Source organism: Dermacentor albipictus, chromosome 3, assembly GCF_038994185.2.
Source record: "Dermacentor albipictus isolate Rhodes 1998 colony chromosome 3, USDA_Dalb.pri_finalv2, whole genome shotgun sequence".
Taxonomy (NCBI): Eukaryota; Metazoa; Arthropoda; class Arachnida; order Ixodida; family Ixodidae; genus Dermacentor; species Dermacentor albipictus.
The window spans coordinates 25,314,265-25,547,401 of record NC_091823.1 but is presented as its reverse complement, the minus strand read 5'-3'; the positions used below and the strand labels follow the sequence as shown (position 1 = coordinate 25,547,401).

The 233,137-nt window shown below is 45.6% G+C and overlaps 8 protein-coding genes and 1 long non-coding RNA gene across 15 annotated transcripts; 3 read left to right on the top strand and 6 right to left on the bottom strand.

The window, feature by feature from the left end:
• Positions 1–1,407: 1,407 nt before the first annotated feature.
• On the top strand, positions 1,408–15,075 carry RpS16 (ribosomal protein S16). The gene is made up of 6 exons (XM_065434267.2): positions 1,408–1,532; positions 1,618–1,663; positions 1,982–2,083; positions 4,331–4,427; positions 9,564–9,611; positions 14,894–15,075. The coding sequence occupies exons 1-6, from the start codon at positions 1,525–1,527 to the stop codon at positions 15,037–15,039; spliced, it is 447 nt and encodes a 148-aa protein (XP_065290339.1). The 5' UTR covers positions 1,408–1,524; the 3' UTR covers positions 15,040–15,075.
• Positions 15,076–19,597: 4,522 nt separating this feature from the next.
• On the bottom strand, positions 19,598–41,850 carry LOC135903911 (TBC1 domain family member 19). Its single transcript, XM_065434377.1, has 17 exons — positions 41,720–41,850; positions 38,210–38,282; positions 37,582–37,685; positions 37,382–37,456; positions 36,550–36,613; positions 32,757–32,862; positions 32,448–32,499; positions 32,270–32,354; positions 28,807–28,919; positions 28,662–28,736; positions 28,508–28,570; positions 28,278–28,404; positions 25,414–25,523; positions 23,208–23,299; positions 23,004–23,119; positions 20,053–20,123; positions 19,598–19,952 (listed from the first exon to the last, which is right to left on the bottom strand). Exons 1-17 carry the CDS (start codon positions 41,804–41,806, stop codon positions 19,878–19,880), a joined length of 1,488 nt encoding a protein of 495 aa, XP_065290449.1. The 5' UTR covers positions 41,807–41,850; the 3' UTR covers positions 19,598–19,877.
• A 1,587-nt stretch (positions 41,851–43,437) lies between these two features.
• LOC135903917 (uncharacterized) lies at positions 43,438–92,676 on the top strand. 3 transcript variants are annotated; one of them, XR_010564957.1, is made up of 3 exons: positions 43,438–43,563; positions 44,040–44,123; positions 92,553–92,676. It is a non-coding gene; the product is annotated as an uncharacterized lncRNA (long non-coding RNA). The 3 variants fall into 3 exon arrangements; XR_010564956.1 differs by lacking the exon at positions 92,553–92,676 and adding an exon at positions 65,421–66,770; XR_011513024.1 differs by lacking the exons at positions 43,438–43,563; positions 92,553–92,676 and adding exons at positions 43,815–43,962; positions 65,421–66,770.
• LOC135903849 (uncharacterized) lies at positions 47,603–54,230 on the bottom strand. Its single transcript, XM_065434250.2, has 4 exons — positions 54,080–54,230; positions 52,062–52,288; positions 50,158–50,447; positions 47,603–48,142 (listed from the first exon to the last, which is right to left on the bottom strand). Exons 1-4 carry the CDS (start codon positions 54,228–54,230, stop codon positions 47,848–47,850), a joined length of 963 nt encoding a protein of 320 aa, XP_065290322.1. The 3' UTR covers positions 47,603–47,847.
• LOC139057071 (glutamate receptor ionotropic, delta-1-like) lies at positions 73,207–84,787 on the bottom strand. Its single transcript, XM_070534862.1, has 7 exons — positions 84,669–84,787; positions 83,192–83,282; positions 80,265–80,426; positions 79,018–79,177; positions 77,631–77,857; positions 75,098–75,387; positions 73,207–73,519 (listed from the first exon to the last, which is right to left on the bottom strand). Exons 1-7 carry the CDS (start codon positions 84,785–84,787, stop codon positions 73,207–73,209), a joined length of 1,362 nt encoding a protein of 453 aa, XP_070390963.1.
• Positions 92,677–93,703: 1,027 nt separating the features above from the next.
• LOC135903912 (glutamate receptor U1-like) lies at positions 93,704–104,392 on the bottom strand. The gene is made up of 8 exons (XM_065434378.1): positions 104,280–104,392; positions 103,757–103,847; positions 103,510–103,671; positions 103,125–103,272; positions 100,256–100,479; positions 96,454–96,588; positions 94,662–94,819; positions 93,704–93,968 (listed from the first exon to the last, which is right to left on the bottom strand). Exons 1-8 carry the CDS (start codon positions 104,390–104,392, stop codon positions 93,704–93,706), a joined length of 1,296 nt encoding a protein of 431 aa, XP_065290450.1.
• Positions 104,393–111,083: 6,691 nt separating this feature from the next.
• On the top strand, positions 111,084–147,643 carry LOC135903862 (uncharacterized). Of its 3 annotated transcripts, none has more exons than XM_065434269.2 (18): positions 111,084–111,398; positions 112,251–112,400; positions 115,220–115,498; positions 117,077–117,265; positions 119,474–119,608; positions 120,768–121,048; positions 122,856–123,223; positions 125,335–126,020; positions 127,967–128,264; positions 130,732–130,765; positions 130,975–131,094; positions 131,828–131,950; positions 132,043–132,120; positions 135,552–135,662; positions 138,201–138,381; positions 139,734–139,892; positions 141,899–142,036; positions 147,326–147,643. In XM_065434269.2, the coding sequence occupies exons 1-18, from the start codon at positions 111,249–111,251 to the stop codon at positions 147,404–147,406; spliced, it is 3,561 nt and encodes a 1,186-aa protein (XP_065290341.1). In that variant the 5' UTR covers positions 111,084–111,248; the 3' UTR covers positions 147,407–147,643. The 3 variants fall into 3 exon arrangements, with proteins under 3 accessions (XP_065290341.1, XP_065290340.1, XP_065290342.1); XM_065434268.2 differs by lacking the exon at positions 147,326–147,643 and adding an exon at positions 146,182–146,459; XM_065434270.2 differs by lacking the exons at positions 112,251–112,400; positions 147,326–147,643 and adding an exon at positions 146,182–146,459.
• Positions 147,644–148,701: 1,058 nt separating this feature from the next.
• On the bottom strand, positions 148,702–191,746 carry LOC135903864 (lysosomal alpha-glucosidase-like). The gene is made up of 21 exons (XM_065434272.2): positions 191,616–191,746; positions 188,570–188,708; positions 184,200–184,273; positions 182,792–183,111; positions 179,924–180,069; positions 174,252–174,417; positions 172,928–173,024; positions 172,044–172,282; positions 171,104–171,235; positions 170,884–170,994; positions 169,384–169,500; positions 167,774–167,973; positions 167,303–167,436; positions 165,746–165,897; positions 163,959–164,107; positions 163,431–163,515; positions 156,426–156,613; positions 154,769–154,857; positions 150,265–150,323; positions 150,052–150,195; positions 148,702–148,895 (listed from the first exon to the last, which is right to left on the bottom strand). Exons 2-21 carry the CDS (start codon positions 188,599–188,601, stop codon positions 148,833–148,835), a joined length of 2,697 nt encoding a protein of 898 aa, XP_065290344.1. The 5' UTR covers positions 188,602–188,708; positions 191,616–191,746; the 3' UTR covers positions 148,702–148,832.
• A 2,263-nt stretch (positions 191,747–194,009) lies between these two features.
• LOC135903865 (lysosomal alpha-glucosidase-like) lies at positions 194,010–224,129 on the bottom strand. 3 transcript variants are annotated; one of them, XM_065434275.1, is made up of 21 exons: positions 223,773–224,129; positions 222,890–223,140; positions 220,125–220,198; positions 218,986–219,305; positions 215,665–215,810; positions 213,973–214,138; positions 212,667–212,763; positions 209,922–210,160; positions 208,987–209,118; positions 208,767–208,877; positions 204,538–204,654; positions 202,932–203,131; positions 202,460–202,593; positions 200,919–201,070; positions 199,020–199,168; positions 198,463–198,547; positions 197,018–197,205; positions 196,394–196,482; positions 195,188–195,246; positions 194,975–195,118; positions 194,010–194,179 (listed from the first exon to the last, which is right to left on the bottom strand). In XM_065434275.1, exons 2-21 carry the CDS (start codon positions 222,919–222,921, stop codon positions 194,117–194,119), a joined length of 2,697 nt encoding a protein of 898 aa, XP_065290347.1. In that variant the 5' UTR covers positions 222,922–223,140; positions 223,773–224,129; the 3' UTR covers positions 194,010–194,116. The 3 variants fall into 3 exon arrangements, with proteins under 3 accessions (XP_065290347.1, XP_065290345.1, XP_065290346.1); XM_065434273.1 differs by having other exon boundaries at positions 223,888–224,129; XM_065434274.1 differs by having other exon boundaries at positions 223,892–224,129.
• Positions 224,130–233,137: the final 9,008 nt, after the last annotated feature.

The following is a 233,137-nucleotide window of genomic DNA, read 5'->3' as shown; positions in this document are numbered from 1 at the left end:
ATTTTCAGCTATGCACATTTTCTCTGTCTCTCTCTCTCTCATGTGCATGCTTTGCGTCTTTTGGCTGCTGAAAAAGCCAGCCATGCCATACGGCAATGTGGTGTCAATTTTTTCAATCACATTATGTAACTTTCAGCAGTTGCATAATGCATTTTGAGGAAGATTTAGTTTGGGTCAACTCCCCATTCAAATGCATGTAAAATGCTCTAATGAGACAATTGCTGGACCAATTGAAGTTAAATTTGTTGCATTTGACAGACAAATTCTAGGATCTGTAGCCAGTAGACATGTTATTTAACATCTCAAATCTTTTGCAAAACTTTCCACAAACTGGCAAGTTCTAAAAAAAACTGCAACATGAATTTTATCAGAAGAATATAGGCTTGGGCTGGTTGGTAAAACATAGTTACACTGGAAGCATAGCGCGCAAAGGATGATCCACAAAGACTAGACAGGACAAGTACTTGTCCCGTCTAGTCTTTGTGGATCGTCCTTTGCGCGCTATGCTTCCTGTGCAACTGAAGTTTACAAATCTGTAACTTCACAGATACCGCAGTTTTGTAAATTGCATTTGTTAGAGCATCTAAAGTGAACAAACTTGATACACGAGTTTACAGCATAGCAGAAATTGTTGCAGTGCTTATGAGTGTTGCAATAACCGTACTCGGAAATTACTGGCATATCTGAGAGTGATGTATAACACATCAATTTTTTGTGCTTTAGATATCTTACGTGTTTACCAAATGTGGTGTCATTATTTACATAGTTACAGAACTTCTGAGTTTCAGCAATTTTTTTTTTTAAGAGATGATGGCCTAATTAAAAATTTTGAGGATGCTTAAGCTTCGCCTGTAAGAGTGGAATGCGACAGCATTCAAAGACCCCGGACGCCCACTCATGCGGGTGGGCGGCCGCGCGCGCCCAACCGGGTCGTATTTTGAAAACCATCTGCGCCGGGGACAGAGTCCGCCGCGCACTCTGTTCTCACGGCGTTGCGAGACGCAGCACGAAAGTAAATTCGCTCGCTGCTGCTGCCGCGCTTCTCACTCGAGAGTTTTGACAGGGAGTTCCTGCGGTCATCGAGTGAGATGTGTTCATGTTTGCTTGTGCGCGCGTGGCACCATGCTTGTTAATTTTTTAGTAAGTATGCCTATGTCTCGGTTTCGCCTTTTTGGCGAAACCGAGACTTATTACATGATACACAAGTCAATTATTTTCACTTGCGAATGCGTTTGCAATCGTGCGTGCATTTGCAGCGAGCGCAGCCTGGTTACTTACAATGTGAAAAGTTAATTTATCTAAAAAGATCGCAAGCGATGCCACAGAGACGGCCGACATGGGTTTCCGTGATTCGTCTTGGCTCATGCTGGCTGGCTGCAGCTATGATATCGGATTCGCTCGCTCATTGGATCAGGATTAGACACGAGTCGAGAATCCACGAGATTGCAACGAGAGTCGGCTGCCTTCCTTTCTCTTTAGCGCTTTTGAGCCACAGACCACGTTTGGGTCTGCTTTCTCGCGAAAATGACGACGTAAGTAATATTTCTAACTTCTGCACGCTTGCGCATACGTCGTTATTGCTTATAAGTAGCTTCTCACGACCTAATGTGTTTGCAGGGCCACGAAAGAAGCTATACAATCGGTTCAAGTCTTCGGCAGGAAGGTGAGAGCGTAGGCCTAACACGAAATTTCACTCGCAAAGGTTGTCACCGGATCGTTCTCAATTTCCCGACACCTCGCAATACTTGAGAATAATTTGGCCGTGGGCTGAAGTCTCGCTCCATTGTGACATTTTTTTTTCTTAGACCAGTGATCGTCGTGTCTTGCCGTCCCCATTTTTAAGCGTGCTAGTAATCGAACTTGGTGCACTACACGTGGATGCCGGCGTTATCGAGCCGCGTGGTGTGACAGCTGAGAGCATATGGACTGTGTTCATCTGCTGCTGTCATGATGCCGCTTACAAGGCTGCGCATGTTTTCAGAAAACTGCCACTGCCGTGGCTTACTGCAAGCGCGGCAATGGGCTGCTCAAAGTCAACGGCCGGCCACTGGAGAACATCGAGCCCTTGACGCTGCGTTACAAGGTAAGCGCGCCCTGGAGAACTTTTGTGTCCTGTGTTGCATTGCCCGTTTAATGACAGCGACGGTTCTGTGCATGTTCTCTGAAACGATACGTTACTTCTCGAGCGTTTGGTCGTTAACACCACCAGCTGACCGAGATTTTCACTTTGGAGATGAACTTGTTGTTTTGTGTATATCACATACATATTTCACATACATATCTCTACATATTTCAGACTCTAAAGAGGCGCATACAAACACGTTTGGTGAATATATTCGCAGGCACAAACAAGTTAGCGGAATGACTTGGCTTCGTCGTGATGACGACGTGTTGCGAGTCCTCACTGCTTTCTGGATTGCGGTAGTGCCCCCGCAACGCATTGCTCAACAAGCACACCTTAAGGCAAACGCCCCCCAACAAAATTACTAGTGCAGTTACGTCACACTCTCCAATATTAAAAAAAAGTTCTTACTGCAGAGTGCTGCTATTTGTGTTTGGGTCGTGGCACATTGTGCGCATCCAAGGAAGATATAGCGGGTATCTTTGTAAAATAGGTTTAGGCTATTAGATCAATACTTTCAATTGTGGTGTACACATTTGTGTATGTGATTTGTTCTTACAATTTGACCAGTAGTGGGGCAAACCACAGGCATTGAACTGTGTGTGGTTCAGTTGAACCTTCTGCTTGCCAGTGTGACTCCAGTTCATTTCAGGCTGCAGAGAATTGCCACACATGATCACATTACTAGACTTGTGGTCACTGTTCCATGGCATTGAAGGGAAAGCTACTGAGGCAAAGCACGCACAATAGCACCTTTAAAATAAGTTCGCGTGAGCTTAGCTATGGAAAGTTATTTGCAACAGCAAAATACAAAACTGAGTGTTAAGATTTCACTTGTTTACCATATTTTCTGTGTTTGGGCAAACATGAAACTTTTGCGCATGGAAGCCACACCAATTCAATATCTGTTCTGTGAAGCTTAATGAGCTAGCAAACTGCTGGACTACTTGGTGCAGTGAAACATGCACAAAAGCTCCACCCTGTAGCTTTACCTCCATTCGTACAGAAAGCTAAAGCGAGTATAAAGGTGCTGATATGCATGGCATGCTCCATAAACAATAGTGAAGGAATAGCTTCTTGCTTCTCAATGCTTGCAGCCAATAATTGACCTATGCATGTGGTTTGAACACAATGGTTTGATGGCTGTCGAAGGTAATGCGATTAGCATTCAAGCAATCTAGCGACACTTTACATCTGCAGTCACGTTCATTATCATCTGTAATGGTCGGCATAAGCCTGCATGAACACAATGCAACGATCATGACAGCATCACAGCTAGGACTGCATAGCTGGTGTCCCAAGCTATTAGACAATAGGCCACCGGGTTGGCACAGAAGGCATGGCGACGGCATAACGAGAATTAGATCATGAAGAATTGGAATGACGACGATGTAATTACTGACAGCATCACAAGCACATTACTTCCCCAAGTTGGTGGCACAAGTGCACACTAGAGCCACTGGGTCAGCATAAGAGTCGAGATAGATATAAGACAGAGAATGCCTAAAGTAGGAAAGTAATGCTAAAGTGATTGAGTGTATAATCAAAATTTAATTTCAGTGTAATTGCAAAGTGTCTCTAGCAAATGCATGGAAGATTGTCCCGCTTGGTGTCAAGGGGTCTGAGCAGCTTCTTGGAACAAAATTATGCAACTTTGGCACAATTATTGGCACTGCCTTATAATTTGTGACTGAATGGCATAAGGTTAGTTCTTGCATGAAGTTTCTCGTTATAGATGATATTGAGAAACACCATTTAAATTGTATTAGGGGTCTTTTTGTTTAAGCAAATTTTAATTAGCAATTTTTATGCACAGACCTCTATCACAGCCCTGTTGTTTGGTTGATAGTTATTTATGCCATGATGTTAATTTTTTTTCGGTTTCTTATCTACTTTGTTACCTAACTTGTACTGGTGAATAGAATTGAGCTAAGGACAGCCCCATCAGTACACGGCATGCGAACTGAGTGTCTGATCCTTCAACGTCCCTTCAGCTGTATTGCTTGGAGTGTGTCTGAACTCATTTCCCTCTGTTCAGATGTATAGTATGGGATGGTTCTAGTCGTACGACGCAGTTCTTTGAAGCCCCTTTCCTTCTGTTATGTTGCATTTGTCACTTAGCTACTGTTAACAACATATTGTTGTAAATAGGCTGTGCTGTATGAAGATAGTGCCATAGAGTGAGCCATGCTTTACCTCTCTGCGCAGCTGCTCGAGCCCATCCTGCTGCTGGGTAAGGAGCGTTTTGCTGGCGTCGACATTAGGATTCGTGTCAAGGGCGGTGGTAACGTGGCCCAGATCTACGGTGAGTGACTTCATTTAGCAGAAGTCCGTTGAAATGCCTGAACAGTTGCTGCTGTGTCATCTTTAAAGTGATAGCTCTCTTTGGCTATTCTGCTCATTTTGCGGTTTGTATGTACAACATAGGTATATATAATGAAGTCTAAATTCTAAGTCTAAGTTGGGGACAAAAGAAGCGATATTGTGCAGTGTCGACGATATCTTTGCATCTGCAATACGAAGCACACCCAGCCACGCTTTTGTGTCCACTCCACCCCTGCAGCTGATAGTGTCGCCTGCAGTGTGACAACGCAATCTTGAAAAGTGGCAGCAGTGGGGATCGAATCCTTCATGTCCTTACTTTGAGTGTATAACTCTGGATTATGCAACCTTCACTATAAAATGCGCAGGAAAACGGTGCACATGATGCCGTGCCATCTCTGCATGTCCACTCTTTGCACACGCAGCAGATTACCTCTAAAATGGGCCACTCGGGCTGCATATGCACTTAGCTGCCCTGACAGCCATGCACAGCCGCATGCTAGAAAAGAAGCTTGCCAACCTGTCGCCCACTTCTGTTCCCCTTTCTACGTTCCTCTCGCATGTGCTCTTGATAGCGTTACCATGAATGAGCTCCCCTCCCTCCTTTTCACTTGCTTGCGCGGGAGGACTACGCTCAAGCCACCATCCTTCTCGGTTCACCTATGCATGCTTCCACTTCCACCTAAACCATACAGCGTACCAGAAGCAATAGTATCTTATTGCACTTTGTCTTTATATGGAATGTGACGCTGCTATAGACCGTTTTTTCGTAGGCGCCGCCATATTGTGAGCGCGGTGGCGCCGCCTATGAGCAGCGCCATACTGGCTTGGGTGAAAGCGGTCTTCTGCATGGCAGGTATACGCTCGGCGGTAGGTTCTGGCGTTTGTTTTCGCGGTCGTGCGGTCTGTTTAGTATGACGTGCGTCTTCTACGTAATAAACGGTTCTGTGAGACGTGCTGAAGTGGTTTAAGGCGTCATGGCCGGAATTTCTGCTGGCGTTGAGGTGGACGGAACACGCAGCGCGATGTGTGCGCGCATTTTCGAGTCTACAATCAGCCTCGGAGATCAATTGTGTATTTCTGAATGTTCCAATCACTAATGTGACCTTATTGCAGTGTTATCCTATATTTCTAAGCTGCGGTTTAGGAGCCATGAAACATACGCGACGATCGTAACAGCGTGAGCGTAGGTACCGTTCTGCTACGATAGGGGCTGTGATGTTATACTTTGACAAGCGTTCAAACTGTTCGCTGCAGGTTAGATTGCGTGACTACTTGGTTCGATGGATGAGGTTTCCGCCCCTGAATAAAATATTTTTTGCAAGTAATAGCAGCATACCTTACAGTCTGAATTAAGCTTGTCCAGCAAAGGGGCTGTTTACGAACTGCGCGAGCGTCCTAGGCCGTGGTAGGTGGTGGATTACATACATCTTTGTTCTATATACTGCATGGTCCAAGCATACGGCATCAGCGGTTATGTATTTATAAACGTTGTGCGGCGTGACTATGTGAGGCCCTATTGCGCGTTAGCCCGTTTTGTCTCGCTATTTCGAGAGAGGATGATAACTGAATTTTTTTGGGGGGGTTGTGTTCGTTCCATTCTCTGCGACGCACTCACACGTATTACGGAAATTTTGTCCTCAAAAATGGGCATCGCATTCTTTTTATGCGATGTCTCATATATTGTGGCTGCATACAGGCCAAAAAGGCAATGCCGAAGCGCACAGGTTACACATATGTACCGTGCTGGTTCACCAACCGCAGTTATCGCTGTGTTGAGCAGCGCCATCGGCCTCATGCAGGAAGGCTAGCGTAGACATATGGCAATTTGAAGCCTACTAGACTTGAAATGCGCGAAATTTGATAGCGCCTGCCGCTTAGATGTTTCGTGGTTGCCTTAGGTTGCCCGTGCACGAGCTTTCGCTCTATATGCTTTATGTTTTACTCCCTACACCAAGCGATCAGATATTGAGCAGATTTACCATTTCGTGCTGCTAATACAGAGACACCAGTTTTCTTTGTTGAAATAAAACCGATATAAGCAAAATAGATCACAACACATACACACACCGCGACTGATAATGTGCGTACACCGCGGCTGATAAAATGCGTCACATTTTTGCGCACCCAAAAGATATTTCCGCCTACTGTAGTTACCGATGCACCGAAAGGCTTCCCTGACGACCTTATATGAACGGACATGGCGTAAATTTCAAAAAGTACCATCTAAAACGTCTAGAAATCGTTCCGCAGCACGCGACAGCAATACTTTCAAGCAGCGCCGTACCGGATCGCCCAAGCCAGAGAGGAGGAAAGGCTCTCCGGGCGCCCTATCATCCTCGCCCGATGAAACAGTCTATACTTCAGTGGTCGCACAGGGTTTGCAAACGGCTGCTTGTAATTCAACCACTTTACCTTCTGCATTCGCGGAAGTTTCCATTTACTGTCCAGGTATTCCTTCAAGGTGGCAGTAAAATTTCGGTATATTGAAATCTTGTACAAACACAATTATATTGAAGTCCAAGATACATGGTGTGCTGTGGACAAAATACATTGTAATACAGTTGAACCCCCTTATAACAATACCGGTTTTAACAATACATCGGTTATACCAATGAAAAGCTGTTTTACCGTCAACTTTTGTATGTTTTTTATGGGGAAATAACCTGCTTTCAGTCGACTCTCGTTACAAAGGACCCTGTTAATCCGACAAAAACGTCTATTTTATCTGAAGTCCATAATATTTGAGACGCCTCACTTCCCGAAACATTGGTCGCGCTGTCTAACAACTTTATTGCTAAGAGTGAGCGACAAACGTCCAAAGTAAAAAACAAACAAAATAACTTGCAGTTTCGCTCGAAAGGCGAAGCATCGATTGCGATAGCAAATTAAACAAGATAAGCATGGCAGCAGCGAGCAAATTAACCTTAGTGCTGTCTCTCGCTTTAACACGAACTAAACGTTGAAAGCATCGCACATACGAAGCTACCAGCACTTGGCGCACATTGTCCATGTTGTAGATTGCTTTCAAGATATGGTGGCTGCACCGTTAACAGCAGCCACTGGAGTAGAAACCCCCTCGTTCCCTTGCCTCCCCCTGTGCCTCGCGCACGAAAGACAGCGCTTTCACCCCGCTTTCCTCCCTCCCTTGTGCGCAAGATATGGAGCCACGATTGCCACCTGACCCTCGCAAGTCAGTTGTCAGCCCATGTCAACACAGCTGAAGTCAGTTTTATACGCCCGATTTTTACAAAAATTGCCCGTCCACTGTAGCTGATAGTTCGTTGTAGCATAGTCTGCTAAAAGCGAACTTCGTTGCATTAATGAAATAGGCAAACCAAACTAAGGTTGAAATATGGTCCGTTATATTCGAAAGTCTGTTCTGCATAGATCCATTGTAACGACCGTAGACGGTGCTACAATGACCCATGCTGCAATATTGGTTATGATGAAGTCTTGCTGCTGGGTATCCAGGCCAAAAGGTAGTAGAATGCGAAATCCTTGAAAAGAAAAAGTGAAATGCGAGCCAATGTGCAATCGCCCGCCACCCAAACTGCTGCCGCGTGCTTCTCTCCATGAGAGATGCATGCCAGCATCATGCGCATCTCTCCCGTCACGCTTGCACCCCTCCGAACACGAATGGGCTGCACCTATAGCTCTGCACAGAGCCACCCTCTGAAACACTGGACTGCGCCAACTGTGCTGACAACGCTGCGCGTGCTGCTCCCAGATTGCTTGCTCAGTCCTCGCAGTTGGTTCTCTATTCTATGGCCCTCATTCTGGGCAAGTTGCTCATGCTTGTCTTTGTTGTGCATGGAAGTCGTTCCTGGCAACGTTGTGCATGGGCCATTCAGGGCGTTGCCACTGAAAAGAAAAGCACTGTTATAAATTTGGAAACGAAGTGCTTCTAATCAACGAGGCAACTGTCGCGAATGTGCTTGCGTTGGATTGTGACAGTGATGGCCACGACAGCAGCGCGGACGTGGTAGTGCAGGGTACCTCAACATAGTCCCTGCAGGAGGTCCTGTAGATGACTCGGTCCCTCATGAGCTTGTTGTCACGAGAGACCTTCCACTTCACTTAGTGGAGCACCTGGATGCCTTGGAGAAGGCAAGCTTCGCGTGAAGCAAGCAAAGCTGACGGACATGCAGTTTTCTCGTGCAAGCTAGTGGGAAGTATGTGGAGAGATGCTTGTAATCACGTCCCAGCGTTTCTTTTGGATTTCTCAAGCTGAGATGGTGCCACAGCAACTTTCCCACATTATTTAAGAGGTGATTTGTGGGGCCACTAAAGCGATGCCTCGGCGCAGCTTGTATATCACTTGCTGCCCGTGACCCCTCTTTGCAGTTGTTACAGCAGTGCCATTCTTGTATGCCGACAGCCGCGGCTTGTTAACTTGTGATCGGAGCGTGCAGGAAGCAGAGCTAAACAGTTAAACGTTTGGGTCAACACAATCTGAAGTCGTATGGAGAAAGATGTTGGGGAGAACTAGCCTCCCCGCCATTATAGTTTTCTCGGGACAGCTACGCCATTCCCCAATTTGATTTTTTTTCGTGCAACCAGGTTATAACAGTTATCGGTTATAAAAAATAATTTTTGTGGTACTTAATATCGTTATAAGTGGGTTCGACTGTATAGAGAATTTCGTTAGATCAAAGTTTAACTGTATCTGTATGGGAAGAGTCAACTTGGGCCACTTGGTATGTACTGGCACTGTGAATATATTGGTCTGTGTTCATGTGTGACCAACAGCCATAACAGATGTGCCAAGGGGGCGAAAGGGGTATATGTATGCTGAAATATGTTAAGAGCCATAGAATAGTGGGTGAATAGGTGAATGCCACCTTTGTTGGTTGAACTGACAAATGTGCTACGAGCACATCGTAGTGATAATGTTATTACAAGGAAATTGCTAGCTTTTTAATATTTGTTGTTTGCTAATAGTAATACGTAAAATGGCTGTTAGCTTTGCTACGTGTTATGCTTGTGCATTTTGGCATGCGTTTGTTGTGTGTCTTATCTACTGTGGATTGTCAAGTTTCATTCTTAGTGCATGGTTGCGCATCACAGTGTGATTCACTTACGTTGCTAACATCCTGAATGTCTCTGTTCCATGCAGCAATCCGGCAAGCCATTTCCAAGGCCCTCGTTGCATACTACCAGAAATGTAAGCTCGCATTTGGTTTTATGTGATGTTCCTTGCACTTTTGATTTTATTGTTCATTGTAAGCAGTATTCATGGTTAACGGTTGAATCGCAGTTCATATTTTAGCACAGACCTCCTTAATATTTATTCTTGCAAAACAGTAAAAACTTGTTTTAAAAGATTCCAACCAGAGTCTTTGATGACCGTCATTGAAACTACAGTTGCCATGTTTTAAAAGATGGAAATTCTTTCTGAAGTCTAATGGCTGACAGGTTGCGAGTGAGCATCATAAGGTTCTGACAGGCTCTCAACTTCACCTATTGAGTTCAGTGCCAGAACAGTGACTGATCGAAGAGCCATTCATTCTCTTTACTGATAATTTAAAAAAATACGTCCTGGTCCACGGACCAGGACAAATTTTTCTTCAACTGCGAGGCTTTTCTTTCGAGGAACCCTTATGGGTTTCCTTTGTACCAGTTGCTATGATTGGGTGGATATCTCATTTTGTCTTTATTAGATACCTATGGGTGCAATTTTCAACAATCCGCAAGATTTCTAGTACAGTGAAACCTTGTTAAACCGTAGTTGGCCGGAGCTTGGAAAAAGTACGTTCTAAACGGTGGTAGTACTGCTTAACCGAAATAGCACGAGATCGCCCACTTACCTGTCAAAAACGGAACTCGGAGAGAGTGTGATGAAAGGGGACAAAACATGCAGTATTTATCCACTTTGCATGACAAAAGTGTTATTTTCGTCTTATGCCGCAGCGGCCTAGCATCGACGACAGTGGCCTCAAACTTAATGAAGCTGCGAGCCAGCTTTTCAGGCAGCCCCCTCTTCTCGGCAAACACTTGCATGGCAGATTCCTCGTTGGCGTTTCATGCTCTCCATGCACGTGCGCGGTAACACTGCAGAGTTCGCGGGGCGCCTTCTTCATCGCGGGGTGCTGTTCTTGTCGCAACGATTGCGTTCATGAGGCTGATGTAACACGCAGCTTCTGCCACTGTTGGGCCTGAATCGCCCGTGCTGTCGCTTTCCGTGTCGTCCTCGTCACTGTTGCTTTTCGACACTTCGGCGACAATAGAGGCAACAATGGCGAAAAGCTGAACCTTATAGCCATCACCTCGCGGTCGCAGCAGTGCTGCAAAGCAACTTCTTTGCCTTCCAAATGCCACATACTGTAGTCAACAGTAGATCCCTGTCGCACGCCAGCGCCGACTTCTTCGTGTCACGTTCGATAGCACGAACAATGTCTAATTTTTCTTCTATGCTGAGCACCCGGCATCTTTTTTTCTCTGAGCTTCGGCACGACGCGAGTCCTGTTCACGTGACGCCACAACGCTCTCTGGCCCGGCGCCGAAACGATGTTGATGTGGCTTCGCACGCAAACGCACAGCTTGGAGGCTGTTCTGATCTCCGAGGCTTGTTCTGCCGGGCCGCCCAGTGGAGACGGCGAACTGCCGTGTTTGTGCGGCGAAAAGGGGAAACACTGTGTTAAGGGGGGACACGGCTCTTTGGGACCGAAAATCGGTCAAAAAGCCCGATTTTCAATCTTTTCATTTTTGGATTCATGGCATAATTCCGCACCTTTGAGCAAATTTCCATTTAAATCTGATGCGTAATTGCGCCGTAATGTCGATTTAAAATAATGTAGTTTCTGAAAGCGCCCTTTAAATTGAGGACAAACAGCGCTAGTTACGACCGCGCGCCGCGCAAAAACGAAAAGCCGCACCTATGCCATCTTGGTCTTGTTTGAAAGCTCGCGCGTCCGGCTTCCCACCCTCTCTCAGCCAGCCACCATGTGCCAGCCGCAGTAAAATAAAACAAGCGCAAAGTTTTCTTCAACGCGCGTTCTTATTGGTCGGTAAAAGCACGTGACCCGAATGGCACCATCTGATAGGCTTAGGCCGGTTGCCCTGGCATGAGCGCTGCACATGCCGCCATTTTGAGCGGGTCCTCGCTACTGCACGGAACTATGCCAGGGGGACCGAAGAAGCACCATTCCGTGTATATGTTCGGCCGGAGACGAAGGAAAACGAAAAAGAAAGTAGGGGAATCGTCTTCTTTTCCGTCTGAAGTAAGCGACCGACGAGGAGCAAGTGCAGACGAGCAACCGCATGATAGCCGCGGAGAAGCAAGCAAGGCATCGCTGGACGACGCATCGCTGAACAGTGCTCCCATCACTTCTGCGGATCGTCAGCCGCCCGATTGTCGCGGAGAAGCAGAAAATGCTTCGCTGGACGATGCTTCGCTGGACAGTGCAGCCAACACGCCTGCGGACGCCAGACTCGCCGACCAACGCACGGACGGGCAACCGCCCTGCCGCGGAGAACCAAACAATGCCTCGCTGGAAGTTGCATCGGTGGACAGCGCACCCGACGCGTCTGAAGTGTCCGCCCGAGTGAGAATTGACTCGAAAACTGTGACCGACAGCGACGTAAGGGAGGCAAGCGCTCGTGAAAAGGCTACGCTCGAGCGGCTTGCGTCGACGGCAGCAACGACGCGAAAGATGGAGCAGTTCACGGAACTCGGCGGCGCGGCAGCGTCGGTAACAGACGAACGTAAGACAGCGTTTACTGCCGTCGACATGCGTGCGATAAACTCCCTCCTTGGCTTTATGCGCTGCCAGACTTGTCAAGGACGCGCGGAGATGGTGACAGGAGATCGCGAGTACGGCCTCGCAGTGAAACTGATGCTCATCTGCGAGAGGTGCGGTGAGATAGCGACTGAGTGGAGTTCGCGAAGGGTACAGAGTGAAAAGAAATGCAACCCGTTTGAAATTAATATCCTTGCCGGGCGTGCGATGCTCGCAACAGGTAACGGCCAGACAGCCATGAATGACATTTTCGCAGCGATGGGCCTGTCTGGCCGAGGTCTCCACAACAAGACGTTTCAGCAGCATTTGAAAAAAACTCTGAACCCCGGTGCGACGCGCGCAGCTGAGGCTGTTATGGTGCAGTGTGCAGAAAAAGCGGTTACACTTTACGAAAACTTGTGTTTTGGACACAAAGGCAACATTGCTGTGTGCTTTGATGGCACCTGGATGACGCGGGGCCATTCTTCGCATATAGGAGTAGGCGCAGTGGCGGAGCTATTTACCGGCTACATCCTGGACTACGTCGTGCTTTCAAACTTTTGTTTGGGCTGTGAAATTGGGCCCAGACCTGACTCTGATGAGTATGCTGGGTGGAGGAAATCCCATCAGTGCCAGAAGAACACTGATTGTAAATCTGGCCAAATGGAAGTTGAGGCTGGATTAATCTTGTTCCAGCGTTCTTTAGAACGCAACAAAGTAAAGTACTCAACCATGCTGTGCGACGGTGACAGCCGCACTTTTAATGCTATCAAGGATGCAAAGGTGTACGGCTTTGTAGATGTTCAGAAAGAAGACTGCATCAATCATGTACAAAAACGTATGGGTGCAGCGCTTCGAAACCTGCTCCAGAAGCACAAAAGTGAAGGCATGCGGGGACTTGGTGGCAAGGGGAGGCTCACAGCAGACCTCATCAACAGGCTGAGTGCCTATTATGGTCGAGCACTCAAGTCTCACTGTGGTGATGTTGACGCCATGCAGAGAGCGGTAATGGCAACGTACCACCATGTCACGTCAACCGACAGCTGCTCTAACCACAGCCTGTGCCCAAGTGGCAAGGATTCTTGGTGCCGTCATAATGCGGCAACAGCAAAAGGTGAGCCACAACCAAGGCACAAGTATAACTTGCCAGCGGACGTGGCAAAGGCCCTTTTGCCTGTGTATGAGCGCTTGGCAGATGTAAAGCTGCTGGATAGGTGCAAGCGAGGGAGAACCCAAAACTCCAATGAATCATTCCACTCAGTCATCTGGAGTATGATTTCCAAAGAGCAGCATTTCTCCCTTTTTGCTGTGGAGGCAGCCGTTGCAGAAGCAGTGCTACGCTTCAATACTGGAAATGAATATGCAGCAACAGCCATTCTTCAAGAAATGAATATGAATGTGACAGACTCCGGCTCAAAAAGAGCCAAAGAAAAAGACTTGCGTCGCACCACTGCTTCCAGGAAAAAACGGGCATTATCACTGGGCCTCCAGACGATGGCAAAAAAGAAGCACCAATCTGGGATGCACCCAGATTATTCCCCAGGTGCATTTTCGTAATTTGAGGTGCTTTCGTTCTCATAAAGGTGCTTGAAACCGTTTTTCTTCGTTTTCTCAAAACTACAATTTTGACACACAAGCAGTTTTGGAGTGAACATATTTCTGTTTGTATTTGTGCTAGCACAGTAATTTTTTTTCCCTGAAAACAGAAACTCTTACTCTATGTAGTAAGGCTAATTTCACTGCGCATATTGGTCAGTAACATTTTTTAAAAAGATACTGTGTATAAAGCAGGTGAGGGAACTTTTACTGCAATGGGTTTAGCAACCCCTAGATTTAGACCTAATTGGCCTAGGAGACTCATTCTTGTTTTACTACATTCCTTAGATGTTAAACATTAATTTGGTATGCTAAATTTTATCATTGCATCAATTGTTTGGGAAATTATCAAACTCCAAATGAAAAACATAATATTGTAAATATTTTGAAAACTGTTTATTGTATGGAAAAAATAAATGCAGATTTAGAATCAGTGCATAAAACTTAATGAAACATAGAAGTTTCATTGAAATCAATCCACAAATAAAAAATTTTTTTCAAAGAGGGGTGTCCCCCCTTAACCGATACATATGCAATAAGCTGATACGGTTTATGCGTATACAAAACACATGATGTTCAATGGCTGCTAAGTCGGGGATTTGACTTCACTACTTTTAAAACGAAACTACTGTTTAAGCGGGTATGGTTTAACGAGGTTTTACTGTACTGGAAGAGGAAACTGACTGTGCCCTGCAGGGAAGCTTGTACATAAAGCTGCTACTGCTCTCCGTCGCGCATGCCACACATCTGTTTGCCTTGGATCTAGTGACTGGAAAATGTACGATCACAGTTTGGCGATGTACTGAGCGTTGGTGCTGAAAAATGTTTTCCGTGAATGTATTAACTGCAAATGTATTAGGAATATGGTTTGTTCTTGATCATGAACTTTGACTTTGGAAAATTGTGTGAAACAGGATGAACAATGTTCTACTGTATTGATTGGTTTCAAATATTAAGAACTGAATAATTCGTTCTTAAAATATGGATAATTGGTGTGTGATAATGTGTATTCGAAACTTCGAGTATTCATCCACGCCTAGCTTAGGGTGCATGGCCTTTTTTTTTTTAGCTCTTTCTCTGCTCTGTTGACAGCAGTAACAAACATGCTTGTTGTTTCTTCCTCTCTTTGCAGATGTGGACGAGCAGTCCAAGAAGGAGATCAAGGACACCTTGATCCAGTACGACCGCACATTGCTTGTGGCTGACCCAAGGCGCTGCGAGCCCAAGAAGTTCGGCGGACCTGGGGCCCGTGCCAGATACCAGAAGTCTTACCGTTAAACCAGCAAAGCACAATAAACTCTTTGCCTCCCTTGGCACATGTCATTTTGGTTTGAAGAACACACCGTTCAAAAGCTTGCCACTGAAACTTGAACACTTTCTTGGAGAATAAAGGGAATAAGTCCTGGTAACGTTCGCAGCGATCCATAAAAATACTAGGCCATGTTAGACGCAGTCTCTCCATGGTCAATGGGGAAGGAGCATCAAGTGCGAAGATACAAATGAGCTGCGAGGTTTGCAAATGTGTGCAGCATTATTAAATAACTGGCACTGTGTTTTAGTTTTGGTTGCATTCTATCAAAGTTCCTTTCATTTGTCCCTCGATTTCACTGGTTTTGATGCAGACTTCCATAGGAGGGCTGTTAGGATGCACAACTCCACTTGCGTATAGAGCAAGATTTCAGTGACATTCACTATTTCTTCCAAAAAGATTATTTTGGATGTATTCTAAATGTTTGCGGTGGGTCTAGTTGGGATAGCATTGTTATCAGACAGCGCTGCAATACTGTGGCACATGAACATTTCGTGACCCGCCGTGGTTGCTCAGTGGCTATGGTGTTGGGCTGCTGAGCAAGAGGTCGCGGGATCGAATCCAGGCCTCGGCAGTCGCATTTCGATGGGGGCGAAATGTGAAAACACCCGTGTATTCAGACGCACGTTAAATAACCCCAGGTGGTCCAAGTTTCCGGGGTCCTCCACTACGACGTGCCTCGTAAAGTGGTTTTGGCACGTAAAACCCCATGATTTTCGTGACAAAACTCGGGAGTAGAGGCACGGAGAATGTCCATGCATAAGTATTCAAGCTCAGGAACCATTTATGGTGATCGACAATAAAACGGTGCGCTTTTAGAAGAAAGTATTTGCTCTATTCAGGGACTGATGTGCTTGGAGGCGTATATTTGATGGCTCCTGCGAAGAAACCGTGCGACATTAGCGATCATTTCCTCGCTTGGAGGCCGATTGATACACCTCATTCTTCCAGCGTGCCCGCAGCACCTGATGTCGAGCTACGATGGCGTTGCTGAAGGTCGAGCTACGATGCTATAAAAAAAGCGGTCTAAATACGACTGTAAGGGAGCCATGGCCTCCGAGATTGGGCTCTTGCATTGCCCAGGGGGCGCTGCGAAAATGGTGCTAAAAAGCGCCCTCTGTCCTCAACTGGGTAGTACCAAGCTCGGTCGTCTGCTTCGGAAAGCACGTTTACAATATCGACCCGCCACTGACATGCCAAAACCACTTTCTGATTATGAGGCACGCCGTAGTGGAGAACTCCGGAAATTTCGTCTACCTGGGGTTCTATAACGATCACCTAAATCTAAGCACCACGGGTGTTTTCACATTTCGCCCCCATCGAAATGCGATCTTTTTCGAAGAAAGTAACCCTGGAAGCAGCTTTTGGCTTTGCGAATCTTGCTGTGGAGGCAAAAGTTTGTAAGTTACTCTGGTGCTGACAGAGCGGTAGTCACGTGGACGAAAAAGCTCCCTTGAGTGCTGGAAAGCGGCAACTGTGCTTAGACGCCAGCGACTGGCGTTATCGGCGATTCGCTCCTCGGCCCGACGCGACTCCCAGAAACGTGTGCTCGCGAACATGACACTTCAGTGCAGCTTAATCCTTTAATTCTCAGCGTGGATTTCTCTCCTTATGCCTATACCTACGTAATGTGGATTTGTTGTTTTTGTTTTCTGTGAGGTAGGTCGTAGAACGTCATTTTGGCTATGGCGTGGTATAACCATTTCGTTGCCTCAAAACATGGATATTCATCTAAATAAACATTTCATTCACGTGTTCTCTTCCGTTAGTCATGTGATTTCATTAATGTGTTCGGTGCTGAACGACCATGCATGCCAATACTTTCCGAAGTTGAGGCCTGTACGTGATTTCGGTTGATAGTTTTCATACTTTCGCTGACTAGAGCGACGAACGTTTTATTTTTCTCTTTCTATTTCACAGTGGCACATACCCAGTGCTCCAAACAGGCGTTAGAGCGTTTTTTTCGAACAGTGGTGCCGTCCCAGCTCCGCATCTACAGTGGCTCGCGTCGGCGTGAAAGAGGTTCGTTGAAAAGTGGCACGCACGTTCAAATTGCCACATTGTGAACCAAGTTAGTCGTGTGGTTGGTTTCGAACCCTGTTCCCACGGCACAGCAGCCCGATGCGTTACGCATTCGATCACAGACCACCTAGTGACCCAGGTAGACATAGACAGACAGATATCCCCTGGAAAATGCGTTAAGTGCCCTAATAATCGTGACTCATACTGACACCGAGAACGTCCGCATTCGGTGTCAGTATGTCGTCATGCGGTGGCTTCACTTGTTTCGTTGTATTTTACATTCGATTCATGGGCTGTCACACAATTTCTAAGTTTTATGAGAAATGAAGTCACGTGACATGACCAGGAAACGTTGTACACATTTATACAATTATTTTAATGCTTGCGGATCGACGTTAGTAACGCGTACATTTCGTTAAAGATAAAAAGCAGCAGCGTTAAGAGCCCAAGATGGCGGCACCTAAACGCTTCCGTAAAATAGTCTATATCCGGCATATATTTTAAGAGCTGGAAAGCTGCTTTTCAAGCACTTCAGTTACGCCGACTCTGTGCATCAAATGTAAGGGCAATTATTAAAGCAATATCTAAAACATGTCGCATATATCGCGATACATTTCATGTGGGACCTATGCTATAAAAATATGTGTAAAAAGTAAAATGAGTTGAATTGAGGTAGGTGGCAGGGCGTCCGCTCTCGGCGTTAATACATAGTAATGTAGTGGGTTCACTTGTTTGATTGTATTTTACATTACATTTAAACCTCGATATAACGAACCTCTGTGCAACGACGTTCTTGATGTAACGAAGTATTTAACTTTTCGTAACCTCTTGTCCATAGCACACCATGTATTTAAAACCTCAATTTAACGAAGTGTGTTTACGAGTTCATTATAACGAAATTTCGCTTCCGACGCAACGGAATGCCGAGACAATAAATGGAAACTTCCGTATATAGACGCAAATGGTCAAATGGTTGAATTACAAGCGGCGATCAATTCATTCTCCCTGGCCCGGGAGCATGCAGAATTGTCTGTAATCAATAAAGGTAATGCGCATTTACCTGCGCATTGCACGGTTTGCCTGGAAGGCAGATGCCAGCCACTGCTGCATGAGATAAAGATACTTGGCAGGAGTGGTGATACGTTAGCAAGAGAACTTTTGGAGGCATATTACATTAAAGAGAGAGGCACGAGTTGTATTAATGACACGTCTGTTTTTCTGTTTGAAAACGAGTTGCAACTGTTAAAAACGTCACTGGAATCGCTCTAGGCAACACTGATGTACGCATGCGCATTTGTTCATTCTCCCTGTCCTGCTGCAAGAATAAAATCAGTTGAAGTTCAGCGCTCAATCTGTCGTTTCGTACTCTTCCTTCCCAAGTCTTTATTTTCCTTTTTTGGCGCAACGATGTATTCTTTAGTCATATCTTGATTTTGTCAGCCGAGAGGGGAAGGTGAACAGTTATTTTTGCGTATGCATCTGCCCTGTTGTCAGACTAAACGCCGCGCGCAACGGCCGCGTCACATGAGGATGGAGCTTTGCGCCGATCCTCACTCTCCTGCATGCGTATATAATCATGCAAACGACAGTTAATATTTGGAGTTGGATATGTCGGAGCACAGACACGGTAGAAGAATTCTTCCAACTGATACTGCGTAGAAACACGACTGACTGTAACTTTTCGATACAAACATACCCATTTACAGCAGTCAACAAAAAGGTAATTATTCAGTATTAGTTAATTGAGCTGCTGTCAGCGATAATCGTCATCTCACTTTGTGTCCTCCTGGCCACATAACTCATTTGCACAGCTGGTCTTCGCGTGCCTCCTAGTGCATAATTTTCAGAAAACCATAAAGCTTAAGAAAGAAAGAAAGAAAGAAAAAAAGAAAGTAAGAAAGAAAGAAAGAAGAAAGAAAGAAAGAAAAAAAAAGAAAGTAAGAAAGAAAGAAAGAAGAAAGAAAGAAATAAATAAATAAAGAAAGAAATATGTTCCCGTGCAGTGAGTCTGAAATGGGAGTAATCACAAGCGTCTCTGTTCAATAATAAAATAAAATGAAAAAAGAAACGTGAGACAACTTTTTCTTGCGCACTTTAAATTGCAGTCATGCACACATTTAATTAACAAAAGCTCGCGATCACGTTTAGCACTTGACGAAATTTGCACAAGGAAAAGGCAGCATTCTGGCCTTGAAAGTCACGTTAAATTGAGTATAGGTGCCGCACAAAAAAAAAAAGAAGAATGGCACATGCGAAAATAACAAATAAGTCTGCATTATTAGCTCGAATTTTATTAACATGATTCTAATAATCAGCAAAATGGTTTTGCAAGGTGAATTTTTTCCTGAACACGTTTCTTCTTGCGCTCTGCTAATTGAAATTCCGGTTGCGAGACGATATTGTCATGACTTACGAACAAGCTTTTAGCCCTGTGGTCAGTGATGTATATACTTTCATTTCTTAATTAAATATGAAATTATTCGTATTAAACACGCACATGCTGCTATGACTGATATAGACAGCTTACAGAGTGAGATGGAAGTGCTGCGTCCTGACAGCGCTGAGTAACAAAGACAGCCAGAAAATGTGCTGCGTAGTGAAAGAAACGGCAGCGTTGCATTGGTTAGGATGCAGTTGTTGGCTCAGATGATGCTAACGATGTAAAACTATCACAGCAGAATTGCACGATGTCCCTGTTGGCCTCTGACAGGCAGGGCGTTCTTGACTACTTGCTGTAGCTATGGTCGGCAGTGAAACTCAATTGCTCTAATTTTTCGTGTCGCCGTCACAAACTTGGAGGCTTGAGAAAATCGTCCAGCGTGGTTATGACGTCACAGGGCTTCAGCTTGTTAAATATGTCCTGCAACACAACGCGTCAAGGAAAGTCAACAGGACGCACTCGACTTTAGCTGAAAAACTGCCGAAGAAGATTAAAAACTCGAAGTGTTTGTCTGGCTTACCTCTAGTGAAGACTGATCTTTCGTGCCAAGAATTTCCGTCTTTTTGGAACAGACTAAACTTGCCGCTGCAACTGCAGAGAGAGAGAGAGAGAGAAAAAAAAAGAAATTGCTGCTGGTGACCGGGGGTTTCAGTACAACCAAATGTACTTGTGTAGCCTGCAGATATACATTGTAGAACGGAATTTTTTTCGGGGTGCGTTTCGCAACCGTCAAAGAGATGAGAGAAAGAGAGTCAATTTATTTAAAGAAAGGCACAGTGGGCGGCCTCTGTAGTCTTTTATTCAAACATGGGGAACACCAAAATAATTATTGTCATGAATCACTTATTTATTTGATGATGTTGCAAGCGTCAAAAATATTCGCCACCGGTTCGTTCAGGAGATTTATTAGGCATGTGTGCAGGTAGAAGTGACACCAAATACAGAAAAAAGGAAGAGACAGTTTTAGCGCTTGTACACATTGAATCAATAAAAATGCAATGGAATCATTGGGAGCCTTGGTACAACGAAGACAGAAGTCCACAAGCAAATTCTAACGCAACGTTAGAATACACACGAATAAACAACAAATACGAAGTTTCTTTTTTTATTTGCATAGCCTTCTTAAAGCGCAAGTTTGCATTTGCCTTTCATAGGATTGTCATCGCAGCGTGTGCAGAACAGCAGCAAGTCTGTCTGCTTCAGCATTCGCTGTGATACTAACATGAAGAGATATCTCTAGAGCAGTTTTGTTACGTGTCCTTTGACTTCGGCGGTATCTATTGCCGCGCTATATATGCATAACGAAGTTGCGCGTTGTGTTGAATATGTGTTTGTCAAAATGAAGCATGTAGGTTGTCAAGATGAAGCACATAGGTAGGTCAATCTGATTTCGAATGAACTTGACAGCCACAAGCATAGCCCGAAGCTCTGCCGCTATCGAATATTTCAGGTGTAGAAGTCGACGACTAGCGAACACACCTAGCTATTAGATGTGAAGTGCAGATGTTGACCTGCTTGTAGCGGTTGAATCATCGGTGCTTCTGAACTCTCCTTGTGGTAGTCAAGAGGGCGCAAGGTTAGCGTCTTAGCAGGCGCAGACAGATTTTGTTTAGTTTAGGCAAACCTTTTACACGGATATATATGCCATAAAGGAAGTATAAGTCATGGTGCTTGCATAGTGCGAATCATGGTGCACCGTGCGTATTGTGTAATAGCGAAAGAGTGGCTATTCGCTTCTTGTCAAAGCAGCTGTCATGATTTCTTTTAAATGCGAGCTTGTGACCCCGGTATTGATGCTCCCGGTACAGGAGGCTCGCTCCTCTGGCCATAATAAGGCAATAAGGGGACTTGTATATGGCACAAACAGGCACCTATACTACAAGCTAAAAGAAAATGAGCACGGGTTATGTGAGTCTAAAATTAGTTAACGATAAGCTGCCTGCTAACTGTTGACCTAACTGTAAATATTGCCAAGTACGACTAATTTCCGCTTGAAACAGCATTAATGACGGTGCAACCGACCTTGGCCCACTCAAGCATTACATGATATGGGCGTATCTTTGTAAACCGTCTCTTCAACCAAAACAGTTTATACTGCGATAGCTTAAAGAGGCTTTGATGCGTCTTTCATTGAGCCATTCCTATTACACTGCCGTCGTTCGGCCCCATTTACGTTATGTGGCGAAGAAGAGCAGCACTTTGCCTACCAACCACCGCCGCTGCTATTAGTAAAGCAGTGATTTGGGCTTGTTGGTAAGACATTGTGAGGCTTATAGCGCGTTAAAAAGACAAGGACGAAAGTGAGACGTGACACATACAGGCGCTATTGTGAGGCTTATAGCGCGTTAGCGCCTGTATGTGTCCCGTCTCACTTTCGTCCTTGTCTTTTTGACGCGCTATAAGCCTCACGCTGCTATTAGGTCATGTGTAATCTGCGGCTATGTGTAATATGGAGGCAGACGCGACGCCCTAACCACCAAGCTTCTGAGCAATATTAGAGCGTGGGGTGTTGTACGTCACGTAGACTCTGAGAATGGTGGCGGCTGTGCATGCATTTCAGAAGCCAGCTGTACGGTAGCTGATGAACTCGGCGTCCTGTGCACAGTGGCGGAGCCGCAAATTTCTTTTGGATGGAGGGGGGTGGGGCAAGGTCATAGTTCCGCCGTCTTTATTCTGACGTCCTGACTGCGTTGTGATTTCGACGCCACCACGGCGTCATTGTCACGCCATCATCATCTTTCCATCGTCGCCATTCCGTAGCTGTCATACCGCCGTCATCTGGCAGTCGTAATCATGCTGGTGTCACTCCATCGTGATCATGCCTTCGTCGTTATTCTGTCGTCCTAATTCCAGCTTTGACATCTAATTGTCGTCATGTCATCGTCGTCATTCCAGCGTCATTATCCGTCACGCAGTCAACGTCACTACATAATCGTCACATCATCACGCCGTCGCTGACACGCCCTCATTGTCATACTGTTATATACTCATTCATTCGCCGTCACACGTGGGATTTGCATGTCCGAGCGCCACAAGTTCACGTTGAACGAGACATGTCGCGGTGAAAATAGGTACAACTACGTCTATGACTACGTCCTGTACTCTATAAGTACTTGTAAACACTCGCTAAACAAGAACATCGCTTTTCGCAAACACCGATGAAAGCTCCGCTTAAATCGATTCTCACAGTGTGTGTGATCTGCATATTTTCTTCCAAGACAGTATTGCGTCGTGCACTACACCTAGAAATGTGTTACGGCGCACACACTGAAACTCGCACGTTCTCAAACATGAAAAGTTAGTGCAAGCGCCATGGCGAACTATGTATGCTGGTGAAATACATGCACGCGTTGCGTGCGCTCGTGCTCCCACTGATCACTTCATAATGTGCAAGTTAGTTAAGCGAAGAAGCTATGCTATGTAATAAAAAAAAATTGTCCAAACAAAATTTATGGAATTCCGGAATCTTACCTGGAAGGACGTAGACAGAGTCGTAGCCCAGAACTCTGTCCCACAATCTCAGGACTTCTTCCGCAGGTAGGTGCGCACAGAATGATTGCATAAGCATTTGGAACACAATAGGTTGCCTGCGATGTTTCGTAAAAGGCTATTTGTCATAAAAAAAAAGATCAACACTTATCGCCGTGCTTTATGGAGGAAGCGAAACCAACCTACAGATTGACATTCTTGGAGGCCAGCGCCGGCAGGAATTCGGGTTCCCTGTACTGAACCAATCTTTCAAAGGTCAATAACAGTGACACAATGCCCTGAAAGAAAAACAGAAATCATAACGGATTAACATCGAAGCTGAATATTCAGTGTGTCATCAGTATCTGCATAGTGAGGGAATTCTTGAAGGAAGCGAAACGAAGGCAGTTTTTTGCTTGCTGAGATACACTGGTCGCAGTTAGACATGATTTTAGTCGAGTGTTGAATGTTGGTTTGGTGTATGTAATGTATCTGTGTTGTGAACTGTGCACATCACTTAATTTTGCTTCCTATCCATGTCGTCGTAGTAGCATACTAGATATGGCGCCAGGCAAACATTTCCACGATTCATTAAATATCTCTCTCTCTCGCGGATATACTCGTGAGATGTTGAAATTTACCCGAGCAACTGCATCGAAAAAAGACCTAGACGACGATGCAGTAGCTGATGCAAAAGGCCAGCAATAATTAGTCTCATCAGTTTGACACGTGTTTACAGCATTTAAGTGGTGCATTTCGTGCGGTAAGATTACAATTTATTTGCGTAATGCATATCATCATCATCATCATTGTAATCATCATCTCTTTATGTCCACTCCAGGACGAAGGCCTCTACCTGCGATCTCCAATTACCCCTGTCTTGCTTCAGCTGATTCCAACTTGCGCCTGCAAATTTCCTAATTTTATCACCCACCTAGTCTAGTAATAGTTACTAGACTAGGTAGACCATTAGAGTTACTAGATAACTAGTAACTCTAATGGTCCACTAGTTATCTACCTTACGCATTACATGGCCTGCTCATGCAGCTCAAATTTTTTTCCCTTAATGTCAAATATGATATTGGTTATCCCCGTTAGCTTTGTTGCTCCGTACTCTGTAATGTATGTAGAAATGGCCAAAGACGAGATTTGCTAACTGGGGTTGTTGGTATGGCATCAGAAGGTGTTCCAGCAATGCAGACAAGAACACAGGCACAAAACGCGAAAGGCGGAGTGTTGTTTTATTAGGCTGTCTCAAATTGCTTCGCACTTGTAAATTTCGTGAGATTCAAGTTACGCCGCTTCCATGGTTTGTGCCTGGTCGCAAAATTTCCCTATAAATTCTGTTTAGAAAAGCTCGCGTCGGAGCCAGCTGGCAATGACCACTTCCTGACATTAGGCATTACGCTAATACCTTGTGTGCAATAACCTTGCTTACGCCGGCTGGACATGAGAACCGCATTGCGAGAAGTGCAGTTGCTTGGAGCCTCGTGTACGTGAGCCATGTTTCAAAGAACTCTCATAATTACTTTGTTGCATTGCTTAGTCAGAGGTTGTGGGTTCGACTCTCCGCCGGGGCGAGTGCATTGAGGTCCTTTATATAGAACGCCAGGTGGTCGAAATAAATTAAGATTATCCCACTGCGGTGCCTCTCATAACATTCGCGTTGTCTTATAATGTCAAACGGCGTAATTCTTAACATTTTTTATGCGTATTCACGAAGATTCTTCGTGGAGAGCTAGCTCGTCAGCGATTTAGTGCAGAACACAATATCGTCGTACGGTAGCATTTCACGAGCTCACGAATCAAAGTTGGGCACACCGCTTACATAGAGGACAACGACGAAGAGGAGCATAAGAACAGCGTGAACACCATTTATTAGGACGATGCGTGATACGCGTCAAATACTGCACACTAGATGATGCGCTCTTCGGTGAAGCTTTACAAATCACGGCTTATGTGTTGTAATGTTTGTGAAGGTTTGCGCTTTTCATTTGAAGTATTCGTGAAGGTCTGTAACCAAAACATTTGATTCGGTTGCCCGAGAAAGTTTTGTTGATAAGTGCGCACAAAAACGCATCTGTAGTGACAAGCAAATCTCAGGTGCCTTACATTTTCATTTTTCTTTCGTTATGGAAAAGTTGCGCGAATTTCTTCTTTCCCCCTGGAGCAATGTCTTTCAAGTAAAACCTTAGTGTGAAGTGCGTTTGTGCGAATAAGCTATCTACTTTAATGTTCACCCAACACATGTGAGAGAAAAGTAAGCAAATGTAAGTTTTTATATTGGTGAAATCTGTTTTTTTTCATCGCTTTGCATGTCTTGTTTCACAGACACGCGACTTATGACCGCATTTTCAGTTCTTTGTGTTGTCTTGTTTTTCGCACCAAGAGAGTCATTATAAGTGTTTCTCACCTGCGGGTCCGAAGAAATGGCCATTAACTTGTGGAAGTAGCGGCAGTACATTTCACGAAAGACAGCGTACATAATGCCGACGTCTGCGTACATGAAGCACAGGGGGCTCACTGCAACAAATGAGTCACCTGACCAGTTTAATCACCGATCCTTGGATGAATGCTCGCATAGTGAAGCGAGTGCTTCGTAGCTTTAAATATACAATGTTCTTTTTTAACTTCCAACGCTTGAAAAAGACGCCTACAAGAATTACTCGAATCAGGTCACTACCTAATTACTATCAGCCAAGGCGGACATCATATGCTAATATATAAATAAAAATAAAACAAATAAATTCATTCCCTAAATAAACTAATTAGATTAATGAATTTCTTAGTTAAAAATATTGCGGCACATGTTTATATTGAAAGCTTGAAGGGAATCACCTTAAACCTCTAGTTCCGTGTTTCTACATTTTAATACGGCCATGTAAAACTGGCGGCAAATTATTTGTTAAGTTTACCCGATTACACACTCAGCACTGCAGAGTGCAACCTCGCTGTGACGTAGTAGGGCGGCGTAAAATGAAGCTTGGCTATGCGGTACGATAAAGCGGTCCGTCCCGCCCCCGTTGATGAGGTGACTGTGTATCCAATCGGGAGTTTGCGCACAGCACCAATCGAAATAAGATCGTGAAAAGAGGGAAGCGTGACGACAGGGTCATTTTGCGCCACGCTTGTTACGTCACACAGGGGCTGGAGAGAGAGCCGCGTTTTGTGGTTCCACGAGGGTAATCGGGTAAAGTGAAAGAATAATTTTACGCCAGACATTTCGTTCCACATGGCCATCTCGAAGCGTAGAAAGGCGTAACTAGACTTTCATGACGATTCACTTCAGCTTTTCCATAGAATTATGTGCCGTAATGTAGGTAACACGAAAGTTAATCATTGCGATTAGTTTATTTAGTAAATTGAATGCTTTAGTTTTTCTTGAACATGATGTCCACCTGGGTAGATAATTCACCTGCAGTGATGTAATTCAAGCTACATTTGCAGGCATTTTATTTTTGTTAAAATGTTCGAAGTAAAAAGAAATGTATATCACATTACTTCGGGTTTGTCGCTCCTCCCATAAACGATATGTTTACGTTTAAAGGTGCATTAACTTTAGACAAGATATGCTGACGTAGACTACAAATAATGGAATTAGCTGTGGCTATACTATTCTACACGTTGCTGCCGCTGTTACACGGCTATTAGTCATCGGAAGAATGTGATTAAATGCAAGAAATTTAGATCTCATAAACACCATTCGTTTATTACAAGAAGGGAGCACTTAAATGCAATGCGAACGTCCCATGCACTAACTCCGCATACGCATTGTTTTCTCGTCATAAGATAATTAGTATAAAGCGAATGCATAATTTTTGTTTCCCTTATTATTATTTATTTGCTAATGAACAATTTAGAGTGCTTATTAAAATATTGTCTAAATACGCATACAACACAGTGACTCACGCACCCGCAGCGCCGACAAATGGCTTATTTGTTCTGCGTTGGCGCACGGACAATTTCCTGCACTCTCTAAGGCTTACATTGCGATCCTTGCTCAACAAATGTGAACAGAGAAACGTTGGCTTCGCTACATACAGCAGAAGACAAATGAGGAAATATCTTTAAAGTCTTGGTCAATGTTGTTATTTAATGTTGCCATATTATCATTAGAATGATGATCTTTAGCTTTACGCATGCTCTGTGTTTGTTGTTATTTGCGTTATATTGTGATTTGTGTTCACGCTAAACATTTTAAGTTCGCTTAATGCAACAAATATTTTCTAATATATTTATTCGTTGAATAAATATATTCGTCGCCTTTGTTATACTTGAAATGAAAGTTCGTTTTTTATTACCGTATTCTTTTTATTGACTTTCTTTATTACTATATTGCACTAGTGGGCATTCGTACGCATCTAGTCTGGAAAACCGCTGCCACGTACGTGGGCGCTAAGGCACTTTCAAGTGTTTTGCAATCGCTTTTCGCCTGAGGAACCCGCAACTGCTGTTCGAAATAAATGAATGAATGAAATTTGATATGTTCTCTCGCAGACAATTGAAACACGGGCAGTGGAGCGCGTGTCTCATACTGCAATCAGCGCAATCCGCTGGCCCTGCCCAGTTCGGGCGATGAGTGCGAGACTACTTGTCTCACTGCCACGGCCACCGCGATATGTTTGGTCAGTTTGGGGCCTACTTCTTTCCCACACCGCCTTAGGGCCGCTACGGAGGGCCCAGCAGGTAGCGCTGATTGTACTGTCGGGCTTACGTTGGCCAAGCGCTCCGCTGTTGGCGTTTTAGTTATGTTAGATGTTAGACGCGTGCATTGCACACACACACACACACACACACACACACACACACACACACACACACACACACACACACACACACACACACACACACACACACACACACACACATATATATATATATATATATATGTATATATATATATATATATATATATATATATATAATATATATATATATATATATATATATATGCCAGTGAAGTGCACACAATACCGTGTGCATAATAATGTAAGGCGTTCATCTTTGTTATAAACCAACATAAAAAAGAAAAGAAGCGTGCTGTTCAACACTTCTTCGAAAATGGGTGTAGAACCTGAGTCTCTACTATCAACGAAGCAGACAAAGACAATTTTCATTAAATTTCGTGAGTCAAATTATTAGACGGTAATTTAGAGTCCTAGAGACTAATGCATAATTTAATAAATTGAATGAAGCCGGATTGAGTTTTCGTTCAGCCTGCTCCCAACAATGCAAAACCATTTCAAGCGAGAAATACGGCTGGTCGCTAGTACTCACCGAGCAATGAGAAGCCGTAGTATGGAACGACTCCGCAAGGTAAATCAGCTCTGAGTATAACCGTCCCTAATGAATCGTTGCTTATTCTTCTCGCGACATAGTAGTCTCTTGTGAACGCCAACATCACCTGAAATACACGTACACGACACCAGTGTCAAGCTCTGTATAGAGCATTTGGCAAGCACCTGTACGGATTTGTGCAAGCTTACAGCACAATTTGACCTGCTTACTTGGTAGCAACTGTCGTCAAACACGAAGTACTCGATGTCGTTCATTACAGTGTCACGAACGTCCTAGAAAATAAAAGTATATAAGTGGTTGACATCAACGACACTCAGAAATGGGGATGAAGGGCCCACTGATGCATTACTATTACCTTATTACCTTTATAATAATTTGGTCCACAAGTAGCTCGTACCGTATCACTCTTTCCTTTAGGCCATGGAACTCGGCGTTCACCTGAGGAGAACGCCAATGAAAACACTTACCTATACTGCGACCTCCACAACGTTTGTTTACAAACGCTGACCTTCTCAGCTGACGAAATTCCCAGCACCCTGGCCCAGAAAAGTCTTCGCATGCAATGCGGACAACCGCGCTTCAGGAACTCCCTAGCAGCAAGCTGGTCACTTGTGTCATATACTGCGTAAAAAAACCAAAAGGCACGATTCATAAAAGTCAACCACATCCACTGGGTACATTATCTTATTCCGAAAACGACAAGCTTTCACCAGTTTAACACACTGATTCCACTCTTACCGCGGAAGCTTGTGACTAAATGTTGTGTCCGATAGCGCGCCACTGATAAAGGCACTCCGCGAAGCGCGCATGTGCCGCAAATGGTTAAAAGCCGAGCGCCACTTCCTAGCGGCAATCCTTTTATACGTCCGACTCAAGCGCCCATGAACATGGGTCAATAGACGTCGTTATATCGTGAACTTGTCTGCTCCTTCGTCACTAATAATAATATTTGGGGTTTTACGTGCCAAAACCGCTTTCTGATTATGAGGCACGCCGTAGTGGAGGACTCCGGAAATTTTGACCACCTGGGGTTCTTTAACGTGCACCTAAATCTAAGCACACGGGTGTTTTCGCATTTCGCCCCCATCGAAATGCGGCCGCCGTGGCCGGGATTCGATCCCGCGACCTCGTGGTCAGCAGCCGAACACCATAGCCACTGAGCAACCACGGCGGGTGCTCCTTCGTCACGGCTGATGGAAACGTAACACTAAACATGCAAATCTTTGACATTTCTGGGCTCGTTTGGAGGTACCACAATAAAAAGTAAATAAATAAGCGTATACAGGAGTTGTTGGCCTGGGTTGTGCTATGGGGTAAGCTGTGGTGGTGGTGGAAGGTGAGTGCGCCAGGCATGTCACTTTCACTTTCCCGATCGATGAGATGAGGCCTTTTTTCAGAGTATTTAATGGACGATTTGTCACACACATGCTCCAAACGAGCCCTCGTCATGCACAGAAGTTACGTTCTTAACTAATGAATGTCATGTGGAGGGGTACATTTAACAATTACATATTAGTTCGAAAGGCGTGAGTGCTACTCAAGCTTGTGGGTAAGGGTAAATTAAGCTGTACACTATCGGCATTGTAGTCATCGGCGCTTTCGGCAGCTCAGACAAATGTAGTGAACACTTAAATGACGCATTATAAGCAGGCATGGCTGCTGTGCCATAAAAATCTGACCCACCGAATGTCACTGACTGACTGACCCGTCTCACGTTTCGGCATGCTTTTAAACGCCGACACTCAGTCATCGAATGAGTGGAGGTATTCTGCTTGCAATATGTTGACATCGTAACCAGACACACGGCGACGTGACTTTTGTCCAAAGTGAAGTTTCTTCGTTGGCTGCCGCTAGAGGAACATCACATAACTACTTAAAAGCAGTGAAATGAGATCTAGTTTGACTTCTCGTCTTCGCTTCGTTAAACAATTGGCCATGGTTCTCCTTATTTAAATAAGCAAAAACAATCCGAGTCTCGTGCGCTGTGGGAATCGATTGAAGAGAAGCTTTCTTTGGCGTTCGTGAGGAACGCTGTTCTTTTCTGGAGACAATTTGCAAGTATTGAACAAACGACACAGAAATATACATTTTCACGGCCAAACGCCCAATTCAATGTAAACTTGTGGCTTTGCAACACCTCCCGCATCCTAGAGAAACCAGCGTCTACGAACACTCCACTCACTAAACACACATCGTCCTGTGCGGAGTATTTAAAAAGTTGAGTCACCTTAGCACATGCTAAAGAGGATCAAGGTGAAAGCCTGCCCGCTCAAGAGACATTCATTACATTACTTGACATTTTTATTCTAATGCGTTGTTACCTCCTATTACTTGTTTTTATCCCGCCAAAGGTCGTGGGCTCGAGTGTCTTGATTAACTCTATCTTAAACACCAAAGGTAATGAGTTAGACTCTCGTCCTTCACGATGTTAGTTGGAGATATGGCTGGATCGCCCATGTTTGTGTCGTGGGTGTGCTTTAATCAACCTCGCCTTAATTAACACCAAAGGTCGTGGGTTCGGCTGTCGACGTTCGTGATGGCAATTGGAATCCAACTTGGAGATATGGCCGGTTCGCCCATATCTCCAAGTGGGTTTGACTCTCGACCTTCGTAATGACAACTGGAATCCACATATATCTCCAAGTTGGTTCGACTCCTACGAAAGGTCGGGGGAATGTTAGAGCGCCTTCATTAGTTATATCGTAATTAATAGCAAATTAATTAATTTTGCCTTAATTAACATTACAGGTCGTGCTGACGCTTTTTCTTAACCTCGGCGTCATGGTTTCTTATAAATAAATTTATTGTTTAACTCCACTTAATTAATACCACAGGTAGTAGGTCCTACTCCTACCAAAGGTCGAAGGTTCGACTCCCCATGAATTTCAGTGGCATGAATTTGGAGGCCATAACGCTGGACGGCGTAATGCCGGGCGTCTAATTTTTCGTCTCATGAGTAGTCTAAGGCTTTCGCCTTAAGAAAGCAGTTACTTGCACCTTGTTTGCACGAGCAAACGACACGTTCCCGTTTCGCTGGTGCTTCACCATTGTGTGTCGACGTCACCCGGCTTCGCGCTGTCGGGTAAGTGAGCGTTCCAAGCCACTCTTTCCTTCGCATCGTTGCTGCCTTTTCTTTGTGTGTGTGTTCCGGGTGAAATATTGACCGCGCTGCGCGATGCTTGAACGCCACTAGAGGTTGTTCCACTTCGCGTTTACGAACGAGTAGCAGCATCCAGTCACAGTAAGGTAACGTAACGGAATACGTAATATTGTTCAGCTTTATGAGCATTTGTGAGCTTTCGCGGACGCGCATTGCACGCGACCTGATGTTTTTCATGTCCCCCTTACTTTTCTCAAAAACTGAGCCATGCTCCCTGAAGAATTGCGGAAAATAGCGCCTCTTCGTCTGCACAATCACTCTTTTTCTTTAGGCTTTAGTGTTTTCGAGCTCGTGACGGCAATCGGTGAGACGCTGTAGGAACGCCTCTCTTACTGTGCTTGCATAGCTGGCAGTTCATTCCAGGAGCAAGAAATGAGTCTAGACTTCGTGCACGTACCGACGATACACGCAAGATCGCAGTCAAAATTACAATCGCTGCAGCTCGATAAGCTTTCCAAAGCCGTGCTTTCAAATTTTAGGTATTCACTCGTTGCCCATGCTACTGATCAAAGCAGTTGAAATTACGTTTTTGTTCTACCTTTCTTTGCGACATCTGGTCGTAAAAGCCATATAAAGCTCAGCTCTTCGAAGAATATACCCCCTCGACTGTTCGCAGTTCCGTGCAGAAAAAGAGGTGACTTTGTCCGACGGCATCGACACATTCGCTCGAAGGTTTTGCGATGCTTGGCGGGAGTGAACGAATGAGAAGAAAGTGCGAAAAAGAGGACAAAAGTGCAGAATGGAGGTTTGAGTTTATGTAGTTTGGACGCTGTTGCAAGATATAACTTTGAAAACAAGCATCCTTGCGTACTTAGCTGTGCAAATAGTTCGTACTCTGCGCTGTCCAAGTCCTGAGACTTGGGAGCCTCGTAACTTGGCGTCTTCAGCATTTCTCTCTGCACGGAGTAAAAAGTAAATGCATTAGCAACCCACCAGCAGGCAAACTCTCGACGTTCCAAAGCATGCCAGTACAACGGCGCGGTACGAACCAGTTCGCAGATATCTTTGGTTTTGAGCGCAACCGCCGCTTGGGCAAGGGGGCTTGCAGGCGATAAACGCAGCGTGTTAGAAATGTAGAGAACAAAATGCACAAACATAAGAGTCTATAGCGGAGCTTTTCTTCTTTAATGCTGAACTCTGTTCACAAGACCCCAAACTTCGAGCTCTTTCGAACTACAACTTATTTGTGGCAAAAGTCCTGTAAGCGTACTCTTACAATAATGCAAAGAAAGCCAGAGAGTGTGTTTAATACGTGCAAATATTAGCTCTGGTTATGGACGATGTTGATATTTTGTTACCTCGTGTTTCCGGAAGCGATGCAAATCTCGTCTTCATTGGACGCCGGAGAAAGCAAGAAGTCAAGGAAATCTTGAGGTGTGTAAAGTGGTTCGACTGCCAAGAGTTCTGTCGGGAAGCAACAAGCATACGTCAATTGTGGTCAGACGCGATTGTTTAGGTGCAGAGTCTATCAATTGATGCAAAATTGCTTTCCAAAGCTCTAAACGTAGATAGAGAGAACCCTTTAATGAAAGGCAGATATTTTAGCCGGCGTATAGACATCACTGTCATGCTACTCTGCGTGGGGAAGCGAATCGGGGAGGCAAAGAGAGAAGGAGAGAGGCGCAAAAGAAAGGAATAAGTTAAAAAAAAATGGGCACTAAGTTTTACGGATTCATGGGCGACGGCGCGCTATGGTAAAGTCCTTCAGTATGTGCATCGTCCTACAATGAGGTGACTGAATTCGCTGCGTGAAAGGTGCATGAGGGTGACAGAGTAGAACTAAAGTTTGTCGAGTGGACCAATGTTTTTTAACTTTGTGAATAAAAAGGTTATCGCACGCCTCTGTTGTGTGAGGCAGGCTAAAGGGCCCAAGACAGACTCTAAACGTACGCATATTTGTGACTCATAATGATATAACAGCTATGATCTCTCGGCTAATAATCTAGTAACCGATCAGTCGTTGGCGCCCGTTCTTCGTAGTTCCGCACTCTCTCCTATATCCGATACAATTATTCTATCTGTTTCAGGTACCAAATATAATGGTGTGCGCTACTAACAAGCAACTGCATCGTTTAATGACTCTAGCAGTCACACACAGGGATTGTTTGGGTCTGCTTGGCTGTCAAGTGGTCGGTCAGAGCATCTCTCGTTTCGGCAGCCTGAGGTTTCTCCGAGCTTTTTATTTATTGTACGCATATTTGCAACGAAAAATGAAGAAGGCGATGAAAATAAAAAATGAAGATATTCCTCCCTAATTAACACTACTGGTTATATTATGAAGTTCGTTATCGTTCCACTGCTTACAAACCCAGGTGGGCGGGGCGGCCTCATCATACGATGACATTTCTGACCCAGTACAACAAAGTTTATTCATCATGAGACACGCGTGTAACCAACAGCACGTGACAAAACATCTGTGCTCTCTTGAACATAGTGAAGTGTTTTGTTCAATCTGTCATATTAACCTGTATATTGTAGCTCTCGCACAACGTGCACAGAGTATTTTATAAATAAAAAATAAATGAATAGCGAGAAGTTGCAGAAAATAAACGTGCAGGTAGGAAGGCACACTTCAGGGAAGTGCGATGGCTGATGGAATCGCAGGACTGGGCCCGCAAGATTCCATCATCCTGACAGGGATCAGACTGTCATAGACATTCCGAAGGCGCATTACGGATGAAGTGACCGAATCTTGCTTCCATTTTACTGCCTCGCGCTAAAGAACTTGCGTGTAGCTACTGAAGCTAGGTAGACAGAAGGTAGCTGGCGTAAAATTGCGCTCGACTGTTTCTTTGTTCTGTGACATTTTGTCATGTGAGTTTGAAACTGTACGTGAATGTATTATGAATTCTCCTGCTCTTACAATCATTTACTGCTTGCGTGACGACAACATTTTAAAATTCTTGCTGTCATCCGTGGCATACACACCACTCCGTTGTCAAATCGTATTCGGCTTGCTGTCTTGATTTTGTCCTAATTTTGATACGAAGGAGCTGCGCTTGCTTGCTTGTGCCTTCGCGCTCAGTGTTGGTAAGAGTAGCGGACAGTGCAATCAACCATTACGGACGCAACGCTGATTCTTTCAGGATAATCAAATTGTACACGATATTTACTTGGCCTTGAACCAGCAAATAGTTCTATACTGGCTAATGTTGCTATGCAAATGGGGCATAGTGACCATGGCGGTCTGCCTAGAATCAGTGGGAGGAAAGAGGGAGGAGAACGTGAATAGGGCATCAAAGACTGAGCGCAATGAGCTGCGCTGCCACACAAAGCGCAGGCGGAGTTGACGAAACTTCGTCGATGAAAGTGATCCGGCTAATGGCACCCATCACTCATGAGGGGGCGGAGGTGTCGTCCTTGACGCAATGGCTTTGACAACGTCGGCGTGAGGTTTCGTGCTCGGACGTTCAGTATCGATTCCGTTGTAATATTAATGAGGCTCGAATTTCGACCTTGGGAATGAACGAGGAGAAAAAACGCAGGGTCCGCTGTTCTTCTTGCCTCGCCGCGAGTGCATTGAAAGAAAATGGCGAAAAGAAATATCACGGTCGGGTCCTTTCGGCTTTTTCTTTTTCGGACCGCACGTTCTCACTAATCTAAATTTGGTCTTCTCCGCAGTCGTCTTAATGCCATCCGTTCGTTTTGATGCTGCGCATGTAGATGAACTAATTGAGTGAGCGTGGCGCGAGATAACTACCCGACCATCTAGAAAATGCTCAAACTAGAAGATCGTCAGTAGGCTGTAGGTGAACTGGCAGGAGGCGCAAGCCGCAGAACTTACACAATATTATTCACACCGTTGACGCACGTGTCTTATCCACCGTTTTGTTCTTTATGCTCATTACAGGTGAACCGTCACATATCGATGCATGATTGCGATTTTGAACGAACCACCTGGCGCCGCAGATGTACATACTCAGCTTTGAATGTCTTGCTAGCAACTGTTTATGCAGATGAAACTTTCGCGTGAGTCTCTCTGCCATAATTTGAGCCAATGGGAACGGCATTTTCTCTTTTCTTGTTAACACCTATAGTACAATATGCGATAATCGCAGCTTTGCTCACTATACGGCAGATTGCTCAGCGGCCGCGATCGCTTTGTCGCATTAGGTGACACGGGTGCTTTACAGGGTTTGCTGGTCATCGTGACCATTTTTGCCATAACACGACAGAGTATTGTGTTAAAGTAACCTCCACTTCATTCTTTTCGCTGACAGAATGCGCTGAGCACTTCGGCAGCATCAGTGGCCCATGTGAACGCTTACCGTGACAGTTGAGTCCACGGCTTATTCGAGAAAGCACAATTAATTGTCAGCTTAAGAATTAGATTCCAGGCTAAGTCATATTTGTTTTACTTTGCTTCGTTATCTGATGACTCGTGAGTGACGCTTTTTGGAGAGGCATTGCTAGAGTTTGTTAGTATGCGTGTATGTGTAGACGGCATCGCGCGCGCGTTAACAGCAGCTAGCGTTCGGGCTCGAAATGAGTGAGTGAGCAAGAACTTTATTGAAAATAAATAAAATAAGGCATGATGTACTTCTGGTCAGGTGCTGATATAAATCCACAACTGCACCAGAACAAGAGCTGTGTTTTTAAGTAGCTTTAACGTACGGAAAGTCTCTTCTTACGTTTTCTGATAAAACGAAGGCGCATCATGTCTCAAGACTAATATTTACAACTTTTCGAATAAATAACGGCAAACTTGAGTTGTTAACAATGTGGTTATGTACAAGAGAGGAGCGTTAAAAATATGCGAGCTTCTGTTTTAACGCACTCCTGCTGCTCGTCATTTTCTATATTCACCTGCTAAATTTAGCGGGCTACCTTAATGCCCAATACCGGAAGCCGTCCAAGGGACTCATCTCTACTATGTTTCCTAAATTAGAGATAGGGTGGTCCAGGGTCCATGCTTGTAAACAGCGAAATGATCTATAGCGGTTTTATGCTTGGATGTTAGCACTCCTTCGAAAACAACTAACATTAGGAATTCACAGTTGAATTATTTCTTTTATAAAAGCAGAACAAATGTAACGAAAGTGAACACAGACAACAAGGCTTCAAGAATTAGGGCAAGGCCATTTTGCTCACCGATCTCTTCGCTTCCCAAGTCAAACCATCTGGATTCTACGAGCTCCTGTTCCCCGATGGTGCGCTGGATAGGGCGGATTAAAATAAAAAGGGATTTTTACACGTGTTACGTGTAACACTCTGCACTATGGCAGACGAACAACGTTATGTGTTTTCAAAACTAGTTACCTCACTGGACCGTTAAAAATACTGTCTCAGAGAATATTCCCCGTGACTGCCTAGAGCGTAAGTTGTTGCCTCGATGAGCTACAAGGATGTTTTGCCAACATGAGAATGCCACCTATACGTGAAATATGATGGGAGGATGGATGTCTCTAAAAATGTTTGATCAATTTCTGACTAGGGCTAGTCGAAGGTTCTATCATTAAAAAATCATTAGAAAGAAGTACTGAGGATGATTTCTGTGCTGCAAACAATCTAGTAACATTAGTGACATCGTAATCCTGCATCAAATATAAGTCTGGATTGAAAACACGAAAGTGCTCGATATGCTCATGTAGACTCGAAAGAGAGATGCAGAGTACGGGGCTGCTTTCATGCCGTACACAGATGTGCGCGACTAGTAAAATGTGAGAGTGAAGGTGACTTTAGTGCTTTCACTAATACGTCTAGCTTTATTTCGCGAAGATGATAATGTGTAGTTAAGTAAAGGAAATGTAAGCAAACCTAATTTATACTATTTCAGATGAACACAAGGAACAAAACATGCGCTTTCGTAATGTACCATGCATTGCTGCGTGCTCCATGAAACGCGGAAATCAGGATATCCAGGCATAATAAAAGACGCCGTCCCCGGCACACTTTCTGTGTTTCAGAATCATACGAAACGAACCTTGCGGCTAAGTGGAAGTCCGAACTGTTTGGCCGTGTCTTTCAGGCATTCGATGAGCTTAGCATGCCAAATGTTCTGCAAAAAATGAATAATAATAAGTAAACATGCCGCATTAAAAAAATGTTCACCTAATTTAGGCATATAAGGGTAAACTTTTCTGCAGACTTCCTTTAATGTCATACTCTGCAAAGATAGCTCACCTGCAACTCATCCAGAAATGTTTCATCCGCGTTGCTCTCTCGCGTCGTCACGCTGCTACTGCTGCTGCCGCAGTAACCGTTGTTGAGCACGTATTCTTTGGCATCTTGTGGAAAGAATGCAGAAAAACAATCCAAGCATTCCACAAGTGCGCGTGATTGCCTAGGAATATTACTCATTATGCAATCTCCTGTAGACTTCGGATGCTGCATTCGTTCACGTGTTCTATGTATGCGTTTGCTGACGCGTGAAATAGAATACTTCGAAACAGGTCGCTTTGAACCTCTATACACTGTACCCCTTGTAAGCCCCATCTGCCCAGTCCTCGGATCTCGCGTGACGCTGCAACCAACAAGATTTTAAAAGTTACTTCTCACAAGAGATGCTAAAAGCAACGAGTTTCACAATTCGTGCTCCATAAAGTTCAGTGGTCCAAACGAGACAGTGGGGTCACAGAAAGAAGTATACTTGAAGTTATCAACATGGGAGGCTGGAGACTCCTGTGCAGCCTCAGCCATCCCTTGTTCAACCATTGTTCGTTAATTTAGTGGTGTTATCCAAAATATAACTTGGAAACCTTGAGCTGAAAGCAAGCAATGCAGAAATTGAGAAAAGTCATACTTAACATACCGCATTCGTAGAGTTCATCGCCCAAGATATTCAGAATGGAGCTTCCTGCTCCCGGTGTTTTAGTAATAACCCGCTGGAAATAGAGAAAACACGACATATTTGTATATGCCTGCTGAAATACGGCTGCCAAATGTAATATGGAATGCGCAGCACCATCCTTTTATTACGCAGCAATATGCGGACGTCTTTTGGTCTTTTGTATCGAGTAAAAAAGATTACGTATTGATTTTCTTCTTGGTATTATATGATGAATGATATTTCAGTAATTTAGGATGCGTGGCCAAGTATGTACTGAGACGTTCAGTAGAAACGAAGTTCGCCTCATATCTCGGTTCAGGTGCAGTGGTACATGTCTCATCGAATACCTCACGCACCAGGGGCCAAATTCATGAAGCTTTCTGTTCGTAAGTGGTGTTTACCACTTACGAACAGGCTGCCTTCGCTAATTACATGTTCCGCACCAGAAATGCCGCGAATTAGCGCGTACGAACAAATGTAGCGTAAGAGCTTTTTTGCAGTTACGGGCTCTATGCGTGTAGCCGTCATGCTACCGTAAAACGATGCAAACAGCTTTATTGAGGAGCGTCATCAGTGTAAAGAGAGAGAGAGAGATATTGTCTGCGACAGAAGAAGGAATGACAAGGAACGTGCAAATAGACGAGTGTTTAGAGGTGAAACGCGATGCGTATGACCTTCAAGGCTCTCTGGTGCGGGACGTACACAGCGTCTGCTCCATTGCGCATGAGCAAGTGAGCTCTCTAAGCAGACGGCACAATCGTCCTTTGTCGTAATGATAGAGTTTGTCGAGAACAGCGTGTGCGCAGAGGGCGTAAAAGGTGATGTTACACTTCTTGAGGACGCGCGGAAGGCATGGCAGGCTTAAAAGAATTGCTCTCTCTCTCTCTCTCTCAAGTTTCTTTCTCATTTTCTTATCTTTATTATCTTATCTCATTCTCCCAGTGCAGTGTAGCCGGCCAGATTTTGCAATGGCTAACCTCCTTTTCTGCCCATCTCACTCTCACGCGGTTTTAATAAACGTCTGCTGCTCTTAAGTAAACGCCTGGAATTAATATTGCATGTACTCGTGTAAGAGCCGCACTTCGCACTGTTGATGATGTAATACGGAGGAAGGCCATATGGTCCAAGTTTTCCCGGCGTTGGTGATCGCCGTGCTTTCCCTGTAGCAAAAATGCGAACGCAACTGTTAAAAAAAAAAACAGCGCACGAACAAACAAAATCATGTGCCATCCCACTTTGTGAAGGCGGTTGACCAGCGAAGCTGTTAAGCACGCGACACGGAGGTGACACATAATTTCGAACAATGGTACGAACTCATTTATAGTCTTGATGGGTGCTCATCGTGACGGGTGCTCATCAGGTACGCACACTCATTTATTGTCTTGATCGGCAGTCATTACTTAACTCATAACTGCAATTACAATCTCTGATAATGTCAAATCGATGCACGTACGCCGCTGGGTGGTCAGTTGGGCCGAATCGGTGTGGCATCGCAAGAAATATATCTGCAACACGGAACGCGTAAATCGCTCCCTTTTCGGTACGGATGCATCCACATTGAAATCACCGACAACGACAACGGGGGTAGCGTCATCGCATCTAATTTCGACATGCTGTTCTGTATGTTGTATGCATGTTTGGAAAGAATTTAAGCACTGTTCGCTTCACTTTTCTGAGTGCTTGTAGCCTCTGCCTTACGGGGCTATGAGCCATCGCATTTTTTGCTTGCTTACGGGAATATGAATGCTTACGGGGGTACGAGCCATTGATGATGATAGTTTTTGTTCACGGAGGGCAAAAATGCGCGGAACTTTAGCCATATTACAGCTTCGCCGTAAAATGTGAACCTGGGCAAAGACGACACTATAGCGCCTTGGTCTCCATTGTTGTCCGTGTGCTGTTTTCTTTCTGTAATGGCGCACCGACAAGCCCAGGTCTGTACTCTTCTCTAACCGAGGCGTGCGCATCTTTTTTTGTTCAACTATTTTGGTCAAATTTTTCTAATCTTGAGCGGAAAGTCGGGGTTTCGGCTCCTACACGAGGGCGACCCTTATACCAGAGCATAAACGGTATTTTTGATACCCTGAGCTTGGTACATTTAAATGCTGATTTAAGCGCAAGAAACTTAACGCAGAGACCACAGTAGCATTTATGACGCGCTGTAGCGAAGTTTCAGTAGTTGATAGCTCAGCAAACAAATTGATAATTCATTGGGCAATGTAAGTTTTATCTCAATTAACGCTTTATTGTTGTTGTACTACAAGTGCACTCTCCATGGCCAGAAATGAAGGTGATCAACCGTAATTTTGCTTGATATAGAAATGTATTTGTCGTTTGTGAAGTTAAGAGGGGTGCTCTCTGGAATTATAATGACGGGTTACCGCTCTTTTCGCGACAAGAAAGTTTAAGCCAAGCATCCTATATTCTAGGGCTGCATTAAAAAGTCCCCTTATTAAATTGAACAAGCTAATATTGCTGTAGTTCCTGGTATTTATGGCTAAATATGTGCACAGGAGAGGCAGAAAGTTAGAATAGATTTGAGTTTCAAGTTTATGAAAGCAGAAGAACGGAATGAAGAAGAAAAGCCTACGAGAAACCGGGGAAAATTGCAAGGGAATTCTGGCTATGCCATGTAGTACGTGATAAATCCTTAGGATGAGTTGCTGTATGCCACTCTAGTTGCATGCACATGTCATCACCACACAAAATCGTTCTTCATTCAAATTTCATTCGGTAACCACGCGCGCTTAGCGGCATGCGTAGCTCCTCAATGCGGCGTTTCAGAACCGATGCCTCAATGCGCGCGGCGCAAGCGCTGGCACCTTCGAGTATACTCTCGCAACTTTTGCTGGCACGTTTGCGCTGGTGGCTATGGCGCGCACTGAGCAGATGGGCCGACGCGTCCTCTCACACGAGAGTCCCGTGCGGCGCAGCCGAACGCTTTGTCTCTGTTGCCTCGGATTTCTCGATCTGCTGTCACCTATCAGCGCAACACGAAACACGTGAAAGTCAAAACTGGCTTGAATTCTTCTTTGCCTTTCTGCAATTGGTGCAACACGATACGCTCAGTTTGGTGCTAGATGAGTTTTAGCGACTGCCAATCGTTTTAGTGACTGTAGTATATACCGTCGATTACGGCGAACTGCAGTTTATTTTATTGTGCTGGCGTTTCAATTTACGTAGATGGACAACATGCGCTAGAGCGCGGAAGGTACTGCGCGGTGAAGCATGATAATGTCACCTTTCTCGTTTATTTATTTTTTGCTGAAGAGTTCTGCGCAACTTCGAAATTGAGGAATAACTCATTCTTTTTCAGGTATTTCTTGCAGTCACACATTAGTAGTCTTCATCGATAATTACCCGAACAAGCTACTCAAACTTTACAATAACAATACTCGTCTGGTTGCCAGAGTCACACTGACGAGCGCAAAGCGAAACACGAACTCTTCAAGGTCTGGCTAAATGTTAAAGCGCGTAAATATGAAAGATTACCTGCAAATGGTCGAGGACTTCGTAGCCTGTGCCGAGCTGTAGCTCCGTCTGGGTGCCTTGAGGTGGAGGTGACGCCGGCGATTCCATGGTCCCGCAGCCGCCAGACAGATGCTCGTCTGAGCCCCGTTCGCTTCCCGGTGAGCCAGAAGTGCGAACGAAAACCAGCACCTAGGTGTTTTCTCTCTCTCATTGCGCCCTCCTTTCCTGCAAGGTCACTGGCCAAAACTGCATGCGAACGACAACCGAAAAAGCTGCCTGAGCAACGGGAATGCTAAGGGAGGGGAGGGGGGGGGGAGACGACATAGAGGGCAGTGTGTCACGCGCACAGCTGAGACTAATGTAAAAAAAAAACGAAATTCGCAAAATCGTTGGTTGCACATATTAAGCGGGAAGAAAAATGCCGAGAACAGGTCAACATACACGCAAAAATTAATGAGCCGAAAAAAGAAAAGAAGCAGGGTGGGAGGCGTGAGGAGGCACGGGATGGTAGGGAAGCGATTTCGATGAGCTCGGACGGCGGAGGGGCCGGTTGCATAAGTAGGTGGCCGCGGATCAGCCAAATGGAACTCTTTACTTAGGATAATGAGAATAATTTTATCGAATAAAGGCGAAGAGGCAAGGGGGACGGACCTGTCAGGGGGTCGCGGCGTTATTAACGAGTGTGTGTTTTTTTCTGGTTAGCGTACGCGTATATTAACATCATTCCCGTGCATCTCCGCACCTGGCGATTCAGCCGTTTTATTTTTGTTTTTGCCTTCGCACTTTGGGTTCTTCTAAGGCAGCTGCCTCCTGGTTGTCAAGAATGACGCATTCGTTCCAGCCCGAAAATACTTGACGTACTTACGCCCCCTGATTCCCGTCCCCCCCTTACCGCGAAATTAGAATGGAGCCACACCCGCGGGTATTACGAGAAAAAGCAAACACGAGACGGAGAGAATGGCAGGACGGAACTTCCCATTACGAAAGCGCTGCTCAAATGCTGTCGGGACCAGAGGGGGAAAAGCAGGCAACGCCCATTGCGCCTGCCATCTCACGACATTGGCAACCTTTGGTTATGTCACGTCCACTTCGATTGCTGTGGAAACGCCTGACGTGGATCCTCTGTGAAGGTCGCGCAGATGTGATTATTCGACGCAACATTCACCCACTACATTAATATGACTTAAGCAACCAGTAATGGCCGCCTCATTAAACCACTGGCATCATAATGCAATACTTGTAACTTCAGGATGATCAGCGTACTCGGAGAATGCTTCACAGAATAAATATTTCGGGCATTTCCACTGCCATCGACGTGATGTAACGTGCCGAAGTTTGCCAATATCATTAAATGGCGGGAGAACTGGACGTTGGCTTAGTTATTCATTTCCGTGAGCTCCTGCTTGCTTCATACAAAGCACTGATATAGTTCTGGCCATAACGTCAGACCCTTTTCATGATTACAGAGTTCCCACCAGACTTTTGGTTAAGCCCTCTGGCAGAACACAAGTTACAATAGACTTTAACTTTGTAGAACTACCCAGCTGGCACCAGTTCTACTATAGAGTTGGAGCGTTCGACAAGGGAATTTTATTGTGAAGTACTAAAAAAAAGTCCCTACATGAGCTCGACGCGTGATGCACGTTCGTTTTATCTGAACACATCAAGAATATGTGCCTACTGTATACTATGCAACAAAACACTTCTTTTTTCTTGGCTAACTTGACTGTAAAAAATGCAGGACAGGAAGTTGGCTGGGGTCCTGAACACGCTGCTGCCACAGAGCGGAGGAAAGGGTCTTGTCGGAAGCAAACATTCGGACTTTTGCGTCGGCTGCTAGAAGAAGCAGCCGCAAAGACAGAGCGGTATGCAGCGTTCTGGCTTTTCAAATTTTGCTTTAAGTTTGGTTTTCGCCAAAATGAGCGACACTGCGAAACGGGGGATCCTCACTGATCACTGCGCGATTCGGCGTGGAGGCCTGAAGCCTTAATCTATAAACAGCACTGCTGACATTTGGTAGGCGTGATCTCTTTGTCACTCCGTCATAAAATGGTGCAGCTGTAGCGCCGAGGAGTGAACAGTGGGATCAGATCTTAGAACCAGAACATCTGATATGTTCGACGCTTTCCGTTGAACGCCTTGCGCAGAACACTGTTGCTTTTAGCTGCGTCGGCTGAGCTTCATGCTTCAGCTGTAGATTGGCCGAAAGAAAAGAGCTATACGTTCGTGTTTACCTTGCTGTGCCTATGCTGGCTGATGTATGTGTGAGTGGGGACCCAGTCTTGTCTATGTCTGTTATGGAAAGAGAAGCATACTAATCATTATTGTTTTTTTTTTGCAGTGTCAGCGGGCACACCCTGTGCGTTGCCGCTCCGCACTCCCTCGACACCAAACGGCGTTGAGGGCGCGAAGGAAACCGATACACGTAAGCGTGCGCAAATAATGTACAGCTGTCCGGTACTCGCTTATTACGTTCAGCCCTCCAGTCCAATTGTAGAAGTGTCTGTACTGGCTAGGCCGTACCGTAAATGGATGTTGTAGTGGTGCACTACGCATAATGTGCCGAATGAAACGTGACGAGCCTTCGGAAAACTGCGTGTGACGCGGAAGAGTCATTAACTGCCAACGGGGTGACACGCCGCCGCGACCTGACCTTACTGGAAATTGAAACCGCTGCTTGCTGTAGTATGTGCGCGTTAGAGAGCCGTGACGGAACTCCATTATACGAATGAGCATATAGAAGGCGGAGATCGGGCGTGTTTGTAAGCGTGTCTGTTATACAACATTGCAAATGAAGACACGTCGGAGAACTGGCCTATACCGGGCCGGGACATCCCTCCTTCCGGTCACGTTTGCGGCCACTGGGTCATAGCTCCACGTCTGCTGTGTCGTCGTGTCGCGTCTGCCGGTGGAGTACGCCAAGTATACATACACCAGACACCAACTTTTGTTTTGTTTTTCGTGTATTCATTTGTCTTACCTTTCGCTGCTCCAGAATATCACTTTACTTTCTTTAAGGTTCACCATCCCTTACTGCCGCTCTCGGTGTGCCGATACCGATGCACTTGCCCAGCTTTTTGAAGTTTAGCTGGCGTTTCGCTTATGTGTGTGTAGCTATATCAGTTTTGAACAATTTAGGACATGATCACATCATGATAAGTTATGAGTCGTTCTTGATTAGGCCACCTCTCTGTGTTATTTCTGTGTTATTTCGTGGGCTTATGACCAAGTCCACGTTAAAATTGAATTGTAGGTTTTTCTTTTTATTCGCATAAAAATGTGAAGCCGTGATATGCAGTTGCTGTGCCCATCTCTTCAGCCATGCGATTCACTTGTTTGGAACAAAGAAATACTCAAAAACTCGGACTCAAATAGCTTGAGAGACAACGAAGAGAGAGCGAACGAAAAAAGTATTCTGATCCATCGCCTTTGATCCTCGTGCTATTCACAGTTATGGATCGTAAGTAAACGATTTACTGAGGCTGTGAAAGAATAGTTGCTAGCAATTGTGAGGCATTTCACGTTCATATGTATAAGTTTTCGCCTGCTCGATTCAGGCAGATCCTTTTGAAGGCTCATGCAAAAGCGACAGCTCTTTAAATGTAAAACAACTTATCTTTTCAGATCGACTTTACTACGTACATTATTAATGCCGCAAGGAACCGTGTTTTACCATAAAGCTGTAGTGTTAACATTAAAAATTTGCACTTTAAATTGTTCTAATTGGTGAGCTATTGGAGTTACCGAGCCAACATTTAGGACGAAAAAAGCCGATGAACTAAAGCGTAAACTTACGAACCTCGTAAAATAACTGGAACATCAATGCATAATTAGCTGTTAAAATTTCACTCACTTGTCGATCGTATGTGAATCACTGTCGTTCAAAGCCCAACAGTCGTTCTGTAGGTTTCTTTCACAAGAAATTATTTTCGCTGTCTTAGATCTCAGCTCACGAAGTGTCGTCATGTCAATCTCATGTAATGTCAAAGTCAAGTAGTTGTTATCGTGCCGCTTAGGTAATACCTGTGTCACACGGGCACATTTGGAAGGCCTTCCAGTCAACGGCCTTTGAAACGCCACAACTCTATCGACTCAAAGGAGTTTTCACGCTGCTACACGGCACTTTTGAAAGGCCGTTGAGTAGTTCAGGCGTTTCTCGCACAATTGTGTGGCGCTGCGGATCTTTATTTTCGTTTTCATGTTACAAAAAGTTAAACAACATTAAAACAATTTAAAAGCACTATAATTTCTTTTATATTTGTTTATACATTAAATTATACATTAAAAAAATTTGTTTATACATTGCCATACATATATGTTTAATTTTTAAATTGTTGAGTAGCGAAACTGCGGCAACGTTTGCGCCGCTCGATGCGGCTGCCGTTCTGGTGTGTGTTCGCACATGTCAAGTGGCAAAAACAGTTTATTGAATAATGAATAACACTCATATATAGTATTTTAAGAGCATTTGGTTTGATGTGTTCTTTCTAACCGTGAGTACGAGCACAATGTGAACGAGAAGGCATGTTCGCGCTGTTTCCGCTTCCGTTGCTCAAAGGCCATCGAGATTTCGATAGAGTTGTAAGGTGCTCCGTTGACTCGATAGACCATTGACTCGGCGGCCTTCGAAACGGCCCGTGTAGCAGCTCGAACTTGACCTTTGAGTCAACTGACTATCGGTTGGAAGGCCTTCCAAACGCCCGTGTGACACGGGTATAAATTACACTCAAGAACTGCATTATTTTCTTTAATATTTGGTATTAGATCCAAACCGAATTAGGAGCAAAGCTTTCGAATTTCCTCCGTGCACGCATCTGTATGGGGGGCAAGAAAGCGAAATATCTTGAAACATCCGTGACTCTAATTATAAATAACGCGGAAGCCCCGTGCCCTCACTTTTGCCACGCACGCACACGCACAGACGTGCAGATTTGCAGGAGAAAATGCACGAAACGTACTAAGGTGCTTTTGGCAAAATATATATTACTTACTTTGACGGCGTTAGGGATACTAAAAAGCTCCATTCGCGTTTCCCTGTGCCTCTCAGTGCACATCAGCGGGAGTTGAGCCACACCCAGCCAGCTATATGCTTCCCTCAACGCAGGCATTGCAAATAAAGGCAATAGCGTTTGAAACGCAAATGAGCCAGGATGTTTTGTTTGCTTGCTTACAAACGCTTTATTAGGCTCTTCCAAATGGATGTTCGGGACTTGTTGGGACAGTGTTGGACGGTGTTGGAGGAAAATGTTCATGGCCCGAGGATGGTAGTTTAAGGGGAGGCAGGACAGTTTGCAGTTGTCCTGGCTGCGATGGTCGGTCACCCACCTGCCATCCCTAATGCACTGGTGACTGAGGGTATCCGCTGGTCTTGTATGTAGGCCTCGTGACCCACTTATGACTCAGAGGATCTCCCGCGCACATAGCTTTCGTACTCACCGAGTTCTTAGTGCTATATGCATTGTAGAGTTGTGCTTGGGCGGAGCGATTGCTGGTGGTATTTACAAGGCTAGACCCGCCTACTGCTAGCAATGCGAGTCCTCCTCGCCCTCTAATGGGTTTGGGGTACGGCAACTCCGCCAGCCAGTCTCTGAAAGTAGGGGAAAGGGCTCTCCATATTTAAGACGCGGGAACCTTTCCCAATTAATCTTCTATCGAATATTGGCGGTCATATTACCATGGGGAGAGCTTGAGTCAGTCGCATCACGTATGGGCTGGACCTTCTATATTAAGAAGAAACAAAGAAGCGAGCTCGTGCGGTGCCTACAACAGGCACTTTGATGGAATATATTCCAGGAATAACAATTATTGTTCTTATCACTTGGAAAACAGAAAAAAAGCTATGTAGATGTGCTAGCTATCCCGCCCTGTGTGAGTTATAACGCGCGACCTTTACGCCACGCGTTTCCGCGTTGTAGCTCGCACTGAGCACGATAGTACTGCTCTGACACAATGCGTTGCGTGCTTAGCTCCAATCAAGGCAAAAACATACTGCATGAATGTACACGATGTACGTGCTTGGTGGCAGAAAAAAGGTGTTCACCGCGATCTCTTGACCTCACGGTGTTTTGAAACATGTAGCATTATCATTGTTAGCCACGAGCTTCGCTGTCAGTCGGCGAGTTTGCAAGCTCGCGTTTGAATACCGGTTGTTAACGAGCACGCCGATCCTGGAGCACGCGGCGGCCGTCTACAAATAGGCGGTGACGCGGGAGTCCCTGGCGTCTTTTGCTAATGGCCGCGATTAGCAGCTCTGCCAGGAACACCACGGTGGCAAGCAGCAGCAGCAGCAGGGCCAGCAGGAACATCGGCTGGAGGTCGTCGAGAAGCAGAGTGCGGTGCTCGAGGTCCGATTTGTCGCTCATGCGCAGCAGGCACTCTTCCCCCAGCGGGGAGGTCTCCTCACGTAACTTGGCCAGGAGTCCGGTGTCCACATACCACATGAGCCTGCGCGTACGAGCAGGTCACCGCCGTTACGGTTCCGGCCGCAGCAAAGCAAAATCAAAACAAAAAGCACTGGTGCCACGTACGGCTGTAACGAGCAGGTGAAGGCTGCGCTTACAAGCCGTGTAATGCTGTAATGTAAGCCTGTAATGTAAGAGAGAGAGAGAGAGAGAGAGATTGCCTTTACTTGTGCCCGTTACTGAGCAATAAGTCCGAGAGTCGAGCTGGTCCTAGGGGAGGGGAACGGCTCCAAGCGTCGATGGGCAAGCTGAGCTATGTTCTGCAAAGGGCTCACACACTTCCAAAATGCTTTGTCTTTAAGTAGTGCACTATGTCTCTCATTTCATCCGCGTGCACCACGGAGCACGTGGGATTGAGACGCATCTTCCCTCTCTCCTATCGCATACTGCCGACGAACGCCAGTTAGATCTCCGAATGACTTAGAGGACCCGGTTATTTATTATACAGGATGTTTTTTTCAGTACAATACAGAATTTTCAAAAATCACATGTGGCAGACAGCATAATTGTAGTCCGTAAGCTTGAATACACAGAAGCTTACATTACTTACACGATAAATGGAAAGCAACATAAATAACTAACTTTTTAATCAATTACTTTACGGCACAAATTGCAATTAGCGTATTGCAGCCAGTGAGTTCGCAAGGCGTATCCCGTTGGAATGAATTTTAAGGATGACGCCAGTTTCGACATAATCATTCCCAAATTGTGCGACGATATACATGGAAGGTCCAGTTATTTTTTTGCTTCAATGCGTAAAGTGGCGGTTTGTTTAAGAGGTAACTGGAACAACAGCGCGTTTTTACCGCAAGTTTCATGGTGCATATCTGAAAACCCGTAAGATCCTTAAAGGGACACTAAAGGGAAACAATAAATCAGATTAGACTAATAAATCATTCTTTGAGAAACCTGCAGGCAGTCATTTCGAGAAAATAGTTTGAATACTGGATGAGAAAATGAAGGTCGAAGTATCAGTATTTGAATTTCGCGCCGAAACGCCAGCGCCGGTACGTCAGCGTGACGTCAGGGATTCCAAAGTTTGTTTTCGCATTTGGGCCGCGTTGGCTGAATAAAGCTTCCCGAAACTTGGCATGTTTAATATTTGGTTCCTTTAGAACACAATGTAGTCAATCTGTACCGCTATATACAATTAGTAGGCCCTGGAAGATGCCATCAAAATCCATGACGTCACAGCCCCCAGGTGCGGGAACTCAAGTAGGCGTCGCCACCCGAATTTCGTTCTTGCGCTTTTTCTGGCTTACCAAACGTCTTATCGTTGTAAGAGTGGTGTTTCTGGTGTTGTAGAACGGTGATTTACTGATGCAGAAGAAATCACTTTTCACTTTAGTGTCCCTTTAAAATGCGTACCAAGTGCGTATGCTTTGGAAACGCACCGGTTAAAATGTAATAAAATGTATGTACTGAAAGGTAATTCATTAAAATTGTAATTAGTGGTATTTTGTTAATTAGTTGATTAGGCATTTCAGTTTCTCGTGCGAGTTATGTCCCCCGCTTCGAGTAATTCTGCTCAAGGACTACAATTACGTTCTCTGCAACAGGCCATTCTCGGAAATATTGTACGATATAAAAAACAAAAACAAAAGACGCCTTACTAAGTTGCGCTTCGCAAGAGCAGAACCTAGAGTGTACAGTCCAGAAAGAGAAGCCCGCAGTGGTGGCTCATCGGCTATCGGGTTTTAGTGACGAGCACAAGAGTGTGAATTTGATTCCCATACCGTGGCGAGTGCATTGTAAAATGAGGTGGAACGCAAAGATGCTCGTGCACTGCGAGTTAGGTGGGCATCAAGGAAGCGCGAGTGTTCAGAACTAACTCGGAGCGCTCCACCACGATATCTCTCTGACAGTCAGCATGGGGAAATGAAACAGCGTTCGTAACGACAGTTGTCGTACTATACCACATTGAAGGCGAATACCTGCATACACGTGCCGAATCTCGCGAGCGCGACAGGTGCATACACCGAGGGCTCACGTGCGCACCTTGTGTAGAGTTCATCCCTGATCAACGGGTCGAGGTCGGCTCTAGCGTACCAGCTGATGGGAAGCGTGGACAGGGACTGTTCGCTGAAGTAGAAGTATCCATGGCCGACGAGACGCCGACATTGGCGGCCCACCTGGTCGTCGAGCGTCAGCTTCTCTTGCAGGATCACCGCGTTTTGCTTCAGCACTTGCCGCATGTTGTTCTCGGCGAACACCTTGGTGGGGTGTATCTCGCCGCCTGTGCGCCTGATCTGGCTGTACAGGTCGCGATAGGACTCCAGCTCCGAGTACTGCGCCCAACGAAGAGAATTCACTGATCACGCGTACTATACCGCCACTCTGGATTACGCGTTGTTTGCGCTAACGATTTGTATTGACGAACATTAACGAGTGCGAAATAAATCGAGATCGATGCCAGTAGACGGGAAAACCGCTCACTTTGAACTATATTATTTTAAGCTCTCGCATCTGCTCGTATATTTACGTACCAATGAAAACGTCGTTTCGTTAACAGAAAGCGGTGCCAAAATTGTTTCAATTGCCTCGAAAGCGTACCGTCGTCTGACTAACGCCATCTTGACCTTCCCCAGCGATATGAAATGGTTCCGTGTGTTCACGTGTGGTTTTATTTGCATTTAGTCGGATAAATTCGCGTGTACAAACAAGAACCTTAGCTTTCTTGCTTATACTTCAATACTCGTCTTTGTTTTACGCTCAGTAATCTTTATCTGTACCACCAGTCTTATGGTTTACCTGGTATTAAACAATATTACACGATTGAGAATAGTCATCTACAATAAAGGACACGCTAGAAGTGATCACACATGCACTTGAGCGCATCCACACGCCTTCTCAATTGAACTTGAACCTTCTGTAACCTGTACCAACAAGGCCCCGTCCTCGTGAACATTACGCCTTGAGCGCTACCGAGACGGCTGTCGAAGAACAGTCTTGTCAGTTATATCACCATTTCAAATTAGAACAATGCGCACACGAAAACGTAAGAATGTTTGCGTTGTCGCCCGCTATTTCAGTAGACACGAGGCGGTTGTCAGGGAGACTCTCTTCCGAGCATGAGAGGACAGTTCCCGGTCAGCGGACGGGCGACATTACTGAGCTTTGTGCTGTGAGCTTCTTTTAACTGTGTGCACCGACTCTCGGTATTGATCCGTGCAAAAGCACCTTCCCTCGCAAATATTACATCAGATGGAATCATCGTCCCCTTCGTCTATTGTCTGACGTAGCGTTTTTGGATAAAATGTTTGTTGAATTGACCATTTCCATTCTTTCGTATAGCCCACTCGTCCAGTGTTATATATTTCTTTTTTGTTTAGGGCATACTGCGGATCAATTAAGGTCCCAGCAGGATAGGGAGTACAAAGCCGTCAAAGCATACGTGAATCATTAAAAAAAAGTTTGCTGAGGAATAAAACAAACCTAGAATAATTAGTTAAAAGAAAATGAGACATCCACCCAAGCGTAGCAACTGCTACAAAGACAACCCATACGGGTTGGTAGAAAGAAAAGCCTCGCAGTTGAAGAAAAATTTGTCATGGTCCGGGTCTCCAATCCTAGGGCCACCGCCTATCCGGGGCAGCCGCTCTACCATTTGAGCTAACCAGGCGGCTGCATATGGCAGGACGAAGTCGAATTTGTCAACAACTCGAACAACAACTTTGAGTTGGGCAACGCGTTTGTGCGGGTCATGTTTGTTTAGCCGCTACTTGTTTAGCCACTACGGCCCCTTGAAAGCAGTTTTGATGTTCCTCTTCATATTGCTCGTCAGGTATACACGTAACGATAAGAGGTAATCAATCCTTTTACATGAGGGTTAGTAACGTTTGCAGTTAATGCACTCGCACTTGCCGCAAGACGGGTCTTCGGTACCAGCAGCATGCGCATACCATGAATAAATCAGTGAACCCGCTGTCTGCGAAGAGTAGGACGCGTTTGTCAGGCACCCGGAGCACGTCTTCGACGGTGCGTATGCGCGGCGCCTCGGTCTTCACCATCAGGCTAGCGCTCATGTTGGCCGTGAAGAAGTTCATCACGAAGAAGCTGCACACCAGCCACAGCCACAGCAGGCCACGGAACGGGGCGCTCTTGTTGCAGCCTTCGCGATGAGAGGTGGCTGCGCAAGGTGTGACGCGCGTATGAAACTCATGCAGCAGAACACAAACAAGACTCGTTCACACTGGAGAAATATTTTTCCTACTCCTTCACCACATTCTTGTACGAGAGTTAAGCTGGACGCTCTTCTCGCAGGCTTTGCTATGCGTGGTAGCTGCGCGCAACGGTAACGTCTATCAAACTTGTATTAAGTGACCGACCTCTGCGCTCTCGCATTCACAGGAGAAAAAGATTCCGCAGGTCCAACATATGGTGGAATCTGTGTGAAGCTATGGTTTGATGAAATGGGTAATTAAATACAATACAACTAACTGCAGTGAGTACAACATTGTTCACCTTCATCGTATGCAACGTGGAACATCATGCAATGTTCATGCACCGGGAAGACGATGTAGGATACTTGAGACGGAAGAATGCTGATGACAAGCGTACGCGCAGAAAAGTGCGGCACTTATCTAGCTAAATTTAAGGGTACTGTCCACCTTGTGTCAAAGAGGCACGCACCCACTCAGCAGCTGCGGTAAGGTACGGGCACAAGCCCACTGCACATACCGAATGATCAAATCAAAACGAAGCTTCGCTTTAATATACGTCCGTAATATTACGCTGCTATAAGTACTTCCACTCTACTTTATGGCCCTTGGGACACGTTGTCTTTGAGGCGTGGGACTCGACAGAAGTAAACAGTTCCTGCGTCTGACGAGTGGGGATAGACGGATTAACGAATAGCGGGCTGATGCCGTGTCTTTCCGCAAACAGAAAAAGGGTGGACTGTGCCCAGTCTACAGAAAATGAATTCATCATGGAGCTGCATTACCAATGCGGGCCCAGAGGTAACCACTCGTAAGTGCCTTCTCATAAACGTGAAAATCTGTTTTATTGCGATAGCAATTGTATGGACACTCCAAGCGCATTTCTGCCGTCGGCGTCGGCAACGCCGTGAGGTTCTGTATACTGTCCAAGGGCGGTCAAATCGTCGCCGCATGCCGTATGCTGTACGTGCGAGTGGGAGCCGGCGATCGCGGCTTAATCTCGCGCACGAAAGGGAGGAAAGCGGGTAGGAAGCGCGCTGTTTTCCGTCGCTCGCAAGGTTCCGGGGGAAGAGTAGGGAAAGGGGGAGGGGGGTGTTCTACTTCGGACGGTCCGGGCGCTCGCGCGCGCCCGTCCGGTCCGCGGTATCTTGAAAGCCATCTCCGATGGGACAGAGTCCGCCACGCTCTGCGTTTTGGCGGCTTAGTTCGCGTTGATGTGAGAGGCAGCCCAAAGGCCAATTCGCTCGCTGCTGTTGCTGCATTTCCTCACTCCAGCGTGTTGACAGCGAGTTTCCGCGGTCATCGAGTGACATATGTTCATGTTTGCTTGTGCGCACGTGACACCATGGTCGTTAATTTAGTTAGTGCGCCTATGTTTACTAGCTTATACGACCGATAAGACTACTATCCTTACTTTGTATAGCTGTCCACTTATTTGCTATCGCATTCAATGTTTCACCTTTCGTGCGAAACTGTGACTTTTTTCTTTAGTTTGTTTTTACATGTCAGGAACGTGATTCAAGGAGGCGAAAGTGTATGTGTAAGCGTAACAACCTGCGTCACAGCGTTGTAATGTCATGTGCACATCTGAAAACAGAAGCGAAACAGTTGATAACGTTAAGACACCCTGTGTCGCTGAGCGGGTCCATTTCCGTAGTCTTTAGGTGCCATCAACATTCTCTTATTCGGAAGCAAGTGTTGCCAGCGCTGTTAAGATAAAATGAAACCGCTGAACTCTGGCAAGGAAAATGACACGCTACCTCTCTGCATGAGACCGGAAAAGTAGAGGAAGAACATATCGGTCCACTCGTTGGATCGCTCCAGATACCCGAGGGCACGCCCATTGCCATGCTTTACGGACAGCAGGTGTAGACTGATGTAGGCAAGGAGAATCATGCACAGGAACATCATAATCCACATCTGCACAGACAAAATCGCCCTTCATATGGCGCGCCGTAGGCGAAAAATTTGAGACCATAAGAAATGCTTGTTACACTTTAGCTTCAACAGCGTACATTCGTGATAATGCTCTCTTATTTTTTTCTACCGACGTTAGTTCCTAAATAGGAGCTTGGGAGAAATTTGGACTTGCCTGAATGTCAAACGTTGAAATTTTGGTGAATATTTGAGTGGTAAAAGGGTGCTCGATGCCGCACAAGAAGTTAAAGGTCTCCACCAAGTAAGAGAAGCCATTCGGGAAAGTGGCGGCCGTACTCGCCGTCAACACGAAGGGGCCCGCTGCAATGTCGCTTTCCTGAAAAAAAAAAATGAAATCAATTTGAGGATGTGCATTTTGGTTTCTCCTTGCTTCATTACTTTGGTGAATGACATACGTGTACTAGGCGTCAGTCACGTAAGAGCCGTTAGGGCGCCGGCTAATGAAGACAGCTATGGGCGGTATAACCAGACGATTTCAGTGGCGACGAACGATGGCGGACGCCAGTCACGTAAGAAAAGTTTTGTGAATAATGGCCATAGATGTTTCGCCTTCGAAGTAAAGCATTACCTAGAATGAGTATGTTCTGTCGTGCTTCTTGCTTAGGGGTAACAGGAAATGACGTAGAAACGATGACGCTTGTTGGTCAGAATACTACCAACTTATCATCAATCTACTGAACATCGCCAGAATTGTCTCTTTCTGGTGCTTGATACGTTCACGGCAATTCGCATGGTGAGCATTCTGTACAGCCTCCCGCATTTTAAATACATCGCGCGAGCGTCGAGCGCACGCTCAGCGCCTTATAACGACGATAATCTGCGAGACTGGCGGAAGTATGCGGATGCGAAACATTCCAGTGCAAGTGCCATCTGCTACGCTGTTCCCTATAAGGACGGCACACACACATATCACATTGTTCTCGCGCGATATAGTTAAATATGCGGAAAGCTGTACATATTTCAAACAGTGAGGCCCTCCAGCTCACAGGCTTACGACAAAGTAATAGACTCACATTCATGCTGAAATCGTTTAGCGCTTTTGCGAAATAAAATCAGATTAGTGATTCAGCGATCGAATTACGAAATTTGTACGAGGTTTTCATAAATGAAAATTAATTTTGATCACCTGGGTTTTTTTAATGTGCACACAATGCGTGATACTCGGGCGTTTTTTGCATTTCGCCCACGTCGAAATGAGGCCGCCGCGGCCGGAATTTGATCCTGCGGCCTATCGGTTAGCTGCGAAACGCCAAAGCCACTAAGCAACCATGGCGGGTGTTTGTAAGGGAAGTAAGTTAGGATGACGGTGGCGCATAACAGTGAAATATATTTGTGGAAGCTTTCTTCAAGGGTCACATTGACGGAACGTGCAGACAAAGGTTATGCATTGATTGTTGCTTAGCAACGTTTTATGCAATACGGCCATCTGAAAAATTTCAACAAAGCGCTGCACACCCAAGAGCGCAGTTTCTGGAGGAATAACATGAGACATCACCGCACAATGCAGGTTTTCATAATTTCTTTGAAATTTTCCAAGGACTTTCATACGCGATTTGTATGCAGTAGCTTCAGTGCTGCTGCTTGCATCGAATGAGTCACCTCGGTAAACGAATTTGTCGTACAACTTTTCTTGGCTTTGAGGCGAAGTCTACGAAACAGAAGCGTGCCGGGGGCACCGGTGCTTGGAAGTAGATCCGCAGTTTCGTTCACGTTTTCTTATACGTGGAAAATAGAGACCACGTTTGTTTTGTTTTCTACAGCACGTCACGCAGCATTCAACAGTCAGCTACCGATATGTTTTTTTTTCTATCTTTACTTTGCCCTTTCGAGTTTTCATATACGCGAGACCGTCACAGGTCTTACGCATTCCTGGTAACTGGTAAAACGGGACTACGATAATGTAAACATAAACACCACTAAACTCACCATGACTGACAGGTTATTGAGAAGCGTTTCGGATTACTGTTATCTGTTATTGCTATAGACATACCCGCCGTGGGGCTTAGCGGCTGTGGTGTAGCGCTGCTAAGCGCGAGGTCGCGGGAACAAATCCTGGCTGCGGCGGCCGCATTTCGACGGGGGCGAAATGCGAAAGCACATGTGTGCCGTGAATTGGGTGCACGTTAATGATGCCTGGGTGGTTAAAGTTATTTCCCATCGCAGTCTCCCAGTACGACATGCCTCATAATGAGATCGTCGTATTGGCACGTAAAAACCCAGAATTTAATACTACAAATATATAGTGTGTTGGGTTAGAAGTTCAGTTAAACTTGTGCCATGCACGTGTAATAATAAATAGCAGTAAAGATATTTTTTCTCATGCAAAACTAGAATGAAATTTAGTGGAGCCCAAATAAAAGAATTTGATAATTTCCCACAACGCAACTACCCCACGCACTTTTATTGTCAGTCACCCTTGACATGACCTTCATTCATTCAGTGCTTCATATGAAGCGCACGCACGCACGCACGCACGCACACACACACACACGCGCGCGCGCACACACAAACACACACACACACACACACACGCACGCACACACACACACACACACACACACACACACACACACACACACACACACACACACACGCACGCACGCACGCACGCACGCGCACAGGCACAATGGATATACGAGTTAGGATCCAATTTTATCATCTGTCGCTTTTGTAAAATGGTAGGCGAATAAAGCTTTTGTCATTTTCTAATAGAACAAAATATAACAAAATTAAGCTTTAGTGACACACATAGAGCTTACATTTCTGGACAGGTCTCCCAGCATCCCCGCCCACGATCCGTTTGCCATCCGGTAGCCCCACTGGTTGTCTACAGGTATCTTGAACACCATTCTTTAAAGAAATGTTGGATTTATTAGGACAAAAGGGATGTCACATATGTTTTCTTGTAGAGGACAAAAAGAAGTGCGCAGTATGCTGCAGAGCGATAATTCGCATCGCTGAAATTTTAGAAAAACTAGGCCCCTTTCACCTCGTGGAACGTGGAGCTGACGACTCATTGGGCAACCTCGACTTAAATTGAGTAAGGTGTGGCTTGGGGCGAGTTCATTCGGCAAACGAAGATGAGTTTCAGCACTATTATGGTCAGCGTATTGCGCAAGACGAAAATCAGAAATATGTGAGGACAGGTGCTGAATACCAATTACATTTATTGATAAACGAACACATATTTATTTGAACGCTTTGTGTCCTGACGCCACACAAGAAAAAAAGAAACAAACAAAACAAAAATGACAAGAACAGAGTGAAATGACCTGCCTCATGAATGTAACCTACTGCGCACGTGAAAGATAATGTACATATTTCTTGTGACGAACGTAGGTCTTCCTATCGAAACGTTGGCCCGCCTTTCTTAGGCACCTTACTCCTGTTTATGACCTTTACACCACACTGGACGATTAGAAAACATTTTTGAACAGCAATAACGAAAGGGTGCTTACACATTTATATCGCCTAGCCTCATTATTTCTTGATACTCGATGATTTCTCGCTTCGTCTCCTCACTGCTCCTTCCAATCACGCTTGCAGCTTCAAATTGAGGTCAACAGTGGCAATGTTTCCAACGTAAGGCTAAGACCCTAGCCGTTACGCACGTTGTTGATATGTTCCCTTAACCTTTGGTTTGGACATGTGCCCGCTTGCACCACGTACTTTTTCCTACAGGACTGAGGGATCTCGTAGGTCACACCTACCACTAGTGCACGAAATAAACTCGTTTCTGTGCGTGACTTGGCAAGGATCGTCTTTGACGGACCCACACGTAGCTTTGCACAGGCGTGATAGTCTTTCGAGAATTGTAGCAGCAGAACTTGTGGAACACGAACACAGAAGGAACGAATATACGTGGACGCAGCTGTGTCCGTGTTCCACAAGTTCTGCTGCTACAATACTCGAAGAGAATGCAGCTGCGTCCAAGTCTATTCGCTCCTTCTGTGTCCGCGTTCCAGAAGTTCTTACGCTATAATCGTCGAATCATGGACCAGCTAGTTCAGTTCAGTATGTTGGGGGCTGAAAACCCGACCTGGACGTTCGCCTTTTTTACAATCCTTTTTGACCGTGTGTGACAGGTCGTGTATAGGCTATATCGGGAATAGCGGTCACCTTTTAAGGCGGCATGGTCTTCCCTATTCACGCACTTTGCAGCTGCTGGCTGCTGCTTTCTTGTCGATCATACAATAATTTGGGTCGCTGGAAATGACCAGTTCTGTACGTGCCCCTCGGGTATGTGCAACTCGGCATGCGACACTGGATAGGTGACGACGACGACGACGATGACGACGACAACAACAACAACAACAACAACAACAACAACAACAACAACAACAACAACAACAACAACAACAACAACAACAACAACAACAACAACAACAACAACAACAAAATTGCATAAACGATTCCACATTTAACCAGTTCGCTTCTTGGTATTCAACAACTCGATCAGGAAATGTCAAATCTCCTGTAGGGAGCTGGTTTGGCTTGGAATGATTATCGTAGACGGAAGTTATTGGTCGCGAATTAATTATTGCTTCCACTTGCATGAGTCTTGTGAACAACTCTTTAAAGTTTAAATAATTTCATCCAAGTACTTTCTTCAACGTAGTCTTCAGTGAACGGAACAACCTTTCCCAGAATCCTCCCCACCAGATAGTTTGTTCTGGAATGAACTTCCATTGGATATTCTGGTTCGAAAAGTACGCTTGAACTTCTTTGTCCACAGTCTTTTGATGTCGATTGAGGCCTTCTTGAATGTTCTTCCGTTTTTCGAGTACAAAACTTTAAGCCCGCATTGATACACCTTCCGCTCTGTTGACAAGCCTCGTCTGTCAACGGATCTGTTGAAGGCAAGCATAAACATTCCCGATGAAAGATCAGTGATGACGGCATCACGCGTGCAAAATATCTACAGAAGAGTTCCGTGGTGTACGCGTGTTCTGCACCAGGACCACGCGTTCGTTCGAAATTTCCCATAAGCTTCATTCTCCCTGAACTCATGTGAATTGCACACAAATATACTGATGACTGGAGCACCGGCGCGATATTGGGTTTAATCCATGCGGGATTATGCAGTGCACTATTTAATGTAAGCGACGTGTATTCTGCGAAAGACGCTATGGCCTTCCGCAGCACCATGAGATGTTCGAACACGTAAGAAAAGCAATTTATGCAACGGAGAACGGCAGATTATGTCAAGAGCAAACCAAAGGGCGCGACTTTGTGAAAATAGCACACAATATGTGAAGACAGGCGATACAGTGGGCACTAAACAGAGGCACCTGTTTGCCTTTGGCCACTTGCAAGGCGTTCCGTCACTCGATACGTGCAGTGCGGGGTGAAGCTGCGCGTTTGTGCGGTCCGCTGTGCACGCACATTCGGCACCACTCACTCACCTGAGGCCCATGGACTCGGTCACGTTACCGATGAGCGCACCTGAGATTCCCCAGAACTTGTCCTGTCCGTGTTCATCCTTGACGAAAATCGAGTATGGGGGCCACTGCGACACCAGCGGCATACGACCGGAAACACTTTCAGCATGTTTCAGTCGCTACCTTGCGAACCTTTGTTACATCGGGTAGCTCTCTCATCTATCGCAGCGCATAGCTAAGGATTATGGAGAAAACACAAATGCAGCAAAACGTTGAAAGAAGGAAGGGAAGGTGATTCAAGTTTTCCTTTGTGTGTGGCAGGCGGAAAAGGGCGGGTGTTATCTTCTTGCCTTATTTTAAGCGCTACGGCCTGCAATAGCCATGCACCAGAAAGCTCAAAATGTTGTTCATCTCTTTCGCTTGCATGTATAGCAGTAGGTTGATTCGCTAATTATTTCTACGAATACCATCACAGTAGTTGCATTGGCTCATACGATGTACTAGAAAGTAAATCATCCTTTCAAAGAGGGAATAATCAATGATAGCGAGCGACCCAATAGCATAAGATCGCCGATCAGTCGACCTCAACAAAGGCTTGACATACTACCAACAAGCCTGTTTCAAAAACATCTGTTGACTGCCCTAAATCAGTCTGGAAGCAAATTTATCAGCAACATGGTTTAACAATGGAATCCCCAAAGAATCCTAAGTAAAATTTTGATTACGGTTTCATTTATGAGAACTTAATAATTCATATGGACCTGAAAAAAATGTTTCTTTAGTGACAACTTTTTTTCTGCTTGATAGCCGCTTTCATGATTGCTTAAAATAGTTTCATTAATTTATTCCAGCGAGAATAACGGTTTGCGAAACGTCCCTCTGATCTTAAAGAAGTTGAAGCCTTCATGGTCAGTGCATTTCCTGGTGGTGCTTATTTTCGAACCTAATAAAATATAATATAAAAATAAGAAAATAAGATTTTTAGACAGCTGTATACGAACTAACGATAGTAGTTTTATCGAGTATATAAACTTGCAAACATTCGCTTAATAACTAAATAACAAGCACAGTGTGACGCGCGTAGGCAAACATGGTTACATATCACTCGATAAGCCCGGACACTCGCTGTCAAATCTCAGCCGTGAGGAAGAGCGGCAGCATGCAGCGAGCGAATTGCCCTTCGTGCTGCCCGTCGCTTAAACGCGAGCGGTGAGAACACAGCGCACACGAAGCCATCAGCCATCGGCGCGCTTAAGATTGCCTAGACTTTGTAACCACAGCACATCTCTTTCAAGATAGGGCCCGCGCGTGACAGCGCTCAGCCGCTCCCACTCCGTATGCAGCCGCCGCGGAAGTAGAGTGCCCCCCCCCCCCCCACCCCCACCATTCTCTCTGCTGCCTTGGGTGCGATGGAAGACGGCGAGTTTCCTCCCTCCCTTTTCTTCCTACGTGCGAGTGAGACCAAGCCACCATCCTTCTCGGCTCACCCTTCCACACTTTCACTCACACCCACAGCATACGGCGGGCTGCCGCGATGTTATCGCACTTGGCTTTAGACGCAACATGACGGCGACGGCGGAAATGTGCCTGGAGTCTCCATGTAATTGCTACCTCAGTAATGAATAAGAAATGGGCCCTATTTCATCGTTATAAAATAAGTTCAAACGTGGGCTCACCGGTGATGACGAGACGCGCACCGTGTGATTGGCGTAGCGCATCCGGTATAGGGGCCACGTGCTGGGCTGTGTCGTGTGTGGCCAAACATGGATAGATTGTACATCGCTATTACAGTTTATCATATCAATGTTACTTGAACCAAAATATTTCTAGTAACACTTTCCCGCATATTGTGCATGTGTGAGCTTAAAGCCTTAGTCACAAGGAGTGCTTCTCCGTCTGCTAATTCAGTCATGTTACTCGACTCTGCTGTACCGAAAACCATCAGACGATGTCACATAGGTACTGGTTTTCTGGTTTAAAACGATGCTATGATTGTGTTTCAGCTCATAGGGCTTTGAATTGGATGGAGCAGAATTAGCAAAATCGGCTAGGTTGGGTCAGTTGCGACGAAAAGAGCAGTAGGTGCACGTCAGTTGTTCTTCCTAATGTGTAGGTTAAAAGGAAAGTAAATGAAAGTATAAGTTGAAACAGAAGGATAGAGTATTCGTCTAGAATCTAGAATAGAGGACTAGAATGATCGTTTTCTATGTGCCAGTATAACACTTTGTTGCGCAGTAAAATGCTCCCGAAGGTCTCGTTGGAGTACCTCAATTTAAACCGCCCGCGCCTAGAGGGATGGCTTGACGTAATCTCGACGTCACCTATATTTATGCCGCTGGTATGTCTTTTAGAAAGTATTTATTATGCGCGTTAAAATCGGGAAGGACAGCTGGCGCGCGTTTCACTTTCTCACTCTCCATGTCAATAATAAATCAATTTCAATGGCCAGTGCACGATCATAGGGTCCTGGAAGCCCTTCCGTGAGCGAAATTATGTCAGTTTCGCATTAGAATTAGAACACTGAGACTTATTGTATCTCTGAGACGGACACACGCTGTAAGAGGGATGTGGCCGAATTGACACGAGGAGAACGCTGATCAACAGTGCGCAAACAAGAAAAGACTGAAGGTGGTAAACTCTGCCAACACGGGAAGCTGTTAGTGCCATGCAATCGGTATTTGTATTAAACATTAGCAAGCTCTTCTAGTTCAGGTTTATGCATCAGCTACCTGTGGCTCGTTCACTTAACTGCCGAGAGTCAATAAAAAAGACACGCTATCCGCCAGTCACCGGGTCATAGGCTGGCTAGGATGCCATCACGTGCTTTATAAAACAGGATACATTGCTTATTACCGGTACTTTAGTGCAGTTGGAATCGTGCCACAGCGGCAGCTTGCAATATGAGAGCCGAATCGCCTAACCACTGAGCTATTCTTTTTCTTTTTCTCTTGCACCAAGCGTTGGCCGAACTCAGTGACTGTTAAGATTGAGCAGTGCGGTTTACGTTTAGAAGGGAACAGATAAGTGTAGCGCATAAGCTAATTTTGTTCCTCTTGCAAAAGTACAATCGCGCGAGTTTGCAGCAGATGACTTGTGGCGCTGGCACCTTTCGACGCCACCCGCTAGTGCATTGCCATGGCTTCAGCAGGCACTTGTAGCTAGAACGTCAGCAAAGTCAGAGCCGTACATTGGAGGATCTAACAAATGGAGGGGCACTGAATGCAACAGTGTACCGCACTGTACCGTTGTACCATGTTTCCAGCAAGCGCCACACAGTGTCAGAGAGTGGTGATGTCCATGCACGTATTTCAGAGGCAGCAGCCCACCGCGCGCTCACGCAGCATAGCTGGTGCGCGGTGCAGCACTATAGTTCGTAGCGTGACTTTCCACGCAGCGGGAATTCCCGGTGTTTTTTCTTGCAAAAGAAGAAAAGGGAGACGACGAAATAAGACCGGAATTCGCGACTGCGATAGCGATGGAACGTGTGATTGGTACCGGTCGCTTTTTTTTTTTCAAATGATTGACGAGACAAACTTTTGTGGTTGTTCGCTCCATAACCACAAAGTAAGACTCGCAAGAACCAAATTTCTTGAATTAAGAAACTCACTTGTGGGGTTTCTTTTTAGTGCCAAAACCACGACCTGATTACGAGGCGCGCGCCGTAGCGAGAGACTTCGGATTAATTTTGACCACCTGTGGTTTTTTGACGTGCAGCTTAATCTAAGTGAACGAGCGTTTTCGCATTTCGTTTCCTCGAAAAATGCGGTCGCCGTGTCCGGCATCGAACTCGCCACTTCGATTTCGGCAGCGCAACGCTATAGCCACTATATATAAGATATCACGGTAGCTATCTCTTGAAATCCCTCTTCAACGAAGCGAATTCAAACGAGTCCACGCAGGTGCTCTGGGTCACTTCTCTCTCTTGCATTCGCAGGAAAGTAAACATGATTGCGAGTAGCAGCTGCGTAATCCTATAAATGGCTTCAGAGAGAAAGGAAGATTCGTGTCGCCTTAATAAGCATAAGCAACGAAGCTGCTGTACTAGTTCTACTCAATTCATAAAATCGCATAAGAGATATATAATTCTACTCTCCATCACGTATTTAAGGGTTCTTCGTACAGCCGCATCAGTGTAATTATTGACAAGCATTTAATGTCGGATAGAACCACGTCCGGGCCGACCTCTACCCGCGTAATTGCAGACACAGACGTTCAAGACAAACTGAAAAACAAAAAAAAAAACAAAAAACAAATTGATTCCGTCACATGCCTAAACTCATTTTTAACAATGTGGCCAACTGAAGAAAAGCTCTACTGGGATGCTAATGAGGTCCTTGCAAACTGCGTAGCAGTGAACGAATGGAGGTCCCATGCTTACCATCGTGCTGCACCGCCAAAAATCGCAATACTGGCCGCAGTCATGAGAACGGTCTTATTTAAACGTAAATTCATGCGATGTACGAGAAGTTAACTATGCGGACAGGAAACAATAAAAGCTTTGTGATCGCCTCTTCTCTGGCGGTGTTCAGCACGTGAGTAGCATGGAGAGGAGTCCCTGACTGACCTTGCGTGAGATACGCTTCAGGGTATGAGAACCTGAAATATAAAGGTCAACCGCTGTTGTTTTTCCGTAGTGTGGCTGACAAATAGCACGGGCGAGAGACGAAGAAGAAAGAGAGGCGTCTTCAGGACGGCTCTATCTCAAACACAGACCTATTGAGAACTTAATAGCCTCCACTTGTCCCGTGAACGATTGACCGTATAGTTCGCGCGAGTTGTTGGGTTGCTTATTTCGAGAAAAAGAAATCACCATAGCGTGTAAACTCATCCAAGCTCAGGCAGCGCTGTGCGTTGTGTTCTAAATGAAGCACTGATTTCCACCAAGGCTTGTCTTGCGGACGTGGACTGCTTGACATATTGTTTACCCTACATCTACAAGTCTTCAAAAGGCAAAATTCAATATCGACCGAGCATGCCACATGGAAAGCGGGTGTAATGTAGGTCCACAAATAAATACCAAAAAGAGCGTGCGTGCTGAACATTTTCAAGCAAAAAGCAAACGCGGGCCTTGATTGTTTGGAGGCTCATAATTACGGTCGTATTACACACAGACATATTTCCGGAAGCTGCCTGTACTCTTTGATTACGTAATGCATCTATGACTGCTGGTATCGCTACTGAATCAAATGCCTTTTCGTAATCTATGAAAGCCATATAAGAAAGCTGATTGTACTTTGCGGTTTTCTCGGTTATCTGATTAATGACATGGATGTGATCTATTGTTGAGTATCCCTTCCTGAACCCAGTCTGCTCCCTTGGTTGACTAAAGTCCAGTGTTGGCCTTGTTCTATGGAAAATTATCTTGATGAACATTGTAAATAATATTGGGAGTAAGCAAATGACCTATAATTTTCCAAATCTTTAGCGTCTCCCCTTTTGTGGATTAGTATAATGTTTACACACTTCCAGTTCTCTGGAACCTTTGAAGTCGTGAGACAGTTCGTATAAAGGGCCGCCAGTTTTGAAGCATTATGTCTCCTCCATCTTTGATTAAATCGACCGTTATTCCATCTTCTCCTGCCGCTTTGCCCCGTTTCATGTCTTGCAAGGCCCTTCTAACCTCATCGCTAGTTATAGAAGGTGCCTCTTTGACGTCTTCATTAGTAGTTCGAATAAAGGCATCGTGGCTGCTCTGAGTATTGTACAGGTCAGGATAGAATTATTCCGCTTCGTTTACTATATCTTCGAGATTGCTGATGATATTGCTCTGCTTACCTTTCAGTGCGTACATCTTGGTTTGTCCTATGCCAAGAGCCTTAAGGCAAGATTGCACGCTTGATAGGCGAACTTCAGTGGTTCGACTTCGAAGTCAATCACCGTCCGGGTGCTTCAATGAAAGACGCTGATGCCCTATCTAGTTTGGCGGTCATACAAGAGGAAGCTCATCAGGAAACAATAAACGTCGCCAAGGTATGGGAGGGAACTGAAGTTTTGCAGCCCATTGAGAATGGAATTGCAGTACCTCCAACGTTGGCCCCAAAAGTTCTAGATCTGTATCATAACAGTCCTCATTCAGGCGGCATGATGGCTTTTGGAGAACATACATGAAGCTTGCAAAGCGATTTACATGGCTAAAAATGAAAGAAGAGGGCAAGAGATACGTAGAATCGTGTCATGAATGCCAAATAAGTAAAGCGAAATATAGGCAGCCTATTCAGCACATGACCTTGCCTAACTACTCAAAAACACCGTTTGAAGTTGTGGACTCGGACTCCGCTGAGCTCCGGAAAAAGTCTGAACGTGTCAAGAAAACCCAAGCGTTCCTGGTATGTGTCGAGTACGCCAGGATGGTGACTGCGAATCTAGGAGGAGAGGATGCTAACAGAGTTAATGCTTTCATGAGCCGAAAAATTTTTCAGAATTTGTAGGTAGTGGTATCCGACAACGGGGCAGCATTTAGGAGCTGTAGACTGAAGGAATGGGCAGAACAGCGCGAATACATGCCGGGGTTCACAGCACGGTATCATCCAGCAGCTAACGGCTTGACTGTGAGAATCATTTGTGATCTGAAGGAATACATGTGTATGTATCCATAATTTTCAGGTGGATGGAAATGTTGCTTGAAGCTGCGTTATCCCATCACAACCGATCGTACACAACGGGCCTAGCATGTACGCCAATATTGCCGCTGCAGGGAAGCCTACATACCTTCAAGCTGACTTGGCAGTGGGAGTGGACAAAGTGGTACGACTTAAAGAAACCAAAAGAAATGAGGAGAGCCAAACGAAATGCCACGCAAGAATCAACCGAAACTCCTACAAAAGGCAAAGCCCTGTGTTACCTGAACTGTTGGTGCGGGACTAGGTGCTGGTGAGGAATGGACTCCCCGGGTAAAACTCAATACGCAAGGAACCATATCGGGTCGTGAAAACGGCTAGACAACAGGGGCAGTTAAATACTGGTTGGTACGTTGGCCCCCAACGACGCTGTAGAGTCAGTCTCTATAGCCAACATCTTCAAGTATCATCCGAGGAGGGATGAAAACAAAGTTGGGGAATTGAAGCGACTTGAAGAAGAAGGATATAGAAAGAGATGAGGGAGCGGGAAATAGGGGAGAATAAAGAAGTGGTTAATGGTGACGTGCATCATATTTGTTCTGTGTTATTATGGAGAGTATAAATACATATTTAGTTAACGATCAAATAAACTCTGCGGGTTGGAAACAAAGTTTGATAGTTGCATTCCAAAATATTACAATGTAATGCATTATTATTAATTTAAAATTTCTCCTGCAATGCTTAAGAAGGTGTTTTGTTAAAACAGTAAATGGAACAGCAGTGCATTTTACCGCAAGTTTGATGGTGCCTATCAGAAAACTGGGGCTGGCTTCAATAAACGTGGCAAGTGAACGTGACTTGTGAATTCACTAGCTTCAGTTAGTAGATTGCAATATGCACACGAAAGCAATTGTTAAAAACGTAGTTACTTATCAATTATTGAGCGATGAATTTCTATTTCTTTCGCAATCAAAGTACGGCTCTCTCAGTAATCCAGCTCAAGTACTTAAATTGTGCTATGTGCCACAGGCAATTTCTTAAATTTGTGTTAACTGATAACTGTGTAATTTGTGCATCTGATACGTGCATTCAGCTAAGTGTTTTGTATCTGTAATCACATATGTACGATTAACAAAAGTAATGATAAGAAAAGCGAAGCAGGAAAATGAACATACTTTGTGCCTCCTAAAGGAGGTGTATTTCTTGAGAAGACGATCTGGTTTCTCCTATGCCTATCGTGTCTGCTTTCACTATGCCCAATAGAGGAACGCCTCGAGGAGCCATATTATCTCCACCACTTTAAAACATTGGAATGACTCACCTTGCCCGACAGTTGGAGTCCATACCAGACTTGGGCGATGCCCTGTACGTCGATGACATCGCACTATGGTCGAACATAAGCTCTCTCCGACACAAAGAACATGCTCTACAGGAAACAGCACATACAGTACATCTATTTGCGGAGGTCTGTGGTATGAGCTGCTCCCCGGAAAATCGGAACATGTATACGGTTGCATGGCAAAGGTCACCGAGGCAAAAAACTCTTCGACTTGAGAGTTGGTGACCACTCCACACGCGAGGTAGTCAAAGAAAGCATACTTGGTCTCTGGGTACATGATAATAGGCGCACGGACCACACACCTAAATTTCTTCGTACTACAATTAAACAAATTGCACGCATGGTATACAAAGTAACCTACCATGGCAAAGGCTTTGGAGAGCCGGAAATGCTCCGCCTAATGCCCGCCTTTGTAATTAGCCGAATCACGTACGGTATCACTTACCTAAAGCTAAGTAAGGCCGAGGTCGAACAAGCCGATACGCTCCTCCGTACCGCCTACAAGGCTGCCCTCGGACTACCAACAGGAACGCCCACGGATCGCATTCTAGCCTTAGGGATCTACATCATCTTTGAGGAGCTGAGGGCCGCAGTCCTCATGTTGCAACTCACCCGCAGGCCCTACAGCGGGCTCCTACATGGCTTGGAGTATCATATGCGGGCGCACTACACTGATAAGGAACTCGTATCCATTTCTACCAATATCCGAACCCAAATCCACACCCCGCCTATACTGCAAAACGTGAATCTCTTGTACTGCCGAGCTCGTCGTGACGCCAGAGCCAGACAACTGACAAAACAGCACGGAACGGACTAAGACACACTTTACACGGACAAAGCCCGCTGCGGCACGCACGGCTTTTTGCTTCAGCCAAGACCTGCTCAGCAAACACGGCCCTAGCGGTCGCCCTCACCCTCAAAACCAAAGAAGCCATGAGGCAGCGTTATTGTATCCTCACGGACTATTATAAAACAGTATGGCGTTATTTCACTAGCGGCAGTGTTACTGCGTGTGTCGCCCGCCTCTTAGGTACAACGCTACATCAGGAACACAGAATCATATGGCGCCCGGGACACATCGCAGCCACGGGAAATGACAGAGCGGACAGTGCAGCTTGAGCTATGACTCGCCGAGCGAGTGTCCCCCGCCCAGACACACTCTTCCCGTCCCGGGTGCCTTACACGCCCCGGTATATCCTAGAACACTATCGTCGTGAAAGATAGCGCTACCCCCCGCCACACCCTCAGTTAGCCTTAAGGGAAGCATATGAGTGGCGCCGAGTGCAGACAAATACATATCCGCACCTATGCTTAAACCATGCCATCCAACCCACCGCATACGTGGGCGCTTGCCCGTGGTGCTGGGGGGCAGCCAAATCTCGCCCACATTACGTGGGAGGGCGAGCTTAGGCCACGCAAAATTAATACGCCTCACATTCCGGCGCAAAAATTTGGAACGGAGCATTGGAAAAGGAGGAAGAGGCTCAAGAGCCATTCCTAGACCAAACACGGCGGGCTGCTGAGGACAGTGGAGCCTCAGACTAGGGGCCCCACCCACCTGCTTCCTAAACCCTTTCCTTATACTATAAACGTTTTTCAATTCAATTCAATTCTTAAGAAAACATCGCCAGAGCTTTGCTGGGGCTTTCCTCATTCTCTTTATGATGTAGTAGGCTTCTATAACTCATCGTGTTAGATCATCTTTGTGACAAACCAAACCTATAGAAACAATAGCTTGCCGACGTTTGCCACAATGTGCGTAAAGATGGCTTTTGGCTTTTTCGTTCGCGTTATGGGATGCCCCTTTTTTCGGATATTGGCACATCTGCCAACTAGTTCTGCGTAGATCCCACGGGACGGCAGGGCAACAGAGTCAGATGACGTGTATTGAGTACACATATGCTCTCACACGTTTTACATTGCCCTGAGAAGCAGGGGCTCACGTAGGATAGCTGCCAACCTTTCCATACTGCTGTGCAAAAGCATCCATGTGGAAACGGCATTATCGATACTGTGCAACAGCCTGTGTAAATAATTTTACAGCAGTCCTACCACAGGCATTTTGCCGCACTTTAATAACTGCGGATATACATCTAAGGTGTCCTATCGTTCTTCCTTCGGTGTCTATAGCATAGCTCTGGTTTGTCCATCCGTAGTTCACCTTCGTCCATGCTGCGGACAGAAGTTCACCTGCACATACAGCTCTCTTTTCCACCCACGTAAGGGCTGATGGTACGTCCAGAAGATGAACTGCGGAGCTGCGTCATTTCTAAACAAAACGAGTGTTTAGCATTACGGAAAAAGTTAACTGAGAAACAAGTTGTGCAACGGAAAGATGAACCAGATCTAGGCCGCCCTGTTCAACGCTAATGAAGTAATTAAAGAATGTACAAAGACAAGTCCACAGAATGTGCGTTTCTTCCGACGCGAATACTCTTTTCTTTTATGAAGCATTTAGCAGCATCCTCTAAAAGGACAGTTGAAAGAACACGGATGTCACATCACAGTCCTTCAATTTTCTGCTTTGTAATTCTGGCAGCCTTCTCTTCGATATAGTCATCTTGGTCATGGGCTAATCAGTAATTTCCGCCCATGCATAATGTGAATGTGCTCTCAGGGGAGCAATTTTTTCGAGACAAAGCCGTAAGCGTGATGTAATGTATGTGCGGATGTGACTGTACCGAGCCGATTGATAACCACTGTGTATCCGCCAATTTATTGTCAATGCGTTAACTTGAAGTTGACAAATAAGTTCGCCTCCTTAGTGAAAGGCTGCATTGAAAGCTCGACGAAAGGCCATGGTTCGTTACATGACAGTGTGCATAGCCACTACCCGTTCAATATTGAATACAGCACGCCGCGTATAAATAAAAAATAAAATTCAATGATTTCTTTGAAACCAATGCATAAAAGTGTTGCGGAACAACTTTGGTGATAGCAGTTCCAACACTTGATGATAAATAGAAGCTGAAGCTGCAGCAAATTTTGTCTCTTTGAAGAGAGAAAGAAGAACTGCTGCAGCTGCGATACATTACTGGCACAGTGAAGATAAGAAACACTGAAGCACTTTTTTTACCATACCAGCGCGTCGCTTCTTTCTGTTTCTTTGCCATACTACTTTTTTGTGGGAATCTTCCTCTATCTGCTTGTTTCCGTTTTTCTGTAGCGAAGATGCGTGTTCCAATGAGTGGGGCAGGACAAGGTGTTTTTATTCCTAAGGTTATCTGCCATCTTGATGAATATAAATAATAGATATGAAATTGATTCAATTCAACGTTGCTACGTTGTTATACAGCAAGTAGTAGTTTTTCTCAGTATCCCCTTGTTAGTTCAATGGCTGTGGCATTCTGTTGCAGAACATGAGGTCGCGGGTTCGTTCCCCAGCCATGGCGGTCGCATCTATATTGATGCGAAATGCAAGAACGCACGTGTGTGTAGATGCATGTGAACACTGAAAAAGGCCAGGTGATCGAAATAATTTGCAGCCCTCCACTATGGCATCCCTCAACCAGCTGTACAGTTTCGGAACTGTTCACATTTTAAATAGTTTGCGTCAGCGCAGACAGCATTAGGTTGCTTAGCACAGCTTTTACAAGCCGAGTATGTTACATTATGTTACGTTGTCCGGCTTTTCCTAATTTCTTAAAGGTCCTTTGGAATATCCAAAACATTGTTGTTACTTTAAATTTATTGGCTCCGCTACCGACTGTTCCACATGCTTGATGCCGGACGAAATTCCCGGCTGAGGCTCCCATGTACTTAACTGATGCAGGGCTTTCTGATGATGGTAAATGTCGGGGCGAGATAGAGGCAGGCACTACAACGGCGTCGTTGTCTTCATGGAGAAGGCGCGACGCTCGGGAAAGCAGTCATGCGCGGCTTTGTGGGCCTCGTTTCAAACATTTGTGACAGCTTTGCGGTAGCACGTGCAACTGCTGCGCAGGGTACTTTAGATGGAATTCTGTGGTTAGATTGGATATTTCTGCGTATCAACTTGCCGCCGTTACTTTCAACATCGTACATCAGCTTGGGCAGGTAATAATGCACGACTGTTGTTTCCTTAAAAGAAATCGCAGACCTCCAGTCTAATGACTAAGTGGACTTATATTCACGCCTTGCCGCCCTAGCCAGGTGGCTTGTTCACCGTCAAGGAAACAGTACAGAGCAGGCACACTACGGTAGCTTAGATCATATGACACGCTCTCAGAGAAATGCGGTGTGTTGAATTACCGCCCGTGTCGGTTGCATTTCAGTGAGAGTGGAATTGAAAAACTCTCAATGCTGGGATTTTCGTGAACCCCTAGGGTTGAAATTAATTCTGAGCCCCATTGCGGCTCACAATTTCACATCCAAGAACTTAACCGTCACGCGGGGTTGTCAACGTCTTTCAAATATTATTAAGCATTGCGGTAAGGGGAGGTGAGAAGAGGGTGTGTTTGCAGGTCAAGCATGACTTCATGGGCATCCATAATTCTCGGGGAGAACATGCATTCTGTTTATCACGTTTACTGTGTATCGTGGGCATGTTAATTCCCCATGCTGACTAAATGATAAAAATCCAACGCAATTATGGAGTCTAAATTTGAATAGGCAACGTTGTCTAAACATGAAGCTCGGTCAGTGGGTCATGGGAAATTTTTTCATTTTGTCGCAGTGGATTGGCGCTGATTTTATTTTTTATTCAGGCTTCCTACTTTGCCAATATGTAATGGTGCCGTGGCACTTGTCGTCTTTGATACGGACTCGAACTCTTGCAGGTGTTTACTTGAGCCAGCTTGTGGAAATATGGCGTATTTGGAAGTCGCAGCGCTTGAACATTCGGGAAATAGGGCTCAATGTAAACCACTGTTAGCTCTCATAGCGTAACACTTACATTCGTAAGCATTCACTGAATTCCAGATGATGATAGAGGTTGTTTCATGCGCTGTGGCTGTTCAATGCCGAAAAATGAGACAGGCGCTTTGAATTGGCGAGCGTTACAAACTTTATTTAAGTAAATCAAGTACAAGATTCAGCTACATTGATTCACTCGTACAAACAGTGGTTACAATGTGTGAAACGAAATCAACGTCCTTAAATGCTCACTACAAGTAGCACCGCTGGCCGAACTACCTCTTACATGCCAAACTCCCTCGCTGACACACTCAGAGCAACATACACAAATCATAGCAGCGTTAGGCTTCGCATTACTTGTGTGTTCTCTCCCGTGGCTCTTCCAGGTCAATCTGTATGTGACACATTGTCGCCGCGCTGCCTCGAGTCCGCCAAACGAGTCCTCCCGAGGGATTACGCGCTGATGTCTCTCTCCCGACACACGAGGACAAAGAAACTTGATAAACTACACCGCAAAGCCTTCCGTAGCGGTGCAACTAAGCTTTTGTCAACTATAACCATAGTGTGGCGTGCATGCCCTTTGCACAGGCAGCACAACTTGACGAGGAGTAAGAAATTCTTGGGGTGGACAGAGATGTGTGCTCCGTTCATGCGTGAAAGTTAAAGGAAATGTGGCCCTCTAAGTGATTTGCGGAAATTGTTGTGTTGAAGGCGTTCACGGATGTAGGGCTACGCGCTACTGGGAACGGTATGTTTCCGCCCGTGGTCGAAGGTTGTCCCAAGAATACCATGTGCTTCAGCAAGGCTGCGTTCTGCTGACGGGATTTAAAGATTATAGTTCAGGCTGTTTGTGCAGTTTGTTCGAGTAAGTCGGCGCTGTAGCTTCCGGCGGCGTTCTGTGATGTGCAGTGGCGCCGAGGCCTTGCACGTCTTCGGTTCGCAGTCGCGACTAGCAGCTCGATGACGAAGACCATGGCGGCTGCCATCAGCAGCAGTAGCAAGAGTAAGAACAGCGGCTTCAGGTCGTCGAAGAGCAAGGCGCGGTGCTGCATGTCCGCCTTGTCGCTCATGCGCAGCATACACTCTTCACCGATAGGGGAGATCTCCTGCCGGAACCGCTGCAGGAGGCCGCTCTCCACAAACCATTTCAGCCTGCAAGCAGGTTGGGACTTATGCTCATTGAACTTTTCGGAACGTAGAGGTCACGGGAAAGCTGAAATATAACGTAGTGTATCAAACGCAGTGTAGATATTCATTAGAGGTACCAGCGTGCAGTCATTAAAGGCACTGCGTATATAGTTAATGAGTACAGGAAGCAAATATCTATAAGGACTCCACATACCTTAATTATCCGCACAAAAACAAAAAAATGCCCATCAAGAAAGTGGTCTGAAGGAGACAAGAATTCTTCCAATGCTATTCACTGCATGCTTAGAAGTGTTCAAGCCACTATACACTGGGAAGGACTAGGAGGTGAGAATCAACGGCGAATACCACAGACCCCTATACTGCTTGCAGATGAGATTGTCCGGTTCAGCATCACCGGGGAAGACTTGCAACAAATGATTGAGAGCCGTAGCCGTTGAATAGCGTTGAATAGAGTAGCGTTGAATATTACTATGCAGAAGTCAACGGTAATGTCCAATAGCCTGGCAAGAGAACTAGCACTCATTCCACTGGCAGCTACATCCTCTAGAATCTGTGCAGGAGTATCTTTATCAAGGTGATTTACTCACAGATCCTGAATATGAGAAGGATAATTATAGAGTAATAAAATCAGGTTGGAGAGCATGCGGCACGTACTACGAAATCAAGACCAGCAGTTTACCACTATTCGTGAAAAGTGTGCAGTCGTTGCTTTCTACCGGTGGGACATCATCTTCGAGGCTAACAAGAAAGTTTGAGAAGTTAAAAACCGTGCAACGAGAGATGAAACGAAAAATGTTAGGCGTAGCGTTAAGAGAGGGAGAAGACAACGGCGTGGATTAGACAGCAAACGGGGGTAGCTGATATTACAGTTGACATTAAGATTTAAAAAATGGCGCTCTGCTGGCCATGTAATGCGCAGGGCAGAGAAACGGTGGTCCATTAGCGTTACAGAATTGTCGTCAAGAAAAGTGAAGCGCAGTCTAGGACGGCAGAGAATTAAGGAGGGCCATGAAATTAGGAAATTTGCAGGCGCAACCGGAATCAGCTAACGCAAGACGAAAGAGAGCAGTGCGAATACGATGAGTGACGAAAGGAACAGCAACGTCAATATGCACAACGGCGTCGTGCTCCGGCTATATAAGACGCAGCGTTTCCTGCCCAAAGCAAGCCAGGCACAGTTAGGACGCCTGAAGAGCTGCGCGAATACAATGAGTGGCGAAAGGAGCAGCAATGTCAATATGCACAACGGTGTCATGTTCAGGTTCGGCAGGACCCTGTTCAAGGCTACGTCGCATTGGTCTGTCGGATCAGGTGATACCACAGCTTCGCTGGACAACCAAATTCACAGCGTGGATTGGAGTCAATTTTCTTCTCCTCTTAACAGCTTGGCTAACGATAGCTGGTACACCCTATTGAATGCAAAAAAATGTGGGCAGTATATGGATGATGTATTTCGGATAGTCCATGTAAATGCCATTCTCGTGTGCATGAGTGCTTCGTAAGAAGGAGCACTGGTGAATCATATCTGTGAAAAAGACAGACTGGAAAAAAAAAAGCCATCTTTTCCCAGTGCATGATTACCTGATGTCAAACTCATCCTTGAGCACGGGGTCGAAGTCAGCTCTAGCATACCAGCTGATCATGAGCGTCGCCAGATATTCATCGCTAAAGTAGAAGAAACCGTGGCCGACGAGGCTCGAGCACTGGCGGCCCACCTGGTCGTCGAGCGATAGCCTCTCCTGCAGGATAACCACGTCCTGCTTGAGCACACGGTGCATGTTGCTCTGTAGGAACACGTCCACCGGTCGTACCTCGCCGCCCGTCCGCATAATTTGGCTGTACACGGCGCGGTAAGACTCCAGCTCCGAGTACTGCGCCAAAGAGCCATGTAGTAAGAGCAACGCAGTTTGCTCCATGCGGAAATATAGGAGCTCTGGCACTATGATAGCCGTAACCCTTTCACGCAAAAGTGTATGCATGCGGTTCTGTTATTTCCGTCCACGGGTCTCCTTGACGTTGGAGAAAGTGGGCTGACCCTTAAATATGCGACGCGGTTTTACAGACAGTAAGGTACCTTTGAAGAGCTACTGTTCTTTTTTTAATTTGGTGCGCCTAAAAGCTAGCCGTGCTGACAGGAACAGCGGGATGCCCCTTTAAGCGCTCGTTAAAGTGGTTTCTGTATGGAATGTGAGCCCTTGTATGGAGCCCGATTGCGTCAGTGGTTCCTTTTGTCCGTCATGTTGCAGCCTACATATTAGAATTATTTGTGTGCAATTGGAACCCGCGTCGTTACCTTGGCTACAATTGACGCGTCTGTTATACATGGTTGGTGAGGACCCTATAAGCGTGGTCGGAGAATCTTATCTACGAGAACTTGTTTGTTGCGTTACGCAGGTATACAGCAGCTGGGCTCAGACTAACATTAGAGCCTTCGAGGAGGGTCTTTCTTCGGGTGCAGGGCAGGCTCTTGAGAGTGTGTTTCATGGAGACGTGTAGGTGGCGCTGGCTTTCAGCTAACATATGCAACAGCATCAAAAATAAGTTAGTAAAAGCAAGTGAGTAAGAAAAATAAGTAAGTAAAGCAAGTAAAAGTAAGTAAAAGTAAGCAAGTAAGCAAATAAAATTAAGTAGGTAAGCAAGTAAAGTAAGTAAATATAAAGCAAGTAATGTAAGTGTGCAAGTAAAAGTAAGTAAGTAAGAAAGCAAGTAAGTAAAAGTAGGTATGCAAGTACGTAAGTCAACGTAAGTAAGGGAGTAAAGTAAGTAAATAAGGAAGTAAATGTAAGTAAAAGTAAGTAGGTAAGTAAGTAAAGTATGTAAGTAAAAGTAAGTAAAGAAATAAAGGTGAGTAAGTAAGAAGTAAGTAAAAGTTAGCGAGCAATTGAATAAGTCAATTCCCTTTTCGGAACAAAAACATTCATTCATTACCCTGAGCGGAGCGATTACCATTGCTCTGGCGCTCTATGCCCATAGTAGCCGTTCTGCTACTATGGACCATAAATAACCATGATCATTCATTCATTCATTCATTCATTCATTCATTCATTCATTCATTCATTCATTCATTCATTCATTCATTCATTCATTCATTCATTCATATCTCGGGCCACCTAGCCTTCAAACCCACCGCAAATTACCTCCAAGGTATAGCCCGCGCTGGTGCGTTGAGCCGCTGCAGCCGGAATAGGAAACGAGATGCCCACTAAATTCCCCTCCCCCCTGCACCCCCCCCCTCCCCCCCCTAGCGCGCGCACATCCCTCTGCTTCACCCCTTGTGCGCGTGAGAAGACGCCGCCCCATCAAGCCACCATTCTTCTTGACTCACCTTTGCAACCTTTTCCTCGCATCCAAGCATACGTTGCACCCTCGCGATGTTATTGCACTTGGACTTTATACAGAGCATCATGGCGACGCCGACGGTGTAAATGCGCTTGGGGTGTCCGTAGCAATATCAAATAAATGAGAATCAACAGTTCTCGAATTTGAGCCATCTGGACTGCGACACCGGAGCTAAACCAATAGCACCATCAGTTTATCCATATATCCATACACATCTAAAATAACTACTTGGTGATATATGCGTGTCTCTATCCCTAAGGTTTTCTACGGCTTCTCTGAACAGTATGCGTCTTCGCAATGCGTGCTTAATTGCAATGATTGCAGCCTCTACTTGTGAAATAGTATAGTGTGACTGATGAAATGCGTTATTCATGGTGAAAGAAAGAGAAAGAAGCACAATAAGTTAACCACGGCTGCACCCAGTTGATTCCTCAAAGAATCCCCGGAAGCGGAAATGAATATAGTCCCGTCGCGCACACGCGCTGGGGAACGTTCTCTCAAGGGTCCGATCATAATAACAGAAGCGCGGATTCGTCTGTGGAACTTCGTTTACAGATTACGGCGATGAAAGAGAACTGCTCGAAATCCACTGACATAGGTGTGAAAGGGATAAACCATTAATGGTCAGTGACGCAAGATGAGGTGAAACAGTGCCGCGAATGAGCGCGCTCTAAACAGTACAGATTACGCGGCGTAAATTTGCGGACCACTGCCTTGCGGCAATTACCGCTCGTCAGCTTAGTCCGCTTGTTGATAGGACCATGCGCGCGTATACCATAAGAAGGTCGGTGAACCCGCTGTCTGCGAAGAGCAGAATGCGCTTGTCGGGCGTCCGGAGCACGTCTTCGACGGTGCGTATGCGTGGCGCCTCGGTCTTCACCATCAGGCTAGCGCTCATGTTGGCCGTGAAGAAGTTCATCACGAAGAAGCTGCACACCAGCCACAGCCACAGCAGGCCATGGAACAGGGCGCTGTTTTTGCCGCCGTCGCGATGAGAGGAGGCTGCGCAAGGTGTGACACGCATACGAGACTCGTACGACAGAACACAAACACGACTCGTTCGCACGGGAGAAGTAATTCTCTTACTCCTTTACCACATTCTTATGAGTTAAGCTGGACGCATACGCGACTTAAAGAAGTTTCGGACGCGTCGCTAAAGGAACCGGTTGCTCCTGATCCCGTATTAAGACGGACAGGCCGATGGGTGAATTGTTAAGAGTATTTATGGATGATCGCATGTTAACTTATGTCCCTTTATGAACGATGCTGTAATGGTGCGTACCATGAGGAGAAAAATGCCGGTTTCTTAATCGATAACAGGCCCTCTTTTATCTATGAATGAATGAATTAATTATGTTTTGTTTATTTGGACGTTTAAAAAATTCCCGGATGCACCAGAACAACTGCTTGACGAGGCCTTGGGCCTCTTAGTCACACTCGTACAGAAAAAATAAGCAATGCGTCACTCAAACGCAGCACTGGTTCCTGCTTCCTGAAGATAAATTTGTGCGTTAACCAACAATGAGGGCATCATCAAGTACTGATCAGTTAGGAGTCCTCTTACCAATGCCTATCACACACACATATATACGTTGTTACGTACCCAAGCATCCGTTATGCTGAGAAGTAGTGGATGAGCTTACCTTTGCATATGTATCCGAAAGAATATGCTTTAACACTATATAAGACGAATTTTACAGCATTTTCACAATTCGCACCGTTAAGTCACGATAGTAGATGAATGTCAGTTACTATGTTGTTTTCTAAGGCATACGTTACTATGTGGAATTGGAAAAAAACAGCTCTGCTGTTTTGAAACTGCACGCAACGTTATGTTGTTCTTTCACTTTCATTTAACTGCGCTTTGATGGATACTGTCTTCATGAGCACGTATGGCTGTTAATCAACCATCTTCGCGTTGTCCCGCACGATACCATTCCGATAAGACAACGTGCTCTTGCAACGTCAAATGCACACGACTGACACTCTCGCTGTTTCTAGATTTGCCGTGTTCATGCAGCGGGCTATACGTTAGTTGGCTTGAAAGTTCATATCACACCTAAGGACTCTAATGAATGCTGTTAGCACGAGCGGTTCAGCTTTCTTTTGATGAAATGTGCTTTAGCCTCATTAACCCAATCCGTGAAAGGGCCATCGAATACCTCTTTGCATGAGACCGGAAAAGTAGAGGAAGAGCACGTCGTTCCATTTGTCGAATCGTTCGAGAAAGCCGGCTGTGGAGCGCCGTTGCTCGTTTGCGGACAGCAGACGAAGGCTGAGGAATGCCAGCAGGATCATGTAGACGAACATCAGGGCCCACATCTGCGCAGGGAGGACGCATTGCGGCTCCGGCATACGCGTCGCGATTTGCGGTTCTCATTGCGTGGGAGGCGTTATCGCCATATAGAAAAAAAAAGTTAGCGCTGAAGTGCAATGTTAGCTCTGTGAGTTGGTGAGAGAGAGATTTACCTGGAGCGTATAACGACCGTAATAAAGGGCAGTGTGCAGAAAGTACAGAAGCAAAGGCTTGTTGGTTGGCTTATGAAGGAATAATAATAAAAAAAGATTCGGTGCATGGCTTTCTGAACTCACAGTAAAAAAGAAACACCGCGCTGTCATTACACATGCATTCAGTAGATTGTCTCGTGGAGTAAAGTATAATTTTTGCACGTGCTTATTAGTTATTTTGCAAGCAGATATGTTCGAGCAGAAGCACAGAAGAACTATACCTGAAGCAGGAAAGGCTAATAGCTGATTTCAGTGAGGCCGTTGGGAAGCGTATTTTCGCTGTAATATCCTGTATGCAGGCTTGCAAGAAGGCATCCATTCTGTATTATTTACCAGCTTTCGTGCTCCACGCACATCGTCTTTTCTTCGGAGCCTTCTGAATACTTAAGCTAACTGATACATTTAGACAATTTTCATTTGACTGAGTTTTATACCTTGGTATTTATTACTGACGATTCTTGCAGACAAGCTACAAGGCTTCGGAAGGCACCGTGTTTCCACGAGCTCTATCGTGTTTCACGAACTGTACCCTGGCAGCGGCATGGCCTGAAATTTTTTTTTTTTTCGGAAGGGAGCGGGGGGTGTGGCATTCGCACTTGACCGCGAGAGGTGGCGGGGCAGGCGAGTCTTGTTGCACGATGGTACACAACCTGGTACCTGGTACCTGGTATATACCTGGCACACAAAAATTTGGGTTAGGGGGAGGGAATGGGTTCGGTGTGCCGCTCCCTGGTGACGCCCCCGGCAAAAGGTACGAAACCGTTGTGTAAATGAGCGTATGCTTACCTGCTCTACCAATTTTATTTACACAGGCACTGATATCAATTATTTATTAGTACCTTGTAGGTTTGCTTCTAGGTTCAGTAAAGAAGGTAGGTATATCGATAATTCCTGTACTTGCCTGAATGTCAAATGCTGATATCCTGGTGAAAATTTCAGTAGTGAACGGGTGCTCGATGCCACTCATAAAGTTGAATGTGTCAATCATGTAGATGTAGCCGTTCGGGAAATGTGAAGCAGTACCAGACGTGATCACGAAAGGTCCCACGGCAAGCTCGCTTTCCTGCCAAAAAAATTCAAATGTTGCATTTTTCTGTGGTCGTAGTACATCTATTTAGACCACATACATTGCCACGTGAGCTAAGTTTATCTACTAAATCCACTAAATTCAGAATTTTATGGCTCCGGTTTAAAATTATGAATCGTTGGCAAAATGAGCGGAGAAGACGAGGACGTCTTTCGGGGCGAAGAACCAGGACGGTTTGGGCAGGAAAGAATCAACAATAAGGTTCTAAATTATAATCCTGATATCGTACTAATCGGGAGCATAAACGTGTGCTTGACAGTGATATCTAACAGCAATAAACAAATGCGTGCGATCATTTTGTATGTAAAGGTACTGAGCTCGGTAGACTGGTTTCACTTAGTCATCAAGGAAGAAGGTTGAATAGAGAGTTGGAATTGTTAACCACAGTAACTTCAGCTTCTAACACTGCACATCAATAATTGTTAATGTTGCATGCCGAAAGCGACCATAGAGTGCTTTCAGTTGAAAGCGGTTTCAGGCAGAGACGTTAAGAAAAGAAGTGTTTCAGAGTGGACCTTTTGAGAAGCGTCTAGGGCCGCGCTTTTTCCCGGTGGCATCGTTTGGCGAGAGGGCACGTGGGGCAGCTGTCTACGCAGCACGTGAAGGTGTCCTACAAATTTTTCTTGTTCTTTTTGAAATTTTTAGTTACCTTTGTGATCATAAGTTACGGCCTGTAAGCATGCGCACTGCTTAACTTTTGGCAAAGCATTTTACCAGGCTGCGAAGACAACACGCTGCATACAAGTGTTCGCTTGGCGTGTTGCAGTCTAGGCTTTGTTGCTACACGCATGACTATTAAACTTAGCGTGAAATCGTTCATTATTGCATTCTTTCTGCTTTCCAAAAGGTAAAATAAACGAGTAAATTCTGGTGCCTAATCCGAGAGAAGTTGCATCAGACTTTATGACGGGCTTGTAGAGGCTAATGCGCGAGGGTGGTCATCTACGTTTGTGGCAAGCAGTCGGCTTTCGTCAGCGCTGGGTCCATTAATAAATAGTTCTAGGTCGCGTTGATGTATCACAGTTGCATATCGCTATTAGATTCAGCGGTGGCGCGAACACGCGGTCACGAGACTATGCCCTTAAGACTGAAGGTATGGAACCAAAGACGATCTCTGCCGCTGCCGGCGATCCGCACATTCTGCAGTATCAGTACTCCGAGAGGGCGTTGGCAGCTTACGAGTCACTGTTTTTGCATCAATTTAGTGACACTACTGCATCACACGGTGCAAGCGCGGACGTGCCAGAACATTCTTGGCGCAATCTCGGTTGTGCGCTCCGGAAAACTAGCCACCATACACTGTGCGTGATAATATTATTATGCGCCATTTATGCCCGTAACACGCACATAGGCATGCTTGCAGACACCGTATGCAGCTTAAGAATACGGCAATAAACATGACTGATATGGATGAGTATTCCGCTTTATACATTACTCCAGATCTAACTTGGTCTACGTCGTGAATTCCACTAATCGTGTTCTTGTTCTACTAATAGGCACAATACAGTCTTAGCACCGCCTGACTTAAAAATGATCGCCTACAAAACATTCGTGCGAACGTGGTATTCGACTCGATCTCACTATTCTAATTTAACTAACGCCCTCTAATCGGCCCAACAATGAGCCGTACGATTCATAGTATCTGGTTACTGTATCACCACGAACATTCCGCTTGTAAAATGCTAGCTTGATTGACACCGGCTAGCCTCTCGCAGTTAATTTAGCCCGCCTTCGTCTTTGTCACAGCTTTTATCACTCCTTGCTTCTTCATAACGCGTTCACCACGCCAGCCCGACGCATCACCAGAACCAGCCACGTGAACACGGTCTGGTATGGTCGTATACGTACCCGCAATTTTTTCTTTTTTGGCAGACTGCGCGAGATTAGAATCATCTTCTCACTTTTACCGCCTCTGCAGCTAACTTTTTTCTCAAATCCCAAGCTTCTTGCACATCCACAACGACCACGACATAAATAGCCGTCGGCAACGCTCATCCCTCATGTAACGTACACGTTGGGACCCTCTGAGGTCAAAACAAACAAACAAACAAACAAACAAACAAACAAACAAACAAACAAACAAACAAACAAACATATAAGGTATGCAGCTTGGTGTCGTGTGTGTCGTAAGCAGCATGACCGAAAAGGAAATTTGGCGCGTCCAACATTAGCGGCAATTTAAGACTCATGGTAGACGCGTTTTTCCGTTAGCTTGTTTTTTCGAGGTGGGGACGAAAGTCGTACAACGTATCGACGTATGTATGTCTCCATGCGTATGTGTGATCAGTATTGCAAACTTTTTCTCTCAAGTATGCGTCAGATGCCAATGCAACACGCACGAAATAAAAGTATCAAAACCCAGCGAAAAGCTAAACAAGGGAGGCAAAACTCGCAGGAACAAACGGTTTAAGAAATCTGAAACATGGCTTTTTGAGCCTTGAAGCATGACGTGTGAATACTTGCGCATCTGCGAAAAATTTCATGAAGATTGCGCATCACCGGCTGACCTATAATGACAGAAAAATGAGTAGACGGTTGCTGTGCCTGTTGCAAGGACCATGCAAGCACATAGCGGTAGCAGCAGACAGCGGAGACGACGTCCTTTCATCCGGGCTTCTCGGCGGGCATCCGCGAGGCTCGCGCGCGACTTTCTTAAGGAAGTTTATTGGGGCCTAATTGACTTTGCAAGAAGTGAATCAGGCAGACTAGAAAACGTGTAAAGTTTCGCCCGTATCGCTTACATTTCTGTGCAAATCTCCCAGCATGCCTGCCCACGATCCGTTGGGCATCCGGTAGCCCCACTGGTTGTCGGCGGGCTTCTTCACAACGTACCTTGACATCAAAAAATCCATTCGTCAATTTCTGAGTAAGGCACACCTCATTTGCCGATTCGAAGGCAAACTTCGCGTTGAATGGTACGCGGTGACTGTTATCTGCTAACTGGGGTTACTTTTAAAGACTATTGATAAATAGTCTTTAGAAGTAACACACGTTAGCGGTAACTAAAGGTAACTAAACCACCCAAGCATGTGTGTGTTATACTCAAATATATAAAAGATGTATGCTTAACTGTTTCAGTTACCGTCAGGTCACGTGCAGTGCTGGAACTCGTGCCTTTAAACAGTGTCAGGGGTCTGTCTCTCGACAAACTGACGAATAAACGGGAATATGCTTGAAGGTCGTTCCAAAGGCGCTAAGCGGCCCGCTGTTAGAGTGAACGCGCTAATGAGTTGTTCACGCCGAACTTCGCCGCAGTAGCCAACGCCGGGTAAGACGCAGTGACGAGAATCTGACAAGACCTCCCCAAACTCAAGCATAACTGTATCGAAACTTCGCCTTGTGTCGGTTCTTTCGTCCATGCCCTTTGGCTGCGCCACAATTGCGGTAAAAAGAAAAAAAACCTACAAATAATACCTGGCATGAGACAACAATTTTAGCACTGAAATTAGGCATAGAACTGCCGATAGACCTATTTTAGATGTGCAAGGCAGCATGGCAAATGAAGCAATATACGGAGACATAGGCAGGGTTGACACCTGAACTTTCACAGGCGCCTTAAAGCATGCTCCATTATGCAGAATGGTCGATGGAAGTAAAGGAGAACCATGGGAATATTATTCAGTGGAAAGTAGAGACACTTAACAGGTGGCTGAATGATTAGTGGAGATGCGTGATTAAATAAATGAATATAATAAACAGATGAATTAGATGAAACAGACGAATACATATAAAGCGAATGATTAAAAAGATTAAACAAATGGAAAGAAGAATGAGTAATAACTTTGTGTAGTTCTTATCATATTTTGCCGACACGTTTTCAGCCGTGTCCTTGTGATTGTGACCGAAGGACTGGAAAACGAAAGGAGCGGCGGAGATTCCCATCTTACCCCCCCCCCCCCCCCCCCACTGCTAAAGAAGGAAAGCACCAGTTTATTTGAAAAGCAAGATGAAGCAATGGAGGGTGGGTTGGCAGTATGAGGCGAATATATTAAGTACTCGTTAAAGACAAGCGGAGAGCTGTAGCAATGAGGTCAAAGCCAGCGTTTAATTTCTATTTTTACATCAGAAAAATAATATACAAAAGAACTCGGAAATAATCCTTCGCAGTGCGACATTATTTATTCAGACGGCGGCACCTAGCAAAACGTGGCAAAACGTGCACGGTGTCTTGGAACCTTGCATATGGAATGTGCATACGTTGCATGCGCCGCATCTTACCGTAGGCCCATGGACTCCGTCATATTTCCCATGAGTGCTCCGGAGATGCCCCACACCCTGTCTTGCCCGTACTCGTCCTTGACGTATATCACATACGGGGGCCACTGCAACGCCGGCATGAAGGGTACTCCAGTTTATTGTTCGAAGAACCCACTGATATAACTCCTCTGAATTTGCCAAAACACCGCAGGGTGAGCTACTCAAAAGCTTGACGCCTCATTCCTTCCACACACACATAAGAAAGGAAGAACTTGTTTCTAGAAAAAAAATAAAGAGAGAAAGCATCGCAGCAAGGCACCTGACTAGGTATATGTACAATATCGGAATATAGTGTGCCGTCGGAGGCGGTTCTTCATGTGAGGCCGACGGGCATTCTGTGCAAACGGGTCTCACGCAAGCGCTCTATCCGTGTGTTTCTGTGAAGATCTTAAGCAATATTTAGTAATTACTTGTGGCAGATCGCACAGTTCTAGTCCTTGGGCTATCTGCTCGAAGAGGCGGACATTACTTTACCTTATGGCCCATATTGCAATTTAGAAATTTTAGCGGGGAGTTCCTAAGGCGGATACACTTGGAACCAATTCAGAGGATGACACCAGATTCAAGATAGTATTTCCCAAACTTTGCGAAGAAATACATTGACGGTCTGGTTACTTTGTGATTCGATGCGAAGAAGGTTTTGTTGAACAAGTAAGCGGAACGGTAGTGCATTTTTACCGCAAGTTTGATGCCGCATATCTCGAAAATGGTGTCATCCACACAATATTTTCAGGCGAAAGCCTTAAGTGGCTCACACCCCTGATGGTCTTGAAAAAAACGCGTCGTGCGGTCCAATGGTACGAAAACTATCGTCATCGACAGTGGCTTATACCCCCGTAAGCAAGCAAAAAATGAAATGGCACTTCCCTCTCGTAATGCCGAGGCTAGAAGCACTCAGCAAAGTGAAGCGCACAGTGCATACATTCATTGGAATCACGCATACAACGTACAGAAATACGGTGGTTCAAAAAGCGGTACAAAAAACCTCGTGACCTTCTCAATGGCGCATAGCTCCGTAAGCAAGTGCTTATACTCCCGTAAGCAAGCAAAACATTTCAATGGCTCGAGTCCCCGTATGTCAGAGGCTACAAGCGCTCAGCAAAGTGAAGCGAACAGTGCGCACATTAATTGAAATCACGCATACAACACACAAAACAGCATACGTTTCAGTTCTCTACTGAGAGGATGCAACGTGAAATCGAAGAGAAACGTCGCTGGCGCGAGTCTGACACCGCTACAGGAGCGCGGGAAGCCGCAGCTAAGTGTCGAAAACGAGATGAAGCCTCGTTTGTGAAAACTGAAAGCAGCAACGCGACGATGCGAGAGGGCGCATTGTAAAGTGTGCACCAGGTTTTCGCCTTCACGTGTTACAGGAATATAACATGCTGTCGAAATTTTACACTGAATACGCCTTGCAGTTTCACTGGCTACAATTTGTAAATTGCAATATGTCCACACAGTAATTTGTTAAAAACTGATGAGATTTTGTTAATTAGTTGAGAATGCATTTAGATTTTTCGTGCAAGTAATGCTTGACTCTTCGAAAAAGACCAGCTCGAGAACCAGAACTGTGTCATCTGCCACAGGCAATCTTTGAAAATTGCCTAGTCTTCTCAGAAACACCCGGTATATTATAGCCTGCAATGCCCTCTATACACTTGGGGTACGCTCTCACACCGAACCTAGCACCGCTTCACTCACTGCTGTGGTAATTATTGTGGCGGGCTAAAACTTTCGGAAAGGCCATAAGAATAAACAAGAAACAAAATGTGGTTATGAGACGTACGTGCGCTGATTAGCGATTTCTCGCGCTTTATCATATCAGGTGTCTATATTGCTTACAAGTCAACATGCCTGTCCATAGCTTGCGCATAATTGTGTCACTCATAATTCCCGTCGCAAGGCGACATGGGATTTGCAAGATCACAACACCGTCACTTAATCATACAGGTGCTTGCCACCCGAATCAGAGGGAAGCTTTAAGTTTGCAAACGCAACTCACTGGTGTCGATGTGAAACGCAGCGTGTAGTTGGCGTAGCGCTCCTTGTAGAGTGGCCAGGTGCTCGGCTGCGATGTGCGTTACAACAAGAGCAATAAGTCACACACTTCTGCTAAATGCATTCGCGAAGTTGTCGTCAAGCGTGGGCAGAGCATGTCGCGAGCTACTGGCCGAGGCACGTGAGAAATTTCCGCTGTTTAGTCGAGAGTCTGACGAAATGGTGGTGTGGTGAGAATCATGACTAGAAGAATGCATTATGAGAAGAATCATGTCTGGCGAGAAGAATCAGAAGCCAGCTAACGTAAGAAGAAAGAATGGAAATACTTTCGGCACCCTCATGGTATATGGCCTCTTTCACAGTGTCGAGCTGTCGAACAATATCTCGCTTTGATGGCATGGACGCCGCACGAACCGCACGACCAGTCGTGACGACTCAACCAGTCCCGCCTAAAGCTGCTTGTGCGTTTGGATGGAGCCTGGATTATTTAAAAGCAAGGAATTCATTGAGCAGGACCTGAACTTTAGTATATACTGGGGTAGGATAAAACGGTTAGGCTGAACTAATTCCTTTGGAAGTCAGCCAATGTGTTTCGGCCCACGGAGGCGACTATCTACCGGCAAAAGTCGCAGTAGCATGCGACACATTTTTTTCGCTTTACTTTCATGCTCGAAACAGGCACCGACAGATACGGGAGATCACAGACAGCGTGTTTTTCTTCTTTTCCTTCGGTGAATTTGGGTCGTAGTTCTGCGGGAAAGAAAACTATCAAAGTTAAATTATGTTGCAGTATGAACTGTAAGTCTATCATGAATCAAGACAAGTGAGAAACTAGTTCTTTATATTTCTTTCTGTTTTGTTTTTTCATGACCGTTCAGTCCGCAAGCATAATGTGCACATAAAAAAATGTAATACTTCATAATTTTTTTAGTAAATATAACCAAGCATTTTCCGCCTATCCCGGAGCAAAGAGGAAATAAACGCTGTGAAATACACTCATAACTACTGTTACCCCTACGGGATTCTATTCCACAAGGTACGAAGTTCGTCCCTTAAACTCTAGGCCATTGGCGTGGCATCTTTTGTCCTCTAGGTCTTCCTACGTCATTCCTTTTTACGTCTTGTAAAGTTCACCATCGTATGTCATGCCTTGCAGGGGAAGCATTTGCTAATGTAGGTATATAGACATCTGGAAAATGCCCGAGCTGTCAGACAAAGCGTGTGTGTTACATCCTCATCGCATTTCTGTTGCCAGCAGTTACCGCTGTTTACCAAAATTTGTTCAGCTGTATATTGTGACAGAATTTACTCCCTCCGCTCGCAACACTATCCGTGCTTCTGTGCTTTTGTTTGTGATGATTCTTCGCTTATTTATGTTCGATATCTTAATTGCCCTATTTTAAGAGGCTTTATATGAGCGATAAGAGTTAACAGACGAGTTCAGCGACAATCCAGTCCTAAATTATATTGAGCGGAATCGGAGTGCTGCACTATGTTGATTCAGAAAGCATTTCAATCCGCCGAAGTTAAGGAAAAAAGCCCATTCCGATGCGCACACATGCACACATGGAATGGGCTAGCGGAGGCCGTACAGCTTTGTCACGGTTCAATGCAATGCTGTTCAAGCACTGTCTCTGTGTATGTGTTTCTTTCTACGTCCTCGTTCAATGGCGCTTACACACTGTGTCAATAGAACGGGCGTGGTGATGAGCTTCATTTACGGACGAGATGCGAGATGTTCCGTGACAAAACTTGTAAGAAAAATGCAAGAGAATAGCGTGTTTGCGTCGCAGTTAAAGGTAACACATTTTTTGTGACATTTCAACTCGGTGACATTTGAAGGGTATGAATCATTGTAGAAAATTAGCCTTTCTGCACAGTTTTGAGCATCTTCTATTGTTTTGTTAAGTTTCTCTGGTGAGGGCCCCATGCTGCCCATGTTTATACTGCAGTTCCGTTCGGTTTAATGCTTTCTATGTCAGCAGTCGTACAGTGGAGGGGGCAAAGCGAAGCTATTCCTCATAGACTACCTAAGACGCGGTTTGAGACCGTTGATGCGAATTACATGTAAGAAAAGAAGTGTGCCAAGAAACGTGCTCTATGGCACGTCTCAGGTAACAACACGTAAGGAGGTTAACGCCTGTAGGTAACCCTGCTTACTCAAAGTAGAATGAAAATTATGTCGCAGTGGTCCTTTTATGCCTGTTGCTTACGTCACAGCCACTAGAATACATGGTTCACTTCCACGATACGCTCAGCAGTGTATACTACAAATTCTAGTCTCTCCTTACAAAGAGGTCTTGTAATTTTTTCTTCCTACGCTCTGATGTGTGCGCGTCATTCTGTCACAAGAATATTAAAATATTCTTAGACTAAGTAAAGTATAGCCGTCGTAGCGTCGTGATTGAAAAGAATCGTAACCTAATTAACATGATATAATTTAAAGTCATTGTATTGTTACTTTGTAGCAACGTATGAGCGTTTCTTCTTAATGTCAGGTAAATCATAGCGACAATGTCATTTACGCAAGAGTAAGCCAGCTGTGCGAACCTGCGTTCCCGTTGCTCGACTTTTGGCAGTTAATAGATGCTCAATACACGCTACAAACTGCGAAAGGAAAAGGCTCACCATGTTGCTTCTGCGCCAAGGATATAAATGCGAGGCGGGAATGCGCGCTTTATTATAACGTGCCTTGAAACCAACCACAAAAGAAAAACAGCGGAGTTTCGACTCAGAAAATTTTTTTTTGTCTGCTGGATATTATTTGGCGCGTGAATATCATTTGACGAGTCTTACAGGGTCATTTCGCTCATCACGTGTGCGAGACGCGAACCGCTCTAAGAGAGCTCTCAATTTTGTTTTCTCGAGGCTCTGAACCTTTGTACTTTGCTGTAATGTGCCATCGTGATGTGCGGTTAAAACTGGCTCTAGGAAAAGAAGGGCCTTTGATATATTAATCGCCCGGCACCCGAATCAGTGGTGATAGTGTCTCAAAATCGTGCTTCTTGGCTTCCAACCATTCAGTGCACGTATTAGCGGCACTGGACATTCAATGCACGTATTCCTTCGATAAAGAGGTCTATACACGTGGTTCTCCGTAAAAAATACAGAGGCGTATGATGTGCCCCTCTTCTTGGAGCACATTTGCAGGCTATACTTGATCAACGTCATGCATTTTTCTCTCCAATATGAAAACAAAACTTAGCGTGAGAACTGAGAGTCATACTACTCACTATTAGCAAGTATAATTAAAAACTGAATGATGGGGCTTTCTTTCTGTAGTTCGATTTTCCTTAATAAACGTCTACAATACGCGCATTATCGGGTCGGGCAGACGTTAATGAGTTTTTGATTTTAGAATATAGTAGCGATTTAGCTGTAAATACGAGAAAAATGCGTCAGCATTACGGTGCTCCTCTTAGAATTCCCGGATGCATTAATTAAAGCTCCTTCACCACATTGCAAAGTGTTGCTCAGTAGCTCACTCGACCCAGACAATGTCTCTTCGAAGAACGAAGTGCAACAGACAGTGGTACACCAAAAATCATCGTTAGTTGCGATATATATATATATATATATATATATATATATATATATATATATATATATATATATATATATATATATATATATATATATATATATAATATATATATATATATATTTGTGTGTGTGTGTGTGTGTGTGTGTGAAGTAAGTAGTTATTTGTATCCGGTGTATAAGAGGAAGCTGTAAGTCAGGGGCTGTTATCTATATACATGGGACAGGATAAATCGCATTTCGCGGCAGTCACTGCAACAAATTTGATTAGATTTGTTGCATATAAAAGAAAAAGTCAATATCTAGTGAGTGTTGGCAGCAAATTTTCGATTTCGGCCGTGAATGTTTCAACAAAAATTGTTAAAAATCGCAAATTTTGCAGACAATGTGACAGATTCATATCAGGCAAAAATGGACATATCAAACTTGTCCGCTTTAATGCTCTAATGGATTCACGTTACAGAACTGCGATATCTGGTCGAAGTGCAGAGCTGCGATTTTGTTAACTTCGTGCTTTAATTTTTTTCAGACTTAGCAATTTTTAAAAACTCATTAAAACATTCAATGGCTAAATCGAAATCCCGCTTCCAACAGTCACTAACATTCAGCTTTCTCTCTCAAAAGCAACAAAATTTCGTTAAAATCGGCCCAATGGTTATGTCAGAAAAGCGTTTCTGCATTTTACATGCATTTGAATAGGCCGCATTGGAGTTGGGCCCGAGTTAAACCTTCCTCTTAATTATTTGAAATAAGTGTAGGCGCACGTAGAAAAGCATAAACAATCGTCGTTTCGGACGAGGTCCGGCCTTCATTGAGAGTGCGATTGCAAGCGAACAAAACGACGACGACTTGGATGCAATTATCGTGTTTCGTCGTTCACGTGCATTTTAGTTTGTTGTTTATGTCAGTATCGCTTTCTATTTTCGTCTCACGTACTTGTTCCGGATTCACTAGGAACATTGAGAAAAGTGCGATAAAGAAAAAAGAAGAGACCATGGAAACGAGGGACTAATGATGTTTGCCTGCCCCTGACTAAGTCCCTATCCCAAACATCTTGTACATTCGAGCAACAACTGTTACATCGTATCAGCGTGGCGCGATAAGGAAACAAAAACTCAGTAAGACAAACGAATTGTCACGCACTCTAGCAAAGTCATTTTATATACCTCGACTAGAAGTACATAAACAACAGACAGAAAGAATGTTTACTCCACGACGGAAATGGAGTTGAAATCCTGCGTTCAAGAGACTTCCCATAACTGAACAAAATTTAATATGCAATTAGAGGAAAAGAGCATCCACCATCTTTTGTGGCGTAAACTGACAGTGACAAGAACTTTATTTAGAGTGTCCTGAGGCACTCGCGTAAACTGATTATACAGGAAAATATAGCTTGGAATCGAATTGAAAGAAAAAAGATCATTTTTGATACTATGCTAACATTTAACATCTCCCAAATTATTAGGCAGCCCACCCGTGTGCTAAACTGACAGTGACAAGAACTTTATTTAGAGTGTCCTGAGGAACTCGCGTAAACTGATTATACAGGAAAATATAGCTTGGAATCGAATTGAAAGAAAAGAGATCATTTTTGATACTATGCTAACATTTAACATCTCCCAAATTATTAGGCAGCCCACCCGTGTGCAGAGGGCGTTCTTCAAATATACTTGACCTGGTGTTTGCTAGCGACCATTTTCCCTCTGATAAAGCCAACGTTCAGTTAATGGACGGCATATCGTACCACAAGGTAGTATTGTGTTCCATTACGCTGCGTAATCGCATAAAGCCCTCCGAATCAGTTTTAACTTTTCTCGATTTCGTGAAGGCTGATTATATTAGCATAGTCAAGCACCTATCGCACGGATTTAGTTCGTTTGAGCAGGTTGCTTATCATCCGGATGGTGATATTGAATCGCTGTGTCAGAAATTTAAAGAAGTTGCATGACATAGCATTTCTTACTACATACCAACCAAAATAAAGAAAACAAGTTCGATCCATGGATAAATCACGACATTATTCAGGAAAACGCCAAGTAAAGCGCCTCAGAAAACCTTCTAAACGAGAACCGAATCTTCTAACTAGAAATAATTTTGCGGAAGCTATCAATTTAATGAGGTCAAAAATAACCGCAGCTAGAAATCGCTACTTTTCTTTCACGTTACCTAATTTTCTAAATCATGCACCATATGAAAATCGGAAAGACAGTACAATGTCCTCCAAAGAAAGTTGAGACAAAGCTAACTTATTTAAGAATTAATTTTACTCAATTTTCTCCACAGTCCGTACATTTCCTAACTTTGCAGCGCAGCAGTCAGGGGATGTTGAAAACACGCCGGAGACAGAAGACGGCAAGCCTTACAGTTCGCAGGAATGACCTGCACTGTCGTATGCACAGATATCCTCTGCATTTCTTTGCATAAAGAAAGTTCTAGCGACGCATTATGTGGTGTGTTTATTTTATTCACGCACGCTACAACACTCATGAAACGCTTCCTCAGACAGTGCAAAATTCAGTGACTGAATATACACGACATTGTCTGCTCGCTTCAGCTTGATCTCGCCAGGCCTGTTCTTCTCTCCTGCGTGTCATGGCATCTGGTTCTTGCGCCTGTTGAATTCTCACCAGCGAAGACTCGAGTCTCCCCTAGCCGCGGTTTTCTCCATCTTGCACTTCTGTTTTCTTGCGCAAAGTTGAATCTGCGTCTATAGCTGCGTCGGCTATGAGCTCACTATGCACGTGGATGGCAGCAGTGGTACAGGCCAGCACAGAAGGCGGTGCACAAGGAGCCAAGGTTGGGCAGATTTCAAGGACCGCACCCGACGTGCACCTGTGCAGTCGTCGCATGACCGCACCAGGACATTAAGTAGATGCAAATAACAAACACAATTTCAAGTGCGTCACTACCTAAAGGTGTGTCTTTCGCATCGACCAGTGTTCTCGTGCACTTTCTTCTGTATTTAGCGTGCCTTCATAAACACAGAAGTTCCAGCCCCTCGGATCTCCGTATTCTTTTTACGTGTCGCCATCATCGCTACACGTTTTTCGTGCAAACGCCATGCAATTGTTAGTGTAGAGCGACCTTTCGTTCTTGCGCGCTGCGCTTTCGTGTCTCATTGCGAGAATAACTCTAGCTTCCTGAATGTCTGGACGAGAATATTCTTGCCTGTGACAGCCTCACTATCGCATAGTGACCGGAAGTTGCGTAAAAGTTGTTTGCGAGATTGCTTTAGTGTTTTCTAGGCATTATATTATGTTGAGCTGCTCATTAATGCGCAAAATCTAGACGGCACCTAAACATAAACCGAAATTTTTAACAAACTACGCTACAGAGTCAACTGTCCGTAGCTTTTTATCTTCTGTCTGACGCACTGCCACAGCAGTGCAAACGTAATAACGCATCGTCCATGCCAGCCGGGCGTTTACAACTTCGACAGCGCCGAGCGATCAAAAAAGCTAGAAACATCTGCGTTTCATAGCGTGGCAGAACCGACCACAGCCTCTGGCGTAGGCAGCGCCAAGGCACTCGATGATGAAGGCAGCGAGTGCCAACTGCAGTAGCAGCGCGTATAGGACAAACACGGACTCGAGGTCCTCGAATCCGAGCATGCGCCTGTCCATGTCGCTTTTGTGACCTTGTTGCAGCCAACACGCAGTGGGTCCTGGGGACACGTCGCGCATGAACAGCTGCACCATTCCGGTGTCCACCAACCAGCGGATCCTGCAACGCCAAGCGCACATTCCTATAGATCAAAGCCAAACAAGACAGGGGATCACATGGAGATGCTTGCAGTGTTGAAGGGCTCAGCAGCGGTCGAACAAGGAGTTTCGTTGCAGTCAACGTTTCCATAAGGGGCCTTGCTTTCTTCGATGAAATAGGATATAGGCTATTATCAATACGAAAACTGGCTGCCCGGATAATACGCAGCGCAAAAGTTAATACAACCTTTGGTTTCCTATGTAGTTTCTTCTCGTTGGCATGGGAAGCACCGATTGTTATTATTAGCCTCCGTAACAACCACGTGCATTACCTGGTGTGCTTTCGGTAAAGCAAGAGGGAAATGTCGGAAACTGGTAAGACAACGGCCGACCGTGTTGATTAATAAAAAAACATAGATGTGATACATTATAGATCATGAATCAACGCGTGTACAGATGGAGTATAGAGTAATGGAGTTCTTATAAAAGAGAATAGAGTGTGTTACTGTTGATGATTACGGTGATGATGACGACGGTAATAATAATAATAATAATAATAATAATAAATAACAGTAGTAACTTCGACGAGGGGACTCGTCAGGCTTCTGACGAAGATATGCCATGCCCGCGTGTGGTAGTAAAAACGGCCTGAGGCCAGTCATTGCGCGACAATTAAAAGCATACTGATACTGCTGTTTAAAAATTCCATCCGCACCTGTAGTTCATCTCGCGATGAATTATGGGGTCGAAGTCTTTGCGGGTCACCCATGATAGGACCAGCAATCCCAATGACTCTTCGCTGAAGTAGAAAAAGCCCCTTCCCATGTAGGCGGGACAATTGCGCCGAATCTGGTCCTCCATCGTGCCCTTCTCCTGTAGAAAACAGAAACACAAAATCGGCAAGCCGTGTTTTGCTTTGTTCTATTTCTGTATGTGTCGCTTTGGTGCAGTTCTATGTCGGAGGTTACCCTTGGGGGCATTGTGATCGTTTTGAAAGGCTCCTAAAGTTCTTGATTAAGTTGATAAATGCCATCACGTGATCGTTGCGACAACGAGTGCTCGTGGTCATCGAGTGAGATGTATTTACATTGGCCTGTGCATGCGTGACACCATGCTTGTCATAGAGGTATCTACCGGTGGGGGAGGGGAGGCATGCTCCTCTCTTCCACAGTTAGAAGTAAACGGGAAAAGTAGGCCATTTGCGCGCCCCCCTACACACGTACACACACACTTCTGAAAGTGGGCACTGTCGGCTGGACACTGACAAATCCAACAAAACATCTGCTGATGCCATGTCCTCACTCAGAATTGCGCCCACATAGGTACGATTTTTGTATTACGTATCCTCTGCTTGCGCAGCTAGGACTGTGTTTCGGGCGTCGCCTCCACGTGCTGTAGCAGATGATGCTCGGCCGGCCGCACTAAGCAGGTAAGGGTTACAGTGTGTTGCGGTGCGAGACGCCGGCAAGACGTGCCTTGCAAGCCTGCAATGCTGAGAAAGCTGTCGCTAGGCGGTCCAAAACAAGTTTAATTCACCATCCCTTGCATCACCCCGTGTTTGTCGGGGTCGTCTAACCTAACCATCTTTGAAAACAGAAAATCAGATTTGCTTTTTATAATTTGGCGGTATTTAACCAGTGTTGCTATTTTAGTGACTTTGTCGTTAGATTTAGGGATTTTTTGTTTGTTTACGGCAAAGTTTCTATTTAGCAATCAGCGATCTTTTTAGTGACTGAAATGGACAACTGGCGATATTTTAACGACTTATTAGTTAGGCAGGCTGCTTGGAAAATGGGCTTCTAGAACGCACTTTAATAATCAAAAGCTACATATAGTAAGCGGAAGGAAATGGATGTACGACGCATTTACGCTAACAAAGGAAGTCGATACCCGATATCCGGAATAGTCTGCACCAGCACTGCCCGTTCTTACCACTCCTCTTTGTTATATTCATGATCCTCATGACAAAGGAGGTAGAAGCAAGTTCGGTTATAATCTTTCGTACTCTACTAATCTTTTGTACCGGTATAATCTCCCGGTCTTAATGTACTCGGTTGACATTGTTTTGTTAGCTGATAATTCGAGAGTCACCCGCCCTCGGAAAATTCTATTTTGCCCGTGATGCACCCGTAAATGTGGTCTGATCCGCGCTCACTATGCGAGCCAGCACGTCTGCCTAGAAAACCGCAAGTGCTTGCTCTCTATGTGTCTGCTCTGGGACACGAGCAGTTACGTTTACGTAGTGGTAGCACATTATGTTTGTAATATATCCGACCTCTGGTACATGCGTGCACCCTGTCGTAATAAAGTGAAGGCAAGCTGCCCATTGCCGACAAAGGCTGTACCTTACGTGGCTCTAGTCTGGCTTACTAACATGTCTTTAAATATAACGCTATTCACCATGTGAGCGTCACATTCTAGGCCGTCACCGCTCAGTGAACTACGCTGTCGCGAGCAGCGGGAGATACTGAAATGAGTGCAACGTGCCAGCGCCGGTAGGGGCTCACCTCCTGAAGCATGACGGTCTTTTGTGCGAGAACGTCACGAAAGTTGCTGTCCGTGTATATCTCGGACGGATGGAGCTCGCCGCTGGTGCGTCGCACCTGATCGTACACGGCCGAGTACGAGGCTTCGTCCGTGTACTGCACATTCATGCCACAAGTTAGACTCAAGGAGCAAAATGATATGTATGGGAACGATTGGCCAAGAGAAACAAAGGAAAAAAGATAACCTAAAAAATTCTTGCGCGGAAAAACCTCGTTGGGGTGCTTTGTAAGGCTCCGTTGTGCTCTTTATTGCAGGAGCCATTAGGGAGCATAGGTGAATAACAGCCGTGCAACTTGAATTTGCTGAAATGCCGTATTCTAAGTCATCGTTGCGTTCAGTTTAGTGCGCCGGTCAGCTGAGCCGCTTCGCTCATTCCCTCCATCAAGCCCGTGGACTAGCAAGACGAGTAAGCGACCTGACACTCCGTCGCAGCAACATTGAGTGGCGGTTGCGATATTCAATCACGTTCTATAATGCTTCATTTCAGCTTCTGAGAAAGCCAAACGAACATGTTTTGCTAAAGTCGAAAGCACGAATTCTAAGCCAATGTGCAACATTGTCATCTTTTTCTTTTCATTGCACAAGACGTACTTATTGTAAAATTTTATCCTGCACTTCCAAACAAAGAACTTTCCACATTTTCAGAAATAAATTCATAGCAGTGTTGCCTTAATCTTTTTAAGCGCGGGTGCAAAAGTTTGCTACAACATCACTAAAATTGGCACTAGGACTTCTGAGTAAATTTTGGGTAACGTAGGCGTTTTGGAACATTCTAATATAAGCTAGCATGGCGTAAATCATTTCCCAAAACGTCTCAGATTTCTTTAGGGTCCATTTGAATGAGAAATAAAAGGTTAATTTAGAAGCAGTATGCATTGGGCTTTAACAACCGACAATGACAGATGAAATTCCGCGTTTATCTTCAGACTGTGAGGTTCCAAATACAGCGCGATTCAAAAGAACACAAGCAACCTGATTTTCCTAACACGGAAAAGCACTTGGTCCCCATTCTACTTGCAAGTTGTTTAGTCGTCGGTGCTATCGAAAGATTATAAAAGTTTTGCAAGAGGCACAAGACCGCATGTTAAAGGGACCCTCACCAGGACTGGCCATTTTGAGCTGACAAGCGCCGTGCATACAATGCGCGCTAGCGATCGTGTCTGCTAAGTTTTACATTGCTACACGTCGGAGAAAGGGTTGAAATTTCAAACCGATTGCCGTTTGCCCTTCTCCTCGCGGGCGCCACGCTATAAGCCGGAGGGATGACGTACACGTGCTAGTGCACCTACGTACATCGCACTGCTGTGACGTCGCTCGTAGAGATACGTGACTTCGAGAATTATTCAAGGCAACATCTGTTATTTGTGTAATATGTTGCTTCAGTAGACGAATTAAAGTTTAAGGAAATAATGAAACACACAAACCGAATGTCTGCGTGTTCTTGTTTTACTTCGCACCGCAGCAAGAGAGATGTACTTCTGTTTTCGCTGCTTGTTCTCACGACGTGCCGTCGCAGGCTTAGACAACGAAAGTGTGTCATTTTCTACCGTGTTCCAACGCGCGATCATTCTCTGTGAACCGCTTGTGTCTGCCTCCATATTCGCGTAGCGCTGACTTATACCGCTGGTCAGGTGTTATCGTAGACAGCGCGCAAAATCGTGTGCTGCGCGAAGCGAGACAAACGCAACAGCTCGCGCGCGACGCCGTCAGCGGAAGTGCACCGCGTCGCAAAAAAAAATGGAGCAGAAAAAAAAATGAAGGCGAGGCGGGCGAGGCATATGTCACGCGATCCTCGAACTCCGGTGTGGGAGAACACAAGGAAGAAATTTCGCTTGCGGAGGCCAGAGATGGGGCATGTGGAGAGAGGCGCTCTCTTGACAGTGGCCCTCGCATCCTGAAATCGTCGGTTCGCGGCACTGATATATTTATATCTCGGCTATTAATGAGCCGACTAGAAAAATTTTTGTGGAAGGACGCTCCCTAGAGGACACGTAGCAACTTCCAGCGTATAACAGAAATTTGCAAAGTGGCCTAGTGAGGGGCCCTTTAACATGTCATGATAGCTACTCGACCTTTATGCAGACCAAATACTACACTTCCATCCCTTGGTCTACTTGAAGGCCATCGCAGTACTGGAGACGTAGTCTGCTACGATCACTTTCGGCGATAGTGTTGTCGTCAGGGCCGCGCTGATTGGGTGGTTGAGCAAAACGGATGAGCTGATTGGCTGGTTTCCTGGTCACGAGAAGGCACTAGTATCGCCGAAGTGAGCGTCGCAGAATACGTCCCCTGATTTGTCAAAAACTCACGCCACAAGGAAGCAGTGCGTTCAGGCTCGCGGGAACGAGCCCAGCTGCACCTATGCATACGCCTTTCTACAGTCGACCGATCTGATTATTCACCTACTGCGTTCTAAAGATCACTATAAAATTTGAAAATGTTCACTGATCGAACGCATTTAGTGAAAGTGCAAAACACGGAACGTTTATTCTCGTTCCAGTTTGTCTCGCAAGAAAACAAAAAGCAATAACACAAAAGAAACATGCATTTTGTGAGCACGCTGTGAATGCACCCATTGTTTTATCATGGTTACAGGCATAGAGTTTCATACAATTACCGCAGGGAACTGTGGCGCTAGTGTCTATGGGAGCTGCGAACGGCATTTCCGCCAGCAGCATGGGAATGGTGGGTTGTACATGGATTTACCTAAACTTTGCCCTTCTGAATTTAAATAAACAAATGAATAAACGTTATTAAGAATGTCCGCCGGTAAGATATGAACACAGGACCTCTAGCACTTGGGCCCCATATTGAAACTATTACGCCATGCGTGCATGGACAAGCGGAGCTACTGCAATTAGCAGCGATTACGTGGGCTTGCAGAGTCTTATTACCTTCTGCATTAAAAAATATAAATTTCTTTAAATGTTAGGCCAATAAAGGCTCAAAGAACGCGTAATTAACGAAGCCACAAGATAGTCTGAAGCCCTGAGGGAGAAGGTTAGACAAATCTATGCACTACGTATCATTCCCATGGTGGCAGAGCGATCGCAGCACCAGGGTTCCTTTTAGTAATTGTAAGAAACTCTATGGTTACAGAGGCTACGCTTCATACAGCAGATTTCGGTCATTCAGAATAGTTATTCAATAATAAAGTTCTAAAATACCTTTTGCGAAGCAACTTTCCCTACCTTGAAGTCGCTAAAATTTCAACCAATTCTTCTGTGACGTCGCTAAAGAAATGTCGCCGGTCGCTAAATTAAATACTTTGGTGCTAAAAAGACAAGAAAGTCGCTAAATATAGCGACAAAATCGCTAAAATGGCAACACCACGTCTTATTACTCTGATCATATCAAAAGAGTTCTCTTTCAACGCAACTTTCATCTAACATTTCTGCCCAAGATCTCATCATCTGCAGTTCATTCTTTCAATGTACGGAGTCGGTGCAACGCAAAAAAAAAGTGCGTGGTGTAATTCCGAGCAGTGAGCTACGCGATCACGGATGCCGGACTCCTTACGCAAGTTTTTGTCCATTTTCTCTGAGAGGCTGCAACAGGCAACAGAGGCAAGAACGTTCGGAAACTGAAGCATGTTAGTACTTATGTGCCTATGTGCAGCATACACACAATAGACCGCCCGTACATGTCTTTGACGATGTACTAGGGAAGTGCCGTATGTAACACATGTGGCAGACGCGCCTTCCTCGTTCATTTTCTCGGTGATCGTCTCTTCCGCACTGTGTAAAATATTCTCAAGCTCACCAGAAATAGTTCGGTGAAGCCAGCGCTGCCGAACAGCAGGATGCGTGTGTTGGGATTTCGCAGCACGTCGGCAGTCGTGCGTATGCGTGGTGCCTCGACTTTGACGAGCAGGTCGGCGCGCATGCTGGCCGTGAAGAAGTTCATGGCAAAAAAGCTGCCCACCAGCCAGAGGCAGTGTAGGCCGCGGAACACTGCGCCCCCACTCACTTGCTCCGTTGGTGAGTCTGCGCACAGAAGTAGTGGACGTCGTCAGCCATCGACGAGGCACTTACGGAGGTTTCGTAACTTCCGCGCGCCACGAAATTGAGAACATTCACCGTAAGCGCACTATTTGCATCCCATATTGGTTTATTCGTGTGCACTTTTGTATTACGTGTACAGCACTTGTCAAAAGTGTGCGGGCTATTCAGTGCATTCATCATATATGTCTTTCGCCTGTGTGGTGTGGCTCCCATCGGGCTCCTGATACTGCACACCTGTGGGTGGTGAATGGATGGATGGATGGATGCGAAACTTTAATAAGGTCCTGAGGTACGCGACTCAGCGCGCTGCGGGCCGCTCCCACGTTGGGACAGCCAGGCCTTGCCCGACCGCCGCATCGTGGGCCCTCTGGACAGCCCATAGTTGCACCCCAGCATCAGGGCTCTTGATAGCGGAGAGCCACTTTTCTTCATTGATTTCTTCTGTGCCTCGTAACGAGGGGCAACGCCAGAGCATATGATCTAGGCTAGCGATGTCATTGCAATGCCTGCAAGAACTAGTGGCATAGGTGTCGGGATAAATTTTGTGGAATAAAGCCGGGCTGGGATAAGAGCCTGTTTGCAGTAATCTGAGGGTCAATGCCTGCGCTCTATTTAACTTCTTGTGTGGAAGGGGAAACTCTCTCCTGCCGAGATAAAAGTGCTGCGCAATTTCGTTATATGTGGTCGGTTGATCTCTATTCTCCACCGCTGCGGGCCGGCGTTGGAGTTCTCCATGGTCGCGGAAAGTGAGACCTCGCGCCTTGGAGTGGGCCAGCTCGTTGAGGTTTCTGGGGCCTCCCGTGATGGATCCCATGTGAGCGGGGAACCACGTGAGAGTGTGGGTGGTGATGATTTTGCCGTAGAGGATGCGACAGGCTTCCTTACACACGGCGCCAACGCTGAAGGCGCGGATGGCTGCCCTGGAGTCGCTGAAGATGTTGGCATGTCCGTCATCCAGGAGGGCCAAGGCAATGGCCACTTGCTCCGCCGCACGCGACGACGTGCTTCGTATCGAAGCCGCGTTAACGGTTGAACCCCTGTGGTTGATTGACACCACCGTGAAATTGTCGCTGTTTCCATACTGGGCCGCGTCAACGAAGCAGCTGCCGCCAGGGAGTTCTGTTGCGCGGCGTAGGAGCGCCACCGCTCTGGCCTTTCTTCTTTCTACGTTGCGCTGGGGATGCATATTGCGCGGGGCGGGCGATATGATGATATTATCTTTCTGCTCTTTCGGTAGGCCTTGGTAGGCGTCTTCGACAGTGGCCGGGGGGACGCCCATCTCAGTTAGGAGTCGTCTGCCCGCCCTGGTGCCGGAGAGCCTGAGAATCTGTGCTCTTTCTTGTGCTTCTGCAATCTCTTCCAGGGTATTATGAATACCCAACTGCAGGAGTCGGTCGGTGCGTGTGTAGTTTGGTAGTCCGAGCGCGCTCTTGATGCCCCTCCTTATCATGGCATTTAGTTTGTCTCGCTCGGCCCTCTTCCAGACGTGCATGGCCGCTACGTACGTAAAATGGCACAACAAGAAAGCGTGGACTAGCCTTAACAGATTCTCTTCGCTCAGGCCTCTCCTTCTGTTAGCTACCCGCCTGATTAGACCGATGACGCTATCCGTCTTCTTTGCTAATTTGTGAATGGTGATGCTATTTGTGCCTGTCCCTTCGAGTGTCATTCCCAAGATTCGAATGGACGCGACTTTGGGAATGGGATCTCCGCAACTGGTGTAGAGATTAATGTCAACTTCATGTGTCAATCATGTGTAGGGAAGGTGGCCGAGCACGCCATCCATAACAGAATTGCCGAGTATATCGAGACCAACGACCTTTTCCCTCACAACATGATAGGTTTCAGGCCAGGCCTCTCCACTCAGGACGCCATGAAGCTTATCAAGATCCAAATCCTGGAACGCTGCACTCGGGACACGAGAGCCATCCTTGGTTTGGACCTGGAGAAGGCCTTTGATAACATCCGTCACGAGTTCGTCCTCGACGCCATCTCCAAGCTCGACCTGGGCTCGTCCTTCCATGCCTTCGTCAGGTCTTTCTTGAGCAACCGATGCGCCATCCTCAAGGCTGGAGATTTGGAATCGGAGACAATGGAGCTGAGTAGAAGAGGCACCCCCCAGGGATCAGTCATCTCACCACTCCTCTTCAACATCGCAATGGTTGACCTCTCAAGGTATCTAGGCAAGGTCCAGGGCATCGGTCACACGATCTACGCGGATGACATCACTGTCTGGTGCGCGGGTGGCAGTGACGGACAAGTCGAAGCCGCTCTCCAGGAAGCTGTCGACACTACAGAGCGCTTTTTAACCAACACGGGACTCCGGTGCTCCCCAAAGAAATCGGAGCTCCTTCTCTACAGCCCAAGTAGAAAGGGCCGCAAGCCACAGAACTGGAAACCGTCCCCTGAAGTGGGTGGTGAATACGAGATTCTATTTTCCTAGGTGTTGGAGCTTGTGGCATATCAGGAACTCACTTAAAATGCCTGTAGTCAGCTTGATGGCCTCAGGCAACATAACCCGCATATTTTTGACAAAAAGTGTACACGTTTGACTTGTCACCGCTACAAAGATAAGAAATTTGAGTCAGGCAAGTTATACATGCCGTCATCCGCTGAAAGGGACGTACGTTTCTGCATGGTGGCGGCGAAGTAGATGAAGAAGATATCTCCGTACGTCCGCAGGAAGCCTTTATTATGCTCGATACGTGGCAGCCTGACCAGCTTGACGCTTATGTAGGTCAGCAACAAGAGGGCCACACCCACCAGCACCCACAGCTACAGAGCAAGGAAAGATTCAGGGGTCACGCCAAGTTTATGGTGCTGCTTGTGCAGACTTGCGTGGCAGAAGTATGTTTGTATAGTCATGCACTAGAGTGCCTCGCATGCATGCCAGTTCATTAACCTACCAAGCGAGGCCCCCCGGTGATGTTCTTCGCATGCGTCAGAATGCTTACTGCACCTCCCAAAACACAGCCATCGCTGTGCACGGAGATGGTGTACTTCAGTGCATACCTCAATGTCGAAAGGGGAGACCCTGCTGAAGACAGCGCTGAAGAAGGGCTGTTTGAGGCCAGCCAGGAAGCGCAAGTTGTCCACAAGGAACACAGAGCCGAACAAGAATTCCTCATCAATGACTGTGGTGATGAGAAATGGACCCACGGCGAGTTCGCTTTCCTGCGCCAACAGCAACACGTATGTACGGCGCAAATATGGTGCACACCGGACACAGCTATAGTTCAACAAGTGCCTCCTAGCTCACGTTTCTCTGCAGGTCCCCAAGCATGCCTGTCCAGGTTCCGTTGGGAACCCTGTAGCCCCACATATTGTCCTTTGGGGCCTTGTACTTGTACCTGCACGCGATTATGCCTCCTGTTGCACCAGTACTGATGGTCAGCAAAGAAATCGCTTTTCATTACAATGACTGAATATTTTACAAAACGGCGTACCTATATATACTTAGTCTGTGTCAGAAATAACTGTGTCCTGAAATGAGCGAAAGTGCACTTACCTCGGCAAAATAATGAAGGGCATTAAAATGATTTACACAGGTTTGGGCAGCAATTCATATACATTTGACGTCACATTGAGCAGAGAAACTTTGTTCCGTATACCCAAGGCATAACAGCTCCCTCGCTGAACGTGTCGAGGTAAAGCACAATAAAACAATATTGAGTTTGTCGAAAAAGCCATGCCATGAGTCCGTGGTTACCCAAGATAACCTGTCTTCGATCCCTGCCAAACAAGGGGTCATCATTCTGCATCGTTAACGTGTTTCCGCTTACCGCAGTCCCATGGAAGCCGTTATGTTGTCGACGATGGAGCCAGACAATCCCCACAGCTCGTCCTCATCGTAGTTGTCTGTCAGGTGGACCGAGTACGGGCGCCACTGAAACATTCACAAGTGCGCATTGCTTTCATCGTTGCGTCCACTCGCGTTCCTTACAATGCACAAATTCGCGAGGTCTTCGCGGTCTCATCACGTCGCTGCTTTCATGATAACGAGAACATGTGAGTTCACCAGGTGCTGAGCTAGCATTTCCTCATTACTCAATATTAGTACAGTAATAATAACTAAAAGTACAGTAATCAACATGCCATTCGAACCGTGCCATCCCGCTGCGACTTCGGCACCGTTACAGGTCGCCGCATGTGCGCGCGTGAGTGTGTTGGTCACGTGTGTGAGTGTGTTGGTCATTCACGCAGATGTGTTCTCGGAAATTTATGACTCAACAATACGCTCGCTGAACATAAAGATAGTGTGCTAGATGTGCACAATTTGGTGGATTTATAAGCCTAATTAACGCCGTGGCTATGGAACAGACATAATGCTAGACATAAGTAGACTTAAAAGTGTAGGAGGGATTGTCGCCATTCTAGCATCTTTAAGGTCAGGTAAGCGAACAAACGCTGTAGTGCTTAGGGTGTTCGGTAGTTCGGGGCGAATGTCCGGAAGAAGAGGAAGGTCGAGGCACAGCGTACCGGTGGAAAAGTCGATGACGGCAGAATGCGTCATCAGAAAGTCGAGCTTGAAGATTAGGTCATGAGGGCAACTGGTCACCACGGTGTACAGAACTGGAACTCTGCGGCCAGCAATTCCTATGCGAGCAGTGCACATACCCCTGACGGCAACAGTGGCGCCGTTGGCGACGCGTATGGCTCGAGTGATGGCAGGCGTACGAACTTTTTTGAGGCGACGACATAGATTAGTGCTCATTATGGACACTTGGGCTCCAGTATCAATTAATGGCGTCAACGGAACACCATCTACGTCTACTTCAATTAGGTTCGTGTTGGTGAGGAGCGTCAACGAAGGAGTTGGACAGGACGAACGTGATGCCGCAATATTTACGCATAGTAGTGAGGTTTATTGATGTCAACGAATATAACAGTGACCTCACTCAACAATAATCAATGTGTAAAAGAAGTTTGAAAATCATACATTAGGATATCTTCACTGTCCTTTGAGAACGCAGCTCTTAGGCGCCCGTTCCGGCGGCAAACGTCGGCGTCCCTCGTAACCGAGCGAACGAGCACAACGAATGATGGAAGAAAGAACGAGGAGCTCAGCAAAGCATTAAAGAAGGCGACAGCGAAGAGAGCGCGAGGAGGAAAGCGGAGGGGGAGGGTATGGCGAAAGCGTTAGAAGAAAAGCGAAGTACCGCACAAGACGGGGTTCGCGACGACGATGGCTACAAAGTGGCGTCAGAGTAGCGCGCGTCGTCTGTATGGAAACAAAGCGCTCCATGAGCTGAAGTCTATCTGCGGCGGCTGCTGTGATAAGCGCCCACGCGTCACCCACGCGCTGCCTCTCGTGATCTCCTGATTAGCGAGGCAGTCGCGCCACACTTCGCTCATTTTGCAACGTGCCGCACGAGACAGATAGTTCACGCCAATCAACACAACGCGAAATGAAAACACGCATAGAGCTGCGTTTAAATTTCGCATTAGGCAGTATCGTAATCGTCGATGATTTTTTACCATTCTTAAGCATACACACTATGGTTCAAAGCATCCAACTAAAGCGAACCATAAAGCAAATCGTCGTGCACAAGAGGCGTACTCAAGCTAACAAATTTCGCGTGGCAACCGGTCATGACACCGAAACACATGCATAACTGCACCGACATATTATGTGTATTTGTAGGTATTATTAGGACAGCAATGTAGTGGAAGTCTTTCTGCATATTTATTAAGTTGTACCTCTATTATGATCGCAAAATCATACAAATCTCGGATGGCTGGTCTGCTCCTCAAGCGAAGCGCAAGTGTTTTTAGTAGAGATGCGATATTATTTCAGATTTTGCGAGGCCTAAGGTCATGTCGTATTCTTTTCGTCAAAACACATAATAATAAAAAACACAACAGACTAGTACATGACTGATAATGCCTTATATGTACTCCGTGTTTCGCAATTATTCAGGCTAAATCGACGTCCTCTTTCTGAATTTTAGTCATTTGTCTGAGTCACGATTTTTATTGGCGACGTGAGGAAGCTGAAAACACGGTAGTGTTATTTGAAGACAACAACAAAAGAAAAACAGCAAGAGATGTTTGTGAAGCTTGTAACGCTAGCATACTAATCATATTAAGGTGAACATGCATGTGAACCATTATTTACGGGAATCAAGAACTCACCGGTTGAGACGTAAAACGCAGCGTCCTGTTAACATACTCGTCCTTGTACAAGTGCCAGCTATTAGGCTGTTCAAAGAAAACACGGAAAGATATAGTGCACCGTCAACATCTGTCTTCATTGCGTATAAGACGGCTATCCTCACCATTCTGCTGCTCTGAAGCTGCGGCCAGTCGCTTCCCTCCTTTCAGAGGTTATGAATGACGACGCTTCACTCAGTATCAGCGAGCCTTCGCAGAAGTTCATGAGCTTGCAGGTATTTTATTTGGAGTTCTTTCGACATAAAATGGGGCATAGCGTGATTTGCTGGACAGATTTTGACGTCCTAATTATTCTAAGCGTCCACTGTAGTCCCGTTTCTGGGGAGAGTCAAGCAATCGATGTGCACCTTGAAGATTTCTATCGCGACAACCGCTCCCAGGGACCGCTCAGAGTCGTTACGAGCGCGTCTATTGAACGCGCTGCTAAGTTATTTTATATACATTTTTTTTTCGTTGCCGGTGCAACCACATCAATTCGACCGATTTGCTCGCTACATGACTTGCATGAATCCGCGAGATGCTAGATTTCTAGCTTTCGTGCTTGCGTGTTTCTTTGTTCTTCCCAATTCCGTCATTTACTGTCTGAAGCCTGGTCACTTAATGTTTCCAGAAATTCAGCATCAAACGCTGCTCCTAGGCTGTAATGAGGCCAGCGTACGGTGATAGGGCATAACAAGGAATGCCTGAAGTGTGCATGAATGTGGTTGGAACGGTCAGTGAGAGCGTCAGTGTAGCACATGGTCAACAAACAGGAGCAATGCATGAAGTAACTGCTTTTATATTACCTTGTGCTTACTCGTCAAGCTTTATACCAATTTATATTTGGTACTTGGACTAGGCTCCCCATCTCCTTTTTCATCTCGCGAGACATGGTGTTTGCTGCTCCTAACGATTTACTAGAAAAGGGCGAATACGACCGCACCGAGTCCCGCAGCGCTGTAACCTTGGGCAACGGGCGCAGAGACCCGCCTACAGAACAACATACGAAGCTTCACAAGTCGCCAGTTTAGTGGCCATGGTGTTTCTGTGCCGTCTGTGCATTGTACGTGTGTTTCTTTATCAGACTGCTGAACAGAAAGTGACGGGTTCAGTTTCCGATTGCGGTGATCACATTTCAATAGGTGCATGTGGTATGCAAAAGCGCTCGTTTGCCGATCTTTTGAAACATGTTAAAAAAGCACATGTAGTTAAAATTAATTCACAGCCAACCTCTGCGGTGTTTTACATAGCACCGGTGTCCATTTCTGGGAGTAGTCTCTATGAATCAACCGAACCGTTAGTGGGCTCGCGCAGGCGCAGGGGTTAAGACGTTCTTTCTGTGGTGTGCCAAAATATTATGGGCCTACATTTAATGCTATGTAGCAGCTTAAGGAACGGGAGGTTGCTTAAAGAAGAGGGACATGTCCCTCGGGGCTTTAATGCAATTGGAAGTAGGGCACTTTTTGAGGGCTATTTTTGTTCAACCGTTATCCCACCAATTGGAGTCGCTGGGTAGTCCATGGTGCAGTGAGTAGCGCATTTGGCGGATGTGCTGAAGGAACAGGAGTCAAAACCAACCGTCGGACCAACTTTAGCCACTGGTTATGTGACACTGGGTATGTGCCGCTCTTCGATGAACCTTTTTCACGCCAACTTGTGTCGTTGTTCTTGTTGTTGTTGTCGCCTCAAAATATAGTTCACACCCACGAAGGTGATTGGCCACACTAGAGTTAATGAAAAGGGCAACCAACAAAAGACAAAGAGCAATAAAACGCAAACAAAAAACGAACCCTTAGACAACAGAAGCATAACAACATTATCGTGAGGGCTTATTCATAAAGATGGAAATAGAAAGAGTAATTTACGCCATGGTTGGCACCCTAGCAACGTAAACTTCTGGACACTTGAGTGAGCCTATAATAGACCCGTGGCTTGTGCCTAATTGACAGGCATGAAAGAACAAGTTGCTCGGTGTCCTGAGTGCTAAACCCAGATTACAAGTCAGAAATATGAGAAACATTGTGCGGAGTGGAAAAAAGCGGCGGCAAAAAAAAAGAAAAAAAAGGAAGAAATGGTGAATACTCTTTCGTTTGTTAAAAGATAGCAGAGGCTCAAAGGGTATGTGCCGCTTTTCAGTGAACCTCTTTCGAGCCAATTTGGTTTGCTGGGTGTGTGCCACTCATCGATGAATCTCTTTGTCGCCAACTTGGTTCACAGGATTCGTATATCTAGGCATAAGCAATAAAGATATACTTTGATATTTGTCCAGTACTGGGCGGAATTGAACCCGTGTCATGTTTGTTCAGAAAATCTTGTCTGAATACATATTCACACACGCGCCGCGCAGTGCGACTTCGTGGCGGCGCCGCCAGATGGGGCAGCCTGTCGAGTGGGAAGAGAGGAGCCCGGCTGCATACACTCGGCATGCATGACTCGATTCGATGTTTGCTACACAGTGTGTCGCTACGTTGCTTCAATGTTTATTTGCATTAACGTCGACCTTCGGTGAGAGATGCGGAAGACACGCAGCCATGTCAGAATTTTTTTAGATGCAATTGCGAATATAATTTACCTGGGCGCACTGCAGCAAGCCAGTGCTGTCTACATGGCTTCCCTGCTTTCCAGAGGGAATGAGTCCTCCTGGAAATTAAGAGTTTGTGCCCTACAAGGCAGAATTACGATGATCATTTGAGGCTGGACAGTCCCAGTAGAGCAGACGGAGGTTAGGCGTGGCTTGGCGCCGAGAATGTTTACAGCTAAGCTGTATATGTTTAGGCGAAACGCTCGCGGTCCGACCACAGAAACCCTCCAGTGGAATGTGTGGCATGCCATTGGCTACGCCTAGTGACGTCATTTCTCTCTCGCAGCAGAGCAAGCGCGCAGCAGTCTCTCTCCGAATTCGCAATAGTACGGCCACGCATCGTTCGTTGTCCCGAGGGGCAGTTGGCCTACGAGCAGCAGCGCCGAGAGCAGGCAGCGGGAGAGATCGCGTCGGCTTCGCGCCAGCGGCCTCGGCAGAAGATCGGGCCCTCGATGCGGAGTGCAAGCGGCAATTTGGGGCCGATCCGGCGGCTCATGCGGCCGAGCTACTTCGCGAAGCGGAGCTAGAGCGGAAATGTTACGCCGCCGACGTCATGGCCTAGCGAAATCGCCACTGGTGACGTCGGACCGAGGATCTGGCGGTTCGGGCCCACGTGGGAGAGCAGCGACAACGTCGACGTCAACATAAACACCGGGGCCGCACATTTCAGCTTCGCTGGTTCTCCATCTGTACGGGGTGGATGTGCGGTGCTTTTACAGCGAAGTTGTATATGGCTAGCCGATTCGTCCGTTCGTCTGTCACCTGTACGTCGAAAACTCCTCCGGCGCAGCCCCATACGCATGCGCGAAAAAGAAAAAAACAAAACTAGAAGCGGCGATTGTCTGCGCCAGTAGTGAGCTCGTTGCTCTCCGTCGCAGGCGAACGCGCGCGCAGCACTTTCTCTCCAGCTCCGAAACGGTTAGGCCGTGCGTCATACGTACTCCTGAGCAGCAGGCAGCTTTCGATCAGCAACGCAGCCAGGAGAAGCGGGAACGAGCTCATCTACGCCGTGCCAACGCTACAGCCTGGACACAAGAACAGGCTCATGCAGCCGAGCGCAAGCAGAAACTGCGTACCGAGGATCCGGCAACCTACCAAGCTGTCGTTTAATGAACCGTCGGGATTAACCCAGTGATAAAAACTGATGCCGCACGTTTCAGCTTCACTGGTTGACGATCTGTATGGAGCGCTTGGGCGGTGATATTTTTATGCCACATTTTCCCTTTTTTATCTAACATGTAAGGTAGAAGAAATGAAAGAGATGTGCATGTGGGGCATGCATACTGTCTTTCCATGTTGCGTATCTACCTTCGGTTTCTCCAGCAGTTCTAGTAGGCACCTATGCGCCGTCTCCCTTCTTCGCCCTGTCGCTCGTTTTAACGCGCCTTCTTTAATGATGGATTGGAAATGCGTCGATCTGTATAATCGAGTCCCATGATAATTCTGTTGGCTAGAAATTTGAAAATGGCCAATCTGGTACCCAAGGTGAGCCAGAATGTTCCGGTACAGAGATGACTTGATGAGTCGGGGATGTCAATTGCGCTTGATGATGAGCTTGGGTTTGCTCGTACAGCGTCGCACGCAACTTGAAATGTTTGTACAGAGGTGTGGTGGTTGTCTACATTTCCTGTGTTTAGTCGCACAGGCATTGCTTCAGTGATTGTTTGTACGCCTTCAGTTCTTGAAGTTAAAACGTATACGTTGATCCTTTCACTCAGCAGAGATAAGGACAAACGAGCACTTCTTTGAATCGTCTTTCGCTTTGTGCATGAAAGCACGCGCGGCATAGTACATTGATGCGGACATCACAACAGATAATGGTTCCGCTTCCTTTTTTCAGCGCGCGTGACCTGTAAAGAGGAAGACAAGGACGTTGCAAGCCTCGAGCTCCCGCACGAGCCTCGTCCTTCCACAAGAAGTCGTGCCGCGCCTCTTCCGAGGACGTTGTTCACTTTGCCCAAGCTCTTTTCGCTCGTCCTCGCTGCTTTGCCGGTGACCTGCGAGCCGAACGTCCGCCATGAATAAGGTCAAGACCGGTGTGGTCAAGGTGGTGCAGGTGGGCTACAAGTTGGACGAGACGGCGCACGCCCTTCCGGCCCTCCGCATGGCGCTGGGATACGCATTTTCCTGCTTCTTCATGATCATGGCCGTTGCCTCGAAATTGGCGGTAAGGGATAGTAATTAACGCAGAAAGTTGAGATAGTTCGCATTGACGCAGTTACTGTGACAGTTACTAGCGCGAACGAGACGGCAGAAAGGGTGGGACAGGACAGAGCGCAGGGAATAGCCGAGCAACGTTTCTGGAAGGCATTATCAGTCGAAGCCTCCTTCCCGTGAACGCTGTTCTTTTGTACGCTTGCTATATATATATAAAAGAAACTATGTTCATTGCACGCAGAACAGTGAAGCCACTGCATAGGAACGTCGTATTACTGAATCCTGGCATCCCTGTTAGAGATCATGGCACTGAAGACGACTGGCGGGCGCGGGTCACCGTTCATTTTTCGCTGCAGAGCTTTCGATTAGTTAGCAAATAACAGAAGACTAATTTTGCGTTTCAGAATCAACTGCGCTAATACAAGTTCGGACTTGATAATTTTATTGAAATAATTTCTGTGCACACAACGCTTGCGCACTGTAGACTCGGAGACCCATGCTGGTCACAGACACAATATTTATACGTACACTGTACGTGTAATCTACTACACGTGCGTGCGTGCTTATGTGCGTGCTGTTGACTAACTTTCTGTGTTTGTTGTATTGTCATAATTAAATAAGTAGGCGTGAATTCGGCGCCGAGCTTTACAATAACAATGTTGCCAAACGGGAGTATTGCTCGGCGTCGGGATAACCTTGAATATGAAGACCTCGGAAGTGTGACGGTGCTTCGCGCAACATCACAAAGAAAGACGTACACCATCTAAGTAAAACTTGGTTAAAAGACGGGACGTTTCGGCTTTCATACGGAAGCCTTGTTCACAAGACGGGCTTCCGTCGAACTCTCGATTACTTCGCGCAGCACGTGCAGTGCATGTTCGTGGTTGCCACCATGGTGACACTGTTCGTGCTCGAGCCGATCCCGTACCAGTGCTCGTGCATGCTGCCGCTCTTCCTGTTCCCAATATCTCGCCTGCTCGTGGCCCACAAGCTCTTCGGCGTCTACATGAACGTGAGTCACGAACGGTGTCGCGCTGCCCGTCATTCCAGTTGAGCTATAGTGCAGAAGCAGCATCTAAGATGGTATTTGATTTCTGCGCGATAATCGTTTCTGCAGAGGAATCTGCCTATACACGGATTTTATACTTTACTTAAAAGCCAATCGTCGTTTTTGCTTCCCCGTACATACCGCTGAAACAATGCGTAGGAGCCTGATTTGTGCGAGAATGGCAGACCTGATTGTTTCACATTGGCTTAAGCATCCCCTCAGCGCGCGCTGACGTGATGTCATGTATTCAACATAACGTTGTCGTTCTGTGCAAGCGTTTCAACAGCACGATTTCTATCGAATAGAGAGCGGACGTCACAGGGATGTGAACACGAAATTATTGCGGCTGTCGGTAATTCTTAATCATCCACACACTCGTGAAGGCGTTCTGTCACACATTGGCCGCATGCGTGTGTTGCTGTGCCCAGCAATTACGAAAACCCGCTTTACAGGAAAGGAGCCTTTTTATAAGGTGTCATGATCGCTGGGGGGCTTCGGGATGAGGACGTCAATGAAAGGGATTGTCTTTGGCGGTAGAGATACAACGGTCAACTGTCGGAAAATAAGGTCTTTCTCTGGACGTACGTTCTCCACACGAGAGAAAGCCTCGAGCAAGAAAAAAAAATCGCGCAAGTGCCAATCACATCCAGGAAAAACGCTGATAGAGCGAATTGGCGTAGCGTTCGGTATAGCGATCTGAGCGAGCAGGGTGAAGCTATCGTAGGCATGCGCACGCAAGCTAGAGAGGCCACGTATTATGTGATGCTAAAACATAAACTCGGCCCCTAAATTTTTTACATTGACACGTTTCTTTAATAGCAGGTGGACGTGTGTAATTTGAAATTTAAGTGGTATATTATTGAGGCATTAGGTTCATGTAAAGTTGCTCTTTAGTATTTCGGATAACGTTCATGCAGTTGTATACCTAACAGAAATCCTAGTCCCTCGGTTCTCCTTACTCGTCTTGCTAATTGAAAAGCGGGGGTCTCGGCTCTAATAGAAGCTTTGATGAAAGGCAGGAAATGGCATACACACGACTTGTAAAACGAAACTATTAAGCAAACCCATACAAATTTGTCGGAAAGAAAGATTCGCGGAAATTTATCCTTTCCATGGACCTTCCTCCAACTCGCGGACGCCTTTGCGCAGAATTGGTGTGCCATATGGAGCGTCCCAGTGCTCCGAGTTGCGAAATTATTTGGTCTCACGCTGAGATCTGCTAGCCTCCTAGTTAACTCGGATAGTAGAGCGACTAGCCCAGAAAGGCGTTTGTTCCGGATTCGATTCCCGGACCAGAGGCGGCTTGCACGAACATTTAATAACAAAAATAATAACGAACTTACGAACGCGCTTTTAAATGTTCCATAGAAAACGCCTAGTCCGCACAAGAACGTGTTCTTAAATTCGTTATTATTTTCGTTGTTAAATGTTCGAGCAAGCCGCCTCAGTACGATTTTTTTCCAACCGAGAAGCGTTCTATCCGAGAAACCCGTTTGAGTTTCCTCAGTGCTGCAAGTTGAGTGGGTGAAAATTTCTTCCTTTCATGAACCTTCTTCCTTCACGTTGCGTGCTTCCTCTAAACTGATTTGCGATAGTAGGAGCCGTGATGCCTTGAGCTAGCATGATAAGGTTTATTGGCCAGTCACCTATTTATCAGTTCACATGTTACGTGGCGCCTGTGGTTAACAAAATACCGCACACCCTCATCAATGACCGTGAGTGGGGCGCTGGCTAACGCTGCTAGGAATATATTTAGCACACGTACAAACATCCACTGATATAGCTAATTGGTAGAGTGCTGCTCAATTAATGCTGAAGATACACGTTCTGGTTTCTGCGAAATGCGACAAGTTGTCTTTTCGTCCAATTCTATTTATGTTTTTTAAAATTCATTTCTACATTTAATAAAAAAGAGTTTATGGCCCGTATGCCCTGCCTTGTCTGTTTTCTTCGTGCGTTTGTAACTAACATAAAATGGAGCACCTCGGTTCCATATTGTTCTTCAGTATCCTGTAAGCCTTGCTACTGTCTACAAGCTATGAAAATTTATTTTCCAGTTGTCTTGAATTCAAAAGTATGAATGCTCACATTCAGTCATGGCTGTTTTTTTTTTTTCAGCATGGTGCTTTCGAATTCTTGCGTTGGTACTCCTTATATAGACGCAGAATCTTTTCTAGGCCGTACAAAAGGGCCTAGAAAAGTGCAACTTCATTTACTTGCTGACGTAAAGCAAAATATGTAGTAATGTAATTGAAATATGTTTTCCTAGTATACGTTTGGGCATGTCATTTATGACCTTGCTCCTGAACAACCGGTGGCAGAAAGTGTCTTGCGGGCCGCGCAACTTTTTCACAAGGCAACGGAGAAATTCCGTGTGGACGACCTATTACAATGTGTGGTCACATTACCGGAGGGAAGATACTCGTGTCAAAACGCACCATTGGCATGAACACACAGACAGGTGTCTGCCCCCGTGAGAGTCACTTGACAGCCTCGCTGTCCGCGGACATGAACGCCGCTGTCATCAGCGATTACTTTTGGCGGGTGTCGAGAGAGGATCATTACTTGTTCACGGCTCCTGCACACATGAATTAACTGGCCGCTTTTACTTTCTCCGCAATCGGTGGCATACGGCATGCAGCAAAAAAGTACCTTCGAAACCCATTCGTTTTGCGGCAGGAAAACGTTGCTTTGATTTTTATTTTTCGTGGCATGCGTCCTGCCGCTGGCGGCTTGCGTTATTGCGTCATTGTGACACGTGCCTTAAGCCTTGTCCTCCGCAGGACGAGATCCTGCGCTCCATCTCCTCCGTGCTGGTTGGTCTGATCGCGCTCAAGTCACCGCTGAGCCGGCGCCTGTGCTTGTGGTTTCTGTGCGTGACGGGAGTGCGCGTGGGCCGCGTCCTTCTCAGCGTCATGCTGCTTGTGTTCCTCGTGTCCATGCTGGTGGACGCCACGATGACCACGGGCATTCTGGCCGGCTTCGTGGATCCGCTCATCTTCGAAATCTACGCGAACAACCTACGCATTCGATACGCAGAGCACGTCCGAGCCGGTCACAAGGTGCGCGTCGTTGCAGTGCTTCACTCTGGGCTAACGTGAGGCATACGCTCCATGGAGTAAGATTTCAAGGTAGAATACAGGATACACTAACGCGAGAGACTTCGTAAGATCTCAATGCACTTAGTGGACGCACAAATGATACTGCAGGTTGACATTCCTCATGGGGCGGTGTGCGTCCGGTAGTTCACAGAACGGGAACCTAGCCATCCAAATGTGGTAAAAAAAAATATAAGGGCACCTTGTATCCGTGACTACTTCGCAAAAAGAAATGATTGGCAACTGTACATAACTGCTCAGCGCGTTCAACGCCACGGACTCGTATTTTACCACACATATATATGCAGACCCATTTGTCGCCATTTGCGTCCGATATGCCAAAATAACATTAGCTTCCATGAGGTGCTGCGCCGGAAAATGTTATTTGGATGCGACACTAACGATAACATGTCGAAGAATTAGCACATCAAAGCCTCAATCAATGTAGCTGCACAGCATTCTCATGTAACCATCTTAGAATTCCTAATTTTAGAGCTTTACGGTGACCGACCATCCGAGGAACATTTTAGATATTTTCCTCGGGCTGTGCACTCTACCGGACAAAGAATTCTGACAGAAGCCCTTTTGACTGCCCATCAGTTTAATTTAAAACTGGGCCATCCCCGCAACGACAATCAAGCCTGCGACATGCTGCTCTGGACTCGTGAGTGTCTGCACGTGAGGCACGCGCCGATCGTCGAATGGGAATCCAAGCCGTGACACCGCCTGCCGCGTTAGGTTGAGCAACCGTACCCCTTCCCTTACTGCGACATTAAAATAATTCGTAACTAATCAAAGCAGAGACCAAAGTCGAGTCAGGCGGAAATTCAACAAGGTGATAACAGCGTTGACATGGCAGAACACGCTGAGCATGAAGGTGCGCGGTGCTTTCGGTGATGAGGCAAAATGCGCACGGGTATCCTGGAAAAAAAAAGAAAGCCACCAACATTCATCAGTATGTTGTAAAGTCGTAATTCAAGGGCTAGTATGTTGTACTGCTTATTTGATCTTGTATTTGTTTCTGTCCGCTTTTCGGTAATGGCTTCCTCGTGCTAAGCCTATTGCGAATGTCTTTTTCGTCTGTGCTCATTAGGTACAAATAACAACCTAGCAGCCAAGTAGTAATATAGAGCGATATAGAACATTCATTCATTCATTCATTCATTCATTCATTCATTCATTCATTCATTCATTCATTCATTCATTCATTCATTCATCGCATACCCACAACGCTAAATGATTTTATTGCAACCGGGGTGGTAGAGAGGTGGGGTGGAGGTGACAAAAGCGCGCAAGTTGAGATCATCATACGAGTATCAATAAACGAAAACGACACACATCCTTACGCACTAGCATGTTGGCATGTTTTAAATCCTTACTCGTTTATCTTTTTTTTTTTTATTTCGTCGCTGAGGGACGTCTCTCGTGCGAATAAATAGCTGTTAGCTTGTGCCGCTTGCATTAATTTGTGGATATTCATCAGTGCCGATATATGTGCGACTTGTGCACTGGTACGCGCTAACTCGCCCGAATATGACCCAGGAAGCGGACGCCACCCTGACCGAGGTGGACTTCGTGTTCAAGGACCCGGCCAAGCAGCGCCGCGTGGTGGCCGGTGAGGCGCGCATGGACGATACCGTGGAGGAAATCTCGCAGGAGGCCGAGCCAATGTTCGCCGTCGACACGGAGGGAAACGTCCAACAGATTGCCATGGTCGTCGATCGAGACGAGGTGCGTTTCGCAGCTTTTACGTCAATTCGGCGACGAGTGTGCAAGCTTGTCAGGGCGTCCGTTTTTATCCCCGCGTCCGTTTTTTATCCTGTAATGTCAGTCTTGATCCAACAGACAGCGTCGCCAAAGTGTCACTTGGTACAGTGGTTGACCAAGGCCTATATTCTTTTTGGATAGCGAAGGGGAAGGCGTGAAGGCGGCAGACTCTTGCTTGAACTATTACTTCTGACAGCGCGCGGCATCAATTTAATTTCATTAGAATCCGGTTTCCTACGTGAAGGCGTTGCACACGCCGTCCAGAAAGAGCGCCGTCCACAGAACGTCATACTGCCAGAATTGTGAAAGAAAGTTTTGTAGGAGCTAATGGAATGTTGCGAGGCGATCATTCAAGAAGGCAACCTACCCTCTTTAGGTGGCGTTGGCTAGCCACTCCATAGAAGAGACTGTAACTGATTTCCCAACAGTGTCAGCGAGGGACATTTTCACCCGAGTCGAGATACCACGTAATTGTGTACGCCGTGAGCCCTGGTTTCTTATTCTCCTTCCTTGATGTGTGTAACATTTCTCGTGCGTGTTTCGTGCGCGCTACGTTTCACGTTAATTACGTGTTCATATTTGCTGCTGGATATTTGCGCGTTCCAAGCCGAAACACTGGTTTGGCGCGCGAGAGGTATGACGTCTCTGTTGGCGAGTGTTGTCTAATCTTATAAGAGGCTGCGGGAATTTCGTTTGAATTTGTTCGCGTTTTGGAGCCCCGCATCGGTGGGATATTTTGCAAACGCAATCGTTACCGCTTGATCTACACACCACGCTTGTTTGATATAAATGTGCAAGCCTGTTGAGGGGCTCTTAAACGGCGATCACTGCTGCGTGAAGCGTCCATATTACAGAGCAGCCGTGTGAATGTGTAATTCGAAGCATCGGTGAAAAGCAAGTGCGTTGCCGTATAAAAAAAAAATGCAGATCCAACGCACGCGTTGAAATCTACGTGAAGCGAAGCTACTGTGAAGCGGCTAATTGAAGTGGTATACAACTAACAAACGATGCGCATAATTGTTTATTTTTTTTTATGCAACATGCAATGTCACCGCAGAGGTGACAACATTAAGGTCATACGATGCTTAGGTTTACGGCGCTACACCATTCACCAGCGGCGTCAAAATTGAAACAGCAGTTTATGACTGGTGCCGCACGTGCAAGTTTCCGTAACGGCCTCCAGTATAGAAGCGCGCCGGGAGCAAGAGGGAGAGCGGGCCACCCTCTTCTACAAATGTGTTTGAGGGCGAAGGGAGTCGCCGCCGCGGAAGCAACTTGCCACCGCGATGAAACACCACACAATCATTCGACGCGCCCTGGCGAAGAGTGTTCTACTCTAGGAACTTTTGGCATAATAAAATTTAGATTTAGCTTACGAAAACGACTCCAGTTTGTAGCATCGTCTTTTTCAAATAACAGCTGGCCCACTCATGTAATGTATACTATATATATATGTATATATATATATATATATATATATATATATATATATATATATATATATATATATATATATATATATATATATATATATATATATATATGCTAAAACAAGAGCATGATTCACTGAGACGTGTATATATATATATATATATATATATATATATATATGCTAAAACAAGAGCATGATTCACTGAGACGTTTCGACGTTTACATACATACCATATATCAAATTTATTACCTGTGGGAGGATCCAAAACGCGTCATCAGTAAGTTTGAGATCGTGAAATTAAGAGACCACAAGAAATTGCTTACGACATAGATGGAAAGGGTTATAAGAAGAAAAAGAACAGGAAAAATAAATAATGCAGAACGAGGGTCAAGCATACGTGTCCTTCACGTAATGTGGCTGTGAGTAAACGGCGCAAAACGTCAAGGCGTTCCACTATGACTACGTTGAAAATAACCGGCCATGGTTACGGGACATAAAGGGCGCAGACGAGAGAGCTTTGGAAAACGAATATTCCGTGCGCGCGTGCGTGCGTGCCGTGTGCGTGTATGTGCGTGCGCGCGTGCGCGTGTGTTTGTGTGCGTGTATGTACGTGTGCGTGCCTGTGCGTGTGCGCGTGTGTGCGCCCGCGCGCGACCTATGCTAAACTATGAATCGCCGGCGGTGTCCGCAATAAGTTATGGTACGAACTCTTTTGCGTTCTTTTGTCTATGATTCAAAAGGGCCAAGGACCTGCAGATCTGGAGGCCCAACTTGCGGAGAACCCGCAGAGGCGTCGAGAGCAGGTGTCCGAGGCGTTGCGCTCATATGGTATTGACCTGCAGAAGATGGGACTGAAGCTTGAGCTCCAGGATACCGTGAGTGGTTTCCATTACATCTTTAGCCCTCGCTGGCCGGATGCCTGACCACGCCACGCGACATTATAATGGGCGGAAATTGGTCGCAGTCAACCTGCCATTCGCAGATCTCAAGAGTATGAGAAGATGTGCGGACAGATCTGCGAATCTGTCATTCGTTTGTCTTATGCGCCAGTTAATCTAAATTAAAAGCAAGCTAATCGACCCTGGCTACGCCACTGGCCCGCGCCAGTGGCGTAGCCAGGGTGGGAGCACACCGGGCATAATTTCGTGGTGACGTTATTTACGTGCAAATACGGTAAAGGCCGCGGAGACGTGTGAAACACCGAATTGTTGTAAGACCATTACAACGTTCCACGCAAGTTGAGAAAATTTCCGAGATTTTTTCAGTGTCTGTGAATTGAAGCTTTCTAGCCGTGTTGACTTCGTCAGCGTACCTATACTGACAGCCACCTTACATATATTGCCCCTTTTACCAGTAACAGGAAGGAACAGAAAGTTTGTCACCTGTATTCACATATTCTGCACCCCGGGTGACTCATGGTGTGTAAAATTATTGCAGCAAGTCTGCATTTATTTTTCTAAGGGCGCCTCTTGCGTGCTCGTGAATATAATGGTGATCGAGAGTTTACTTATAAATATTTAATTATTAGAACATTTTAATGGATTTTCGGGACTGTCATGCTTATTCCTTCCTTTTTTTCTGGCAGTGAATGCGTTAGCGCACAGTGATAGACATAGTCATGTTTAAAATCCTCGCATGAGAAACGCCTTGTCAAATTACAAACAAGAAAACGAGAAAGTGAGACGAGAGTGAGTGAAAAAGCTCATACACTAAGTTTTGTAGATAATTTGCTGACGTTCACTCGGTGCATCAAGCCAGAACAGCCATCGAAATTTGTATCGGCTTCACACGAAAAACGAATTTCCAGCTGCAGTATAGATACCAGCAAATCTCAAGCGTTGAAGCGCCTTATACCTGCGTGGTGTGCAACGTTGTGAAATGGTTAACCAGCGCTAAATTATATTTTTTGCGCAAGGCACTGTTTCGTTCTGAGAACATTAAGCTAGAGTGTACATTCGCTGCGGTGATCTGAGAAGTCTAAAGGTGGCACGCAAGAACTTCGTAACACGAAACACCTTTTCGCACCATATGCAGACCATAGACGGAAAGTCCGCATCTACGAATGTTTCCGTTACGACGGACGGCGAAAATCGGAGCACCGACACCCATTTAAGCTTGGTCACCCAGAAAAGCGAGCCCGGTGGAAAAAGTGAGGGACGCAGAAGAGAGAGCGACAGAAGCAAAGTCAACAGAAAGCTCCAAGACAACGGGAAAAAAAGCACTGGACCTAAGACCAAGGCTAACCAGAAACATAGAGCGAGCAAGAAGGAAGACCTCACCGACAATAGTAGGGGCAGCGACGGTGAAACAAGCAAGTAAGCAAGGATTGCGCATTAATACAAAAGGATGCATAGTAGTAGAATACTACGTTTTAGTTCGGCTCGGTATAAAGTAATATTTGTTAAAGGGTGGTTGTTTTCCTCATTGACGAATTTGGGAGGACAAGGCCAGCTTTCTTGAGGAATTCGGAAGGCTTAAAACATGAAGAACAAAATTGCAGTTGGTTTGCAACAAAGATAAAATAATGTACCACGTGAGGATCTCTAGTTTCGTGAAGCATACTCTAGCTTAGACCTTCACGAGCACATTTTATACGCACTTAATTTTAGAGGAACCGGAGCATGTGAAAAATCGAAGAAATTAAAAAAAATTATGGGGTTTTACGTGCCAAAACCACTTTCTGATTCTGAGGCACGCCGTAGTGGAGGACTCCGTAAATTTCGACCACCTGGGGTTCTTTAACATGCACCTAAATCTAAGTACACGGGTGTTTTCGCATTTCGCCCCCATCGAAATGCGGCCGCCGTAGCCGGGATTCGATCCCGCGACCTTGTGCTCAGCAGCCTAACACCGTATCCACTGAACAACCACGGCGGGTGCGAAGAAATTTTGATTGGCATTACTGGGGATAATCACGACATAGTATGTGTCATCTGGACACCGGCGTATTCCTGTTTTAAGAAAGATAACTTATTCTAGTAGCGAATATTATTGGTCATACAGCTACATCAAATCTCTATCTTGCAAATTGTGCTTGCAAGATAGTGATTCACATCACCACAAGGTTTACACATTTTACACATTGTTATGATGAGTATAAATTTAAAAAAATAATTGGCCTTTAGTCTCACAATAACTTGCACACACTAGCAAAACGTCTATTAGGGGAGGAAACAATAATATAAAGGTTGTTGACATAAGTGAGGTATAATGGCAGTACTAATGCAGAGCTTTGTGGCACGCCAGCATTACAAGACAAGCCGACAACTCAGAGTGGTCACAAGTGACACACGGTGCTTGAATTTCATGAGGAACATTTAATCTATGTTGATAAGTTACTTAGCTTCAAGCCAAGTAGACGGAAACATACGTTATCACCAGACTTGTAGACGTTATAGAAAAAAACGCGACCGATTACAATTACAATTACCTTCAGAAATGATTTATTACGGTTACCACTTACTCACATTGGTAACTGAAATAAGCAACGGCTATTAGCCGCAGTTTGGTTACTTCCTTTCCTAGTTTTGCTTATTTGTGGCCTCTCCGGACAGAATTTTTGGTGACTTTCCGAACTTGAAGCTTGTCGTCGCTTTCTGCAATGCGATAATTTCGATTAAGGATCTTTATATAAAGCGTTGGGCAGAAATTAGCAATAACTGAATGCGTCGCACAATGAAATAGGATGAGACACGGAGTATTTCTCCTCCTCTGCAAAGTCTTGCCAAAACATTTGTTGAAACAATCTCCTCTGCTGTCTAAGAAAGTGGTTATTTAAAGTGAAAGTGGGGAATTTATCGTCTCGTGACGATTTTAATACAGAAGTCTACGGACATAGAAGAAGGTACTGCAAGCAGATAATAAAAAAGCTAACCATTATCTAATGTTGGCTGAAATTACGGCGTTCAGCAAGCTCTCTCAAAACGAGTGCCAGCATTCTACAACAGTCGAGCTTGCCTAAAAACTACAACTGCTTGAGTTATACGTCCCAGACCTGAGCGGTGGACTGGGGCACGACGCCGTAGTTCTAGACAAATTTGTGAGCACCTCGTAACGTTGTCCGCTCTTTGACGCGCCCGTATTGTTTTGCGTTCGGCCGGTTGACCCCGCGTCAACTTACAGTTCCTACAGGACGCCGGAAGGACCACATAGTCCGTCGGACGACGATACAGCAGTGGGCAGCAAAAAGTTGTGGCAGCAGCGTGACGGAGCAAAACTTGCGACCGCAGTTTCCGGTAAAAGGAGACCGTCCAAAACGCATGACGGCATGCTTGCGAAAGGATCCAGAGGGAGCCGCCATCCAGAGGAGAAGGACGAATCCACCGGCGATGTTTCTTTCTCGCCAAAGAGCCACAGCATACAGGAGACTAAGAGCTTCAGCAAGAACACCTCGAATGCGGGATCGCCACAGTATCAAGTCCATTTCTCGCACGTGATCCATTGCGCACCGCCCGTTGCCACTGCTTCTACCAGTACCGCGGCGGATACGGGTACGTATGCACAGAGTGAAAGCGGGCTCTGGGTTGTGCAGCGAAGTTGGAACTTTGTCGGCATCGGAGGCCAGGGCTGTGAACTCTGTTGCTCTGACCACGGCTGTGCACGAGTTCGATTCACGTACGTTCTGTGTTATTCCGCTTGTTTTCCCTCGTTCATCCAACTCGACTCTACAGGGCGCGGTCAGTCAACGTGATTTCCACCGTGCTTCTGAGTGCGTTACTAGGGCGAGATGTAGCACACGAGTAACGAGAGAGCGGCCGGTGATAGCCGCCGCTGCAGCTCAATCGGTAGACCATGGCCGCCATTTTCTATTTTGTAGCGATGCCTTATGCCTTATTCTATGCTATTCTTATCATCCACCACACGCGGCCACCTGATCGCGTTGATAGTGTGGGTAGACCGTCGCTCTGACCAGTGGCCAAGCGCGAAAAGCCCGAAAAAGCATAGAATCGAAAAAGGCATCGCTACAAAATACCGGCCCATCAAACGCGTGAGGCTGAAGATGCGGGCCTGGCTCGTACTGGCGGCAAATTCTTTACGTCTACTTTCGTTCTCATTTTTCTTACTTGTACACACCAATTCATGAAATCGCTATTTTACCTGAAGCTTATTATTTCTTGCTTCATTATCTGTAGGCTTCTTGTGAAGCACGGATATAAAAAAAAATCGTTCCCATTATTCTTCGCGCTCATAGAAAATTGGCTGAAGGTTAGTGGACCTGATCTGTTCAAAAAGTGGGGCGTGCTAATTATCGCTCCAACCTCCTACGGAGCGGTACCACTTTTGTTTTTGAAGATTATTCTCATCAGAAAATATGTCCAGCAATATTTTGTCATTCATCACTTGAAAGATGCCGCGTGTGCGAAACGTTCGCTTTATTGAATGAATGAATGAATGAATGAATGAATGAATGAATGAATGAATGAATGAATGAATGAATGAATGAATGAATGAATGAATGAATGAATTTCTGTTCCTGTAGGACTGCGCGAAGCCTTTTTAGTGGGTAGAAGGAAGAAACACAAAGGACACAATAACACTAATAACAACCTCGCAGGCGCACCTCAATGACATTTCCACCTCGCGATTAGAGCAGCGCGTGTACGTCACCAGCATGTGCGCAAGAACCCGCGTAGTTCTTGCCTGACGTATTTGCTTCTCAGATGCCTGTATAAATAAGCAGTGGTAAGCCTACAAAAATTCACGTTGTAGATGTCATCTATCCTGAAGTGGGTGAGAAAGAGAAGCTTCCCCCTTCCCTCTTGTTTCCTTTCAGATCCTTCAGTCTTAAGAAAACCATAGGGCCACGCACTATTGCGCTTAAGGATTTCGACGTGTGTTAACATCAACGCGTTGTTTTGTTGTCTGCATACTGGAGCAGTGCGAGTATTGGTGTTCCGCAAGCTAAGCGTGTGACCTAACTTACGCAACAAGCACAACTCGCGCCGTGAAGACTCGGGATTCGACTCTACTCAAACTACAGCATAGAATCTTTGCTTTTGAATTCACCTGGCTTACTCTCTCATTATGTTTACAAGAAATCGATCTGTTGTTTGCGCTGAAGTTCTTGCGCGAGATCTCGGTAGGCCACCTCGCGCACAGGTCGGTAGTCACCCGAAAACTTGCGTGAGCTACCGGTGCGACTTCCTCGCGCTATATTAGAGCAGCAAAGCAAGCAGCTGTCGGCGCATTCGACGTTACAGGCTATGGTGCAAAGGTTACTGAAGTGCAGTCGAAACGAATTATCTCCGTAAGAATAACGATCCAAAAGAAAGACAATGACATTTCTGAACACCTTTCAGAGTAGTTCAGAGTAGCCTAGACGCTTGCACAAGCGGTTTGTCAAACTGTTATTGGCGTCGGTATGCCTCGATGCCAGCGTTCCTACACGGAGCGACGAGGCATCGAAATTCCACCTATCGTACGGAGATAATGTCTGCGGCGTGAAGCATGCAGCCGGAGGCGTACCTTGGAAAATGCTTTGAGCGCAGGGAGAGGTGTGCGGTGTTAACTGGTGCATGAATGTTTACACTGTGCAACCATGCGCGTCTCCTTCTCCTGATTTATATAATGATCGAGTCTCTACTTTTCACTTATATTGCAGGATCAGCATTCAGCAGTCGTTTTGTGGAAGAAAGAGTATCGTGCTTTCATTTCATTGAAGAGCGACAAACGGAGTGCCAGCAGCGGCGTCCTGTCGCCTCTTACGGAATGCGCCGAGACTCGAGCATCTCGCAATGGAGCACGGCGGCTGTGATTGGCACGAGCACGGGCAGTGGCGAAGCCATCGTGACCGAGACGCACCCTTCGAGACCTCTCTGCCAGACGCTCGAAGGACCAGGTGTCGCCGAGACATTCTTCGGTGTGCCGGATAGCAAGGACTTTGTCTTGGACTTCGGCGGCCGCCTTTCCGGCAGCCAGCAGCACCGTAGCCGTCGTCGCAAAGATGCTTTGAGGGCTAAGCGAATGCTGCTCCGCCGCAAGCGCAAATCGACGGACCTGCCAAGAGAGGCCGCTCGGGTCGAAGACGAAGCTTGCGTGCTACCTCTCGCAGACCACAACGTCCATCTTGGAGGCGACACGGGCGAGAAGGCCGGGCGACCGCCTCTCGGCAAGGCCTGGGTAGACAGGGTGGACGAGACGTCAAGGCATAACCCGCTTTTGGCAACTGACGTCTCGTTTCGACTCAGGCGCGCGTGGTCCAAACCGGGGCTTGTGTGGCAACTGAGCAGATTCTGCGCCGAACGGGGCGACAGTCTGCGAAACCTCTTGTTCGCTCGGCACGAGCAGGTACAGTGACATCATATATCGGGAGCAGAACAGAGACCATATGTCTAGGCTAGTTGTCCTGGGGCGAGAGGGGGGGGGGGGTATTCTGTAGGTGTCCTAGTTCATCAGGGAAAAGCAAAAACGAAAAATATCTTGCTACCGAGGTGACGCCATCCACGTCCGTACAAAACCATAGTGTTCCGAGAACAAACCTGGTGGCACCCCTCTTTTGGCCGAATACGAACCCTAGAGCTTTATTCATTCGCACTGCTGGCGGTCTGCAAGATAATCGCTCAATATTGACAGAGGCTGAAGCACTGTTTAGACTGAGTTTCGCTAAATAAATTTATTATTACTATTATTATTATTATTATTATTATTATTATTATTATTATTAATAGTAGTAGTAGTAGTAGTAGTAGTAGTAGTAGTAGTAGTAGTAGTAGTAGTAGTAGTAGTAGTAGTAGTAGTAGTAGTAGTAGTAGTAGTAACAGCAGCAGCATAGGTGGAAAGATTTAAATGTTGCGGGGCAGGGAGCTCGTGCCCGACCAACTTTCCGAACCCAAAGTTTACATATATATATATATATATATATATATATATATATATATATATATATATATATATATGTTAATTATGTCACCTAAAAGAACAATTGCACTTGAAGAAACAGGCTGTGATCTCGAAGAATTGTTCACTGAAGTGACGGCCTTATATGAGTATATGCAATACCTCGCAGTAGGGGACAGTTCAATTTCACAGTCTCAGCCCTCTCTCACCACCAAGGATCGGGCATCTCTCCGTCGTGTAATCTTCCTTCGTGAAATTGTTTTCGCTATCAATAATAGTGCTTCGCCTTTCCGAAGAAACTGCAGCATCTCTTTTTTTTCTCTGAGAGTTCGAGTATAAGCGCTGCTGCGCATGGCTGCTGTTGCTGCTGATTTGGAGTCAATCCGTCTTGGCCTCATTTCGGTTACGGAGTGAATTATGCAGGGTGTCCCTACTATCACGCACCAAGACTCAAAGAAAGAGCAGTTGCGTTACTCGAAGAAAACCTAGTGCACATTGTTTCCAGTACAGTGGAGTAGCGATTAATTTTTTCGTTACTGTGATTTAATTAGGCAATTGTAATTAATTATCTAACTCGAGAAGTACTGTCGTAATTATGAAAATGTCGATGAGGCATTTGTAGGCACTCCCAAATTACATCTAATCGCAGTATTTTAAACGATGTGCGAATTGGGTAACATTTTTTTTTCTGACTGGTAAAGACACCCCACGAAAAATGAAAAATAGCACGTGACTGCGCTCCCACTCACATCATACGGCGGCGCCCTCAAATAAGCTGATTGAAAGCAACTTTGCCTGTCGCAAGCACGAAGAGGCAGTGCATCACCTTGGTAATTGTACGGAAGGAGCATCAACAGCAGGTTTCGCAGCTTCACAGCTATTCCTTCCTCTCATTTCTACGTCACACTTATTATCCGTCTCTCAAGGCCGACTGATCACATTGACGATAGAAAGTAAGGCTAGTAGATTTACCGGCCGTATAAACTTCTAAACATTCGCCTACTAATTAAATTAACAAGCATGGTATCATGCGTGCACAAGCAAACATTAACATATCTTACTCGATGACCTCGGGAACTCTCTAAAAACGCTGGAGTGAGGAAGTGCGGCAGCAGCAGCGAGCGAATTGACCTTCGTGCTGCCTCTCGCTTCAACGCGAACTAAGTGGTGAGAACACAGCGCTTACGAAGCTGTCAGCACCCGGCGCACTCCGTCTACATCGAAGATCGCTTTCAAGATAGGGCATGCGCGGCCGCGCCATATGCAGTGGCCATCGGAGTAACATTCTCCCCTCCCCTTATGCTCATGTAGTATTTCTTTTTTTGCCAAGAGAATGAGTAGTTCCTAACCAATCTGTGCCACTCTTGGCGTTGCCTCCCCGGGAACTTGCATCAAAGGTTGCCGTCGCGGAAACTGCGCGCCCTGACCAAAGTGAATCGGGGAAGCCTAAGAAGCAGAGAGACGCCAGATCCTTGAGCGAGGACAATGAGAGAAGCCCCAAGGGTGAGAGCGACAGAAGCCCAGAAAAGCAACACGAGTCTTCCGGTCAACAAAGCGCTGATCCGGGAGGTGACGATGAAGATGATCAACCGGGAGGCCACGAGGGGCCTGCAGATACTTCTCGCTTTGCGAATGCCGTCGGAGAAGGTGGCCACGCTCAAGTCAACAAGACCCACAAGCATGGAGGTCGAGCGCGTGAGTTGTGCACTTATGGGCAAGTTATGCATGCAAAATAGAATTAGTAGTAAGTGTTTACTGTTCGCGTTTAAAATATACTAGCAAGGCGTTTATTATACCACTGTGCTATTTTCGCTATTAGCTGGGCCTCTCGGCACTTCATTTCGAACACCGGCTAGTGGAAATCTCAGAGCATATATATAAGGAAATCGCAGAACAAGCAAAACATCACACTCCTTAGGCGATAGAAAGTAGAGTGAGTGGCGAGGATTCAGTATTTTAAAAGGCAGGAATTTAGAGCACGGACACAAGGAAGCGAGAAGGAGAGCACAAATGCCAATTGTCAGCTGAGATTTCGCGCTGTGGCAGAAAAAGCTGGGACACAAATTCACCTCTAGTAATGATGTTCAACTGCGCTTATTGTGGAAAATAAACTTTCGTATATTAATGCTTCTTGCAAGGAAGTTGCCTGCGCAACTAACACGTCAAAATTCTGGCTTAAATGTTGCTCTTAGCTCAGAATGCTCTGCTAGAAAACTTCGCCAGAGTACGTCATATGGGCCACCAGCAGAACAACTATCAACAAGAAAGCTGGATGGGAGATAGAGCGTGTCCGATGTTATTTATATTGTCCCTTGCACAATACGCCATTCAATATGCCATGAATAAGAGTACGCGCGATGTTAGGAAGGCTTATGCAATGCTTGGTCATGTGTTCATGCAGATATTTGCAACATTAATACAGATATATGGAGAGGTTGCAATTTTTATTCAAATTACGCTTCCACTTGCATTTGATCTGCACTTGTCACTAGCGTTCGGTGTTTTTCCCGTTCACTTATAAAATTCTACAAGGGCTCGTTGAACATGTAGCTTGCATTACGTGTTCCCGCACTTAATGTCTGTCTTCATCTGTGATATGAGAATCTCGGCACATTTTGTGATCGACGACAGTTCTTTGATAACTTTCTTCGGCTCATCACACGTGTTAGCTCAGTGCCTATGGCGCAAGGTCGTGGGCTCGAACACAGTCGCTGCATCCGCACTCCGACGTTGGTATAATGCAAAAATGCTCATGTTCCGTGCACCGGGTGCACGTGAAAGAACCTCAGGTGGTCAAAATTAATCCTGAGTTCCCCTCTACGGTCTGCCTCATAATGAGATGGTGGTTGTGGCACGTAAAACTCGATTTTCATGCTTGTGTTTGGGCTACCTTCGCCAGTAGCTATTCGCGCCTCACCGGAGTCTCCAAGTGCAGGCGCTTGTAGGACTCATTTAAGATGAAATGGAGCCTGCTCTTTATACAAGGTGTCCCAGCTAACTTTAGCTACAGTATAAAAATATGAAAATGCCACGTAGCTGGACAGAAAAAGGGTAATGTTGTGTGCCATCACTTGGAGATACTCAGATTATTTTTTTTTTCGTTCCGCCTAATTAGCTTATTAGTCCTAATTAATGAATCAGCTTCTCAAATATTATAACTAGATGAAAAGTGTGAATGGAAAAACTTTAAAGCGACATGAAAACTCCCAATACAGCTTTCTGTTGCTCAATACGTGCGACATAGAAGTGTTTTTCCGACCGTGAAAGAAGCCCGCAAATGCTCGCAAAATTGCCGCGCGACTGGTCGCTCGAGGCACTTTGCGCGTATTCGCGGAATTTTTTTCATGTTGCTCTACAATTTTCTCATTCACACTTTTCGTTGAATTATAATGTTTGAGAATGTTATTAATTCAGACTATCTATCTGATTTGGCAGAATGAAAAAAAAAGAGTATCTCCAAGCAACGGCAAACAACGTTACCTGATTCTGTCCAGCTACGTGGCATTCGCGTATTTTTTAAACTCTGGCTAAAGTTATCTGGGACACCCTGCATACCTAGGAAAGGATAACCCTTTTATTTTACATGCGCTGAACCGATTTTGATGGCTCATTCGGCTAAAATAAAAGTAAACCTACCGATTCTTGCGAGAAGCTTACTCTCGCCATCAGATCTTTCAAGACAAAGTGTCGAAGGTTTGAAAGTCTGAAAGAAAAAGGAATGACTGCGTCTGACGGTGAACTTCATTGTTGGGAAATCTAAAAAATCTGAAAAAAAGAGGGCGGAATTGATACATTGCATGCCTCTCTGCATTATATATACCAATAACTTGTAAATAGGGTTTAGTAAAAAGCTCACGTTATCAATGTAGCGATATTCACGTATGCTCTCAAATAATGCTATGCTCTTGAATTCACTGATTTTCAGAAAACTTTTTCACACATCTACAACCCTAAATCAAAATTTTACGTTCGACAGCCGGTACAATTGAGCCATTTCACTTAACTGCAATGAATTTCATTCATCTCAGTTCAACGGTACATCTACTAAAGGCGTTTTTTTTTAGTATCTCGTACAGTATGCTTCAATGGAGAAATAGAAATTTGCCCAGAGCGAAAGTTCCAGCGTGTTCTGAGTGACCGTGTGGATCGACTTCTGTTACAGGGGAGCTTGAAGCAATAATCATGGAGGAAAAAGAGTAAGTGTGCCTTTTTTTTGTCGTGGTTTATTTAGTTGCGGTTTGTTCAGTCTCGATAAGTGCAGCCGCGTAGTTTGCGCAAATAAATAAGAAAACATTTCATGGCCAATATTACTCTAGAGTTCAGCTCTAGTTCGTGATTCTCTCGGAATATATACTGCTAGAAATCACCATAGATATATATAAATGCGTTTTTATTCACTTTCCAGAAAAGCAAAAGACCTCAGAGCGGCTGTGCTACTGGCCCTGACGTACGGCGCCAGTTTCGGGGCCGCTGCCGTGTACGGAGCGTCAAGCGCTAACGTCTACATGAAAAAGTACATAGAAATGTGAGTATCATATTCGTGACGCCACTACGTATTGACTACTTCGCGAGGCTGTTCTCCTAAATGACAAGTTCAATTTCGTGTGTAATTTAGGCAGAAGATTGTTTCAGGTTCTGCCTCTTGACTAGCTTTCTCGTAGGACCTCATTGGCGAAAGCGTACGGGGTATTAGTATAGTGGTAGCGCTAAAGGAGACGATATTTTTCTCAATCTATGACAGTTTACTTCGCATAGAAATAGAGAGCCAGCCTAGCTTTATAAAAAAAAGTTGTCTGTTTTATGCATTGTTACGTCCTGACATCTCTGCATAGAGCTAACGATTGAGCTCGAAAAATGGAGTAGGTCGCATGGTGTTGGCTTATTTCAATTACTGCATGTGCCTGCGTTGCCTTGATAACTGCCCAGTTTCTTCGGATGCGGGCCTGTACTACAAGATTAACATACATACATCAATACTATTTTTTTGTGGTCTGGCCTGAGGTGTTCATGATTTATGGCCTAATTGATTAACGACAGCACGCGGAGCTTATATATATATATATATATATATATATATATATATATATATATATATATATATATATATATATATATATATATATATATATATATATATATATATATAATTTTTGTTTTCAGGGAACGTCCGTCACCATGAATTTCCGCACACCCACCGGCACCCTTCAGGCTGTTTCCTGTGTATTCATTTATATTTATATATTTCTTTTTCCTTCAAGGAACGTCAAAGTGCCGAACGTCACCCTGGACGTCTACATGTGGCTTCTAGTACACGTCCCGTTCTGCTTAGCGCTCATGGTCATCGCCGCCAGAATCATTTATTACGTCCACACTCGGAACTAGTAAGTACCGTCACTTTGCATCTTGGCATAAGTAGTTTTCCTGATGTGCGTTTGTGCCTCTTTATTGTCTCCATCGTTGTCTTCGTAAACAGCGACATCACTGAGACTGCCACCGCCCCCAAGAGCAACGTCGTCATTCGGGACCGACTGCACATCATGGGACATGTCAGGTACGCGAAAAGAGAAAGCTAGAGACGACAGGCTGACAGGTTCTCTGGGGCATATCGACAGATAGAAATCATATACGACTGGACTAAATATTTGGCTAGAAGTCAAATTGGACTGCGTTATCGTCGCGTTATGCAGAGTTACGAGTAAAACTGCTCTCGGAAACTAGCACGCAAGAAAGGGCAAGTTAATGTATTACCTTTTCGAACCCATAATTTATTGAATTGTAATGAATTACGCTGAGGCGGACGTTACGCCTCAAAACTGCTCTTGTAACGTCGGTAAGTATATATAGCGCGCAAAATATTTGTCTTTATGCTTTTGTGACGATGTTTTTGTTACGGAATAATTAGAACGCGACACCTGTTACGCCACATCAAATAATTATTCTGGGCTGAGAGAACTGCTTCTGACATGTTGGAGGTGTCTGTTCTATTTCGCCGGAAGCTCTGGTGCCATCGTTTCGAGCGCTAGTTCTGTGTTTTACATGTACACAAGTTCGTGTGTCCGCCTCCGCTTACTGCCTCCCCCCCCCCATGTGATACCCTAGCATGAGAGCCCTTAGGGGTATTGTAAATAAAAAAATTAAGGTTAAATTGCGAATTACATATCTTCAAGCATAGAAATTTCCTTTTAATAACAACGCGAGTAGCCATTGGTGCGTTGCAATACCCTGAAAAAGACGCCGAAATTAAGGGCCAAGTTCACCTCGCGCTTCCCTAAGTTTCAGAATGTGGCGTCACGAGGATGCGGAAATGTTCCGTCACCTTGCTGCTGGCGGCGGCTGTGGGTGAAGCGTCCTTGCGCCTCGTCTGTTTTGTCATGTTTAACTCCGTGTACTGACACCACGACTGGCTCCGCTGGAACATGTGTCTATAAAATACTGGACAAATACTTTCGAGCGGCCTTTACGATATCTTCTCTTGAGTGTATTTCCTTTGAAATACGGCTGACTTACAGTAGAGACCCTGCACGCGACCGGGCTGTTTTTTTCCATGCGCCGCGTCGTAGCGCTATTTTGGTGGAGAAACGGAGCTTGATCAAGATGGTAACTTCGAGAGGCGCAGCGACACCAGCGGTGACAGATTTGACCTATAAATAAAATAAATAATTGACCTATAAAAGCCTGCCTCTCGGAAAAAAATGACATATCCTAAGCATAAGCTGCCTATTTCTAAAGAAAGAGTACAGTGAAATAATAATAATAATAATAATAATAATAATAATAATAATAATAATAATAATAATAATAATAATAATAATAATAATAATAATAATAATAATAATTTATTGATGACTTGACACTAATACAATACAAGAATCGGACCTGCCAAAGCCGCAGTGGGCTTGAACGGCAGTGCCTGGCAGACAGCGACAGAGCCATCAGTAACACGTTGTTAATTTGTAGACAACAGTGAAGAAAAAAACACACACACACATTACAGGCTTCCAATCATGCATTAATGTGTCTAAGAGCCTTTCTGAGACCATATTTCGTCTTCAGATCTTGTATGCTTTGGGGAAGTAAATTAAGCATTGCTGGGACATAATAGTTACGGAGCCTTCGACCGTATCTCGTCTTACAGCGAGGTGTAATATAAAGATTCTTTGGTCTCGGGCAACGAACAGGCACATAAGGAATTTTGTACTGGCTTATTCAAAAATGCTTTAAGACAACAGTTTCTAGCAAAGACAAAGTTTTGAACACATCAGATTTGGGGAGACATCATATACAACATGCTTCAGAATACCACGGACGGAATTGACCCGGTTTACCAAATGTTGAGCGCCATGACCATATGTAGGTATCGCATACCGGATTACACTGTAGCATAAGGCATGTACTACAAGCTTTCTGACAGACAATGGCATCTAAATTTACTATTATACAAAACACAAGACGCTGCGCGAAGTTTCTGACAAATATCTGCGAAATGAGAGTTCCAGGATAAATCACTGTCAAAAAAAGACACCAAGGTATTTAATTGAACAAGCGTATTGCACAGGGTCACAGGAACAGGAATTGCAGTGTGATGTGTGCAAATATAATGGGGACGATAGGGTAACTTGCTTGACAGGGTTGTGGAAACAGATTAGTGGAGTTTTGGACGCATTGCTATCGACTACGTTATTCCGAAACCAGTCCATCATTTTTGTTGTTGCCATTTGTAAAGAAGAGATGGCGTCGGTGTAACTTCGAGCGTATGAAACAAGGACAGTGTCACCAGCATACTGATATAATTTGACTTTATAGTGTGAAAGACATCCTACTATAGACCTATAGATAGATAAACATAATATATTAAATCAATCGATAAATAAATTGTGCCTAACGACGATGAGTTTCAATTTGTGAGGTGATTAACCGCTTTTTTTTGCTATGTGGTGCAAGGTAGCTTTTGGAAATTGGTCTCCAAGTACCGACTGACTTTTGGAAGAAATTCGCCCACCAGTATAAATATGGCGGCGGTAGTTTACGCGCTCAACGCTCACGGAACAAAGCCTGAAGTGGCAATGATGGCGAGGCTGCCGTATCTTCATGACGTCACGCTCTTCGGCTTTTTTGTTAGACCGGATGATTTTCTGCAGCGCTTCCCTATGTTATGTCGTGAGCTCCTACTAGCCCGTTGAGAAGAACAACAGAATACACCTATATATACGTTCGGGCCGATGGAGAACGCTGAACAGCCAGAGAGCCCCAGTTCTGGCGACTCACTAAAGGTACTGACTCACCAGCTCAAGGAGTCGTCTTTACCATTCACAATAAAGAAGATTAGGGTTATTTGATTTCTGAAACAAACTAGATGACCACAGATGCTTCTGAACAGTGCGGTAATAAGCTATGTGCAAATAGGAGGTGTAGAATTTGATCCTCGTTGGCGAGAGTCCCGGTCTGCGCGAGTGGCACGGTCGCAACGAACGTTTCTTGCTCGTTTCTGGTGCCTGACGCTTGCTCGGTTTAGGCCTAACTCAGCCTGTTGTCCTCTTCGCCATTGATGCAGTGCTTTCTCGCGATGGATTCATGGTGGGTTGCCGTGAAACATCGCAGAGAACCAGGTGCCTCCCTGCGGAAATCGACGATCAGAACTTAATCTGTTAGGCTTCTCTGTTCCCCAAGGGATCATGGCTGATCGCCAAGGGTGCGTTTCGGAGTCCAGAAAGATGCATAGAGGCGTTGCCACACATTTGTGACTTTGTGAGCGTGAACAAGCGTTTGAACCGTCTCGAGACGCGAGCTTCCCGAGCAAGTGAGAACCGACAGGGTTATAGTTGTTCACGCACTTCATGCAAACGTACTTAAGCGTTTTCTAATATGGTCGAGGCTTAACTGTAAAACCGCTTCTGCGGCAAAAACTGCCGCCACATGCTCAGTGAACGCAAACCCAGAATAGTTCCGAACCGGCGGCGTTCATGCTTTTCTTTTAACGTCCAGCTACGGCGAGTACATCGCCGCCTTCCTTGTTGGCACGGCCATGGTCCTACTGATTTTTCGGGAGCCTACATTCATGAGCACCGGATGGGGAGATTGGCTCGGTATTGAAAGGTGAGAATTGCTGCAATGCTTTTCAAACATTTTTCATGAAACCACTTCTTATAAGTGCGGCTGAACAGCCTTCATCGCATCGTGTTTGCTGCCCTCCTTGGCTTGTTATGGTCCATATTCTTATTTTGCCAACGTTATCGCTTGTACAATTTATTTTTATTTCGCATTACTGGGGCGTTACAACTGACCCCGACATACGGGCTCGGGTCATTAAATGACCCGAACCGTCATTTGCTGGCTACCTAACAGTAGCGGGGTTCTTTCATTAGGCGCCGAAAGACAGCTGGATGTGGGTCGGGATGTGGCTTAAATTTGAGTGGCCTAAAAGCAAGTAGGCAACGATCTTGTCGTAAACACCTGGCTTAATTGTGTGCCCCTCAAAGCGCTCTACACTGAAACTCAATCGTCTAACGACCATGAAAATTTGGTTAACAAATTTAGCAGATAAAAGAGACGATCGACAGAGGCTTCCGTGCATACGCGGTCAGCTTCTTTTGTAGGCGTTTCTTCGTGGAGCAGAATTGGCTTTTCGCTGTTGCAGCGCCACATTCGCCTTTTAATGCGTATATAGCATTATGGGGAAAGTAGGCCCGAAAATTCTGTCCATCCGTCCGTGGCCAAAAAACGAGGGCCGATCGCGGAAATAGTGTAATATCGGGCCGACAGTTTCAGGTATTGAACCCTTTTCCAATACATGGGGAGAATGCGCAGTTTAAGCCCATTGTGTGCGCGCTTGGCAATGGCCGGCAGATGTGGCGTGATAACGACTCATTACTACACTTATGTCAGTGAGTCTCGCACGGTAGGCTGTGAACTCTTGCCTTCCTGGTTATGACAGTTCCGTAGAAAAGAGAACGCCCGTGATTGTAGTGGGCGATTTAAACGTGAAGGTATCAAAGCCCGCAAACAGATAGTTGCCGCAGTACCTGGATTAAGTGTTCGGACTAACACCCTCTACGTACGTGCGTACCAGAAGACAAGGATGACTCATTGATCATGTATACGGACGTGGCATCCAAAACGTAAAAGCGCTAAAGTACGTGTCTTACTTCAGCACCAATAGACCCGTACTCAGTATATATTGGGACCAAACACGCACAAGGGGAAACACGAGGGAGAAGTACGATACACACACAAGAGGGAAAGAGAAGACTGTACGTGCGTGGAATGGGAAATACAAGACTACGTGAGTGTATATATTTATGTACGTTATCTTTGATTCCACACAGATATGCTACAATTACTCTCCTCACAATATGTTTACAAAACAGCTGAAACAGCAGCAGAAGCAAGCCGAAGCCTAATATATAGGCCTACCGCTAAGCATATCTTGGATAATTCCCGTTCAAGGACGTTCCGCAATTGTTTTTAAACTATAGGATGGACTACCGTACGACATAAATTCAGGCCGCCATCTAAGTGGCCGCCATTGCGGCTGCTTGCGCCGCTCGCGTACCGCGGTGGCTCGCCCCGCTCGACGCTCACTGCTTTATCGGAGGCGCCTGGCTGATTCGTTACACTCACTTACTGGCGGCCTGAGCTCGACCTCTTGCCATCGCGGTGACAGAACAGTGTGCAGTGCAACATTCACATTCAGTAGAACACATCTTATGTCTACGTTTGTGCAGGCACTGTACTTTTGAGCCCCGCTATTTTTTGGGCAAGGAAACCTTACACTGGGATAGGGAGGTGCCATCTCGACTCTGAATTGGATGCAACTACCGCCCTCCGTTCCGCCTCTCTAAATGCTCCGATCACTCTAACCGTCCTACGCACTGACCGTGCATGAAGCGAACCTTTCGGAGTAACTTTTGTGCTGCTGGCTCGCTCACCGGACAAACATGACTTGCTGAGGGCCGGAGACATACAGATGGAGGCAGTGACGAAGCGGGAGCGGGTGCATCACGGACTTGTTTTCGGTGTTTTATGAGCCGTGTGCATCCTGCTGCTGTAAAGTAAGGCTACGACAGCACAAGGCTGATTTCGCATAGACACCTATATGACTTATTGTTTTAGATGTTTACTTGCGGACAACCTGGGCAACAAATCTCCAAACACTCTTTTTCTATCGTACGCGAAAAGAAACATAAATAAATGGTGCTGATTAGAATCTTAGCGTTCTCTTAGAAGGAATAGTTACCTCTAATGGGAAAGAAACCAGTTGCACATTACGATTACACTTGCATGAGAGTGCACCTGTCACTGGTAATGTCATCATAAAGGCGCCAAAAAAGCCGCTGCTTTTCACTTGAACGTTCGCCACCGTTGCCTTCAGGTATCACTGATAGCATAAATACACGCACCACGTGCTTTTGTCTGTCACGCGAAGTGTCGACTGACAAAATTTGCCGACGAGTAAGCGTATTTGTCTACACATCGAATCTAGTGCTCGTAGTCAATTCAAGCGATCAGATACTCTGTCAGAGCTCACGTTGCCATAAAATGCTACGTGATAAGACTTCTAAGCTTAGTTTTTGCTTACCACAGCGCGCCTTGTTGCCTCGCCAGATACGTTACAATGTGCATTCCGCTTTGAAGGGAGGTGACGGACGCATCGGTTGGCATCATCGTGGGTATGCTGGCCTTTCTTTTTCCCGCGGACATCCTCCCCGAGGCTCACCAGACGCAGATCATCGAGTGGGCCGACATGCTTAAGCGACTTCCCTGGGGCGTCATCTTCATCCTGGGCAGTTCCTCCACCATCTCCACGGCAATAGAGGTGAGTGGCTGCATATACGGGGGCGTTTCGTGACCTCTGTTCAGTAAGCAGCATTGAGTTAGTGCGGTAAATGCCACGCCATTTGGGGCTGCCTGTAGTCATGTATTATTGTGCGCGACATGTTCTGCCGCCTGTTGCTTGTTTGTGGTAAGTTTTTTTTGACCTCGTTCGCATATATTTGAGCGCGAGACACGTACTACATCGGTCTGCTACAGTTCTGATAGCGTAGTAGCTATGGCGGGATGGGCTTCTTATCGTTACCACATGGGCACTACGTATCGTACGCTCACACTGCCACAGTGGTCGCCGACTGTTCGGAAACGCATGGTAATCCTGCAACGCGAGATTAGCCAATTGTTAGCCAATTCATTCAATCCTACAACCATTTACGGTGCTCGCCACGTGAATTGCTCCTGTAGTTTTCGTTAGTGAGAACGAGTTCGGCCAAGTGAGATGAATACTATTCTGGGTTGCTCGTCAGCTTCTTTGGTGCGACTTTCTGTGCTCTTCACTCTCACGGGATCTCAATTTTGTCCTTCACGTGTCCATTGAATGTGGTATACCGCATTGCACTCAATGCGGCGCCATGCGTACATCCGCAACCACCGCGTGTAGTACAAAGCTGGCCCCTCGGAGCTATTTATTGCGAAGGCAATCGTACTGTGGTGTGGCAATCTTACTGTAGGCACTGTGGTGAAACACTCCAATAAGCCTTGAAGTACGGACATTGGTTGACCGTGTCAGGCACCCTTCAATAACCCCGTTGAGCTGGGATAGGGAACTGTCCTCTGGCTGAGCGATCATCACTCTGCCTTTAAATTTTAGACGACGTGCGTAAGGACTTTGCACCAGGCAGAGGGCGCTGTGGCGTTTTCATTTATCACTCCGGGTTAGCCGAAATCGGTCTCTATGGGTGCGAAGAAAATGAGGCGTCATTCCAAACGTCAATGACCTACACTTCATCGCTCGTTTCATGATTACGCTCCGAGCTTTGTGGAACTCAAGCGCAGGAATGTTGGCTCTTTTGATCTCGATTTTAAACAAATCCATGTATTTGAAGAGCACACACACTTCGACATTTTTTTACGTCTCGGACTCTCATGCCTCGCGGTGAGCGATCTGATATGTCCCAGCGAGTGCTTATCGTACTCTTCCCACTTAGCTTCCACTATACCTGTGTTTTCTGCTTCTACTGTCAGTTCCTGAAAGCTTCGGAATGTACGAAATTTTTTGTGTTCGCCATGTATTCCTAAGATCACTACCGGCAGTGAAACGTGCTCAACTAAGCGCTAGCACTTGGTTGAATGGAAGCACAACATGATTTGGCATCGGCTCACAACCGCCGTTCGCAGAATAACGGCGTATACAAGGTGCTCGAGGACAAGCTGTTCAACCTCACCATGCCGCCTTTCTACCACCACTACATCTCGGTGCTGATTATGGGCTGCTTCGGTGAGCTGACCACATTCAAGAGCCGGCTACGCCACTTCACCAGGATCGGATACAGGATAGTACGTCGGTGGATTTTAAGCGATGCTCAGTCCGAACCCGCATCGAACGGTATCGTCACTGAGCTTGTAGGTGTTGTGTTTAGCTGGAGGAATGTCACTACTGTAGCACGGAATGAGCTGTTTGCTTTGTGAACAGTTCGACAATTTGTTCGGCCAGTATAACATAACACGTGCACGACAGAAAGTCATGGGTCCCTGTACTACGTTGTGCCGGCCGAACCATACAGTCGAGATGCATTAACAAGCCCAGCAATATGTTAAAATTCAGCAATCTTGCCTCAAAAGGGCATCTACAAAAATTGCCAGGAAGTTAAATGATTGCGCTCAATGACCATGCTGACTGCGAATGCGGTAACAGCGTAAAATATATTCCCAACTCTAATTTATATCGGGAAATATTGTTATTATTGATATTTTGAATTTATCATGATAACCCTGATTTACCTTGGAAACATCGCATTGATCCCATTCTCCACAAGGCGTCTCGCGCCGTTGGATTTATGAAGGGAAATAAAAAGGAATTGCTGGCGAAAGCTACAACGCTTTGCTGCGTGTTATCAACGTCCGGTCAATACTTTGATATGCCAGCATGGTGTGGATCCTTGAACCCAAACATACATAGAAAAAGTAGAAAGTGCTCAGAATGAAGCTGTACAGTTTTTATTTTAGAATCATAGCAGAAATTTTAGTATGACGGAGGCCAAGAAGAACACAGGCACAACAGGAACCTAGGAACATAGGAACAGGTGGAACAAACTTGATATTAGAGTTATTTTAAGCATGGAATGCTTTTAGCTCCCGTTGTCAGCGACCTTCAAGTGACCCCGAGCCAAAAACCAGAGCCGTCATCCGCGCACTCGAAAGAGAAAACATCCGGGCAAGTTGTGAGAACAAAACGAGTTCATCCGGGCAACCCGTCAAGAGCGTATACATACGCTAGTTACTTCTCAAACCGATTAGAAAAAAAAATTCTTGCTCCCGAGTTCTTCAAAATGTTCGTTCACAATACCACTCAAGCTGTAACTTCTAGTACGCTGAAGTTTTATTTGTCATTTCCAATAGCGACGTTCAGAATGCAGATGCAGAGCACTATACACTTTATTGTCATCTTTTGGCGCTGAGGCTGAGTTGCCTGTGGTCTTTTCAACGATGCGGTCCGTGAGGTCTGCAACGCGTCCGGCAGCGTCCAAGCCAGTAGCGTCCGGCGCTCCGCGGATGGCTGCTTGACCACGACGAGACTTACAATGAAGTTCTCTCAGTGACAGGACTGCGTCCACATGGACCAGTATAGTGTGGAGTATGGTGTAGTGGGGCGCGCCGTTGCGAACGTGCACTACACCAGTATCACTACAATGAACGTGCACTACACCAGTGCACTACACCAGATCGGTGGCCAGTATCATGTCCAACCGATCTACATTGCCGGTGGCCCTTTCATGCTAGCTTCTACTCTCGATTACGGGAGAGCCAGCTTTTCTTTAACTTCTGGGGTTCTACCAGCCAAAATGGCGATCTGATAATGAGGCACGCCGTATCGAGGGGCTGCGGATTAATTTTGACCACCCAGGGGTGCACCCATGCAATGCACGGTGCGCGAGCGTTTTTGCATTTCGCCTCCATCGAAGTGCGGCCGCTGCACCCAGGATCGAACCCGCCTCCTCGAGCTCAGCAGCGCAACGCCAGAGTTACAGGGCTACCGCGGTGGGTAGAGATTAGAGTTGCTTCTCAATACTTTCAATTCAGAAACAGGTATTTTTTTACGGTTACTACTGCCATAAAAAATTAATTTTACAAAGGAACATGAGTTAAACGCGCACACGATAACGAAAAGAAGCGCTTACGTGCTTAAAATTGCGTTCTTACTGGTTTGTTTTTTCGCGTCCACGTGCGTCTTGATACACTCTGAGATGATTATGCAAAACGAGCAGCCAATAACCCGCCAATACCTTGCTGGAGCGCGCTGAAGAGCTAACGAGGCACGGCACTGTTCACTCGATGCAACGCAGTCGCGCAAGCTGCATCGAGAGCCTCACTTGTTCCTACTTCCGGTGAGCGTGGTGTGCCAGCTGAGCCTCATCCTCCCGTCGGCGAGCCCAAACAACGCTATGGCCTTTGAGTTGGGCAGCATGACTTCGCTTCAAATGGTTAGTGTTCCGCGGCGACGTTGCCAGAAATTTTCATCCCCTAGGTGCTGGTGTGGACTTTCTCAAATGCCGCCACATTGTCAACTTCTGCAATGGCGGCACTTTGAACAAATCAGAGAAGCCGTAGCAGCCCTCTGAGCCTATCAGAGCTGACAGGATGCCGAATTTGACAACATGGCGGATTTCTACACTGCCGAAAATAGCACTTCCTGTTTCGAGCAGGCAGAACGGGAGGTCGTGGTATATTGTCATGAGTATCGGTCACACAAAGCCAACCATATTCTGCGCGGTGTTGTCACGTGCCACTTAGCTTCGCTTCGTGTTCGTACGGCAATCGGGGCCAGTCGTAACGTCACCGAGGTAAGCCTATGACATAAAAAGAAAACGCTGGTCATGGGCCCTATAGTGTAAAACCATTCCAATTTGTTGTTCCAATCTCCTAACGTCAAATTTACAGAAACGCCGACGCAAGCATAAAGCGTTGACCCGCAGCGTTACTTGAACACACCACTCAAACGCTCTCCTCGTTTATAGGAAGTCACTTTTGTTTGCTTTCAAAACGAATGGCATTGCATGTTTTGACCGCTTTTTTAACTATTTGACTGACACGAGGCGAGAAGCACGCAGCAGTTGGTAGGATTTCAGTGGAGCCGAGTTAATCTAGTGAAAGTAAATAATCGGATTAAGAGGGTGGTGCCGGCGTGTGCGATTGGCCCGCTTCGCCTTGTTCAACTTGCCGTGGCTGTACGAAAATCGCGGCGATGTGCAACTGAAGGGCTAAAAATGCCACTAAAACGGATCCTGCGTGAGGAAGAGTTGGCAGTGCGATGTCGTAAAAGTGCCAGAACGACTCCACAACGTTATGCTGCCGCGCAAGAATGCTTACTATATGCAAATAAATTCATGCTTTTCGGCAGCTTCGAGTAGCCAGCGTTCGAGTGATCGGTAGGCAGAACGGGGCAGTGTCCGGCTATTCCGAAGAAAAAAAATTTTTTTCAGCAGGTTATAGCATCTTTATTGCGCACACGTCAACATTGACTTGGGGCGGCTTGCACGAACATTTAACAAAAATAATAACGAATTTAAAAACACGTTCTAGTGCTGTCTAGGAGTTGTCTACGGAACATTCAAGAACGTGTTCTTAAATTTGTTATATTTTCGTTAACTAAATAATGTAGTGCGGTCTAGGAGTTGTCTACGGAACATTCAAGAACGCGTTCTTAAATTCGTTATATTCTCCTTAATAAAATAAATAATAACGAATTTAAGAACGCGTTCTAGTACGGTATAGGAGTTGTCTACGGAACATTCAAGAACGCGTTCTTAAATTCGTTATATTTTTGTTAATAAAATAATTAAATAATAACGAATTTAAGAACGCGTTCTAGTGCGGTCTAGAAGTAGCCTACGGAACAGTCAAGAACGCGTTCTTAAATTCGTTATATTTTCGTTAATACCATAATTAAATAATAACGAATTTAAGAATGCGTTCTAGTGCGGTCTAGGAGTTGTCTACGGAACATTCAAGAACGTGTGCTTAAACTTGTTATATTTTCGTTAATGAAATCGTTAAATAATAACGAATTTAAGAACGCGTTCTAGTGCGGTATAGGAGTTGTCTACGGAACATTCAAAAACGTGTGCTTAAATTTGTTATATTTTCGTTAGTGAAATTGTTAAATAATAACGAACTTAAGAACGCGTTCTAGTGCGGTATAGGAGTTGTCTGCGGAACATTCAAGAACGCGTTCTTAAGTTCGTTGTATTTTCGTTTATGAAATGGATAAATAATAACGAATTTAAGATCGCGTTCTAGTGCGGTATAGGAGTTGTCTGCGGAACATTCAAGAACGCGTTCTTAAATTTGTTGTATTTTCGTTAATGAAATGGATAAATAATAACGAATTTAAGAACGCGTTCTCGTGCAGTCTAGGAGTTGTCTACGGCACATTCAAGAGCGTGTTCTTAAATTCCTTATATTTTCGTTAATGAAATGATTAAATAATAACGAATTTAGGAATGCGTTCTAGTGTGGTCTAGGATTTGTCTACGGAACATTCAAGAACGCGTTCCTAAATTCGTTATAGTTTTGAATAGCTTTACGTTATAGTGCACTACGAGAAAGAAATTTACAAAAGAATAAGAATGGGTTAAAGGGCATACGCCAAGCAATATCAAACCATCACCTGCAGCTTACTGCTATCCTTGCAAAGAAAGTCGTACAGTCATTGCACTCTACCAGTGCTAAAATATGATGCAGTAATTCGGAGGTTAACAGTGAACCTTGAGAAGAAGTTGAAGACCGCGCAAGGAGCGATATAACGAGAAATATTAGGTGTACCGTTAAGAGACAGGGAGACAGCAAGACAGGTGTGGATCAGAGACCAAACGTAGGTAGCCGATATTCTAGTTGACAATATGAAGCGAAAGTTGAGCTGAGCAGGTTATGTAATTCGTAGGTCAGGTAACCGGTGGTCTCTTACACAATAGGTGCCGAGGGAAGGTAAGCACAGTCGAGGACGCCAGAGAATTATATGGTGTGATGAAACTGCGAAATTGCAGGCATAATTGGGAATCAGCTATTGGAAATTAGGGGTAATTGGATATCGCTGGGAGAGGCCGCCTTCCTACAGTTAACATAAAATAGAATGATGACGATGATTATGACGACGACGATTATTATTATTATTATTATTATTATTATTATTATTATTATTATTATTATTATTATTATTATTTGTGTGCATCGCAAAAGAACGTTTGCTTTTGTTAGCACCACCTTCAGTTCTTCCTTTGAGTCGAGAGGCAAATAGCGACAGCGCCTTCATCATAGTGCTGAAAAGTTGCTGTACTGACGTAGGATTATCCTGAAAGTGATGGCCTCTGTAGTCGCCATTTTGTAGCCTCCAATTTCTTATGTGGCTCATGCTCTAGCTCGCCGTGATGCAATGTGATGCGGTGGTATTCACTCAGACATCACCGGTAGCTCCTCTACGCCATCGTGTCCTTCCCTGTCTCTGCTCCGGAAACAGAACGGAGTGGTTCAGGTTGCGTGTGCTTTCTCTGACTCGGACTTGGGCCTTCTGCAATCCGACTCAGAGGACGGGATAGACCACTATAATTTACCGTCAATGTCAAAATACGGTTAAATGGCCTATGATGAGTCCGCCTAGAAACTCTACGCGACGTTGAAGAGTTTATTCTCCTTTGAAACTGGGCAGTGGCATGTCCCACCATGCTCCAGCGTGCTGTGAAACATTTTTATGCAACATTACGGGGTACTTCAGCGTCACCTACAACTCGAGGGACCAACGGCTTAACGAAAGTGATGCTACTTCCGGAACGCAGTGATCTCATCCAGGTTACTTCGCGCGAAAATCGAACTTTTGTTCCAGGCCCGTTGTACTAATCTGTGCCCTCTGTATGGAGTTACACTGACGCGATCTAGTTATACGACCAGGCTGGTAATAATGGTAAACCAAGTTCACAGTTCATACGCATCGAAAACCACTGCCGTATGCCAGAATATATATGCGCTGAGACAGACCCGTAAAGTTGTCAAATGACGTTCAATACGTGTTTGACCAATGGTTAGTGGCTGGATTCGATTCACAGACCATGCTTAATTTTTTCTACAACTCCAAAGCTTTCTTTCTGACAGACCCGTATGGGTTTGCTTTGTAGCTTTAGGCTTACGCTAGGGTTGACGACAAATTTCCCTTATCCTCCGAGATCAGCAGCGTGCCGACCGATCTCGGAGGCCTTGCCTGCACCTTGCGGGTTTGTTAAAAAAATTGAATTATGGGGTATTACGTACCAAAACCACTTTGTGGCACGCCGTAGTGGATGACTCCGGAAATTTCGACCAGCTGCGGTTCTTTAACGTGCACCTAATGTTAAGTACACGGGCGTTTTTCGCCTCCATCGAAATGCGGCCGCCGTGGGCGGGATTCGATCCCGCACAGCAGCCCAACACCATAGCCACTGAGCAACCTCTGCGAATTTGCGGGTTTCTGCAGAAATATTTTGCCATATTCGGTTTCGTAACGTTCGAGCATACGTTGGTACCTGGAAATACCGCGTCCTCCATGCTCCGGGAGCACACGAGCGCGCGCTAAACACTTGTGTGCATGTGTTTCTGGCAGATCGTGCCCGGCCTCCTCACCAAGGCCCTGGCGATCGTGCTCTACATGACGCTGATAAACTTCACCATTTCGCGGAATGAACTGTCTGATGTGCACGGCTTCGTGAACGACACAACTGGCTTGGCAGCTGGCTATCAGGACGCAGCCAGTGTGGCCATTGACGTTGCGCAGGTCGCATTCGAGTGACTTCTTCGCCTATTTGCAGACACTGAAGTTGTGAGATGGCTGACGATATCGTCACGTTTAATATAGTCGCTTCGCGGATGCGTTACGAGTTATGAGGTGAAAGCGTGTCCATCAATACTCCCGGGGTACTCCTGGAGTATGCTGAACTGCACTGGCTAGGGCAAGTTGAAAGGGGTCGAACAGCGCGACAAGGCGCGATGAAGTGCAAACGACAGACACAGTGACCGTGAAATTAGGGAAGCTTATTATATACTCCAACGCGGCACGTGATTCATGTGTTAGCTTGCCTTGTGTATCGCTACATGGCAGTGAAATGCGCCACTTATCGAATGTGTGCTAGTCCACCGACAGCAGTGGGCTGAGATGGTTTTGTGTTGTTTTCATGTTTTTAGAGTGGCTTGTTTATCCTGTATATTGCAGAGGACATAGGGCAGTGTTTCAAACGGCGCATGCAAGCGATTTTGCGTGCACGGAAGCCCCCACTCCCTGCTTGCTCCTTTTGCAGGCCTTTTGCTTTATTTTATATACCTTCCTGCGTGCTTTCATACGCCGGACACTTCTCGTCGCCTAACTTTGGGTGCGGAAAACTAATGTGGAGTGGCGGGAGATATGCGGGCGCTGACACCTTCATGTGAAAAATAAAAATATAGCTCCTACCGATATATATATAGCTGTGTTTAAAGACAGTATGATTTAGTAGGCAGGTTGTGAAACTATTTGAATACCGAACTTCTTTGCCGATTTTTGCTAATTGAATTAGCGTTCCAATAACGAAATAGGCAACATCCAATACAGCTATTCATGCTATAGTTAACCGCGCAATCTACGCAATCTTTTCTTTAATTAATGCATTTTTTCGGTTGTCGCATACATCTACAGCTTACCACTCATCAGTGACAACTAGTCTTATCCAAGGTTTCATGTGAAGCACGCAGACATTTAATTAACGCGTTCTCAGTGTTGCAGCCCCAGAAGGTTGGTCGGATGGTTGGTTGGCTGGTCCTTCCTTAATGAAATGGCGCAACCGACACTGGAGTGAGGACCGGAACTTGGGCGATACAGGATCAAGAAAAAAAAAAGCTTGAAGAAAATGCTCGAGGAAATAATATTGAGGAAAATAAAGGACCGGGAAAGTCTCAGTTCTTCCTGTCATTTTATTTGCACATGTGTCGTTTCCTCTCCTTCGGAAAAATCCGCTAGGAACCGCTTCAACAAGAGGACTTCAGATATAGGGCGTTTAATGCCTACGATATTTTTTTAAGCGAAGCGTACTTTTCCGCACTCGAAAAATAAGTTACCAAACATGGGTGCAGCAAATGCAAAAAAAGTCGCCGTTTCGCCCTAAAGGCGAAGCAGCGATTGCGATAGCAAAGCTATAGACAACTATTTAAAGTAAGGATAATAATTTTATTGGACAAACAAACGGTTATTAAATTATCATAGTTTCAGCACGCACAAACGTGAAACCACTGTACTCGATGAGCACGGACACTCTGTCATAACGCTGGCGTGAGGAAGTGCGGCAGCAGCAGCGAGCGCATTGACCTTCGTGTTGCTTCACCGAAAACTCAGCGGCCAAAAAGTAGCACGCGCAAATGTATGAGCCGTCGAAGCGCCTACTTTGCCCTCAACACAAATCACTATCAATATATGGCGCGCACCGCCACCGAATACGCCGTATAAGTTACAACGCCCCCTCCTTCCCCTCCCCCGGAACTTAGCGCGCGACGGAAGAGGGTATGCCTCCTTCCCGCTTTCCGTCCTTGCGCGCGCGAGACTGAGCCGTGATCGTCGTATCCGCTCGCACGCTTGCACTCGTACATACAGCATACGGCGAGCGGCAATGGTGTTATCGCCCTTGGACTTTATACGGGATATCACGCCGACGGCGACGCCGACGGCAAGTATGCGCCCGGAGTGTCCATACAATTGCTATCGCAATAAAAAAGGAATATCCGCACTTGTAAGCCGGCGCACAGAAACCTGCGCTGAGATAAGTGTCCCTCCTTTTCGGGCGTCGAGTACATACACTTCAGCAGCGCGCTAGCTTGCCGATTTCAGTAAGGAGAATGACAGTGTTCACCTGCTTTTCTCAATGGCCGCTCGAGCTCCAAGAAGGCCAAGTGCAGCAATTTCTCCCGACTTCTGTTTTGTACATTTGCAGTGAACATAGGAATAGTAGTGAATTCACCTGGATGGTGCACGCCATGGTGTGGAAGCAAGGCGCGGGAGGCTAACGGAGCTGATTCTTTCGTTCCGCATTCTTCCATACCTACGAGTGGCTTTGAAACGGTAAAAGCAATTAATAAGTTCCCCCAAGGCTTCTATCACTTATTAATTGGGCATTGATAATGCTGCTGGTGCTTTGGTGAATTTTATATATGTGGTTTATATGTGTGGCTGTACAAGGTTTGACTCATCCGTCCAACATGGATTGAAATGGCAGCTCGTGGAGTTGCGCATCGCTACGACCAGGTTATCTCGAAGGCTTGGTCCAGGCGCTGGTTGACGTCAGATATGACGAGTACCTGAAAAAAGAAAATCAGTGTAGTGCTCAATTCGGCGCCGCGAAGTGCGTTGCTAACACTGAAACAATCTAACTGTGATTCACGTTGACATTAAAGGGACTCTAAAGGGACTATTACGTTGAGCTACATCAGTAAACTAACTTTATAGAGTGCCAACAAAGCCACTGTTACTGTGGGAGGAGGCCTAATAAGCGACAAAACACGCAGAAAACAAGAGAGGACTACTACGAGACGGTTAGCCCGAGACCATTTTGAAGTTCCCGCACCTGCTTATGGTGTGGTCAAATTTTAACGGTGCCTGCTCGGGCCCAGTTATTTTCTTGGTAAGGATGGGCTACATCATATACTAAATGGCTCTGGGACTGAACTTGACAAGTTTCGAAAATGTTCAATGTGCCGCAACAGTCTAAACACGAGAAAATGAATTGGCATACTTGCGTTGGAGTTTCGGCACAAGCTCCCTTTTATATTCTAGTGATCAAACTGTTAGCGTAAAATTAACGAAAATAGACTTTTTAATTAGTGCTTTGCCAGCCGAAACTGATTTAGCTTTTGCTTTGTCGAGCCTTCACTGTGTACAGTGCGCTTTACCAGCCGAAACTGATTTAGCTTTTTCTTTGTCGAGCCTTCACTGTGTACAGTGCGCTTTACCAGCTGAAACTGATTTAGCTTTTTCTTTGTCGAGCCTTCACTGTGTACAGTGCGCTTTACCAGCCGAAACTGATTTAGCTTTTTCTTTGTCGAGCCTTCACTATGTACAGTGTGCTTTACCAGCCGAAACTGATTTAGCTTTTTCTTTGTCGAGCCTTCACTATGTACAGTGCGCTTTACCAGCCGAAACTGATTTATCTTTTTCTTTGTCGATCCCTCACTATGTACAGTGCGCTTTACCAGCCAAAACTGATTTAGCTTTTTATTTGCCGCGCCTTCACTATGTACTGTGCAACCATATTTGCCCGTTGTTCGTGTGTTAAGCATGAGATGGCACTGATAAAATCACAGTTACGCTACAAAAGTAGCCATCCGAAGCGCTGACTCACGTAGTGTGAATGTATAATGCCTAAGCGCACTTCCCCGTTCTTCGTATTTTAATTCATAGGAGCGCTGTTATAAACGAACCCTGACATCTTAGGCGTATGATGAGAACTTCGTTTACCTTGCCTTTGGAGTAAAAGAACTGCAGGCTTCTGGTTCCGATGGTAACGTCGTTGGGCAGTTGCGAAACACCGGCCACATAAACTGTTTTCACTACAGGCTTCTCGTCGTAGCCGCTCATCACGGGTGTTACTAAAGTCACCACCTGTCGGGACAATTTGCATGTGCAGCTGGTTATCCACCCTGCGTCAATGGCAGCGCAGTGAACGCTTACCTTTTGTGCCCAGTTTGCAGAAAACGTGAACAAGTTGTATTTTCCTTTTTCGATAGTATCTGAAATAACGATTCAGAAAATTCTGCCGTTAGGTACGTTCTGACTCTCTTGGGAAATATGCAGCAGTATGATTAGTGATAATAATGAAGGAGCGGTGTAACGATGGGGTTCGCATAGATATTTTGTAAAATATATACATAATGGTATTGTATGTACATTTCTAGTTCGGGATGAGATCACATACTTTAATGCAGTTTAACTGCGGTATTAATATGCAAGTGATGCTGTTGCAACTATGTCTGAATTGCCGGTCCTTTCTGAGTCGGTGTTTCTAAAGAAACGTATTTAGAAGCGGCCAAAGTATATGCTATAGTCTGGCTGTTGAGAAAGGAAGAACCTATTCTTTTGGTCTTTCTCTCTCGTGTAGACAACAGGGAAAAAAAATCCCTGTCCATCATTGCGTCACCTTCGGAAGCGTCCTGCAAAAGACCTGCGCAATAACGGCTTTATCGGGCAAAAATAAAAAGCGAGTAGGCTTTCCCGACGCGTCGGATTTCGAGTCTGCGTCGAGAGGAGTGCGCCTTTCGCACGATTCTGCAACGCGTGCAACGGAAGAACGACCGATAAATGTAGCGCTTCCATGTATTGCCTCGATGTCATATAGCTTTCGCTTTGTTTGCGTTCGGTAGCGCACACGTTAAGACTGGCCCATACATCTAAGCCCACTTAAAGCGGCCCCGCTTGAAGCGAACTCCATCATTCACGAACAGCTTCCGAAGTCTTACTTGCAGCATGCGAGCAACTTTTCCGTAGAAGCAGTTTATGGCTAGAAATAGATCTTCGTAGACTTCCAGTCTCAAATTGGAGCAGAAACTGCTTTACGGCCCGGCTTGAACAACATGTCGGGCCATCACGCTGTCTGAATATAGCGACAATCGGGGCGAAATTGGACGACTCTGAGGACCGAGCACGCCGTCCAGAGTTAGTGTTAGTTGGTTTTTTTTTTTTGATAACGAACGTGAAACGTGGTCCGAATCTGAAGCCTCAGTGCTGCAATGTAGTAAAGAGCTAAGCACAACAATTTAGTCAACGGATATCGAAAGAGCCCACCAGTTAGGGAAATACGAAATGAATAAAAACCGACCAATCGTTGTTAAATTAGCACGTTTTAAGACTAAAGAAATAGTTCTGTCATATGCATATAAACTGAAGGGCTCCCAGTATCGAATTTCGGAAAATTACTCCCCCAGCACACTTAAAGCAAGAACCCACCTTACTGTATTCGGTAAAGCTCAACAGCAATCTATTAAACTTCGACATGACAAACTCATCATTGGTAACAAAACACATACTTAAATCCGCAACGCTAAAAAGGTTGTTCCTCGCACTTTAAACACTTAGGCCCCAGCAGTATTATTCTGAGAAGAAAATCGTTTTCGTTTCTATATACGAACATAAGAAGCATTCTTCCTAAAGTAAATGCTCTCAAATTCTAGTTCAGAGAACAGAATCAGATTTTTCTTTGCAATCACAGAAACATAGCTTAACCCTCCTATAACTGACTCTGAGATACTACAAGTATTTCGAGATTTCAATATTTATTCCAATGTGACTGCACTAATAAGTGTGGTGGCGGCGTATAAATAGGTAATCATAACATTATTCAGTGTACCGGAATCAAGACATCCTCGTGTTCCGAAATTATATTCGTTCTCTGCAATGCTTCGTATCCCACCACGATAATTGGGGTTTATTATCGCCCTCCTGGTAGTGACCCTCTTTTTGTACCCGAATACCATGACGGTTTTCGCTCTCTAACCGAATCTTATCGACATCTTCCGATACTGCCGTTCGGCGACTTTAATTTTCCAGCAATCCTCTGGAGAAATCTAGCACGGGTAGCCTCGAAAAACGGTACCGAGAGCGATTTCATCAATTCGTACCTAACCTTTGGATTAACGCAACTCATCGATGAACCCACGTGCTACAGCGATAATTATTCTATTATTCTAGATCTTTTTCTGGCATCTGAGTCTGACAGGGTATCAAAAATTACGTTTTTGCCAGGGGTCAGGGACCATTCAGTAATCCATGCAGCCTACTCTTGTCAGCTTTCGCATCCCACAAAGATAACTAAAACAATAATATCGTGCGGTAAGGGTAATTATTCTGCTATAAACTCTGAACTCGAAGAATTTACTACTTTTCTTCTAACTGACTTTTTAACGCGTTCAGTCGAGCCTCACCAGCTACTCTTGAAAAACAAAATACTAGACCTGTTCACTAAGCATGTGCCCAACATTATCGTAACCGAAAAGGAGTCTTCCCCATGGTTGAACGTCATATCGAAGTGGTTGAATAATAAAAAAAAATGCTTTTTCGTTCCGCAAAACGGTCCAATGATGCACGCGCGTGGAGCAGCTATGCCATAAAAAAGAATTCGATAGTCTCGCAAACAAAGAACTTTCTTTTTTTTCCACAGGCATTGCCCGCTATGTTACACAATAACTAAAAAAATCTGGAACGCCATTAACCCTAATAACGCCCAACCATTAGCATAGTTCGACGAACAAAACTATCTAATTCCCGATCATGAAGCCGCCGAACAGCTTAACCACTTTTTTCCTTGCATTTTTACCGCCGAACCTGTCGACAACTTACGTCCCTTTTCATATCTCGACTATACCGTGATGCCCGACGTCACATTTTGTCCAAACGGCATTTTAAAACTAATCTACTCGTTAAAACACATTTTCATGTGGCGTGGACAGTATCAATGCGATGAAATCGACTACAACTGTGATAATATGCCATATTTTCCAGCAGTCACTATGAACAGGAGTGGTACCAGTAGACTGGAAAGATTTTTCCAATACCTAAAAAAGGTCCTCCATCTTTGTGCAGCAGTTGTCGCCTTATTTCATTTACTAGCATTTGTTCTAAACTAATGGAACATGTGATCTCCTGAAACATTGCCAAGTTCTTAGACTGCAATAATTTATTCTAGTCAACACGGCTTTCGCGCAGGACTCTCATGTGTACCCAACCAGCTTTATTTTATATATAACGGTATTAGTTCCAGCCTTGACTTACACATACCCGTTGATTCTTTCTTCTTAGACTTTGAAAAAGCACTCGACAAAGTTCCGCATCAATGGCTACTGCTAAAGCTTTCACGACTAAACATTAAGACACCTGTATACAATTGGATTCGCAGTTTTCTCACCACTCGGCAACATTTTGTTTATGCTAGCGCCCACTCGTCAAACCGATCCCCCGAAATCTCTGGTGTGCCACAAGGTAAAGTATTTGGACTCCTACTTTTTATTATTTATATTAATGACCTCCCAGCTAATATCTTTTCTGCCTATTTGCAAATGACTGCGTCATATATTGTTCCATTAGAAAGCGCGGATATTAATGCTCTTCAAAACGACCTCCGCCTTATTCAGTTCTGGCGTAACACATGATTAATGTTTTTAAATATAAAGAAAATTTCATTAATATCTTTCCACCGCAGGCCACATTACCAGCCAGCAGAATATATCATTTCCGGCTCCACCATACCATCCACTGTAGGTTATAATTATCTTGGCGTAACATTTTCAAGAAATCTCTCTTGGTCAACCCAAATAACAAACAAAGATGACTCCACGATTCGCGCTTTGGCCTTTGTTCGTATATGCACTTAAGACTCGCTCCCCCGTCAGTGAAGCTAATAGCTTATCTTACTGTTCACCCCAAGTTAGAATACGCGTGCGCTGTTTGGGATCCTCATCAATCTAACTTATCTAATATTCTCGAATCAGTCCAAAATCGTGCAGCTCGTTTTATTTACTCCCTGCATCTTTGCCATTCCAGCATTCCCGAGCTTAAGGCTCGTGGTCACCTGACCAACCTTGAATTGCGACGTCACCCATCTAGACTGTGCCTTTACCACAAATTTTATAATGCTCCCTTCGAAGTTCTAGCTACCTTGCCAGTTCATCGCTTGTTCAGCCGCACAAACCACCCCAGAGCGGTTTACCCTCCCCCAGCACAAATGACCCCTCATGTAATTACCACTTTTTGTAACGACCGTACGGGACTGGAACCATCTACCTACAACTGCCGTGCACCACTCCAACCCACATCAATTCAAGACGGCACTGGAATCGCAATTTCACTGTAATTAAAACCCATCCCTCATGTAACACCCCAACTGGGGTCTTTGAGGTATAATAAATGAAATGAAATGAAATAAAGGAAGTGGTGAGTTTGCGAGGTCCATGGCCACGCAGTCGTCATTCCCCTCAAGCTAACACGCTAATTGTATGCTTCCTTTAGAGTGTGAACTCTTACAATTCGCGAGGCGAGTAGGAAGGAACTTGATTTGAAATGTCGGTTAATTTGTGAACACTTAGCGCCGTTGGAGTGCCTTTTGTCTCTGATGCTACAAGTGTGCACCTCTCGCGAGAGGCAATTCTGGCAACGTCCTATAGGAGGCAACGTGCTAAGATCTCACCTAGAGAGTCTCCGTCATCCCAGAAGAGTTCTCCTTTTGCAGTACCATCCTTGTCAAGAGCCGCAAACAAGAACAAAGGCTTCTGCCGCCTGGAATGTGCACAACAATTAGCGAAACGCCACTCTAGAAGATGAAATACCTCTTAAGAGGTGTTATGAATGTTAGGTTTGGATGATAAAGGCTGTGTAGTGTGATTAGGGCTGTACTTATAAAATGTGATCACATCAAAAATATGTAATGAGTTGGCATTTCACACGTGCGGAGCTCTCTGAGCGTTCGGTGTAGACGAGACAAGTTTCCGCACGCGACACATGCTCTGATTGCTTCCCTCGCTGACAAATTCCAACGTCGCTGGTTGCCTCCTTTCCGGTCGGCGCAACCACATCCTCCTCATCCCGTAAGCTGGTACACAGTATATTCGTGTCGCTCAGTACCGCACCAGCCTTGAAAACACGAAATACTGAGAGCAGCCCGTGACACTGCATGCTTGCTTAAGAGAAATTCACAGACGAGACTGGCGCAGCGCTGTACGGAGTCAAATCGTCATATATTCCCGTTCGCGTGCCTTCTTTTGATACACATATTGTGATAAATCGAGCGGTAGTTACGTACGCAGGGATAAAGTTCAGTAAGCTTCGTACATACGGGCGCGTTCACGCAACGCTGGTCCCCCTCGGGAAGATGCGCGCTGCAGAACCAGCCGATGAGAAACGTTGTCACGATCAAGTGGGTAGTGCAGAAAAGGGTAGTGCAGTGAAAACAATAACATGTTTTGAGCAGCAACCCAACGGGCAAATATTATGGGCATTTCCCGGAAATTCTGCCAGTGGTCTGCGAATCTTTCAGGCGGCCGCGTGACAAAACGTCAACTGTAGTAGTTTACACAATTGGCAATTGCACACCCTTTATCATAAAGCAATTTAATATTTTCAAGCCTTTGCAAGACATTGTACATTTAATTGCTCGTAGCCGTCGCCGAAAGAAAGATAATTTATCTTTATTTTATATATGCTTCTCACCTACTAAGTGACGAGAGAGAAAGAGAGAGAGAACACGCGCTCCGCCGGCTATGGCTACGGCTACGGCTGCGGCACTCCGGCTACGGCCACTGAGCGCGGGCGCGCTCTCTATCTTGGAGGTAATCTGCGATGTGTTCGAAGGCTGCAGGCCACCCGATAGAGTTGATGGCTTTTGCGTGCGCTATGCCCTCGCGCGTCTAGTTGCATTGAAGTAAGAAGATGCAACACGAAGTGGAATTTACCCGACGCTGCTGCCACTGTTAATCACTACAAGCGTTCTGACAGCGAGGGTATACAGTCATCGACTGAGATGTGTTCGTGTTTGTCATTGCTCGCTTGAAGACGTGATTGTTAATTGAATTAGCCAACGAGTGTTTAGAGAAGTTTATACAGCCGATAAATTTTCTAACCGTGCTTCGTGTAGCTGCCTGATAATTTGCTATCGCAATTAACGCTTTGCCTTTCGGGTGAAACCGCCACTTTTTTAACATTGGGGGCGCTTCTCAAGGGCCGCAGTAGCGCCGCCTAGCCGAGGTTGTGAGGTCGATAAGTTTTCCTCCGGCTAGAGTGCACTAGATCTCGGCGTTTTAACCAAAATTAAGATAAAGCCATTATGTGGGCGTCTGAGATGTTCTTACTGATCCTTTGTAGTCGTGGCATTCGTCGCCCCTGCGAAGATGTGTCCCCCGCGAATGAGGATGTTCATCGGGTCGCTCAGAGCGGCGGGGAAAGTAAGGTGGGTGCCGCTTTCGACTTTCACGCCGATCCCGGAGAGCAGGTCGTACCAAAGACTGGCGGGCACATAGGCTTTCACTTGGGTTTGGTTCTGCGTAGAAGTGCCAAGAAACTCGGGTAACAAGCCGTGCAAACGCGCGACGAAGCAGCACACCCACTTGTATCCATATTTAAAGAAACCCTTTAAGGACATTCAAAATTATCTTTTAAGAAAAAGATTCAATGCCCTTCCACTCTGTGTAGAAAGATGACCAGCGAAGCTGTGTATGTGGGTTCCTTAATGGCGAACTGCACCTCCGCCGCGGGCCGGCCCGGTACCGCACTATCTTCAGGATCGGCCCACGTAGGGGGAGTTCTTAACGCTTGCGTCACCTCCGCCGCGAGTCGGCCGGGAATCGCATTACCTTCGGGATCGGCTCACGTATGGGGAGTTTTATGTGTGCACACGGACACCATCCTGGAGGAAATAGCGCTTAACAGTTTCGCTGTAAAAAGAAATCTCTACAGGCAAGCTATTATGGGTGGCCTCGTTGCAATCGCGACGACGCTATGGGCTCTCTAGAAGAGCGGCCACACCAAGAACGACGCACGACTCAAACTTCCGCTGACGCCGACAAGCGAGAGCACGCTGTATATAGTCAAATAAAGTTGCATTCATTCATTCATTCATTCCGCGACGCCCTCCGGTAGCGCTGCAATTACTTTCTGCGTCTAATCCTGTCTGTCTTGTCTTCTTCGCGATGTATATATATTCCATCTCACAAGCTAGTTTCAGCACTGTGAAAGCTACACGAATTCTTAGCCAATAGGAAGGCTGCATGCCCCTCGAGATGGAATCATCCGCGCCGCGTTGTCTGCTCAGCGTCTTCTTGGCATCCTGTTACATGTTCCATGGTTGGTGGATTGACGCAAAAGTTTTGTGACGCCGTAACCACAAGCTGAGAGAGTGCCAGTTGAGTGCCATCTGTGCGGTTTAACCGAGTTCAGATTGGTCCACCTTGACTGATCAAAGAAGTCACCACTGTAGGTTAAATGAGGCGTACAACTCTTGCGGTGGCGGTGGAGTATCCGCCTCGCGTGCAAGAGGACCATAGTTCGAATCCCGGTGCGCGCAATTTTCCACCAGAAAAAAAAAACCGTGTGTTGAGAAAATTGCATAAACAGGCCTGGAGTGCAGCCTGATCCCGGTGACCAGAACCGGTAACGCACTCTCTCACCAGTGCCGGATTGGCCACCCTGGTGCAGTACTTGGCCACAACCTCCTATATGAATACAACAATCAAACCCCGGCCCTCAGTCCCCAGCAACCGCGAAGCAATTGACCACGGCGGTGGTCAGATCTGTGATGCAGCAGAGGGTGCTAAGAATCCCTGGCTCCGGACAGGCCGCCATTGTAATCTGAACCTGGCAACATTTAACATTAGAACGTTATCTAGTGAGGCGAGTCTAGCAATGGTATTGGAAGATATAGAGGGCAGTAAATGGGATATAATAGGGCTCAGTGAAGTTAGGAGGACAAAAGAAGCATATAAAGTGCTAAAAAGCGGGCACGTACTGTGCTGCTGGGGCTTAGCGGACAGACGAGAACTAGGAGTCGGATTCCTGATTAATTAGAATATAGTTGGTAACGTCCACAAATTCTATAGCATTGTCGAGAGGGTGCCAGGTAATGTTGTGGAACTTAATAAGAGGTACAAATTGAAGGTAGTACAGGCCTACGCCCCTACATCCAGTCATGATGACCAGGAAGTCGAAAGCTTTTATGAAGACGCGGAATCGGCGATGGGTAAAGTCAAAACAAAATGCACTATACTGATGGGCGACTTCAATGCCAAGGTAGGCAAGAAGCAGGCTGCAGACAAGTCAGTGGGGGAATATGGAATAGGCTCTAGGAATAGCATGGGAGAGTTATTAGTAGAATTTGCAGAACAGAATAATATGCGGATAATGAATACCTTCTTCCGCAAGCGGGTTAGCCGATAGTGGACGTGGAGGAGCCCAAATGGCGAGACTAGAAACGAAATAGACTTCATAATCTGCGCTAACCCTGGCATCATACAAGATGTGGACGTGCTCGGCAAGGTGCGCTGCTGTGACCATCGGATGGTAAGAACTCGAATTAGCCTAGACTTAAGGAGAGAACGGAAGAAACTGGTACATAAGAAGCCAATCAATGAGTTAGCGGTAAGAGGGAAGCTAGAGGAATTCCGGATCGAGCTACAGAACAGGTATTCGGCTTTAAATCAGGAAGAGGACCTTAGTGTTGAAGCAATGAGTGACAATCTTATGGGCATCATTAAGGAGCGTGCAATAGAAGTCGGTGGTAACTCCGTTAAAAAGGATACCCGTAAGCTATCGCAGGAGACGAAAGATCTGATCAAGAAACGCCAATGTATGAAAGCCTCTAACCCTACAGCTAGACTAGAACTGGCAGAACTTTCTAAGTTAATCAACAAGCGTAAGACAGGTGACATAAGGAACGATAATATGGATAGAATTGAACATGCTCTCAGGAACGGAGGAAGCCTAAAAGCAGCGAAGAAGAAACTAGGAATAGGCAAGAATCATATGTATGCGTTAAGAGACAAAGCCGGCAACATCGTTACTAATATGAATGAGATAGTTAAAGGGGCTGAGGAGTTCTATAGAGATTTATTCAGTACCAGTAGCACCCACGACGATAATGTGAGAGAGAATAGTCTAGAGGAATTCGAAATCCCACAAGTAACGCCGGAAGAAGTAAAGAACGCCTTGGGAGCTATGCAAAGGGGGAAGGCAGCTGGGGAGGATCAGGTAACAGCAGATTTGTTGAAGGATGGTGGGAAAATTGTTCTAGAAAGACTGGCCACCCTATATACACAATGCCTCATGACCTCGAGCATACCGGAATCTTGGAAGAACGCTAACATAATCCTAATCCATAAGAAAGGGGACGCCAAAGACTTGAAAAATTATAGACCGATCAGATTACTGTCCATTGCCTACAAAGTATTCACTAAGGTAATCGCAAATAGAATCAGGAACACCTTAGACTTCTGTCGACCAAAGGACCAGGCAGGATTCCGTAAAGGCTACTCAAACATCAGACCATATTCACACTATCAATCAGGTGATAGAGAAATGTGCGGAATATAACCAACCCTTATATATAGCTTTCATTGATTACGAGAAAGCGTTTGATTCAGTCGAAACCTCAGCAGTCATGGAGGCATTGCGTAATCAGGGTGTAGACGAGTGGTATGTAAAAATAATGAAAGATATATATAGCGGCTCCACAGCCACCGTAGTCCTCCATAAAGAAGGCAACAAAATCCCAATAAAGAAAGGCGTCAGATAGGGAGATACAATCTCTCCAATGCTATTCACAGCGTGTTTACAGCAGGTATTCAGAGACCTGGAGTGGGAAGAATTGGGGATAAAGGTTGATGGAGAATACCTTAGCAACTTGTGATTCACTGATGATATTGCCTTGCTTAGTAACTCAGGAGACCAATTGAAATGCATGCTAACTGACCTGGAGAGGCAAGGCAGAAGGGTGGGTCTGAAAATTAATCTGCAGAAAACTAAAGTAATGTTTAACAGTCTCGGAAGAGAACAGCAGTTTACGATAGGTAGCGAGGCACTGGAAGTGGTAAGGGGATACATCTACTTAGGGCAGGTAGTGACGGCGGATCCGGATAATGAGACGGAAATAATCAGCGTTTCGCAGGCATTCTCAAATCATGAACAGCAGGTTGCCACTATCCCTCAAAAGGAAAGTGTATAACAGCTTTGAGTTACCAGTACTCACATATGGGGCAGAAACCTGGAGGCTTACGAAAAGGGTTCTGCTGAAATTGAGGACAACGCAACGCGCTATGGAAAGAAGAATGATGGGTTTAACGTTAAGGGATAAGAAAAGAGCAGATTGGGTCAGGCAACAAACGCGGGTAAATTACATCTTAGTTGAAATCAAGCAAAAGAAATGAGCATGGGCAGGACATGTAATGAGGGGCCGCATAACGTAAAACTATTCCAATATGTTTTTATTCCAAACTCCTGACGTCAAATTTGCGTAACCGCCGACGCAAGCATCGGGCGGTAACCCGCAGGGTTGTCTGAACAAACCAATGAGATGCTCCCCTCGGTCATAGGATGTAACTTTTCTTTGCTTGAAAAACGAATACCCTTGCCGGCACTGAGCGACTTGTCTTATCTAATTGGCTCACCAGAGGCGAGGAGCATGCTCAAGTGGAGAGGGATCCGCTGGGGCCGAACCACTGCACTGAATATCGATAACCGGATGAAGAGGGTGGTGCCGGCGTCTGCGATGGCTTGCGGTGGCTCATCGACAATCCCGGCGGCACGCAACGGAACCTTAAGAATGACGCTAAAACGTATCCTCAGGAAAGAAGAGTTGGCAGAACGAGGTCGTAAACGTGCTGAAAGTTCTCGAAGCCGTTACACGGCCACGCAAGAAACTTTATTGCGCGCAAATAAACCCATGCTTTCTGGCAGGGGCGAGTAGCCAGTGCCGAAGCGATCGGCGGCAGCCATCTTTTATTCCTTTCGAAACGGGGCAGCCTGCGGCTATTCAGAAGAAAATTCAGTTTTGTTCAGCATATTAATGCATCTTTAACGGGTACGCATCACTTTGACGCAGTAAGTTTTTGCTGTTTTGTGACGTCGCGTGAGAGGTAGGTGAAGTGGGTGCAGCCCAAAAACTTTTTACCAATAGCAGAGGGCTAATGGCAAGAAGGCGTCGAATAAGAAATAACTATTTATCTTTTGTCGGTCAAATTATGCATAATCAGTGTGTACACGTCATATCAGGTTGGGAGCTGCCGAATTTTTCATGACGTCGCGTGACAGACAGGTGAAGCGGGGGTGGTCCAAAAAGTTTTTGACCAATCGTGGTGGGCTGATTGCAGAATTGGAATAGAAAAGTTTGGAATAGTTTTACGTTATAGCGCCCGAGGAGGGAAGATAACCGATGGTCATTAAGGGTTACGGACTGGATTCCAAGGGAAGGGACGCATAGCAGGGGGCGGCAGAAAGTTAGGTGGGCGGTTGAGATTGAGAAGTTTACAGCAACAACAAGGCCACAATTAGTACATGACCGGGGTAGTTGGAGAAGTATGGGAGAGGCCTTTGCCCTGCAGTGGGCGTAACCAGGCTGATGATGATGACGATGAACCACAAGCTGTGTTTACATGAAAGCGACAGCAGGGCTTCGCTTTACCTGTACGATTTCACTGCGGTTTTCTTGCAGCCTCCTGAGCAAGTATATAGCACGCGTGAATGCCCTTGCAAATGTTCACCTGTGCCACAGCGTCTGTTAAGCGTCTACTTGGCGTTTGCTCGACCCCATCATCACGTACCATGCTAGAGCGGGGTAGTAAATTAATGACGTAGTGAACAATCAGGCTTTTATAGTCTTCCGCATCGTGAACGCATCACCACTGCTAATGCTGTGGAACCATCTGCTAACTAGAAACCAAACCAGTTTTACGGCTCGGTGCCGTGTCTGTAGTCCTATAAACGTGAAAACAAACAGTCGATCGCAAGAGCTACGAAAAAGATACCTAATTATTTGACCCAGCTTGAGATAAGGCTTAGCAATGACCGATTTTGCGGCTTGTTTCTTGTTGACAGGGCGGAGAGCCAGGAACAAGCACGAATTCGGACCGAAGCGGGTGATCGGCGCTGTATAGGCGCTACCATGTTGCCACGAGTAAGGTGGCTGCTAGGGTTACCGGTAGTAACTGCCGCAGTAAATTTCGGTATCCGACGTGCATACGCGAAGGTCCTAACATGTAAGGTATCGCTCTACCGTGTCCTGTAGTGAGCAAAAATCACAATCTCTAGTGGAGCCAATAATCAGCCAGTTACGCCCGGAACTATATACTGCAGTGCAAGGATGTTTCTTGTGTGCGGCTCGTACCTTCTGCAGTTCTGTAGGCACATTGTGACATGGACTACGAAGTTGGTTGCATAGAACATCACCGAAGAAGCTTGATTATCAATTACAGATCGATTGATTTTCGTGACACATCTTTGAAGTTTGAAATTAAAAAGTTTTCGTCTGTGTAGCTTCTCTATCAAAGGGCTCCTCTGTTCTTTTCTCTGAGTTCCCCCCCCCCCCCCCCCCACGAGAATAACTCACAATTCGAAGCATAAGCAGTTTCAATTCAGAAGGCATCTAAGATCTCGAAGGTGGAAATCATTGGATCACGTAGGGAGTTAACACTGCATGTCATCTTTTCTCACGTGGAGTATTTCAACACATACACGATCGCAAAGAGTTTCGCATTCGCACTTGAAGCGCAATCCTCGCTGCGTTAGCTTGCGCTTCTTACATTGAGCCGGTAGTTCGTGCACAGATGGCCACACGGTTGCCACCTTCGCTCGTTAAAGTCATGCGAGCACTGCCTTGAAACGCTGTAAAGCATTCCTTCCGTAGGCCCTAACCATGGAGGTTAGCCGAATTTGTTACTTTCCAGCCGCCTTGCGGTTCAGCATGTTTGTTGTGTTACCTACTGTCAATCGGCTCACGTTGTATTTACTCCTTTCCTAGTTTCCGTATATCTTCATCGGCTGTCTTCAGTAGTTGAAAAAGTGGGCGAGTTATTTGCTTTACTATGAATTAAATCTCCTTTCTGAATTTTCCCATTTCCTGAATGCTTCGAAATCTCGATATGCTTTGCTATAGCTGCCACTACTCTTGCAACGCCTGACTATTTAGAACGCAGAGCGTCCGACTTGATGAAACAAAATAAATTCAGCGTTGTGGCACGTCTTCATCAATGCGACTTCTGACGTTGAAAGCCAGGAAGAAAACGGCTGCTGAAATTATTTACGGCACCGTGCTGCCTCGCGTACTGCTCTCGCCGGTATTGAAACAGATTAATATGGAACCCGCTGCTTACCTGGTACAGTGCCGGACTGAACAGAAAGGCCGATCCCCACATGAACTGTTCGTCGATGTCGTAAGTTTTGGGATCGTTGGGGAATCTGCACGCAACCGAGTATTGAAAGTGGGGCAACTGTGCTATTTCCTCTAAACTCGGCATAAAATACTAGTGCTTCGAAGCTAGAATCACATCAAGACACAGCAACGCACAATATATGTGTCCCGACAAGGCAAAACAGCAGCAGGTGTGAAATTTTCCCACCGGTAATTTTAATAAACTGTTGGCTATAGATGCGAAGCGATGGTGATCTAGGGAGCGTTTTATAACGCGGTATTAAAATATTTTTACTTTTCTTTATTAAACGATCGTGTAAGCCACCCCAGGAAACAATGCATACAAACCCAGGAAGAAGGGGACAAATTATGTATTGGCATTTGGCTAATAACGAGCCTCTTAGCAGCCATGACAGTTGTGATAGATGGTTTTGTATCTGATTCATAAATTCTAATTCGAAATGAAAGCATTTGATCATTTTTCGCTCACTCAAAGAAGAGGGGCCGGGCGACCGTCTCTCCGTAGACATGGCTTCTGTAGAACAGCGTATACAGGTAAGGAATCAACATGTAACGGATGCGCAAGTTCTTTGATGCAGCTTCGATCACGGTTTTGCCGAGGCTGAAAGGGTCTTGGTCCTGCGAATAAAGAAATTTTGCTCACAGTCGGCAGCATCAAATACGCAAGGTTACAAACATCAGTTTTAAACGGAAGAGCCAAGCCTTCACGCAATGTTTTCGTGCAGGCACCCAAATGCACCAATTGCAGTGACAGCGCGAAAAGATGCGCAGCGTGCTTAGTGAACGTCGCTCTTCCAGAGTCGAGCGTTATCTAAAACGAAACGAAGAAATTACTGCATGCTGGCTGTATAAAATGAGCACGTGCGAGAAAACGCTGACGTTCTTGTTAAATCTTGGCAGTTTTGTGCCACGCTTCAGGTTTACGCGCACGTAGCTGTTCACCTTTGGCAGCGCGGTTTGCAACATACTGATTAGGTATCCGCCCGGCAAGACGCAGGCAGAGACCACCGCCACGTGACCCACGCGACCAACGAGGCCGTAAGTTTGGAAACAAAAATTGACCGTAATTTTTTGCTGTTAATAATCGACCTACTTTAGCCAAATCATCAAAAGTGTAGTTCCTTAAGAGTACCTTATTAATGTAAGCTAATTTAGTGCCTTCCTTGAGTGTGCCTTAACGTATCGCTGGCTGTGCCCCCCTTCTATTTACCATCAAGCCGCGGTGGATCTCCGGCCGCAGAGGCACATACATGCTCAGGGTAGCATAAGCTCGGAAACGCCTGCGCATCGAGAATTTCATGAATTGAATCTGGTGTATCCTGGTGTACTTAAGTAATTAGGAGCGCGCCACTGACGCGTCTGCCATAGCTGAGGTGCTGCTTTGGTAGACGCGTTTAATCTAACTTATTATTACGTGCAACGGAATCATCGGATAGCGTTGGAACCTATAGTGGCCCTAAAAAAATTAAATTATGGGGTTTTACGTGCCATAACCACTTTCAGATTATGAGGCACGCCATAGTGGAGGACTCCAAAAATTTTGACCACCTGGGGTTCTTTAACGCGCGCCTAAATCTAAATAAACGGGTGTTTTCGCATTTCGCCTCCATTGAAATGCGGCCGCCATGGCCGTGATTCGATCCCGCGACCTCGTGCTCTGCAGCCCAACTGTAGTAGCCCTATGCGCTAAGACGTATTACCGTTTTCTTTTCTCGCTAAGAGCCTTCTGAGAATTCAGAAGCAGAACAAACGCATGACAACTTATTTTCTTGAATTCATTCAAGCTCCAAAATCTGCAAGGAAGGGAGTGGGTGACAAATACACAATACAACAAGAAAACAATGCAGCTGATAATAATACAAATGATGTTCAACTGCAGCCTTAATCCAATAACATCGGTTGTTCCGGTGATAATAGGTATGCAGGTGGTTACATTGTTGGCTGTATTGTAAACAAGAAAGTCATCAAACAAGCTTTTTGAGAGGATGGTGTGAGTATATTGTGCGCATTATTGCAAATTTAATTCATCAAATTTATTTTAAAAGATATAACTTTAGGATGCTGCTTACTCTATAACAAAAGAAGTGAGAGGCCCAAAACTTATTTAATAGATGATGCAATAGAAGCACGGGCATATATAATGAAAAAATGAAACGTGCATTGCTATTATTGATGGATAACTAATTCCTTTTATAGTGAAGTTGAAGGGACGAAGGTGCCTCGTAAAACTTCTACATAGTAAACGTGAAAACTTACGATTACATCGTGGCTGTTGTGATTCCTGGAAAATGGATAAAAGGCTCCCAGGGCGTGCCAGCGGGCGCACAGCTCGACAGTCGCGTCCTTGTTGAAGCCGCATATGTCTGCCCCCATTAATGGCATTCCGTACATGCTGAAGCTCAGCATATCTGAAAGCCGAATTCACGCCTTTAGGAAATATTTTTTTACAAGAAGGCAGCTAGTGTCTGTGAGAAGAACACACTCGTCGGTTACGGCATTGGCATATCCATAACAAAGACCGTGATATTTTAATGCTTGCTTAAGAGCTAGATTAGATTGAATGTACTAACACCATCTAGCCACTTTACCAAGTTGAAATTATAAAGGGCTTTTAGTGTATATCATTTTGCTTAAGGTACCGACATCTGCAAATAGGCACCCTTCCACACCCTCACGCTCTCACGGCATAAAATTCTGCACAGTGTTCTACTTTTTGGCTATCAGTACACGCGCAATCAGAAGAGTCTGGTTGCTATGACGAGCTGCATAGCCATTGTATGTTTGATTGGTACTAAAAGTCTTACTTTTTCTGGTGTTACTAAGCACTCGCGTTGAGCGAAATTTTCGTATCTGCATTTACAACTCTAATCAATACTAACCCAACATGACCAGTGCATTCAACAGTTTTGCTGTTTGTTGTTCAATAGTTTTTTTTTTCCTCTGTGAGTTTTGTGTTGATAACGTACTGATTACTTGTATAGCAAAACTCGAAAACATTCGCTCCATCTTATCGATCTTGCAGTTTTTTGTATAACTCCCTTCACATAATGTTGCAATAGGAACCTGTGATGTACGGGAATAATAAATAAATAAATAAATAAATAAATAAATAAATAAATAAATAAATAAATAAATAAATAAATAAATACTACTCGGTCTGTCTCGGGAGGCAGTCATTGGCACCACTGTGTAACTGAAAATACCGTTTTTAGGCCATCCGTATTTGTCTTTGTTTCTTGAATGTAACACACTTAAAAATGGCAGCTCGGATTGAACCCGATGGTCGCATGATCCTGTTATTCAACTTCTTTTATCTTTGAAAACGTTGTGCCAACGATAACGCGCATATTTTATTGGCACGTTTAATACTGATTAATACGCGCCGCTGGGCCAGTTGGTTCGTTGTTCGAATTGAAGAATACCCTTTTGATTGGGCCTTCCATGTGTTCAGAATCCTGTGACCAAACTACACCATTCCAGAGCCATATCGCCACTGCCACATGCCACGCAAGATTATTAGAGTATTGCTTAAGAAGAGGTATTTTGCTTGTGCAAGTCCTCACGTTGCTCGTGGCTCTTATGCCATTCCGCGACCAAGTCAAGCGAATCTGCAAGATCTTCAAGTCTTCTTCTTTGGCAGCATGTGCGATTTTTTTATGCTGTTGTCGTGTGTTTTGTTACACTGGATGGCTGAGGCAGTGCTGGAAGCTTTTATTCGACTGCTTGCGCGCAGACCACAGGTAGGATCTGTACTGTCCTTGTCTGTATTGTCTTATATAGCGTTAATCATAATTTAAAACGTTCAGTGCTCACTGGGAATGCTGAGTTTCATATCCTCCCACGAAGAGCTGATGTCTCCAGACCAGAGGCCCGACCACACAGATTGTCCTGGTGATGTCGCCCGGGAAATGATGAAGGGTCGTTTCCGGCGGATCTGAACGAGGGCTCTAAGCATGACAAAATTAACAGATTACAGCCTGTCATTCGCATAGTCAATTTAGCTATAGCCATCCCATAGCCATGCGCATAGCCAGCCGAAATCCCTTTTTGGTAAGTGTTATGCGTCGTGTAGTCGGAGATTTAGTGCATTCCTTAATAATGCAATGCTTAAATAAACCTACACAGAACCCTAAAGTGATATCACAAAATGTGGCCATCCTTGTTAATTTGCGGACTAACTATCTATATGCATACCAGCCGTTTCGGTGCAACATATTGTCAAAGATTCGCATTTCATGTAATTGCATACTGCAGTCATTTTGCATTTACTCTGTATCAACATACTTGTACGTTGCTCTGGCCTCCAGCTGGGAGTAGATATTGTGGACATTGTAGTGAGACGAGATGTAGTGACGGTCGCTCATGCAAAGGGTCAATGCGCACAGCTTCTCTCCGCCTGGAACGTACGGCGGTTGATCTTCTTTCTGGTTCGGAGGGCAGCCGTCCTGGTGGCCGTCGTAGAAATTGGATGGCTCATTCATGTCCTGCATGATAAGAAAGGGACTGTCGCTGTTTTTCGCGCCTTGATATCGGCCTTGTAGTTCACTGCCCTAGCAGGTTCATTCGTTCTGACACATGCAAGAGCTTTATGTGTTGTGTACAACGGACCGCACAGACTAGCCTTCTACAAACACCTGTTGTTCCCTTTCGCTCCACAGGGGTTTCTTTATTTATATAACTACCTTTAATAAAGTTTTTCTCTCTTTATCTCCATTTTGCTACACAAGCGAGGGCACCAGAACAGAAGAACGGCAAAGATTCGGCCATTTTCAGTGGCAGAGATATGTAATGTGATCATTTGATGTTTCACTGATTTGAAGTCTAAGCGCATTTTCTGTACAAATATTCCCAAATGATTACGTCGGGGCGGTTGAAGTCTGGAGGTCTCTCTGTGTGTTTCCGTACAGCACACTACCGTGAACATTTACGTCCACGTGTAAGCGTAAAGATTTCTAGCTGATGAAGCCAGTCAATTCATAGAAGGGTTCAGAAAAGTAAACTCCACCGTTTTCCCCGTAGGGCTGAGTGACTGTCGATACAAGAGTACATGGCGAAAACTGTATTCTGGCCGTGAACTGAATAATATGTCATACATAACTTAATTTAGCCCTCCTCTTTGCACAAAATGTCGTATAACACAACCCCAGGCATTGAATTTACCTGTATGACTCGGGACAAAAAAGAGAACGACACGAAACGAGCGCTCATTCTAGGTGGTAGTCAATCCTTTAGTGTTCAAGAAACGTCAAGATTTTCTGCGCGCTAGTACAGAGCAATTTAAACAACAGTATGCTTTCAGAACGCTTTCTGCAAGTGAACGGTTTTCTGCAATTGCGTGCGCTCTGATTTCCTCTCTTCACTTAATCTTGTTTTTCTTCTTTTCTCATCTATAATTTTATGGAAACTGATCGGATGCGATATTTGCTGATCAACTTCCCTGCCTTTTCTTTTTCACTCATTCTCTTCCATGCACGATATCTTCGGGTCAGCTACTTACGACTTTGTGCACTATCATACTGCAGAAACGCACCAGCGCATTTGGGGCCTTGCACATAGCAGGCAATTGAGTCCAGGAGTCCAAGATCTTCTCCTCTATGAAAGGCCTGTCGTCCAAGTGCCCCAATGCTGCTCGAAAGGCACTCCTCAGGAAATTCATTGTTGTCATTAAATTAGTGACGTTTCCTTAGTGCCATCGCGCAGGTGATTATGAAATTAAACTATGCAGTGCTATGCGAGAAGAAACTATACTAGATTTCGCTAAAAACAAAACAGTGAACTGCAGAATCGGATCATGCTAGGGCAAGAGTTACACTCAGCCATGATATTCCGAGCACTGGAAGAAAAATACTTTACCTAATCTTTCAACTGAGAGAGAAAGTGAATGGAATACTCACAATCCAGGCGCCATCGAAAGGAACCTCATCATGAAACCTGGTGAACTGCTTCATCCAGTAAGCCGTCGCATTGGGGTGGCTGAAGTCAGGGAACACGCTGCTCTTGTTATTCCAAACCTGTCGAGTACAGAATGCAGGGTGATGCTAGAGTAGCTGCCGTTAGATGAAAGCCTCACATTACTGACTGCGCATTTAGCAGCCCCTTGCACTTGTTGAACACAACCTTTCCAAGTCATCTCGCTTATCTTAAGTACAACTTGAAGGTGTATAACATAATATTGAAGAAAAAGTCCCAATGTCATCATAACCGCCTCAATTTACGCTGTAAAGCTGGGTCAGTAGTCAGCGTCAGGATTAAGATTAGGCTTTGCAACTGGCTGTTCATTGCAATGCCGTTGGCGAACTTCACGCCAGCACCAGGGTCATGGTAGAATCTAAGTTCACAACGCCTTCCATTGCTTCACTTGGCAGAGCAAGATTTAAGGGTTTGTGTAACCTAAATATATATGTCCATTGGACACTTCTACTGCTAGGCATTGGTCGGAAACAATGCGCCTGTAGCAAAAGCGTGCAATAATTATTGTAATAAAACCCAGCGATTAAGCTATGTATTCGCGCGTTGAGCTGTAAACTAGGGCCGAATCTTTTACGAAGCACTAAGGTTTTTCTTTGAGCAAGTTGCTATAGAAGGGAGAAAACTATAAAGTGCATGCAAATCTATTTTCTTTTTTTTCCGCAAATCATTTCAAGGAAGGTGTGGCAGCTACATACTTTGACTGCATTGCAGGGATTTAATTGCCTTCGGCTTGCTGTGGGCGTGCGAAAACGCTTCTGATGTTTCTGGTCATAATGATTATACCAATTATGATTATATTTACTACTATTAGTACTCTGAAGAGCTACTCAATTTGCGAGCAATGACTAATTAAATACGGAACTGTGGGTAAAAATGGCAAACATATGTACATTGCAATTTTTGAAGCCTTATATTATATATCACAATGTTGCACCCAATCGATAGGCGGGTGCGAATAATAGGCGGGTGCGAATATTCGAAACTTTTGAATAACAAATTCTCTCCGCTGTCCGAAGGAACCTTGACTGTGGGTGTCTTGTAGCATGCTAAAAAATTAAGCTAAGTGGGTTTCTCTCGGTGAATAATTGCCTCGATAGTTGATAAATAATTATGGCCCCGATGAACATATGCCATAAGAAGCTTGATCAGAACATTCTTAATAAATAGCTTTGTCTTTGTTAATGAAATAATGGCGAATTGTCCTTGCCTTCATAATTGTCACTGTTTGGTTGTGACACGTTTTCTTGCAACCTTCTTAAGAAGCTTAGTTTCAACGCGCTGAACAATATACGAAATTATTTTGGCTCATAGGAGCGCTTCTTCATATATGCAGACCTCCGAGTTTTGTCCGGAATTTTTATTTTTCAGCCTTAGAGGAGCGCGTCGACATGGCTAAACGCTCGACTATGGTGCCGTACTGATACCTTTCCGTAAACAATGCCTCCCGTGATATTTTTGACGAAGATATCCATGGCAACTCCGTCATCGTAAGGAGGGTAGCTGCCGGGTGCTTCAGAACCACTCACTGCGGGATCCTGTGGGAAAATAGACATGTTTTTGATGTATTAGTGCCTGAAACAATGCATCTTCAAACAATATGCTTTCAGATGGGCAAGCATTCAAGGTGCTCGTTAAACCACTTACCACGATCATGACGTAGTGGCGGCCAGAAGCGTGGAGCTCACTGACGAATTCCGGAAGACCGCGGAACCTGTCCTTGTCGTAAGTGAAGTCATTCCGGCTTATCATGTAGTCAATGTCGCTCCATTGTGTGTCCTTGACGTCGCAAAAGAGAAGAGAATAGCATATTTCTAAGGGATTTACGTGGCAATGTAACGAATGTTCTCTTAAGTGAATGCATTTAAAAAGAATACTTCTAATTCATGTAAAAAGAATACTTGTATGGTGACTCAACATGCCAGTGGAGGCATAAATTTCACGGGACGAGCTCTGCAACGTTTTCCAATTTCCAAATCATGATGAACTTTAATATACTTATCTCAGAGAGCTGTATGATGTTCTAAGCTGTAAAACAAGATTATATAAACTGGCGCTAGCACCAATATTGCAGTGATGCTTGCTCATGAATGTACAAGTACACTGCATCAGATTTGTTAAACACACACCTGCAAGCACGGAGAGAAAAGAATATATACAACTGTCATTCTCCGTTCCTGCCTTTCCTTTTGGTCAGAAACACGTCTAGGAATGCATAGCCTTACAAATTAAATCTTTTCCTGTGCGTTCATTTAGCGGTACTTATGTGTCAGGCCTTCGAGTCAGTACTACCCGGAAAGGTTATATCAAAATCATGTCACACACATCGCACATCAACCAGCGCCTATGCAAAACAGCTCAGAAGAGGAGAAACCGGAACATCTACGATAAATGTTTTAGTCCTTTTCTATGTTGTCGTAGGACTAGCGAAAGAATGGCACGGCAACGAAATAAACAGAAAAAATAACCTCACAGGGCGAACGCTGGTCGTGTTGCGCTCCACCATTATACAATGCTCAACAAGTTACCCCAGTAGTCAATTACGCCCTTTACACACTCGAAGGAAAGACAGCATTTGTGTAAATACCAGTGGAATTCCGGCCTTGATGTTCATCTCCATGATGTACCTAGTCCGGTTGAGCGAGTTGTAGCCGAAGCGGCACAGGTGGAAGCCCAGTCCCCAGTAGGGAGGCATTGCGGGCATGCCCACGACGTGCTGCAGCTGGCTGACCACGTTGGCCGCCGTCGGGCCAGCGAACACGAACAAGTCCAGCACGCCGCCCAGGGCTCGGAACGTGACCGCTGGCGTGGGCTGCAGCACCACCTCTGAAGCAAGAGTGGCGGCTCGAAATGTGCCATGGTCATCGTAATTGCTATTATCCGTGTAACGCTGCTTTTTTTGTTGTCGATAACAATTATTTATTGACATTGTCAGGAGTATCTTCAGAGCAGTACGCACCTGCACATAAACAATGCGTCGGAGTAGACTATATCGGCCTAGGCGTATGGCTTACAAAATGTTGTGGATCCTCGACCACCGTTTGCTTAAGCTCAGTACTTAATTGTCGCTTTTGATCGAGCGCGATTTTTAATCAGACAGTTATCGTAGTCTTCATTATTCTAGTATTAACCCTCACATTGAGAAAACCCTGGCCGTTCATCAAGTCGCTGCCTAGAAAATAATATCTATATCTATATATTGGATTCTGGGTTTTTACGTGCCAAAACAACGACATGATTATGAGGCGTGCCGTAGTTGGAGACTCCGGATAATATTTGACCCCCAGGGGTTCTCTAAGGATATAAAAGGCAGTGGCCGACGAACGTTACGTAAATATCAGAAATTTCTGTGTCATTGGGTATACTTGCAATGCACTTACTGCAAGAGCCTGTAAATCTTATATTTTCTGTTGGGCCACCACTTGGGATAGTTAATTCACAAGAGGAAGAGACTGAATAGAGGAAACCCACCCAAGGCATTGCTGTTGTGCAGGAACACTCCGTATCCCTGCCGGTCGTTGTCTACTCCGAGCAAGATGGGGTGCGTGCCGTAGGTGTTCTTGCCGGGCTAGAAGGTACAAGAAGTTTTCATCATCAATATGAGAATGCATCTGCACTTGCACGCGAAAAGACTTGCTGGGGGCCTATTTATACGCGTACTCAAATTCGTCAGTAATATTAAAAAACACGTAGCTGAAAAGAAAATGACCTAAATGAATATAAAGAAACAAACGAACGAACTCAGGGTCGTGCTTTCATGTGTGGAGGTCCAGGCGTAAGCTTTGTACCACGTATGGCGCATGCGCAGAGTGGATCCTTGGATTTACTATTGCGTTCTTGACGTTGCGAGCGAATTCATCATTCTGACAACGCGCACGTTGCACACACTTTTGTGAGCAAGCGTACGCTTGTGTAAGTGTAACTCTCGGGCAACGTAGTTTCATAAACAAGGTAAATGCAGTCTGCCGCTACTATGAACGAGAAAATTTTTTTAGGCAGCACTGATACCACTGCCTCGTTTTAGCCACTGTTAAGTGAGGTTTATCGCGAGCGTATACAAATGCATGACACGCGTGGAAATTTCACCGTTACTGCAACAAAAAAAAAAACATATAGTCGTTTTATGTGTTCTATATTTCGAAAGAGAAAGATTTGTTCGAAATAGTATCAATTACCAGCATTTCGTGCCAGTAAATCACCGGAGTTAGATGCCTTTGTAACGACTTAATACTTATCGCTGTCACCGCCTTTCAAGTACTTATGCCATACAAGAGTACACTTTTGATTCATAGCGATACCGAGATTAAATACAGAACAAAGCTAAATAAAATATTTTTATATATAACCCTCTCGTCACAGTTATCGTATTTCATACAATGTTGCACGCTTAATTTTTATAGTAGCCTAGCCAAATTGCGCCTTGTAAACATGGTTGAGAAATCGCGTCCACATACAGGGCAGCGATAGCACCTCAAGCCGAAGGATCACGTGCTCCCCTGAACCGTGGCACAGCGAGCGCAGAGTCTGAAAGCATAATCTCCAACAGAAAACTTTCGCACACAGAGCGTATGGACTAATGTCGGATAACACTAACGCCTAGACACGGCGGCCAAAACCCCACTTTACATTACTTCACTAATCTCGTTGATTTATGGTTTCGAAGCTTCCGCTTGCGAATCAGTGAGACGGACATCAAACGTGGATTGCTCTGGAGCACTACTCGACCGAACATTTACAACGCCAAGGCGCAATATTTCTTTTTCTTTGGATGAGTACTGCTGACGTGAATGCAGACCTTAGGAGGTCGGTCGCGGTTGAAGACGAAGCGTCTCGTCCAGCTGACGTTTCGGCGAAGGGTCGTCCATTGTTCACCGAGGCCATAAACGTAGTCCGAGGGCAAAAGCGTGGAAAGCTGGAGGAACTGGTCAGTGAACACGAGGCGTGACAGGTTCGTGTGGAAACTGGAAAAGAAAGGAATCGGGTGAAGTCAGTTATTTATTTGTGTATGGGGGCGCCCTACGCAAGGCAAACAAAAGAAACACGCAGACACGCGTCTGTGTGTTTATATATATATATATCTATATATACATACATATAATGATCGATTTGGATTAACCAGAGGTTGAAATAGTCTTAGGTTATCCCGGCCAACGCTCCTCCCTCACGCTTCCTTCTGCGCAAGCTGCGTCGTCTAGCGACGTCGCCTGCAAGTCCGCGCTTTACGCGTACATGGATGTACGAGGGTTAATCAATAAAGACTGAGACTGATGCTCTGAAATCCTCATTTCTGAAAATTATTTATCGGCACTTTTATCACTTTCTGTTTGCTCTCCAGTAAGTGAATGCATGCCTCCAACCAAGCCTTGAAAACATAGGAGGACCACCTTTCGACACCTACTTAAGAATGGCCTCCAGTCTCTTAACTTATTCCATGAATTGTTCCATGTCAAAGCGATGTCCTTTCAAGGCGATAGCGTTAAGGACCCGTGTCGCAAAATCCGGCGTCGGTGCCGGCGTCGGTGGCGGCGACGTTGTCCTCATGAGAAAAAAATATGCTGTCCCGTGATCGAGAGTGGATGTAAGCATAAGATGGCTATCGGCAAAGCAGACTGGTTGGACATGATACTAGCCATAGAATTGAAATGGGTGCAGTGCATGAGTGGCTACTGGCAAAGCAGACTGGTTCGACGTGATACTAGCCACACCCTTGAAATGGGTGTAGTGCATGAGCGGCTATCGGCAAAGCAGGCTGGTTGGACACGATGCTAGCCACAATATTAAAGAATGGCTGTGGCTTAGCTAAGGTTAAGCCCAGGATGCGAAGCATACTAGCCTTTATTTTAGTTGTTGAACCACTGTTTAGCCTGGTGAACTGCTGTTGATTGGCTATATTTGGTTCGGCTAGACTAAGAAACAACTCATGCGTTACTCTGCTTCGCCTTCAAGAGTGGAACGCGACAGCGTTCCCGTCAACCCGCCAAAGGGTGTAAGACAATGGGCTACGGCGCAGCGACTACGCGCCCCGCATTGGACGCGGTGAGCGTCGAGCAACGCAGCGTTCGGCGCGGCAACGAAATGTGCGCCTGAGCAAGCGACGCACGCCTGAGCCTTAGAAACAGCTCGTGCCTAAGGCAACACCGCATTCACTAGAGGCGCTTTTGTACCGCTTTGAAGCATCGTACTCGTGGCTCAGTGGTAGCGTCTCCGTCTCACACTCCGGAGACCCTGGTTCGATTCCCACCCAGCCTATCTTGCAAGAGTTGAGCCAAAGCCACCTAGAAACAGTCTCTGTAGCACGCCGCAACCTTCGCTTCTCATTCCAACGAGCAGCTCTGTCTCCAGGAGGCATCTCACCTCGTGAGTGTCTAGCAGAGGCAAGCGCAGCTGCTTATATACCGCCGCGACGCCGCGAGCGACGGCGCGAGTTGGAGCCCCGTTTCTCCTCTGTCGTGACGTCACGGTGTCACGTGGTATTGAAGGCGACACCGCCGCGCCTGAGGAGCTGGGTTGAGCTCTCGTTATATGCTTCGCATAAAATGGGTGCAGTGCATGAATGGCTACCGGCAAAGTAGATTGGTTTTGAAGGCGACACCGCCGCGCCTGAGGAGCTGGGTTGAGCTCTCGTTATATGCTTCGCATAAAATGGGTGTAGTGCATGAATGGCTACCGGCAAAGTAGATTGGTTGGACATGATACTAGCCACAATCTTAAAATGGGTGTAGTGCATGTTCGCAACGGCACACCTCATTTCACCACACTGCACCACGCCATACTGTGCACTGGTTCATATAGAAGCAATAGTTTCCTGTCACAGACAACATGATTGCAAGTCTCGCCTCAGTCAAACAGCCATCCGCGGTGCGTCGGACGCTACTGACTTGGACGCTGCCAAACGCGCCGCGGACCTCACGGACCACTGGCGTTGAATGGAGCACACACAACTCCGTCTCAGCGCGAGTAAGAGCGGGCTCGAGAGAGAAAATGTGGGGGCTTTTGCTGCTTGAATATAGGACTCAGCCTATGCACTACGGAGGAGGTTTCTTAGAGCGCGTTGTATTCGTTTGTCCCCTAGACATGCCGGCATTGCGGAGTGCGGTCGAGTTGGTTTATACGCTCCGCCGCTGGCTGCCCGCGCGGTAAGGCAGAGGGCGCAGACGCCGCTTGGTGACCGCTTTGCCTAAAGAGACAATGTTCTGGACTGGTGTTGTATAAGTCGCGGGTCGCTTTTTTTCGTCGCGGCGATAGATCGGATATTTTACTAGCACTGCTCCAGGAGGGCACATGTAACCGGCAAACGGAGGCCTCAGGAGAACACCTGAGGTTATATTAAAGCAGGCGGCGCAGGATCTCCGGGGCACCCAAGCGGTAGCGGGGCGATCAAAGCTGGAAGCAGGGCGGCCCGTGAGTTGGGGCCGCAGAGGCCCAACCCACGGGCCAGTCCGGCTCCTAGCTTTGATGTCCCCGTTGCCGCTTTGGTGTCCTGGAGGCGCCACCAATAATGCGAAATAATGACACGTTGTTTCAATTAGTAAAAACATGATCGAATAAATATAATTGCCTCGAGCCGCCTACTTGCGGTGGTAAGTTCAGCACTACCGCGCCCCGCGACTTCTGCCGGCACGCCTAAGAAAAAACGTATAAAACGCGCGCCAAGAAACTCCTCCGTAGTGCCTAGGCAGAGTCGTATTTTCAAGGAGCAAAACTCCCTACATTTCCTCTCTTGGCGAACCATGCCATTTATTTTCTATTTGTGGGCGAGTCGGAGATTTAGTACGCGATGAATATACTACGAGGCTGATCAAAAAATCTTAGGTCAACCGACATAGATCTGCCTCCTTCATGCCGTTACGTCGCATGGCCTACTCGCCTGCGTAGGCCACGTATTTGTCGGGCTATGGCTCGTAGTTTCATCATGGCCTCTGAATTATGTGAATTATCTTGTATTAGCATTCACCGTATCCCAACAGCTAGTACATGTGGGACTAGTCGGCTTTCCAAATGGACACTAATGGGAGAATCAAGCTTGATCCTCCATGGTCCTGGGTTTGTTCGATTTGTTTCTGATGTTCAAGAGTTCAGATTTATTAGGGGAGCATATTAGGTCGTTTTGTTTAACAAAACCCTGTACCGTGTCTCTTGTTTCCTTTAGTGCGTTTGTGATTTCGCCATCTCAGCCAATTTGAATGGTATCGCGTTCCACTCTTAAAGGCGAAACGTAAGTCTCCTCAACATTTTTGTTTGTTTGTTTGTTTGTTTGTTTGTTTGTTTGTTTATCGTGAGGTACATAAAGAAGTGGGAGTGGCGCATCGGGACAGTAGAATTGGTAAGGAAACTCTTGCGATACTTCGGGAAACCGGGAAAAAAGGACATTGCTTTGACCTGGAACAAGACATGGAACAAGGAGCAGTTAAAACTTCGGAGGTGATTTTCTAGAAGGTGGCAAAAGATGGCTTGACTGATGTTACCTAGACTTCGCATAAACGATGAGATGCTTGTATTTCGCTTAGTGGGAATCCTATAGAGAGGGATAAATGCGCCGATGAATAATTTTCGGAAGTAAACTTTTTCAGAGCATCTATTAGTCTTTATTGAACGACCCTTATACATTAAAACAAGCTTATTTCAAAGGATATATTTTTATCATTGAAGAGGCAAAACATGTGGCACATAACCAGGGACACCCAAGCTGACGTGAAATAGCGGCATTAAATAGCGGCCACATAGTCAGTGTCACATACCCTGAGCTCCAAGTTGGTTCGACTGCTGGTTATGAGAAAAAAAAACGCTCTGTTTGAAGACTTTGGTTGGGGTTAACATTTTCGTCGCTAAGAACTACGTGTCATTGGTCAGCCGCGCTTGCTTATTGTTTGCCTTGCTATATCACGAATGTCCGGTGGCCGTTTTTACAAACCGCTCCAGACAACTTTCGAAAAAAGGGGAGGCCCCACCCAGATGACCGAAGCGCCACAGCCGGTTGCATCCGCGACCAAAATAGTCCCGCTCAAAAAACCGAGCTTCTCAAGCGCTTACTCCTCGGTATAAATAAATATTTTTGTGTTCTGACAACTGGCTTAGTAGAGCTATCGTGACTGGAGTGCTACAGCACATTGCATATTTCGAGAGAAAAATAACCACGTGCCTTTTACAACGCTGCGCGTCGTCTGCATTTTAGATTCATTGTAAGGGACAAAAGTAGAAAGCGCAGCTCTGCATGGCTTTTGCGCTGGTTTACATGTACACGGTACATTTACTACTCGTTTTCCGAGCTTAAATTAAATCAGTTGCTGTTTAAGAAGTAATTAAAGAAAGGCAATGCATTTATCGAAACCATTACAAACCTGGGGCGAGAGGACGATCGAAGCAGGAAAAATACAAGCATGCTTAATTCATCGTTTTAAATAAATGCTCTTGGTTTTAAATAGCATAATATTTATACTTTTTGGTTTTGTGTTATTACAATCTTATCTTCAAAAATATGATAGGTTATCCCTTTTTCGTTCCTTCTCACTATCTTATTTTTTTTTTTGTACAGCGACCTAGTACATGAACACACCCGCCGCTAACACTAGGCACAAGACTTTGGCGAACTTTTCTCGTCGTAACTTCACATTGGGACAAAACCAAACACCATTGAACAAACACGCAGCATGTTTGTTTTTAACAGTGTGTCGCCGCGGGATCCTGTTTTCAGACGAAGCGTAGCGCACCGTCAGCGATGCTCGCTGCAATCTAATAATAATATTTGGGGTTTAACGTGCCAAAACCACTTTCTGATTATGAGGCATGCCGTAGTGGAGGACTCCGGAAATTTTGACCACCTGGGGTTCTTTAACGTGCACCTAAATCTAAGCACACGGGTGTTTTCGCATTTCGCCCCCATCGAAATGCGGCCGCCGTGGCCGGGATTCGATCCCGCGACCTCGTGCTCAGCAGCCCAACACCATAGCCACTGAGCAACCACGTCGGGTCGCTGCAATCTTCTGTCACCGTATCGTGGCTCAGAATAAACGCATGCGGCACGAATGGTGCATCGTAAGCTCGCAATAATACTTCCGGCATGATACACCACCACAAACAGTTTGGCAATCCACTCTCACGAGGGGCAGACGCACACAACTGACGCGATTCGGCCCAGTTCGAAGCGCAGGCTGCCATCTGCATCGGCGGGGTCACCGGCCGTCCGGCTCATGACGTCAGTCTAGAGTGCGCGCCCATTGGTGGAAGCTCGTGTGCATCCGCCTTCGAGGAGTAAACGCCCTTTTTCTCCCAAATTTTTATCCGACTATAGAATGCTTTTGAGTGCGTACTCTGCTGGTCTGTCCGCATGTCGTATACGTCGACCATGGTCTGTACAAGGGCTAGACACTGCATGTCAGTGGGCACACATTTCTTAACGGCAACGCTGCTGAATCAACCACGCGTGCTTCGAACCCTTCTGTGTTATTATTGACGCAAACGTCAACTTACATAGTCGTTGAATGACGATCGAAGCGGTAGACTCTTAGTTGGCCATCTTTCGAGAGGCTCACGTTGTAAAGCCGGCTACCAGTGTATTTCCGTTCTGGAATCTGTGGTACAGGTGGCCTGAACCGTGTCTGAGTAGCATCCAGAATCTGGAAAACACGCAACAATGCGTAATTAGCCTGATCGCCGTTTTATTTGTTACAACCGATGCACGTAAGTCATGAAGCTCACTTTCTGCGTCACCATTGGCATGTGGCCGCATGTAGGTCAATTAAAATCTTGAGTTTTACGCGCTAAAACTACTATCTAATTATGAGGCACGCCGTAATTGGGGACTCCGGATTAATTTGGGCCACTTGCGGTACTTTAACGTGCACCTAAACCGGAGTACACGGGCGTTTTTTTGCATTTCGCCCCCATAGAAATGCATTCGCCGTGGTCCGAATCGAACCCCCGACCTCGCGCTCAGCAGTGACACGCCGTAGCCTCTATGCTACCGCAGGAAGCTCACATGTAGTTACGAGAAAGGATTCTTAGCAAAACGATGTGCCTTCTTTCAAAACTTAATTTTTATTGTCCTGCTAGCAAATATAGTAATGGCTTCACATCTGTTTCAAATTTCATGTTGAATTTGCCATACAAAAAACAAGTTAGAGACGCGTGTTTAATGCTTCGAGCTTTTAATGCTGGAATTGTCATGGTTGGGAATAATTTTTGAGAGCATGAATACTGTGACGCAGACTAAGAAAACACTCTTGCTGTCCACATTGCTTATTTAAGCATTTACTTAGTGGATCATTCACTGGGCAAGCGACTTCAAACATGACTTAAGAAATCTGTGAAAACGCGGAAAACAAGTTATACATAAAACAGCAAATCGCAAAACGCAGCCATCCCCTGTCTTGTATGTGAAAATACAGCGCGTAACGGGTAGTTATAATACAGCGCCTTCAAAATTTCACTTTCAAAAATTTCACTTTATTTACAGTGTGAGCTGCAGGAGCTCGCTCTGCTTTGAGGATGGTTTATGTTTCTCGGGTACATTAATTATGTTCGCGAGCTGCAATGATAACATATGTACAAATTATAAAAATATTGTAGTCGGAGATTGCTCAGGTGGCGCCTGTCTGGCAGAAATCACAAGACTATAGCCCTAGTCACCCTTATTTCAAACTAAATATTTGGTCGTTCTACTTAGATTTTCTCTGATAACTTATCGAAGGATATGCGGGAAAATAATGCGTAAAACGCCAATCTGTTCGGGTCGCGTTTTGTTGACACTTATTTCAAAAGTAATGCAGGCCTGCCGGAGAGAGGACGAGAAGGAAAGGAAAGGCTGAAAAGGTTAACCAGGCGCGCGATAGGGCAAACCCTACACAGGGGGAAAGGGATAGAGGAGCGATGGAAGTGAAAGAAGAACGCGAACACTTGCTGCGCGCATGCAGGTGGATGTGCATGCAAAGTCTATTAACGCTCGAAAAGACCTGTTGACTTGAAGAATTACAGTAAGATTTTCGTAGTTTTCTGCGCCAGTGGCGCGTACAACTATGCGAGTCTGCGTTGGCACTGAGCCTGCTCCCTCGAGGGCTGCAGAAGACAGCGCCAGCCTTTTCTTTCTCACGCAGAACCACTTCTCTCTCTCTCTCTCTCTCTCTCTCTCTCTCTCTCTCTCTCACGCTCTCTCAAAAAGGTATAGCTAAGACCATAGGCAAAATAAGAAAAAGGGCTTGGTGGCGCAACCCACCGCCCTGTTTTAACGGGAATGCTCATAACATCCATCCATCTATCGATCCATCCATCTGTCCATCCGTCCGTCCGTCATAGGACCCAAAGTAAGTGAGCATGCTCTCAGCTTTCACTGGATTTATTACCACCAATCCGCTGAGGTCCACTAAGCTCCAATTATGAATTACTGTGGATTTTATAACGAATTATTACAGTGAAGCTGTATATAGCTAGGGTTCCATGCATTTTTGTTCTCCGTGAACAAGAAATATCATCATCAATGGCCCATACCCCCGTAAGCATTATGCTACCGTAAGCAAGCGAAAAATGCAATGGCTCATAGCCCCATAAGGCAGAGGCTACAAGCACTCAGCAAAGTGAAGCGAACAGTGCTTGAATTCTTTCTACTCACGCATACAACATACAGAACAGCACGTCGAAAACTGTCATCATCAATGCCTCACACTCCCGTGAGCAAGCAAAAAATGCAATGACTCATAGTCCCTGATGACACATCGACATCAAATCCCTGTTGTCGGTGATTTCGATGTGGATGTGTCGGTACCGAAACTGTAGTGGTTGACGCGTTCCGTGTTGCAGACATATTCCTTGCGATGCCACACTGATTCGGCACAACCGATCACCCAGCGGCGTACGTCCATCGATTTGACATTATAAAAGAGTCTGATTGCACTTGCTAGTAAAATAATGACTACCAACCAAAACAATAAATGAATGTGCGTACCTTTCGTCACGATGACCATCCATCAAGACAATAAATGAGTTCGAACCTTTGTTCAAAGTTATGCGTCATCTCCGTGTCGTGTGCTAAACACCTTCGCTAGTCAACCACCTTCACAGAATGGAATTGCTCATTATGTATTCCTTTATTTATTTGCGCATTTCATGCCCCCTGCGGGTGCTCGCACACATATTCGCCAAGGACAGCGAAACATTTACGGCGCTCGAATAGGACCTTTAGCTACTTTGGGCGTTGCCAAACCCGCAGAATTTATAAGCTGGGCTTGTGTTTTGTCCTTGGTCAAAATTGGAGGCATACAGCGTTTTCGTCCATGCGTGATTTTGCATGCGAATCTTCCACGTCGAGACACGACTGGGTGCCGTTTGATGCCGAAATTCGCTCACCGTTATCCTGGCTGTGTCGTTCTCGTAGAAGACGATGTTCACTGCCACAGACTGCACGTCCTTGTCGATGCCTGAAGGAATTTTCCTGCGGAGCTTCGCGGAGATGCGATCCGGAAAGTGGTTTAAGCCATCGAGCACGTATCCCTGATAGTCGGCGGGGTAGTAGCAGTTGGGAATGGTAGGCTCTCCATCTGGGGAGGCGTCACCTAGCGTGCCCCAGCAGCAACCTCGGGCCTCACAATCCTCCTCTGAAGCTACATTACCTGGATAGCAGTCGAAGCGATCCACTACGCTGGCCAGTCGGCATTGCTCTTTGTAGCCTAGGAAGAATGCAGCCACAATTAGTGTTTAGCTTATCTTGAAGATCAATTGGTAAATTTTGTTTATAGAGGCACTAAGAAAGTAGTTTATTAGTCTGCATTTCTAACTTACTTATTGAGATATGTTTGTTTTACTTCGTGGTAAGGAAGTATCATTGAAGCTAATGGCGAAACTTCCGTTTTGGGATTTCGCAAAATAACTGCGAATTTCATAGCATCAATGTGGCTCCTCGGATTTCGCCACATTTTCTCTTATTGCGGCGATTTTGCCCGACATAAAAGCTCAATAATTTTACCAGGCTGAGTATTGGTTGGCTTTAAAATTTAACGAAGCTTCTTTTTTTTTAATTAATAGACACCTCATTAACCCCTTCAGAGGCTAAAAATTTGTGACCTCATCAGAAGGTACTGCGAGAAAATATAGGTGACAGCGGTATGCTTTCATTTTTACATTTTGGAATAACACGTCCCTGACTGCGCTAACACTATAACCTATTTCAATTCTGCACCAGTGAAGATTCAAGGAGTCCGTAAGACTGATCAGCTTACAGAATGAACTTACACAATGTTTCTTTGTGGGCACAGTTTTGTTCTACTGTGCTCAAACATTTTTGGTACACTACTTTAGAACTGTCCATTAAGATAAAGAAACGCTATAGGATTAGTGGTAACGTTTATATAACAGTTAACCCTACAATTACGGTATCATTCAGCTGTCAAGTGCGCCTGCGTCGGCTGTACTGTACAAGACAGCCTGGCGATCACCCGCCGTGGTTGCTCAGTGTCTATGGTGTTGGGCTGCTGAGCACGAGGTCGCGGGATCGAATCCCGGCAACGGCGGCCGCATTTCGATGGAGGCGAAACCACCCGTGTATTTAGATGCACGTTAAAGAACCCCAGGTGGTCTAAATTTCAGGAGTCTTCCACTACGGCGTGCCTCATAATCAGAAAGTGGTTTTGGCACGTAAAGCCCCATAATTTAATTTAGCCTGGCGAGCAGAACTTCGTATGTGCGGTAATCGCAGTGCTTGAGCAATGCCGATTTGATAAGACTAAAAACGCCCACTTTTTTTCGTTCATGCTCTTACCGGTGAAATTTCTTTCCTGGCTTGAGTTACCAAATGCGTTCGATGAAAAATTTTCCGCTTGACAGCACGCCACACTGCAGATGACAAAAATTGACAAACGTGCCAGAATAATTAGTTGTTGGTCATTGTGTCTTTTTTCTTTCTTAAGCAAACTTTTTTTCCGCAAAACAAACAAGGACAAAGAAAAGGAGCAACACAAGGACGAGCGCTTGTCCTTGTGTCGCTCCTTTTGTCGCTCCGTTTTGCACAAAACACGCTTGTTTAAAAATGAATCTGTTCCAACTAGGCCGACTCGCAGTTATGCTTTTTCCTATCTTTCCCTTTGCATGTGTGGGTGGTGCTGTACCTTTCATATTTCGTTCTGCGATTTTCCTAGATTTAATCGTGTGGAGATACGGTGAAATTGTTAGCACACGGTAGTTTTCGAACTGCATACTGTATTCTAACGTTTACGGTCTGAGTATATATACGGGGAATTTTGTTACTATTTATCATTTTAATGGCAGTAATAAAGATTAAGATGTGTCATCAAGATAACGCGCAATGCGCTACTTAATGCAAAGTAAACGAACTGTAACATGGACGAATACCGTCTATGAATCTACAAAATTTGCACAACGCGCATTTTAAAATAAAACGCCGTTTCCTCCCGAATTGCGATGTATTGACAGTGATAGCAAGGTTTAGCGGTGAGCTTAAACTCACGGACAGCGTTCTAACTATGCGTGGGTGCGACATGTTGGGGCGATGCATCAAGCAAGGTAACCGCTACTCCGCAGAAGAAACAGCGTCCCGCCGGCTACCAGGCGACTCACACAGCTTGCGCAATGAAGAGCGCCACCAGTGGCATCGCATGCATCGCACCTCGGTGGCGCACGAGGTGAGATCGATGGGAAACCGTCGGCATTAGCCATACGCCTTGTGGAATATTAGATAACTTTAGTTGTACGCTTACTCCTCAGGCAAACTTATACTTAGCAGTTAAGCAGAAACGATATAGTGTACATATAATGCACGGATGAGCACAACGCCTGTACCAGCATGGCAGCATCACTGGAGACCCTCTAACCTTCATGCACTAGGACCAGGCATGCGCAGTCGATAGCCGGACAGCACACCGGCGACGGCGGTGCCGACGGTATGAATACGCCTCGAGCTACCGTGTAAGTTCTACCGCTTTAATAATAAAATAGATATATGAAAGTGGTACTTCGCTGTGGAAAAACCGCTTGCAGGAGAAATCTGTGCCGCTTGTATGAACTCCTCGGTTTCAAGAAACTTATCTTCACCGACAATTTCTTTCCAAATTTTAATGTACTGTGAACGAGCTTTGTTGGCACATATTACCCATGAGATTTGTTTTTACAGCTTCTTTTTCATTTGTGAACTAAAGCTTTTCTAGCCTAACCCGTGCGTATTCAGATAGAGATCACCACTTCTCCTTTCCGCTCGTTATATATAGCTTTGTGCTGCATGTGTTTGTTCATGAAGTAGTTAAATATAAGACCGTGTTTGGAATCTCATTTTAGTGTTCACACCAAAGAAACGAAAACTGCACGACAGCCCATCTGTTCCGCGAACTGTGAGAAGTGCTTCTAGCTGTGGACAACGTATTTAGTGCCGCAGCTGACAGAAAGTCATCGCACAGATCACGAGTATTTGTAGCGACCACAGAGGATTCTTTGAGAGTCCGCAGCTATCGTTCGCGATAAAGGCGGCTACTTGCGCGGAGAAATGCTCGAATTACAAACACGATAAGAAATCAATTGTTCAATCCCACTTGCATGCTCGTGCGACCATACCAAAATCTCATTCGAGCACGAAAGATACTGCTAGACGTATTTTAACGTCTGGTTGTTGAAAGTGAGGCTTCTATATTGCTTTTTGCATACTGTTGCACGAGCACATGCCTCGTGCGAAGTAATAAGGTACGTATACAATGAAACATATTTTGGTCCCTTCTAACAAGGATATATAGTTTCCTATGCCTTGCGGGTGCACGTCCTCCAATCAGTTAGGAACTGAAGGTCATCGATACCTGACGTTGAGACCTTGTCATGGCGTCGAAATGAACGGGTTCAAAATTTTTCCACTAGAGGGTATGAAAATGTGTAAGATATGTAAAATAAAAGATGTAAGATGCTCTTGCACCACAGCCCACTCAAAGTTAGCTTTAAGAAGGAAGGAAAACTTTATTTGGTCCTGCAAGTAGTGATAGTTCATCACTAAGCGGGCCGCTCCCACGTCGGGACCGGAAGGCCAAGCCTCACGGCCACATCGTGAGCCTGCTGGACAGCCCAGAATTGTTCATCCAGGTCCGGGCTGCGAAGTGCAGCCTCCCACCTGGACGCATCCTTGATCGCCGAGTCTTCAATTCTTTCGCAAGACCAGAGCATGTGTTCGAGCGTGGCTAAAGCACCACAGTCTTGGCAATAAGGCTCTGTATACGTCTCTGGATAAAACATGTTCAGTCTCCGTGGGCAAGGATAAGTACCAGTCTGTAGTAAGCGTAATGTAAGTGCCTGAGCCCTGTTTAGTTTAGGATGCGGCAAACTGTAAACCCTGCGATTAAGAAGGTAATACTTCGTGATTTCATTGTATGTGGAAGGGGAGTCTCTATTCTCGGGGAGTACCGCCACGCCATTGCGCGGGGCAGAGCGGAGGGTAAGATCTCGCGCTGCCTCATGAGCGGACTCATTGAGATTCGGAGGGGCTCCTTCGATCATCCCAAGGTGAGCAGGGAACCAACATAAGTAGTGTTGAGAGATCTCACACGTCTGCATAATTTTAAAAGCAACCTTAGCCACCGAGCCCTTCTCAAAGGCCCTAACGGCCGACTTTGAATCGCTATATACAAAAGGCCTGCGCCTGTCAACCAAGGCGAGCGCAATAGCCGCTTGCTCTGCGACCTCTGGCCTATCAGTCCGAACGGTAGCAGCGTTAACGAGACTGCCCTCATTGTCCACGACAACTATGGTAAACACCTTTCTCTCCTCGTTGAAAGAAGCATCGACGAAGCCAACCTTCTGATTCTCATCACGAATGAGTCTCAGTAGGCAAGCTCCCCTTGCCTTTCTTTTACCAACATTTCGCTCCGGATGCATGTTCCTGGGAACAGGCTTGACATGATACCGATTACGGACGTTCACGGGAATACCGACATGAAGTTGCGAAATCTTCTCCTGAGGAACCCCTAACTCTCTCAGAATCTGCCGACCCTAGCTTTAAGAGTGTACGTTGCATTTCATTTGATTTTTTGGAGAAATTTTTAACTTTCACGTAAGAAACAATGAGCGACCCGAAATTTCAGTGTTTCTAAAGGTATCACGGCTCCACTAGTAACACTTGTCATGAGGCGAGGCCGGTCTGTATACTGCATTAACAGTTTTGTGACGCAGCGTAAGTAGTCTGCAATGCATTGGTACCGTATTAGGACGAAAATACTCAATTGTGGTCCTATAATGTCACACAAACTTCCAGAATTTGAAAAATGTAAAATTTAGGGGTTCCCTTTCAGAGCGAGTTTGGGCGACAGAACACAATCTCGGTTTACGCTAATTCGTAGAAATACCTAAAGTTATATAGATTTGTGCCATTTAAAGACCTAAAATATATTTTGATCTGTAACTACAGATTTTATATCAAGCAGGTAGTCAGCGTGCGAGAATATTTCGCGCGGCATTATGAATCAGTAGCGTTGCGATTGATAACCTCGTTCGTTCGTTTATAGTTTCTAAAAGAGCATGCGTAAACACCACACCTGGACGGACATGACTACTGCAACAGAACGTAACCTAGGTACCTTTTTACACCTTTTCTAAAGGTTACACCGTTTCCTGTGGTTTTATTTCTGTGGCAGAGAAGCGAGCCCAGCGCTTCACGTGGCTCGATTCCTGGCCTGCTATATTCATAGTATATAGCAGGCTACGGCCCGTTCTGTTACTGAATGCAAGAACGAAAATACTGTGGTTACTGCATTACAAAGGACAACAAATGAAAGATGCTCGCACACCGAGATTTCGACGCACTTTAAGAACGACAAATAGCAGAAATCAATCCAGATTCCTTCTCTAGGACGTCTCTCGTATACCACACATGCAACATTGGGACGTAGAACAAAGCCATTCAATAGATTAATGAACCTCCCACTTAGCACAATAACTTACAAATACGAATTATATTATTCTGCGGTTCGAGTCGAGTTGTGCATTCCTCACGCAAGTTAATACAAGCAGGCGCTATACAGAAAAGACGAAAGATTGCGTAGGATTGAAACACAAGACATACAGGGTACGTTTATGTTACGGCTGCTTCAGTTTGCCGTCAGAAATACGCTCACTTCAGATGGATCCACTATAAGTGTGACGTACCTCAACAGTAGTGGCATCAACCTCAAGAGCATGTTGCCTTCTGCCAGACGCTTCTTCGCGTGCCGACGAAAGAATCTGCTCTCTCTTTCCCACACTTGTCTCTGGCACTGAACTTCCTTGTCACACTGACTGCCTTTATCTGTAAGGTCGAATTGTGGGGAAAAAAAAAAGGCTAAAAAATTTGGCTTCACCTCTCTCACCCCCGTATCCCGAAACACACCTTAACTTGAAGCCCATGCTTCACTTGCTCAAGTAGACGCCTGAAGTGAACGCGGCCAAGGAAATGCAATGAGCACCTTGGGCACATTCATCACATGCGTAATATTGACGAAGCCGAGCATGGGCTTCAAGTTAAGGCGCATTTCTGAATTCGGGAGGGTTAGTCGTAAGTGAAACTTTTCAAGAGAGCGTGAATTCTTGGGGAAAGTAGTAAATGAATTATCGCTGCTGTTTGGCAACCTGCCACAGAATAAATAAAAAAGAAATACGTGACATCTATCGTTATCAACAGTACGTGGAGTGTTTTCGCATTCAAGCGCAAAACACTAGCTCCTGTTTTACAATTCTGTGCACTGTGTTTACAACACCATTCACCGAGATCCTGTATTCTAAAAATTACTTCCAAGAGTCAGTTGGTACGCGCCATTAGTAGAGAGAGAGAGACCAAACCAAACCAAATCACAGCGTAAATCTAGAATGCCTTTCAGAGCGCAAAATTTACCCTGTATAGTCCAGCGATACGTGCGAACAACAGCACCAAACCAACAGATAGCTGCCTGCATGATGTCAGAATTTGTTAATGTGTGGGCGAAACACATTTCCGTAGGCTGTCGTCCGTACCTCGTTGTGAATGTTCTTCGAACAAACACAACGGTCGACGAACCCACACGCACTCCGCGTTATCTGTGTTGGTTCGATGCGATAGATGAAGCGCTTCGTTGACTGACGACCCACTCGACCAAGCATGCTAAACGAAGGAACACACCCTGGTGACTACTCCGCGAGAGCGAAGCCTCCGACTCTACTGCTTGCTTCACATTCTAAGGATTAACTGCTTCGAATACTTCATCTCTCTTGGCCAGGCCGACGAAAAGTGACGACCAGCCAAACACGGAGGGATTGACGACCAGATTATTTATTACCCCGTTCTCCTGTATGACTGCGAGGAGAGAGGAATAGACGAAAGAGAGTGAAATAGCAAGGAAGGCAGGACGGAGCTGACTTGGCATCTGTGAGTGGGGAACTTCCTGCGCGCCGTGGTTGATATTTGAGAGCCCAAGATGCGTGTTCCCGTCTGACGTTTTCTTCTTTTCTTTTTCCGCTGCTTGGGAAAACATGTCCGCGTTCCTGACCTGGCGTTGCTTCCTTTGCATGAGCCCTCTCGGACCCTCTCGGAGCTGTGGTGCACTGGTTGTGGCAAATTAAAATGGCTGTGGCTTAGCTAAGGTTAAACCCAGGATGCGAAGCATACTAGCCTTTATTTTAGTTGTTGAACCACTGTTTAGCCGGGTGAACTGCTGTTGCTTGGCTATATTTGGTTCGGCTAGACGAAGAAACAACTCATGCGTTACTCTGCTTCGCCTTCAAGAGTGGAACGCGACAGCGTTCCCGTCGACCCGCCAAGGGGCGTAAGACAATGGACTACGGCGCCGCGACTACGCGCCCCGCATTGGACGCGGTGAGCGTCGAGCAACGCAGCGTTCGGCGCGGCAACGAAATGTGCGCCTGAGCAAGCGACGCACGCCTGAGCCTTAGAAACAGCTCGTTTCTAAGGCAACACCGCATTCACTAGAGGCGCTTTTGTACCGCTTTGAAGCATCGTACTCGTGGCTCAGTGGTAGCGTCTCCGTCTCACACTCCGGAGACCCTGGTTCGATTCCCACCCAGTCCATCTTGCAAGAGTTGAGCCAAAGCCACCTAGAAAATCAGTCTCTGTAGCACGCCGCAACCTTCGCTTCTCATTCCAACGAGCAGCTCTGTCTCCAGGAGGCATCTCACCTCGTGAGTGTCTAGCAGAGGCAAGCGCAGCTGCTTATATACCGCCGCGACGCCGCGAGCGACGGCGCGAGTTGGAGCCCCGTTTCTCCTCTGTCATGACGTCACGGTGTCACGTGGTATTGAAGGCGACACCGCCGCGCCTGAGGAGCTGAGTTGAGCTCTCGTAATATGCTTCGCATAAAAGGAGCAGCCAATGCAGCTACAACGCCGGAGATTGTCCGCGTATACGCGACTCGGAGCTTCTCGGTAAGTCCTGAAACCTTTTTATGCGAAGCATATTACTAGAGCTCAGCCCAGCTCCTCAGGCGCGGCGGTGTCGCCTTCATTACCACGTGACACCGTGACGTGGTACACCGTGACGCTCGCGGCGTCGCCCCCCGCAGCGGACGCGGTGAGCGTCGAGCAACGCAGCGTTCGGCGCGACAACGATTTATTCATGAAGTGCAACGCCGCAGACACCGACAACACCGGCTTTTCTGCGACACGAGCTCCTTAACGCTGTCGCGTTAAAATAAAGGCTAGTATGCTTCGCATCCTGGGCGTAACCTTAGCTAAGCCACAGCCATTTTTCTTCCTTCTTTTTTTTCACGCACGTTTTAACTGCTGTTCAAATTTGCCGAAAATATATCCGCTTCTTAGACGCGTTCACAGCCGCATGCATACGCGAGATTCCGGAACTGCGATGGTAGGACCACTGAAAATTGACAGTATATTGCGCTATCTATGGTGACCAGCAAAACCCTCCATTGGCGGATAAATCAAAGGAGGTTTTAGGCATGTAAGGCCCTCTGGGCTGGACTTCTTCGGGGTAAGGTAGTCTCGCCGCCTACAGGATTATCTGACTGAGTTATGTCGGATAAAATATGATGATGATGATGATGATGATGATGACATCGATGACCTTCTCCGCCCATGTTCCACGAAACACAAGGTCATCACCGCTATCACCCTCAGACAAATGGTCTCACCGAACGGTTGAATCGCCCCATAACCGGCATGCTCTCCATGTACATTTCCGCCCACCACCGCGACTGGGTTGCTACATTACCTTTGTTGCTTGCCTGCTTGGCTGCTTGGCTGCTTGCCTGCTTGCTTGCCTGCTCTCCTGCTTGCTTGCCTGCTTGCTATGCGATGGCTCGTACCCACTACGGGGGATTGGCCAAGAAGCCGGCGATTAAACTGAAAACGGTTATAGAAAAATGTGTGTTCTTTTAAAGAAGATCAAGCTAGAAGGTATTAAATTTCAATCAAATTATTTAGAATTGTGTAAATTATTAAATAATCAATCATTACACTAACGTAAATTGAAATTTTGTAATATAATAGATAATAAATCAGTAAATTAGCTAGGTGTTCTCCTTGTGTCACCAAGGAAGTCGCATACGGCTCTGCATACGTTCCTGTGGCTAAAGCCCAATGTAGATGCACAAAGGAGAGAATATTGTTATTGTTTATAGAAATGGGTATCTTTTGGAATGGAATTTCGAAGTATTTAGGACAAAAAGGGTAAAAAGCGGACAAAAGGGGTACTCTAACAGCACAAATGACTTGCTGCTAGAGCGCCCCTTTTTTCCGCTCTTCATTTTCTGTGGTGCCCCCTCGGGTATATACACACGATTTGGCAACGGCAATAAAATGCTCGGTTGGAAGTCAGCGCAGTATGTGTCGTCTCCATCAGACCTTGTCCTTCGCGCTGTACTTCGTTTCTAACTGGTGTAATGGCCTGGAATTGGGCGATACGGAGTAATGAAAATAAAGAGTTTGAAGAAAACGCCTGAGGAAACAATAATGAAGAAAAGAGAGGGCCGGGAGAGATCTCCCTTCTTCATGTGGTTTTTTTTTTTTTGCACATGCGTGGTTACCTCTCCTTCGGAGGGATTCTGCTCGCAATGTCAGTGAGTGAGTGAGTGACGAAACTTTGTTGTGAACGCCTGCAGAACGGTTAGCCTTCCCCTGTTAGGGAGGCGTTACCGTGACGCGGCCATGACGTCTTCGCGGCGTGTGGCGCCTCTACTTCAGCCGCGGCCGCACTATTCCCTTTGGTCGACCGCGCCTACCCCTCCTTTGGGGTGGCAGCCTCCCTCCGGTTTCGCTCGGTCGTTGCCTTTCGAGGGCCGCCGAGATCTGCTGGACGGCCTGGGTTTGGACATCTTGGTCATAGCATCTCGTTGCGGCCTCGAGCTGCGGCGGGATCGTTGTTATTGTTGCAGCTTCATGCGGATTCTTAGCACAGTCCCAAAGGATGTGAGCTGCAGTGGCTCTTTCCTTTCGGCACACACAACACAGATCACTTTCATAAACACTTGGACACACGTGCCTCATCAGCACCGGCGTGAATAACGACCCCGTTTGAAGTTGTCGGTATAAAACCGCCTCCTTGCAGGTCAAGCCAGGATGAGGTGGCGGCATAGTCCTTCGCTCTAGTCGGTACCATTTCAGAATTTCATTGTAGGAAGTCATTTTGTCCTTGGTTTCCCACCACCACGACGGGTCGGCTGCAGTAGCAGCGGCACGGTTGGTTAGTCCTCGCACCGCCGCGTTCGCCGTCTCGTTGTGGTTAGCGTTGCCGCGATCCGACACATCACTGCCCATGTGGGCCGGAAACCACTTTATCACCACACACCGACTTTCACTCGCGAGATCGACCACACGCAACACACGCGCGGCTTCACCACACACCCTTGCTCTGGCTTATTTTTCACTGCCGTCCTAGAATCACAGAGCACAGTCGTGCACTCAGGGTCGGCGATGGCCAAAGCAATGGCCACCTCCTCGCCTTGATGCGGCCCTCGAGTCCGCACACGCGCCGCTGTTCTCGTTGCACCGGTCGATGCCCCGACGACTGCAGCGGCGAGTGCAGTTTTTTTTTTTATCCGCAATGGAGCAGCTTGAATGATGGAGGACTTCAGACATGGGGCGTTTAAAACCCAAGAAACCTTTTAAGCGAAATTTTCGTACTTTCCCAGACTCGCATTTGAGTATACCAAACATGGGTACCGCAAATGCAATACAAAAGGAATTACCGCGCTTGTAGGCCGCCGCAAAGAAGCCCGCGCGTAGATAAGCGTCCGTCCTTTGCGGGCGTCGAGTGCATGCAATTCAGCAGCGCGACAGCTTGCCGATCTCAGCAAGGAGAATGACAGTGCTCACCTTCTTTCTCAATAGCCGCTCGAGCTCCAAGAAGGGCGGGTGAAGCAGTTTCCCCCGACTTCTGTTTTGTACATTTGCAGTGAACATCGGAATAGTAGTGAATTCGCCTGTTTGCTGCACGCCATGGTGTGGAAGCAAGGCGCAGGGAGGGAAGGGAGAAGGGGGCGGTTTACGGAGCTGATTCTTTCGTTCCCCATTCTTCGATAACTATGAGGGGCTCGGAACGTTAAAAGCAATTGATAAGTTTCCCCGGGGCTTCTATCACTTATTAATTGGGAGTTGATAGTACTGGTGACGCTCTTGTGAATTTTATTTGTGCGGTTTATATGTGTGGTTTTACAAGGTTTGACAGATCCGTCGAACATGGATTGAAATTGCAGCTCGTGGAGTTACGTATCGTTACGACCAGTTTATCTCGAAGGTTTGGTCCAAGCGCTGGTCGACGTTAAGTATGAAGAGTAGCTGAAAAAAAAATCAGTGTAGTGTTAAATTCGGCGTCGCGAAGTGCGTTGCAAACGCTGAAACAATATTGAACTATAAGTCACGGTGACATTAAAGGCACGCTAAATAGACAATTAAGCTGCGCTGCATTAGTAAATTGACTTTATAGAGTACCAACAAAGTCACTCTTATTGTAATTGGAAGCCTGTTAAGCGAGAAAATACGCAGAAAATAAGACGCGTAGCGCGATACAGTTTTGAAGTTCCTGTGCCTGCTTAAGGTGACGTCAGGAATTTTAAGGGTGTCTGCTCATTCCTAGTTATATTGAATACGACTGCATCGTATGCTAAATGACTCTGGCACTGAACTCCGCAAATGTTGAAAGCGATCAATCTACCGGAATAGTGTAAATACAAGAAAATGAATTGACACCGTTGCGTTGGCGTGTCAGCGCAAATGAAAAAACAAGGGCTTGACATTCTTTTTATCTTATGCTGATCCTATAGTTACCGCATAATTGACTAAAATAGGCTTTCTAATTAATACTTTATCAGCCTAACCTGATTCAGCTTTTCTCTTTTGCGCTCATTCACCGTGTACAGTGCAGCCGAATTTAACTATGGTTCGTGTACTAACCACGAGATGACACTGACAAAACCACAGTTAGGCTGCAAAAGCAGCCATTCGAAGCGCTTAACTACATAGCGTGAATATAATGCGTAAGCGCATTTGCCCGTCGTTCGCATTTTAATTCATAGCAGTGCTGTTGTAAACAAAGCCTTTAAATATTAGGCACAGGGTGAGAACTTTCTTTACCTCGGCTCTATTGTAAATGAACTGCAGGCTTCTGGTTCCGATGGTGACGTTGTTGGGCTCCTGCGAAACGCCGGTTACAGCAACCATGTCCACTACAGGCTTCTCGTGGAAGCCGCTCCTCACGGGTGATACAGAAATCACCACCTGTTGAAACAATTTGCATATAGAGCTGGTTATTTATTCTGCGTGAACGGAAGCTCAGTGAACGCTTACCTTTTGTGCCCAGTTTGTAGAAAACGTGAACAGGTTGTATTTTCCTTTTTCGATAGTATCTGAAATAACGATTCAGAAAAATTCTGCCGTTAGGTACGTTCTTACTTTCTTGAGAAATATGCGGCAGTATTATTAGTGATAATAATGAAGGAGCACTATGCCGATGTGGTTCGGCAGATATCTTCTAAAAATATATGTAATCTTATTGTATTTACATTTCTAATTCGGGATGAGGTCATATATTTTAACGGAATTTAACTGAGGTATTTCTATGCAAATGATGATGCTGCAAGTATATCTGAATTGCCGGCCCTCTCTTACTAGGTGTTTATAAAGAAACATACTTAGGAACGGCCGGAGTATAGTCTATAGTTTGACTACTGAGAAAATAATAACCTATTCTTTTGGTCTTTCTCTCTTTTGGTTTTTCTCGTTCAGACAGCAGTGAAAAAAAAAGAAAGCCTCGCCCACCACTACGCCCCCTTCGAACGCGTCCGCCAGAAGAGCTGCGCAATAACGACCTTATCGGACAAAGATAAAATCGTGGACTTTCCCTACATGCCGGAGTTCTAGTCTGCAACCATTGAAGAGCGCCTTTCGCACGATTGTGAAGGATACCTGTCGTCTGAAGGACAACGCGTGCAACGGAAGAACGTCACGTAACTGTAGCGCTTCCGTGCGTTGCGTCTATGTCGACTCTTTCACCTTGTTTGCGTTCGGCAGTGCACACGTAAAGACTGGCGCATACATCTGAACCTACCTAAAACGGCCCCGCTTGAAGTGAACTTCACCAGTCATGAATAGCCTCTGAAGACTTGCTTGTAGCATGCGAGGGACCTTACCGTAGAAGCAGTTTACAGCAATATATAGATTTTCGGACATTTCCAGTGTCAGATGGTAACTGGAACTACGTCGTAGCCCGACATTGTGGATATGCTGGACCATTACGCTGTCTAAAGTGGTGAGATTGCGAGGCCCATGGCCGCGCACTCGTTCCCATCAAGCTAATGCGCTGATTGTATACTTGCTTTACAGTGTGAACTCACGAGGGGCGAGGTGAGCAGGAACGAACTCGATTTGAAATGTTCGTTAGTTTGTGTACTCTTAGGCCGTTGAAGTGCATTTCGTCTCTGATGCTATAAGCATGCACGTCTCGCGACAAACAATTTTGGCAACGTGCTAAGAGGCAACGTGCTAAGATCTCACCTAGAGAGTCCCCGTCATCCCAGAAGAGTTCTCCTTTTGCAGTACCATCCTCGCCAAGAGCCACATACAAGGCCATAGGCATCTTCCGCCTGTAAAGCGCACAATAATTAGCGAAACGCCACTTTAGAAAGGTAAATTCCTTTTAAGAAGCTTCATAAATGTTAGGTTTGGGTGGTACAGGCTGTGTATTGTGATTAGGGCTGTCCGTATAATATACGATCACAATGCGTGCGGAACTCAAAAGACGGAGACATACAAAAGCAAAGTTCGCAATAGGGGGTCAGAAAATTCGGTTGTGGGAGTTCATAGTGTTCTTTCTTTCTTTTTTTTTCTTTTTTAACCTCGGTAGAGCATTAAGCAGTATAACTGCAAGAGCTTGGTGGCGCAACCCACCGTCCCGTTCAAAAGGGGATGGTCATAACATCCCTCTATCCATCCATCCATCCATCCATCCAGTGGCGACGCCTAGACGAGATTGTGAGGTTTGAAGCTTATTTCGGGCAACCACTTCATGTCGATAAGCTTTCCTCCAGCTAGGGTGTACTAGTACTCTGGCGGCTTGCAAAATGTTTTTTACCCAAAATTAAAATAAAGCCATTATGTGGGCGTCTGAGATGTTCTTACTGATCCTTTGTAGTCGTGGCGTTCGCCGCCACTGCGAAGACGTGTCCCCCGCGAACGAGGATGTTCATCGGGTCGCTCAGAGCGGCAGGGAAAGTAATGTGGGTGCCGCTCTCGACCTTCACGGCGATTCCGTCGTGCAGGTCGTACCAAAGACCGGCGGGCACATAGGCCTTGACTTCGGTTTGTCCCTGCGCAGAAATGCCAAGAAACTCAGGTAACGATCCGTGCAAACGCGCGACGAAGCAGCACACGCACTTGTATCCATGCTTAAAGAAACCCTTTAAAGACATTCAAGATTACCTTTTAAGAAAAAAAAAAGCTCTGCAGTTAAAGCTTTTATGGGTGGCGTCATCGAATCGCGCCGACGCTCTCGGCTCTCTAGAAGACGAGCCACACACAGCGAGATCGGCGCACGACTCAAACTCCAGCGACGCGCTCCGGCAGCGCTGCAATGGCTTCCTGCGTCGTGGCCGGTCTGTCTTGTCTCTCTCGCGCAGCACCTAGAGTTGGTTGCATAGAAGATCAACTGGGCTTTATGCGGCTAACTTAAGCGGGTACCAATGAAGCTTGATCATCAGTCATTGATCGGTTGATTTTCGCGAAACATCTTTGCAGATTAAAATTCCATACTTTCCGTCTGTGAAGCCTCTCTATCAAAGTGCTTCTCCGTTATTTTCTGCGAGTCCCCCCACGACAATAACGTACAACTCGAAGCATAAGCAGTTTCAATTCAGAACGCATCGAATATCTTGAAGCTGGAAATCAATGGATCATGTAGGGAGTAAACACTGCATGTCGTTTTTCCCCACGTTTTTCCTCACATGCAAGATCGCAAAAAGTTTCGCATTCGCCCTTGCACCGTAATCCCCGCTGCGTTAGCTTGCGCTTCTTACATTTTGCCGGTAGTTCGTGCACAGATGGCCACATGGTTACGCGAGCACTGCCTTGAAACGCTGTAAAGCATTCCTTCCGAAGGCCCTAACCATGGGGGTTAGCCGAATGCGTTACTTTCTAGCGGCCTTACGGTTCAGCGTGTTTGTTGTGTTATCTTCTGTCAATCGGTTCCTGTTTTACTTACTCCTTTTCTATTTTCCGTATATTTTCATCGGCTGTCTTCAGTAGTCGGAAATGTGGGCGAGTTACTTATTTTACTATGAATTCTATCTCCTTTCTTGCGTTTAGCAGCAAACCCTTTTCCTGAATGTTTGGAAATCTCGATATGATTTGCTATAGCTGCCACTACTCTTGCTACGCCTGAATGTTTAGAACGGAGAGCGGCCGACTTGATAAAACAAAATAAATTTAACGCTGTGGCACGTGATCACCAACTTGTGACGTTTGCAAGCGAAACAGAAATGACTGCTGAACATTTTTACGGCACCCTGATGAAGCACGTACTGCTCTCGCTGGTATCAAAACAGATTGCTATGGAGCCCGCTACTTACCTGGTACAGTGCCGGACTGAACAGAAAGGCCGATCCCCACATGAACTGTTCGTCGATGTCGTAAGTGTTGGGATCGTCCGGGAATCTGCACGCAACCGAGTATTGAAAGCGTGGCAACTGCGCTGTTGCTTCTAAACTCAACCTAAAAAACTGGTGCTGCGAAGCTACAATTACATCAAGGCACCGCAACGTACAAAATATGTGTCCCTACAAGGCAAAACGGCAGCAGGCGTGAAATTCCTTGACCGGTGCTTTTCATAAACTGTTGGCGATAGGTGCAAAGCGACGGTGATCTAGGGAGCGTTTAATAACGCGTTAATAAAACCTTTTAATTTTCATTAATAAATGATCGTGTAAGCCTTCCACGACACAGCGCACACAAACCGAGGTAGAATGCAACAAATTATATTCTGGAATTTGGCTAATAACGACTGTTAACAGTTAAAAAAGTTCTGATCGATGATCTTGTATCTTAATTCATGAATTCCAATGACAGCAGCAGGCCTTCGAGAAGTTCGGGTCTTCAAAATGAAAGTGTTTCATCATTTTTCGCTCACTCAAAGAAGAGAGGTCGGGCCACCGTCTCCCCGTAGACATGGCTCCTGTAGAACAGCGTATACAGGTAAGGAATCAAGAAATACCGCAGCCTCAAACTCTCTGATGCAGCTTTGATCACGGTTTCGCCGAGGCTGAAAGGGTCTTGGTCCTGCGAATAAAGAAATTTTGCTGATAGTCGGCAGCATCAAATACTCAAGGTTGCAAACACTTATTTTAAACAGACGAGCCAAGCCTTTACGCAAAGTTTTCGTGCAGGCACCCAAATGTACCAATTGCAGTGACATTGCGAATAGAGCAGCAGCGTGTTTATTGAGCGTCGCTATTCCAGACTCGTGCGTTATCTCAAATGAAACGAAGAAATCAATGCATGCTGTATAAAAGAAAATTACGGCAGATCCAATGCGCTTGTTGGAATCAACGCCAGGGAAAGCTTCAGTTGAATGTTTCTAACAAATGCTATACGCTAACGGACACACGGTGTTTCCACTTTTTTTTGGTGTTCAAACACCACGAGAAAACGCTGACGTTCTTGTTAAATCTTGGCAGTTTTGTGCCACGCTTCGCGTTAACGCACACGTAGCTGTTCATCTTTGGCTCCGTGGTTTGCAACATGCTGATTAGGTCTCCGCCCGGCAAGACGCAGGCAGAGAACGCCGTCACGTGACCCACGTGACCAACGAGACCGTGAGTTAGGAAAAAAAAATTTACTGTTATTTTTTGCTGTAATAATCGACCTATTTTAGCCAAATCGCCAAAAGTGTAGTTCCCTAAAAATACTTTATCAGTGTAAGCTACTTTAGTGCCTTTCTTGAGTGTGCCTTAAGGTATCGCTGGCTGTGGCCACGTCCTGTTTAACGTGAAGCCGCGGACGTATCTCCGGCCGTAGAGGCACATGCTCTGGGTAGCATAAGCTCGAAAACGCCTGCGCATCGAGAATTTCATGAATTGAATCTGGTGTATCCTGGTGTATTTAGGTAATTAGGAGCGCGCCACTGACGCGTCTGCCATAGCTGAGGTGCTGCTTTGGTAGACGCATTTAATCTAATTTATTATTATGCGCAGCGCAATCATCGGATAGTATTGGAACCTATAGTGGCTCTAAAAAAATTAAATTATGGGGTTTTACGTGCCATAACCACTTTCTAATTATGAGGCACGCCGTAGTGGGGGACTCCAGAAATTTTGACCACATGGGGTTCTTTAAAGTGCACCTAAATCTAAGTACGCGGGTGTTTTCGCATTTCTCCTCCATCGAAATGCGGTCGCCATGGCCGGGATTCAATCCCGCGACCTGGTGCTATGCAGCCCAACTGTAGTAGCCCTATGCGCTAAGACATATTACCGTTGTTCTCTTTTCTCGCTAAGAGCCTTCTGACAATTCAGAAGCCGAACAAAAGCGTGACAACTTATTTCCTTGAATTCATTCAAGCTCCAAAAGCTGCAAGGAAGGGAGTGGGTGACAAATACGCAATACAACAAGAAAACAATGCAGCTGATAATAATACAAATGATGTTCAACTGCAGCCTCAATCCAATAACATCGGTTGTTCCGGTGATAATAGGTATGCAGGTGGTTACATTTGTTGGCCGTATTGTAAACGAAAAGGTCATCGAACAAGCTTTTTGACAGGATTGCATGAGTATTTTGTGCGCATTATTGCAAATTTCATCAAATTTATGTAAAAAATATAATTTTACGATGCTGTTTACTCTGTAACAAAATAGGTGAGAGGCCCAAAACTTTTTTAATGGATGATGCACTAGGAGCAGGTGCATATATTATGAAGAAATGAAACGTGCACTGCTATTATCGATGGATAACAAAGTCCTTTTATAGAGAAGTTGAAGGGAAGAAGGTGCCCCGTAAACCTTCCTACATTGTAAATGTGAAAACTTACGATTCCATCGTCCGTGTTGTGATTCCTGGAAAATGGATAAAAGGCTCCCAGGGCGTGCCAGCGGGCGCACAGCTCGACAGTCGTATTCATGTTGAAGCCGCATATGTCTGCCCCCATCAATGGCATTCCATACATACCGAAGCTCAGTATATCTGGAAGCCGAATTCACGCCTTTAGAAAATATTTTTTTTTACAAGAAGGCAGCTAGTGTCTACGAGAAGAACACACTCGTCGGCTACGGCATTGGTATATCTATAACACTGACCGTGATAATTTAATGCTTGCTTAAGAGCTAGATTAGATTGAATGTACTAACACCATCTAGCCACTTTACGAAGTTGAAATTATAAAGGCCTTTAGTGTATATAATTTTGCTTAAGGTACCGACACTTGCAAATAGGCACCCTTCCACACCCTCACACTCTCACGGCATAAAATTCTGCACAGTGTTCTACTTTTTGGCCATCCGTACACGCGCAATCCGAAGAGTCTGGTTACCATGACGAGCTGCATAGCCATTGTATGTTTGATTGGTACTAAAAGTCTTACTTTTTCTGGTCTTACTACAGCACTCGCGTTGAGCGAAATTTTCGTATCTACATTTACTACCGAATCAATACTAACCCAACATGGCCAGTGGATTCAGCAGTTTTGTTGCTTGTTGTTCAATAGTTTATTGTTTTTTATGTGTTTTGTGTTGATAACGTACTGATTACTTGTATAGCAAAACTCGAAAACATTCGCTCCATCTTATCGATCTTGCAGTTTTTTGTATAACCCCCTTCACATGATGTTGCAATAGGAACCTGTGATGTACCGGAATAAATAAATAAATAAATAAATAAATAAATAAATAAATAAATAAATAAATAAATAAATACTCGGTATGTCTCTGGAGGCAGCCATTAGCACCTCTGTGTAACTGTAAATACCGTTTTTAGGCCATCCGTATTTGTCCTTGTTTCTTGAACAGAACACACATCGCAATGGCAGCTCGGATTGAACCCGATGATCGCGTGATCCTGTTATTCAACTTCTATCTTTGAAAAAGTTGTACCAACGATAACGCGCATATTTTATTGGCACGTTTAATACTGATTAATACGCGCTGCTGGGCCAGTTGATTTGTGGTTCGAATTCAAGAATACCCCTTTGACTGGGCCTTCTATGTGTTCAGTATCCTGTGACCAAACTACACTATTCCAGAGCCAGATCGTTACTGCCATATGCCACGCAAGATTATTAGAGTATTGCTTAAGAAGAGGTATTTTGCTTGTGCAAGTCCTCACGTTGTTGGTGGCTGTCAAGCCATTCTGCGACCAAGTCAAGCGAATCTGCAAGATCTTCAAGTCTTCTTCTTTGGCAGCATGTGCGATTTTTTTTATAAATGGTGTCGTGTGTTTTGTTACACTGGATGGCTGAGGCAGTGCTGGAAGCTTTTAGTCGACTGCTTGCGCGCAGACCACAGGTACCATCTGTACTGTCCTTGTCTGTATTGTCTTATATAGCGTTAATCATAATTTAAAACGTTCAGTGCTCACTGGGAATGCTGAGTTTCATATCCTCCCACGAAGAGCTGATGTCTCCAGACCAGTGGCCTGACCACACAGATTGTCCTGGTGATGTCGCCCGGGAAATGATGAAGGGTCGTTTCTGGCGGATCTGAACGAGGGCTCTAAGCATGACAAAAATAACAGATTACAGCCTGTCATTCGCATAGTCACTTTAGCTATAGCCATGCCATAGCCATACGCATAGCCAGCCGGAATCCCTTTTTGGTAAGTGTTATGCGTCATGTAGTCGGAGATTTAGTGCATTGCTTAATAATGCAATGCTTAAATAAACCTACACAGAACCGTAAAGTGATATCACAAAATGTGGCCATCCTTGTTAATTAGCGGACTGACTATCCATATGCATAGCAGCAAGTTTCGGTGCAACATACTGTCAAAGATTCGCTTCTAATGTAATTGCATACTGCAGTCATTTTGCATTTACTCTGTATCAACATACTTGTACGTTGCTCGGGCCTCCAGCTGGGAGTAGATATTATGGACATTGTAGTGAGACGAGATGTAGTGACGGTCGCTCATGCAAAGGGTCTTTGTGCACAGCTTCTCTCCGCCTGGAACGTACGGCGGTTGATCTTCTTTCTGGTTTGGAGGGCAGCCGTCCTTGTGGCCGTCGTAGAAATTGGATGGCTCATTCATGTCCTGCATGATAAGAAAGCGACTGTCGCTGTTTTTCGCCCCTTGATATCGGCCTTGTAGTTCACTGCCGTAGCAGGTTCATTCGTTCTGACACATGCAAGAGCTTATGTGTTGTGTACAACGGACCGCACAGAGTATCCTTCTACGAACACCTATTGTTCCCTTTCGCTCCACAGGGGTTTTCTTTATTTATTTACCTACCTTTACTAAGGTTTCTCTCTCTTAATCTTCACTTTGCTACACAAGTGAGGGCACCAGAACAGAAGAACGGCAAAGTTACGGCCATTTTCAGGGGCACAAATATGTAATGTGATCATTTGATGTTTCACTGATTTGAAGTTTAAGCGCATTTTCTGTACAAATATTCCCAAATGATTACGTCGGGGCAGTTGAAGTTTGGAGGTCTGTCTGTGTGTTTCCGTACAGCGAACTACCGTGAACATTTACGTCCATTTGTAAGTGTAACGATTTCTAGCTGATGAAGCCAGTGAATTCATAGAAGGGTTCAGAAAAGTAAACTCCACCGTTTTCCCCGTATGGTTGAGTGACTGTCGATAAAGAGTACATGGTGAAAACTGTATTCTGGCCGTGAACTGAATCATATGTCATACATCATTTAGCACTCCTCTTTGCACAGAATGTCGCATGACACATCCCCAGGCATAGAATTTACCTGTATGACTCTGGACAAAAAAGAGAACGACACGAAACGAGCGCTCATTCTAGGTGGTAGTCAATCATTTAGTGTTCAAGAAACGTCAAGATTTTGTGCGTGCTAGTACAGAGCAATTTAAACAACAGTATTCTTTCAGAACGCTTTCTGCTAGTGAACGGTTTTCTGCAATTGTGTTCCCATTGACTTCCTCTCGTCACCTTATCATCCTTTCCTTCTTTTCTCATCCATAATTTTATGGAAACTAATCGGGTGCGATCTTTACTGATCAACTTCCCTGGCTTTTCCTTTTCAATCATTCTGTTCCATGTACAATATTTGCGCGTATCACCTACTTTCGACTTTGAGCACTGTCATGCTGCAGAAAGGCACCAGCGCATTTGGGGCCTTGCACATAGCAGGCATTCGAATCCAGGAGCTCAAGACATTCTCCACTGTGAAAGGCCTGTCATCCAGGTGCTCCAATGCTGCTCGAAGGGCACTCCTCAAGAAATTCATTGTTCTCATTAAATTAGTGACGTTTCCTTAGTGCCATCGCGCAGGTGATTATGAAATTAAACTATGCAGTGCTATGCGAGAAGAAACTATCCTAGATTGCGCTAAAAACAAAACAGTGAACTGCAGAATCGGATCATGCTGGGGCAAGAGTTACACTCAGCCACGATATTCTGAGCACCGGAAGAAATATACTTTACCTAATCTTTCAACTGAGAGAGAAAGTGAATGGAATACTCACAATCCAGGCGCCATCGAAAGGAACCTCATCGTGAAACCTGGTGAACTGCTTCATCCAGTAGGCCGTCGCATTGGGGTGGCTGAAGTCAGGGAACACGCTGCTCTTGTCATTCCAAACCTGTCGAGTACAGAATGCAAGGTGATGCTAGTGTAGCTGCCGTTAGATGAAAACCTCACATTACTGACTGCGCATTTAGGCCCAAACAATGAAACGTTCCTTTCCTTCGAGCGCTTCCTAACCTTACGTGAGGCCTCCTTACAGCGAAGGAGCGATGGAGGAAGCAAGCATACTCTGAAAGCTCCCTTCACCCGTCCTCACGTAAGGAGCGGTTGCCGCCATGCCTGGGTTCGAGATTATCTCTTAAAAGCTTTAGGCGAACACCAGAACACCACTATTCAATAAAAAACGTTGTATCGTCGCACAATCTCTAAGTTGATGAGCTAATATAGAGAAGCGTGGACGCTATTTTTTAGTTTTGTTTACTAAATCTAAAGAAGCAGTGGATTACAGTGCGAAACTTGATGTGCTCCAGCAACGCTGGCACGCCGGCGTCGTGCAACGCCTAGCAACGCCTAGCAACGCTTCCATGCCGCACGCGTGACTGAAACGAACGTGCCTGGCAAAACGTACCGTGCTCGCGCTTCTCCGAAGGTGGGCGACAGCACGCACGCGCAAGCAAACGTCACGTGGTTAAGCAGTGAGGCGAAGCGCTTGTTCAGGGCCAGGAGCGGCGTAAGGACGCATGAAGGTAGCTTGGCCCAAACAAAAAAACGTTCCTTTTAGGGGTGTGCCAATATTGAAATTTTCGATTACGAATCGAATACGAATAAGGCGAATAACTCTCTTCGAATATCGAATCGAATATCGAATACATGTGTAGTATTAAAAAATTGCAAGAGAGGTAACAATAGCTTTATTACCCTTTTAAAAATAACATTGCATTTTACAAGGTTGCTTGAAATTAAAGAGGTACTCAATTATAGATAATGGACTCAGGTAATGCCCTCAGTCAGGTAAAACGCTTGTTACAGATTGTCGTGAAGGAAAATTAACTGCTCAATATGGCCAGAAAGTGAACGCTCTCTATGCACTGTCACATTTCTACCGGTAGAAAAGACTCTTTCACTAGGAACTGAAGTGGCAGGGATCGCCAAGTACTTCCGGGCGAGTGCACTTAAAAGCGGGTACCTGAAGCGGCCAATGGACTGCCACCACTCACAAGGATTCATGCCCCTTTCCAGAAGAGGCTTTTGCGCGTAGTCTGTGACTTCCCTCTCAGGGGCAGATGCCAAATGTGTCTTCTCTTTGTTCATCACTAGATCGTCAAAAGCATTCCATACACTCGATGCCACCAGTGGACACGAAGTCGACGCTGGCACGGCGGTGTCCCCACGGTGTTCCACGATGGCTTCCTGGAGCTCCCTTGTCACAAGGTTTTTCAGCCAGATCATCTGACCAGATGCCTGATGAACTGTGGCCATAAAGCGCGGATCAAGAAACATGCCTAGGCTGGCCACTTCATCAAATTTCCACTCCGCACAAAGAGCCTTGATACATTTTGCAACAATGTTAGCAAACCCTGAGTTGCCTTTGCAACCTTCAAGGCAATGGGGCATTCCAAAAATAATTGGAATTATAAAGCTTGGTGAAAAAGAAACCGAAACTGATCATGTCTCAAATGCCTGAAGCAGATAGACTGAAACAGAGCATACAGATAATGAGCGGATCATGCGAAGTTCTCAGTTAAACATGTTCTTAGGAGAATGCGGAGCAAGCATACAATTGGTTAATTGCTCAATTATTCGCAGTCTATCCGAATATTCGCCGTTTCCACCGTTATTCGGCCGTCCTCGGATATTCGTGAATTTCCGAACATGCATTTCTCGAATCGAATACGCTTCGAATATGGAAAATATTCGATTCGTATTCGAAATTCCGAATATTCGCACACCCCTAGTTCCTTTCCTTCGAGCGCTTCCTAACCTTACGTGAGGCCTCCTTACAGCGTAGGACCGATGGAGGAAGCAAGCGTACTCTGAAAGCTCCCTTCACCCGTCCTCACCCAAGGAGCGGTTGCCGCGTGCCTGGGTTCGAGATTATCTCTTCAAATCTTTCCGCGAACACCATTATTCTATTAAAAATTGTAGTATCGTCACACAATCTTTAAATTGAATAGCTAATATAGAGAAGCGTGGACGCTTTCTTCTAGTTTCGTTTACTAAAGTTAAAAAAAGTTGCGCATTACAGTGCAAAACTTGATGTGCTCCAGCAACGCTGGCACGCCGGCGTCTTGCAACGCCTAGCAACGCCTAGCAATGCTTGCATGCCGCACGCGTGACTGAAACGAACATGCCTGGCAAGACGTACCGTGCTCGCGCTTCTCCGCAGGTGGGCGACAGTGCGCATGCGCAAGCGAATGCCACGTGGTTAAGCAGTGAGGTGAAGCGCTCGTTCAGGGCCAGGAGCGGCGTAAGGACGCATGAAGGTAGCTTTGGAGCTACCTTATGCTGAGGAAGCACCAAGGAAGCCTTCACCGAGGGCCCCTCAGTAAGGAAGCTTCCAGAGTGACATAAGGTAGCCTCACCCCAATGAAGGCTTCCTTAGTGAGGTAAGGGAGATTTCATTGTTTGGCTTCTTATGCTGAGGAAGTACCAAGGAAGCACCAAGGAAGCCTTCACCAAGGGCGCCTCAGTAAGGAACCTTTCAGAGTGACATAAGGTAGCCTCACTGCAATGAAGGCTTCCTTACTGAGGTAAGGAAGATTTCATTGTCTGGCCCTTAGCAGTCCAGCACACTTACACCCTTGCACTTGTTGAACACAACCTTTCCAAGCCATCTCGCTTATTATAAGTACAACTTGAAGGCGCATAACATAATATTGAAGAAAAATTCCAATGTCATCATAACCGCCTCAATTTACGCTGTAAAACTGGGTCAGTGGTCAGCGTCAGGATTAAGATTAAGCTTTACAACTAGCTGTTCATTGCAATGCCGTTGGCGAACTTCACGCCAGCACCAGGGTCACGGTAGAATCTAAGTTCACAACGCCTTCCATTGCTTAACTTGGCAGAGCAAGATTCCAGGGTTTGTGTAACCTAAATATATATGTCCATTCGACACCTCTACTACTTGCACGTTGGCCGGAAACACTGTGCCTATTGCAATACCGTGCACTAATTACTGTAATAAAAGCCAGTGATTAAGTTAACGCTCGCATTCTAGACTAAGTCGTTTGTATGTATGCCTAGAAGAAGAGTTTCGCTCTACGATACTGGAGGAAGTTCTTGGACTCTCGGGGAATGAAACATTGTTACGTGACTATTGCAACTATTGCAGTATGTATTCGCGCGTTGAGCTGAAGACTAGGGTCAAATGCTTTACTAAGCAGGAAGGTTGACCAGGTCGCTATAAAAGAAAGAAATCTGTAAAGGGCATGCAAAGCTAGTTTCTTTTCCTTTAAGAAATCATTTCCAGAAAGGCGTGGCAACTACATACTTTGACTGCATTATGCGCTTTAACAGCCTTCGTCTCGCAGTGAGCTTGCCACAACACTTCTGATGGTTCTTGTGATAATGATTATACCGGTAATGATTATAATTTTTACTATTAATACTCTGAAGACATAGTCAATGTGCAAGCAGGGACGTATTAAAAACGGAACTGTAGGAAGAGATGACAAATAAACTCAAATTGCAATTTTGAAAGCCTTATTTTCTATATCACAATGTTGAAGGCAATCGCAATTCACTGCGAGGCAATCTCACTGGTGGGTGTGAATATTCGAAACATTTTAATAACAAATTCGTTCAGCCGTCAGAGGAAACCTTGATATTGGGCGTCTTGTAGTAAGCCTTCCCTAAAAATTCAGCTAAGTGGGCTTCACTCGGTGGATAATGCCCCGATAATTGAGAAGCAATTATTGAACCTATAAAAATAATGCCATTAAAAGCTCGATTAGACCTTTTTCCTAACAGCTTTGCCTTTGTGAATGAAATATTGGCGAATTGTGCGTGTATTATTAACTAACACTGTTTCACAGCCACAAGTTTTCTTGCAACGTTTTTAAGAAGCTTAGTTTCAACACATTGTACAATATACACAATTATTTTAGCTCAGAAGATCGCGTCTTCATAGATCCAGACTCCGAGTTATATCCGGAGCTCTTTCTTTTTTTCAGCCTTAGAGGAGCGCGTCGACATGGCTAAACGCTCTAGTAGGGTGCCGTATACCTTTCCGTAAACAATGCCTCCCGTGATATTTTTGACGAAGATATCCATGGCAACTCCGTCATCGTAAGGAGGGTAGCTTCCGGGTGCTTCAGAACCACTGACTGCGGGATCCTGTGGGAAAATAGACGTGTTTTTGATGTATTAGTGCCTGAAACCATGCATCTTCAAACGATATGCTTTTAGACGGGCAATCATTCAAGGTGCTCGTTAAACCACTTACCACGATGATGACGTAGTTGCGGCCAGAAGCGTGGAGCTCACTGACGAATTCCGGAAGGCCTTCGAACCTGTCCTTGTCGTAAGTGAAGTCATTCCGACTTCTCATGTAGTCAATGTCGTTCCATTGGGTGTCCTTGTTGTCGCAACAGAGAAAAGAATAGCATAATCCTGTAATATTTACGTCACTATTTAACAAACGTTCTTTTAGATCAATACTCCTGTGCATTTAGAAAGAAAACTTCTATGGTGACTCGACGTTCCAGTGGAGGCAGAAATTACACTGGACGAGTTCTGTAACCGTTTCCAGTTTCTTAATTGGCATGAACTTGAAGCGATGACACTCATGCCAAAGACATTTATGATGCACTAAGCTGTAAAACAAAAGGATGCAAACTGCGCTAGCACTGATATTGCAATGATACTTCCTCATGAATGTATACCTATACTGTCACAGATTTATTAAACACAGACCTGCAAGCAGACACTCGGAGAAAACCATACATATATATGTCATTGTTCATTCCTGCCTTTCCTTTTGATTACAAACACGTATACGGACGCATATCCTTACAAATTAAATCTCGTGTGCGTGCTTTTAGCAGCAACTATGTGTCAGGCGTCCGAGTGAGCCTTTTCCGAAAAAGATTTTATCACAATCATGTCAGTCACATCTGACAACCACCAGCGCCTATGCAAAGCAGCTCAGAAGTGAAGAACCCAAAACCTCTACGACAAATGTTCTGGTACCTTTAGGTATTGTCATAGTGCTAGCGAAAGAATTGCACTGCAAAAAAGAAAAATAAGGAAAAAAAACTCACAGGGTGAACGCTGGTCATGTTGCGCTCCACCATCATATAATGTTCAACCAGTTACTCCAGCAGTCAAGATATACTCCCTTTAAACACTCGAAGGAAAAGACACCAGTTGTGTAAATACCAGTGGAATTCCGGCCTTGATGTTCATCTCCATGATGTACCTAGTCCGGTTGAGCGTGTTGTAGCCGAAGCGGCACAGGTGGAAGCCCAGTCCCCAGTAGGGAGGCATTGCGGGCATGCCCACGACGTGCTGCAACTGGCTGACCACGTTGGCCGCCGTCGGGCCAGCGAACACGAACAAGTCAAGCACGCCGCCCAGGGCTCGGAACGTGACCGCAGGCGTGGGCTGCAGCACCACCTCTGAAGCAAGAGTGGCGGCTCGAAATGTGTCATGGTCATCGTAATTGCTATTATCCGTGTAACGCTGCTTTTTTTGTTGTCGATAACAATTATTTAATGACATTGTCAGGAGTATCTTCAGAGCAGTACGCACCTGCACATAAACAATGCGTCGGAGTAGACTATATCGGCCTAGGCGTATGGCTTACAAAATGTTGTGGATCCTCGACCACCGTTTGCTTAAGCTCAGTACTTAATTGTCGCTTTTTATCGAACGCGCTTTTTAATCCCACAGTTATCGTAGTCTTCATTATTCTGGTATTAACTCTCACACCCTCCGTTTAGGGTAAATCAATTCCCAGAAATACAAACTGGGCAGCAAGGGCACCCTGCAAGGTTCCGTCATTTCTCCGACGCTTTTTAACCTTGCCCTAGCCGGCCTAGGCAAGAGATTGGATCGAACTGAGAACGTCAAATACACCATACACTTAGATGACGTAACGCTCTGGATACGCGGAGGTAGCCTGGGATCAATTGAGAACTCTCTACAGCAAGCGGTCGACGCGATCGAGGAATACTTCGCTCCCACGGGGCGGCGATATTCGCGCGTGAAGTCGGAGCTCCTCGTCTACAAACGATCGAGAAGTGGACCCAAGCCAATCGGCGAAATCAGAGACACACACGCCATTATTCTCAGAACAAAAGACGGAGGAAGCATTCCACACGTCAGCAAAATCGAAGTTATCGGCATGCTCATTGAGAGCAATGGCTTTAACGCCGCGACAATGGAGAAGAGCGAGACAAAGTCGAATAATGCCTTGAATCTCATACGACGCGTAGCAAACAGGCAACACGGCCTTAAGGAAGAAAATCTCCTCAAGCTAACAAACGCCTTTGCGCTATGCCACTTCACGTACGAAGCGGCCATGTACAGATGGATGGTAGCGGAGAAGGACAAACTCAATGCGCAACTGAGGAAGCTAGTCAAACAAGCGCTGGGAATCCCCAAGAACATCGAGACAGTGCTCCTGCTGCAACTCGGCGTACACAATACACTAGAAGAAATCGCCGAACCTCAAGAACGGGCTCAATTGACAAGACTCTCTGGAACCAATCCGGGTAGAGAAATCGTAGCCAAACTAGGTCGTGACACCACAGCAATCGAGAATCTATACGAAAGCGTTCCGACGGACATACGCAAATCCTACACGGTTCGCCCACTCCCGCGGAACATGAACCCCGTGCACCATCAACCCAGAAGACTGGCACGCGGATCGTTCATCCTGCGCGAAATATGTGATAAGAAGATTCTAGCCTGTTTCGTAGACGCGGCACAGTACCCGTCCTGGAAGGCCTTCGTTGCTACCACGGTCAATAAGCAAGGTCAAGTCACGAACGCTCTCACGTTCATGACTCACAAGTCTGAGATTGCAGAACAGGTCACCATCGCACTCGCGCTCGCAGACCCGACCACCACCCACGTCTACAGCGATTCACGGTTGGCCGTGAAAGACTTTCTGAAAGGAGCCGTTGCAAGACAATCACTACAAATAGTCAATACAGCCGCACCGCTGCAGCATCACACCATCTGCTGGTTCCCGGCACACCTCGGAGAGATCGAGGACGCCCCTCCTAATCTCAATGAGATGGCTCACAGGAGCGCACGAGACCTAACACTCCGCGACGCCACCTATTCTGGTCGTGACCATCCCAGCGAGAAGCGGAACCTTCCCTCCACATACAACGAGATCACAAAGCACTTTTTTCTAGACCGCAGAATATACAGCACACCTCACTATAAGCTCACCAGGCCTCAAGCCCTCACGTTCGGTATGCTTCAAACCAACACGTAGCCCACGCAGAACAGACTACATCACTACATGCCTGACCTATACACAACATCGTATTGCGAAAATTGCCATAGCAAAATAGACGTATATCACATGCTCTGGCCGTATTGTCGGACCCACACAAACAAGGATCGAGACTCCGCCAGGCTACAAGAGGCATTACGCAGCACGGACCTGGCGGAGCAGCTCTGGGCCGTCCAGCGAGCCCACGATGCCGCCAGGGAGTTACAACTCCCGGTCCCAACGTGGGACTAGCCCGCTCTATGAGGCCTTGCGCCCTGTAGCTCGCAGGAACTTTCAGTAAAGTTATTCCATCCATCCATCCTACTCTCACACTGAGAAAACCCTGGCAGTTCATCAAGTCGCTGCCTAGAAAATAATATCAATATCTATATATTGGATTCTGTGGTTTTACGTGCCAAAACAACGATATGATTATGGGGCGCGCCGTAGTTGGAGACTGCGGATATTTGACCCCCTGGGGTTCTCTAAGGATATAAAAGGCAGTGGCCGACGAACGTTACGTAAATATAAGAAATTTCTGCGTCGTTCGGTATACTTGCATTAAATATGCACTTAAAAACCTTACTGGCCTGTAAATCTTATATTTTCTGTTGGGCCACCACTTGCGACAGTTCATGCACAAGAGGAAGAGACTGAATATAGTGGAAACTCACCCAAGGCATTGCTGTTATGCAGGAACACTCCGTATCCCTGCCGATTGTTGTCTACTCCGAGCAAGAAAGGGTGCGTGCCGTAGATGTTCTTGCCATGCTAGAAGGTACAAGAAGTTTCCATCATCAATATGAAAATGCATCTGCACTTGCACGCTGAAAGACTTGCTGGGGGCCTATTTATGCGTAGTCAAATTTGTCAGTAATCTTACAAACACGTACCTGAAAATAATATAACCTAAATGAATATAAAGAAACAAGCAAACGAACTCAGGGTCGTGTTTTCATGTGTGGAGGTCCAGACACAAACTTTGTACCACGTATGGCGCATGCGCAGAGTGAATCCTTGGACTTGCTATTGCGTTCTTGACGTTGCGAGTAAATTCATCGTTCTCATAACGCGCACGCTGCACACACTTTTGTGAGCAAGCGTACGCTAGTTCAAGCGTAACCCTCGGGAAACGTAGTTTCATAAAGAAGTTAAGCTCAGTCTGCCGCTGATATGAGTGAGAAGCTTATGTTAGGCAGCACTGATACCACTACCTTGTTTTAGCCACTGTTAAGTGAGGCTTATCGCGAGCGAATACAAATGCATGACACGCGTGGAAATTTCACCTTTACTGCGACGAGAAAGACATATCGTCGTTTTATGTGTTCTCTATTTCGAAAGAGAAATATTTGTTCGAAATAGCATCAATTACCAGCATTTTATAGCGATCACCGGAGTTAGATGCCTTTGTGACAATTAATATCCATCGCTGTCGCCGCCTTTCAAGTACGTATAGCATATAAGAGTACACTTTGTTTCATAGCGTTACAGAGATTAAAAACAAAACATACCTCAATGAAATGTTTTGATATATAAACCTACCGCCACAATGTTAAGTTAAGCGCGCCACAATGTTGCACGCTTAACTCTTAAGCCAAATCGCACTTATAAACATGGTTGAGCAACCGCGTCCATGTACAGGGCAGCGCTAGCGTTTCAAACGGAAGGATCACGCGCTCCCCTGAAACGTGGTACAGCGAGCACAGAGTCTGAAAGCTTAAGCTCTGCCAGAAAACGTTCGCTCGCAGAACATATAGACTAATGTCGGATAATAATAACGCCTAGACAGCGCGGCCAAAACCCCACTTCACATTACCTCGCTAATCGCGTCGATTTATGGTTTTGAAGCTTCCGCTTGCGAATCAGTGAGATGGACACGAAACGTGGATTGCTCTGCAACACTACTCGGCCGAGCATTTACAACGTCGATACGCAATATTTCTTTTTCTTTCGATGAGTGCTGCTGAGGTGAATGCAGACCTTAGGAGGTCTGTCGCGGTTGAAGAAGAAACGACTCGTCCAGCTGACGTTTCGGCGAAGGGTCGTCCATTGTTCACCGAGGCCGTAAACGTAGTCCGAGGGCAAAAGTGTGGAAAGCTGAAGGAACTGGTCAGTGAACACGAGGCGTGACAGGTTTGTGTGGAAACTGGAAAAAAAATGGAAACGGGCGAGGTGAATTTTCTTTTCGTTTACTGTCTAGCGCTTACGCAAGGCACACACAACACGCACGCACACACGCTTGCACGTATATATATATATATATATATATATATATATATATATATATATATATATATATATATATATATATATACGTTATGGTTATTTTATACCGGCCAACGTTCCTCCCTCACGCTTCTCTCTGCACAAGCTGCGTCATCGAGCGGCGGCGCTCGGAAGTCCGCGCCTTACGCGTATATGGATTTATGAGGGTTAATCAATAAAGACTGAGCCTGATGCTCTGAAATCCTCATTTCTGGAAAACTATTTGTTGCCACTTTTATCACTTTCTTTACGGTGCCCAGAAAGCGAAATGCACGCATTTCAGCAAGCCTAGATAACATAGAAGAATCCACCTTTCGTCCCCTACTTAAAAAACGGCCTCCAATGTATTCACTTATTCCACGACTTATTCCTTGGCAGAGCAATGTCCTTTTTTACCGTGAGGTATATAAAGAAGTGGGAGGGCCGCATCTGGACTGTAGGATGGGTAAGAAAATTGAGGCTATGCTTCGGGAACGGTAAAATAAAGAACAGTGCTTTCACATGGAACAAGACGTGAACAAGGCGTAGTTAGAACGCCGTAGGTGATTTTCTAGAAGGTGGCAAATGATGGCTTGACTGATGTTACCTAGAGTTCGTAGAAAGGGTGAGACTCGTGTATTTCACTTACTGGGGACCGTATAGAGAGGGTCAGAAGTTCCGATGAATATTCTTCAGGAATAAAGTTTTGCAGAACATCTATTAGTCTTTATTGAACAATCCTTGCAGTGAAGGCAGTGAAGGCACTTTTGTGTTTTCTCAGAACTTCTGGTTTGCTCGAGCGACTTTAACTGAAGTGCTGTCCGTACACGTACCTACACCTTCTCTCTCCCTTCTTTCTCTTCCCCTTCTCCCTTCCCCCAGTGTAGGGTAGCCAACCAGACTATTGACTGGTTAACATCCCTGCCTTCCTGTATTCTTCTCTCTCTCTCTCCCCCCTTGTACATTAATACAAGCTTACTTCATAAGATATATTTTTATCATTGAAGAGGCAGATTATGTGGCACATAACCAGTGACCGAAGTTAACGTGAAATATAGCCGCACTAAATAGCGGCACATAGTCAGTTTTACATACCCTGTGCTCCAAGGTTCGACTGCTTGGTTGGGGCTATCATTTTCATTGCCCCAATCTGCCATTGGTCATGTGTCATTGGTCAGACGCGCTTATTTATTGTTTGCCTTGCTATGTCACGAATGCCTGGTGCCCGTTTTTACAAACCGCTCTAGATTACTTTTGAATGCGGGTTCTGCTGGTCTGTTTACTTTTCTTAGGTATATGGACCAGAGTGTGTACAAGGGCTAATCACTGCATCTCAGTGGGCACGCACTTCTTAATGACAACGCTACTGAATCAACCGTGCTAGCTTCGAACCCTTCTGTGTTATTATTGACGTAAATGTCAACTTACATAGTCGTTGACTGACAATCGAGGCGGTAGACTCTTAGTTGGCCATCTTTCGAGATGCTCACGTCGTAAAGCCGGCTACCAGTGTATGTCCGAGCTGGAATCTTTGGCACAGGTGGCGTGAATCGTGTCTGAGTAGCATCCAGAATCTGGAAAACACGTAACAATGTGTAATTAGCCTGATTACAGTTTTATTTGTTACAACTGATGCACGTAAACCATGAAGCTCACTTGCTGCGTCACCACCCGCATGTGGCCTCATGTAAGTAAATTAAATTCTTGAGTTTTACGGGCTAAACATACGATCTGATTATGAGGCACGCCGTAGTTGGAGACACCGGATTAATTTGGGCCACTTGTGGTACTTTAACGTGCACCTAAACCAAAGTACACGGGCGTTTTCTGCATTTCGCCCCCATCGAAATGCATCCGCCGTGGCGGGAACCGAACCCCCGACCTCGCGCTCAGCAGCGCAACACCATAGCCTCTATGCTACCGCAGCAGCTCACATGTAGTTACGAGAAAGGATTCTTAGCAAAACGAGATGCATTCTTTCAAAACTTAATTTTTGTTGCCCTGCTAGCAAATACAGTCATGGCTCCATATCTTTCAAATTTCATCCTGAACTTGCCATACAAACAAAAAATTATCTCTTTCTAGCTTAGAGCTTTTAATGCTGGAAGTTTCATGCTTCGCAATAATTTTTGACGGCATGAATATTGTGACGCAGACTAAGAAAGCACTTCTGTGTTCCATATTGCTTATTTAAGTGCTTACTTAGTCGATCATTAACTTGGCAAGCGACATGAAACAATGCTTCAGAAATCCGCGATAATGCTCAAGCCAAATTATACCTAACACAGCAAATCGTAAAACGCAGCCATCGCCTGCCTTTTAGGTGAAAACACAGCACTTAACAGCTACTACAGCGAAGTTGTTTATGTCTAGGGCTGAGTGCATTTTTGTGTCCGTCAACAGTTCGTCCTGAGCAAAAGCTATCGTCATTAGCAATGGCTCGTGCCACTGCTCGCGTGTCTGTCGTCGTCTTCCACAGCCGGCTCCGTTGCCGCTCGTCATGCCAGCGTTCCCATACTGCCCCTCCCCCTGCGAAGGCGCAGACGGCACTGGCCTACTGCCAGTCGGCATGGTGATTTCGGTCTCGAATTATTTGCCTCGGTATATCGCGAAAGCAAAACACGAATGTATATAACGAATGTATAACACGAATGAACGTGGATGTGTAAAAATAAATGTATGTGTGTACCTGTCGTCGCGATGACCACCGATCAGGTCAATAAATGTGTTCGTGTACCTTTGTTCAAAATTGTGTCACCTTTTTGCTGTGTGTTGCACAGCTTCGCTGGTCATCCACCTTCACACACTCGAATCGCTCATGATTTTTGCAATACAGCGTCTTCAAATTTCACTTATGCAAATCTCACTTTAATTACAGTGTCAGTTACAGGAATGCTGCTTTGAGGAAGGTTTATGCTTCTTATTTGTGTTCGTGAACTGCCATGACCAAACATGTAGAAATTATGAAAATTGTAGTTCGAGATTACTCAGGGCACGCCTGTCTGGTCGAAATAACGAGACTATAGGCCTAGTTATTAATTCGAAAGCCTTAAGTTCCTCATGGTAAAAAAATCTGTAGTGCGGCGTTATCGAAAAATTTACCGTCCGTCGTTATGGCACGAAAATTGATGGCGTACCCGCGACCATTGGTGGGACTCAAACCCACGAGCGTTGGTGAAAGTTGAACCCACGACCTAAGATATTCAGGCGAAGTTAATTAGGATTGAGATAAATTAGGAATTCGAGCCCACGAGCTTTGATGGGAGTTGAACCCACTAGCTTTGGGGTTAATTAAGGCATTCCAACTCACGCCTTCTTGTAGGTGTCGAACCGTCGAACTTGGATGGGAGCAAAATTTATTGGCACTAAAATTGATGATGCCAGCGTTGGTGGGCGAACCTACGACCATGGGGGGGGGGGGGAGGAATTGAATCCACGACCTTTGGTTTAAATTAAGACAGTGCTAATAAATTAAGGCACTCGAAGCCACGACCTTTGGGGGGAGTCGGACACTTGATCTCTTGTGAGACCAAAATTCAATGGTACCAAAATTTATGGTGCCGCTATTGACGGTCGGACCCACGACAATTGGTGGGATTCAAACGCTTGACCTTTGGTGTTAATTAAGACGAAAGTTATTATGGCACAGTTAAATTGAGATAGAGTTAACCAACAAGTAATAGGAAGTAACAACGCATTCGAATGAGAATGTCAAGTAATTGTCAAGTAAGAAAGCGCGCAGGCTTTCGCATTCATCGTTTTTAGTATATGCTAAAGTGAATGCCAACTTTTTTATGTACCTCTATCTGAAACGAAATATTTTGGCGTTGTACGTAGATTTTCTTGCATAACGTATCGAAGGCTATGTGGGAAAGTGATGCGTAGAAGGGCAATCTGTCTGGGTCACGTTTCGTCGACGCTTATTTCGAATGTGATGCAGGCCGGGAAGAGAGAGCGAGAAAGAAAGGATAGGTTGCTAGGATTAATCACACCCTCGTCCGGTAAACCCTGCACAAGAGGAAAGGGATAAAGGAGCGATGGGAGTGAAAGAAGTGGGAAAGCGAACACTTGCTGCACGCACATGCATGTGGAGGTGCACATTCTATAAACGCTCGCAGAGACCGGTCGACTTGATGAACAGCAGTAACGTTTTCGTGATATTTTGCGCCAGTGGCGCTTGCAGCTATGCAAGCCTGCGTGCCTGTTAAAAAAAATACAAAAAAAACAAGATAGGTAAGACATTAGGCAGAATAAGAAAAATAGCTTGGTGGCGCAACCCATCGCCCAGTTTCAAAGGAGACGCTTATAGCATCCATCCATCCATCCCATCCATACATTAATCCATTCATCTGTGTGAGCATCCTAAGCAAACGAGCACTCGTTCAACTTTCGCCAGCTTTATTACCATCACTCCGCTAAGGTCCGCTAAGCTCCTATTCCGAATTACTGTGGATATTATAGCGAGTTAAGTTTATTTGCGCATTTCATGACCCCTGCGGGTGTTCGCACACATATTTATCAAGGACATGCAGTGAAACATTCATGACGCTCATGTGAAACCTACGAAGCTCAAAGAGTGTCTTTAGCCATCTCGGGCGTTACCAAACCCGTGGAATTTATAAGCTGGGCTTGTGTTTTGTCCTTCAAAATATTGGAGGCAAACAGCGTTTTCGTCCATGCGTGATTTTGCATGCGAATCTTCCACGTCGAGACACGACTGGGTACCGTTTGATGCCGAAATTCGCTCACCGTGATCCTGGCTGTGTCGTTCTCGTAGAAGACGATATTCACTGCCACAGACTGCACGTCCTTGTCGATGCCCGAAGGAATTTTCCTGCGGAGCTTCGCGGAGATGCCATCCGAAAAGTGGTCTAAGCCATCGAGCACGTATCCCTGATAGTCGGCGGGGTAGTAGCAGTAGGGAATGTTAGGTTGTCCATCTGGGGAGGCGTCACCTAGCGCGCCCCAGCAGCAACCTCGGGCCTCACAACCCTTCTGTGAAGATCCAGGCTCTGGATAGCAGTCGAAGCGATCCGCTATGCTTGCCAGTTGGCATTGCCCATTGTATCCTAAAAAGAATGCAGTCACAATTAGTGTTTAGCTTACCTTGAAGCTCAATAGGTAAATATCTGGTACTTATTCTGATATGTTTGCTTTACTTCGGGGTAAGGAAGTAGCATTGAAACTAATGAAGAAACTTCCGTTCTCGGATTTCGCAAAGTAACTGCGAATTTCATAGCATCACTGTGACACCAGGCATTTCGCCACATTTTCTCGTATTTCGGCCATTTTCTCGGATATAAAAGCTCATTGATGTTGCCAGGCTGGAGTATTTGTTTGCTTTGAAATTAAAAAAAGCTTCTTCTTTTTCATTGATAAGCACCTAATTAACCCCGCCAGCGGCTACCAAAATTTGTGACCTCATGAATGAGCAGGTGCTACGAGAAAATATAGGTGACAGCGGCATGCTTCCATTTTTACATTTTGGAATAACACGTCCCTAACCGCGCTAACACTATAACTTATTGCAATTCTGCACGAGTAAAGATTCAAAGAGTCCCTAAGACTGATCAGCTTACAGAATGAACTTACAGAATGTTTCTTAGTGGGCTGTTTTGTTCTGCTGTGCTCAAACATTTTTGGTACACTACTTTAGAACTGTCCATTAAGATACAAGAAAACGCTATACGATCAGCGGTAACAGTTATCTGACAGTTAACCCTACCGTTACGGCATCATTCAGCTTTCGAGTGCGCCTGCGTCGGCTGTACTGTACAAGACAGCCTGGCGATCAGCGTTTGGTATGTGCGGTAATCGCAGTGCACTGCTTGAGCAATGCGGATTTGATAAGACTAAAAACGTCAATTTTTTTTCGTTCATGCTCTTACCGGTGAAATTTCTTGCCTGGCTTGAGTCACCAAATGCGTTCGATGAAAAAATTTGGCCTTGACAGCACGCAACACTGCAGATTACAAAAATTGACAAACGCGCCAGAATAATTAGTTGTCGCTCATTGTTTCTGTTCTCTTTCTTTCTTGTTGTGTGTGTGAGCGGTGCTGTACTTTTCATTATTTTCATACGTTTGCTGCTCAGGCAAGCTTACCCTTAGCAGCTAAGCAGAAATGCTACAGTGTACATGTATTTTGCAAAATAGAAGCAAGGCGTGCAGACAGGACACAAGAGTAGAGAAGTGGACAACACGAACCTGTCTGCACGCCTCACTTCTATTTTGCAAAATGAATCCTTACCAACTAGCTCAGCTTTCTGTCGTTCTAAGTGAACATATAGTACATGGGTGCGCATAACACTCATACTAGCACAGCAGAGTCACTGGACGCCCTCTAACCCTCTTGCGCTGGGGCCAAGCATGTGGAGTCGATAGCGGGACAGGACATCGGCGACGGTGATGCCGATGGCGTGAATGCGCCTCGAGCGACCGTATAATTTTTATCGCCATAATAATGCAATAACTACACAAAAGTGGCACTTCGGTGTGGAAACCCGCTTGCACGAGAAATATGTGCTGGTTGTATAAACTACTGAGTTTGAAGCTACTTATCTTCTACGTCGATTTCTTTCCAAATTTTCATGTACTAACAACGAGCTTTGTTTGCAAATATTAACCATAAAATTTGTTTTTACGGGTTTTCACTTCTTTTACAGGTTATCTCTTCTCTTTTCCGCTCATTTTATCTGTAGAGTTGTGCTGCACGTGTTTGTTCACGAAGCAGTTAAATATAAGACCGTGTTTAGAATCTCATTTTAGTGTTCACACCGAAGAAACGATAATTCCACGACAGCCCCTTTGTCCTGCGAACTGTGAGAAGTGCTCCTGTGGACGACGTATTTAGTGCCGCAGCTGACAGAAAGTCATCGTGCAGATCACGAGTATTTGTAGCGACAAGAGAGGATTCTTGGAGAGCTCGCAGCTATCGTTGGCGATAAAGGAGGCTACTTGCGCGGAAAAATTGCCGCATTATCTTATCCCCTAACAGTGTTCGAATTGCAAACAAGATAAGAAATCAATTGTTCATTCCCAGTTGTATGCTCATGCTGCCATACCAAGATCTCATTCGAGCAGGAAACATACTGCTAGACGTGTAATACCACCTGTTTTTTTAAAGTGAGGCTTCTATTTTGCTTTCTGCAAACTTTAGCATGAGCACATGCCTCATGCCAAGTAATAAGGCGTGAATTCAATTAGACAACCATTGTGGTCCCTTCTAATTAGCCTATCATTTCCTAAGCCTTGCAGTTGCACGTCCTCCAATCAGTCATGAACTGAGGATCATTGATACCTAACATTGAGACTTGTCATGGCGTCGAAATGAACATGTCCTAAATTTTTCCATTATAGGTAAAAAAATGCGTAAGATATGCGAAAAAAAAATGTAAGATATTCTGCACGACAGCCTATTCAAGAATAGCTGGAGAGTTCGTTTCGCATTTTGTTTGATAATTCGGAGAAATTTTAAACTTTGACGTAAGAAAGACTGAGCGGCCCAAAATTTCAGTGTTTCTAAAAGTATTACGGCGCCACTTGCAACACCTGTCATGAGCCGAGGCCGGTCTATATACTGCAGTGATAGTTTTGCGGCGCAGCGTAAGCACTCTGCAACGCATCGGTACCGTATTAGCGCGAGAATACCCAAGCGTGATCCCATAATGTCACGCAAACTTCCAAATTTTGAAAATGTGGGATTTGGGAATACCATTTCAGAGCGAGTTTCGCCGACAAAACGCAAACAATGTTTTCACTTATTCGTAGGACCACCTTAAATTACATATTTTTGTTCCATTTATGGACGTAAAAAAATAATTTTTATTTGCTACTTTGGGACATTTATCGCAAGTGTGGAGACTGCCTGCGAGAATATTGTCCGAAGCATTATGAATCAGTAACGTTGCGATTGATAACCTCGTTGGTTCGTTTATTGTTTCTAAACGAACATGCGTCAACATCAGAGATGGACGTACATGACTGCTGGAACAAAGCGTAACCTATGTATGTTTTTACACCTATTGTAAAAGCTACATCGTTTCCCGAGATTTTCCTTCTTCTGTGGCAGAGAAGCACGCCCATCGCTTCACGTGCCTCGATCTCTGGCCTGTCACACGTATAGATAAATATTTAGCGCCTCGTTACCCCCACCTGTTGCCATTCGTAGTATGTAGCAGGCTACGGCCCGTTCTGTTACTGAATGCAAGAACGAAAATACTGCGGTGACTGCATTACAAAGGACAATAAATGAAAGATGCTCGCACACCGAGATTTCGGCGCACTTTAAGAACCACAAATAGCAGAAATCAATCCAGATTCCTTCTCTAGGACGTCTCTCGTATACCACACATGCAACCTCGGGGCGTAGGACAAAACCAATCAATAGATTAATCAACCTCCCACTTAGCACAAGAACTTACAAAGACGAATTATCTTATTCTGCAGTTGGAGTTGAGTTGTGCATTCCTCACGCAAGTTAATACAAGCAGGCACTATACAGAAACGACAAAAGATTGCGTAGGATTCAAACACAAGACATACAAGATACGTTTATGTTACGGCTGCTTCAGTTAGCCGTGTTGCAGCCGCATGGGCTCCATGCTTTACAGAAACACGCTCACTTCAGATGGATGCATAATACGTGCGACGTACCTCAAGAGTAGCGGGACCAACCTCAAGAGCATGTTGCCTTCTGCCAGATGCTTCTTCTCGTGCCGACGCAAGTCTGCTATCTCTTTCCCAAACTTGTCTCTGGCACTCAACTTCCTTTTTCGCCCTGATTGCCTTTATCTCATTCCGCGGACAGCATGTGCCTCGGCGCTTGGTTTAGCTTCCGCTACGCTGTGTTGCCACCCAGGAAAGCAGCCGCTGTTCTCTCGAACATGAAACTGTGCGTAGAGCACCTGCGGGTAAAATTATTATTGCGATAAGGTCGAATTGTGGATACAGAGATAAGAAATTAGGTTTCGCCTGTATTACCTCCTTATACCGAAATGCACCTGCACTTGAAGCCCATGCTTCACTTTGTCAAGTGGACGCTTGAAGTGAACGGGCCCAAGTATATGCAATGAGCATATTGGGCACGTTCACCGCATGTGCAATATTGAACAAGCCGAGCGTGGGCTGCAAGGTAACATGCATTTCTGAATTCAGGAGGGTTTGTCGTAAGCGAAATTTTTCAGGAGAACGTGAGCTCTCACGGAAAGTAGTAAATTATTAATGTTGCTCTTTGGCAAACAGTCGCAAAAGAAAGGAAAAAGAAATACGCGGCATCTGTCAATATCAACAGCACGCGCAGTGGTTTCGCATTCAAGTGCAAAGCATTAGCTCAGGTTTTACAATTTTGTGCAATGTTTACAACACCATTCACCGAGATCCGGCATTCTATAAATTACTTCCATGAGTCGGTTGGTACGCTCCAATAGTAGAGAGAGACTAAACCAAACCAAATCGCCGCGTTCAGACCATAGCGCGCTTTTAGAGAGCGAAATTGACCCTGTATAGTCCAGCGATACGTGCGGGAAACTACACTCACCCATAGCTGCCTGCACTATGCCAGTTTGTTAATGTGCGGATGAGACACACTTCCATAGGCGTTCGACCGCAACTCGCCTTGATTTTGTTTCGAGAAAACACAACGAGTAACGAACCCACATGCGTTCCTTGTTATCTGGGTTGATGCGATGCGATAGATGAAGCGCTTCGCTGACGGACGACCCACTCGACCAAGCACGCTAAACGAAGGAACACACCCTGGCCACTACGCGACAGCGAAGCCTCCGACTCTACTGCTTGCTTCACATTCTAAGGATTAGCTGCTTCGAATACTTCATCTCTCTTGGCCAGGCCGACGAAAAGTGACGACCAGCCAAACACGGAGGGATTGACGACCAGATTATTTATTACCCCGTTCTCCTGTACGACTGCGAGGAGAGAGGAATAGACGAAAGAGAGTGAAATATAGCAAGGAAGGCAGGACGGAGCTGACCTGGCATCTCTGAGTCAGGAACTTCCTGCGCGCCGTGGTTGATATTTGAGAGCCCAAGATGCGTGTTCCCGTCTGACGTTTTCTTTTTTCTTATTTCTTTCCCTTTTCCGCTGCTGCGTGGGAAAACGTGTCTGTGCTGCTGAGCTGACATCGCCTCCTTTGCATGAGCACCGCGCCGACCCTCTCGGAGCTGTGGTGCACTGGTTCTCGCAATTTAAAACGAGCAGCCAATGCAGCTACAACGCCACATCAATTAAATGTAGGCACTACTACACTCGCGGATCGTGCCCTCGCCAACGACGCTTTGCAAGCCGCAATTTGAACCATTCTCCATTACTTTGCGTGAGCCTCCTTCCGACTGGAGCTGTTCCAGTAAAAGAATCGCGTGCTAACCAGCAATTGATAACTATTGTGCTTTAGGACATAGAAAAAATAAAGCCGGATGCTGTTCAATCATATTATAATAATCTATAATAATATGTTATAATAATTGGGTATAGGGTATGATAGGTGTTCGGGCGCTCACCGCAGTGCATGCCGAGAGGGTGGCCCTCTGTTAAAGCCCGAAGAAGGTACATGGGGCTGGGGTCGGAAATGTGTCTCTCTGAACTCTACGGGCCGCTTCTCCACAAGAAGTACCTGTGTTTCAGGTTTTCAAAATTTCAGAATTTTATTTGTTGATACAATACAGAAATATAACGTGTGTGGTATACATAAGGAGGTCCCACAGTCGAATACTGTCTCGGGATCTGCTGCTGAAGACGCTTGTGATGGTATACAATGTTTGAAGCAACAGTAGCACAGCTGAGAAGTAAGAGTAACGTCGAAACGTGTTTATATCTTATTAGTAACAACTACACTTGGTAACAGCATAACAGGATAAAAAACAATACAATTAGAAAAACTATCACTATCAGTACTTAAGTATGCATTATGAGTGCTTTTAGTTCTATATGAAGTTGGTAAAACTTGTTGCAATTACTACCTTCGAAACTGGTGTCCTCCTGAGAATTCGTTCCAAGGCCTTGCGAACTCCACGGCTAGGTTTTGTAACTTGCAATATGGTCCATAAGGTAATTAGTTGAAAAGGTAATTAGTTGATTTTTGTTACCTAATCGATTATGCATTTCAATCTTTTTCTGCAAGTAGTTTTCGCCGCTTCGAGTATAGACCAGCTCATGAACGAGAATTGTGCTATCTACCAAGGGCAACCTTTAAGAATTTTTTAATGTGTTCGCTGAAACACCCGGTACATAGTGCAGTATAAATCTGGGATGGTGACCAGTGCTTGATGTACATCACACATGGCGAGGTTGAAAGACACTACGGAGCCCTGTGGAATGCCGTGTTCGGGTTGGCCTTAGTTTGAGAATTCGGCGTCGCCCGAGCTGGGAAAGTATGTGCGGCCTTGAAGCAAACAACGGACGTAATTAAATAGCCTGGTTCCACAGTTCGTTTCTTCAAGTTCCTCTAACGCACTGTGATGACAGATTTCGTCAAAAGTCTTTTCGAGGTCAACTTCGAGAATTGCTTTCAGTTGAGCTGTTCTAGGGATGGCGAACATAGCTTCCTGGAGTTGAAAGCAATTATATAGATGGCGTCGTAACATGGGCTGGTGCCCTTCAAGTGCATCGAGAACACCAGGTTTCGCGGCAGATACTCCCTAACGAATTGCTTACTTATCCTCGCGGCGCCGTGTCGTGCATGGTGTGGGTGAGCTTCAAATCGCCGGGCCGTCGTGGGCCAAAGAGGCAGTCAATCCTCGCCGTGGCGCTCCTGCCAAGCAAGTGCGTCGTGCCTGCGGGCAATGTGCGCTGGATTATTCGGGCTGGCGTCGTCGGCCACCGTCCAGACAGCCGCGTCTTCCCAGGGGACAAACTTCGGACAAATCAACGGACGTATGCACTGACAACGCTTCTTTCTGCTGTAACGGCGCGTCGCAATGAAGGGCCCACTTTCAGACTAGCAGCGACAAGCGCCTGTTCCAACGGCGCCCGGCACGAAACTCTTGGCGCTGGGAAAAATTCCTGTCAGAATTTCGAGTCCTGAATTTTTCATATGGATGGAAATACAAAAGCCGAGGAAAACTTTAACAATTTTAGTACTAAGTGTCTCTAGATTGAAAAGAGACAAAGTCGAGGCAGCCATTTACTTCGGAATTTCGAGCGATCTATCCGCTATCTAGGAAAAGCTGTGCTACGGAAAAAGTGCCGAGATGGCGGCCACGCATTCGGTTCACATGATATGTCGCCCTGCTTTCTGGGAAGGTGCCAGGTCGCAAGCAGATCTCGAGCGCCGCAATCGGATCGGATGCGTGCGCGCTCACGCAGGTGCCTCTCAAGTCTTGGAGTGGCAGTGCACCGATTAAAACGGAGACCCCAACAAGGCTCGGTTGAAGTTTTGGGCACCACATTTCTTCTAAGCCGTTAGACGAACTCAATTTTGAAGCCAAATTGAGTGTTTTGCAATTCTAACCTTAAGATCAAAGGTTTCGCGCGGGCTTCATGGCGTAGGTCGAGAGTGAAGCGAACTATCGCTTAGTGTACGAATTGCTTCTCGCCAGCTAACGTTTTTATAAAGAGTAGATGACAGTGGAAGGTCTTACACTGTCGACCGTCGTGCCAAAACCAGTTTGAGTGAACAAAGGAGCGTGAGGAGACCAGCGAACGCATAATGCTCGATGCACTTTGGAAGCCTCGTTGGCGTGCGGTCCAGATGGCAGCTCCAGGGACATACTGTAATAACTCAACAGAAATAAAATTTCTGCGTGGTCCTATGAGAGCGCATTCGGTTGCAACTTTTGCAAAGTCTTATTTCGCTGTTATTGAGCGTTAGATTCAACACGGCCCTGCCGCCAGCTTCGCTACATGACGTATAAAACCGTACTATTTGTGGCGCTAGCTATGTTGGTGACGCTGTTCAATGGTCAAAGTATTACTATACCTGTTCCGACTCACAGGGTTCGGGTTTAAATTCTCTGTGGCCGCCCTGATGACTTAGGTCCGTGCATTTTAAAGTGAGTTATGTGACAATTCGCGTTCCGCCCGGTCGCCATTCCGTCACCGTAAACTCCGGAAATTGTCGCGCCATTTACGGCTACATATCACAATAAAACCTTTCAAAGCGGCTTTATAAATAAATAAAGCCATCTTACTTTGGATCATAAAAGCGCACTGAAAGTTAGGGGGAGATTGTACATTATGTCCGCAAGAAAGGGCTGGCCCTGAAACTTGTTCACTTCAGCTAATTTAATTTCCGCGAGCACATTTTAGTGCATATGGCGTTGCGGCTACCTTATCCATGCCGAAAACAGGGTACACAAGCGGTATATTTATTGACTGACTTTATTGGCAGTCAGTTGTGAAAATAATTAGAAGAACAAAGCTGATTTAGTAGTAGCCCTCACTGCGACCTATCCAACCTGTCATTAGGAAACCTGGGTTACTGTACTAGAGAGGACGAAGACTCTAGAGGAACGGGCATGGCGCAGTTCGAGCCTATGTCTTCGTCTTGGCTTCTGCTGTAACCACGTTTCATTGTGCCAGTAACCAACTATCTCAACTTCCAACATTAGCATAGTCACCCTGTGCCTGCTGCGTGAACAGCCGTCGAGGCGCAAGGTAAGGCTCCCATCACTCATCTGCAGCCCCTTTGTATAAGGTGCTTGAAACAAAATGAAATTGCAGGAGTTAAATGAACACCCAGTCGGTTTATGCGGGTCTCGTAGAGTTCCAACGTGGTCGCTTCCGTCCGTAGAAATCATTCCTACACAGTAGAAAGTAAGAAGTCAGGAGAAATGACCAGAACAGCCCTTAGGATTTCGACGAAGATATCGAAGGGAAGAGAAGGCGAGCAGTATAGGTCAACGGCGGAAGACACCAATGACTGCGTGGCCATGCTGCCGTGAGCCCTTCGAGCTGCAGGGAACTAGTAGGTCTCCCCTGTCGACATAGCTCGCGTGCGGGCATCAAGGACGAAAGCAGTGCCGCTCTTCGCCATAAGCAACAGAGACTTGAGCGTAAAGACGGAGAGATGTCTTCACATAATACTGCACTGTACTGTGTTTCCCTCATACGGCGTTTAATGCTGTGTAAACTATGAGCCTAATTATATCTCACCTGGCACTGTCGCAATCAATGCCCCAGCGCTTCCGTATGATAAGCTGAGAGAGTAAATACCTTAAGTCCAGCGGCGACCCGGGTAACTGCGCCCCCCCCCCCACCCCCCGCACTTGCCCCCAGCACCTTTAAGCCTCCCAAAGTATAGTGAAGAAAAAAATTTATTGTTAGGAGGCGCTGCTTGCCATTCTCTGTTGATGCCGACGGATCTATGAAGTCAACCGTCCGCGTACGCCATGCGTTCGAAATATGTGACGTTGTCGGTTGGGCTTAGGCACTACGGATAACCTTTTTCGAGCGCAAGAGTATATTATCCATTTATTAGGTGTTATTAAGTGGCAAAGGGTCCGCCGATTATTTCGTCTTTGTGTTCGTGGTTGCTTTTCGTTAGCAAATTAATGTTTCAGTTTAAGTGAATGTTCTAATGCGGCGTTTTTAGAACAGCTGTAAATTCCTACATGTCTTTTTTCTTCTTCTTCTGTCTTTGGGGGAGGGAGGGGGCAAGTATACACTATAGTTTTTATTACCTCAAAATATTTGTTTTAGGCTGCGGTTCCGTTTACATTGGAGTCCAAGTATTAAAATGTTGTGTAGCGCAATATAGCAATGACTATTATAGTTGCTCATTCAGAGCTGCTCAATCACATCTTTTTATTTATTTTGCGCCATCGACGTTATTGCATATGCGTGCACTTGAATTGTCACTTTCCGATTTGCTTTCTGCTCTGGGCATTAAACAAATTCATCATCTTCACGCTATTGTCCATTTATTTATTAGTTAAGTCATTATTTCGAGTGAAACAGTGTACACTTTTACACTTGTAGCAGGTCGTTTTATTAGAAAAGCGCATTGAATGACATCCTTGGTGTAAATTTTCTGTAGACATATCGTATAATTTCGACAGAATTGATCAAACTTGAACAAGGCGAATTATGTCAGCGCCAAATTTCCTTTGATGTCTCATTCGGAGACCGCCGCTACAACCGAGAAGATATCTTACCTCCTAGAATCCTCTGAATGTTAGTCATCCGTTCAACGCAATCACAGCTCGGGAATTTGTTTCACATGACGCCGAAGCCGAATGTAGCTGAGAGGGAGAGGCATATCAACACACGTTCGTAGTCTCGTGCAGATGATGGGTGAATAACGAGCCAGCAAGCTCACTTGACGTCTCCACGGGTTTTTTTCCTTGTCTGACTTTTGCACGACGTGGAGCCCCTGTAACTTAACACTTCCCTTGTGTGGACTCATCTTACTGCGTCAGAACATGCACGTGTGCGCTACGGCGTCGGCTGTGCGTGGTTCACGCGCCAAACACGCCCCAATGCCACGAAGAAAGTTTGACTGCCGGATGAAGCCCTGAACGAGACGTCGCGTTGCGTCACAGTACATACACAGTCCTTGAGGTACCGACAACCCGGATGAAACTTGGAACAAAGCCGAGGGTTTGGTGATTGAACTCTGCAAAACGAAGCTCAACGTTGATTTGCAGCCAGTTGACATTGAGCGCGCTCACAGGATTGGGTCTTTTGACGTAAACAAAACAAGACCTATAATTGCCAAGTTCGCGCACTTCAAAGTTAAAGAGCGCATTCTAGCAAACTTGGGTAAACTGAAAGATACCGATTTCAGTGTATCGCCAGACTACTCACCAAACACGCGGCTCGCACGCAAAAAACTTGTTGCATTTGCAAGACCTCAAGGCAAACATTATAAGCTTCGTCACAACAAGTTAATAATGGACAGCTCCACCTATGTATATGATCATTCTACGGACAAAGTAATCCAACGACCATCATAGCTAAAAAATAATCCTGGTGAACAACAAAAAAAATGCCTTCTTTCGATTTTATATACCAACATTAGAAGCCTTCTGCCTAAACTCGACTCTGTTTCTAACCTTATTTCCACCACAGATAGCAACGTTCTTATTCTAACTGAAACTTGGCTAAACACAACCATTGATAACACCGAAATTCAGATTGCCTTAACCGACTTCGATATTTTCCGTTGCGATCGTGATGTGAAGCGAGGAGGAGGAGTGTTAATAGCCACTAACCGCAACCTTCATTGTTTCAAAATTGATATCTCATCTCCATTGGAAATACTGTTTCTGTGCACTAAAAATTCACACCCACCCTTAATATTCGGATCTTGCTACCGTCCTCCTGATGCCGATTCAAGCTTCATTGCATGCTTCCATGAGGCACTTTGCACTCTGGCACATTCTTTTCCTAACGCGCCAATCATTCTGTTCTGCGATTTCAACTTTCCAGCAATAGTATGGTCTGACATAGCACAAACATTATCGAAGCGCAATGCAGAAAGTGAATTTGTTGACACATGTCTTACGTTTGGCTTATCTCAGCTCATCTTCAATTCAACAAGGCATATAAATCAATTGTCCAGTTTGCTCGACCTCTTGTTTACCACGCATCCTGACAACTTTTCTGAGATAACATTTTTGCCCGGGCATAGTGATCATGCTGTAATTCACGCTACTTATCAATTTCATATAACATATCCCATATAACATATAACATATCAAAATAAGAAAGATAATAACACTCTACGACAGAGGGGATTATGTCGCGTTCAATGAAAAGTTAACTCAGTTCAGTTACTCATTTCTTGAAACGTTCACTTGTCGTTCCGTTGAAGATAACTGGTTAATGTTTAAATCCACAATGCAAGAACTAACGAAAGCCCATATTCCTACCATCACTGTAACTGAACGGCCCTCATCCCCTTGGTTTAATAACACATTAAAACGCCTGAACAATAGAAAGAAAAGGCTTTATCGTATCGCCAAGCAATCTAACATGTCGCGCGCATGGGAAAAGTACCGCTGCATTGACAAAATATTTCAGTCACAAGCTAACAAAACTAAGCGATCATTCTTTTCAACCTCACTTCCTGATATGCTACGTAATAACCCTCGTCAATTCTGGAAGGTTGTCAATCCATGCCCAAAGAAATCGATAAATATACTTGACCAAAATGGCGTCCCTATACCTGATACCGAACTTGCAACAACACTTAATTCAACATTCTGTACAGTTTTTACAAAAGAAGCTGAAGGCAATCTTCCTTATTTCCCTAATCCTCAATATCCTCCCATGCCTGCCATCACGTTTGAACCTCATGGCATTTTCAGACTAATAGAATCTTTGAAGCTAACTTCTTCGGCTGGCATTGACGGAATTAACACGAAAGTGCTTAAGAATACAAAATATGTCACTAGTGTCATCTTATCACACATTTTTCAACAGTCACTCTCGTCTGGAGTGGTGCCGCAGGACTGGAAGACAGGTAAGATCATTCCAGTCCCCAAAAAAGCTTCTTCAACGTCATGTCTTGACTACCGGCCTATTTCCATTACCAGCGTTTGTTCCAAACTGATGGAGCATGTAATCTTTTCCCACATCATGAGATTTCTAATTTCTAACAACTTTTTTCATCCTAGTCAGCACGGATTTCTTAAGAATTTATCTTGCGATACTCAACTTGCGCTCTTTATAAATGATATCAGTTCCCAATTAGACCTTAATGTACCCGTAGACTCATTGTTTTTAGACTTCGAGAAAGCTTTTGATAAGGTACCCCACAACCGTCTTTTCTTGAAACTTTCAGCCCTGAATCTCAATCCCTTAATTTATAATTGGTTGCGCAGCTTTCTGACCGGCCGACAACAGTTCGTTTTTGCAAATAACTTTTCATCCCCGCTGTCTCCTGTACTTTCTGGGGTTCCTCAAGGTTCTGTTCTTGGCCCCCTCCTCTTTTTAATCTACATTAATGACCTTCCTAATGACATATCTTCTAACATACGCCTATTTGCGGACGACTGTGTTATTTACCGACCCATTAACAATATCACAGATATCCTTGCCCTGCAGCATGACTTACAAACGGTTGAAAAATGGTGTAAGACATGGTTAATGTCATTAAATGTAAATAAAACCTCATTAATCTCTTTCAATCGTCGGCACTCTTATGTAGCACCCTCATATCTCTTAGGTAATTCAATAATATCATCTGTGACCTGTTATAAATACTTGGGGCTTATCTTAACTCAAGATCTTTCATGGTCCTCTCACATTGCTAAAATAACTAACGAGGCTAACCGCAGCTTAGGCTTCCTCCGGCGAAATCTGAAATTTGCCCCTCCTCCAGTAAAAACTCTTGCCTACAAATCTGTGGTAAGGCCCAAACTTGAATACGCATGCTCAATTTGGGACCCTCATCATGCTAATCTTTCTAACATGCTTGAATCTGTCCAAAACCGCGCAGCCCGATTCATTTTCCATGACTATTCTTCTTATACAAGTGTCACAGCACTAAAATCTAATGCGAATCTTCCTAGACTACAAGCGAGACGTCAAGTGTCCAGGCTCATTCTATATCACAAGTTTTATCATGCTCCGATTGGTAACAGCGTCATATCACCAGCTCACCGCCATTCATCCCGGACTAATCATTCAAAGTCAGTGTACCCCCCGCATGCGCGCACATCATCCCATCTTCATTCGTTTTTTCCACGTACAGCGAGAGACTGGAATGATCTGCCTGAAGAAGCAGCGGACCACTCCAGTGTGACTGCATTCAGGACTGCCATCGAACGCATTTTCCTTTGAAGCAGCCCACCCCTCATGTAAAACCCCTCTCCAGGGGCATTTGAGGAATAAATAAATAAATATCGTCATCGACGAGCAAAATCATAAAGTAAAAAAAAAACTGAAATAGCTCGTCTGCAGTTAAAATCGGCAGTAAGCTTATCATACGGTGCGACCATG

Coding starts and splice junctions, on each gene's coding strand:
- RpS16 (XM_065434267.2), top strand. Junction 1,664..1,981: donor TTCAAGTCTTCGGCAGGAAG/GTGAGAGCGTAG, acceptor GCATGTTTTCAG/AAAACTGCCACTGCCGTGGC. Junction 9,612..14,893: donor CGTTGCATACTACCAGAAAT/GTAAGCTCGCAT, acceptor CTCTCTTTGCAG/ATGTGGACGAGCAGTCCAAG.
- LOC135903911 (XM_065434377.1), bottom strand. CDS start 41,806: ATGGAATCGCCGGCGTCACCTCCACCTCAAGGCACCCAGACGGAGCTA. Junction 36,614..37,381: donor GACTTCCACTTAGCCGCAAG/GTTCGTTTCGTA, acceptor CGCCCTATCCAG/CGCACCATCGGGGAACAGGA. Junction 19,953..20,052: donor AAGATCAGTCTTCACTAGAG/GTAAGCCAGACA, acceptor GTTGTGTTGCAG/GACATATTTAACAAGCTGAA.
- LOC135903849 (XM_065434250.2), bottom strand. CDS start 54,230: ATGATGTTCCTGTGCATGATTCTCCTTGCCTACATCAGTCTACACCTG. Junction 52,289..54,079: donor TTCCGGTCTCATGCAGAGAG/GTAGCGTGTCAT, acceptor CACCTTGCGCAG/CCACCTCTCATCGCGAAGGC. Junction 50,448..52,061: donor GGTTCACTGATTTATTCATG/GTATGCGCATGC, acceptor CGTTGGGCGCAG/TACTCGGAGCTGGAGTCCTA.
- LOC139057071 (XM_070534862.1), bottom strand. CDS start 84,787: ATGCCGGCGTTGCAGTGGCCCCCGTATGTGATATACGTCAAGGACGAG. Junction 77,858..79,017: donor TTCCGGTCTCATGCAAAGAG/GTATTCGATGGC, acceptor CACCTTGCGCAG/CCTCCTCTCATCGCGACGGC. Junction 75,388..77,630: donor GGTTCACCGACCTTCTTATG/GTATACGCGCGC, acceptor TCTTTGGCGCAG/TACTCGGAGCTGGAGTCTTA.
- LOC135903912 (XM_065434378.1), bottom strand. CDS start 104,392: ATGTTTCAGTGGCGCCCGTACTCGGTCCACCTGACAGACAACTACGAT. Junction 103,273..103,509: donor TCTCCCCTTTCGACATTGAG/GTATGCACTGAA, acceptor CTTGCTCTGTAG/CTGTGGGTGCTGGTGGGTGT. Junction 100,480..103,124: donor CGCCGCCACCATGCAGAAAC/GTACGTCCCTTT, acceptor TTCTGTGCGCAG/ACTCACCAACGGAGCAAGTG.
- LOC135903862 (XM_065434268.2), top strand. CDS start 111,249: ATGAATAAGGTCAAGACCGGTGTGGTCAAGGTGGTGCAGGTGGGCTAC. Junction 111,399..112,250: donor CCGTTGCCTCGAAATTGGCG/GTAAGGGATAGT, acceptor TACTTCGCGCAG/CACGTGCAGTGCATGTTCGT. Junction 138,382..139,733: donor CCATCTCCACGGCAATAGAG/GTGAGTGGCTGC, acceptor CGCCGTTCGCAG/AATAACGGCGTATACAAGGT.
- LOC135903864 (XM_065434272.2), bottom strand. CDS start 188,601: ATGCTCTTGAGGTTGATGCCACTACTGTTGAG. Junction 156,614..163,430: donor TCAGTCCGGCACTGTACCAG/GTAAGCAGCGGG, acceptor ACTTCTACGCAG/AACCAAACCCAAGTGAAAGC. Junction 148,896..150,051: donor TCTTTTACTCCAAAGGCAAG/GTAAACGAAGTT, acceptor TTCTTTTTTCAG/GTACTCGTCATATCTGACGT.
- LOC135903865 (XM_065434275.1), bottom strand. CDS start 222,921: ATGCTCTTGAGGTTGGTCCCGCTACTCTTGAG. Junction 198,548..199,019: donor GCCCGACCTCTCTTCTTTGA/GTGAGCGAAAAA, acceptor GGTTGCGTGCAG/ATTCCCGGACGATCCCAACA. Junction 197,206..198,462: donor TCAGTCCGGCACTGTACCAG/GTAAGTAGCGGG, acceptor ATTTCTGCGCAG/GGACAAACCGAAGTCAAGGC.